This window comes from Motacilla alba, chromosome 9, assembly GCF_015832195.1.
Source record: "Motacilla alba alba isolate MOTALB_02 chromosome 9, Motacilla_alba_V1.0_pri, whole genome shotgun sequence".
NCBI classification, from domain to species: Eukaryota; Metazoa; Chordata; class Aves; order Passeriformes; family Motacillidae; genus Motacilla; species Motacilla alba.
The window spans coordinates 18,826,993-19,058,396 of NC_052024.1; the positions used below are offsets into that span (position 1 = coordinate 18,826,993).

The window sequence follows — 231,404 nt, forward strand, 5'->3', positions numbered from 1 at the left end:
AGAACTCAAATCCTTCCCAGTTTGTTAGCAACTGGAGTCCAAAGTAGGCCAACGTGGCCACAGAAGGAGTTCCTTTGCAGCCTCATGCTGTTATACTTCCAGTGAGTTATTTCTCCAAATATGTTTGTCACTCTTTCAAAATTAGTATTGGATACAAAAATATAACCTTATTTGTTTTTTTAAATTAAAATTTTGGTAATGAAAGCATGAAGCATATTTTTCAAAACCAGATTGATTTAGCAGGGACTGTAAACCATCAAGCTGAAACACTTCAATAACATCATCTTTCTTGTCACAGCTTTTTACAGCCCACATCTAAAACTAAAATAAAATTACTTATTTTGAGGATCAGCGTTTACAAGAACAAATGCCACACACATATTGGACTTTTCACCCCTAAATAATGCAAATTCTATTTCTGTTCCCCCCAGATTAACTGAGGTATGCAATTTCCATTTCCCTTCTTCTAGCCTTTTTCAAAGGCAGAGCTGCAACACCAAATCACACACCAAGACTGAATATTCCTTAAATTCTCGCCTCAGAATTCACAGGTGTACCAACCATATCATTTTAATTTAGTTGTTAGTATATACATTAACACTCAAAAGTGTGATAAAAACCAAACAAAAGTAGGTTTTTTTAATAAACAGCATGATACAGACCGCGAAGATAAATAAAAAGCAGACTTTTTACAGTTTCCCATGAACATGAACTACAATAAGTATCATAGGCCAAACTTTTGTTATTTGAGTAGCACAGCAGAAGGGTTAAAAAAGGGGTTGTGGGTTTTTTTTATTTAAAGTACTGCAAGACTATTCTCAGTATGACAACACATGCATCTTGCTGCATCTTAAATACTTTTTGGCCCATTAATACTAAAAATGTCTTGCTTTCTACCTACTTTACCACAGACCTTTATCACAGAATGACACACACATGGCAACATCCCCCCCTGCCCCAGTAGTGGTTATTTCAAATGTAATTGTCTCATTTTTAAAAGATAATTGAAGCACTGGTGGGGGTTTTTTACTTTCCCTTTGATGCAGACAGGCAACTGCTCCCAGCTTCAATGAAGTTACACAGAAGCATGGAGAGCTGACGCCCTCCTGGGCTCTGTTTTTACCCAAAATGCCAACAGGATGCTGGGCTGGCTCAGGAGGAGCAGGTCAAGGGAGGTGAGCCTTCCCCCGGCCCTCACTCAGCACTGGTGAGGCCACACCTGGAGCACTGGGGCTCCCAGCACAAACCTGACCTGGATGTGCTGGAATGGATCCATGAAGGGCTACAAAAGGAGAGGAGGCTGAGAGGGCTGGGATTGGTGTCCTGGTCAAAGAGAAAGCCCAGGGGGCATCTGGTCAGTGTGCATAAATACTTGATAGGGAGGAATAAAGACAGGCAAGGCTTTTCTCAGTGCCCACTGAAAGGACAACAGGCAATGAAATAGAAGATATTTCATATAAACATTATGAAAAAAAAAAATTGACTGTGGGTCCCTCTTTCTCAGACAGACTCTAAACCCAGCTAGGCAATGTCCTGGGCATCCTGTTCTGTTGCTGACCCTGCTTTGAACAGGGTGTCTGGGCTAAATGACAACCTGAGTGGTTCTGTGAAAATTCTGCAGATGTGTTGCCATTTACAATGACAACAATACTTACAAAATTTCAAACCCAAGAATCCAGCACTTCAGACTGCAGCCATATATATTTAAAGCCCTTTTCTCCACCAGGCAAGTAGATTTTCATAGTGTAGTGGATATTCACAGTTAAAACTTTAGGAGGTGCAAAGAGAAAGGATGATACTCCCAGATAATGAATTACACGTTTATCTTCACATGAGAAATGGAGAATTTGGACCACAGCTGCTATAAGACAAGAAGATTAATCTATTCCTTTTCTTTCCCCAGCCCCAAATGAAACAGTAAGACAATTTTGGACAGCCTGGGGCAGTTGATAATTTAGGATATAGAAAATTATTAATAAAGCCTGAAAATAGATTAAAAATAGTTAAAGAAACAAGGCAGAATGAGATTCCAACTATGAATATCCATATTTTGGCTCACAAGAATTAACTAAACTACAACAGACATAAAGATTCTTTCAAAAAACAGCTTCTGCCTGAATTAGACTTTCAGTAACTTCAGCAATACAATTAAGTCAGGTTTAGTTGTGATTAATTTTATAACTGGAACAGGAGCCTAACAAAATGTATGCAGTTACACTGAACTGAAAGGCCCCTGAAGCAGTATAAGAACTACTGGGAATCAGGCCTCAGAATTTCAAAAAGATCAAGACAGAGTAGTGTATTTTTTGCCTTCCTTCTGCTGCAGGAATATTGCATCACATACAGAAGTGACAGTAAGGACACTTAAAACACACATACACAAAGCAGTGGGGACACTAACTTCAAAGTACAGGCAGAACATTGCTTCAATTGATCTTCTCTTACAAATATTTTATGATGTTCTTATGCTCTGGGCATGTCCCAGAGGGGTGTTGGAGAGAGAAGAGAAGGGACAGAGGGATTCACCTTTGGCTTTGAGTCAGGAGCCCTAACACAGCAAGACCTCAGACTTTGCAGAGTCTATCCCATAAAGCTCACATGTCCAGAACACTGTATGGCAAATGAAGAACAGTGATTTTTCCTGAGTGTGGGTTCAACAAGTCTGTATGCTACAAAAGAGTAGGAAGAGGAAACGTTTAAGCTAGCAAGGAACAAAAATATTGAAATGTCAAGAATGAAACAAACTGTAGACAAGATTACTGTACTTTTGGAGAGCTGAAAAGACTACTTTGTTAATAATGACTATTTCAAAGTAAAATTATTAAGTGTTTAACTGGGCTGCTACTAAACATTCCTCTCCTTATGAGAACCTTTCATACTGAATCATAGGAATAAATAATCTGATATACATACAGCCTAACTCTGATTCCATATGCTGTTGTGAATCCAGAGCAATTCTGATGCAGTGAGTGTTGTATCAGCATAAAGTGAAATCAGAATTTCTCAAAGAGAAGAGCACCTATGGGTTTGGTTAGTGTATGCAAATAGAGAACTTCTATAGCCAGTTTCCAGTTGGCTTCCCTTCATTAACACAGATGTGAAAAAAAGGTAAAACTGAACAAAGAACCCTGCACCAACACCAGCTGCAGGGGTGGTGAGCTACACATCATTTTGGACAGACAGAGCCTTACCTAAACTGAGACAACTTCCAGCACAAAATAAAAAGATGCAAATTCATTATTTGTATGAAACATGTATTGCAAAATTAAATTGGGATTCAACAATCTGCAACAACATCCACAGCTATATAGTGTTTTTAAAAAACAAGTGTGGTTCTTCCATTCAAGTAAAACTAAAACAAGTGAAAGAAGTTAAAAAAAATCCTAGAAGCAGCAAGTCACAATTCTTTCTGTAATACCACACCATTTTCATTAACTTGAAGTATTTTCGAGATGTCAAAGACATCAACAAAAATAGTAATTTCAAGTGGCTTTTCTGATATTTGTTTTTTGAATGGGTCCAGCCCAGGTCTGCAACCTGTACAGACATGCAAAACAGGAGGAATTCATAATTACTATTAAGAACAGACATTTGAACATGCCAGTTATATAATGACAAAGCAAAGACAATACCTTCAAATTGTCAACAAACATGGGCTACTGACCACTAAAGGGCATTTAATACTTTACAGAAAAAGGAAAGTTGGCATAAAAACCCACAAACAACTCGCCAAACCACCAACAGCAGGGTCATCACATACAAAATTCTTATAAACCTGGTAATTTCTCTATTGTCCTCAATATGCAGGCTTATATCTTTTCCACAAGATGCCAAATCACCTACCATTTTGCTTTTGTTTAAAAGCCTTTTTTAAAAAAAATTCAAATTATACTGGAAGTCTGTTTCAACTATGAAAAAACTACTAATGCACCCTTTCAGACAAAGAAGTATGTATATATAAAATCAGTACAGGTACTTCTGCTATGTTTAGGAAAGCAATGAATGTAATTCTAAGTAAAACTAATATGCAGCAGCCTGTTCTGTCATTACATCTAACACAGTTTCACAGCTGAAAAAGTGACTGATTTTAAATTTTATTTCACTAAAGCACCATTTCCTAATGCTTTGTGATAAAACACATGGCCCAGTCCTGGGCTCCTTGCTCTGGCAGTCTTACAAGGAAGTTCTGCAGGAGCAAGGTGCCCAGATTCACTTCAAGCCCAAAATAAACTACTTTAGTATTTTGTGCATCTGATTCCTAGAGCAAAGGGAGCATTTTCAAATCTCCATGAAGTGGGAATAGTTAAAAATAAGCCGAATTCCAGGCTACTTCTGTAAAAATCTAGGACTCAGTTACAAGTCTGTAAGCAGATCTTCTCTCTGATACGGGGAGCAGATGACATCCTCTCATTTGCACCAGGGTAAGCAAACAGTGCCTCCTCTATCCTCAGTGAAGTTACATCAGCACGGAACTGCTGTGGCAGGATACAGTAATTAGGGTTCAACCCTTTGAAGCTGAGAAAAGGATTGTTGTTTTCTGTGAAACACTGGAAGAATGTTTTTCAAATGCCCATCCTGGTTATGCAAAGAACTGGGTAAAGCCCAGGAGCTTCTCCTACTTGTTAAAAAGTTTTGTTGAAAGGCTACAATTACCCCAAACTGTATTATGTCTGCACCACTCTGAGGTTTCCTTTCTTTTACTATTTGATTCTTATAGTAACTTCCACAGCTTATGCACAACATTTAATTGCAGTAACTTCTAGAAACAGAGCCTGACTCCTCACACCTCTGTCTGGGCAAAAAGGGAGCAGAATACTGTGCTTGAACTGAAAGACATTTATACTCATATTTACAGAAGGGCTAGGAAGGGGCAAAGTACAAATAAATGTGGCCTCATAACATCCAATAAATTTGAGTTGATCTTTTCACCCAGGCTGGAAAAGGCTGACCATTTCTTGCATAAACGAGGTAAAGCATTGTTTCAACACCAGATAAATATGGATAATATAGCACCTAATGTGATGTCTGTGCAACACTTTTACTCAGTTAAATTAAGAATCATAGCCAACAGGGTTTCAGATTTTGTGAACTAAACTTAAACTGAAACTAACCCATTTTGAGAGCTAAACCATTATTGTATGTTGACTGAAAAGTAATAGATACAAGGGTAACTTTGCCCTAGAAAGTACAACCAAGCTTAGCAGGAGTTAAAATATTCATATGAACAAAAAGGAATATGTAACAGTCAATAAAAAGAGCAATGGGAAGTCTATTGGACTACTCCAAAATATTTCGTAGAATTAAGGAAATAAAACTTCACATTTCCCATACTATTCTCAGAGCTCCTGTAGTTTTCACAAAACCGGGTTTCCCCCCACAACATCGAGTATCCATGCATGCAGTAATCAGCTGCAGGATGCTGACTTTGAAAGTGTCTTGAAACACCAAGGCCTTGGCTTTACAATCCCCAAAGTCTTTCATAACGTAATTGATTGCACATTTTTAATATATTACAATTTGCTAAATGAAGCCAACCACTCATTACCTCATCAGTACAGCCTGCACGAAGTACAGTTTATTTATATGCTTATATTCTAGTCTAACACCAACTGTCAGCATATTTTATATTACACGTGGTATTGCACTTTCTGAGTGGCACCTCGGTGCGTGTTTGCGAGTGAACAAGCTGAACCCCCAAAAGCCCCAAACCTTTGGAATTCAAGTGCTGCCAATCTAGCAAGTTTAAAATGAGGGTGAACATCATCCGCAGAACTATTATGGGCTTTGCTAACTTTAAAAAAAAACCTGTTTATGAATTAGAAAACCAGTCCTACCTGAAGTTGTGCATAAGGGCAATCTGAAATCCTCGGTACTCTGAACAGTTTCAAAACGTGGTGCCAATTTCATTGATTGCACACATTGTAATTGTGTTAAAGGACAACAACTAGATTTACAAATATATATTACACACACGCACAAAACAGACAAAGCTATAAAATGTTTGGTAACTCCACATGCTTTGAGCTAGCCAAAATATCTGTCTGCTGAACTGCTAATTATTGATCATATTGAAGATCTAAATTACTATTTCTGATGTATCTTACTGGATTCAACAACCACTTCCACAGGAGGAAGAAAGAGGAGAAATGGTAGACCCAAATTTTGAGGGTTTAAATGAGCATTCTTGAAATAGCCAGCATACCATTTCAGTAATGTGAAGACTGATTCCCAAAAATTTTTCAGAGACTTAGGCCAAGTTCACTTTTGGCTTTAATGGGTATATTCCCACTAGTTCACTGGTACTTGTGTCCTCTTTCACTAGGGCTGAATTTGGTCCTAGGAGTATGTCTGGTCACCTTCAGTGACATTAATGAAAACGGGAGTCTTGGACAGATAGAACTGGGTTGCAAAATTAAGAGAGTTAATATTGGACAAATCATGTAAATAAAGAATATATATTAATAATAGTTCCTATTATATAAATAGCCTTTATAAAAAAATAATCTTTCAATAATTTTAATAACTCACCTTTCTTTAGGTTCTGGAAAACATGTATGAAAAAAATCTATTCAGTTCAAGTTAGATTAAAACAAACCTAAGATGAACACTACAGCTCTCTGTTGCACTAAACCCAATTCTGACCATTCAATTTCCAGGTTAGTCAGTTTTTGGGGATGATAGGGAGTTTCTTTGTGAAAGTATGAATTGCACCCCTAGAAATACTGAGCAGAAGAAACACCATACTGAGTGGGCCTATTTCCTACTGCTTTCAGAAACTGTGCAGATGACGGACCCAGAAATCAAAGGGCTACCCAAACCCCACAAATGTTAATGCCTCTGAGCACATTTAAAAGGCACTGTCCTCTCACTAATGTTTTTAGATCTTTGAGCTTCAAACTCCTTCTCTTTAAACTATGCTGCATTTAAGTATTTGCTATCACTTGAATTCTCTTTCCATTCTTCACAATCTAGCATAGTCTCCACCTGCTGTACCAGATCTAAGGTAAGATGTGATGGACTCTTACGCTCACACTAGCACTATTTTATTTTCCTTCTAATTTATCCTATCAAATGAGAAAAGGAAACATTCTTCCAAGTTTACCTTTTTGAGCTTAAGGCATAACATGAATCATCGAATCATAGAATACGCTGAGTTGGAAGGGACCCACAAGGATCACTGAGTCCAACTCCTGGCCCTGCACAGACACCCCAGGAATCACACCCTGTGCCTGAGAGCCTTGTCCAAACACTCCTTGAACTCTGTCAGGCTCAGGGCTGTGACCACTTCCCTGGGAGCCTGTTCAGTGCCCAACCACCCTCTGGGTGAAAAACCTTTTTGTAATATCCAACCTAAACCTCCCCTGACTCCACTCCATGCCATTTCCTCAAGTCCTGTCACTGGTCACCGGAGAGAGGAGATTGGTACCTGCCCCTCCACTTCCCCTCGTGAGGAAGGTGCAGACCTCGATGAAGTCTGAGCTGTCTCCTCTTCTCCAGGCTGACCAGACCAAGTGACCTCAGCTGCTCCCCATACAGCTTCCCCTCCAGACCCCTCACCATCCTTGTGGCCCTCCTGTGGACACTCTCCAATAGCTTAATATCTTTTTAGACTGTGGCACCCAAAACTGCCCACAATATTCAAGGTGAGGGCACCCCAGTGCGAAGCAGAGCGGGCCAATGCCCTCCCTTGCCCAGGTGGCCGTGCTGTGCCTGATGCCCCCAGGACACAGGTGGCCCTCCTGGCTGCAGGGCACTGATGGCTCATGTTCAACTTGCCATCGACCAGGACCCCCAGGTCCCTTTCCACAGCTGCTGCCCAGCCTCTCATTCCCCAGTCCATACACACAACCAGGACTGCCCCATGGCAGGTGCAGAATCTGGCACTTGCCCTTTTTAAACTTCATACCCTTGGTGATTGCCCATCTCTCTCATTTGTCGAGGTCCCTGCACACATCGTACTAAAGCTTAATTTTTGAAGTGTATTAATTTTAGTGCTATCTGAAACCCTGTTTTACATTATTTTCCAACAGTTGTCTGAACAATTCATCTCTTTTCTTGCCATAAATTCTAATGTTGTTCATGGTTTGTGCAATTCCTATGCAACCAGTCTTTGCTGCTAACGGGTATTAACAGTGCAGTACCCACAAAGCTGGGTATCAGTTCTTGTTTTCTTTGCTGTCAGTTCAGTTCAAAGCGTGTTGCTTTATTGTGTGGAAGATCCAGTCCATTTTTGTTGTCCAGCCACCATGGTGAGCATCATTCATTTGCTTCATGAAGTATTCAAGAGCCTCCTGCTCAGTTTTGTCCAATGCAAGGGTCTTTCGAATGTATGCAATATCATCAAAGGACTGCAGTTCTGGCATTCCTGAGCCAAGCATCATGGAGAAAAGATTGATGAAGAGATTGGCATGCTGCCGAATTGCTAGGTAAGCCTTATAGCACATCTCCTGAAACCTGGAAGAGACCAGGGAAAAAAGCTCAGTGCGTTTCTCTACTGGATGTGTATCACTGCTTCAGCTCTAAAACAGTTTTACAGGTAACCAGACACTAAAAAAGCAGTCTTAGTCTAGTAAGAACACCATAATGCAGCTGAGATTACTGCTCATTCTCCTACTTAGTTAATTTGTGTAAGGATTAATAGTGGTCAGACTACCACAACATCCAAAGACAGGCTTTCTAGTCTTCAACCCCATCTGCAATTCACACAACTGTTCAACATGAATTTATGTGAGCTCACAGAGCCACTTTTGTCACGGCTACTGACATTTCAGATTTCCAAAGGTATTTCCTGACACGCTGCTAAAATCATTGCTTTCCTGGCTATCTTCAGAGCTGCATTTCTCCTGTAGTTTTATGAGGGTAGCAGCTGTTGCTCCTTAGGTACTCTGAAGAATGCACTGAAAACAGGAGCATTTACTGTATCAGACTGGATAAGAAAAACCCAGGTTAAGGGAAAAAATGCAGAAGAGCTTCACTGCAGCGTTCAGACAGACACTATAATTCAAAATCTGTCTTCCGTTCCATCAGCAGAATGAAATTAAGATTAAAATTGAAACCTCTTAAAGACTGGATTGCTGGAAAGAGATATTAAGAATGACTACAGCAACAGATTTATTTACTGTTATTATTTTAAAGCTCTTGCTCAGCAGGTTCTGGCCATTGTCACAATCTACACAGGCCAGCTGAAGAGCTGATACCACAGCAGCTATAGGAGAGAGAAGTATGGCTGGATGACCAGCAAGGCTCTGATGCACACAACACCCAACATTTAAGAATTCTGAGTAGCTGCAGTTCTGCCATCTCAAGAGGATTTTAAGTGTAAAGTCAAAGAAATAGCAGATGTTTGAAAAATTACCATCTTTGTTCACATGTATGCTGACCCTGCAAATCTCAAGTGAGACTTCATGGACCAAAGGTTGTGTAAGTGCTAAGATTTCCCACTGACTTACAAGTGGATGACTGATCTTCAACCGAAGAACTAGAGCATTGCCACTCCAACTAAAATACTACTGTTCAGTTAAAAGGTCTAATTATTAAAGGTCACCAGTAGTAAAGTGTGTTTTAGGTACAAAACACTGAGGTTAAATTCTTAAAAGAAAGCTCACCTTTCAAACTCCCTCGTTTTGGTACATTCTTGGGCTCCTTTACTAATCACTATTAAGAAGTCTTGTGTTAAGACAAATGGCACACGCTCTCTTTTGTAACCAAATTTTTTCTTCTTGTGATCGAGGAAGTGCCCAAAGTCAATGTGAAACAGCTTGGAAAGACAAAGATATTTTAAGATTAATAATTCCTTGTTTAAATGAAGTCACAATAAAATTGATCATTTACTTATAGTTCCAATAGATTTTTTTTTTCCAAAACAAACTCATACCGAAGTGAGGATGACCTTAGGGTATGATTTTAGAAGACATCTCTCACCTGTCCATCATCTTTGACCATGATGTTACTGTTGTGGCGATCACCAATGCCCAGGATAAAGGTGGCAACACAGTAGCCAGCACAAGAACGTGTAAACAGGTCAATAGCTGCATCATACCTATTCCAATAAAAAAGGACACACTTTCCTCAGATATTCCAGTAACACAGAAGTGCACATTTTTCTTTTGCAAAAGAGCAAACAAGGACAGGTAAAAAAGAAAACAAAACCATAACTAGATGGACATAATTATGGACATAATCTCCCACTTGAGGAACTTTCGTTATCTTGAAGTTTCCATCAAAAAGAAGCACATGGCCAAGAAAAACAGGTGACAGGGAATCTCACATGTCTCCTTTGTTCTTGTCCTTGAGCCACTGGTGCAATGTATGGCTGTTGAACTGCAGTGCTCCTTTTAAGCCTCCTTTACACTGAATCTGCATGATGGTGTGAGAGCTCCTGACCACCTCGATGAGTCCCACGCAGTCCCCGATCGACAAACAACCATAGGGCAACATCCTGCAAGACAAAGGTTCATTGTTTTCTTGGGCTTTTTCCTTCCTTTATAGAGAATGGTGGCAAGAGCTGGGAGAGGATGTGTTTTTGCAGATTCCTCTATCTGGCTACTCTTTAATGGGGAACTGTAACCATTCTGCAAACCATTGTTAGATAAAGGTTTAATTCTGCCACTCATTACAGTACTGGAGACAAAACTGTGACCCATGAGAGCCGTAAACCAACAGGTCCTTCTGTCTAGATAAGGAAATGAAAACTGGGGGTTTCTAGACAGTGCACAGGCATTCATTCCCACCCCTTCATTCCCACCTCAAAATGTACCACACAGCAAACACAAATTTGAAGGTGTAACCTGTGTGGGAACAGTTTTCCAGAAGCAGAACAGTTTATCCTGAATGTCCTGCAGAAGCTGCTGCACCCACAGATTGCCTGGAGGTGGAGAAGCTCACACAGACTGGGCAATATCTACTGTGTGGACTGAAATGAAGATACCAACTACAAAGAGTCATTGCTCAGCAGGGCTGAGGGTTTGGCACCTTGTTCAAAGCCAAACCTACAGAAACAATCACTCGGCCACAGTGTGGCTACTGTGCCTTGGCTCTTGTATCCATTCCCTGTATGTAGCTCACTCAGATCCACTTGAATGAGAATTAAGTATTTCTCAAATATGATCTTATATTTATAAAATCCAGTAGTTTAGTTGACCAAAAAAAATTAATGTTGCTCTAATGTGCACAAAAATGTCTATTTATAGCATTTCATTTATTACCCTTGGGAAAACAGAAGCTATCTCTGGGAACAAACCAATGCCAAAACCATTAAGATCAGCATTACTTGGGAATGGCCTCTGATGCTTACCGAAGATCAAGACCCTGATTTTGCCAGATGTTTTCCATAATTCGAATTATCTGAAGTGTCAGCATGTCCTGACGCAAGTCTGAAATAGTCAAATACATTAAATTTGCAAATTTTGTAACACCAGAATCTTTGGTTAGATCCTACTTTCCTTTCCCCCCCAAAACTATGTCTAAATACATCTAAAGGTAATAAAGTTTGCATAGTTTAGTGTAGGTTTTGTTCTCTCAGTAGAGAAAACCAGGTTTTAAATAGTAAAAAATTAATATAAACTTGTGGTAGTGATTTTAAAAACATACACTAAAAGCAGGACAATGGAATCACAGTTTACATATCTGTAATATCTTGAAGACATTTACAATTAAAAAGAACAAATATTAAATAGTATCATGTTCCACCTTGACAGATTGAGCATCTTAGAACATATAAAATTTGTACTTGACTGAGATAAATACTCATCTGTCTATGCTTAATTTTTCTGGAAAAGAAAATAGCTTTGCTTAGCTGATTTTTTTAATATAGGTACTTTATAAGCTTATGAAAACACTCAGTAAAAGGTTAGGAAAATAAACAGGTATGTAGCTTTTGAATTACACTTATCTTTCCTTACCATCTCCATTTTTAAATATTATCTCATTGTTCTGAAATAACAATTCAGACATAATATCTGGGTTTTCCCAGTTCAACCACAGCGGCCTTTTTGCAGATGACATTATCCTGCACTCCTCAAGCCTAAAAGAGACAAGATTTCTATGAAATTGGCATAATTTGATTCTTATACCATATTTCTCTAATACTGCTAAGTTTTCCCTGCTTTGATCAAACTCTGAACCAACACCAAATAAGAAATGCAAAGACAACTGACAATCCACCATTTTCACTTTCAGACTCAAAGTTAAATTAGTAAGTGCTACATTAACCATTTGGTAAGACCAACAGAAGAGTTGTGTTGTAAGGGAATATTGTAAAAATACTCCTTTGGCAATATGAGCTCCTGACAACTGGAAAAAGGACTGAAGTTCCTGGCACCTTAAAGGAACAACTGAAGGTCAGGTTGTTCCCTGGTTTGTCAAACCACTAGATTGAAATGACTCTACTCTTTATGGATTACTCTGCTACAAATTCTATTCAGTGCACTTTGAAAATACTGACATTCACTAAGTCAACAGGCAACCTCAACACTGTTATTGTTACCATTACTAAACATTTACTGAAGCATCAAGACAAACTTCAAAACTGGATACAATACCGAAGGTTTCCCAGTTGATGGGCAGGATTAAGAGGAGAGATAAAACCTTGCAAGGCGTCCATGAAATCTGGCCGTCTCATTTGTTCAACAAGAAACTTCATCTGTACCTGAGCAATAAGCACATTCAGGTCTTGAGAACACTATTTACATGTAAATCAAGGTATCAGATTTTAGCTTTGGTTTTCAAGCATGATTTTGCACAGGTCTAGTGTAAGTAGAGCTCAGCTACATATTACACAAATTGAAACCTTTAACTTTAGTTCTGTTGCCTTGAGAGCTAGACACTGGCATTGCATTGCACAGAAAATACTGCAGCTCCCCAGGAAACCCAGCACCTACTGAAATTAGCATTAACACTTTCCTCATTGATCAAATAGAACAGTTCTAAGTAATTCCTGTGACCCAACAGCAGCAGTTTTGAGCTAAGATCAACTTTTGATACCTTCTGGGTCTCATCCTTCTTTTCCTGCTTGAGAATATCTGTGAGGTTAATCAACTTCTCCATGGCCTCCACCTGCCTGCTCAGGTGCTTCAGGTACATTCCACAAGCTCGACAGTAGGACTCCAGAAGTAAACCAAACCTCTGACTGACAGTTTTGTTGTGCATTTCAGACCTACACAGGGAGGAAGAACAGTTACAGCTTAGAGACAAGACCACTCAGAGGTGCCAAAAATGAAGCTGTACTTGTGACATCTTCATAGTCCTAAAATACATCCCCTCAAACAATCCCCTCCCTTTTCCCTGATGACACTGAGGCAAGTAGAAAACTGAGAGTACAGCAAAGATGCCTTGCTTCTATTTCTGGTCTGATTACACCAGCTTAGAACAGAAACTTTTAGGTTACCTCTAGCTACAACCCAATATGTTGCAGATTGAGCTACCAAGCTCTATAAGAAGCCTTTAATAAGGAAGTAAAAATAAAGTTTTTATTCCTTGTTGAATTGGGTGGCTTTCTTTAGGTCTCATATATTTGTAAAGTTTTCTGGAAAAATTGATGGGGCATCAGGTAGCTAACAATATGGGAGGCTTTCAACAGTCTCAGACTACCTTGTTTTCAGAATAAACATCATTAGATAAAAAGAAGTACAAATCCAAGTACTATAAAGTAGCTTTTGAAACTGCAAGGCCTGATTTCTGTCACCGAACTACATATTCAAACTCTTAACCAATATACTTCAATGTTTATTTAAAGTGATAATATTTTCCTAAGAAAGGACATTTAGTATGTCAAACCTTTAGAAAAACTAATTGTTAATAGCTAATGGGAAGCCCACCACCCCTTAACATGACAATAAGCTTACTTTAAATGCCAAAAGAAGAAGTGTCCTATCCTTTGATTGGTCAGTGCCTTCTTGAGTAAAAATCTCACAAGCTGGTTATCTAAATACTGCTCATATTTCAGAACCTAGTTAAGGATAAAGAGAAAATTTTTAAAAATCAGATGCAGTTATTATTTCTATAAACAATATACAGATCAAAGGCAGTTAAATAAAAAGCCATCTATGTTTTGCATTTTTTTTCTGGAATGACTGATCTTGGTATTAATATTTGCATGTGTTAGGCTTTGAACAATATATGCCAACTGTTCACTGGCTGCCTCTATTTCAGGAACTTACCATCTGATGCTTGCTTTACTGTTACCAAATATTTTAGCCTCAACTTGCTCAAAATTTTGAGAAGATGCTTCTGCTCATCCTTTCCCATATGTTAGGACAGCTGAAATAGCTGCCTGTTCCAGTTGGTGGAACAGTTTTGCATCTCTGCAGAATGCTGGCATTTAGTACCAACAAGCAAAACCACAGCACTACAGAAAAAATAACCTTTCATCTCCTCCTAAATAATCTGCAAAGCAAACATGATGACCTCTTTTTCACAACAACTTAACTTTTGCTGTGTTTTCAGCCTCTGTGATCACTGAACATACATAAGACAGCAAACATGCCAAAATATGCTCAGTACCTGTACCAGCTGGATTAGGTACTGAGACAGTTTGTCATCTGTCAGGGACTTCTCCAGACACCGAACTGCGAAAGCTCGCACCATGGGGTCTGGGTAATTGCAGTCCAGCAGCTCCATGGCCTGCTCTGGCTTGATTGAGGGCCAATCCTTTACCAAGCAGTACATCTGTGGGCAAGAAGAACAAGCACAATACACCTTTGCACTGGCCAGGAAGAAGCTGTAACACACAGCCATTAGAAGGCATTGTCAGACACAAACTACATCTGAGTAGAAGCTGTTTAATTGCTGGTCCTCTCAATCAACAGTCTGGTATTAGCTGCCAATTGACTTTGTTTTCCTATCCACTCTAAAAAGAAGGAAAACAAAACCTCACATTCAACTGTAATTGACAAGTTGGCAACATCAGAGGGAGTCGAGTAATGCCAGCAGGAGGAAATCTTAAGACCAGACTGAGCTAAAGCACAAGAGCTATGGACCAGAGACACCTGTCAATCATAGTGGCAACTCCAACTATTCATTCAATGTGTCATGTCCACATAATATGCTTTTAACTTCCAGGAGTTTTCTTTAAAATAGCATTTTATAGCTTCTTCAAAATCTAACACTTCTTGAGTGCTTTATATTACCTGGGCCACTTCATCTCTAGAATTCCACTTGACAGACAAAAGTAATTTGGGTAGAATTTCTGGAGTATTCACACAATAGTGTCTGCAAAAGAGGAAAAAGAAAAGTTGCATGTACTAAACAACACTTTTGCTTTCATAACCATCAACTATGTCCCCACAGCCTTGCACCTTTTTCTTCCTTTGTCAGCAAGGCGCTCTCAGGATCCATCCATGCAGGTAAAACTGCAGTAATAAGGAAAATGGAAACTCATTCAACAACTTACTTTTCTCCACAGGATTACAACCAAACCACACAATGCAGAACGCTTTACAAGCCTTGTCTAAAGCACCAACTCCTCAGCAGAGGAGAAAAGGGAGCAAACCCCATGACAAATTTGGAATGAATGAATTTGGGGTGAAGTTTGATTATGCCAAGGTTTTTTTTGGTTTGGTTTTTGATTTGCAATACCTGTGTCTCCAGAGGAAGTCCTTCTCTTGCTCAGTGATTTCAGACAAGGGGTCTCGGGTACAAATGGCTCGCAGTTGCTCCTTGTCACTCTCTGTTAATTCACTATCCCGAGCTATTCTGTTACTCTGCAGAGACAGTGGCACTTTAGCCCTCCACACAACTCCTTCTATTGCCAAACCACACATGAAATACAGTATTTGAACAGCACAGCAACCACTACAGCCTGTCATGCAATACTATCTTGCTGTAGCCACTTGTTATAACTGAGAGCTTAAAATTTAGAAAGAAGATGAAAGACTAGGCCTTTGATGTCCACAACTGCTTTTAGTCACTGCTGGCACAAGGAAAGGCACACTCCAACTAAATCAGCTGTGTGGAGAAATAGCAGCAGTTGACATCTGATGAATGACACAATGCAGCACAAAGTGAGACTGGTCATTTCTGACCCTAGCCTGAGATTGCTGAGGGTTGATGAAAGGAGTGAAAAGGATTTGGAACTAAAAAAGCACATGGGGGATGAAAACAGGCAAATAAGGGGTAGAATGCTGTAGAAATGCCTAAGGAATAGGAAGATGGAAAATAGTAAATCACAATTAGTGTAAGACATTCCCCACAGAGCACAGAAAACAGAACTGCTACAAGCAGAAATTAAATATGTTGTCAGTGAAGTGAGTTTATCCTCCTCACCATTTTTCCTTTGTGCCAGATGGAACAAAACAATGAGCTGGAGTACAGAAGCCTAGGTAAGAGGCTGGGGAATGTTATTTCCAAGAAAACAAGGGTTCTTAAGCATTTATTAAGACCCTACTCAGTCACAGCAAAAACAGCAGAGATGCTGCTCTATGATGGACATCCTGCTGAGTATCAAGAGAAATCCAACGCCCACAGCCTGTTGTTCAGGATACATGGGACAGGACTGCTGCAAACACTCCCAGAATTCCCACTCTGGAAGCTGCTGCCACCTCTGTGCTCTCCAGCACAGCCAAACTCCCACCGCAGGGTTCTTCACACAGAGCACAGAGCTCCTTGGGCAAACCCAGGGCTTTGAACCAGCCTCCAGAAGAAAATGTAAAACACACCAACCAATTTCACAGCCTTGGCTTTAAATAAAGAGCATTTTTAGCTTTACTGTTTTTCTCTTTTCACTTCTTTTCACCATCCAAAAAAGTCCTTTGAAGAAAGCTCCAAACCTCACCAAAAAGCCAATTGTAATGCACAAGCTCTGTTTGTGGAAAAAGTGAGATAAAGGACTACACCCATGTGTATGTCCATCAATGGCCTTAAAATTCCCTTTGCTTGTGGCTATAATACCTCATAAAACAGACAGGAAAGAGTTCTAAGCACCTTTGGGTTATACAGGAAAGCCCAACTATAAACATGAAACTGCAACAAAGAAAAACAGTATAATCGAATGAGAATTGCAACTTTAAAAAGTTAAACTGAGTAGTTTAACACCCGAATTAGTGATACAAAAATGTCAAAAACAGAGTAAAGCAGTTTCTCTTTGGAGTGTTTTGGTTGGTCAGTGAAGCATTAGGTCACTTTACTAGTAATATAAAGGAGAATATATTGCCCATTTTACCAAACACACAACAAAAATTTGATTTTTTGATTTTACAATAAATGAGGATGTAAAAAAAGATGTTTTGTCATGGATACACTGAGTAAAATAAAGTAGTAAATAATCCTTTCATATTTGAACAGCTAATCCTGGAGGGGCAGTTTGCCTTACCTGCCCTGCATAGCTGTAGTTGAATCCCAGTTCCCGTGAAATTGTCCAATTTGCATGTTCTTCAATCACTGTCATATCTGGAAACTTCACAGGGTTGCTAAACCAATCAAATTCCAGCTCTAAGCATGGAGTTTCCTAGGTCAAGGGAATTCAAATTACTTTTTCTGCTAAATGATATCAACCAGAATAAAGCATATTTTGAAAATGCACTCTTAAGGGGGAAGCTGGCATGCAAATACCTTATTTGGATTTGATCCAGTAACACCAATAGGATTCAACAAATCCTCCAGCCCATGAGGTACTGCCCAAAGATTCAAAGCCATTTTCCCAGATACCAGAGTGTCTGTGTAATCGAACATGTTTATATTTCCCCAAGCCAATGGACAGTGCTCCTTAAAGAGATTAAAATATGATTTTTTTTCAGTGTCATCTATGAATTACTGCAGAGCGAGTCAGAAGAAATAACATTTTCACCCCAGATCAAGTTGTTACATTTCCAGATTAGCAGAAAGCAAGTTGTGGAAGGTTTACCATGTTTTTCTAGGAATGGCTGTCATAGCAGTCCTTTAACAAACTGATACTAAAAGAATTATAAACACATGCACGTATCTTCCTCACACCAGAATAAGTCAGGATGATGAAAAATGTTTTTATGACAAAGAGATTTTTTAACAAGTCCTGTAGTGACAGAACAAGGGGCAGCAGTTTTGAAAACTTGAGGCCAATATTTTCAGATTGGACAAAAGAAATATGGTTTTCTATGATAAAGGTAGCCAGACACTGGCACAGGTTGCCCAGAGAAGCTGTGGCTTCCCCATTCCTGGAAGTGTTCAAGGCCAGGTTGGATGGGGCTTGGAGCAACCTGGGCTAGTGGAAGGGGGGTGGAACTGGATGATCTTTAAGGATCCCTACTAACCCAAACTATCCTGTAAGGTTCACAGTCCTGCTCATAGACAAGCACCCTATCCATTACCTGTGACACACACTCAAACCTACAATGTAATGATGCTGCTGGCTAAAAATTAAATGTTGCATGTAGATCATTAAAAATCACAATCTGAGATCTAGCATTAAATGCTAAAGGAGTACAAAATTTCTTTACTTGAAAATTCATCTCTAAAGGTACAAATATTGTCCTTTAAAAATAAATAGGTTAGTAACACAGGTTTTGAAAATTAATTTTAAAAGCACTTCCACCTCAAAACACTAACACTGGTCTTCGTGCCTGGCAATGCAGCATAGGCATGATTTACAGGGCTGAACTGATAAGCTTTCTTCTGTGTTGTTGAATTCCCAAACACAAAAAAACAAACAAAAACCAAACAAAAAAAACCCACCCCACAAGAAAAGAAACACCTCTATTTTAATCAGATTCAAATCAAACATTGCACTAAGACTCATTGCCAGGACAGCATTTACCAAGTCTCTTCCCAAAGCTGACTGAAGTGGCTTTGGCTCACTAGTGCAATGAAGGCACGAGGTGTTTTACCTCCTTAGCCCCCTTCCGGCCTTTGACGGAGCAGATGGACAGGCAGAGCCGGGCAGCGCGGGGCAGGTCAGGAATGTACATGTCATACAGCAGCCACTCATTCCACCTGCACGGTTCAACAGGCAGAATTCCACCAGGTTAAAGGAGACACCAGCACTCCACCAAAAGGCATTTGTTATATTCCTAAATTGTGTGTTTGCATACAGAGCACGCTTTCTTACTGAAAAACGATCCCCACATATGCATTTGACCACATTCACTGCTTTTGGGAATGGAAGCTTCCCCAATAGCCTTCTAGCCCCAACACTGTTCAAAAAGCCATGTTAGGTTCAATTCCTGCAACCAGAAGATAATGGATTTGCATATATGCTACACTGATGTAAGGTTTAGCTTGTCAAACAGTGTTCCCTTCAGGGGAAAAAGGCAACTGGGAAAAAGAGCTTTCAAAACCAAACTAAATTTCAACTGTTGGAACATAAAAAGATATCTGCAAGATGGGGATAGAACATGGAAATCCAAAGCAATATTCCCAAGTCAAATATTTTTCTATTTATTATAGTAATAATAGCACAGATTGATTCTACAGGAATAGTTTGATTTTTTTTTCATGAACTTCTCTAAGCAGAATTTATCTCTCAGTTGGTAGAACTGTGCTTTTGAAGAGAACTTCTGATCCAGTTTCTTCCCCTAAGCAGATTGCCACACAGAATTTTCTCAGTTGAAAGAGAAAGCAGCTTCCAAGGACAGCAATAATTTTTCAATGCATCTGTAGCTACTGAAAGCAATTTTACAAAGAAATAACTGTGAAAGCCCTTCTCTAAGAATAAAGAAATTGGCAGATAAACTTTAATTCACTTTTCTTATGTGTTGATTTCATATAATACAGATCTATGTGACCATATCCATAACTTCAAGGCATAACCTTCACCACCTTTCCAAGATTTTATCTCTAAAATAGTTGAAATTATCAGCTCAAGTACAGCAGTATTAAGGGCAACTCAGGAGGAGAGCCTATTTTTCACCAACTATGTATATTATTAGTCCTTCAATTATAAAACCTAATCATATTCATAGAAAATGTACAGATAAGAGTTTCAAAAATTATTGTTAAAGACATGAAGTCAGAAAATGCAAGCAAAGAATTACTTTTGCACATTTACTTCACATCTACTCTTAGCAGGTGCTGAAATTTCACACCTCTTCATTAGTTACAGTTATGAGAACAGGTGGCTAAAAGATGTCCCTGATATTTATATATGCTCATACAAAACTTCTTTTTGCACTTTTAAGTTCAGGTGATTAATTTTTTCCAGGTAATACTGATGGTTTGTCAAACATCCTGAAAATACATTCTATACTACACTATTATGCGCAAGACAAAATGCTTGTGTTTGAATTAAATTAATTATATATATATATGGTTATGTAATATATTTTTACAAAACTTAAAGTAAAAGATCCCCAGTAAGGAGCTCTGAGTAATGGCTAAGTGGAGCCTTTAGTCCTTCAGTGCTATCATTTATGATGCCCTGAAAGTCAGGTTCTCTACAGTCACTCAGATATTCATCTTACCTGGGATTAGAACAAGGTACCCTCTGAGTATTCACATTGTCACACAAAGGTTCTCCTCCATGGTAGATACCTGTCCTAACATAGATCTGAAAACAACATCCACATTAGTCTTTGAAATGTTACTGGAAACAAATGTTTTCATTGCAATCAACACATACCATGATTACAACACATTATCCTTTCATTGTAAACAAAACCAAAACTGAAAACCAAACAGCTCCACCACTCCCCAGATTAATTCATGCTCTGTTGGGTGTACAGCACAGTTTACATGCACATCCTTCTAGAAAAAGTGTTTTGGTCTTTCTCCTCATTAATTGCAAAACTAGTTCTTAAAAAATACAGTAACAAACTTGAAATGAACACTAAAAAAACCACTCCTGGAATTTACTCTCCATTCTTCCTGTGTCAAGGTGTTGTGAAAGGAGTTCCAAGGAAAGAGAGCCTGGGTTGTAGATGTCTTCAATGGAATTGAACACTACACCTGCTTTTTGCCCCCTATTACCCCAGACCTTTATTTCCATAAACAAAGACAGCATGCCCTCATCAAAAGCACTCTCAGTTACTGTCATACATTCTTAAACATAATTACTTAGAAGACAGATTTCTTTTTCTATCCATTACAATCTCTGCTGAAGTGCTACGCAAACTGAGTCCTGCTCCTACCAGGCAGAATATTTAGCTAATTACCACAACTCACACTTTTTTAAGCAGTATAGAAAAGATTCCAGATGCTAAAACATGGGTGTGTTCTTTAGAATTAAATACTCCAATTTAAGTAAAAGAGTGGTATCATTTTCTAACGTATTAAATAACAATTCTTTTCCAATGTCAAAACAAAACACTCAGGAGGGAAACCACGAGCTGCTGCAAAGCCACAAGCGATGATGCCATACCTTGTCTATGTCTCTAATGTTCACATTCACATAGGTAGCACAGAGGATCCTTATTCTGAGGGCACTGTTGATAGTCCAGAGGGATTTGGTGGTGGCCTCTCCGTTCATGTAGGGCGTGGCGGTGGAGATGCGCCTGGAGTAGGAGGGCATGGTGAAGGTGTCCAGGGGCAGCTGTGTGTACAGGCTCTCCTTGGCCATCAGCATCAGGTTGGGCATGCGGCCAAGCATGATGCAGCTCCTGATGTACTGCAAGGAAACAACCAAAGTGCTCTGTCTTTTCAAAGCCCACACTCTTGGTAATGGAAACTGAAAGATACTCGAGGAGATAGGAAAGTGAAAGAGCTTGTCGTGTCCTGCATGCACACCCTGCACAGAGAGAGCAGGTACAGCATCCAGCAGTTTGGACATGTTGTTAGGTAGGGTCACACAGCCACACCTCATGGTTCTGAGATGTGAACATCTACAACAATGGAAGGCTGAACTGGAGAGAGAGATGGGAGCTGAAAAAAACACCAGCCAGGTTTCTCGTAGAGCTCCTCAGGCCCAGCACAGAGCAGATGGATTTGAGCTGCTCCTGGAAGCAACTGAGCTGTTCTGGAACAGCAGGGGCTGTACCAGCCTGCAGTGGAGCACAGGTGCCCAACAGTGCCAGTCCCAGGCAGGGAGCACGAGGTAAACAGCAGACACGCTCATTTTTGGCTCAGGTGTGCTCATTACCTTATGCTCAGCACTGATCCTGACACACTTCACCTGTCCATTCAGGTCTGAGTGCTGAGAGCATTTAGCCTGGCAACACTACCACAAAACACAGTGTGTTAGGACAGGTCCAGCCTGGAGTTAATGAGCAGGCTCTGCTGGGGCACAGCAAAGGCAGACCAGATGCTTCTGAAGAAACCACGCTAGATCAAATAGGTCTGGTGTTTGATCTTCAGATGACTCTGCAAAATTATTCATGTATGCCTGCACTTGTTCCCCAGCTCCCAGAGTACAGAGATGCTTTTCCCATTATTCAGGATACCCCACCCCTCCTTCTCTCCTCCACTGCTCTGAAGATCAGATTGTCAACCATTTTAGCTGAAGAAATGGGAGCAGTTTATTACAATACATTCCTCCAAGAGGAAGCAGCAGCAGCTTGTCAAGAAAGCTACAGGGCAACGTGTGCTCCAGAGAGAGCTGCTCAGATGCTCCTCTGCCCCATGTTCTCTCTCACTCCCAGCACTAACAAACCCAGGCAGTGAAGGACAGACAGACAGACACCAGCAAGACTCAGCAATGATTTCTGTAGTGCTAGATGTCTACATTTTTTATCTTATTAAAGTAACGATAAAGCTGTTACAGGAAAACAGTTTTCTCTTTTACCAGCCCTTTAGGACAGGATTTAAAGTAGTATGAGTTGTTTCATAATTCACAATCTGATCAAATTTCCTGTTTTATTACATCAGCACCATTCAAATAAAGCTCATCTCTTGCCATGAAAAATCTAGGATATTTCTGAAAGTACCTACCTTTGATTTAGCACTAACATTAGAGGGAAACATTCAAAGAAGAAAAATTATGAGTGATACAAATTCTAGTTAAAACTACCTTTTCTCCCCCCTCTCCCTTCTGAAGCACACGGATTAGCCAATTTGTGCACACACTGTCCCTTAATATGTTTTGGATTAATTTAATGAAAAACCCAGACCTAATACTCATAATTTTTCTCCCCACAAATTTGGATTATTTTGGTGTAGTTCAAAAGAAATCCTTTATGTTACTCACCTTATACTGGCTCAGTGGACATTTTTCTAGCAAGTATTCATCACAGCCACAGACTTTTAAAATATATTTGCCCTGGTACTCCAAGACACAAAGTTTCAGTTGTTCAGATGACAGCAACATACTTCGAGTTTTCTTCCTAATTGCTTCAGCAATAACTTGCTCAGGCACACAGTCATGATTGATTTTTAAGGTGTATTTCTGCTTATCATTGTTTGGTGAGACTATTACCCAAATCACCACTATAATTTGCCCTGGAATAAATGTAAAATAATGTCAGGCCTATAATTTTCAATGCAGTTTCCAAAGAAAAAGCACAAACCCAAAACAACCCCCAAACCAAACAACTCCCATGCCTCCCCAACACAAAGATTTGCTTTCAGTATTAAAAGAAGTCATAAACAAGATCCATTGCCCAAACTGAGAGAGGGTTTATAATTTCTGCAAGGAACTAGATGCATTAAGTTTATTTTTTACTCTAGTGGAAATTCAAACTTTTAGCCCTGAGAATAAGAATATTTTTATTAACTGAAAACTACTGACTATTTGGCCTTCAAGTAAGCAGCAGTAACTCTTTCCTATTTGAGGACTGCAAAGTAACTCAGTGATTCAGCATCATTTAACTCCAGATACCTGAATGCCATAGGAAACTGCAAAGCCAACAAGCTGTTCCCACCCACTAAAAAAAGTCACCTCTATTTACTGATATTTATATTGCAAGATTCAGTTTGAATAACATCATTTTAAATATCCTTTTGAGTGTAGAGTCCATAAAGAAGATTATTCTGAACAACTAAAGGTGTAAGGTATTGCTGGAGTGTACTAAATACAGCACATGGAACAGTGATCTGCCTGAGTCAACAGCTGTACTCTTTGATTTCAAACACTGAAAATATATTATGTTTCTGCTGTAAATATTGCCCTTACCTTTGTCTAGTTTGTTGTATATGTGTTTGGGGAGTTCAGCTGAGGACTCTACATTTGGAGGATAGACATAGAGTGCTCTGCTGTGTGGGGCATTGGCATCTCGCAGATCCACGGCTTCTTTACACACGTTCAGAATGTTTCTTCTGAAGTCTTGTACTTCTGGATCCTTGACCATGTCAAACTCACAGACAGGCATGCCAATAGCAAAACCTACAGCATTGGAGCAGCATGAGGGTATCATTGTTACCAACAAGTAGAGCTAAAAATTTCTTCAATCAGTCACAAAAAAAGCCAAAATAAAGCAAAACACAGCCTAAAATATGTGCCAGCTTCGACATGCATACACAATTGTTTTATATTATTCAAGAACTACACAGTTCTAAAGTTAAGTGCACTCAGCAGACACAGAAAAGGTTACAAAACAGGTGTACATTCCCTGAAGATCCTGGAAGCCTTAAATCACCACTCTCATAGCCAACATTCCTCCTGGAGGAAAAGGACCAGGACTCAACTTCCTTTTAAGCCAGCACAAAGTTTCCTAAGGGGACCAGAGGAGCTGTGAAATTTAATTTTTTCTCAAACCCTGGCAGGATTATTGGTAGCTATTAGGACCATAATCAACTTTGCTTACAATGGAATGGCAGCTATTAATTTTTTTTTTATGACCTACAATATTTAAGAACTGCAATGAGCACTCCAAGAGACACTGAACTTAAGCTCTTTGACATAGATCCATATAATAACAGTGCATTCTTTCAAGTCCTTCAGATGTAATTCCATTTACTTTAATGGGATTACTTGGATAAATCATCATTTATACATGAGTGTTCAAATGGAAACTTTCAATTGTCGTGTTGCATAGTTACCTAAGCACTGCTCTCCCCAAGTCCTGAACACGTTGAGCTTTACAAAACAGAAGCAATTTACTTATTATGCGTTCGTCACAATTAAATCATTTAACAATTAGCAGTACCTCAGAACAAGTATTTCCAGTTGACAAGTCTCTGCCACTGCAGCACACATTTGTTAGCAATGAAACAGGAGTGGGTATGTTTGTACTGCCTCAATTTAATTCTTAACCAAGATGTTGGAACAAATGCCAGATTCCCTGTGCTTCCACAATGGACCATGGAAAATCATAAGCTACTCCAGAGATGATTCAAAACATCAATTTGTCTTGCCTTTGCATCTCCATTCTCAAGTGGTTTTTTCCCTCCTCTCCCTACGCTCTTTTGTCAAAAGGGGGAAGAAGAAAGGTGAAAAAACCTAATTTCTGAAATCCAACTTTCTAAGCAAGCTAGAGCAAAATTAAAATCTGGGTCCACAAATGTGGTTTAAGATTTGTAGTTAGACCTAGAATAAACAATTCTGTAAACTCCAAAATAAATTATAACTGACTTCTAACTGACTTCCCAAATAATACGACAGGCGTTGCTCTGTAATAATATGAAATCCTGCAAATAAAAGATGAGCAAAAAGATACCCTCTAACCCACAGGCATCTACAAATATGCTTTACAAAGCCAAGGTGAATGAAACAGATCAGAAAACAGGAGTTTAACTTACTGATTATAAATATTGGCTTTACTATGATCAGTATCTTTGGACATTTGATGCTACAACTGGCAATTACAAAACATGACAGATACAGGTGACAAACACAACCCATTTCAGTTATATTTTGAAGAGGATAATCAGTTAAACGATGTTTTTTAAAAAACATAATCTCACCTATTTCTCTATTAAGAATCTTTTCTTCTCTGTTACCTACTGGTTCAATAACTTTCAGGAAAGGCTGGAACAGTCGCAGGTCACAAAGTCTCCGTGTTTCATCGAAAAACTCTTCTCTCTCTGCTTCCTGTGTAACACTTACAAAAATGTAAGAAGATTCATCTTGAAGGAGCTGATAGAGAGGGTACTTCCTTGCTTCTTTAAAGAGTTCATGTTTAATAGTCAGTAAGGTGGCCTCACGGAGGCATTCTAGAGTCACTATCATTCCATTGGGGAGGAGACACTCCACCAGGATCCTGGGGGGCATCAAGTGGATGCCCCATAGTTCACCAGATGATGGCCGTGGAGGCATTTTTAAGTCTTGGGGTAACTTTGTACTTCAAGCTCTTCAAGCAGTGATTTGTATGTGTAAACCTGAGTGAAAATCAGAAATTCAAATGTCAACATTTGAAATACAAACATCACCGAGAATTTCAGACAAAATGGTTCAAATGCCACTTACAACTGCAGATGAATATTCAGGGCTGTATTTTACATTCATAAAAAGACCTGATAAAAACAAGCCTAAGAACTTGTATCTGAATCTAAATATCTACTCAAACAAAACAGTTAATAGAATCACACTAGTTTGGAAAAATGCCAATATACATATAGTCTTAAGAATAGAGGATTTTTTTAAATCTGAACTTTTAATTCATTAATAGAACATTTCAGTAGTGAAGGGATGAAAATACCTAATACTCAAATTATTATAGAAATTTTTAACCAAATCTAAAGCCAAGTTCTCCACAGTTTTAATTTGGAAAGTGAAGCATTTATTGTAATTGCTCTTTTAAGTTTAGCTAAACCAAGGCTTCCACATTTAAAAATACTTTTTTCTCAACTCAAACCTCTAAATATTCAAAGAACACTTACATTATAGTTATAAATATTTACTAAAAGCTCTAAACTCGATTTTAAGAATCCATGTACACACAAGACTTGGCCATAGCTGTTTCAGATCAGTATAAGCTACTTACACCAACAACAAACCTTTTTTTTCCATTAATGAGACAGAAGAATTGAGCCCCACTAACACTTTGTAGTTGGGCTTGTTTTATTTAGTGCCAATGCCCCGTTCCAGTTCCCTCTGGCAGCTGCACGAATGTCCCTGCCAAGCCAAAGGAAAGGAGGGGAATACATGTGTGACCCTCTATCTGTGCTGCTCAGGCCATCTTAGAGCAGAGGAAATGAGTATGAGAAAGAGAGAAAATGAGAGTGGGACACAGTATGAGAAAACCAGAGTCTGGACAGAGCAGAGATGTTTTATAGCCCAGTGGGTGAGGGGAGACGCCAAAAAGAGAGCAGAACTACCCAGCAGGCACACAGTGACACTTCACCAGTAAACACTCCTAATCCCTACCTATTTTAAATTTCCTTAACCAGAGGCAATATTTGTGTATTTGCAAAAGAAATCCAGTTTGTTCAGAATGTTTTCACATACAAATTGTTGGCATCCTGTGACAAGACTGAAGAACACTTCATGTTACAAAATATTTGGTCTTCTTTACTGGAATCCTGATACTTTCACACAGTATCCTTGATTTTTCTGTATGAAATAAAGTTGCTTATCTGTGCATTCATTGCTCTTAATTTTGGATAGATCCATCACAGAATCATAGAATGTTAAGGGTTGGAAGGGACCTCAAAGAGCATCTCATTCCACCTCCCCTGCCACGGGCAGGGACACTTTCCACCATCCCAGGCTGCTCCAAGCCTTGTCCAACCTGGCCTTGGACACTTCAGGGATGGGGCAGCCACAGCTTCTCTGGGCACCCAGTGCCAGGGTCTCACCCTCCTCACAGTCAAGACTAACATTTACCTAGCCTAAATTTACCCTCATTCAGTTTGCACCCATTATTCCTTGTCTTATCACTACAGTCACAAACCCTCTCAGGACTGCCCCTGTATCTCAGTTTTCTAAACAACAGAAAGGAAGGGAAATCCACAAGCCAACAGCTTCACATGTCTTCTGTTGGATCAACTCCCTGAAAGCTCTCACTGTGGAAAAGCAATGGTGGCAATGCTTGCCCTTTGCTCAGCAAATTTTACAAACATATATTTATAAAAATATATATTCCTGCATATATTAATTAAATTATGTACATATAAAATTCATGTCTAACATTTTACATGTAAGTAAAGAAAAAGTGATCCTCCCTGCTGCATTAGCATTCCTTTTCTAAAAGGTTTTCTTCCAAGTACATCCAGTACCTGCTCTTGCCACACTTCAGTTCTTACAAAGAAACATCAGAATGAAAATGATGTTTTCCCAAATCCACTGCTTCCTAAGCAACTCTGAGTAGCAAGAGGGTTGTCTTTTTTAATTCCTCCTTTGTAGTTGTAGTTTGGGCTTTTAAAAATATCCACAGAAGTATTGAAGTGCCACTGCAGATTTAGAAAAATGCTCTTCCACTACATCCTCATGCATATTTAGAAACGCTTTGCAACTGACTCCTTTTTAAGAAAGAGCTTAAAGAAGCTGTTTTATTTCCCCCATCATTGTGACAGCCTCAGCGAGCGGATGCTGAAATGGAAAGCTCCCAGCACACACAGTGTATTTACAGAGACAAAATTGGGAAGCTTACCAATTACAAAACATTACCAGTGAACCCAAATAACACCATTCAGAGTAACTCAGAGGGTTCCAAACCACTGATAACTATCCTCAGCTCACAGATAAATGAAATACACAAGTTAAATGGCATCTTTTTGATCAGGCAAAGCATGAACGAGGTTCCCTCTCCATATCACTGAATCACATGCCTATTTACATTTCTTAACTGCAAACACAGGCAGAAGCACATCACTGTTATGGCACAAGCCAGCACAAAGCCCCCAAACAAACAAGAATATGCGGTCATATGAGCTTTCCTGTCCACAGACACACAATGATAGTTCAGATGGATGCAACCAAATTAAATATTCACAACACAGACTCAGTTTATACCAGCAGCCTTTTAATTTCAGTTCCACCGTTCTGCTGAGGCTATTCTGAACCATGAGAGCCCATTTTCAGCCTGCTCAAGGCGTGTGTTCTCACTCCTTGCCCTGCTGGCACTGGGTCTCCCTGAGCCAACTGGTTACAGGTCAGATGGATGCAGAGGCAGAGAACAACTCACTTTCCCTTTCTTGTATTGCCTTCTGTTGCTTTAGCTCCTTCCTGAGATCCCCATGGAGTCAGCCTAATCCAGGTCTGCACTGGGGGGCTGCCTGACTGCAGCAGAGCTGGGCAAAAGCAGCTGCAAGGATGGTGCCTGGTGCCACTGCAAGTTTTCCTCCCTCCCTACCGGCAACAAAGAAACAGAGGCAGGAGTGGGGGACACACACACATCAAAAATGTAAATCCTTTTAGTCAAGCATCTCTTCAAAATAAACATCAGCCTTGGCTTCCTTAAAGAATTCAAACCTTAAATGACAACTCAATACCTTTTCTTTAAAAACTCGCAAATGGTCCAAATGTGACATCCCAAAACCCACAATTTTTAGAGCAACTGCACCAAGACAGCAGCTTTTGTTTCAAGCTGGGATATAGGCATGTGCTGGAATGGTGCATGCAGTCACTGTGTGCACATTCATTCCACTTGCACATGTAAGCACGCCTCCAGGGTTTGGATTTGGAAAGCAAGAATGTAAACAGAAACAGTTCTGAAGTATAGCTGGCAGCTTGTGTTTCTGTGTACACTTTAAAATCTGGAAGGCTGCCTGGAATAAATAGAATCAATTATGTTCTTCGACAGTAAAAGGACTGTAATTTTAAGGGGATTCTAGAGAGATGTTATTTAAATCAAACTTCAAATGAACACTGCATCACACCTGCAATCTCTGACCTTCCTAAAGAACCTTAAACATTTTTCTCCTGCCAAAAGCTTTGGGACATCTGGACTAGCACAAAACAATCTCTAGTTTTGAGATTCCATTCAAAAAGAATAAACATACACGAGGAAAGACAGCAGGAAAATAAACATGCCTTCCATAATACTTGCTTCCAGATACACTTAGCATATGAATGCTAATTTATATAACCTACTTTCTTATAGGATAGAAAGTAGCTATCATCTGATATAGATGGTATAGTTCCTTATTAAAAATATGATATTCCAAGTTTAGAAAATTTGCTTTCAGTAAACTATGACAGTTTTATCACCTCACAGATGAAGACACGCTCTGCATGTCAGGGAGGAAATCTAGGGGAAAATATTATTGTTCACTTTAGCAGACAAAGCCTGTCTGCCACCAGCATAAGCATTTTGAGGCTCTGCAAGAAATTCTTCCCTCTCTAAAGTACCAACTAGCAAGAAATGTAACAAGCATACAAGGAAGCAAGAAGTGCACTGTGCAGTAATATTGTATTGAAGTATAAAGTATGGGATGCTCATGCAAAGAGGTACACACATCCCAGGGACCAAGCACTGAACAATCTGCACTGCTGTACACATCAGCCAGCGTTTCAAAACCCATTCAAAGGACAGACTGAACACTCGATACAATTCTATCAGCCCACGGTTGAAACTGAATGAGTCATTCAGCAAACTATTAATTGAAGTCCATTAGTTTCTCCAGTCACAAGACAAATCCCATTACACTGTTTGTACAGACAGGATGTAGCAATGTTTTATAATATTTTGTGGCATCTTTGGTATCAGAAAGCTGCTCATTAGGATCTATGTCTGGGTTTGATTTCTTTTCCAGGCAGACATTTCCTTTAGACTCCTAGCATTGCCTTCTATTCATTTAACAGTCCAACAATTTATGATCCTGATTTACTGTGCCCTCATCTGTAGGTTAAATGATTTTCCTGATTCTCTGTCACACTGACAGAAGTATCAATTACAGGTATGACCCCAAATAAGCTTTTATAATGTACTGTTGAATCCCCAAAACAGAAGCTGTGAGTCTGTGCAAATAAAAGAGTTCCTGGAACAAGAACACCACTTTTCAGAATGCAAGGGACATTTCAACCTTTCTAAATGCCAAAATGTTTTATTCTCACCATCAGACAGATCAGGCACTCTAAAACATGAAGATAACTGGACAGAGTTGTCTGTCTAATTTTGCTGCTGTCCAAACCTGCTGTGTGGTGACAGTAAGACTGCCCCAGACTAGGTATTTTCAGTACTGTCCTTTTGTTCTTCCTGTCTGCCAAGCTGGCACTCTTCCAGAATCCAGGAAGACTCGGACAAAGATGTCCGAAACTGTCCTCCATGAAAACATTATTATACACAGATTTAACTGGTAAAAATACTGCTTTGTTCAGAACAGAAAACAGCAGACTGTTGCACTGCAGGCGTGTCTGATTCATACGTATTGCCATCATCCTTATTTCCCAGAAAACCTGCAGATACCCGGAACTCCTTATCTGATCACAAACAGCAGCCCAGGGGAAGCAAACAGGAGGATTTAACACTGTCAAAAACATCTCAGCATTTCGTTTCCTTCTGAAATAGACAAGTATTTCCAAACACTACCAATGTTATTTGTAGTTACCCATTTCTTCCACCCTTCAAAACCAGTGCTGAGTACATTTGCCTTATTCTAGACAGAGCTAAAGACCCCTAAAATGATTGGCAACATCTGTAGAATAATAGTACTGCTGAAATATTGGATCTTTTTCCCTGTGAATGCAAAAACCCACTAGAAATTAGTGAAAAGCAGATTCGGTTTAGTTAGATGTGAGAATATGGGGTGGCTACATTTCAGAGCTGTTCTCTTTAAAGTTATCTTACATCCAGATTTTTTTCCAGAATACAATATTCTCCTAGTGGCTCTCAGATACTACGAATAAAATTAATGGTGAGGTCATCCTGAAAAAAGAAGAACTCACTACCATGTATTTCCCAAGAGGAACTATGTGTGCTGTTGCTGCAGGATCAAACAGCTGAAACAAATCCAAGATGATCAATTTTAAAAGATTTACTATTCTGGAGTATTTTTTTCCTCTCCAAGTGAACCAAAAGACATTTGTGAATTCTTATTCTGAAATCCCCCTGCTCGCCCTCCCCCATCCATGCGGGCACAGTGTTTATAGCTTCCCTCGCTGTCTGGGAGCCATGAAAACAGGATCACGAGAAAGAAGCATTTTCAAGTTGCTGGTGACCTCCAGAACTCCCACTAGGACTGTGCCTTCTCCCTAGGGATCCCATGACATACCAAAGACAGAATATCTGTCCTAGAACATTTTCTTCCAGCTAAAGGCAGAAATTTTTCTCTTTGTTAAACAAGGAAAAGCCTGGAATTAAATTTTCTTTTTTAGTCCAAAATCATTCAGTAATTCCATCCCTAGCTCCACCTCAAAGGACAGGATTTTGTTATTTATAGAGGACTAACAGTCATAAAGCACAAAAAAGAATTAGAAAAGCAACATATCATCTATTTACTCTTCACATATCTATTTACTCATTATTTCAGCAATTAGCTTGGCTTGCTGTGTAGCAGGATGAGAATTACCTTTCCACCTGGCTCTGTGCTGCTCCTCCTCAGTAGGCTGTGATCTCTGAAGGTCAGTGAGCAGCACCCAAATTCTTTCAAGCTGTTTAAATCAAAAGCTTTAAAGTTTGCCAACAAAATCAGAGCAACATGCCATTTTGTACCCACAGAAATAAAGTTTTCCTTTCGTCACATATTTTTGTTTAATACTCTATTTCATATGGCTGAAAAACATTGTTTTATGGGAACATCAGGAACTCACAGCACACCACAAAGCCTTACTCTGCTCCTCGCTGCAAATATTAATGGTTTCAATGTCAGCTTTCACATGCAGTTCTGTTTTTGGAAATTAGTGAAATTAGTGCCAGATGATATAAACAAAAGCTTACTCTAGAATGTAACTAATGAAACCAGGTTTGAAAAGTAACAAATGCTGGTTATATAACTAAAAAAAAATTATAAAATTCCACCTTAAATAATGCTGTTTACTTTTCTTTCCATGTTTCTTCCCATCCTCCCACCTTCCTGGGATATTTGGAATGCAGACAGTAAACAGGATCCTTAAAAACAGGAAGTGCTGGCACACAGACAAGGAACCAGAGCAGAGTTAATCCAGGTGTTCTGCGCTCCAGTCGACTCTGAACCCCCACCCAACACAAGCAGCTGTGGAGCAGCTAGGGCCAGGGCCTTTCCCAGTGTTAATCTCCCCAGATTTGTCACCTTGGCTTTTAGAAGTACTGCTGCAGCACGATGAACCTCCAGTTGCACTGAGGAAGAGGAAAGATTTCCTCTCCCAACTGTGCCTACCCAGAAAGACAGGGAAAGAACTGCAATAAAACTCCGGAGGCAGTGCAGACCTCACACAGTTACACTTACCTCTCTAACACAAGCAACGGTGTCAGGAGTGTTCAATCATTAATTTACATTCATCTTTATACAGAAGTCACCCTGTGAGCCCTTTCTTTACTAAGAAGCAGCTGGAAAAGACATCAGACTCAGACTGACTTACAGTATCTTGTTTACTTCCCATGTAACATTTCCTAGGATGCAGTCTGGCAGCAACTTTAAATTGAGATAAAGTGTTTCTGCTGTACTAAGTTACTCCAGACCCTGAAAGCAACCAATGTGTAAAACCAGAAACACTTTTGGAGTGGCAGTGGATAGCACCATTCTTGCATCTTCACAGATTTTTAATAGTAAGCCTAGAACACTGAACTGGAAACAGAAGTTTCAGTTCTGTAATCCAAATATAAATTAGCTTTCCAATTATGCTATCTTTACAGACTTCTGCAGCCAAATAGTACTTAACAGGAGCATGGGTTTAGTCTGCATGGACTTACTGAATTCAGTTAGCAGAAATCGTTATCTTTTATTTACTGGCTAACAGAAGACAGCATGCAGCTTCATTTTTGTTAGAGGATTTGTAAGGAACCACATGCCTCAGCAAAAGCCATGGAAGTAGGCTGTTTTGTTTTTCTCTTTGTTTAAACTCCTCAACTGAAAAACAAAAACAATGCTTTCTCCACTGAGCTACTCCTTAGCTCCCTTTTCAAAACCATTTGTTGAGCGAAGGAAGTTTGTAGCAGAGTTAACACAAAGGCACAGCCACTGTAATGAAAAAAACTCAATTCCACAGCTAAATACACTTGTCCTATAAACAGCTGAAACTCACACAGTTCTTAGCAGGTTATCCTATAAAAGACACATGGAATAAGACAGCAGCAAACAAATCCTGTTCTGTGCAAACCCTGCCCTGTGGAAGCTGTTTTCTACTTCCACACGAGCTACAATCACAACAGGAAAATACCACAGCTTTTCAAGGGTCAGTCACAAATGAAGTCCTACTCCCTATCACTTGTTTGTGATACAGAAAATGGTGATTACCTAAATATTCAGTCGGCAGTAGATGATAAGCCTGCTAAGAGGTAAACAGCAACAGTTTTCCATAAAATATTTTCAACAGAATAAGATTGCCCTGCCTACCCCCCACACCAAGAGGGGATAATATTCATCTGCAAAGAATCTGGCAACACTAATTGCTCCCATCAGGCTTCATCTCCCTAAAGGTTACAGATCCCTTTGGTGTACTGCACCTAAGCACATAGGAAAACTGGGCCTTCTATGTGAAACAACACTGCAAGACTAAATTCCTGATTCTGTAAACTTATCTGACTGCTTCATGTAAGTTACAAAGAAAACAAAGTTCGTCTGAAACCTCGATGAGTGTTTATTCTCATTGTCACTGTTGATCCTGCTAGAACAGCACTTTTCTCTGCATTTACAGGTTGGATACCACAGTTGTGATGCTCAAGACATCAAAGCATTTGCATTTGTGTTCAACAAGTGCAAACAAACATGATCCACTGTGACCATGTGTCAGTAGGCCCTGTGTGCTCCAGCCTGAAGCACAAAACCAGCTCTGGCATCTGGGACACGGTTCTTCAGCATCCCTAACCAAATGGCTATCGCTGCTGTACATGACTGTTAGAAGCATCTGTCATGATTTGATGTTAAAGTTCCCTGTGCAAGTTAATCTGCAAATGAGATCAAATGCCTGTTCAACAATATCAACATTATTCTGCCATATTAAGTGTAAGGGAAAGAGGAGAGAGAGAGCGCAAGCAGGAGAGAGAGTCACCACCATAGATCCTGCGGTGTCCCCTTGGTCCTCCAGTGCCCTGGGCTTCTTCACAGTGGTGGCAGAATCCCACGTGGCTCACTCCCAGCCAGTTTTAAACCATCCCTCACTGGCATGAGAAGCTTGAGTGGTTTTTGGTGCCTCATTAGCATGGCAGGTGAGAGTGGGCGTGGCTTTCTGGATCCTCATTAGCATGAGGCACAGTGGGAGTGGTTTTTGGGTCCTCATTAGCATGAGAGGTGAGAGTGGGTGTGGTCTTTTTTTGGTGGTCATTTAGGGTCTGCTCTGCGGGTCATACAAGGCACACATCTGCCAAAACCAAGTGTCCTTTTTGTGACCCCTCTCCTTGGCTTGTGTAGCTACACACTTGTTCTATAACACACCCCAACGGAGCACTGCTGTGAAAAGCATTGCCCTTGATCAGAACTGAAACTCTTCATTTTTGTGGCTCATGCAGGGGCAGCTCTGGTGTTTCTGCAACAAGTTTCACCACTGAGCAAGTGTTTAAGGCAGATGCTGGAAATGTTATTACCCCTTTCCTTACAGCATCTGCTTCGCAAACGTGTTGTACAACACAAGCATAGTAAGCATGGGACTACTGAGACATGAAGCTGTGTGCTGTGCATCCCTTTTTCCTCTACTTCAAGCTGTAAGCCAAATTGTTTCTCTAACAAGGTCAGCGTACCAGCAATTTGTGGTTGATGCATCAGAAAGAAATGACTAGTGTTTGTCTAAATAGATAATGTTTGTAGTGAACATGAACTTCCAAAGAAGTGACATAAGCTCATAGGTATTTAAGCAGTGACTATCAGCCACTCTCTGCAGTAGTTTAAGGATTTCCCAGCTTCCCAGTTTAGAAAGTCACTTCCATATCCAGATTAAATGGTCTGAGACTAGGGCACATGCAGCCTACTACTACAACCAGAACTTTGTAAGAAGGACATATTAAACTGAAAGGCCTTCATTTTAAAAAAGCCAATAAGATACTGGTAGTAATCAGTCACAGCTATTGAGAGAGTTTTACACATTTACACACAAAAGGAAGTATTTTTTAAATATATGGATGGTTCTTTGGAAACATTTCATTAATGTTTCGTAGGTGTGTATATTCAAAAAGACTGAAATCAGTTTTCAGCCTGGTGAAGTTTAACAGCAGAACAGAAGAGAAGACCACAAAAGCTCAAGTGTTTTGGATTTAATTTCCACCCATTAAAAAAACAGCAATTAGGGAAGCGTATCTATCTTGCAAAGCATCTTTTCTGTTGTTTAAATAAATGCCTGCTCACATACCAGGACAACAAGAGACTGGAATCTATAATCATGGTTACACTTCCCATATCACCCTGAAGCTGTTTGTGATACTGCACTATCTGCTGAGGTACAATGAAAAGCCTGGAAAAGAGGTGATGAAAGAAGACCTGAAGAGCTGGATTACAAAGCACTTTGACAACATATTTAAGAGTTTCCATAGTCAGGAATAGGTTTTGCTATCCTTTTCTTCATGTATAAACTTTGCCATTTTATTGCCTGTTGGCTTCTGTTTTCATCTTTATCTCTTGGTGGCAGTTTTTTGCCATCGCTCCCAAACTGTCAAAACATTCCAAGCTGGAGCTATCTGAGATCAAGGGAGTGCTGCTGAGCAGTGATAACAGCATCAGTGCTTTATCCTCCATTTCAGAGCAAGCTGAAGAGGAAGGCAAATTATTAGAATTTTAGATGTTCAACCTTGGTTGAACATGAGCAAAAGAGTTAATCTTTACCTTCTCAAATAAAATGTTAAAATCAATTTAAGCCCTTTCTTTTAACTAGCAATCTCTTATCCAAAACTTCAAGGAACTGTGTAAGTTTATCCTCTCCAATTACAGCATTACAATTTCACTTATTACCATCTTACACTAAAATACAAATGCAATTTATCACAAATCAATCTTTGTAAAAAACTTGCTAGACTGGCAGTGGAACTCACAGGCACATCCTCAACTGTACATCACAATCAAGACTATTCCAGATGCCTGGCTGTTGCTCAAAAAATAGCCCTTAAACACCAGAGGGTTTCTTGGGACAAGTGCTCTTTTACAGTACTTAACACCTTAAAATTGAAGATTTCAGAGGTGACAGCATGAAACTGCATGAAGATAAAACACAATATATTTATCACTTCCCTCCCACCAGTGGAGACTGCCTTGATAAACTGGCAAGTAGAACTGGTTGTTCAACATCCACAAGATGAGATCCACAGAAGAGCAATTTTCAGTGTTATTAGTATCACTTCCACTTTTATTATTAGTCACAGCATTTCCTGATTATTCTGTAAAGAGCTGGGAATATAAATAAAAAAATGAAGACTAAGTGTTATGTTTTAGAGTCTAAGCAGTTTAATGACACCACAGGCATGTTTTGGAGTATTTGGAATGCTAGTTTTGACTTCCCTTTTCCCAGAGGAAGTTAGCTCTATCTGGAAACTTCTTATGTTAGCACTATTAACTTCCATCTTGCAAACCGTGCCTGTAGTCAAGAGCCAAGTTAAGTGTTTTCCAGATTTAATGAAAAATATCTTAATGGCACAAGCACTGAAGCTGGATCATAACATTCCTCCCCGCAGAAAGCATATTTATTGAGTTTTGTCAGAACTGGAATGGAATAGTTTGAGAAAGAAACAATTCCTCTCCACTCTGCCTGGTAAACAAGCCTTTACCCCTCTGCTCATTCTCCCCCGTTTGCACTTGCATTTTCAAGCATTCTGTATTTAGTTTGCCAATGTCTTTGAAGAGATTAATCTCCTCACTTTTCCAGCAACTCAGATGTCAAAGCCCCAAGGTAATGTAAATTTTGTTCTATTAGATTCAGATCACAGAACAGGCATGTATTTCTACTTATGGCTGATTAGTCTCAGATGAAATGCTGAATCTTGAATATTTTCCTTTCAGTAATGTTCAAAGTTTCTTGCATTTTGAGGATGCTCAAGGATTATTTTTTTCTTTGTTGACTGGTGATAGCTAAGAGAAGGACCAAGGTTGCAACAAGGAGTAATTTCCTTATTCAACAATTTAGTGTCCTCTGCAAGGATCCACAGCTAAAGAACTGACAGATAAGGACACTTTTCCAAGACAACAATTGTAATTTCACCAGAAAAGTCATGTTTTTGAAAGGAGTGGGAGCTAATTTAACAGCAAGAGTTAAAAATCAGGAACAGTCTTGGAACATATTGGGCAAGAGTCATTCATCACAATTAACTGCTAGATTAAGTATTGGCAAAAGACTAACGAGTATGAAAAAAAAGAAAAGCAGTGAAGTCTTAATGACAGATAAGTTTTTTGACATGTTGTACAATCTAGGAGGCAACCATCCAGCTTTCTCTCTTTTCTGTTGGAGAGAAAATAATCCAAGGGATGATTCTCTAGATTTCTTTCCCTTAGAAAAGGGTCAGAATATACAGATTCACCACAATAAATGTGACTCAGCTGACTCAAAATTTCAGGGAACTCACAGTCAGGCTTAGTCAATTCAGTAAGTCTCCTGTGTTCAACAAATACGCTCTGTGGTTCACAACCCTCAAAAGCTGTATTTGCAAATGTTTAACCAGAAGGTATGGGCAAAACTGCCAAAGTTTTTCTGCATAAAAATCCACGAAGGTAAGTTAGTTAAAGCAAATGTGGTAATGAGTAGACGAAAACCCCAAACAACAAACCCCAGTGTCTTTGGGATTTATCTAACCCTCCACTGAAAAGCAACAGGACATGAAACCAGAGATCACTGAACCTAAAGCTGTATGTTTGACCCAACTGTTTGTTCTTAAACTCGACTGAAGCTGCCACTTCTACTGCTGCAAGTCAAGCAAAAGCTTCACCAGTGCTGCATCATTTTTCCCATTCAACTTGACAGAGGTAAGCTGGCCTCTTAGAACTTTGTTTTTACATTTCTGGAGCTCAGGTATGTGAGCACAGTTTTCCAAAGACAGACTATAACCATTCCCAGGAAGCTTCCTTAGCAGACACAATTGACCAAGTGCGTTTATCCCCTGCTTTGCTGGCTTTAAGAACACTGGAAATAGAGAACAGGTGATGATGTCTACTGTCCCTCACATTCCTTCTCTAAAATACACAGGCCTCTTAGACTGCCTCGCACAAAATCTGAGCCCAGAATTAACTACAAAAATACTTTTCTAGAACTCAAGTATAGATACATCCCATATAAAACAACATATGTGCTAAGTATTGCTTAGACTGAGAAGTCAGATGCAGAATTACATAAACTGTACTCAGTCTGCTGCATTTCCATATGACTACAAGTAAACATACAGGATTTATAAAAATGCCTCTTTTCCTTTTTTAAACCAGTTTAATTCCCCCTGCCCCCTAGCTGGGCTTGGTTTTGTGCTGGGTTTTTTGTTTGTTTGTTTGATTGATTGTGTGGGTTTGTTTGTTTGGATTTTGTTAAAGTTAATACTATACCACTGCTGCAAGAGCAAAAAAACAACCCAGCAGTTAATACTCAGAGTATTATTTCTGGTTCATTTAGCACTTCATTAGCCATTCAAAAATAGATCTGTAGAACAAATTCAGTTGGGAGGAACCTCTGGAGGTTATCTTGACCAACTCTGTAATCAAAACAAATCACATACATTTGTTGTCCAATTAAATATAGAGAGAAACAAATCTATTCTCTCCACTGCTCCCATTTGGATTAGGATACTACAAAGAGACAATTGTAACAGAATTCTTTGCCATGACACATTCAACTTCAAGAGAAAAGAAAATTCCCATCCAGTTTTAGCATAAATATTTTTGTGGCCTCTTCTAGTCATAGCTACAGACAGGCATCATCCCCTTGGAGCAGCTGGATGTCTGGCTTTTTAAAAGGATGAGACAAAACTCCCACAAGCCTGGAATGCAATGCATAAAAAGCTGCAAAACCCCCAAACCTTAGCTCACACTAGGAGCCACATCTGTTGTCGAGTTAGCCAAAGTGCAAATTCTTATTCTTTCTCTTCAAGTGCCCCCCCTCCAACTCCATCACACACACAAAAAATGCAGATATGGCCCACTTTTTTCTCAGTGGGGAGTATTTACTAGACCTCACATATTTTTCAGTAATTACAAACCAGTATGAAGTAAGACAAAACTTAGTTTTATCATATTGTTTGAAGACTAAACTAGAAGGACAAGTTTTGCAGGATTATTTTTGTCCAGTTATAAGTAACAAAATCAGTTTCTGCATCAGTATTGAAGTTAAAGCATCTTAGCTTCCCCTCACCCAAACACAACATTGCTCAAGTGTCCTATCAACTACAATTTTTATTAACCTTTATTAACGTACTCAACTAGGCAAAGCAAAGCTACATGATACCAGTCTAGAGCTGCTATTATTTCTGGTGTGATTTGGAATTAATGCATCATCATCCCAATTTCCTGTCCCCCCGAACAAGCAAACAAAACCAACAGCAACAATCTTCCATTTGGAAATGAGTGATGTTTGCAAGGCGTTCAGGGTATTCTTGACACCAAGAGAGTCTGCACCAGAAGTCTCAAAGATTGCATAATGAGCTGATGTTCTAAGTACAAAACATAAAAAAGCAGTTTTTGCAGACTGCATGTCAGCCTTAGGCTTGTTGTCTAGTCATCTATAGATAGTTTTAACTCAGAAAGAGATTAAAGTTATGATGATCATCAAGGCTGTCCCAAGCTGTATCACACATGAGCAAGCCACCAAAAAAGCAGACTACACACACTAAAATTGAGGATCTGTGGATCAGGAAGCCCATTCCTACACCACAACCCCTTTTAAAGGTGTGCTTTTTTTCCCAATAACTGGAAACCTCTTGTGAGGTTACTTGGTTTGTTTTGTGAGATATCACGAGGGTAAAGCACGAACTCTTCGCTGGCTGCAGAAATTCATATTCTAAACCTTTGAACAACTTTTGAAAAAAGAGTTATCCAGGAAAAAGTATTCCCCGTTTGCTCACAGAAAGCAGGAATAGCCTGATTATCAGAGAAACAGTTAACTAAGTATTGAACCACTTTATGACTTCCAATAAAGCACAATTGCTTCGTAAACAAATCAGCTACGCTCCCTTTTCCAAAGAATACTCCAGAAAGAAAAAAAAAAAAAAAAAAAAAGAAACAACCCCCCCAAAAAACCTGTCAGAGCCATCATTCTTGCAGTAAATGCAACAACAAACAGAATAAACTTGTCATTGATACACAATGACAAATTGGGGCAGCCAATTAAAACACTTTGGCATGGATTTGTAGGCTGGGATTCTCCTGTCCTGAAGAAACATCAAGCACTGTCTCCAGGTTGCTAAGAATGGCACCAAGTTAACACCTAGGAAATGCAGGGCATCTCACCAGTCAAATTCCAACTGCAGCTCTGCACCCGCTGCATTTACTGTCCTAATGAAAAAGTGGAATATTCCATGGATCCTACAGGAATTGTGTGATTTCATAAATTCCTCAGCCAACATTGTGAACTTGGTTGATGTGTGCTTTCTCTACATTGGCTAAAATATGCTTCTAAATATGTTCTAAATAAGTAACAACTCTGGAAGTTTTCCAATGCTATTCTTTGAGAATAAAGTTATTTATTGTGAAGCTTTAAGTTCACATGGGGCTGTATTTTAGAACAGCTTATCCAGCCAGTTCTTCATAGCAGACACATTATTAAATCCCATCACCCTGGAATATTCCCAGGAACTAACAAAGTTTACACACAAGAAGTGGACTTTGATAATTACATTGCATTATAGAATTGCAGCATGGAAGCAACAAGTATGAGTACACCTCTATAAACTCACTGTGAGATGGAAGAAACTAAAGAATGAGTCAGATCATGATGGGAAAGTTTCTAACTTTATCCTATGCGATAAATTTGAACATAGCTCAAAGCAGGGATGTGAAGGTACAAATAACTAACAAAAAAAATAGATTTTTTTCGATTAAGTTCTACAAAATCTAGACTCAGGACCCAATTTACCACTCCTTTATAAGACTGCTGCAGAATTAAATCAAGAAAAGCATCATACCGTCTACTTTTAAAATATATATATATACTTGCCTCCTGTTTGTTCTGAATAGGTACTTAGTTCAATCAGGTCTTTAGTCAAAAAAGAAAAGAAATGTACACAAAAATTATAAGAATTAGAAATATATCCATAACAACTACATAATTAGCCTAATATCTTAATAACTTAAGGAATACTGAAAACAGCTACAAAACCCCCAAAGGAAAACAAACAGGCAGTTTGTGCTAGTTTGGCCAAAGTTTTGCTAATAGAGAGTCTACGAGAACACACACAAATGGCAAGAAACAGCAGTTTCACATTTAACATCAGTACAAACCGATCTCTGGGCAGCACAAAACAGGAAAGAAGGTTTTACAGGTAGCAGGGACGAAACACTGCTGCTGTCAGCCGAGTGCACCTGGAAGCAGGAGCTCGTGTGCCAGGCTCCCCACACACACCCACACCCATCGGGAGAGGCTCTGCTCCCAGCGGCATCACCCAGCCCCATCCCCGGCGCTGCCGGAGCACATTCACGGCGCACAGCTCCACTCCAGGGGTGGAGACACCCACACTGCAAAACAACAAGCCGCTATTCTTCCTCTCCCGGGTCGCGTCCCTGCCAGCACCCCGAGCGCGGGATGCGGCGGAGGAGCTCTCCCTGCCGAGCGCAGCCCCACGGCCCCTCAGCCCCGCGCTGCCGCCCGAGCCCCCTCAGCGAGCGGCGCTGCGGGAGCGGCCCCTCACGACCCCCGCCGCGCCCGCCTCACTCACCCGCCCGCCGCGGCCTCCCCGGGCCGGCCGCGCCCGCCGCGCCCCGGGCCGCGCCCGCCGCCTCCCGCCGCTGCGGCCGCCCCGCTCGCCTCGGCCGGTGCCTGTGCCCCGGGCGCGGGCGGCAGCGGCGCCGGCAGCCGCTCCCCGACAGCCGCCGCCTCCCGCACGGGAATAACAGGAAGGGAGCGGGGCTGACCCCGGATGGGGAAGGCACCGCCCGCCGGAACGGGAACCGCGGCGGGGGGAGGCGGGCGTGGGGCCGGCGGTGGCGGGAGCGGGCCTGGGGATCGAGGTGTGCGGGGCAATCACGGGCTCGTCGTGCCCCGGTTGTTGCCCTGATGTCGCTGACACCACCGTGCCCCGCACATCGCAGCGCGTCTGGCCCAGTCTTGACCCTTTTCCCACTTGGACCACCAGGTTTCTTTACAGTCAGCTGCCACTGGCATCAAGTCGCTGTACGTGAGTCCGGTGTTTTGTTGAGAGTGCCTCGCCAAGCGAATGCCCGTGCAAATTGGAAGTCGAAGGGAAATAACATTGTAAATACGCATTCCCAAGTGGGTGTGGGTTTTCAGGGTGTGAACTGAGAGCGCTGGGCTGGGGTACCTCGGTGAAAGCCAACAAGATGCAACAAGTGAGGGTAGCACTGAGGTGATGACAGGGAGGAGGGACACGGTTAACCTGCGTTATTAATTGTTAAGACGTTTTGGCAAATCACTCTATTGTCAAGGGGTATTTATCCTTTCAACAACGGAGATGGCATAAGCAAGTTTTGGAGCCAGGTGAGAACATGGTGAGGGCGTTGGTACATTCTCTTACTTGGAATAGTTCTCCAAGCCCTAGGATCTAGCATGGGACCATATTCACAGCCGTGGGCAGGCTGAGATGCTGCAGGCAGCACTGCAGTAGGTGGGAGCACCAGCCGTGCAGGGCATGGCAGAACACACCCTGCAAACCCAGGGCAGAGCAGGCTCCAGGAGCATTCCTGCTGGCAAACTGCCCCTTTGCTGCTCCGGCTCCCCATCACCACAGCTCCTGATTCCAACCTGCAGCATCCTTCCCAAAGAGATCCTGCAAGGGAGCCAGAGAGGGAATTTCGACAAGGGCATGTAGTGATAGGACAAGGGGGGATGGCTTTAAACTGACAGAGGGCAGATTTAGATCAGATATTAGGAAGAAATTCTTGACTATGAGGACGGTGAGACCCAGGCACGGGCTGCCCAGAGAAGCTTTGGCTGCCCCATCGCTGGAATTGGACAGGGTTTGGAGCAACCTAGGCTAGTGGAAGGTGTCCCTGCCCATGTCAAGGGGGTTGGAATGAGATCGTCTTTAAGGTGCCTTCCAAGCCAAACTGTTCTATGAATCTGACAAATGGATTTTTTTTTAAAAGATCTAACAAAAATTAGTAACAATCAGTGTGTCAAACCAATAGATTGCCAAGTGGGTTGGCTGAAGGCTACTGTAAAATCTGGGTGATGGTTTCAGCCTGTAGTGACTTCTCAGCACTTTCCTATTCCAACAAAAGGAGAGAAAAATCAACAGAAACTCCACATGCTTTGAAACAGGGTGGCCCAACCACACGGGTGAGGCCTTGGTGGCTCTAGGGGAAATCATTACTCATTTTGACTACGCGCAGCATGAATAAGATGTTTATATATGCAAATCAGGTTCATTGTATCCTCTGCTGTGAAAAAAAAGAAGATAATTATATTAAAAAAAAAATAAAATAAAAAAGACTAAATGCCCTTGTGCAGAAGCACGGGTCCGGACTGAGGAGCATCTGGAGCAGCTCCTGGGGGTGTTTTCCCCGCGGTGCCCCGGGGCGCGTTGGCGCGGGGCGGTTCGCGGCGGCGGCTCCGCCCCAGCGCGGCGAGCGCAGCCCCGTCCCGCCCCCGCCGCCGTCACTTCCCGCAGCTGAGTGCGAGCCCGAGCCCGGGCCCGGCCCTGCGAGCCCCGGCTCCGCGGTAGGTGCGGGGTGTGCGCGGGGGGCTGGCAGGGCCGCGGTCGGGGTGGTGCCGGGGTGTCGCCCCGGTGCCGCCGCCGCGTTCCGAGCCGCTCGGGGGATGCGGATGGCTGTCCCTGCCTCTCTCGGCTGTGCTCGGTGCCTTCCCGGAATGGTGCGGCGGTGCCGTGGGCTTGCGGTGGTTCCCAGGCAGTAAGGTAGCAAGGCTTGTGTTTTTTAATTGCTCCCCCAGACTGCGAGGCAAGCAGCTTTGCGGGAATGCCTGCGAGGAGTCGGGGTTTGCACCCTGGTTTCTGATACCCCCGTTGACGCAAGGGATGGTTCTGAGTTGCCAAATGTATATCCCCATCAGCGGAGGGTCAGTGCACCTTAAGGTAGAGCTGTGCATGCTGTGTGTTTGTTTGCTGCTGCCTTCAGTCCCTGCAGCGTTATAAAACAAGCTGCCTTTCAGGGGGAAGGGTGTAGGCCCAGTCCGTGGCCAAAGGAAACTTTCTGGCACAATTACATTAAAAGATGTCCATGTATTGATAGATGAGTGAACTTGAGAAGAAATGCTTCCTGTCTCGAAGACAGGGCAGTGAAACTCACTGTTCACCATTTCTGCAGCTTTCATCTCTGTTGTTAGTTGCCTCAGCTGCATTTAAAAAGCAATTCTGGTGGGAACACGTCGATTTCTCACTGTGGTTTATTCTTTTCTCCAGGGAAAGTCACGCCATGCATTCCTCATCCTTAGATGTGAGGCCAGAGCAGCTCCTTTCCAAGCTCTATGCTGTTGTCAGCCTGGGAGCTTGCTCCCCTTTGGGTGGGCATCGCCAGGCTGTGGCACTCGTGGAGGCTGGCTCTCCTCCTTCAGCGCTGCCCTTGGCATGCCCCAGTGAGAGGAGGGACAAGGGCTCTGCACCTGTGCCCCTCTCATCCGCTCAAGGACAACTGGCATGGGGTAGAAGTGTATCCTGGCATGGCTGAGCTCTGAGAGGTGCTGTCCTGAGGCAGAATGGCTCCTCGGCTCGCCCTGGAGAGCTGCAGGTCCTTACCCTGCCTTGGGCTGTGCTGGCTGGGGTCCCTGCTGATGGAGGTGCCGTGTTCCTTTGCTGTGTCCTAGGGTAGAGCTTTTACAGCTTCTCATGTGAAGGGAAAGGAGGGGTTAAAAATGTTCTTCTTCCTTTTCCTGGGCAGGGTAGCTGTAACAACCAGCAGTGGAGGATTAAAGGAACCTGGAAATAAGCTGATTTTTTTTTCTTATAAATAATACCAGTAAGAGAGAAATGAACGTAACTTGAGCAATTTCAGTGGTTAAAGATCACTGTCAGAGGAAAACCAGAATTACAGACATTGCATAAGCCAAATCAAGAAGTCTTACTATGGAAATTGCTCATGCAATTCAATTTTATCTTCAGACAACTGCTTACTTTAGGAAACAGTAAATGACGTTACAGTTAAAGATTTTCTAAGAATATTGCATTATACCTTTTCCCCTGTAGATATAGATCCTGTAAGCACTGTTTCCTCTTGTATATGACAAATCCCATTTGTGACAGTTGCAGGAAAATGCAATGCAACAAATGCTCATGCAAAATTAAGCAGATGAATCTCAATTGCCATTTACTGTACATCTCTTTATGTTGCTCTAAGAAGTATTTGGCTATAATTCACTCTCATTTTAAGGTAAGAGGCCCATTATACTCATGTAATAAAACTCTGAAATTAGCTGGCATGCTTACCTGCTTGCATACTTGATTTAAACTGCCTTGGTAGGCCTGTGTTGTGATGTATTTAACCAACATGAATATGAACTTGTTCCATCTGTAGTCCTGCAGAAATTAGACTGTCTACAGAGTACTAGTTGAGGAAAATAAAGATAAAAAAGTTGTCTTCTGTTCTGTTTAACCAGGGTCATGTGGGCTGAAAATAGGAAAGGGGTTAGGTAACACTACAGAATTTACACTGCTGATGGATGATTTGCCTCACCATTCCTGTGTGTCCTCTTCCTTCCTTGTGGTGGATTCCAGCTCTGAAATTTTGCAGAGCCTTGGTGGTGGAGGAATAATATAAACATGAAAACTCATGATGGCTTTGTTATTGCCTTAAAACACTGTCCCCAAGCCAGTGCATACTGCCTTTTTTTTTTTTTTTAATAATTTAAATTTTTTTCTTTACCATTAATATTAGTAATAAGTGAACTTCCTCCAATCTTGTATTAGAGTAAGTTTGGGTTTGAGATAAACATTTCAGAAATTATTTTGTCACTTGAATACTTTAGTCTCACTCATTCATTTAAATTATGTTTTATTTTTCCTAACAGAATACAGATCTCTCTGGGAAGAGAGATCCAAAGATAACACACTACCTAAAATTGTAGGCTTCAACTGGGATTTTCTGTAGCTTGAGTGTGGAAGGTATTTATCTTCAGCTAATTTTAGCAGATTGAAAATCCCGGAAGTTACCCCAGATAAATGCTATCTGCTTCTTCAGGTTCCTAAATGCCTTTGATGTCCCTATTTTCAAAAGCGACTCGGGAACAAAATTCCTTGGTGGCATTTCATTTACTTCTCCCTAATTTTCTACAAGTGTTGCTTTAAAATGCAGATGTGTCTCTTTATTTGCTTAAACAAATGAACAAAGCCCAGAGCATAAACATGGCTGGTGCCAATGCAGCCCTAGCTGGGAATGATCTGCAAAGGCCAAGATAATGCTTCTCTTGATCCCAGTGTGGCACTGAACAGGATTTGTTATGATAAGAAGCTAATAAGACATGAACAAAAGTAGCTGTGCCTTAATTCATAATGTCACTGCTCTGTATTATTCTAGGGATGTTCATCTGGGCTGTAGATGTGATTTATAAACTTTAATTGAATAAATCTCTCAGAACTTCTTGTTGGAAATGTGGAGCTAGTTCTAATAACTTGAATTAACTGAGAAATAATTGAATAAAGGTTAATATGAGATAAATTCTCCATTTTGCAGAAGAAGATGTAGCTTTAAATGTTTCTCTGCTTGTAGTTAGTAATGGAAATGTGAAAAATAGCTCAAGGTCGTTCAAGAAGACCATGGGAGAGAGCCCTTGGGAGCTGAGTGCACAACAAGGTGTGCTCCAGCTCATTCCCATTCTTTCTCTTTTGTTGTCTTACTGGAGAAAAGCTTTTCCTCAGGAAAGTCTTTGTGAGTATTTGAGGCATAGATGTGTTTATGTATTTTGCTTCTACCTATGTACAATAAATCTGCTTTGAAGTATTTGGATTCTTCGTAAATGTTCATTGCAGTAGTCTGCTGTAATATTTGTGTAGGTCTTGGAGAGTGAGCTTGTCCTTGGGCTGCCAAAGGAGGATGTGGGCAGTGGTTGTATCCCCCCAGTGACACAGCTCTGTGTGCTGTGCAGGAGGTATGTCCCCACTTCTCGTGGGCATGGAGCAGTGGGGAGAGTGTGCTGTGGTCAGGTGCTGTGGGTGTCAGGAATCTTCACCTGCCTGGAGGGTGCCAGGGGACCCATGTCTTATATAAGTGTCTTGTAATCTGGCCCTGGTTGTCTGGGATGCTGCTGTTCCCGTGGGCGGTAAAGTGTTGCAAACTGACTTTATCCTGCTTGGCATTTTGAAAAGGCATGAAGTAGAGGCAGTGGAGTTACAGGGATTGCCCCTGGATCCTTGATGTTCCTGTTCTTGTTGCTTATTTCAGCATTTGTGTCTTTCTGGTCTAGATCTGAAGAAGACTCCTCCTCCTTCAGCAGTAGCATGCCCATAGTCTTCCTGGCCAATGATTCTTCTACAGCAAGCAGGACTTCTTCCTCATCCTGAGAAGCTTTCATCCCTTCCTATGTCAGTGGCTACAAGGCCAAGAGCCAGCTCACCACCAAAGTCTCTTGGACTGGGGCCTTCCCTTCATCACACACAAGAAGAGGAATTAGCCAAGGTGGTGGAGCAGGACCCTATGCTGGAGGAACTATGTAAGCCCCTGTGCTGTAAGCTTTGCAATGTCACTCTGAATTCGGCCCAGCAAGCCCAGGCTCATTACCAGGTAAGGAGAGCAGCAGGAGGCTCAGCTTTTGGGGCTGCTGCATCTGCAGCTTGTGGAGACATTCCTGTGCCAGCACGAGCACTGCCAGCAGCGTTGCTGTGGTAGCACAGAGGGAAGTGTGGGCTAATGCAGGAGGACTAACTCAGCTTCTTGAGGGGGTTTTGAGTGCTGCACACGAACAGCAGCATTCAAGTTCCTCATCTGGAGCTTCTTCTGCACCACTTCATGGACTGAAACTGCTCTGTAGACATATCTTCACCCTGCTTGGATCTGCTGGTTGTCCAGACCTGCTGCAGTGTTTTCATTTAAGGTGTTGTTACTGGAGTTTTTTGCAAAAATGCTGTCCATGGGGACAGAGAAGTGGTGCCAAGATGGCATGGGTGAAAAAGCAGACACTTGTGATTTTTCCTTTTTTTTATGTAACCTGTATTTAACATCTACACTAGTTTAGTAAAATTGACCTTCTGATTCCAGACATGATTTTGTGAGGCCTGGACAGGTGTTTTCTGCTGGATCCAGCTGTGCCATTAGGAAAGGGGCTGCTGCCATGTGTTTATCAGGGTCTCCTTTCTGAGGCTATGCAAGCACTGATCTGGTGGGGCCTTTTATGCAAACACTCATCAGCAGGGTTGGCTCAGATCAAATTTATTTTGTTTAAGCTGATCTTGTTGACTTGTCTGAAATAGGGTAAGGACTCTGCATATGTTTCCTGCTGAAAGGTGGAAGATGTCAGCCTTGCATTACCCTATTTTCCTACACCCTCTCTGCCTAGTGCTGTGTTTGCATGAGTATTGGAGATAGTGACTTTCTCCACCAGTGAATGCAAAGGGTGGTTGTCCATAACCTCAGGACACCAGACTCAGATTTCAGATTTCCTGTTGGCCCTGAAAAAGTGGTATCGTCCTACTGAAGGGGTAGTTTGGATTGGCATTACACTTTTAACATCTTATTTTTACAGAATTTCTGCCATGAGGGGACAGAAGTGAATTTTTACATAACTTGCATTTGCCTTACTGTGCAACCACAATATACATATACATAGTCTCACGTTATTCTGTCAGGCTTTCACAACACCAAAAACACTTATGGTGTATGTTTTTCAAGAGAAAATAAAATCTGAAGTAGGTTTTAAGTTCAGTCTCATGTTTTAATTCAAGCTTACAGTCTCATGAAATCTGTGTTGTATGTTCAGGCTTATCAAAAAACTGTACAAACCAGTTGATAGTCTTAAAACACAAAATACTGGTTTTAAGTGTAATGATAACAGACTGAAAAAGTAATTGTAAGCTTATTGAGAAAATCAGCTGAAGATGGGGTCCAGTCATTCCAGGTGTTGAGCATTTTGGAGAAAGGGAGGAATGCCTGGGTCTCTTAAATTCAGAGCTGGGTGACAGCTCCTTTACCTGAGCTGCCACCTTCATGGGCACTTTCTCATTTCAATCTTTGGATCTTTTGTCTCTCAGAGTAAGATACTATTATTAGGACAGTGATTAATCTGGGTTATCTTTGCAGGGTAAAAACCACAGTAAGAAACTCCGGAATTACTATGCTGCCAACAGCTGTCCGGCACCTGCCAGGATGAGTAATTCTGTTGAGCCTGCCCCACCTCAGGTTGTCTCCCTTCCAACTCAGGTAAGGCATGGCAAGAGGACTGAGATCATGCTTGTTTGTCACCTAACCCCCGTAAGGATAACCAGATCTCAGGCTTGAGGATTACCGAAGGAGTTGGGAAAGAATTTTCCTTGTGAAGGCACAGAATGGTGGAAATGGCCCATTGTGAGCTGTTTGCTTTCCTTTGAAGATGCAGATATTGATCTGCCCTTGCAGCACAATGTTGGACTTCAAATGTTCTATTTCTGCCTGGCAAATACTTTGATTCCTAGGTAAGTCCGATGTGCTGCTGATTATAGCTGTGTAAGGGCAGGTACAGAACAGCATTGCTGGAATTGGATTTGGATGTGAGGGTGTGGCATCCGCTCTGCACACTCATCCCTCTGTTGTGTGGGGGAAGCCTACATGGAAAAAGTGCTTTGGTGCTCCTACACCCATTGCCCAGGGCTGTTAGCTAATTCCTCTTTTGTTGCTCCTTTTGAAGTGCTCATTCCTGTGTGCCGAGTGAATGGATTGTTCCCTCAGTGATCCAGATTAATTCTGTTTTGGGCACATTAGAGGAAAAAAAAGATGGTTTTTGCTGTCTCCTTCTGGAATTCATCCCTTGGGTTTATCATGAGATGTGACAGCTAACCTGGCTTTTGCCTGTGACTGCAGGGAAGCACAGCTGGGCCATAGGGATTGAAGCTGTGCCTGTCAGTCCCCACAATGTAAGCCTGTGTTGCCTGTAGGGAAGCAGAGAGCATTTGCAGAGTGGCAGACTGTTCCTGGCCAGAGGGAGATTTGGCCCCGTGTAAATTGGCATTGCAGCTCATGGATGTGAACTGGGCACGGGGATGTGGCTGCTGTACCTGCCAGGGTATCTGGTGGTGTGGTTTTTAATGGAGGAAACAGCCCATGGCAATAAAAATACCTCTGGGGCCATGTGAGGGTTCACATTGTAAGCTAGAAATCAGAACTGTGTGTGTCTCTAAGTTTGAGCAGTATCAAAGGAGATGTGAAAGAATGTTGACTTGTCAAGTGCTGCAGTGACATGGCTGCATGAATCACTGCTGCTGCACTGTTTACAAAACACTTTTCCCTGGATGTTACGTGCTGAGGAGGCATGGTTCCTGCCTGGATCACTGTATGTGGTCTGACTCCACAGACACATGAAGGTGTCCTTCACATAGCAGGAGCTACTCATGTGAGACTGGGTCCTTCCTTTGAAGTCTAGTTCCAGATGTTCTCCCACCTGAAGGTTAAGGATCAGAGGTTTGGTAGCTTTGCTACTGTTTTTTTTTTTTTTCCCTCTTGCTGTGGTCAGGGAGCTGTGTAAAGACAGGGTGCTGTGGAGAGATTAGGTGGACTGTAAATAGGAGAGAGAAGCACCTCTACCTTTCAGTGGGTGTTCCTCAGAGTGAAAGTCACTGCTCATCAGCTCCCAGCAGTTAGGAGTTAAATCACGGCTGTGATGTAAACAAGCCTCTGTGGCTGTTGCAGAGCTATTTGTTCAGATTGCTTTTCTCTCCACCTCAGGCCAGGAATTTGCAGGCTCTCCTGGAGGCCAGGCAGCAACAATGAATTTCTTGTAAGAACACTTTGGGGAAAACTCAGAGTGTCCTAATCCATGGGCTTTAATTCCAGCTCTCCTGCTGTCTGATGAGGACGGCAGTGGTCTCAGTCCCTGTGATTGAAATATTTCAGCGATTTAACCTTCTTGTGTTTCACATGCTGTCTCTCCCTTTGCTGCTAGATGGGATCCAGTAAGCCAGGTGGCCGAGTGATCTTGGCTACAGAGAATGATTACTGCAAGCTTTGTGATGCCTCATTTAGCTCTCCGGCTGTGGCACAGGCTCACTACCAAGGGAAAAATCACGCCAAGCGGCTGCGTCTTGCAGAGGCACAGAATAACTCATTCTCGTAGGTATTGTTCAACCTTGTGTCAGGCTGAAAGCGTGTGGCAGTGTCTCTGGCAGTCCTTTTGTCAGAAAACTCTGAATTGCAGCTGTTCATATTTGTTTAATCTGCAGGGATGCCTCAGAACTAGGCAAGCGAAGGGCAAGGAAAGAAGGGAACGAATATAAGATGATGCAGAACAGAAGAAACATGTATGCGGTTCAGAACAACACAGGTAACTTGGAGCTTGCATCTATTCTGTAGTTGGAATAGTAATTAGTAATAAATAGACTTGTCTTTCTTCTGTTTCTGAGGTCTGTTTTAGCAGAATGAGGTTGTGAAAGGAGCTGGTCCAAGCTCTGCTGATCCTTCATATCTGCATGGTTTTTTTTTCCCAGCTGCTAAAGTTGCTTTGTTTTGTCAGCCTGCTTGTTAGTTCTTTTTCTCAGTTTGTAACTTAATTTACCATCTGCCTGTCTCTGAGGCTGCTCTAAGTGGTGACAGTTTTCCTGCTTTATTTTCTTGGCAGGTGGCCAGGTGCTTTGACTCCTACTGTGGCACATCAACCTGTACTTCACTCCCATGACCAGAATGAGAGAGCATGTTAGCCTCCCTCTAAGACCATCTGTTCCTAGCATAGAGTCCTTCCTCAGGTGTTAGATACTAACTTTGCCTCTTTACTATGATTTAAAGAGTGTATTACAGCCCCCAGTCGGGCATTTATTTCTCTATTTCATTTTAAGTTGTTTTACAAGCACACATTAGCTGAAACCCTGATTCCTGGTGAAGCTTGGTTTAATCATGTCATTCTAATCACTGTCATGTGGAACAGATAAATCTTTTCAAGTTCTAGTAAATATAATTTTGTGAGCTTTAAACTGAGGCAGCTTAATCCAATCAAAATACTCTTCCAGTTCTGGAATTAGATGGTTAAGAAAAAAAAAATTTATTAATTACTTAAATTATTAGATTCCTGATTTTCAATAAGACTGGGGCATTAAGCCCACTCTACTACTTTATAAAATTCCAAGTGCTGTCCTGTGTGCTGCACCTCTGTAAATCTGGAAACCAGCAGAGCAGTTGTGGGGAAAATTAGGCTTGACTGCAATCAGCTAAAGAATCAAATCCTTGTCTGCTTTCCAGTCATTCATTGGACTTAAGCATTGTCACTGAGCCGCCTCAAGCTTTGATTTCTCACAGGTAAACCAGGCTTTTCTGTTGTCTCCAGGTCCCTACTTCAACCCGCGCTCGCGGCAGAGGATCCCCCGTGACCTGGCCATGTGCGTGACGCCCAGCGGGCAGTTCTACTGCTCCATGTGCAACGCGGGCGCCAGCGAGGAGCTGGAGTTCAGGCAGCACCTGGAGAGCAAGCAGCACAAGAGCAAAGTGTCCGAGCAGCGCTACAGGAACGAGATGGAGAACCTGGGCTATGTCCAATGACCACCCTCGGTAGTAGTTTGCAACTAGAGCAGCTTGTCTCTCGCCTGCTGTTTGCCACATGCCCTGCTTTGTGCTCCATTGAGTAGGAGTATGCTCTCGAGCTGTACATGTAACACCTGCAAACTTACTGGTATGGTTAGGTTTTTTTTCTATCATAGTCGGCAGGATGACGCTGTGCAGGACATGAAGTGTTTTTGGTGTTTGTTTGCTAATTATCTAAGGCTCTTCATTGTGTTGAGTGGCGGGGAGGAACTGTGTCTTCTCCCCAGCCTTCTGCATGAATATGCAAAGCCCAAGAAGTGCTGGAAACTTCTGTGGTCCTACCACATGGGTGGACCGTGTGCAAAGCCCACTCCCCTCTTGGCACCAGAATGCTTCCCTACAGCAGACTGAATCTCTGGGCAGCTTGTAAAAGAGGGGAAGGAGTAGGGCCTGTGAATGTGTGAATTAGGTGGTGTATTTGTCCACACTTTGCTGCTTCTGGCCCCCATTACAGTCCAGAGTAGGTTCTTTCCACATCCTTGTAGAAAGGCTGTGCATACCTCTTCTCCTTGGAGGATCTTGCCTCTTACTGCTTCCTCTGTGATGCAGATTCCATTCTGAACATCTGACACGGATTTCAGCTGATTAGCCCCGTTCAGAAATACTCGTCTACTCTTGATATTGTTGCCTGGACACCTTAATATACCATGGGTGTAGCTCATCTCCCTGAAGAGAATCTCTGGGGATCTCGGTGGCTTAATGAAGTGAACTGGAAAGCAGACCTGTTCAGGTGAGATGTGCTGTGCTCTGATTCTGCCTTAGACTAAGTCAGGTTGAGAATAGGTGGAAGGAGCTGTCAGCTGTGATTTCTTTGCATGTTGATGTACAAGAGAGCAAGAGTTGGTCTCTGGCTTGCAGTCCTTGCTCTGGAAGAGCAGGGCTGCCTGGACTCTGGGTAGCAGATATTGGTGTGTCCCACTTCCATGCCATTCCCTGGGCAAAGCCTAATGGGTGTTTATAGTGCAAAGATGAAGCTTCTAGCTTTGAACTAGGGCTACCAATATTGGTTGACTTTCCCCCTCTCTTTCTTTTTCCATCTCAGGATGGGTTTTAATTCCATTCCTTGATGTATACTTGACTGTTCTAGGGACCATCAAAAATCCAAAGTTATGTAGGATTTAAATGTCAGGGTGATGATTGTTTGAGTAACATCTTTTTGGCCTCATGGAAGTATTCAAGAAACTTGTTAAGCAACTTTTGAATTGTAGACAAACTGAAAAGGTGTGTGTGTTTGTTTTGATATTCCTTAGCAAAAGTAGGAAGGGGAAAATGAGCAGAAGTAGGACTGTCAATTATTCTTCTGCTTGTCTGGGTAGATGTGAGGAGCTGTGATTGGAGTCCATTTCACAGTGTCATTCAAACATGGTCTCCAGTGGCAAGTGCAGCATGAAGGTGGCTTTCGTTGGACCTGATCCCCCACTGTGCTGCTGTAGCTGTGCACTGGTGTAGCTTCACTGACTTCAGTGGCAGGTGCAGAGAGAGGGTCCAGGAAGCACCATGGCTCATCTCTCAGCCCTCTTCAGGCAGCTGGAATTAGATGCAGCTCCATTAGTTTCAGTAGGATTTTAGCAGGGATGAATTGTACCTAGTGATAGTGTTGAAGGTAGCTCCCCCGCCTCCTTTTATTGCCGTTCTGATCCCGCCTCTTGCATTCCAGAAGGACTTTCTGCTTGCCTTAAAAAATGAAGAATGAGTAACAAAAACAATCCAGATAGTCTTTATTCATCTTCCCAGTCCACCTTCAAAAGGTCTGTTGCACATGGCTGCTCCTCAGAAATTGACTATTGTTTTCTTCAGCTCCCTGAGTGAGCATCAGGGAGCCATACAACCTGAATGCAGCCTTCCTAAATCCAGGCAAGGTGAGTGATTGCAAAATAGTTGAAAACAAACCCCTAGATTCTATGATGATCCTTGCCCTCCAGATAGAGGCAGAGGAATAGGTATCCTCATGAATGGGATTACTTTCCCTGCTTTGTGCAAAACTCAGTTAAATGGGGTTTGTGCCCTGGAGCATGTGAGAAGATAGAGCAGTGCCCAGGTTGTAGAGCACTCACTGAACAGTTCTGACAGCTTTGTAAGTCTGTTTCTTCTGTGCTTTCCTGCCCCTGCCTCACCCTCTGTGTAGCCTTGAAGAACTTTGGCCTTTCCAGAATCTCTCATAAGCCTTTCCCCCTCATTGTTTGTATTGACAGAAGGGCTCTGGTTTTCTCTTTGTGTCCCGTCCTTAGGTTTGCCAGTCTGACACCACTGTCCAGAGGGACAGAGGGAGTTAGATGAGCCTTCCCACAATGTGCTTCAGCACAGTGATCCCTGCACTGTGGTTAAGCATCCCTCTGGCTGTAAGTTAAAGCATGGCATTTCCTACAGGCTGCAGTTAGTAGCAGAAAAACAACCCTGTGTGAAATATGAGCTGGAGGAGCTGTAGGTACTGCTGCTGTCTGGCTTACTGCTAGGTATGAGGAGGCATTTTTGCTTGCTTTCACGTGTCCCAAAAATCAGCTGTTCACCACTTAGCTTTGGTTACTGCTCCTACTCCCAGCCCAGCCATCTGCTCCTCATTTGGCATTTCCAGTGACTGCTGGAGATGCTGGTTTGGACTGCTGTCAAAACCTGGTTTGCTCCAGCTGTGCAGACGTGCCACAGCCCAGCCATGTGCTTTTGGGAGGATTGTGAGGGATATGCAGGGGGCTGTTCTTGCAGGCTCTCTGCTTGGGGCTGAGTCTGGTTTGGAGTGGTGGCTTCAGTCTGCCCTGAGCAGAGAAGCCTGAATCTGCTTTGCTCTGTTCAAGGGAGTGCAAGTGAATGTGATCATCCTGGTGATTTCAGAGTGGTGGCTTGTAGAGCAGGTGTACAGCAGGCAGTGGGACTCAAGTGACAAGGTAGGACAGATTTCCTCCATGGAAGCAAAGATGTCTTGCTGGGAGGAGCAGCTGAGACCCACTTTGCCTGGTGCTCTGTTGTGGCCCATCCTGCAAGCTACCAAAGCTCTCCTCTCCCTCTTCAGCATTGCTTAATGACTTGTGATCTTCCCACTCCCCTTTCAGCATAGGAAGTTGGTGACTGCAAAGAGAAAACACCCAACCTCCCCATTCTCCTTAGGGTTCAAGACAATCCAAACTCATACTTGTCAGCATTAGATACTGAGTAAATCCTGATTTTTTGTGAAAGGTGTTCTCCAAACCACTGTTCAAAAAATACTGAAAACATGTTCTGGGCAAACCCTTTTGACGTGGGTGGGCTGGGGAGAACACTGTACAGCTGAAGTGCCATTTTCCAGACCCAGTTAATCTTTTTCTCATGTTAAACCAAGTACCAAACCCAAGAAACAGGACTTCTGTGAAGCTGTCACATTGGCCAGTAGGTTAATGATCTTTGCTGCTAGGAACAAAATGTAAATCAATATGTTCATATTTATTTTAATGTGCTGACCACTAATTGATTTGTTAATATTTAAGGCATTATGCTGTAGGTTGTTTTTAAGTGGAAAAATTCTACATCGCACTTTGCTTTTGGATCAGAGCAATTATTTATTGTATTTGTGAAAATGTTTTTCCTCCCACGTAGCTATTGTTTTCTTCCCCTTGATACAAAAACCCAACCAAACCCAAACAGCAAAACCCACCCCAAATCCCCCCAACCAAATCTGACCCGTGGATCTTTGTTTCTTTTCATGCTAAACAAAATGGGGATTTCCTTGCAACTTGTTATTAAATGTCAATTTCCAATTTCTTTTTCCTCAAATGATTCCTTTGCTAACTCGGGATGTTATTTTTGGAGACACAGAGTTCATGCTTCATTTAAACATTCATTTCTTTTAAGGCAAGGAAGTAAACCATGTGGAATCCATGAATTTGTGAGGAGTATGAAAATGATACTGGTTTGTTTGTATTAGGCATTAGCTTTTGTTTTGCATTCTGCACTAATAAGTAAATCTGTTACAATCTTGCCTAACATTGGTCTATTTTTGACTTTTTGCTTTCTTCATGCGCATTGAAAGGAACCCTGAAAACTTCTGTGGAGTTGCTTAGGATGGTCATCAGCGTAACAAAAGGCAGATTTTTTTCTGTTAAGCTGCTTATTTCCTTTCCTGGATGCCCATTATAGGGCATTAGAAAGGAAAGCTATTGCCATAAGCATGGATTCATATTTTAGCTCACTAATGCTTGATGTCCCTTTGCTACATGACTTAAGTGATGCTCTCACTGTAACCAATGGGAATCTTGCCTGGGTCAGGAGTAAATGAAATACCCAAGGCAAAGATATTGTGTTGGCTGGGGCCAGGCAAGGTACATTGCTAAGTTTGTCTTTTACTCCTCCGTTTGGATTACAACACACTTATGGTTTTGCTTTTTGAGGACCATTTATCTGGTTCTGTAAGGATTTGGTCTTGCTCCAGCTAAAATAGTTTGAAGTACCTTGACTTTAGTTGAGTTAGGAGCAAGGCTTGAAAACCTTCAGGAATTTCTCACTGCTGATGTTTTATATGTGTTTTTTGTTTTGTGATTTTTTTTTTTTAATTTTACAACAACATATACAAGGATGCTCTGGATGAGATGGAGATCTGTTGCTGATTATGGAAAAATAAATGCCATGGTTGCCAAAGGATAACAGAAAATGGAGAAATATGGGCCTAGTTTGTTTGAAGTTAGTGGCTAAGCTTCTTTCATTTTGAGCTGGTCTTACCACCTGCATAAAGTTGGAAGGGAAAATAAAATCCACTTTGAAATAAATGTGGTCAAACAGTAGTTCTGGGAATCTCTCCTTTAAAAAAATGTATCGCAGCTAAAATTGCATTGGCTCACCTGAAATATCTGCAGGTAAAGACAGAATTGAATTTTTGCAAATAAAATCAGTTTTTCAGTTGTATTTTGGAGGGGAAAAATTACTTGATTTAATTTCCTTCCGCATCTGTCCAGCAACACCATTTGCAAGTGCTTTGGACATGTTTCATCTAGAGCCTTCTTGTCAGGTTGTTTTGTACATTTTTCCTTATTTCCTTTATATTGTACTGACCCCCATGAGGGAATACTTGATGAAAATGAATTTTTTTTTTCTTCTTCATTATATAATAAACCATATTGCTCTTACATTGCACAGCCCTGATGTTTGGTATTGCTACTGCTCATGGCTGAGCTGGGAATGACTGAGGTAGCCCAGCACTGAGTGCAACCACATGAACATGTTTTCGCACACTGATAAAGGAGTATAATTCAAGGTAGAATTTGTTACTCTGGAGGAGAGTCAGTGTACTTCCAGCTGTTACTGAAAGCCAGCTCGGAACTGTCTTGGCTTCAAGAAGGCTTAGGAGTGCTCAGCATCTGGCAGGATGGGAGCCAGGAGGGACACAAAAGGCTCTGTGTCTGTCTGTGCTTTCCCCTTGAGTGGACATCACAAGATCTGCAACAGCCCCAGGCTGAGCCATGGACTGACTTTCAACTCTGGCTGTGAAAAGGTGGGGACAAGCCGAGCCTGATCCTTACATTTGCACATTTTTTTTTACCATAGTTCTGTTTCCCCCTTTCATTACTTGAGGGCTCCAGAAGAGCATATGCTTGCGCAGCGTAAATGACTTTCCAACCTGAAAGGACATTCTGAGTGGAGCCTTGGAAGCAGAGAAAGTCTGGGTTTTTTTGAGTTCAGCTCAGGTAAGAGCAAAGCACAGCCCTTGTGTGGTGCTGCAGCTGTGCTGTTGGTGCAGTGAGCTGTTGGCCTGAAGGGCAGTGCCCCGGGGGCACACCTGAGGCATTTGGGGTATGGCTGCTGTTGGGGCACGGATCTGGGGGTAAAAGCAGCTGTGAACAGGGATGTGTCTCTGCACTCCCCTGTCCTCTCTTATTGCAGGCATTGGGCCCTTACAGAGAACACTGACACTGGTGGAATTATCCTGATTTACCTTTGGGGATGAGAGCTGCCTCCATGCTTAGGTGACTTCTTCTGTGACTTCTTCTGCTAACAGTGAAATGCTGGAGGCTTTTTGTGTTCTCATTTACAGTAAACAGAAGTAGTTAACTTAAACATTAAGTGCAGTTTAATGTTAAATCTCACCCCAGCCCTTCACTGTTTATGTTTATCCAGGCTGTGTTTGGTCATCCTGGAAACCAAACGCCTACAAAGCAGCACATCCCCATGATCAGGTTTCTCTGGTAAAGCACTGCCTTTTCTATATTTACATGTGGTAATTGTGTTTTACACCAATTCTATAGAGATTTGGTACAGCCAAAAACCATAGTGATACCTGGGCAACCTAACTGAGAGTCACAGGCATTTGCTGAATTACTCAGCATATAAAATACTATAAAAAGAAAGATGAAAATCATCGACTAAGTGTGTAATTTGGAAGCATAAATAGCCCTCCTTCTGCTTCTACAATTACCCTGTTGTCTAAGGATTTCACATAGTTGTCCTGTAACATTTCACAATTGAGGAAGTAAAATTTGGGGGAAAAAATTATTTGTCCAGAAAGTCTATGGCTAAAAAGGAAGATTGGAATCAATGCTTTTGAATACCAAGCTGCTTTGCCTGCCTCCTCTCCATCCAGCCTCCCTGCTCCCAGGATGATGAAAATGACTGGATTTTAAAACCAATTTGATTACCAATATTTGGATTTTCTTTGTTCATGTAGTGGCTTTATAAAGCATTAGGACTTTAGCATGTGGTTTAAAAATAATGAATCCTGACAGAGAGATCTTCCAATATTGCTTCTGCCAATAAACTTTAGTGAAGATGTGGAAAAACAACAGCTTTTAGGAGGATTGTAAAGGATGCAGGTTTGCAAAGTGCAGGTTTGGAGGCTCTTCTGTATTCATTTATGTCCCCTTCACATAAATTCCCTTTATTCCTACTTCTAGTTCTGAAGCATTTGGAGTGAAGGATGCTTCTCTCTTTCTGAATAGTAATAAGCTGCTGTAACAGATAATATCAAGGATTTATTGGCCTATCCTTCAGGGAATGTTGTGCTCTCAACTGGCCTTGTTCCACTGGGCTTCCTTCACCTCTCCACCTGAGTGAAACTGGAGCAGAGCTGTGTAAAGTCACTGGAATTACATGAGGGTGAAGAGAGATCATCCACAGTGTATTATCTGAGACTAGGGAATGTGGCAGGTGTTTGCAGTACATATAAAGATGTTTAAAAAGTATTAATCTAAGGCTTGTTTTGCAGTATCAGGGTGCAAAGACCCTGTGAGTGAAAGAACAAGGTGTAGGGTTCTAAGAAGAAATTAACACAGTTGCATGAGAAATCAAATAGGCTGCATTTGCTGTGTCTGTGGAATTTTGTGCAGGAATTCAGTATTCCCCTGAAGAAACAGACTATATACTTTGCTAAATGCAACATGACCAATAATGTGAAAAGCACAGAAGTTGGAACATAGGTATGAAAAAAAAGGAAAGTCAAATGGCCAAATCCCTGTGCACCAGAAGAGATGACCACATACACCTTAACACCTGATATGTTGGGGAGCCTGGAAAGAATACTTCAGAATTAAGAGTCTTGTAGAAAGAGCATCATGATGCCAAGAATCTCTTATTGCAGCTGACTGGAGAGTTTGGGGGCTGAGATGTCATTTATGACAAAACATCCTTTTGCTCTGTGTGAACCTGTGTACATGGGGAGTGTTTCAGCAAAGGGGGAGGCTCCTGTGCAAGGCAGGGCTGTGGTCTCAGTAGCCTCCAGGGGCAAATTCTGCCATGTATGTGCTGGCTTGTCCCTTTAAGGACTCCTCCTCCTCCTCCTCCTCCTCCTCGTTCTAGTCTACTAATTATTAAAGATCATTTTCCAGTTGTTGCAGCTTCCTCTAACACTTCACGGCATCTCAGCAGCAGCTTAATTGGGCAATGGCCAAACCACCCAACCCAGGAGATCTTGGACAAGTAGCTCCTGTTTGTAAAAGCTGATGATACTCAGCGTGTTTGGATGAGCAGGTCTGAGTTCTGACAGAGGAGCAAAGCCATTCATCTGCAGGATATTGCATTGATTTATGTCAGGGGGGGTTATTGGCTGCCACACATTCTGCTGGACTGTAGCTGGCATTAAGGTACCCAGGCATGAGAGCTGGGTGCTTCTCATGCCTCCTATTGTGCCTCCTCTCAGTGACTGTGTCTTTGAGGGTCTGTTTTTCACCAGTGTGTCTTTGGTTTGCCTTGTCTGAGTCACAGAAGTGCAGTTAGCAGGACACCACCTCTATTTAGCATTTGCTTGCATGAAGCACAGATTTTTATTATGCAAACCCCAATTTCTAGTGAATATGTTGAAAAGTACAAAGAAAAGGGGAACAGAAAAAGAATATAAATAAGAGAGGTTTTCAAGGTTGTGGTGACCCTAGGCACACAAAAGTGGGGAATGAGAGGCAGCTGTGGATAGTTCCAATCTGGTTTTTGCCACTCCCACAGTCCCAAGACGCTCTGAGGGTTCAGCTGCCATACTTGCAGTTATACCCTTGATATAAAGTCTGATAAAATCCAAGCTGCACTGCTGACCATTTGCATCACCCTTTCCTCGAGGCTGATCTGCAGTTGCAGACAAGAGGCAGGAGGCTCAGGATCGTTCTGCAGAGCCAAGCAGGCTGCTCCTTCCCCTGCACTGCCTTCCTGCAAAGGCAGCTGCTGGGTAAAGCCTGTGTCCTTGGGGTTGGGCTGTTAGCCTGGTGTCAGCACAGAAGGCATGACAACCAGTATTAAAATGTAAGATTTAGCCACATACATGGAGCTGTGGGTGAGCAGGACACAGAGAGAGGCACGGGGAGGTCAGGGTGGCTGCATGGAGCAGCCTCTCCCATCTTAACAGGGCTCGTGATGGGCAGTCACATCAGCCTGGACTCCTGTCCTGCATTGCCCAGTGTCTAACACAGGGGACAGGTTTCTGCAGACACCTTGTTCACATAGATTGGCATTGATCTCCGCACAGCTCCTCTCAGCTGCTGAGAAATGCCAAGGTGGGGCAGAGCACAGCTACAGGTATAGACATACTGGGGATATATGAGGGCATAATAAGCTTTCAAGGGAGTTCTTAATTTGGGTACAGACTGTATATGCTAATTATATGGCAGCAGTCTTGGCAATTAGCATACATGCTTTCAACTTGAATTTCTGATTGCTGTAACAAAGCCAGTGCTGCCTTCTCCACTCACTGACTTCAAAGCCTTTGTCTTGATTTAAGAAATGCTGTCTAAAGCTGTTAGGAGAAAATGAAGCTGTGGTACTGCCACTGTCAGGCTGCCCACTTAACAAACTGCATGGTAAATGGATGAGCAGCCAAGCTCCCTGCAATGGTTCATGAGAGCTTTGAGGCTGGAAGATGCCAGCCAGCATTTATTGTCATTGGCATGCAACATAATATTCCCACAGCGAATACTGCACAGGTCTTCCAAATCAGAGCATGGATCCCTAAAATATGAGCACCCAAAGATACACCTTGGGTCCAGATCACAGGCTGTCACACTTTAAAGAGAATATTATGTACACATCCCAGAAGGCAACGTAATAATCAGTGGAAGAAACAAGAATAGAAACAAAGAGAAAATTTCAAGTTCCCTTGGATGATCCTGCCAACCCTGGGACCCAAGACCAGCATAGGTCGTGAGGAGGAACATTTAAAAATGTTTGGCACCTTAATCTGCTTGGGCATTTTCATCAACCCCAGCAGACATTTTAAATTGCTGTAGCATTTCTGTAAATCTGGTTGCAAGTTATCTTTGAGAACACAGCTTAAACCCCTGAGTGAGTTAGTCTTTTACAGAATTTAACCCTAGAAGGAGAGTCATCAGCATGTGGTTGTGCAACTGCAGTGGGTGGAGTTGTAGCCTTTGAGCCTGGCTAGAACTCACCAGGGCAATTCCCTGCAGAGAGCAGGAGTTGTCTGAACTGCCTACACTGAAATTAAGGGTTGCAGTCCCCTGTTGCTGCCAGGGTACATTTCTGGTTCAATCTCAAGCCACATGTTCCATGTAGAGGCTCATCTCAATGCTGCAGTGCCACAGTCAAACTGCAAATATTTGAGTGTCCTTCTAGAGACAGGTTGAGGTCACTCTGTGCTCAGCAGGTGTCACTAAAGTTGATCTAGATTTTCCTCCAGAAGGAAGTGGAGCTGTGTCACATCATGCAGGAGCATCACCTAATGCTTGGCATTTGGAATAAAACTCAATATTACACAATTATAGCATCCAAAGGCTGGTGGCAATTTTGCCAGACAAATATCACATGTCTTTCCCAGAAGGATTCAATCTTTAATATTGTTTCAGTGCTGGAGGCTTTTCCAATTTCTGTTTATTAGAAACGACTTATCTATGTTGGAAGTGCTGCCTTTAACCCCATACAGCAGGTTCCACCTACAGCACTATGAAAAAATCCTGTCTGCAGCATTTTGCTCCCATGGACTTGCTGTATGACCAAAGCACATTGTCACCTTGCAGAAATTAGGCTTTTGAAGGGCTAAAAGAGTGTTAGCTCTTCATCTGCTTTGTTTGCTTTGAGGCTCTTTCCAAAGAGTTAAGCTTTTACACCCTCAAAGCATGGAAATGTATTGCTGACAGGGAAATGTGGAAAGTTGAGTGGTGTGGATGGAGAGCCATGGAAGGAAGAACAAAACAGGGGCTCTGAGATGCCAGGGCTGTGCCAGTCCAGTATCAGGCTGAGGAGGAGTGCAGCCACCTGGCTTCTCTCCCCTTCTTTCTATCTTCCTGTTATTACCTTTCTAAACCCCAATCACCAGCTGCAGTGGAGGTTCTTGCTATGTAGCTGAACTGGTGCTGAAATGCAGTATTTTGGGGAGCAGTCCTGTTCATTTGGAGCACGTGCACAGATGCCCAAAGTCCAGGTAAGCTCTATTACTTGGAAGATTTCCACTTGCACAAGAAGAGGCCAGTTTTAATCATGCCCTGATTTCCTATAGAGCACAAAACAGGGAACAGCTGTTTGCTCCACCTTCACCTATTTGAGCCTCTGCTTTTTTTCTTTTTTTTTTAATGAGACCTTAGTGAAGACATTATGTTTTTCTGTCTCAGTGGAATCTTTCCTGTCTCTCTGGGGAAAGAACAGGTGTGATATGACTGGATTCATTCCCATTTCAAGGAAAAAAATAGAATTCAAGGTGTAATACGTAAGTGGCAAATCTGACTGTCCTGAACATTCATGTAAATGCAGTTACACACTTGAACCTTTTTTACTAGGCAGTAAAGAAGGCATTTTTATGATGCATTTTATGGGGCTGAGGAGATGAGTGAGCAATGGCCGTGTGAGGGGACGAGTCACCCTCCTGAAATTCTCTAACAAGCATTTAATCTTTATTCCCTGGAGGGATGCCTTTGGTAGCTGGGAAAGTGAGAACAATGGAGAACTGAGGTCAGGTTTGGTGGAAATGGGTCACAAAACAACCTAACACAAAAATAACTCGTATTAGATGGTATCTACCCTCTCAGGCTCCAATTTTGCCACCTCCCTGCAGGTCCAGCAGCTTTGCTGTGGGCTGTGGTGTCCTGCTTGGCCAGCACTGACAAGTGTCTCACCCACTGCAGATTCAAGCTGTGTTTTCTAATTGGCTTCCAGAAAATAAAGAGAAAAAAAATAACAAAGTCTTGTAGCCCCTTAGATGACTGCCTGTTTCCATGTGTTTGAGCCTCCTGGATGCAGAATTCCCATCAGTCCTCAGCAGAGTCATGGCTCTGAAGTGCTGGCTGCAGCCAGGGAGGTGCAACAGAGGTGGCAACACCTTGTGGTCACTCTTACAGGTGCCTGGAGCTCTCAGGATGCTGTTCTCCCTGGAAAGGGGCACGTGGGATGCCTCTCCCCACGTCCATGCTCCGATGTCCGTCTGTCCTGGTGGCTGTAGTGCCTCACCCTGCTTGGCCTCAGCTCAGCCCAGCCCTCCTATGCTGTGATCACACCTCCTGATGGCACTGCAGACATACTTTTAGAAATCACAAGCAACTCCCTCCTTAGACCCATATTTCAAGCTCTTATTTAATGTCGCCCCCTTTTCAGAGGTTTTAAGAAAGCTGGCAGTGCTTTATTGAGATTGGGTTGTTGTTTTGAGGCAGGCAGAGTGATGGCATTTTATTTTGATTTCAACAGCACACCCATTAGGATTTTGAAAGGTAGTAATATTCCCTGGAAACAGAAGAGGGCAGCTGTTTTTTGGGAAATGAAGAGTGCATTGACTATTTTTGAGAATGAAATAGCAGTCGCCCAGATGTAGATGAGAGAGCTTTTTTTTTTTTTTTTCCATGAATGAATAAAAATAGCACAGTATTCCAGGGCTTGTGCAGGTGTAATTAGTGTGTGAAATAGCTGGACCCCCATCACCTTCCACTGAGTCCCTGGGTTTTCTCTGGCAAAATTAGATTCCTTGCAATTTTATTGCAATGTAATTAAAAAGTAACCAGGGGAATACAGAACTCAGTCTTCAGAGATGTTCAGCTTCAGACAGAGTAAAAAGCATCTGCAGCTCACTGGATTGAGTCAGTTTCTTTATTTACTGCCCTTTATTTATGGAGGAAAAAAAATGCTGTCAACTGTCTGTATGCATGGAAAAGTCAGGTTTAGTAAGTGTTTTTAAACCCCCACAAATGCATGGGGATTTTTTTAATGGAAAGAGTTTGTATTAAACAACAAATGCATAAATTCCAAACCAAAACATCCTCCTGGAGTGAAATCTTCATTTGTAATTTCTCAAATAAGGCATCTTGATTTTTCAAACTTCCATTTCCAGTGTTAACAATTACACATGTTCGACAGGAGATTGCAATGAGCTTAAGTTCATCCAAATCTTTATTTCCTGCCAAATATTTGGCTGAAGACCATGTAGCTGCTCTTGTGTGCAGCCCTGAGCCCTGATTTCAGGCCCAGAGCAGCCCTGCTCTGGCAGGAGCCCCAGCCTGCCTTGCCTTCAGCCTCTACACCTATTTTTCAGTGTAAGCAAACAGCACATAGGCAGTGCAGCCTTGTAGCACAGGCTGGCCAGGTTTTCCATAAGAAATCTCCCATGCCTGATTTTCCACTTGATGCCTTTCCCCATCCAAAACCCACGAGCCCCACTCCCAAGTCCCCGTGGCTGGGGCATGGCTGGATCCAGAGTTAGGAAGTTGGGTCTGTTTTTAAAGCCAAAATAATTGTCCTGAATCCCATAGAAACACATGTCCTGGATGTGTTTGCCCCCAGTCTGTTGTGTGTTTCCTGGATGTGGCTCTCGATGAGAAGGGCAGTTAATCCCCATTCCTGTGGGACTTGTACTTCCCAGTGCCTTCGTTGGTCCAGGTAGGTAATTTGGGAAACTCAAGACTGACTTCTCCCAGCACCTTCCCAGTGCCACTGTGTCCTTCCAGCTCTGAAAACAAATGGGAATTTTTGTATTTGGCTGCACCAAGAAACATGTGAAAAACAAATTGTCTTTTTTTTTTTTTTAATAGCTCAGAGGCAGAATTAATTAGAGACCCTCTGTATCGAAGCAGCACTGACTGAAAGAGTAGCCCAAAACTGCTCTTCTGATGCAGGAAATAATGAGGGCTGCCCTAAACTTTTAATCAGAGGCTCAAATTTTATTTGCAGCTCCTGACAAGGATAGCATCCCTTAATAACGCTCCTGACAGTTCCAAACTCCTGAAATTAATATGAGAGCAACGAGGATTTAATGGAAGCACTAATTACAGATGCTGAAATTTTCTGCCGCAATTCAAAACCTCTGATGTGGAGAAACTCTTAGCACGCTTGGGCTGTCATCTAATTTCTATGAAGTTTTGCTGTGAAAGGTGACCCTGGCTTTACACACCTTCCTTCTGTGAGATGTGGGCATCCTTCCCTCACACTGCCTGCCACAGCTTGCAAAGAACTGGGATGTAAGCAATTAATTCCTCCTGCTCTGGAGATGCTACTACTCAGACCCCTTTTGAGTGCTCTTCCCTCTATTTCCCCTCTCATGATTAGTCATAATGTCCTCGTGGACTCACATCCAGGCTTTTTCCAAAAAAGCTGACTGGTTATGCAGGTGGATAAAACACAGATGGCTGTGGCATTTTGTACCTGGAGTGCCCTCTGTGCAGCAGGAGCAGCTGAACCTCGTGTGGAGCAGCTCCTGCTTCTCTTTGCTTCATGGGCTTGTTTATTAGACCCACAAATTGGTGCCACTTCACGTGGTTATTCAGGGATTGTGGGGCATGGATGGAAGTGGAGGCCAGGCAGCCTCTAGGTGAGAGAGATTGATCCATGCACTCAGCCTCCAACCCTGAGAGCACCTCCCAAAAAGCACAGATCTTTGGAAACAATCTGACAATATCAGCAGACCTATTTATGACTTGCTCCAAAGCCACTTTTTACCCCAGACAGCCTCCAAATCTCCCAGAGGTGTGTGGAGACCCTGCCGGGTCCCTGGGGCTGGTGGGCTGTGGGAGGTGGTCCCTGGCTAGTGAGTCCTTGGCAAGCTGGGCAGGTGGGCTCCACCCTCAGCAACCACCTGGCTCTTTGGAGCCTTCATGGTGATGCCAGGAGATTGCTGCTGGCCTGACAAGCTGCCCTGAACACCCTGAAGGATCCTGTCATCATCTTCCCAAAGGTTTTGTTGGGGTTTTGGAGACTGGCTGTGTGGCAGAAAGCATAAACTGCCCTCCTTGCATGTCCTGAAAATGCTCTCTCTGGATGTTTAGTATTCAGGAGAACAAGAATTAAATTGGAAGGCTTTAAAGTGAAAGCTTCAGTTTCCAAGATCAGAGGAAGTCGCAGACTGAGGGACTGGAGAGGGACCTTCCCCAAAACATGAACATCTTTTGATCTATGCAACTTTTTCTAGTCTCTCTCACAGCCAGCTGTGAAACCTGAATTTTGATATTAGTTCCAACTGTTGAATGGCATTAGATGATTCATCTCAGCTATTAACACAAAAAAGTAATACCATTTTCTGCTTTGCACATAATGCCTTTTGAGAAATAGATGAAGACATAAGGGACACCGAAGAAATATTTAATCTAAGCTTTCTTCCTTCAGCCCTGTATTTTGTCACTCTATTGAATGATTACACTCCAGTTCCTGCCCTTCCCCAGTTACTCTGGAGACAGTGACAAAGGCAGGAGCCATCTCATCCTGCTTCAGTGCCCCTCTCCTAAGGGAGGGGTGTGCATCTTTTATCAAAAAGTAATAAATGTTCTTTGGTATAACAGAGTGAAAAGAAGGAGGGGAAAATCACCAAGCTGGTTTCAATATGCTCTGTTAATAAGCCAGAGCCACTGTCATAAAAATGCCAGCACCAGCATTGAAAATCGAAATATAATCTCAACAATCCAGCTGTGAAATCTAATTTGGCCAAAGAGGGGGCTTGGAGATTTTTTCACCCTCTCTGGTCAACATGGAGTCATGTGCATAAATACAAATATTCCTGGGGAGCTTTGCAATGAATCATATGCTCTGTGGCAATAAAGATGGAGAAGTTTTTATTGTTGTGGTAGTTCTTGGCATGGGACATGGATTTTGTAGCAGAAAGACAATGGCAAATTTTATGGATTTTTGAGCTCTTATTTATTTGTGAGGACCTTGACAGAGTGGAATTTGAATATGCCATTCCATCCCCCTCTGCTCTTAAAAAAGGGAGCCACAAATCAAAGATGAATTGGTAGAAGTAAAAATGACAGGAAAAATCTTAAGGTGTTGAATTTTGGGGAAGGATATTTGTAAACCAAATACCTAGTTCCAAATGTCACTGTAAAATAATGTTCTCTCTAAATTTCCCTGAAATCATGGACTATGTGTGACCTCAGCTCACACTAAACCTCCTAAAAGTAAAGAATTTTGAAATAAAAATTTTGTACTAAAAATTGAGAATTTTGAATGCTGTGAGTGGGGACAGAATGACATTTTACACAAGCATCTTAAAAGCCCCAGTTGTCCGTATAATTTAGTAGTGGGTGGCCTCATAACATCCATGTTTGCATTTACTGGGGTTTGTTAGGCTGGTGTAACTATGGTAAAATATACAGAAATAAATGATTTAACTTCCCAAGGCTGGGAACAGAAAATCCTTTCTTCTTTAGTGCCCTTCTTGCTGCTGTTAAAGGTTTATCAAGAGGAAGCTGCATTTTTCTCAGCACATTATTATTGTGGTTGTTTCCCCAGCACTGACAGCAACCCCAGTGCTTTCTCATTATGTGGTAGATGTGCAAGAGCCTGCTCTGTCTCCCATTAAAATCAATAACTATCTCCCTTAATTAGCATTCAAATTACAATCAGTCTTTTAACATTACTATCAATTAGGCACAGCACAGCCATGCCCTGTTGTTTGCCTGAATTCTTGCAAGTGAGCCAGGTTCACAGAGGCTGGGTGGGATGGTGGGCAGGAGCTGGAGCCCAGGGATTTGGGCTGCATCCACTGATGGTCACAGGCTCTCTGAAATATTGCACGAGGAGGAGTAGGCTCCTGAAACAACAGACACAGCACAGCTGGGCTGATTACCCTGTTCCAATCAAAGGAATAACTTGGATGTGTCAGAAATGTGATTACATCCACAGAAAAGTGAGCCTTTCCTCCTTCTTTCCTCCGTGCTGGATGCTGAGGGCTGGAGCGACCTTGGCATGCAGTGAACTTTCCCCAGGAGCTGGGCTGGGGCCCAGAAATTAACACAAGGCAAATTACAGCTCATGGGAGCAAAGGATAACTGGCTGGGAAGCTGCAGGTTGGAAAGCCAGGGCATAATAATGCTGGGTTTATTCTTCTCCAAGTGCTGTGCATCAAGGAACTGATGTAGATGTTGAGGAGGCACCACGGGAGCTGGAAATGATTGATGTGGCATCCTGAGCCCTCCAAAGCACCTGCCAAGGGGGACCTGGGACAGGGCAAGGCAGGGTCCAGGGACTGCAGCCTGTGTTTGCTGTACAAGATTGTTTCTGCAGATTGGGATCAGAGTATTTCCTTCAGTGCTTCAGTCAAAAAAAATGAAAGGAAAAAATGAAAGAAAAAAAAGAAAGAATGAAAGTGTTTTGATGAAGTTAAAGCAAAGAACAAACTGGTTCCCTGATGGCTCTACCAAGGTTTGCTGAAAATTAGCTGCTCAGCACATGGTGATATTTGCTAGCAAAACAGACTAAATGATCTAAACCAAAGCACATGGGGCTGTTATAAACCTCCTATGCCTTAGATCAGAAAATTGCTTAGCACTGGCAATTTACTCTAACATCCCTCCTCAATCTAATAGAGATTATCCTCTGGAAAGGTCTGTTTTCTACTCTGAAAACTCAGACTGCCATGTATTTTCCTCTGTCCCCAAAGCTTATATTACATTTGCACTATTTAAACTGCTGACTGTTTTTTATACTGTTGTGTTTTACAGCCACGTGGTACATTTGAATTAATTCTGCATGTGGGAAAGAGAGGCAGACAGAAACCCTCTCTTTGGAAGTGAGGAGTATTTCCCCTTGGAGCCCTACACTGTACCTCCTCTCTCCATTTTCCTCATCTGAGTTGATAGAAGACCCTCTTGGCAAGGATAGCAGTTGTCCATGTGGACAAGTGACCTTTTAATTTCTATTTTTCACTTTCTTGGATCCAGTGAGCATCTGGAAGAAGGAGTGCAGCTAGTGCTGCTCTGCCAGAGGGTTTCCAAGGGCTGCCAGCAGCTGGTCCATGCAGGTGAGGCAGGCTGCTCCAGACCAGGACTAACCTATTAGCATTAATTAAAAGACAGAAGTATCTAAGTGTGATGGAGCTTGCCTGTGGAGAGGAATCTCAATCTTATTTATTAATCTCTTTGCTGCACATTGAAGGACATGCTTTGGACATGCCAGCACGGTCTGGTGTGACCACATCAGTCAATATGGACAGAACCAGAGCTTTTCCTGCAGGATAGGGGATGTGAGCTGCCCCAAAATACAAGCATGGCACCCCAGTGTTCCAGGCCAGGCTGAACAGGGCCTTGAGGAGCCTGATTTAGTGGGTGCTGTGGTTGAGGGATTGAACTAAATGATCTTGAAGGTCCCTTCTAACCCACACCATTCTGTGATTCTTGTGGCCATTTAGCCTGGGCTGCCTGCCAAAGCAGGAGATGGGGATTCAGGGGCTGGAAGGGGAGAAACAATTTCCCCCCTTCCATCTCTGCTGTCTTCTTTATTCATTTACATCTCACAACCAGATTTAATTTATCTAGATGTGCCAGCTCAATGAAACTTCTGTTTCTTCTGTTAACTGCTGTGATTATCTCACTTCTGCTGCTTTCTGAAGACAGAAAAAGCCATGCAGATAAAATGGCCCATTTTGATGAGTATCCTTGATATTTTTCAGCTTTCTTTTCTTCACATCACAGAAAACTCCAAATTTCACCTCAGCACCTGAGTCTCTCATTTCAATTTACATTAATTGCAGACAGCACAAAGTGATTCCCCAATAGCTGAGAGCATTGTTAATAGCTTTCTTTTTTGAGGTAAAGAAAGAAGAAAATTGTCTAAAAGAAATCATATATTGTTCATAATAACAATTTGCAATGAAGCAAAACCTTTAATGTCCCTATGAAAGTCCTTGCAATAAAATACATACAGTTCCCTGTTTGGCTCTTAATTCTTATTTCACACTTTTTATTTGCTGGGCTTTTTGATTTTCTGAGCAAGATGGGAAAAATGAACTCTTGGTGCTCAGTCCACAGGAGCCCTCTCATCAAAGAGAAGTGAGTTTCCTCCCTAACCCTGAGTAACTGCCCTTGGTAAGGTGTGGGGTGAGGGGAAATCCAGAAATCCACACTCTGTGTAGGGTTTTCCAGTTACGTCACAAGGTCTGATGGGGAGTCTCCAGAGGAGAACTTCAAAGACTGGTCACTTAAAAACCCCAAATCGTGATACATATTTTGACAAAAAGGTCGTAACTCTTGCTTTAGCTTGGGAAAGTGAAAAATGGCTTTATTTAACAGCAGAACACTTTTCCCCCTTGAAATGAGAATGAAGATTAGTCCTTGGTCACGCTGGGAGAGACTTTGCTTTGAAATGGCTGTTATAGTGATTTTAAATTAACATACACAGCACACAGAGTGAATTCTTCTCCTCTGAGTGTGTCCACTCTGGGCACTTTTTACCACAATTTAATTGACTGCCAATTAATGTAAAGTAGTCAGACATTTTTAAGGCCAGGGTAGACATTTTCCCACATTAATCCTCAAGCTGGTTGATAATTAATCTGAGATTTCTATCCTCCCCAACCCCAGAGATAGGTAAAACTATCAGATAGCAGACACTTGTTACTAAAAACCACAATTACATCTTCATTTATAACAGCAGAGGAACAATGTTTAATTAGTTACATGATATTGTTTGTGGACAACTGACTTCCATATAGACAATGTCTAGAGTGCCTCAAGTAATATATCTGGGTTTGAAAATTATCTCAGGAAATCATTTGCTCCTTTGTGCTTCTCTTCTGACCTCCTATTTAACACCAGCAAAAGAGAATGAAAAAGGGCTTTATCAAAGGTAAAGTGTATTCTTTTCAATAATTTTTGTGAGTTTGTGGGGTTTTTATCTAGTCAAGAAAATATCAAGAAATTAAGCAAAATATTTATTTCCAAATATTTATTCAGCCTGAAGTTATTTGTGACTTTCTTTGGGAAAAGAAAGAAAAAAGGGAAGCATTTTTAGAAGAGACAGGCTTCTACAAAGCATGTGGAATGTGTAGGTCCCTGCTTCACCTGCCATCCCTTGAATTTGGATGAAGTGAAGGTGCAGGTGTCTCTGCATTTGCCTGACATTTTCCATTCCCTCTGTACACAGACACAGGATAACCTCAGGCTCACTACAGGCGCAGGATCTGTTTGGTATTTTCCCTCTTTGCTTCCCTTGTCTTGCAGAGGCACCCCAGCACCCACAGACAGAGCATTGCCTCTCTGTGCAAGGTCTTGCCCCTTGTGAGGGGCTGTGCTGTGCCTGCTGGAAGGCACAGGGGAATGAGCAGCTCGCAGAAACACAAACTCACTCACCCCGTGCCTTATTTCCCAGTGAGCACAACAACCTCCTTGCAGCTGCCAGGTGATGAAAGCCCTCCACTCTGCTGCCTAATGATGGTGTTTGAGCCAAGCTAGTCCTTGAGAGAGAGAAAAAGGAGCTGGCAGAGCCTCCTGCTTTCTGCTGGTACCCACCCCCCTCCCAAAGTGCCAGTGACTCACGCTCAGATCTCCAGCAACAGACATGCTGCCTAGTGCTGTTGTGACAGATGCTGCCAAAGCCTTTGGGGCCTCTTTCCTTTGCCAAATCAAGGCAAAATATTTAGGTAAGTGAGACCGAGTGGACTGCTCTGCTCCCAAGACCCTTGCTGAACTCAGTGCCTCAGGACTTGCACTAACGCTTCAAGGACGAGTTCTGCTGGGCCCTCAAAGCCCCCAAGCCTCAGACAATGTCTCAAATATGATTCATTGCAGGCAAGCTCAGAAGGATCTGGTGACCACAGGCTGGACTGGGCTGGTCCACCTTCCCCAGTGTGTCATATCAAATGTGCACTGGTCTTACTGGGGGCAGTGCAGCCTCGGGAGCTGGTGCTGCAATGCAGACAGCACTCAGGGACACCCCCACCCCCAGTTAAGGACCATAAAACAGCTGGCACCTCCACTTGCAGAGATGGGTTTCAGCTTTGTGATTTCTCCCCACACCCCATCAAAGCCCCTCTAATTCTGTAGACACCCCTTGGCTTAAGGACTTAAAATTTCTTCCAGGGAGGTTGGAGGGAAGCCCCTGCACAAACATTGAAAGGCTCTTAATCAAAGTCAGTAAGTGCCAGAGCAAAATGAATTGAACTTTGGGGTGAAAAATGGCTTTTCTTTTTAAGAAAGGTGGATACTTTCTATTGATTTTTTTTTTTCTTTACTTAGGATTTTGCAGCAAATCCATAAAGAAACTTTCACTGCAATGTTCTTGGAAATAAATGGTCCTCATATTATACACATTCATTTACACCCAGCAGATCTATCTAAAAAGAATAGGAACTGATTGAGTTAGCTTTCTGTAAATGAAAAGGGGCTTGGCTGTACCAGTCTTTTTGCAAAGTAATTTATCTGCTTGAAAGTTGGATCATCAGCTGTAGTTAAACCTCATTTTGCTTTCAAGATGCTTGTTTTGTGCTTCCAGTCTGGGCTTTTTCGAAACCATCACGAGCTCAATTTTTAGCTTAAGTTTGCACAAACTTCAATGAATTAGGTCACGACTAGGGATGAGCCTTGCTGCTAGCTCAGTCTAACCACTACGTGACCTGTGGCAGCAGATGGTGGGACAACCAAGGCAGCTCCTGGGAAATGGCCCATAGTAACACCAACAGGGCTCATAACCTGTGAGGAATTCTGCTTTTTTATGTGGGGATGTTTATTAGATATTCAATTATGCTTCATGAACCAACAGCCTTCAAATCCTGTTGCCCTCTTTGTTTCCTATCTGGACAGCTGCACAAACTCTGCAAAGAAGTAGAGTGGTTTTTGGGCTTTGAGAACTCTCTCCTTTCCCATTGCAATCTTTCTAGAGGAGCAGCAATCCCAAATCTTTCACTACCAGTAGTCATCTGTGTCTCCTTGCTGAGTTTATTCCTCCACCACCACAGGTCTTGGATATTAGCTATCCTACTGCCCACTAGCTTCACTTTGATATCAGCCAGCTCAGACAGAGGTTAATCCTGAGGAAAAGCCTCCCACAGGATCCTCTTTCCTTCCCGCCTACTCACATGAATCAGCGAGCTCCGGAGTGGGGTGGGGAGGGAGCAGGTCAGAGCTCAGGGCACATCCCCAGGCCCCTGGGTGTGGGGAGCTGAGAGCTGAGTTCCAGAGATGCTTTGATGTGTCCAGAGAGCAGCAGCTCTTTGTTTTCTCTGTCCCTAGCTCGGGCTGGCTCCCAGGGATGTCCACCTGCTCCCCCTGGCTTTGGGCAGATCTGCCCCAGCTCCCAGGGATGTCCACCTCTGGCTTCAGGTAGATCTGTTCCAGCTCCCAGGGTTGTCCATCTCTGCCTTTGGGCAGACCTGTCCCAGCTCCCAGGGGTGTCCATCTCTGCCTTTGGGCAGACCTGTCCCAGCTCCCAGGGGTGTCCATCTCTGGCTTTAGGCAGACCTGCCCCTTGGTGAGGGCACAGCCCAGCGAGGCCCCTGTGCTGTAACACCGCAGGAACATCGGGGCACCCCAAGGTCCTCCAAGGCTGCAGCAGTTCACTGGCACAGCTCAGGCCACAGTCACACCAGCAGACAATGCTGATGACATCAGTGTCACCCACCCCAGCACCTGAGGTGTTGCTGCTTTAGCTTTGAGGGCACACACATCATTTTGTGAGTGAGGAATCAGGAAAAAGCAGCTGAAAGAACATGCTGAGCCCCAGCGGCTGACAGCAGTCCTTTGAGTGAAGTGGATCCAATCCGTGACAGCCATGGGTCAGGATGAACAGAACCAAATGAGCAGCTGCTTTGTCAATGTCCCCTTACCTGCAGAAATGTCTGGCAGCCTGGCTGGAAGGTGCAGGAGAGCTCCCAGCTCACATCAGCTGTGCTGGGTCCAGGGGCTCTCCCGGGGCTGGTGGGTTCTGGCTGAGGTCTGAGAGAGATGCTGACCACAGGCAGGGCTGTGCTGCCAGGCCCTGACAGTATTTTACCTGATTTGCAGCCCTGGGGGAGGAAAAGCCTTCAGAAATCAATATTAGTGGATTTTAAATTAAGTGCTAAATTATTTCACCTTCAGTCACAGTGGATTTACTCCAGAATGGTTCCTACAAAAATTTACTGTTATTCCTTGCAAAAAAATAAGTATCAAGTACAGCACACCATGTATTCCCCCTGCCTCCCCACAAAAGGAAAGAGTAAAAATTCCTTCTTTCTCCCTAAATCGATGTAGAGACATCCAGGTTTACCACACAGCAAGTCACATGATGGAAAATTATTTGGGAAATAAACCCCTCTTACTGTTTGCATGAGGCATAGACACAACAATGATATACATAACTCTGGTGAGCTTATATATATATATGGATAGAAAATGACCTGCAAGTTGTTTTCCTCCTTGGCTGTGAGATCAGGTGCCAGTAGCTCTGATCAGTGTACACTTACACATTACTGCAGTGCAAGGGAATCTTTTTTTGTGCTAGGAAACACCTGTGATGGAAAAACAGCAACATAAATACTTCATCATTTCAGCCACAGCTGCTCCGTGGCTCTCGTGCTGAATTCTAAGAGATAGCAAAACCCGTAATCATTTCCCTCTTCTGCAGTTTGTAGCCAAAACATCATTACAGTAAAACACCAAGCTTTGCAAAATGCAAGAGGTGAAATCATGAATCATGACCCCCACATTTAGACGTCTGCAGCCATGTGTGCCTTGTTTCCTGTTCCCAGGGGTGCTCCTCAGGTACCCACCAGGTGTCTGACAGTGGGAAGCGGGTTTGGAGTTCTGAGTGAGCTTCCCCTGGTGCTCTTTGTGGTGCTGTGGCTGCTGGAGAGAAAGGGCTGCTGGGGGAAAAGGTCTTCTGACAACACATCAAGACAGATGAATTTCTTAATAAATTTTGTAGCTCTAGGCTCTTGGTTTGAGTCCATCAGCACTGCTGAAGGCTCTAGATAAGGATGTCCCAGCATGCCTGGGAGGGGCTCAGGCACTCCAGAGGTTCTTGGGATGCCAAGTCTGCCTGTTAACTGATGGGTCCCAACCTGTCTGTCAGTGCCCTTTTGTTTGGTGGTTTTGGCTGTATCCAGCTGCTGTGGGGAGGTTATGGGCCTGGGGGAGCTGTGTGCCAGCTCTGGGAATAGGGAGGAGCTCTGTCCCTGTGTGACACCAAAGGTTGTGGTGAAGAATGGGGAGCTGCAGGTGCATGGAAATGCTGATGGTTTGTCCTAGAGAAAGTGTCTGTGGCACTGGGGTGGTGCCCCAGTGCTGGCCTCATTCACTCCACCTGCACTCCAGCTGGGTCAGGATGGTGTGAACAGACTCACATTTGCAAATGGAGGAGAATTATAAACTCCTTTTGAATTCTGTCTGGAACTGGGCTCTCTGGTCAGTGCTGGGAGGCTCTGGCATCAGCAAATATGCTGTGGTGAGTACTGGAATCTTTGTTGGAACTCACTGGCCCCATCCCAGCTTAGGCTGGGTCAGATGCTCATCCCTTACACTCTCTTTTTTGCACTCCCTTTGCCTTTCATGTGGCAAATAGCTCCCACCAGTGAATGTCAGGATTTTTTGCTCATGAGCAGTCACAGACATGTTAATTCTTTCTTAAAGAGACTTAAAAAGAGTCAAACTCCATACCCTGGTGCACACATTGTATGTTGTAATTAAAAGCTCTTATCACACCAAGGTTTGGTTTAAATATAGATCATAATTCCCTCTGGACTACAGAAGGAAGAAGTGATTCTAAAGCAATGTATGATAGAGCCTGTGAAATTCATACCCCTTTTGAAAGCTGGGTGGGGAGACCTTTCCCAAGGAGAGTTGGAGGGGGGAAACTGGAGAGACAAAGAGAGAGAAAAGAGAGTGAGAAGACTCAGAGCAGCGAAATATTCACCCTTTTCTAAATAAATACCTAAACTCACTTAACATCCCAACTGGATGGGTGTGGAAAGATTTCCCGAGGGAGGAGAAGGGTTGAAGGGCAAAAGGAACAATGAAGTTCCACTCTGACTTGAACCAGCCCACTGTGAAGGATGAAGAAGGGCTGGCAATGCCACCAGGGTGGCACAAAACCCTCTGGGCTTTGTGGTGTTTCTGGAACTCTTGGCTATAGGGACCACTAACATCCCTGGCTTTTATCTTCAGCTCAAAAAAAAGAAAATTTGGTGTGCTGAATGTGAAAATGAGGGTGTGTTTTACTGCAACAGGAACCTGCCTCACACCTTGCTCTCCACAGCCCAGGGCATCCTCTGAGGATTGTCTGAGGGCTCTCTTGCCCAATGACTGAAAAATATCAGCATATTTTTGGAGTGTCCATAATGCTCTGTGGAGAAGCCCAACGCAAGAAGATAATCCAAGAATGGAAATGGGTGTTTATTTCTCCACTTTTCTGTTCATTCAGCTTGACCATGCACTAAGGGGAAGGTCACAGCCTGTGCTGGTGGTGTCAGGGGATGCATGGCTGGGGGGCATCACGCGAGGAAAGAGCACAGGTCCATGGAGCCCTGTGGTTGTGATATTTTATGAAAATCCCTTTGCTAGGATTTTCTTCTCCTGAGAAGCTGAAGGGCCTCAGCTTCAAGTGTAAACAATTTGTTATCTGCTGCTGTGGAATGCAGCAGGTGCTTCCTCGATTGGTCAGTGTGGGATTGGTGGCCAATCCAGGAGGCAGCAGCTCTTGGACTCTCTAGGAGTCACAGAACTTTGTTTTTCATTCCTTTCTATTCCTGTCTCGCCTTCTGATGATTCTTTTCTCTCTGTTCTTCTTCTCTCTGTAGTATCGTTATAGTGTGGTCTTTTTTAATGTAATATATATCATAATATAATAAACCAGCCTTCTGAAATGGAGTCAAGATCTCTCCTTCAATTCACCAAGTCCTGACTGCCCAGAAGACCCATGGTAATAGAGCCCCCTCCTCCTGCTGGAGCCCCTGACAGGCTGCAGCATCCCCAAATTACACACACATCTGTTCCAGCACCAATTAGCCATGTGATGTTTGAAACATCAAATATTCTTTCCCTGCTTATCAACACTGCAATTATGGCCTGTCAGGGTTTTATGCTCTACTCAAAATAAACACCCAAATGTTCGGGTTAACCCTTCAGCTCTCTGGGACTGTGGGGTGAGCAGGGACCACAGGGCTCCTGCTGTGGGGTGAAAATGGGGGAGAAGGGCAGTGACTTGTGCAGGGTGTGTGGTGCCAAGGCCAGGCTTTCAGCTGAAGCTCTAGACTATCTGCTCAAAGGATTTCATAATATTTCACCTTTTTTGCCATGTGATGTTATGAATACAGTGCGGCTACCTTGGCTGTGGCAAAGTTTTGAAGCATCCTTGGAAGAAGAGATGATGATTTTTTTAGAACCCCTTTTTCTCCTGAATCATGGGGTATTTTTCAGTGTAACTGAAATTTTACAGGAAAAAAAAAACATATCTTAAGGGAGTTTTAATTTTCTCTGTTAAAGGATGGTTTGCTTTTTATCTGCCAACCAAATAATCATTTTCATGATTTTATTTTACCAAAAGGGGATGAGAACTAAAAGGTTTTAACTATTTTTTTTTAATTTTTTGGGTATTTTTTTAGAAAAAGAGCACATCTTTCTCCCTTTTTACTCAGGAAAACCGAACTTTTCTTTTTCTCAGCTGCTTGAGCCTATGTTAATGCCAATGTGGGACATACTGCAAAATCTTTGCCTGGACAGATGTTGCAGAGGCTTTGCTTCATTTTGGTGGCCAGACAGGGTTTCTGTGCTGGTTTTCACCACTCACAGCCTCTGCTGCCCTGCTCAAGCCTTACCCAGCAGGGCTGTGAAGGCAAAGAGGGCTTGGGGCATTCTGGGGCACAGGGAGGAGAGGTCTGGCTGTGCTGAAGTACACACTCTGAGCACATCCAGTATTTACCACTGCTCTGCCTGAGTCTTTAGACACAACCTGAGTCATCTTTCCTGGGCCACTTCTGCTTTATTTTGGGATAAATTTGGAAGCCAGTGCTCAAGAAATACCCTTGCTGTGACAGGTCATGAGCGAGAGGCAGTGGCAGAGCCAGCCTTGGGAGACCTGCCCTGTTTCTGCCTCTGGAGGAGCTGGGGTCTCTGCTCTTTGGGCTCTGAATTCACCCCAAAGTAAGCAAATGGGCAGCAAGGCTGCAGGAGGGCTCACAGATGTGCACTGGCTCTGAGGGACAGACCTGGCTCTGCTCTTCCCTTCTCCATGACCTTCCCCTCTCCACTTTTCACACCTCCCTTGGCTTTGCTGTGCAGCACTTTGTTTGGAAACTTGGAACTGCACAGCAGACAGCAGTTAATAGTAATGATGTGCAAGCTTTTTTTTTTTTTTTTAAATTTTACTCTCTATTGCTGCTTAATGACCTAAACATCTTGAATGCTTTTGATAAGTTGACTGAGGTGTATATATTAAATTCCTGGTGTTTCTGCTGTGAAGGGCTCCTAGCAGGGAGCAATGTCAGAGCTAATCTGCAGCTCTCAGGGCCTGGGACAGGCTGCAGCAATGTCAGGAGCCACAGCCCAGCTCATGTAGAAGTGCTGCTTTATGGATGCTGCTCCAACACCTCCCCTGCAGGAAATGTCAATGTCAAACAGAGAAGAAAAGCAATGGGATTGACTTGGACTAAGAGAAGCTCAGCTGTGTCCCAGCCTGCTCTTTATCAGTGTCACATGGGACATTCATTACCCAATTTTATCTCTGCCTTGGAATTACTTATTTCTTTAAGGGAGAGCTTGCTGCTGATTTTCATCTTGAATGGCAGTACTGATCCAGTGCAACATTTCAGCTGTTTAGGTAAAGTTACCCAACTTCTACTTTTTCCTCCATCTTCCAAACAACAACAAAAAAAGAAGCTATGGTTATAAAAATGTTATTTATAAGAATACTTTAAGAATTGATATTTCCAAACAGCCCTTTTCCTACTATTTATTATTTTGCCTTTGGAAGATAATGTTTGGAAAATGTTCCTTTCCTCCAGGAGCTGTGTTGGATGCTGCCTTGCTACAGGCTGTTGATGAGATCTGGAAGACAAGCTCTTGCACAGGTCTCCGTGCTGTGTTAGACAGGTGAGCTGAGTGGAAACCTCCCTCAGATGTCACTCACAGCCTGCCTGCTTTGCTCAGTGGCTCTGAGGCAGCAAGGTGGCAGATGGAAGCACAGCTGGAATGCAGGGGCTGAGGGGGATGCTGCTGATGAGGGGTGTCAGCCCAGCACAGCCCAAACAGCTCGGCTGCTCCGAATGGTTCTGAGCTCTGGAAGGGCTGTCAGGCCTGAGTGGCCAAAATGGCTTCAGTGCAGCCTCTAAAAATGCTGCTGTGACACAGCCCTGCTCTTCTGGGCCCTTCAAAGGTCTGAGTTTTGCATGCATCTGCTGTTTCTAGGGCAATTTAGTGAGGCAGGGCAGACCACAGATGTCCCATTGCCTAAGTCCTCACGGCAGCATGAGCTGGGCAGGGCAGCCCATGTTCTGAAATACTCCCAGAAGGTTCATCTCCAGACAGACATGGGCAAATTGTGACTCCAAGGGTGCAAGCTCAGCATCTGGTTTGATCCTGTGCCTCTGTCAGATGAAAAGCCATTTCCCAAGCCTGAGGACAGCAAGCCTCAGTTTCCCCTCTCCCTGAGGCCAGCTCAGCTCTGGGGCAGGCCCTGGGATGTGCTGCTCTGCCCGTCACAGCCTTGCAGCACCCAGCTCTAGCCCTGGCCTGCTCAAGGGACAATGAGCAAGCTGAAATAACCCAATTCAGCTTCCAAGCCCAAGCCATCACCCAGAATCTGAGCGAGCTTTCCCTGCTGAGCTGGGACTGCTGCAGGCTCTGCTCCACACCAAAACCACCTGCCCTTGACAAAGTCCTTCAGGTCTCCAGGTCTCCCAGGCCAAATACAGCAGTCATTTCCCTGCTCTTTCTCTCTGTCTCTGCTTTGCCTTTGCCCTGTAATTCCCACATTCCCAGAGGCTGCAACTTTCCAAATTTTTCCCTTGTTCCCAACAGCAGATTTGTGTGTTCTGGGGTGTTCAGAGCACAAAATACCCGCTCTGGGTGCTGTAGCTGGAGCCTGGAATCTGTCTCTCTACACCACAGTCTGGTTTGTGGTTTCTCTCAATGTGATGATTCAGTTTAGTGCAAATGCCACCATTGGGTGATATCTCATTTCGATACCAAAATGACATTTGATTTGTTTACAATAGAGAGTAAATGGAATCTTACTTTGAATTTCAAAGAGAAAATCCTCATCTGAAGAGATCAAATGCCTTCTTTGTATCTTTTAAGATAAAATGCCTTTGATACTATCACAATCCACCTTTGGAAATATTGGGATAAGAAATACTATTATCCAATAGAAAAATATTTTGCTGAAAAATCGGTTGCTCTGCTTCTGAGAGAAATATCTGACACTTGCAGAAAGATGTGTTACTGGAGAAGACTTTCAGTGGTTGTACATGAAGCCACAGCTGCTCCTGGCTTGCCTGAGTCAAATTCCCAGTCCAGCCTGGCAGAGCTGGAGCTTGCAGCTGCTGGTGTGTGCTCAGGCACCCAAGGACAGCAAGGATGCTGCTGTCAGCTCCTGTCCCTTGCAGCCCACGCTGGCTGCTGCTGGCAGGTACACAATTAACCTTGCTAATCAGCAGCTCTCTGAGGAAGGAAGTGTACTGCTCCTGCAGGGAATTCATTTTTTTGCTTCAGGTTGATTGATATTCATGTACTTCAATATTTCAGCGTTCCTCTGCTGAGAGTGTCAGGGCTGGCTGGAGCAGGAGGGATTTTTCCTCTGCTAGAGCAAGGCAGAATTGCTCTGCAGGAGCTGGTGCTTCCCTGCAAATCCAATCTGGGCTGAGAGTTGCTGGAATGCTTAACAACACTTGAGGAAAAACAGGGGAAGGAAGACAAGGGATCCAATTCTACAGCGGAAAATATCAAGTGAACTGAAGTACTAGAGGGAAAAAAGGGATCTGAGGTGGGATTTGGTGGATCCCAGGAGGCTGGCTGCATTGTGCCTGTGAGCCTGGGTCTAATGTGGGTCTTGCACTCGTGGTTATTTAAAACTCAGACTGAGTTGGAGAGTGTTGGTGTCTCTCCCAAGTGAACAGAGCAGGTCTGGCTGCCAGAAGAGGCTGGAAGAGCCTGGATTTCAGCTGCCAAAGGCAGTGTCTGAAGGAGTGGATAGTGCCTGTGAACCCCTCAGCAGGACCTGGCCCTGGGGTACACTCACTGGTAGCAGGCAGATGCTGTAGTAGGTTTTAAAAGCAAAATTTGTTCCCAACCATGATATTCTAAGCTTGGATTTTCTCATTGCTAATTTTTCCAGGTGACGCCCTGTGGAATGAACCTTTATTAGCTGTAAACCCCTTCTGCAAGGCAGACCAGCATTTTTCTGCTTGAGTCATCCTCCAGCAATGAAAGTGAGTCCCCAGATTTGGGGAGAGGTATTTCACCTACTAGCACACTCATATACATTTACAGGCTGTATTTATGCAAGGAATGTACTAAAATTTTTAAAGGCTGCTCTTTTGGCAGGCCATCTTATAAAAGACCATCTGAACATGCAGATGTGGTGCTCCAGCTCTCCATGGTGCTGATTCAAGGCATTGCTGGTGCCCCCATTACCTTTCCTCACCATCTTTAGCCATGCAGAAGTGAAGCTGGAGAGGAGAGTGGTCCAGTGTCCCAGCATTTGCTTCTCTGGATTGGCTGTGGCTTGAGAGATACTCATTCTCTCTCTTTATTTAATAAAATCATCACTCCTTCTCAGATAGTTTTCCCCAGCTGAATTTATCAGTTTAAACAACTCAATTAAAAGGCCAGAAAAAGTCCTTAAGGGCGCTGCCTTTCATCACTGGTGAGAAGATGAATGCTGTACAAAGAGATTGCAGAGATGTGACAAATAGCATTGCAAGTAAACCCTGAAAATAAAAAGAAAAGGAAAAAAACTTCCCAAGCAAATATCTACATCTCCTCTCTGTGTTACCCCAGCCAGGCCTGGCAAGACAACCCAGCCCTTGCACCTGGGTGTGCCCTTGGCTGATGGGTTGAACTTTCTCCCTCGTGCCAACAATACAGGGGTGTTGTGGTTGAACCCTCTGCAGTTCCCATCCTGCAGGGATTCAGTCCAGGGGAAAATTGTTCAGACACCCCACCAGTCTCATGCTTCAGGCTGAAGAGAGGCTTAAAAAAAAAAAAAAAATATATATATATATATATGTATATATATATATAGTTTTTATGGAAAATCAGTCGTTAAGTTGCCTCTGAGGCTGGTGCTTACTTTGGTAACTAAGGCAGTTTCAGCTGTGTGTGCCAAGGCTCAGCTGTGCTCAGCTCTGTAAAACCAGAGCAGAAGATGTCTTTGTGTCCAAAGAGCTCCTGGTTTATGATGGGACATCCAGGTGGACACCACTGGGCATGGAGAGCAAGCAGCTGGTACTGGCTAGACGGGAGACACAAAAATGTTGCTGTAGGACAGTTTTCTGTGTCACTGTTCCATGAATGCAAGGTCCTGGAATCCAAAAAATTTTGCTGGATTTATTATTTTTGGGCTTCTGCCTCCTTCTTTTATAGCAGTGGTCTAAAGCACAAAGCCAGCAGCAGGACTTGTAATTCTGGGACGTCCCAAGGCCAAAGGAGTCAGGAATGGAAGGTGAGGCTCAGGCCCAGATTGAATCCCACAGTCATGGAGAGACACAGGAAAGTCTTGAGCTGCTACATCGCCCACATCTAGACTGTCTCATCCTCCACAGAACTGTGAATTATTGAGAAGGTAGATGTAATTAATTTTCCTTTTTTTTTTTCAGTTCAAATAGCTTAAGTATTTGCAAGTTGCATACACTTATTTGTTTCCTAAGAAACTGGAGATGCTACACAGTGCAAATGTGTTATGCATTGAGTTTACATTAATTCTTTATGTTTCTGTGCTGGAGGTATTCTGGAATCGCTGAGCAGGAATTTTACTAAATTCAAAACAAATGTTGAAAAAACCCAAACATGAAGTCACAGAGAAGAAGCACTGAGAAAGTCTCTTCCACAGTGATGCTGTAGTCACCATGGCAAAAAAAAATTTGAAACAACCCAGGTAAGACAATTAGTTTTGCTTCATTTCTTCCTGATTGTTGCTTTGCCTTACTGTGCTTCTCCACATTTTCATAGAACATGGTGATGTGCACCAGGGCTGCTGCTGGCTGGAAACTGATGGTAAATCCAGGTGGACCTTCATGGCTTATTGTGAGTATTGTCTGGGAAGAATCCATTGTGAGAGGAACAGGATTTGGTCAATTTGTGGGGCTGATGGCTGGCTTTGTCCAGTTTCAACTTTATTGAGTGCACAGATGCTCTGATCTTTGGCCTGGCATACGGGGAGGCCAGCATGAACTGGAGGAACATGGGCTTTGGTGGCTACAGAGTCTCTGTGTTAATAGATTTTCTGGAGTTTTGACACAAAGGAGTTCAAAAACCAATAGTAAACTGGCCCTGCTTCCCATGGGTCTGAAGATGATCAGTTTGGGGCTGTCAAAAGGTCTCCTTCAAGTTGTTTTCAGCAGGAAGATGATCTGCTTGGGCTGAGCCCTGCTCAGGGCAGAGCCCAGTGTTTGCTCTGCTCCAGCCTGGTGGTTCCACCAAACCTTGGCAGAGTTGAGCAGGAAAAGGATCCACAGTATTTTGGGGAAAAGAAGGCTGTCCATCAGCCTCCCTTAACCTAATCCTCTCCACTCTCACTGACATCCCAGCAGTGCTCTCCTCTGAAGGACATCAGGCATATCTCCCTGTTCCACTCTGGCTCTGCCCAAGTGGTACCACTGCTGTGACCCTGCCTGAAGGTCATTCACCAGGGCAGGGTCAGGGGTCCTGTGGAAAATGGTACAACCCTGCAGAGTTAGAGCCTGTGCCATCATGCAAATATACAAGTGGTGCAGCATGGAAGCTGTTCAGGCAGCTCTATTTCTGGCTTTTTGTAACTTTGGAGTGCCTGCTTTTGCAACCTGAATAATGTTCTTTTAAGTATAGAGTTTGGGAGAGGTTTTTTTTTTTTTTTTTTTTTTAGGATGTAATTATAATCTTGTTCTACATAATTTAACAGCATCAGGGCAGGAGATTTTTATCCAAGGCTGGAAGTAATTGTCAGGCTAGTATTGAGCAGCCAAGCGGCTCGAGGGAAGGACAGAGCTGCTCATTTCCCAGTCACAAAGTGGAGAAGAGGACAAGTCCACCCCTGGGTCTGCACACAGAGCCTCTGCAGTGGGCAGGATGCCTTGTGAACCTTGAAGGGGCGCGTTGAAGGGTAAAGATCATCACCAAAACATCTGCACCACAGATGCAGAAGAAATGAGTGACATTTGGGACTTTGTTCCATGGGCACGGTGGCATGCCCAGAGTAGACTGCCACCTCCTGTCCTGCTCTTGGTTTGAGGTGTGGAAGGTTTGAGGGTTATCTCAGGCATGGGGCAGCAGGGTGTAGGGTGTGTGGGTCAGCTCAGCAGAAGTGTCATTGTCTAGCAAGTGCATGAGAGGGCCCTGGATGCTCCTTCCTCATTGTCCCCTTTGGGACCTTGAGTCATGTGTGGTGATGGGTCCATAACAAGCTGCTGGTGTGATGGCCAGCACCAAACTCAAAGGGCTGCTACCACCAAAGTCTCCTTGCCCAAGCATCTGAACGTGGGTTAGTGCTGTTTACAGGGCTCTGATGATGGGAAGTAGATGGAATTCATCTTTGCTTCTGCTTTCCTGCATGTGTTGATCTGCATGGCCAAGATGTCACCTGGAGAGAGGCCAGGAGGGGTGGGAGAGGACTCTGAAAGGGTACAAGGGAACAACTGATTTCCTAGATCATTAATTTGCTATTTGCAGCCAGAGTGTTTTTGGCTCAGGATGAAGGACTGCCAGGGACAGCGGTGGAAATCTGGGACTGCAGATGATTTCTCTTCTTAAGGTCACTGCTGAGTGGCACAGCACTGGAGAAACAGGAGCGGTGAGTGCTTCCCAAATTCCTGTCTACAGACCATGTCCTCAGAGCCCTGGGTGCTCAGGACAAGACACGGTGTGCTGGTGGGACAGGAACACTTGAAGCTGCCTGGTCTCCCCTTTGCCCTTCTCTGATTTGGGTTGCAGTCCCTCTCTCCTGGCTACTGTCTCGGGATTAAATTTCTGGTTGAAGTTATCAGGTAAAGCCTCCTGGTTTTGACAGCAGAGGGTCTGGATTCCCTCCAATGCCAGTTCTAATTTTGGTGCTCTTTAACAGGGGAAAGCCTCCTGGATAGCTCTGCCAGCTCTGCTTCCATGTCTTTCACTGGATGCTTCGAGTTAAAAGAGTGAAAAATGGAGTGTGATGGAGTATTAGCAGAAAATCAGGTTTTTAAATGAGGTTAACCAATTTCTCCACTCACAGCCAAGTCCATCACAGCTTCTGACTCGACTCCTGCTCCTGTGACAAGATCTGTACTTGGGGCACTTGCCTACCAGGTGCTGGGATATCCAACCCCATGCTGCAGCAGGCTCCCATCCAGCACATCACTCAGGAATGTGTCCAGATGGTGTTTGAATAATTCTGTTTTGATACTGAATTCTCAAAACTTTTAGCATCTGGTTCAGTGGGCCTAGTAAGCTGCTACTCCTTGGGAAGCAGAGATTTGTGAAGGGCCATGTGTTGCGCCCATGAAATGAAAACCTGGATGTTATATCCAAACATGATGTGTCTGCCAGCAGAGAATGATGCCCCTGAACATCCCCTGCCCTGGGAAACCCTTGTGTGTGAGCAGATAATCCTCATTCCCCCTGAGCAAAGCAGAACATCTCATTTACTCACGTTTGCTGTTTGTCTTTCCCTCTCCTTCCTGGTGTCTGTTTAATAGAAACCTTGGATTAGTGGCACTTTACATGCTGTGGAATAAACCTGCTCTGGGACAGATTGCTTGGCCTCTGTTTTGCTCTTGGGTGGGAGATCTTGTCTCGTGCTTGGAGGAGGCTGAGGCACAGAAACCCCTGCGTGGGGTTGGGAGCCAGTGCTGGGGAGGAAACGGAGCTGCCAGCAATGGAAAACGTGCTGCTGCTGGTACAAACCTGCCTTCCCACTGTCTTTGAGCACATGGGGAAGTGGTGCCGAGCAAGTGGCAAGTAATGACAGCCAGACTCCCTCTGTGTGGGGCTTTGCAGCCTCTGCAGTGTTTGCAGCCTCTCGCTGCATCGTTCAGCTGTCTTGCTGTATTAATGGCTCTGAACTCTTGCTTCCGAGGGGAGTGATTAAGGTGGTGCTGCTTAGTCATCAGAGTGTGCTTCCTATTTAATTCCTGATGAACATAACGGAGAGCTGAAGTGCACTGTGATTGAAATCACAAGTGCCCTCCCTGTGGAAGGGTTTCAAGGTGCTCTTCCTTTTTGCCCCCTGGATTTTGGGGATTGAGCTGCTCAGCAGCCCTGGCACAGCAGAGCCTTTGCTCGTGATCAGGAGGTAACAGTGCAGGTGGCTGGGAGTTAAAAAGTGCTTGGTAACAGAATACACAACAGCACCTGCAGTTATGCAAAAGAATTGCCAAGGTGGAGACTTTAGGAAGAGCAGATGAACCCTCCCACCTTCCTCATACACATTTTCATGGTGGAATCTTAGAGTAGTTTGGCTCGGAAGGGACCTTACAGATCATCTAATTCCACCCCCCGTCACAGGAAGGACACCTTCCATATGATAAATTAGAATACCTATCCAAGGAGGTTTAGAGATTTTACCTCGAGCTGAGTGGGAAGCACCTTTTCAATTCCACAACATTTTTTGAGGTGTGAATGGAAGGAGAAATCTTCAAAATATTTTGCAGACTGTAAAACCTGAAAAAAAAGTCAAGTTGGGTCAATATAAAGAGTTAGGTGAGACAGTGGGAGATCACTCCAGGTTCAGATTTTGCTTTTGCATTTTTTCCAAGTTTCAAAAAAGTAAAAAGAAAAAAAGGCATAGTAGAAACTGTATCTTTATAAAGGAAGCTAGCTTTTGTGGTCAGTGAATGTCACAGTGTTTCAGCAGTTTTCTAACATTTTTTCCTGAAATGTATTGAAAATTGAGCATACTCCTGGACAAAAAAGCTGTGCTTTTTTTTTTTTTTTTTTTTTGCAACCTTTAACAGTGTCTGATCCTTCTGTGCTATACTGAAGAGTATGAACACAAATTCATACAGTTCCCTAAATCTCACCTGCCTGACTGCCTCTGGAGATGCTCCTAACTCTCACCTGCTTTTTTTGAACTTCCAAATTAAACAAACCTTTTCTATGTGTTCAGTGAACTGGTCCTCCATCTCTGTCCATGTTTCATGAGTCATTTGCTGAGCTTCTGCCTGGAAATTGCCATGTTTCAATAGAGCTTGAAAAGCATTTTAGAATGAGCATCTCTATTACAATAACATCACTAAGCAATGAAATACACTGAATTCTTACCTAAATAAATGTAGTTCTGTTAAAAATAAATACTCACCTACCAGCTCCTTCTATGAAAATGGAGAACTAAAAAAAGTAGACAGGCTGTATGGAGGGCCCTGCTAATACTGACACTTTTTTTCAGTGTATAGAAATGTGATGTATTCAAAAAATCTTGGTGTGAATTCACCAGGCAGTATTGCTGATCTTTTTTTTCTTCTTAGATCATATCTGAAGGATGAAGAAGCCCTTTGCGTTAAATGAAGTTTGTTTTACATTTAGATGCTGCAGGTCAGGGACAAAATGTGGCTTGTTGGGGGCCCAGCAGATGGCCAAAGGCAGCATCAACCCCTCCTGGTTCACTGGGATTTAACTTTAAACACAGAGCATGTCCACACAAACGCCTCCATTCAGTAGCTCTTACACTCTTTGAAGTGCTGTGCTTTGCTTTACCATCCCGGTGCTCCCTGAGATGAGCATCACCCACACCAGCCTGGCTGGACCCTGGCTAGGGTTGCTGCTTAATCCTTGTGATGGATCCTGCACTTCACTGGTGAGAGATAAAAATGAAAGAACCTTGCTGGTCAACCTCACCAAAAAAAAAATAAAATTCCACCTCAAAATATTCAGTGATCTGATCAATTGCTGATATTTTTTTTTCTCTTTCGCATCAGAGGAGATTTTTTGTTTCTAACCATGATTTTTCAAGTTTTCCTATATAAAAAAGTTTCCTTCATCCCTAGATTTTAAAATCTTCAGTTCAAACTGAAAAAATGGAAACATTTTGTTTTCAAAACACTGAAACAAAATATTTGAAGTCTACTCCTGCTTTTTACTCTATCCTGCACAACAAAAACAATTTGGCAAAGTTGTATTCAGTTGTGAGATGTTTGGGAACTCCAAAAACTGTGTGTGGTTTTCCTGTGAGGGCTGGGAAGTGCTGAGTGCTCAGCGGAGCAGAGAAGTGAGGGATTTTCCCAAATCTTTGATGGATGATGAGCAGTACAGTGGCTAATGGAGAGAAGATGCCCAGAGCCTGTGGAAGAATTGTGTTGCTGCAGAGATATTGAATAAGACCCCTGAATGCCTGGAGCTAATTTAATACCAGCATGACTCTATGAGAAGGGAAATTAGCTGAAAAATGATAAAGATGGTATTAAAAGGACAACACCACTCATGACAGAGTTTGTACTGCTGTAAGGTCAAAGGTTTGACAGTCAAATGAGTGCAGGAATCCTCATGGAACAGATTAACACCAGCCAGTTCTTTCTCACAACTTCTTCCATAGAACTGACATTAACCCTAACCCAAGCCCTAAACCTAACCCAAGCCCTAAACCTTACCCCAACCCTATTTTTCAAATAGAATTTAAAAATTAATTACCCAAGTTCACTCCTATCCTCTGTACAGAAGCAAAAAGAAGAAAGCCACAAAGTGGGACTTAATTCCTATTTGTCCTTCAGGTGGAAATCACTGCCTTTGTGTCTCCTTGAGATGTGTCTCCTCTTCTTGTGTTTCCTCAACCCTCTCTCCTTGCTGCACTCACCCAAGCTCACCCTGGAGATAGGTATTCTTCCACTGGGTACATTCTGTGAGATAAATTGACATCTCCTCAATGAAGAAAACTAAATCAAAATAAACTCTCTGTTGTCCTAGCTGGTGACATTTATAAATCTGCTGCAAGGTGCCAAATTTCAAAGTATTACAGCAAGGATGTTCACACTTCAGCTTCAGATTTAGATCTTCCAGAACAGGAATAAGGCTTGACATATACAATCTAATTAAGAAAATGACAACTACTAAAAGGCCATGGGAATTTGGTATCTGAAATACTTATGAATGCTTTAAATCATTTTATATCACACAAGGGTGCTTGCCATAGGCTTCTGATGCCTGGAAATACTGTGCAACCTGTTTCATATTGCACCTCTCCCTTCCAGGGTTTTGCAGGACAGGTTTGTCCCTGCTGTCCCAAATGCCCAGCTGGGACATCAAGAGTGCAAATGTTTGTGCTGGGAAGAGTCAGAACTAGTCTTAGAAGCAAGAGTTGGTTTGCCTGGCTGCTGGATTGCATGACATGTTTCTGTCATTCATTTGAGCTGCACATTGATGTGCAAAAGGAACATCAATGCCTTTTGCAGGGGAAAACATGATATTAAAATAGAGTAGAGAAAGAAATAGGACAGACTCATATCCCTGCTGAAACACCACCTCTCTGTGGGGCAGCAGGAGTTGTTAAAAATCCCACTGGCAGTGCTAACACTTCAGTAGGGGGTTAACAGTGCCAGGGATCAGATGGATAATTCCCTTCAAAATTATTGTTTTACCTCACTCCATCCAATTACTCAAGTTGTTTTGCTATCCCACAGATCTCTCCCTTAATGTCAACAAAATGATTATAGCCTACAACAGCAGCAAGATGTTTCACCCACAGGAGCTCTGGTGAAATGTTTTATGGCACGAGAAGCTGAAAGCAGCGTTTGATGTGTAAATGTCAGGAACAATCAGCTTCCCTGCCACCGAGGGAAAATACACAAACACAGGCACCAAAAATGTCCCAGGGCGCCTAAATCATTGTGCAAATGGCCAGCACAAGTGCTGGGGATGGTGTGGAAAAGCTGGGTGCTGCCAGGGCCGTGCAGCATTCCTGCTCTGGGAATTGCGGTTGGCAGCACAGTCCAGCCCCGCTGGTGTTGAGGTTCCCAGATCTCCCAGTGCCAGCTCCTGCCATTCCAACGTATTGATCAAAACAGAGTTTTTGCAAATGAACGTTTGTGAACTCCCTGGTGCACCAGCACTCCTCTTCTCTTGGTACTGGAAGCTACAGAAAGCAGTTTGATGGTACGAGCCAGATCTGAAGGCAGCAGATACTGAAATCTGGAAGATTTAATTGAATATTTTTATTACATATTTTTGGAACCTTCATTATCCCCCCCCACCCTCCAGGAATTTAATTACCTAAGGAAAATTGTACTGCTGATTACAAGATTGCAGGTTTATTTTCACTGCTGAGAATTTTTTTTTTCTTACAGCTCACATTACACTTGCATGACTTGTTTTGTAACATCTTGAAATTTTTAATGCTATGATGAGGAAAGGTACTTTATATATATATATATAGATGAACTAGGCAGAATACTTGATTTGCAGGTTTTTTGAAGGGAAAATGTTATTTTCTTGGTTTGAGTAGGCCTGTGTATGATTTCTTTGAGCTGTTGGATAATGGGTTCACAGGATTGCTCCCAGGATGTGCCTTGTGTTTGTCCTTCAGGCTGGGTGCACCATGAGGAACCAAGAGAGGTGTCTTTAAAACATAGGAAGGAATATTTTATATAGGGGAATAAAAATAAATTATGCAGAAATTGTGATACAGTGTGCATGAAATTAAACTGGCAAGTATACTGTGGTAAATATTTGACAGATAGGACAACAATTCAGCCAGATTCTCAGTTTTTCCAATAAATCATTGCACTTGGGTCTTGTAAATCATAATTCATGTCAGCCAGCACTGCATGGTGAGTTAAGGTCAGGAGAGATTTCCAAATGTGTTATGATGATTATCTAACAATTCAGTTAATAGAGCCATAGAATTGGATGAGATTTTTGTCATTTCCCATGTCACAGCAACAGAGACCTTTGACTGAAACAACATCATGAATATTGGATAAGATCCTGCAGTGCTGCTTCTCCGTGTTATGATATTATCCAAGGATGAAGGTTACAAATACATGAATTGTACTGTTCATTTTCCAGTGGGTAAAAACAAACGGGAAAAAAAAAACCCTAAACAAGTTTCAATACACAACTAGATATAATATAGCTTTTTCTTTATATATATATATATATATCTGTATATATATCAAGTAAAAAAATCTAAAATAGTTGGAAGTAAAAAATGAAAAAATAGCTGATAGTGTATTTTTTTTCTTTACAGTGATATGGTAGCAAATACAAGACAAATGAATAATAAACCTTTACTTAAGGAGTTCTGGTCCCACCTCCATCACTAGGGCTCAGACTAGAATACAAAATGGAACAAGGTGTTTTTTTGCTTTTTGGCTACAGCTTCTGCAAGTGACAAAAATTATGTTGATAGGACAGAAGAAAATTATAGCACAACACAAAATAAAATTCCAAAGTGTTTTCCAAAAGACCTTACAAACACCATAGGGTACAATTGACTTCTGAACTGAGGGAGCAAACACAAAGCATCACCAAGTCCTGCTGAGGCTGAAAATACTGTATGCTTATCCTGACCTCAAAATCCATCCTTTTTTTGTGCCATCTTACCATTAAAAAAAGCTCTTATCAATTCCTTTTCACCCCCCACTCTGCAGCCAGTATTAAAAAAGCCAAAGCCACAAATCCATCCAAGGGACTGAGCCAGGTGAGAGACCTCAATGATGCACAAGTGGTCGGCTGCCCTTTGTCCAGCAGTGAATTTCCCCAGAATCTTTGACACCAAAACACCAATTGACTAAAGCTTGGCCAATGGTCACACAGAGCCCTGTCTTGGCTGTAGAAAAGAAAGTACTAATCCCAGCATAAAACGAGATCATAGAGACGGTCAACACAAAACAGGAACTTTTTCAGTCGTCTGCATAATAATAACATCATGTTTGCATATAGAACAGCTTTTGCATTATTGCTCTACTTAGAAGAATATAGTAAGGAACTTATACCAGACTTGCACATTACAAACTTAAGGTTCTTTGGTGAAGAATGAGAAAAACAGTATTTTCGCTGCGATTAAATTTCGGAGCAGTCTCCTTTCCTATCTGCTGATCCTCTGGATTCTCTCGCAGAGCAGGGAAAGGTACTGAGTCAGCTTTACCATGGCGACGATGGCCACCCCACCGATCATCATGCAGGTGGGCCAGAACAGGGAGTGGAACAGCACGTTGGAGCTGTACAGTTTGGTGAGGATCACGTTCTTCTGCACGCCCTCGGGGTCGTAGAAGCAGGAGAAGCGTTGGTACTTCCTGAAGTTTTCCATCACCACGTTCACCAGCGACATGGACTCTTCGTAGTTCTTCCCACACTTGGGGATGTATGAACACTGGGGAGAAACCAGAGGGAGAAAAACGTCTCCAAACCTGTTACAGTGTCTGTTTGCAGGTGGCAAGTGGGGAAATCTTGAGATGATTATGCTTTTCACAACAAGAGTGGAATACTATTACACTAATAATGAATTTATGACAGCAAAACTCAATATTTTGCACATCTACAGAATTTCCCATTGGAGAACCTCCAAGTGCTGTTCAAACATTAATGCTTTAATCTGAACAGTGCCTTGTGAGATAGGTGAATATATTATTATTGCTAATTTACACATGCAAAAATAGAACTGATGAAGTACCTCTTCATCTTAAGTGGCACACATATGCTCACAGTTAGATGGGTAATTGACTTTCTGTAAATACAAATCTGGTAGTTTAGCTCTCACTTGGCTCGGATCAAAGTGATCACAGTGGGCACAGGAGTTCACTCAGAGGGGGGAGGGATGAGAAGAGACCTTTACACAAATATTCCCATGGGGGTAATGCCTCAGCTAGAGACAAATAAGTGGTTTAGGTTTTCCTACTGACAGCCCAGAGGACTTTCATTCAGCCTCTAGCTGAAGATCAACCTGGTTGCCAGGCTGGCTCTGAGTGAGGCTTTTGCTTTTGACCCCAGCATAAGTCCAACAGTTCCTCTCCTCTGAAGATGATCCTGGATTTTCAGTTTTAATCCCAAAGGAAATAAGATTTGGGGGTGGCTCTATCTAGCACAATTGCAACCTAGATTTCCAGAGAATACTAAAAGCAAGTTATTTAAAAAACTGCCTTATGGAGTCCATGCACTGAAGATATTCCATGGGAAAGGTAGGACAGTAGCCCTGGGCTCTGCTGCCAAGAGCTGGTGTGGGCTGGTGAGGCGGTAGCCAGACACAAGGACTGAGGCCACATCTGGACAAGTTTTGACTGAGAGCAGAAACCCCTCAACTTTCTGTTGCTCCTGCTGGTCTGGAAGATGATTGATGGGAGCAGCCCAGGGCCTCTCACTTCCTTCTTTCTTCTCTGCACTTACACCCCACTAAATCTGAAATTTTTCTACACCTGCACAGGATTTTGATTAACTGCTTCAGGAGGAGTGGAAATCTGCTGCTTGACTTCTCGTTGGACATGCGGGGGGGACCCAGCAGGCTGCTTGTCCTGGTGAGAACCTAAAGTGGCCCCAGATAATTTAAGAGAAAGTGAGTTTTGCAAAGGAAAGAAGATGGTTTTGATTAAAATAACGTGACCCATGGGTTTTGATCATTACTGTTTTAATGTGCATTCTTTATAAACGTCCCTCCGTTCTTTTTCGTGACGTGCTGTGAATTCTTTTTTTAACATACTGCAACAAATCTCTAGTCCTAATTATGATCAAAGGATTAACCTCATAATAGGATTTGATTGATTCATTGGCAAGTTATTAACACAGAATATGATTTGAAGCATGGCAGAGAGATTGTCTGGCGTTAGCAGACTGGAGCATTAATGGTGGAGCGTGGCCACACTGCCACTATGAATATTTCATAGAGCTCTAGAAATTAGAGATGAAAAATATCAGAGCATTAATATCTCATCCATCTTGCTGCTGGTGCGTGTCTGCTCCCCATAGGATATTCTCTTGTACTCTGACCAAATTTGTCTTAAATGTCCAAAGTCACGAGCCCTCTTCCAGCACCCATGAGTCTTTAATAGATCATAATCTACTAAGTAGGGGAAATTTCTCAGTGAAGCATTCCTCATTTTCCCCTAGTAAATGATCTGTTATCACTGTCATAACAGCAGTATTTCCAGTTCAAATGGATTTTTTTGTGGTTTTTGGGGGGGAAATTGGGGGGTTTTTTTTGTTGTCTTTTTTTTTGCTATTCATTTCTGTTTCTGGAATTCCCATGAAGTATCCTGAATGAGGTGATTAAATGAGAACTTGGCCACTTTTGCAAAACACAACTTCCCATTGACAGAGAACAGAAGATATGTAGAAGCCAAAAAGATGAAAGATTCCTGGGCTCTAAGTTTGCAGAAATATCCCAAGAGTGCAGTGAGTCCAAGTACTGTCCAAGTGTTCTCATAGGGGACCTGAAGCAGAAATTGAGCTGTTCCCTACACCACCAGCTGCGTTGGGCTGCCCATGATGGAGGGTCTGGGGGCATGAAACTGTGGAGTGCAGCTGTGCAAGGGAAGTTGATTTGTTGTGCCTCTCATCCAGATTCCTTGTGCTGAAGCCGTGTCTCTCTCCAGGCTTTGGTCTCCCAGGTGCTCTCCAAGGTGTGTGTGCCCTTACTCTGTGTGCTCTCTGCCTCAGTCTGGCTCCCCTGAGATCCTACAAACATCTTGATCTTAGCTTTGACCAGGTCCTCAGCACAGCACAAGGACATTAATTTTGGTTGTGGGGTGCTCCTGGCCTCCTCCAACATCTCAACTTTCCCAGTGAGATCCCAGGGATAGCACAGGGCTGTGTTTCATAGGTGTTTGACAAACAAATAGGAAGACTCAATAACGAGATGTATTGATGTTTTCTTTGTTTTCCATAGTTTAAATTTTCAATAGTTTTCTGCAATGCCTGGCAAGGAATTTTATATCCATGGCTGTTATGCTATACCTGCACATGTAGACAATTATATCTACGCTGGTTTTTGGCACTTCTGCATTGTCAAACAGTTGGAAATCTGCAAGTTAACAATGTCTGGTGCTCCACCTGAGGTGAAGATTCTGTGATACAGCATGAGAAAGGTGGTTCTTGTGTTCCTTGCAATCCGAGCATAAGAAGGATCTATCAGACAGTTACAAATAGAAGTTGTGATGAATATTTTCATCTCTACTTTCCTAATATAAAGCATTGGGTAGGTATCCTACCTGAACTACCTCTGGACACATCCAGTCCAGTTCCCTGCTCAGTGCAGAGTTGCTCAGGGACTTGTTCAGTCAGGTTATGAATATCTCCAAGGATGGAGATCACACAACTTCTCCAGGTGAGCTGGAGGCAGTTCTCCTTAAATCAATGAAGATACACTAAAAAGGCTATTGCCAGAAAAGCCCCCAGTTCAGGGGGGCAGTGAAATGCACAACTCTCATCATTTGTCTGTGGCTTGGATTGATGTCCAAGCTGAGCCTGGAAACTTAGACAGGATGTGCTGTGGCAATCTATGTGAGAAAGTGGTCAGGATGTCAATTTACACCTCTTTTGGAAAGTGCAACAAGTTTGGAGCAGGGGATTGAAGGAGGAGTTCTGTATCTGAGTTGGCCTGAATTGATTCCTCCAGATGTAATTTTCCAGTTCCCTACTGGAATTCACAGCTGAACACCTCTGCTTCCCATCCCTGCACTAGGCAAAGTCCTTCCTGGCTTATAAACACCTGAGTCCTCAGTGAGAAACCCTGAGAATCCACATAATTTCTGAGTCCCAGGCAGTTACAGCTGATTTTGGTGATTAAATCCTTCTTGTTATTTCACTAACGGGAACCGATACAAATCAGCAGCAGCTCCAATGACATGAAAAGAGTCAGAATTACCTCATACGAGATCAAAATGCGGCTTCTCTAATTGCTTTAACTACCACAGCCCTTCCTCATGGTGACAGCCTGGCTCTGTGGCTGGTTTACCTCTTGCAGAGGCTGTTAGAGCCTTTGGCAGCTGAGGAAGGAAAGTGAGGCCACAGAAGCATTTCAACTGTTTTGCCTGTAGTATTGACAAGGGGCTGGGCTTGTCCTAAAGGCTAGAGATAAAGTAGGCACAGCAAGAGCAATGAAAAGCCAGAAAAAAATCTTATGTGCTTTTCTTGGAAAGACTTGAGCAGCTTGACAGATATCCACTGACTTCCCACTGATTCCCACCAGAGACTGGCAGCAGCATGCTGTAGATCTCAGTATAAATTGTACCTACTCCTCACTCCACCTTCTGAGCTGACAGCCAGGTTAGACAGCAATTCTCCTGCATGAAGCATTATTTAAAATCAAGGTGGATTTGGCTCTGTCTGTGCTGGCTGGTGGGGAAAAGAGAGAGGCAGGCTCCAGATGTTGCTCTGTCCCTGTGTGTGGGTGCTCAGCAAAGCAGAGAGGTTGGTGGAGGGGTGTCACCTTTTGAAAGTCACTGGTGTTGGTCTTCGAGTGTCAGGACTGTGTTCTGTGCTGTCCCCAGTAATGTCACAGCTCAATGAGCCAGGCGCGGGGTTATTTTTTCTTTATTTGGCAAAGGTAAAGACAGGGAACACAAATGTGAGTAAATGGATGGAGAGAGACAGCTTAACACCCAGCTGGAGCATCACCACCCAGCCCTGCTCAGGACTGCTTTCCTGCTGCATGGGGATGCTCTCTGGCCAGGGAAGAGGGAAAGCACATCTGGAATGCTGAGATTGGTTGTGCTGATTTGAGCTTGGAAACTCTGCTGATCTGAGCCATGAGCAAGAAGACAGGTATTTTATAGACATTGCAAACTTCCACTCAAAACTGCTTTTGTATTCAGGTCACATTCAGCAGCATGTCAGGAAAACCTAGGAATCCTCCTGAGAGCAGAGCTTAACCTGTAAAACAACCTTGGGCTAGAGAAGTATTAACTGTGCCTGCACTAAATTAAGATGAGGTGGCATCTGGGAGAATTTCAAAGTCCATTTCAGCAAGCAAAAATGATCAATAAAAGAATGTGGAGATTTATGCTGAATCTCTCTATTTATTTGAATCAGTGGAGCACAGAGATTTATCTGATCTCTTTTAATCAGATTGAGGCGTGAACATCACGGTTTTGCTTTTGCCCCAGCAGGAAGTGAGGTCTGTCCTGCCTCAGGCTTCACACACAGTGAGTGCCTCTTCCTGCACTGATGCCAGAGTGGAGGGGAAAAAGGGGGAACTCTTCTCCATTTCACACTTCAGAGCCAGAGGACTCCATCTCTCAGCCATGAGAGTTAATTATCCAACAGTATAAGCAGCCTAGTGCAACCATGCCATGCTTTGACTAATTTTAATATCACTTCATCTTAATATGCAGGATTAATTTGTTCTACTGAACAGCTGCCATAAATAGAAGCACAATAGGTTACTTTGTCAGCAGCCTGATCTGGGGCTCCGCTGTCCCAGGGTCTGCTTTGCCAAGTTTGGGGTTCAGTGACCTTGGATAACCAAGCAGTAAAAGGAAATCTGGCAGCTGTAAGTCTAATGATTCCACTGCATCCCAGCTCCCTCCAATTTGTACTCTCAGGACACAGGAGTTGTTAATATGAACAAAGGGAGGTGAGGAGAGGGACATTTCCCTGTTCCCATCTTTCCTTTCCCTGTGGAAGGTGGGGAGTGATGCATGGCCTGGGTCAGGCACATAGCTGTGCTGCTGCTGCCTTCTCTGCATCTGCTGCCTCCCTTCAGCCTCCAGACAGGAGCTTTCTCCATCCCACCTGCATGGGGTTACACTGGAGCTTGTACTTGCAGAAGCAGAGACAGGAACTCTTCAGGCTTGCCCAAAATAATTCCATTAGTTCAAGTTCTGGAATCAGAGCAGTTGTGCTGTAAAGATGGGGTGACTCCTTATCTTATTCGCACCCCAAAGCCAGGTCTTTTCTGTTTGTGCTGCTGCTTTTATCTTTGTCTCCCCCCACTCAGCAAACTCTCAGGGTCTTTGCAGGGTGAGTGCAGTGACTGGAGCCCAGCGGCACAGGTGAGCTCAGGGGAGCTGCTCAGGCTCAGAGTTTGTCACCAGAGATGGAGATGGGCTCTCCTCTCTCCTCACCACCTTGCCTGCCCTGCAGAAGAGGTGCCATTTCCATTCTCACTGCCACATGGATGCTCCCTGCACATTTCTAGGAGTGTTCACTGCCATGGGGAGCCATTCCTTGGTGGGAAGTCACTTGTCCACAGCTCCACGAGAATATCAATGTGACTCATGTTCGGCCATCCCCTGCTCCTGTAAAGCTCTTGAAAAGGATGAGGGAGGCTCCAGCCCTTGGGGCACAGCACCCCGCGTGGAATGGACGGAGGCAGAAAGTTGCCCCTCTCCAGACACGTGAGCTGGGTTTGTGCACTGATTTCTGCTTTCTCTGCTCTGTATTTATCAGTGAAGCAGGAGCTGGAAGCTTTATATTGCTCCAAAGTGAGGAATGGATGTAACAAGATGAGAAGCCCTCCAGAAACCCATTTAGGAACAAATTTTATTCTGTGCTCCTACCTCAGAATTAATTTTCATTGTTTCCTCAGTGTGGTAGAGTAGAAGCTTCTGGCCAGAAGAGGTGAGATTAACATACACCTGCAGGCAGGGGTACTGAGAGATTTTCCAGCACTCTGGGCCGCAGTTAAATGAGCAGTTAAAGGTTTCTGTGATGGATGCATTGAGAAGTGAGCACTGAGTCTCTTCTGTCCAGACACTAAGCAGGAAAAAAAGAGACATTAGAGCATGGCAAGAATAGGCAAATAAGCACTAAAGCCATCTCAGGATTCCCATCAGAGATATACTGGGGGGCATCTTGCACGAGAGGGTACGTGTTGCAGCAAAGCCTGGGCTGCCTCATGTCACGCATCACAGACACTTTAGCCTTTGGGCGCAAAATTACCCAATATCAATTACAAAATTACCCTATTCCCTTATGTCTGTGTATAAATGGAAAGTGAACTGGAACTTTGATGCTGGAGAAGGTGTATTTGAAAGGGTGTCAGCAGAGAGAGAAGAAAGCTGAGCAGCCTGTGCTGGGGAGAGCAGAACACACACGGTGCTGCGTGACAAGACACCCTGAGCTAGGACCTGAGGGTCAACTCAAAGTCCAGGTCAGTTTGAGTGAAGGTTGAGAGGACAATTTTGAATTAGCAGGGTATGGATTCTCATACACATGAAGATACAGGAACTCTTGAGTGGTACCTCCTGCAGCTCTACCTATGGGAAAGCTTTTCCTAGGGGCAGCTTGCTCAGTTTTCTCTGGGTTAAGTCAGTGGCTGTAACTTTTCTGGAGGATTTAATCTCATCTCCAATTCACCAGAGGCTAAAACTGGATCCATGGAGCCTGGCTGTGCACTAGCAATGTTCACTGGCATGTATTTAAAAATCTACAGCTGTGTTTTCCTTGGGGAAAGGGCACATGGAGGGCTATGCAAAAAGCCCTTTGTGGGCTGGGGGAAGGTTTCACCCAGGGCTCCCCTTTAATCATGCTCAGTCCCTCAGCTCACCCCCAAGGTGGCTGTCTTGCCCTATGACAAAGGGGATGAAGATCTGCTTGCCCCTCAAAACACCTATGAGAGGCTTTACACAGTAAGTGATATCAAAGATTTCTGACTAATTCTACTGCTGTTTTACTTAAGCAGTAATTCTGCTTGTATATTCAGTTTTACATTTATATTAAATTATGCTATGTTTTCTGGGGGGAAATTGAATGAAAAGATTTTTTTCACCCTCCCAGGCAGTACTTGTTGGAGGGCTGTTGCTGTAAAGGAGAATAACCCCTGAGGAAATCTGTCTGTGTGGAAAAAAGTGACAGCAAAGGCTCCTGGGTTGTCTTCTCCTCACTTTCACCTTTCTGGCTGCTGTTTTATTCATGCAAGGGGGTAATAAATTAACACCTATCTACCACAGACTTGTGAAGATGGAATAGTTGATACTTTGGAGGTGTTTTGATATCATCTGGCAATTTTTTTTCACATATCATATAATATAAATCAACTCCTTCCACGTGAGCAATTTTGACCTTAGCACCCTCTGCAATTGACCCTGATATTGCTGAAATATCTGGGAGAGCAATTTGGAATAGCAAATGCTCTTGGATACTTAACAGGCCTTGATCTCAGTTTTCAAAATCAGAATTTCGCCCTGATTTAAAAAGGGACAAATAACTTTATCACATAAATAAGGTGCTTGCAAATCAGTACAGCTCATCCTCATCTGTATTCCTTGTCACTGCAGGGTCAAGAGGGAATGTTCTCATGCAGGTGCACCAGTATAACTGAGGATGCTCACACCAGTTAACTGTAGGCCCTTCTTGCACGTGCCTAAGGAAGCCTGTGGTGTTTAACCCAAGATGTTCCAGGTATGTGCCCCTGCCTTAGCGTGGTTTGGGGCATGGCAGACTAATATATTGGTCCCCAGTTTCACATTTTTCATTCTCTTAACTCCACCAATAAGGGCAGGAAAAACACATCACTGACAGTCTTACTGCAGTCTGTGCTGGATTTTAAATAGGGCTGATGCTTGAAAACAGACTACAAATGTTGTTAATGAATCACAGGCCAAACTCTCTGCTCGGTGGCAGAGGAGGAAGCCAGAGACAGCCTCAGAAAAATTAAGTGCAGTGCAGGAATGATGGAAGATGGTCTTTTGCTTTCAGCAAATTACTATCTTTCATGAGGATTTCACTTGTTAAAGTGAAAGTAATAACCGACATGGATAACTACAAAGAGCTTGATTTTTTTCCCAAATTAATTCTCCATCTTTCATTTGGAAGTGTACTGTTTTCTCAGGGCTGCAAAACATTTTTTGCTCTTTTGTCCTGAGTCTGGGCTTTGCAGCAACAGCCCCTGAGAAGCTTATATGGCCCAGCAGACTGCAGGCCAGCCGATATGGATATTATACTGGTGTTAAACTGTGCCGAGCCTAACGCCTGTGGATGGAGATTTTGTCAAACAGGGATCTAATTCTTCCCTCACTTTATGCCAGTGTTACTCAAATTGCTTTCACTGTGGCTGTGCCTAATTTATACTGGGGCAAGCAAGTGCAGAGTTAGGCCCATGCTGACCAAATGAACAATTATAAACCTGTAATGAAAAGAGCCAAAAGAATAAGCCACGTGAAGTCAGCTGGAGCAGGGGATGTGAGAGCAGGGGCAGCCATGAATTACCTTTGCATGTAGGAGCGCAGCAGGGTGATTCCCAGCAGGAAGTACATCATGATGGAGCACACCATCATGGCCAGCCCCAGCAGGATGGCCCGGTCTTCTCCAGCTTTCAGGGCTGTCACTGTTTTCCTTTTGTCCAGGAGGTCGTGATCCCTGATTTTTTGGTAAATATTTCTGAGATTGAAAATAATACATTCTTATGTGAAGTTCATGTTTAATCATCAATGCAGCCTCTAAAGGGTGGGCAGTTCCACCTCCATACCCATCTCAGGGGAGAGAAAGGTTTAAAGGTCCTCTGGTGTCCTTTTCCAACAGATTCACTCTGACCTGGTGCAAACTTATTCATCTCCAAAATAAATTACAGCCATTTCTGAAAAGGTGAAAACCCCTTAGAGCAAATACAAATATTAGACACTTGTGCCAGCTCAGTAAACACTTCTTAGGTACAGCCTCTTTGGCTCAGCAGCATTATCCCAGAGGTGCGTTTGACCCGCCAGTGCCATCTCAGGCCACCAGAAGATGTTCAGGTGTATGAAGTGTCTTTTCTCCAGCTGAATAGGGTAGCAGGTCTTATGTTACCACATGTAGGAAATGGCCTGAAGAAAGTCATTGTTAATATTATCTGAAAGGACCATACTCTCTTTTGATTCACTACAGGCTATTGGTTTGGGCGATTTTCTGCCCTGAGTGTGACTCAAAGCTCATGAAACACTATGGGGATTTTGCAATTGATTTCTGTGGGGTTTTTTGATTGGGAGCTTATTTACTTTATTCGTAAAACAGCTTTTTGGAAGCCAAGTTACTCATTACAGTGAAAGCCCTCACAGAGAATTATCCACTAGAGCTATTTGTTCTGGGATTAAAAAAAAAAAAAGAAGAAAAAAAAAAAAGAAAAAGAAGATACAACAAACCATTCCCCCTTCAGCAGAGAGTCCTTTGCATTTTCTAACCATAAGTCCTTCTTTCATCTCCGAGCCTTTGATGATTCAATGGGTCATGAGGACACAATGGTGGAGAAGAAAATATTTGAGTACATTTCAAACACACTCAAACTTTGTGGGTTTAAAATGTACTTACAGACCTGAGGCTGGTCAAAATCTCCTGTGCTTTCTGTTATGGTTCTTTTGAATCATCCAGGCAGCCCCCGAAGCATGTGAACCGCACGCTCTGAGCCCTGGCACCACCATAACATGGACACAGTAGTACACGTGGGAGAAGTTCCTCTTCCACTGTCTGCAAAATGGCAGGTGAGCAACATCAACGTCACTTTGGCCTCTAGCAAACCCACCACTCCTTTCAGCTGAAGCCACCAAGTTTCACTCACCCATGGGAAAAATAAAAATCACTGAGCCAGGTCAACCAGAGAACTTACGTTGGCTATTAAGGATAAAGAAATAGAGATAAGACAGATGTGAAATCATACATAAACACAGTAGAAGCAACAGCAAAAAATATGTTTAATCATAGACTCCTTGAGACTGGAATTGAGTTCCTATTTAGATGATGAGTCATAGCCAGGAAAAGCACATATGGTGTGGGGTTTTATAGCAAAAATCTTGCTCAGACAGTACTGCAGTCAATAGTCTCCTGTACCTAAGAACCCTTGAGGTTTTTTTATCCAACTGCAGTTTACATCTTTAGGTGTCCATGGTTTCTCTTCAAAACCATCCTTTAGAGCTTGTCAGTGTTTTCCTATTTGCAAATGAAATGGTAATTCAGCCTGTCAAGGTTTCCTCTGCTGTTTGGGAAAAAAAAATATATTGTAAACTGGCAGATGCAATTGCCTTCAAAGAAGTAATGTAGAGTAATAATCTAATGCTACTTTTCTATTATTATTTATCAAACTGTATTTAACTGCTGCCATTTGGATTTGCATTGCTCCCAAATGGAAGCAGGCAGGAAGGCAGAGATTGTCATGCAGTTCCAGCACATTAAACGATCACGCAGCATAACTTATGTCAACGTGTAGGCATAAAACAGGCCCAGTGCAATCCCTCACTAATGCCATTGGACATAAAAGGGATACAAATGGACAATTTGCAAACAAATAACTAATTGAGATTGGTTACAAGTGCTTCCCGTGTGGCCTTTAGCCAAGGAACACACCATCAGAGGTAAAAAAAGGAGGGACTGAAGGATGTGTAGTGAAAATTAGCTACCTGGCAGAGGTGACTGGTGACCACCTGCCAGGTGCATCCTCCAAGCTCACCTGCTAGAGGAAACAAAACTAAAGAAAGCTGTGCCTCAGAGGTCAGGCTTGGAGCACTGCTTCCATTGCTCCTTTGTAAATATTTGTTATTCAAAGCCCCGAACAACAGCAAAGTGAGAGCCTGCTGCACCTCACTGAGGGCTTTTATTCCTGCCAGGAGTCAGCCTGGTGACCCTGCTGGGGTGGGTGGTGGTGTGGCACATGCCAGCCCGTGACAGCAGTCCTGCCACAGCCCAGGAGACAGCGCTGAGCAGCTCTCCTCCTCCTCCTCCTCCTCCTCCTCCTCCTCCTCCTCCTCCTCCTCCTCCTCCTCCTCCTCCTCCTCCTCCTCCTCCTCCTCCTCCTCCTCCTCCTCCTCCTCCTCCTCCTCCTCCTCCTCGTGCTTGTGCCTGCACTGGGAAGGTGCCAATTCTCTTTGCGTGATACTGGGAACGTCTGTTGCTACAAAACTTCACATTTTTGTCCCTCAGAGCCCTGGTTTGGGGAACCCAATAGGTTTTGCCCAGTATTTGGCCAGAAACAGAGCAGTCTCAGCACCTCCCTCCCTGGGGCAGCAGCAGTGCCCTGTGTGTGAGTGTGCAGCTGCGTTGGGGTGGGTGGGTTCGTGTACCTGTGAACTTTTGGCACAGCTCAGGGGCCTCCCTCTGCTCGGTCAGCTGGAATAATGCCCTGCTTAGCTGGCTGATTTTGGATCCCAGAGCTGCACAGCCACAGCCAGCTGCCTGCTGGGCTGTGTTTAAGTACAGGTCGCTGCATCCCAGGCACTGCTCACCAAGTGACTCCATCTAATCCCAGTGATTCCCTGGGATAACTCCCCACCAGGGGGGCTGTTGGTTTTTAAAGAGGCCCCAGCTGTCAGAACACGGGGTCTCCCTGACCTCTGCAAAGGCATTTAATAGGAAGCAAACCCCCAAGGACAAAATGTCTTTGTGCCCCTTGATCATTTCCAAACTGAAGCTCTCCCCTGCTAAATTGCCCTGTCCTTTCTGCCAAGTTGCTCAGAGGATAAAGACTGGCTGCTCTCCCCAGGCTCAGCTGCCAGAGGGGAGATCTCAGCCATGACTATACCTGCTGGGGACAGGCAGAGATTTCCCTCTCCATGTCCCTGCGCAGCAGCAGTGTGGGGATCCCTCTGCAGTGTGGTCAGCAGATCCTCCTGTACCTCCTGCTCCAGAATAAGAGCTCTGTAAAGAGTGCTAAGTGTCCTCACGGGAGAGCTAGAATAACCAGGCACCTGCAATTGCTTTATTTATTTCAAATGAACTCAGATTACCTACCTTCAAAGCCCTCCCCTTGCAGAGGGACCATGGTGTGACACTGAGGGAGACATTGCCTCCTCTGGCACCACGCAGTCGTGGGGCTTGTCAGACAGGGAGGCCTGCCTGAATAATTCAGAATGACTTTGAATTCACATTCCCTTCTCTGATATCACAGTTGTTATGCAGATGTCACTCAAATTACCTCATGGTGAGGAGTTTACTGATATCAGAAATCCTTGAATACAATGGTCAGAAACTACTCCTGTGTCTTACCTGCAGAATTCCCTGTGTTGAGGGATTTTTCTGCTCAGAAGCCACCTTCTTTACATTTTTATTTACAGGCATATTTGGCTGCACCAGTTTTTGCTAGTAGACCTATGGCAACAGGAAATCTCTCTGGAGCCCTCAGAATAGATGTTAACAGATTTGTTCACTCAATTCCTTCTCTCTTCCTCACCAGGCTGGACAAAACTGAACCAAACCAAACCAAACCAAACCAAACCCAACCAAGCCAGTGCTTTGTTTTTCCAGGGGTTGCAATGGTGTGGAGAAGCTCTTTGACAGCTGAGAAAGAATGAGGGTTTGACTAGTTTTCCAAAGCATAAAATGGGGAATCGTTGATGGTTAAAACAGCAATGAAATACAGATATTCTGGGGCTGATTCTGCAAAAAGAGATGCCTGAGAGATACCTTCCACCCAGGAGGAGGTGATTACTTTAGAGCAAGTGGCTCATTGCAGCAGAGTTAATATTATGGTGCAACCCCTCAAAAGTCTGTGGTTGTACCATATGTTGGGTGACAAGCTTGCTGATCCATAAGAAAATCTTCCTGTCTGAAGATTAAAGAACAAAATTCTTGGGGAAGGGTCATTTAAGGTGAGTAATTTCTCTGAAAGGCAGCACTTGTTTGATATAGTGATGGCCCTGGTGACCTTACATGTGTTAAAATCACTGCCAGACACTGGAGGATGAGTTTCTCCCACCAACAGCACTTGCTCTATATTCACACCTCTCCTCTGCAGTCCTCAGGCACTCTCTTATTTCCATCTTCTTTTCCTCCTTTTCCCTCCTGCATTTTATTAATCACTCCCAAGATGTGAAGAAGTCCTTCTGTACAGCTCTACAGAACCTCTTGGGAAATAAACCCACCCGAAGGCTTGTCAAGATATCTGAATTTGCCATGGCTGGTGTGTAGGCACAGAGACCCTGCTCCCTGTTCCCCGTTTCTGCAGGCAGGCAGGGATCAGCTCTGCCTGGATTTGTACTGACCAGACTCTGGTGAGCCCTCAGCCCAAGTTAATAAGCCTAGCTTCAAGGCATGGTGAGAGTCAAAGGCTGGGCTAATCAGGAGCTTCCAGCCAGCCCAAAGTGTGGGCAGATATCTCCTTCAAGTGTCTGCCCTGGACCATGACAGTGTTCTAATGCAGAAGGACATTAGCCTGGGGAAAATTCAATTAAAGAAGAGACTGGCAGAAGAACAGGAGGCATTTAGACAACCAGCTCCAATGAAAGTTCACGCTGCAAAGCTGGCCTTTTTGTCTTCAAAATATCTGTTTGGGATCAGATAACCCAAAGAGCTGAACACCTATGCAACCTTTGCAGAAACATTCAGAGAATGGGCCAATTCTCCAAAGAACCTCAGGGTCCTGAGGGCAGCTCTGCTGCCTGAATTCAGGAGTGCAGATTCCCAAGCAGATGCCAACAGTAATGTCTCATTAGAATTACTGAAGAGTGTGTTTTGCTAATTGGCACTGTAGGTACATTGATGTCTGGTTTTGTTTCACTGGAGTGTGATTTTTTGTGATTACATTTAATAGTTACTGCAAGAGGAACTGAAGGAGAGGTGGAAAAGGGCAAAGGAAAGAAAAGAAAGGCAAATGTGTCCTTGTGACAAGACAAGCTGTCCAGCAAATCTTACTACAAAGGAGAGGGATTTTGGAAGGATGAGTCTGAGCATTACTGACAATTATTATTTCATCATTGATATTTAACTTTTTTATTCCCAGCTGAGCACTTCCTTTGTCTGTGGACTTCAAACCTCTCCTTCCCTTTCCTTTTCTTTGGCACATTTCCCTGCTCCCCTGGGAGATCCAGTAACTCATTTATTCCTGTCTCCTTCAGCCTGTTCCCTCCAGCAACACCACTCAAGTGGGCTGGTGAGCCACCAGCTCTCTTTCAAGCAGCTAAACACCCCCCAGCTACTGTGCAATGTATTGCACACAGGCTCATCCTCACACGGGCACTTGTATAACCAGGACTCATCTCTGGCAGCTGGATGTGCAACAGCTGTGTGGGGCAGTGATCTGCCCAGGGGACAGTGATCTGCCTGGGGGACAGTGTGGCTGGTGGCTGGAGGCAGGACAGCTGCAAAAAGCATGAAAGCTTCACAGGGGTTGAGGCTACAAACCTGTGGCTGGGGGTTGGTGTGCTTTTAAACCTGAATCAGAGATGGCCACGGTGTGCTGCTGATGCCTGAGAACAAGGAGGACTTTGGCCGTGGCTCTGGCATTGCCCCTCGGCTCTGCTTTGGCTTGGCACAGTCACCCTGGCACTCCTGGGCTGCTCCTGTGCCTGGTGGAGCAGCAGCTGTGGGGCACAGGGAGGGCACCCTCTGCATCCCTCCTGCTTCTCCGGTGCCACCACAGGGGAGAAGCCACGGGCCACACTCACAGATATTCAAACCCATAGGAGACAATCAGCACAGGTGCCTTTACCTTTTCTCATCATGTCTGTAAGATGTAGATCCCCGGCCACTGGTCCAAATAAACATTTTAGAGGGTTGCCCAGGGTTGGCTCTGCTCGCTGCAGTGGGACGATGGAAGGACCTGGGGGAAGAGGGATAATTTTCATCACTGCCCATCCAACATGGCAGAGCACATCATATCCAGTGTGCCAGATCCCCTGTGGCCATGCCCCCTGTGCTCTGAGGAGGGACATTTGTTAACTTGAGGTGAGATGTAAAATAATGGGGATGAGAGACCAGTGTGTTGGAATGGAGAATAAACCCCATTAGCCCCACTGGGAAAAGGTAAGGCTGGCTGATCAGGCTTAGCTCTGCTCCATGCTGCAAAGCATTCATACCATGGGCAAGAAATCATCAGTAGTTCAAGAAAAGGTAATAGCTGTGTCCAGTGTTCTTATGGCAGTATTTTTCAGGGACAAAATGGCTATTGTTGTTAAAGCACATCCACACTCATTACAGGTTTTTGGTTGTTCTGCAGCTCCCAGCAAGGTGAGGCTCTCAGGGAAGGTGTCTGAATGGGGCACAAGTATGAGACAAAAATGTAGCATTTTGTGGAAATGTTAGCTGACATGACAAAGATATCTTTTCCCACGGAGAAATTCCTATCCCGAGGCCATTTAGATCCCTGCCCAAGGACTTCCTTGTTTCACTTCAGGGTATGAGATCTGCTGCCTCCTCTCAGGGTCTCAGGCTGTATTGGACCTGCTAGTGGAGCTATGGCTCCCCTTGTAGCCCCTCTTAATTTCTTCTGGTTTTAGTGAGGCTCAGTTAAAAATCTTGGTCTCTGAGAATTGGGCCATTCCAATGAAGGCTGCATTTTGCATTCTTTCACAGCACATAATTTTGTGTTTTTAATGCATTCAGATACAAGCTTAAAGGGGAAAAAAATCCAGATACTAAATAGTTTATTGTGAAGTTTTCATACACTGGGGGCCATTCTTTACCTCACTGAAAAACAAACCTGATGGCTGATGCTGTCAGCAGAGAAGCCACATGATCTGAGAAAGTCTCTAATGCCACTGTCTCCATAATCATGCAAAGGGCTAATTTCAATATTTGCATAGTGGTGAACCAGGAGAATACCTAAATACTGTCGAGGTGGCTGCAGGGGAAGACTGACATGGACAGGAGCCAAAATCCATCTGTGTGCAGACAGGCTGATGGGTGCTGAGGGACTGGGCGTTCCAGCTGGAGTCAGCCCAGAGCCCCCACCACAGGGACCATGACACAGCCCCAGGCCCAGCTCACACCCTGGTTGGACAAACTGGCCAGACTGGTTGTTCCTGTCACCTCTCCCTGCTGGGATCCTGCTGCCCTGCTCAGATGCTGGCTCAGGACTGGGACTTGCAGACAAGGATCTTGCTTAAAATAAGAGGTGTCAATATTTGGTGAAGCTTTTGGCTGCATTTGTGAACAGCAAACTGGACAAGAAGGTGGTCCAGAAGAAGGGAGGAGGAAGGAGGGGAATCTCCCCCAGCCCTTTCCCTAATTCTGTGGTGATCAGGGCAGTGTGAATGCCAAGAACAATTCTGTTCTTTCCATACAACCACTGAAGTTAAATACTGGGGAATGAACAACAAGATGAGGCACTACCTCCCTGAAATAACTATAGTTTAGAAGGTGAAGTAGCATCTGCTGGGATCTAATTGATATAGCCAACAACTAAGTGCTTTGAGAGTGATATGGGTCAGAAATTTCACTTGTAAGACCCTGAGCCAAATCCTCTCACTGCTGGATGAGATTTTACCCACATTACCTCAGACAGCACCACACTGACCACCCAGCTGGGGCTCCTGCTCCAAGCCATGCAGGAGGGGTCAGACCAGCTACCCAAGGGCCACACTGCATGTTGGGCTGAGCCCGTCCCAGGCTGAGTCCCTTAATGATGGAAAATAAAATTATGTTTTATTAAAATTATGCCATTGCACTCTTTAGGATGTCACGCACTACAGGAAAGCCTGGTTGTGCTGCCACAGCCTGAGTGGTCCCAGAGCCATCAGGAGATGGTGGTGAATGATATTAGAGAGCCTTTTCTTAATTAAGCAAAACTTGGGCACACATTAGAGGTCATCAGCAGCTTCTGCCAGCTGTCTGAGCCTACAGGGACACCTGGGCAGGACTTCCTGGGAGGGAAACAAAATTTATAAGCTCAGAGCAAATTGCTGAGCTGGGAGCTGGGTGAGTGGGTCTGTCCCACTGAGGGGATGCCAGAGAATGAAAAGGGATGCTTCTCTTCCCAGTGAAGTCGGAGTGATTTCAGACTCCCTTGCAGTGCCAGTGCCCTGGAGCAGTCCATATGTGACAGCTTTAATGCTGCCTGCTTCGTTAGTTGAGCAATCCAAGCTAACTACCACTATTTAACACACAATTGCACACCTAATTTTGTGTAAAATTGTAACACTGATGACATCATAACACTACTCCGGAGGTCGAATGAGTGACCGAAGCCCATGGTTCCCTTAGGCAGGGGTTAGACATGAGATAAAAAACCTTTTGTGCACCAGCAACAATACAAACTCCCCAGGACCCTTTTGTGAAGGCCTGTGGAGGATTCATAACCTCAAAAGTTGCAACCTCCATGACCCACCAGGTCAGTTAAACTTCCATGCCTTTCTCCCCTGCTGGGCAAGTCTCTGTGAACTGTGTTTCTTCACTGCCCCCTCTCTTTTCTGGGAAAACAAATAACACTACTTTTTCTAGGTTTTTATCCCCCATGGCTTCTCAGAGTCAGCTGCTGGCAAATTATTTTTATCATGCAACAAGTAATCAGCCAGTGCAACTCATTACTGCAGGATGCCAGCCTTGCTTCAGAGTGGATTGTGTTATTGCTTGAACAGACGGAGCTCCTAAAGTCACAAAAATACCTTAAAAACTGGAGAAGAGATGCTTCAAGCTGCTTTTTAGACTGCCAGGACTCTGTGGGGGATACTCCTATAGGGCAGGTTTTCCACAAACTGCTGTGGTTGATGTGGCTTTTGCTAGTCGGGGTGCTGGGTGGGACTCTGGCCTTTCTGCCTGAACACTCTGTCTCCTTCACTATCTACACAATGTGGCATCAATGCAGCTGTCTCTTGACACGGCTGCCACAGTGACAGGCAAGGAGGCCAAGCTTTGGTTTTCACAAAACACCTCATTCTTCATGTCTGGGTCTATTCTGAGTAAGTGCTCAAGGCTAAGGGCAGAAATGCAGAGTAAAGAGTGCAAGTCTGGTACAAACACATGAGTCTGCGATGCTGTCCCACTCATCCCACCTTCTCTTGTTCTCATCCTCTTCTTGACCACTACCTGCTGGTGGATTTCATGGATCTCACTAGGAAACCTGACAAGATGTCCACTTTTTCAGCCATTGCAAGGTGAAGACTTGAGATAGCTCTTAAAAAATTAGAACTATTCTGCCCTGTCCTAAGGACTACGAGCATGTCTACATGCAACCACCTGACTGAGCATTTCAGTGTGAAGAAAACACAACAGGGTAGCATTTGCTTCAAGTTGCTCCAAAAAAGGATGTAATTCTGAGGGTAAATCACAAAATCCCTTAGCTGGTACCTTGGGGACTATATTACATACCCTGTACTACTCTGTTGTCCTCACCTTCACCCTGGGCTGGCTGCTCTCCTTCCTCTGTCTTTAGTTTGTGTCATGATTGGTATGAAAAGCCCCTTACCTCTAGGTCACCACAGCTGTGAACAGCCAAAGAGAGATGTTGCAGACCATGTTTTTAGATGGAAAGCTGGGTTTTATATGTGTGTTTGCTTGTAATTGCCTCTGCCTATGTTTATGTTAATCACAGGGTTTCTGAGACCTTAGAGAACCATTTACAGCACCAAACTAATGAGCTTTTCTCCCCCTATGACATTTCATTTCCTGGGCAGTGTGGCCACTATAAAAAGAGAAGCACTTGCATTAATTTTGCCTTATAAAAGACACCGTGATTCATCAAAAGGCAACAAAAGCTAAACATTCACCTAAAGATTCCATCACTGACCACCTCAGCTCTGCGAATACACCCAGATCCCCCACTGTCCACGCTGACAACTGCTGGATGCTTTATCCCAGCATTTCTCAGCCAGAAGATTCATTCAAACCCCAAGGGAGTTCTCTGGAAACCCCAAAGTTTTCCTGCTAGCCCACACGTTACCCTCTCACCTTGCCACCCAGAGCAGCCAGAGCCAGCTCTTGGACAGATGGGTCAGTGGCTGTTGAGTGATGGGAAATATTTGGTCTCTCTGTGTCCAGGATGTCTCCCTCATTCAACTCAAAATCTAGATGGAGAGCTCAGCTCTGAGCTCTGAGCTCTGGGGAGATTTTGGAGCAGGGTCAGAAACAGAGGTGAATCATTAATGAAGCATCATTAACCATCAGCCTTCCCATACTCTTGTCAGTACATTAGCACCAGATGCCCACTGTCCATTTTCCCCTTACCCAGACTGAAGGTCTTTGGTGACTTTTTGGTTGCCTTGGAGCAGTCTGGCATTATGGCCTCAGTTTCCTCATCTGTACAAGAGAAGTGCTGGTGCCACGACTGTACCTAGCACCTTCAGACCATCCCCAGGTGGCAGAGCAGGAAGTGGAGAGCCAGCCAGCCCCATCCTCATGTTTTGGTGCTGGTGAGTTTGCAATCCAAGCACGAGGCAATGCCTCCCTTGGCACGTTGCAGTCATGAGGATCAACGTTTGTGAGGAACAGCTGAACATAATTGTCCACTTTGCCTGTCAGGATTCTGCAAACATTTTTAGCTTTCTGTGCTGAATTTGAATTTACGTAGCAAGTGACACATTGGACAAGCACTATATTCATCATCTCAGCTGCTGCCTGGCTCCAGAGAAGGGCACAATCTGCCTGTCAAATGGGGTTGGCTCTGGGAGGGGTGTAGCAGTGGCAAGTGCGGGGTCACCTCCCTGCAGTTTGCTTCTATCCAGCTGAGCCAAGAGAGTTTTATGGTGAGATCTGCTCTGCCACAGACCAGGCAGTGTTACACTGATGGAGAAGGATCCTGGGGGGAAGGAGGAAGGCAGTGAAAGTGCTGCACTACCTCACTTGAGGCTCTCCTTTAAATCTTTACACAGTCCTCTGCAATTGCAGAGGGATAGATCACCTTGGGTGCTGCACTGCTGGATAAGAGCATGTGGGTGGCAGTGAAGAGGCTCTGTGGCTCATGGCTATGCCCTGATAAACCCAGTGGGAAATGGAGATGAGGTGAGAGAAGGGAGATGGAGTGGAGGCACGCTGCTCCATACTGGGGTCAGTCTCTTTGATGGTTATCAGAAGGGAATGACCTTCTCCCCAGGTGAGTTTTTGTGGGTATCTACTTCACCAGATCTTAAAGGATGGTGTTTTGGATACTAATAAATATATTTTTAAGAGTAATTTGTTGCCCAGTGGGAGATGAATGCCTCTGACTATGCTGAAGTGACCTGGCTTCAGACTGACTCCTCTACTGTCCTTCTACTGCTGCCATTTGAGGGACCTGAGATTTATACCCCAAAGTGTGAAATGAGAGAGTGTTGGCAGTGCTGTTTTAGAGGTGATGAACAGAGGCACAGAGGCTGCTGAGACCTGGCCAAAGGCTCCCAGGAAGACTCTGGTGGTTGTAGTTGAAAAAACAGCCTAAAAAATGGTGGACAACCACCTTCCAGCCAGCGAGGAGGGAGGAGAGCCAAGACACGTCCAGATGCCTGTGTCAGAGAGCAAAGGCACAGCCTTGCTTTGTGGTTGTGCCAAGTGCCATCCATGGGGACACCCCTTCCAGCTTTGTGCAACTGTGCCTCAGCTTTACACCCCTCCAGAGAAGCTGATCTGAGAAGGACATGGCTTTCAAATGTCCCTGAAGAGAGATTCACTTCAGCACTAAAATACCGACAGAGTGTCTGAGGGTTGGAGCACAGGGAGAGGAAGGGTGATGTGCTGCTGGGGACACAGAGGACACCAGCAGCTTTTAGGGAAACCACGAAGGAGAAGCATAATGCATGAGCGATGTGGCTGGGGAGGGAGGTGAGGGCAGAGAAAGATAAACAGATGCAAAGCAGCACCCAGAGGAAAGGCACGAACAGGCAGGGCAGATAGGGCAGGAGTGGCTTTTCTGTCACCTAATTCCTTGAGCAGGTCAATCATCCTTTATCTCCTTTGAGTCAGTCCCTGTGCCATGGAGAGCAGCAGCCGGAACAAAGCAAAGGCAGAGGAAAGCTCAAACTGCTGCCCAGCGGGAAGTGAATACTCTGGCACTATTTATTTTTGAGTCTGCGTTTGGATTAGCTGTAAAGAGCTATGTGGATAAGCAAGCAGGCAATTACAGCTGGGACGTGCTGCTCATGAATGGAAACAGCTCCAATCTGCTCAGGACATATTGAAATTCTAATTCAGTTAGATTCCTTTAGTTACAGCGCTCATCACAGACACTAAAAGAGATAGGATTAGAAAATAAATACAACTCTTCTGCTGCCTTTGGTCTGTCGTCTGCTCTCCCCTTTCACTCCTCCCCTCCCCAGTTTTAGCTGTTGTTTGACTTTATTTTCCGTGGTAAAATACAGCAGTCTGCTCTTTGTCTTGTTAATTTTTATGAGCATCTAGCAGAGCAGAGCTGGCCGGACCCGTGTGCTGCTGAGGGATGGGCAGTGAGCACCAGCACAAAGCCACTGCTGCAGCTCCTCATGTCACACCTTACTAAAGACCACTGCCCAGGGACATCTGCAAAGGTACAGGGGTGACACAGAGACTCAGAGCAGAGCAAGGACAGGATTTGCAAAATCCTTCCCTGGCGTCATCCCTGGTCCAGCCTGCACTGCTCACCCAGTAAGCAGCTTGGCCCTCTGCTTTGGGTACTGGTGTGAAGCTCCTTCCCCATGGCAGGAAACCACTTTTGCACTGTGTTTGTGCAGGCAAGCTCCTAAAAGATCTGACTCAAAAAATTGACCAGGGAAGAGGACTGAGGTCAGGGCTGGATAAGCCCTGCCAGTGTTACCTGGAAATTCAAGGAAGTTACTTAGCTGTGTGCTTCTAGTTTAATTTCTCCATCTGTCAGTGAAAAAATGTTGTATTAAATCTGCTGACATATGCAAGGAACAGATAATTGAGCTCTAAATGTCAGAGACTGCTGGGTTGGAGGAACAGGAGGAGCTGGAGTGTGTATCTCCATCTGACTGGCAGCTGTGTTCCATCACTTGTGGTCTCTTGGACCTGCTGGGGGACCTCTGAAAGCAGGGGAATGTCTATAGGTGGGTTGTGAATAGTACTGACACATCAGCTTAGAAACCTGGTTATGGCAGACCCTGGGTAGAAAGTTCTTGTCTCCCTTGAAACTAAGGAAAGGGCTTGATGGAGAAAGACAGTTGGAATATCCGATAGGACTGAAACTGAGTCATGGAGCTGTGAAATAAGCAACTCTCTGGTAAAAACAAACACCCAGCTTGGCTCTCATGAGCATCTTTCCTCTTTGTCTTATTACAAAAGGGTAAAATTGACATCATAAGCACTCTGCAGTGGCTTGTCATCCTTTCAGAACACAAACTTCACCATCTGTAGCCCTCGTAGCTGAATATGATAAATTGCTCAGATTCACAAAACAAAATTTTGTGCCCAAGTGCTGTAGAAAAGCTCCAGACACGTTGTTTTTTTTTTCCTGCACACATTTCACATAGTTTTCACAGAATTTAAAATTTTATGTCCTTATTTTTTAACATTTAATTCTGTAGGTGCAGCTGCCTATTGGCTGTTGAGTCTAAGTCATGCAACATGGCTACAACTCTGTGGACCTTTGAACTCACACCCTTGTCCTCTGGAGATCCCTGTTTGCTTTGCCTGATTGCTTTTTGCTGATTAGTGGTGAGGAGCTGTTATTTTAACAATGAGCTCAATATTAAGATAATAATTGAACTGAAGGGAGTTCTCTCCATTGAGTAGTTCTGCTACTCATAGCAAAATAGAACAGCTCTTGGAAACAATGTGGAATCATATTTCTAATGACCTCTAAGCACAGCTAATGCTGTCTCAGCTGGGGACCTCTGCTCATATATGACCAGATATCTTCTGTGACAGTCTGTGGAGTGATGGTAAGGATGTTCAAGCCACATATTAGACACAGAAGCCAAGTGGCTGATTGGAAGAACAATGAAAATCCCTAATTCCTCCTGGGCAGCTATGTGCCCCAGAGAGCCCTTTCCAGTGCAAGAAGAAGGAAGCCTTTCCAGTGGAGACATTCCTGGTTAGGACACGATCAAATCCAGCTGATGAGCAAGGCAAGAGAGAAAGTCAGAAACTAAGTGGGTCACATGAAGGCAGAGTGTTAGAAAGACAAGGATCACAACCTGAAAGAGAGTCGTGATGCACAGGAGAGAGCAGGAGCAGCAGCATACTGCAGCAGGGCAGTAATGAAATGCACAAGGCAGCTGGTATGGGGTGGATGGGAAATCTGGGGAGGTGAGGAGTTGATTGACTGCTGAGATGAGGCTGATGATGGGCTTAGCCCAGTGCTGCACCAGCCACGAGGTCAAAAATCAGAGTAAACTCTGTACCACCTGCTCTGCAGATGAGTTCAGTGCCTGATATGCTGGATGATACAGATGCAGATTCAGCCTCTTTGGTAAACAATAGCTCAGGAGTTATGAATCTCTGTAGATGTGTCCTTGTAGTATAATTTTTTAGCATAAAACCAATTTTTTCTTTAGAGTCAGGAAAAAAGATAGTGAGAAAGAACAAAAGCAAAGTCTCTCTAAGACAGAAGAGTGTGCACATGCCTTCAATGCAGTTTTGAACCAAAAATGAGAACAAAATCTCTGCTGCTCTCTGAGGGCAGTGGAGTGTGCTGAACAGTGAAAGGTTTCACGTCCATGAAACCAAAACCCCGTGTATTTTTGGTCTTATAACTGGTCAGGAAATGAAAGCAATGGAAGGAGCAGTCACAGATGCTTCCATTCCTCATATGACAATAATCTATATTAATTACTGCAAGCATCCAGCTTCAAACAGTGTCACTGCAGTGCTATTACTGTTTAAAAGTATTGAGTTTCCAAGGAGGTGAATGTCTTTTTCTCTCCCTAATCATGATTACTCGGCTTAGTACTTGGGCCAAGCTTCTATTTAACCAAGATAAATGGATATTTCCAAAACAAGCAAGTTAACACTGTGCATCACATTATTACTCCCCTCACAGATTTCTTGCCTCGTGTGCTCTTTTACTCAGCTGCTAAACACAAACAACAATGAGAACAGGGAGGAGGAACTATGCAGGATCCTATATGCATTAAAGGTAAAATAATACATAAATCTGGTTTTGACCATTACTTTTGTCCTATTCTGTGACAGCATTTTCCCTTGATCAGTGTAATAGAACAACATTATTTTGTGCTATAATTTCTCTTCTGTGAAACATGGGCATCCACACCACATTTTTGCAGATACCACCAGCCTATCTGACTAATATTTTGTTGCTTCCTGCTTGGAATTCTTATTTATAATTTAAGTTGATGTGCCAACACTGTAGGTTAGCATTCAGAAGAGCAGATGGGGAATTAGAGACAAAACTTCTGTCAGTGATAACGGGACTTCCATGCTTCATTTCCCTCAGGGCACAGTGAGTGTTTTCCTTTTCAACAGTGCTGGGCAAAACTGCCTCAAGGAATTGGTGGCAGCAAAGCTGTGAGCTGGCAACACACTGAAACTGTCAGAATGCAGGGATGGATTTTGGGTTGCTGGGCCATTTGTGGGAAGTTATTTTGTAATAGCTCCTGGGAAGATATCCATCTCAGTGTTGGAGTTCCAGTGCAAGATACCCAGAGAGAATTGACTTTCTGGGAGAGCCAGTGGGAGGTCTGGCACTGAACAACTTCTCCTCCACAAGTGGGCTCACCTGACAGCATTTCTGTCTGTGCTGACCAGAGCAGGCTGCAGATCCATGAAAGGTCCTAATTCAGGTCTCCAACTCTGCAAATCCCACTATTTCAGCATCATGCTGATCCCCACTGCTGCTGGGGAGCACCTCAAGGCTGTGCATGGGCAGCTCCGTGTTGGTGGGGGGGTTCTTCCTACCCACCTCCTACACCTTTACTCAGGGGCAGTGTCCAGGACAGGCCACATGTCCTTGTGTGTGGATGTGTGAAGTCCACACATGCTGTACCTTCCTTCAGAGAAAAAGCACCCCTGTTTCTCCAGCAGCTCTGTGCCCCAGCCCCTTTCCCTGGCTCAGGGAAGTTTGTTTTTCTGTAGGGTTCAGCACCCAGAGTGCAAAGGACCTCCCAAAATGGGACGTGGTTCATGTGCTGCAGCCTCAACATTCCTTGTGACCAGCAAGCAGTCACAGCCAGAGGAACATCCCACCTCTGTCCTGGGGACACTCCCAAGCTGGAGAGCCCTGTGGCACCTGCCTGGGATCAAAGACCCCACACACATGGCTTTGCCCTGGGCTGTGCTGCTGATGCTGGCCACCGGCCATCGGCAGTCACTGAATGACAGGAACCATCAGGGCCAAGGCAGAAATCACTGTCCTAACACACCAGATGTCAGAGGGGAGATTAAAACGAGATTCTGCCTGCTAAAATGTGCACTGAAGACACACAGGAGACCTGCCCAGAGAGCAGGAGCTTGTCCCTATTCTCCAGTGCCACACAGATGGGATTTGTTCAAATAATTGCCACAGGCACAGCCTGCACCATCTCACCCTCCCTGGTTTTTGTCTCTAAGGGGTCCATCATTTGGCCAGCCTCCACCCACCTCCTTCCAAACAGCAAAAGGCTTTTACTAATCATTTGATACTGCCACTAATGAAACAAAGAAATAGATGCTGAAAATCACAACATACGTGCTGTGTCTGTATTCTCTGCTCTTTAGGAAAGTTTAAGAATTACATGTTAATTTTCACCCAAATTGATGTTTCTATGGACATTCTTCCTGCCTCCATCTCTTTTAAGAATCTCTGAGCCTCAGTAATCATGTGAATTACATTTGAATCAAAATGCAGAAAAGCTTTGTGGTCACATTGCCCTTGAAATCCTGAAGACCATTTCCATTATAAAGCTGCTTTACAGCAGAGCTTGTGACTGAGGAGGCTGCTAAGGGAAGTATAGCCAAAACTGTTTTTCACATGGATCCTAAAAGCTGGTAATTGAATTCCTCAAATTGTTTGGATCATTTAAGCAGACATACCTGTAGGATAACTTGTGAGGGTGTCAGCTAATGCCCTGCTCATGCCTTGAGCTGTCCCTGTTGTAAAGTGTGTGCCTTTCTCTCTAATACAGGGTAGTAAGTAAATAAAAGCTGGTAGTCTTCCTCCAAATGTGTTCAGAGGGCTTTTATCCCTTATTGATTTCATAGTGGTAATTCAATAAGAGTAAATATTATCAGGAACTGCATTTTTATTGCATTTTAACTTTCACCCACACTTACTCCTCTTCCTTACACTGGAGCTGCTTTTAAAAAATTTTTCTTTTTAAGCTTCTGCACAAGCTTAATGAAGTCCATCATTTCAGTGCTCTTTGATATGTACTCAGAAGAGACTGGGGACTTGATTTGCTTCTTATTTACACCTGTGAGGTCAGCAGCTGAATGCAGAAGCAAGCAAAGGGCCAGAGCAATGCCACAGAGCCTGTCAGCACCACAACAAAGGCTTTTCTTCAGTTTGCAGGGGTCCTTTGGGAAATCCTAACAGCTGCACTAATGTTGGATGTAATTGAAGAAATACACTCCTTAAACAGGCAGGCAGTTCAGTATTTAAACATAATGCCTGTTGAAGGAATGCTTGAAAGCTGATTTTTGACCTTCATGTGAGGCAAAAAAGAGATTTTTTTTTTCAGTATCTGTACAGGCTTAAAAAAATGATGTGGAACATTTTGTCCAGTAGTAGCTTTTTTATTTCTTCATAGTGTTTGTATTTACTTTTACATTTTGTCACAATGGAAATTCAATCAAAGTCAAGGGTTTTATCACCTTTCCACTCAACTGCCTGAGTCAGATGCTTAAAATGTAACACCAGCAGCCCTGTGAGTAGTCAATTAAAAAAAAATCAACCTTTTGCACTATAGCTCAGAGAAGTGCCTTTTTGTTGCTTTTTTCTGCAGCCTGGTGGAGTCATTTGCTATCAAAACACGTTTCCACCCAAAGTGGTCTGCTATTGGCACATTAAAAACGCTGGAAAATGTTGCTGCTGGAGTGTTTCAGCTGCCAGAGTGCTCCCCAGTCAGACCAGTTTGCTGGTGCAAAGTTCTGGGCTTGCAGCAGGAGTTCTGCTGTCAAACACATTTTCTGACTGGGAAGCAGCAATTTGCTTCCTCTCACTCAGGGCAGAGAAAAGTGAAGTTTATTTAATCTGGAAAGTAGAAAGCAGGAGTGGGATAAAAATTACTATTCCTCTGCACCTTCCCAGCTTTCCTTTGTGCTCCCAGGAACTTTTTTTTTTTTTTTTTTTTTTTTGTCTACCACCACTTCCAAAGCTCTCACTTGCTCTCACTTGCTTCACCTCAGCTGGAGCAGCAGTGGTTTCAGCAGCCAGGTCCTCCTGATGCTCTGTTGTCCCAGGTTTGATGTGGCAGAGGATGCTCATTCAGCCCATTGCTGCTGCCAGTCCCCCCAGAGGACCCCAACAGTGGCAGTGGGAGAGGAAGGGCTGACTAGGAGACAGCACATCCCGTTCTGTTCTGCAGATTTTGATGCACAGAATAAATTCCTGTGGGGTATGGCTCACTGAGCAAAGATATCCATGTGTGGGTTCCTATTCCATGTACCCTGCTGTAAATACAAACCAGCTGGCTGAGCTGGAAGGTCAGGCTGACTCCAGCAGTGCCCTGACCCCCCTTTCTGCTCATCTTTGAAAGGGCATCCCCCAAGTGTTGGCTTGGCAGTACTTGGAAGAGTATCAGCAGTTGCAATAAGTAACTGATACTATTCCCTAAGTGTCTGTGTTTTCATTTCTATGGAAAACATTAAGCTGATCTAGGAGCACTTAATTTGGGAGAGGCAACTCAATCCCAGCAAAAAGCAGCACTTGGAAGACCACCCGTGGATTTCAGCAGCTCAGATTCCCTGCAGTTAAACTAAATGTCATCACACTGTACACAGCTGCTGGCTCCAGGTTTGCTAATTTGTAAAACAACGTGAAGAAGATGCTGCAGTTGTGAGCAGGGCAGCTGAATTATAGGTACTTAAGCAGCACTGTAGGGATATGAATTCTGCTTATTGCACAAACCTGCCTCTATAATTAATAGAAATTATACCATTCCCTTGCTCTGTTTTCATTAATTCAGACTGATAGCTTCAGAAGACCAGATCAGATTAGGAAACACATTTTGGAAGAACAAGAGAGAACTAGAGGACTTTCTCAGCTTTTCAGCATCACTCCAGATCTCCTCCAATGAGTAAGGAGCAAAATTACTAGCAATGCTCTGGATGTGACAAGCCATCTGGCACCATAATGGTAGCCTTGTTTTACTTCTCCCTGCTCCTGGGACAAAAGATCCAAACTTCCCTGGCCACCTGTCTAAATTGAACATTATGAAATGTACTTTAAATCCTCAAGAAACAGCCCCACTCAATCCAAAACCTTCTTAAACCCCAACAGCTCTCGAAGACCAGAGCCAGCACGTCCCAATAAAAACAGGCTGCAGGGTTTACCTAGCGAGCTGCAAATGAACTGAACAGCCCTGGCTCCTTTAGTGGGAGTTTTATAGGCCTCTTTCCCCTCTCTTAGGAGGTGTAAACATATCAAGGTTTAGCATTATGCTTTATTTATCTCAGTGGTGTCGTGTGTTACTGTTCCCACAGAAGCACTGGTGATTCTTTATCGCCGTAGAGAGGTGGGCACTGCATGAACCAGAGCTGCTGCAGGAGCTGGCTTAGCCATGGCCAGTGACATCGGAAACAGAGCTGAGTTTGGGTGCTGTTCCATTATTTTGGGTGCTCTGGGGATTGGAAACAAAGTGTGTCCAGAAATGAGCATGAAAATCAGACAGCTGCATAAGGGACAGTGGCCTCCCCCTCTCGTGGTGGAAAGCTTTGCCCCCAAAGCAAAGACACACAGGAATAGGTACATCCAAGAGGACTTGTTTCCCTCATGATTCATTGAAAATAGAATGAGTCCCAACAAACCTTTCTAACATAAAGTATGTAGTGACCACTGAACTGCTCTGACTAAGGAGGGCCCTTTATTGATGTGACTCCGTGGCCAAATGTAATGCAATTAAATGATTGGATTTGGTTACCTATATTGACATGGTGTCAGTGACAATTTCCATTCTCTCTATTATTTCTATAAATAAAGTCATCTGCCATAATTAGAAAATATGAATGTGCTAAGACCTCCATTAATTCTTCTCCATATTAATCTAAGATCTGGGCAGATGTTTATTAATACCTTGTTTCACTGTGTTCATCAGCTGTTACCAAGAATAGAAAGATTGAGACCTGATCTCATGTTGAAGGTTAAACAAGAGCAGATCTTGCCAAATCTTGGCTTCTGATTGATATTTTGACAATGCCTTGGTTTTTTTTAATCACAATATTTTTTGAATTTTGACCATCTCACTCTCTTTCTTTCCCTAAGTGTCCTTTGAACCATGTATGAAACTCAGTGGTGTTTCCAATGCTCTGGGACTTTCTGGTGTGATTTTAGTGGAGCTGAAATACATCAGCCTGTGGCCTGTCCTCTGCTCCTTCCACCTGGAGCTGGGTGAAAGCCCAGGCCCAGCACATTCAGTGCTGAGCACCTGCTGATGGCTGCTTGGGGATGGGTGTGAGGAACAGCAGGTATGGATGGACCTGAGCCAAGCTGTGAGGAGGGCTGTGAGCAGCCTGTGGGACTTCTCAAACTCTCCTGGAACCCTGTGCTTGGCAGGTTTCAGAGCCGGTCTTTGTCCCAAGTCATCTCCTGGTGTTGCTTTCACTGGGTCTTTTGCCAAGAAGCTCCAAAATTTAATTATGTTCTCTGTCAAAGAGAGTGTAATTTTCCCTGTTTCTTTCACATAGTGTGTGTGGTAACTTGAGGTCACCCCAGATCTTCCTCTTCTTTCCCATTTGCCTGGTGTTTGCTGCCTCTCCCCACTCTGTTCTGTCTCACCATCACAGGGATTTGTTCTCTTGGCTGTTGCTGCCCAGGGTCAGTGTCCATCAGGGCACCTCTGCCAACCTCACAGTTTGTACCAGCAGAGTGACTGCCCTGCCACCTCTGCAGAGATGGCTTGGCTTTCTCTGTGTCCATGTGGCTGTACCAAGGAGCTCTGGAGGTCAGCCTGGTGCCAAACTCCTGCTTGCCCACGTTCCTGGTGTGCTCAGGCTGCCCACAGGGAGAGCAGGCACCTGGTGGCTGGGGTGAGCCAACCCAGGATGAGCCAGTGCTGGTTCACATCCGATGTTCTCAGCAGCAGTGCACAAGATGGATGTCTGTTCTACTGCACTGGGACAGCAACGGAGCCTGTTTCTTGATTTAAGGAATAGTTTAACTCTTTCTGGAAAAACCTGATGAACTTCTGAAGGGCTCAGCTTTCCCAGCCGAAACTGGTTTTTTATTAGCGGGTAGTTACTGTAGATTTTGCAAACTCTTAACACCAAAGTGGATGAGATGAAAAGATAGGTCTTGTGACCTATCTGTTGTGATCACACTGTTGTCATTCATCACTCAAAACCAAGCAAAGCAGGGCTGTTCACAGCTGAGATTTACTTTCTAAGGTAAGATATAATGCCCTGAACTGGGTGAGACAACACTTGGTCTGAACGTGCCTGTATATTTTTTTCTGGGCCACACCTGAAATGAAGCTAGAGCATCTTGTGAGTTATTTAGGGCTGAGAGTGGCCTTTCTTTACTGCTGCACCCAGCACAGTCCAGTTGGAGCTCCTGGAATTCATAAGGCCTTGAAGAATTTAAATAATCTCAAGATTTCAGGATAAGCATGAACCAAACCCTACCATACAGTCATCAGCAGGAATCCTGAACTGATGAACTGGATGATATGTACTTCAAAGATTGGTGGCCCATCCCATCCCATCCCATCCCATCCCATCCCATCCCATCCCATCCCATCCCATCCCATCCCATCCTATCCCATCTCATTCCCTGGCAGATTCAGAGACAACCAAAGCAGATTAAAATTTCTCAGCAAAACAGAAACAGGTTTCATGTCAAAACTTCCCTTGAACTCAAAAAAGAACATGGGTACAAAATTCGACCTTTTTTGTACAAAGTCATTTTAAGTTCATACATATTAAAAATAATTGAAAAAAAAATCCAGTTGCTTTCACCACTTCCTAGCCCTAGTCCATCTCCCTTGCTCTGGCTGCTGCTTATCTCTTCTCTTGGCTAGCACCTTGAAATTACCACTTTTTACACTCTTTTTCCCTTTCTTGGAATTGTGTTTGAAGAAATGCACATAAAGAGCTATTCTTTGGGTCATCATTTCAATTAGTTTTAAGTCTTACATTTCTATTTCCTAAGTCTATATCTTATTTATTATTTGCATTGGATGTTTGCCTGAGTGTTTGCATTGATTCTGATAACTCTGTGGGGTGCTTATCTCTACAAATAGATCAGCAGCTTTTGGGCTGAGCTTTCTGAAGCAATAAACTGAGAGACTTGCCTTGAACTTGAAAGCTTCTGTATTCACCAATACAGCAAGCTATTGCAGATGTATGATCCAAAAAATTACTTCAATCCCATGCTAAAGTAAGTAGATTTTCTACCTGTTCTTCCTGGTCATTCTTATTTAAACAATTGCCAATTTTACACCCCTTTTTTTCATTACAGTCGCCCTGAGTTCATCAGGGGAAAGAACATCACTGATGGCATGGTGACATTCTTTCCAGAGCTGACAGGTTTGGGTTGATTGCTGGTCCCAGCAGGCCCAGGTGTGCGGATCACCCAAAGGACTAATCTATAGAGAGGACCTAACAGGAATCAATCTCCTACCTCAAAAAAAAAAATGCTCCCCTTTCTTAAAATGCAGTAAAACAAACCCCAGTCTAATCTGATCTGAATTAACATCAGGAACAAACCAAGACTTTAATTTCTATATCTAGTTTGTTCAGGTAAGTCTTTGCACTGTCTCCCTCCAAGCCAATTTTGGGCTAAGTTGAAAAACACAGCTCCACAAAGTCTCCGTGGGAAGGCACCAGGAATGCAGCAAGATAATAGTGCAGCAAGATAAGGGGGATTAAGATTACTTCTGGTCTTTTTTAAGACATAAGAGGTGAAAAAGTTAATGGAACACTCAACCAAGAGACATTGCTGAGACCTGCAAAACGTGATAAACCAAGATAGCTGAGGGAAATATCAGTGAGTGGCTGGAGTTTTCCATGTACATTGCAGCCTGCTGAATTCCACATGGATTATGGCATGGAAAGATGCCTGGCAGAAAAGGACCTGGGCACACAGCTCAACCGCTGGCCAAACAAGAGTCAGAGGTGGCCAAGAAAGCCAAAGGCATGTCACTTTGTGTGCAGTGTGGCCAGCAGGACCAGGGCAGAGATTGTCCCCCTGCACTCAGCACTGGTGAGGCCACACGTCGAGAGCTGTGTCCAGTTTTGGGTCCTTCACTACAAGAAAAACATTGAGGGGCTAGAGCATGTTCAGAGAAGGGCAAGGGAGCTTGGAAAGGACCAGGAGCACGAGTCCTGTGAGGAGCAGCTGAGGGAGCTGGGGGTGTTTAGCCAGAAGAAAAGGAGGCTGAAGGATGTGTGTGTGTGTGGGGGGGGGCATTTATTGCTTTTTATAATCCACTCAAAGGAGGTTTTAGCAAGGTGAGGGTCGGTCTCTTCTCCCAAGTAACAAGTGAGAAGACAAGAGGAAATGGCCACAAATTGTGCCAGGGGAGGTTTAGAATGGCTATTATTAAAAGTTCTTTCACCAAAAGGATGGTCAAGCCCTGGAAGAAGCTGCCCATGGAAGTGGTTGAATAGTGATCCTTGGAAGGGTTTCAAAGAGATGTAGAGGAGTCATGTAGGGACATGGTTTAGTGGTTGACTCAGCAGTGCTGGGTTAGTGGCTGGACTTGATGATGTTAAAGGTCTTTTCTAATCTAAAGGAGGTTATTATTCCACACTGAGAATTTGCTTGTATTGTTGTGGAAATAAGATGTAACTTTAATCACCATGACGAGTTTGAGTGGATTACTCTGTGGAGACAATATCAGCCACTGACAATCCAAATCCAGTGGACACCTGATCTGGCTGGTGTTGAAGCTGATGAAGTATTTCTATTGTACTTAACAGGCATTGGCCTCAGCCTCAGAAAGTGCTCTTCAGATTGAACTTCTCTGCCTTTGCTGCAGTTTTATTAAATTTGCAGAGCTGGTATTAGATTTGCTCAGTGGTATGAGAACATTACTATTCTGTTAAATTACTTTTTCAGTTAATAACATATTCTTTTCTACAAAGATTTTACTTTTTTGAGTCCTTTTCCCCCTCTTTGCCTTCATCTGGTTGAGGAATTCATTCTCCCTTTCTGCCTGGAGCTACTACAGGCTGTTATCTGGCAGGGTTAAACAGATCTTGTCCACTTCTCAAAGGAGTGCTCTGTATGTTAAACTGCATTTTTGTTCCTCGGGCAGGCTGTCCCTTTCTAACTGGAGCAACCAAAGCAAGAAGAGTCTCATGAACTATGAGGGAACGTAAAACAAAGCAGGCTCTTGACCCCAAGTTCTTCCAGGTCAAGGCTCAGCACTTCTGGGAAAGGCGTCCTCATTCCTGAGCCTTTTCTGTCCAACAAAGAGATACACTTTGTGAGCCCATTCCCAAAGAAACAGATCTCTGGGATCCAAACTGTATTATATTATTTGTGGTATTTACACCTGTAATACCAGCAGCATGCTAAGGGCTTTGAAGAGATCTCAGAAGACAAAGTCCCTGCCTAAAGAGCTTAATATTCATATTTTGTTCACAATATAAAACTATACATACTCTGAGTCTGTAAGATACCGGATTAAAAAGGCTTTTCTCCTTAAATTAGCTCACAGAAATCTAACCCCCTGAAGAGAGTGAATGAGGCAGCTGTGGAGGGAAGGGAGCCAGCACCACTGAGTACAAAGTGTCTCTCAGCTGCCTCATCTGGGGATGCACTTTCAGCCTCAGCTTGGGGTCCTTACAGACACTTTTGATCCCTGTGAGCCCAGCTGGGTTCAGAGGGCCAGGTTCACCATGGTGCCCTGCATGGTTCTTTGCCAGAAGTGAGTCCCAGCCCAGTTCCACCCCGAGTGGGGGAACTGGGGTTGTGTGATGGGATCAGAGCCTTTGGATCTGCCTGCTCAAACTCAGCCCTTCTCAGTGGAACAAAACCAGATCACTCATCCTTTTACTTGGGAATCAGGGGTGTACAACACACAACTTCTCAGTTCTGACTGCTGTGCACAAATCCCACTATTCCCACTATTTTGGCACAGTACAGTTATTTGCTATTTCTATGCCTGACACACCACACCATCAACATTGAAATGCATTAAATTATTTAAGACCAAAGGAAACCCAAATAATAGCATATGAAGAGATGTTTTGGAAAAAAGTTGTGTTCCTGCATTAGGTGTGCTTGAAATTTGGTGGGACTTTTGCCATAATGGACAACAGTGCCAGAGAAATGGAGCAGAGTGCTCAGGAAGGGATTGGTGACAAATGTGTTTGTGAGGAGAGGGAGTCAGACCCACCATTACAGGTTGACAGTTGAGTAGCAAAGTGACAAGAGTTCAGAGGCTGTAAGTTCCAGCCTGTTGCAGAATTTTAATGTGTTTCCACATGAATGATACTCAGTTAGATATTGTAAGCACAGCGCCGGAAAATTAGGATTAGCAAATGACTAAATTAAACTGAAAATTGGGTAAAGAGATTTGGAAGTAAATGTAAATGCTTCAGTCGTAATGGACTTTGCCCTCTAAGGAATTTTTATTTTTTTTAAATAGCCTGTTAATTCTTACTGGATTTAAATTTTTTCCCATTACATACACTAGAGATTTTGCACAGAAATCTGAGGGGGTTATGGAAGAACTGTAGAGGAACAACAACAGAAGAGATGTCGGCTGAAAGTGGTGCAATGACCCCTCTTTTGTGAAATGCTCATCACAGATTCCTGAGAAAATTTCTGGGATTCATTCCTGGCCACAACACAATGACAAAAATACTTAACACAAACTTCACCAACTCACTCCTGGTCCTTAAGAAAATATCTACTACAAGGCCAAAATCCACATCAGTATTTTCAGGACTAACTATTTCTGAAACCCAAGTGAGACACCAAGGAAACTGCACACAGACACAGGACCAAAATAACTCTGGGCATTATCTGCTGACAGGGGAAGTCACTCAGAGGTGGCAGGCAAAGGAGATGGTCCATGCTGGACCCCAGGGTACACCAACGTGCCTGACCACCCTGCCAAATGCACAAAACTGAATCCACATCTGATCCATGGCACTTTGAACAGTACGGGAGTTGGGATACTCCACAAACCAGCCTCGTGCTGACACCAAAACAAACCAGACAACTCAAATACCCAAAATGGGAAAAGCAAATAGTGTTAGTGAGAGAAAAGAGTGGGTGGCGCATAGCCCCAGTGACTGTCTCAGTATATTGTTTTTCCCACGAGGATCTGGAAGATCTGACACTTCTCGTACCAATTCCCAAGGAATATTGCAAGAGAATTAGAGATAGGGGGAGGGAGATGCAGAGCAGTCTGATAACTTACCATGATAATAGCTACCGAGTCAGAATTACATCCAAGGCTTCCCTCTTCAATCTGTGAGGTTTGATGATGCTGATTTTATCAGCAAGGTCATTTTAGCACCCAAGCTTAATCCAGAATCTATTCTGATATTTGTTTAGGAGATTTGAGTAATCTCTTTAGGAGTATTAACAAGTGCTGGAGTCCTAAAGAGCAATCTTCTCTCAGCCCTTACTGGAACAGAAGGATTTGAGGTCAAAGTTAGGTGAAGGTTTTTTTTAAGGCAATCTGGAAGCAAGTCATATTTTGGAGAATAGAGGCATGAAGTTTGCAAAGGAGTTTAGGTTGGTTTTGGGTTCAATTTTTCTGGCAGCCCTGGATGCAACCCATGACCTCCTGCATGATTCAGGTATTGATAGGAGGGCAGAGGAGCTTGCTCTTGGATTTCCTCTCTGAGCCATGTACAACTGCAGTCAGTGGCCAAAACACATGTGAAAATTTATTGCCTTTTTCCAATGTCACCATATGCTGCCTGTTGGCTCTTCGTGACACAGGGCTGGCCCTGCAGCTCTGTGTTGGAAGGTAACATCTAGCTGAGGGAGTGGATGGGAAAATTCAGTGAAACAAAGTCAATGATGCTCAAATGCCAAGCTGTTAAATCCTCAGAAAGTCTTGGTTCAGAAATCAGTCATTGTTTTTTTATTAATAATTAGAAATGTAATCAGTGGATAGGAAGTCAAATATTCACTTGAGGGCTTTGGGTTACATTTTGGAAGGGCCTTTGAGGAATTGTCATTGAATCTTCACACCCAAAGTGCTCTGGTTGTTTCATGGGTGTAGCACAAACCATTTCCACAGTCTCATCTGAGACTGTGTGCCTGATATCACATAAGATTAGACCTTTTCTTTCAGATAGGCTGTAGAAAATAAAAAAAAAATCAAAATGACAAAACCAGAAGCAGGGCTCCCACAAGAGTCCCATCATGGCAGGCAGAACAGCTTGTGGCACTGTTGAGCTATCAACCCTTGCACCCTCTTCCTCCCCAGAAGGCTGATGGATTTTTAGCTCCAGAAACAAAGAACAACACCCTGGCCTGTGGGGCTGAATGCTGAGGAAACTCATCTCCAGCTCCCTGCTGTTTCACAGGTGGCAGCAACAGATAAATTTACCATTTGTCTGAGCCAAGATGGAATCAGGTCTCACTTGGAGGTGCTGCCTCGATAGTAGAGGTACGTTTGGGTATTAACTCATCTCACCTTCCAAGCTTTGGAATGTCTGAAAATTTGGAACATAATTTGGAATCCTAAGGCCAAACCCTCCAAGCTTAAGAGGGGGTACTCCAGCTCACCTCGGAAAGGTTTACAGTGAGCTTCGCTATCCAAGCCGTAACAATGTTTTGTTTGTGGGGCTGATTAATTGCCACAACAATTATTTTACTGTAAAAACAAACAAGCCTCCCATTAAACTAATGAGAAGCACTATTAAAACTCATTCTTCTACTTTTGAGAGGCTTTTACATAGAGGTCTAGTAATGTCTTGATGATTGGGGAAATGGCAGCCTACATGAGCAAATGGAGGCACCTAACAGCATACAGGAAATGACCCCGGCAAGGCCCATAAAATCAAGGGTAAATGAAGTATGGTAAGTGTTTGCCAAGGTACATTTTCACAGAAGACAGTAGAAAACAGGGTAAATATTTTAGGGACATTTAGAGGGACTTTGCAGTACTGGATTTATGGTTGAACTTGATGATCTTAGAAATCTTTTTCAACCTAAATGATTCTGTGAAATATTAAAAGATTTTGTTGATAGATTCAACACACATCTGGTAGAGGGGATGTTGTAGGGATGTGGAGGACCCCTGCCCTTAAGATCCAACACTGCATTTGTTGAGATCCACAAATAAATAACAATCCAGCATCCTCCCTGGTCTGGTGGCTGCTGCAAAGCAGTGAGGTGAGCAGAGGTAGGAGAGGAGCACTGCAAGACTGTCCAGCCTGGGGGCTCACAGGGCTCTAAAATCCCAACTGTAATGCAGGTCCTTACATGTCTCCTTTAAAATTAATCATGAGGACTTGCTGCAAGGCAGCCTGCCTGGGGGAGACAAACAGATCTATACCAAAGGGCCTCAGCCGGTGCCAAATCAGTCAAATGCTGATTTGAGGGTCTTGAGTTAAATTTTAGTCCCCAAACTCACTGCCTAAAGTCCCTCAAAGTGAGCTGCCCCAGCTGTCCTGCTGGGGTGGGTGCTCTGGCATGAGCAGCAGTGCTCCTGCACATGGCCTGACCATGCTGAACACAAGCCCTGCAGGAGATTAAATGCTTATCTTGGCACTTGTAAACTTCTGTAAGAAGGCTTTGAGAGAAAGCAGCCGTATCCCTGAGGAAAGGCATCGTGCAGAGATCAGCCTGCATTGTTTACCAAAGCAGAGAGGCCAGGGGCCAAGCAGGACAGGACCAGGCAGCCTAAACCCTTAAACTCTGACTGCCTTCAGGCTCCACAGCAGGAGCTCAGCCCTCACCAGTTTTTCACAGTGATTTATATTCACAAAATAAAATCTGCCTGGCTTCTTCTGAGGGTCCTCCAAATGCTCCAACAAGATGAAATCTGCATTACAGGAAGGTGTGTGGAGTTAAACAACTCACTGAATGCTCATTTCTTCAGTTCAGTACAGCTTGATGAGCTATTTGATTATTTAGACATTCTGCCAGGTCCTTGGGATTCATTCCTGATCTATTCCAAGGCAATACTGAACAGGTATTGCCCAAACTAGGGGGCCCATGAGGTTGCTGAAGAAAAACACTGAGATGAGAAATACCAACTGTGGCTGTCTGGCTCAAAGGTTTGACCAGAACTTCAAGAAGGAGCAGAGTGGAGCCTGATTCAGACTTCTGAGCACATCAGAACAGCTTCAGGTCATGCTGAAGATCTATGAGGCTCTGAAAGCTCAACCAAGCCTTTGTACGATTATTCAGATGGAGCCTTAAAGTAGAAAGATACAATATCTTTTATCATTAACAAAAGCCTTGTAATGGACATCTGTAATACCCACACTCCATGATAGCCTAAAAACACCTGGTCCTATGTCAAACTCATCACCATTTGCAGAAACAAAATCAAGATGGGAAAAACCTGAAACAAACATACAAAACCAGGAGTTATTGCTTTGGTGGCTTCTCAGAGACAGGGTGCACAAGGGTGTAAAGGGACCACAAAATTTACAGGTGAGAGTGTATGAAATGATCATGTGTGTGACACATTTTTTCACCAGCATCTTCCTGTATGTCAGCACACTCAATTGGTTTGGTAAAAGTTAATAACCACTCCTTTCTTCTTTTGGAATCAGTATTGAAGTTGAAACCTATGGTTGGACACTAGTCCCTCACATGCAAAATTCTATTACTGGTTGTTTCAGAAATGAGTATTGGTGTTGAGTAATTAATATTTTGGCTGTACCCTGTGAGGGGAACAAGAAAGCAGTGTTGTGACATCAAGAGATTTTTGGCATGATGTACCCTAATGCTGACAGGACCCATAAAAGTGTGTGGAAAAAATAGTTTTATTTTTCTTGTGTGTTTGAAGGGTTAGATACAATTGGTAATATGTGACTACTAATTAAAGTATTAATATAGACTGGCTAGAGCTTTTTATTATGAACCATTGCTAACAATCTTTGTTTTCATTGTGAGTGGAAGCACACGACAAAGGCATCCCTTAGGAAGTTTGTGCATTTACTCTCCAGCCATGACTCACCCTTTACTCGGAGAAGCAAAGCCCAAGTGACCCAGCTGGTGTGAGCACAGAGCCACCACAGAGGAAGTTTCCTTAGCAACAGGAAAACATCCAAAACCTCTTCCACCTCCCGCTTGCTGTTCCTTGAAGTTGTTCTAAGTAAATGGATGCTAAAGCTCTGAATTTCAGAGGTAGAATCAATGTACCACAAAGCAAATCTTTTTGCTTGCAAGCAAGTTAAATGTAGCTACCATCCTCTTGAATTCAGGCTTAAAAAGAAAAATAACATTTTATTTTATCTACTCTCTCCAAACATTGCCTGGGCTCATAAACAAATAGCAGAAACAGCTCCTGCATCCTCAGCTGACACTGATTATCATCAGGGATCTGCTGAAGTTAATGAAACCGTGGCAATTCAGAGCAATCAGCCCAGCATGAGCTCGGTGCTTGTGGGTTCCAGGTGCCCATCATCAAGGCTGATGGCGAGCAGGGGAATAGTTCACCCAGGAGAGAGGGAGCCTTGGGGGTTTGTTCTGTGGTGTTTCTTTGTGAGATGTTGTGAAGAAATTTCGAGGATTTGGGGTTTTTTTGTTTGTTTGTTTGTTTGTTTGTTTTTAAGAGGTGTTGGACCAAAGAATGGGGAGCTGCAAGCAAGTGGAAAATTGTTCTTTGTGTTCCAAGGTACTGTGTATAGTAGTCTGATGTGTTTCCTGTTTATATGTACATTGTTTCTTAAAATATCTTTACTCCCTGAATTGCACCCCTCTGGGGTGAAATGTGTATATTATATTGCAACCAGATGCCACTTTTTGTGTTCACTGTAATCTATGTTAAAGTTCAATAAGGCTCAGTGCATGTGCTTCCCTCCCTGTTGTAGGCACGCAGTGATGGAAAAAGAATGCAGAGATGAGTGTATTGATTTATGCCTGTCCCTGCCTGACAGGAGCAGATGGGGGTCTGGGAGTTTCAGTTTAGCTGATGGACTGCACTAAACCTGACCTGGTTCTGGTGCTGTTACATGTGAGATATCTTTGATGCAGCTAAGTCACTTTTGAAGTACTGTAGAAGGTGAAGCAGAGCCAGCTTTGTAGGCAATAACAACAGAATGAGATTATTTAGGCTAAAATGAGTCAATATTTGGAAAATTCCACTGTTAATAATCAGACCTTGCCTGAGGGAAGCTGATTGATGCTGCCTGTACCAGATGGTTTGCAGCATGAGTCTGAGCCTGAGTGCTCCTGTGGCCACCCCTGATGGGGAAGCAGCTTGGGGGAAAACATAAGGGTGCAGCCGGAAGGTTCATGTGGGCACCAAGTCACCTCGCTGGGAAAAGCACAGTCAGGGCTTCAGTTAGAGGTGGAGGAAGAAAAAGCACTTTTGGGAAAGATATAAAATGACACAAATTTGAGCTCTGGCAGGGCATTTGAGCTCTTGTCTGTGGTCACCCTCAATGGTGGCCCTGTCCCCAGCTGGTGCCAGGCATGGGGGTGCCTGGCCTGCTTTTCCAGGGCTGTGAGCTCCTGCTGGCATCAGAAACACGAGGCCTTGGCTGTTTTATGCTGACATTTGTCCTATAAAATTGGCAGCAATAATGAATGATAGCCCATATTTCTGTGATATCTTCTTCCTCAGGACACCTAACAACATGCCATTGATAATGCTCTTTTAAGGGCTGGATTTTGGCCAGGTCCTTTGAGAAGCAATAGCTTGGCCCTGGTCCCACAAAAGGGAGCTCCAGTCTGTAATGCTTCTGATCAGGGACAAAGGACTTGCTTTCCCTTCTCCCAGCTGACTACCTTTCCTCACAGCATAGGCATGCCTGGCTGGGGGGTATGTAATGGTTTAATTGCCTGACCTGAGTAGCTGGTTGTTCTTGGCCTGGTGCTGCAGCTCTGAAGGCGCTGCCTCGAGCTGAACAAGTGCACGCGCTCTAATGGGCGATTTCGGGTGGCAGCAGCTGTCTGTAGTGTCAGACTGCACATCTAATGACATGCCACTGAGCTGTTCTGGGTTAGGCTACAGCAATAACTCATTAAATAGAATTCTGAAGGAGCCAATTTTGGGAGTGTTGGAGTGATCACAAACAACTGAGGCATAAACGAGTCTTCTTCCCATCCTTGGTCTGTAGCACAGCTCAGGACTTCTCCGGTTATTTGTGGACAGAATTTATTGATGATTTTTGTATTCCTTGGCATGAACTGAAATTTCAGCCTCCAAGTTCATGGCCATTAACCATGGTGAGGACAAGTGAACCATTTGTCTCACATGATGGGTTTGCCTGTGGAAGCTGCAGATGCTTTGACTGACTTACGAGCATGGCTGGGTGCTCGTGTCAGGTGCAAACAAAAAAAACCAAAAATGCCCAGTCTGGAATGGGGGGTTGTGTGCATGACACAATGGTCCCTCTTGCAGGTACTGGGCTGGGAGTAGTGCTGTGGCTTCCTGGTGCCCTGATGAAGTGCACTGCTTCTCCATTGAGCGTGGTTGTAAAGATAAAGAGGAGATGGATTAAACTCATCCGATGCTTTACAGCGAATCCTGGTAGAGCCCTTCTGCTCAAACTTTTGTCTTGCTTTCCCTGACCACTCTGACACCAGCAATTTGCTGATCTTTTTGACTCACCAGCATAAAAGGAAATGCTGTGATTTGTACCCCAGGAGCAAGGATGGGAGCCTTCAAGCACCTTATGTGCATGCAAAGGAGACTGATGCATCCGGCGCTGTGACTGCTCTAAAGACCACTTCAGATCCTCGAGTGTGAGCCTGAGTGGAGTTTGAACAAGCTGTGTGCTTATGCAATTAAAACCAAGCTGTGCTGCTTCTTGAGCACTTACAGCACTCCATAGGGCTACACAGAGCTCAGGCACTGCTGTGTGGGCATCTCTTTAAACCCCAAATGGAGGGAAATTGGCCCCTGTGCTGCAGGAAGGAGGCTGTGGGTTTTTGTCTCTGTAACCACAAGCACAGATTCTGAGCAGTGACTGCACTTTTCATCAGCACCTGTGCTCTTGTTTTGCTCGTGGTGTTGTTTATTTTTATGGATCAGGAGTCTGCAATCAATTTCAAAAATACCAACAGAACAGTTTGAGCCCATGAGATCAGGAGTGGATGTGTACTTTCAAGAAAGCACTGAAGAAAAAAACACCTTAAAAGCAGTATTAATTCTATAATTGCTGTAGAGGATAGACACAGCAAGGCACTGCTTTTTCACTGAGTGAAACAGAATAATGAGGAATCAAAACTTCTACATCCTCTTGCATATTTTTCATTAACTTGTATTTGGAGGCAAGCAAGTGCCTTCCCTCCCTTCTGCCTCCTGTAGGAAAGGCAAAGCTGCAACAGGGAACAGAGCTGTCTTGTGGCTTTAAGACTTAGTGAGAATGGAAAGCCTTGATGAATGCTCCTATGGAGATATAAAATGATTAATCTACAGGCATCTGAAAACGCTTATGATTTAGGTTTTGGTCTTGTATCTGTTATTTCACTTATGGGGCTGTTAATAATCTCGTAATGCACATCAGGCCGTATCTTAATGATTAAAAAGTGATTTAAAAGAGTCTGTTTTATCTGTAACTGGTGAGAAATGCAATTGTTTTAAGTAGTTCAATGCCTCTGCCAGTCAGATGTAGTATTAAATGGCTTCCATAATTTGGCTGGAGGGATTTTTTGAGGTGCTGGAAGCACCCCATCAGAAGCACAGATAAGAATGTCATGCCAGCTCTGGAGCTGGTGTGGGGACAATGCAAGAGGGCAGAAGGCCATGGGATAGAGAGCAGTGGGATGGGAAGAGAGTGAGAATAAGGCACTTTGTAGTGCCAGATGTAGAGCCTTAGCTTGAGGACAGCTGGGGAGGTAGAAAAAGGCCTGGGTGGGAAATCTAATGAGGATGGCCCAGCTGGGGGACAGAGAAGCATGGACATGTACTTAGTGGGAAGGGAGAGGGCTGGAGATGAGGTGAGGCGGGGGAAGCTCTTTTCCTTCCTCACTAAGACCTTATGCTTTCAGGAGATCCCAAGAATGACCTCTGCCTCCTAAAGCTGACCTGCTGGTCCCTGGAGGGAAGCCTGCAGTGCTGAGACCCCTCAGGTGATCTGGCAGTGCTGGAGTGCTTCCCAGCAGGCTCCCCTGCCTCTGAAAGGTCCAGTGCTCCTCAAAACCTCACAGCTCCTTCACTCAGAGATAATTACTGTGTTGTTAGCAGGGATCAGACTTCAGTTTTAAGCAGAATAAACCCAACTGTAAGCGTGTGGGTGGGACATGGATGGGCTTAAAGCATTTCTGAGGTTTTTCACTTGTGCCTCCCTCATATGGGATGCATTTCGTCTCCCCGCCAGCCTTTGCACATCAACAACAGAGCTAAGAATTAAAGCAGAATAAAAAATAGACAGTCTTTCCAGTTTGTCATATTTCTAGTGTAGAAGGCTACTCTTCATCTCAAACCCTGTACAGAAGCTAATTGCTGAGAAATGGGGATCTTTGAAAGCTCAAATTAAAGACAATTTAAGATCTCCATTGATATTAGGAAGAAAATAGCTGCTGCTGGACACATACCAGTTAGCAAGGCCAGGTTACCAACTGAGGGGTACAACTGACCTGCTGTAGAAATGGGCAAGGCTCTGCTGAGCAAGCTGTAATTAAACTGACAGGTATTATACAGAAATTTGGCCTCTTATCCCTCCTACACACCCCAACAGTGCAGCTGGGAGATGATGGTTGGGCACTAAGGGGCAGGTATGTGCCTGTGTTGTGCTAAATGAAGCCAACTTGATCTGGATGGAACCCAGCAAGGAATATCGATGTGCCTGAAGCACAAGGGTTACTAGCATCTGTGGCGCTGCCTCAGAAGTGCACATCTTCAGTTCTGCACTGGGCAAGTTTTACATAAATGATGTAAAATTATTTAAAATTAATTTTAAGTAATTTTCTGCCTAATTTCTGGCGAAACACTCAATGAAGTTATACTGCCTCATACTTTTTGTTAACAACCAAATATTGCACCTGACATTGTTTGCCTGGACACACAGAAGTGAGTCCCTGGTCACACAGGTGCCAGAGGCAGCTTTGCCACCGAGTTCAAGCGGCACTAAAGCTGTTCCTTTAAGTGCTGCACTGCAATACCTCTGCTCTAAACCTCTAGTTAAATGCATGTTAAAGTCTAGGATCAATCTGCCAGGCAGTAAGTTAATGGTCCATGGTGTAGCTACTGCTGTGATGCCTCTTTTCCATTAAGAGAGAGGCAGTGTTGCTCTGAGTGGCTCGTGTGTCCAGAATAATGCTGCTTGTGGCTCACACCTGCATGGGGGGGATGCTTGTTGCATTTAAACTAGATTACATGAGCCAAAAGGATTGTTCAGCCCAACAGGCACTGCCCAGCTGCAGTGCTCCAAAGGGACGCTCTTGTGCCCAAGAGTGGGAACTCCTGGCACATGCCCCCAAGCATTATTTCAGGAAGCTTATGCAGATCCCTTCACTGACTCAGTTTTGCTGCCCTTGACCTGCAGGGTGCTGCAAGCATCAGTACTTCTGTGTCTGCAGCCTCTGAACAAGCATGCAAAAAGCCAGGAGACTTGTTTGCTATCCCTGCCCTCTGTTGGCACAGCATCCTGCATCTGGCTCAGGGCACACTGACATACCAGGTGATCCTGAAGAGTAAAGGGGAGGGATGTTGGTCCATTTTGGATGCATGCAATGTTCCAGTCTGCTGGGCTGCCTCTGGCATTCTGGATAGTAGCCTGAAAGGCACTGGACCTGGGAGGTTTAGTGCTTGGTGTTGGGATCTCCCAGCAGTCTGTACCTGGCATGCAAAGCAGCACAGAGAAGTGACTTCTCCAGCTCCTTTAAAAGCAAAAGTAGAAAGGGAAATAAGAAACAATTAGCAGCTTTGAAGGTGGGAAGGGTGCTGAGGCCTTTTGCTTTCTTTTCCCATGGCTGTGCTACTTGTGTCTCTTGGGGCCCATGTTGTAAATCCTACGCTCCCATCTGAGGAGCACTGGCTGCAGGCTCCCTCCAGAGCTCATTGATGCAATCTGGGTCATTCAGAGAAGGTTGTTAGGAATGATCCTGCACCTCCCTGCTGTGCCAGGACACAGCTTTGCCTTCCAGGGCATGGGAGGTGCTGGGCTGGTCCTGAGTCCTGCTCCTAAACCTTGCTGACTCAACCCACTGCAGCCTTGGGGCTCCTGGGGTGATGGCTGAGGTCAGGCAATGCTGGGACACCATGCTGGGGACACAGGGACAATACCTTGTGGCATCTATCTACCCACTTTTTTTGGGTGGTGAGGACCCAGTGACTGAGGCTTGTGCAGGGCATCCCTGTGAGGAAAAACCCATCTGCCCTGCCAAGGGGCTGCTGAAGAATGACAAGATTTCTAGTGGGGCAGTGAAGGCCTCCTAGGGAAAGACAGGATTTCCTCCAGTGGGACTGAGTAGATTATGACAGAGAGCTAATCTGTATGGCTGTTTCATAAGTTTCCCCAGTGCCTGGACTCCGTGCTCAGCCACAGACACTCTGTGTGCTGAGAATAACTGATTGCCCAGAAACACCAGGTAAGAATGTGCAGAGGTCTGGAGCAAGCTCTGCCTCTCAGTCTCTTTGTATTTTAGTGCTATCTAACAAAATCTCTCCTCATTCCCACAGCGGGTTAGTAGGAGGGACCAAATGTGCTGTCAAGCCCCACTGCTTGGTGGAAACCACCCTTCACCTGGCAGTGTACATTCCTCATGAATCCTCACCTCTTTCCTGGACCTCATTCACCGCAAACAGGCAAATGTTTGTGGTGACAAACCTAACTCCAAAGCCACTCTTCAGACCACTGTCCATCTCATACTCATTTACTGCAGTCAGAATTCACAAGCAAAGGCAGAATGCAGGTACTGCTCCAGCCCAGGGATCGCATCACAAGGGGCTTTGCTATGCTGGTCCCTGTGCTCAGATCAACTGCACTGTGCAGCAAAAATCACAAGCAAACAACATCCAAGGCTTTTCAGATTATGTTACTACAGAGTGCAAGTGAATATTTAAGTTCCCATCTGGACACTTGTTCTATCCAGCTTCAAGTTTTTATCCAAATTATTTAAATGCTCACTGCCTTTGTTTTTCTGTTTGTAAATCTCTAACCTGCCTGTTTGCTATTCTTGGATTGAAATCACTGTGTTCCTGTACAGTTCCTATTCCAGCAGCTCCTGCTGCTTGTACACATTTGGACAGAAGAACTCTGAATGCATTCTGAGGAATATGGATATTCCCAATCAGCCCAGGGCTGGAGTACTGGCACTGCTGGGGTGTAGCACAATGCTTGGAAGCTTGGGAGGGTGTGGAAGTTTGTGCTCTGTCAGTGGGAAGTTTGTGTGCAGTTACAGCTTCCTCAGTATTTTTCTGTTTTAAATGCAAACATATGCATGACTTCAAGTCCACCCTAAAATGAAGAAAGATCATAAATATGAAGTCAAATAAGACCCAAACTCCCAATAAGTGCATTAAAGCTGGCAGCCTGTTTTAATTTATTACTCCTACACCTTTAGCTTGCCTGACACAGCTGGGGAGCACTGCCAGTGAATGCTGTATGAACTCCTGTGTGTGAAGTTGCAGGGGAACGGACAGTGAGTTCCCCCCTGGCTGTGAGCCACAGCCTGGAATCTCCTGACAGTGTTTCTTTGTGGTTCTGAGAGCAGCTTGCTGTCAGAGAGTGTTTCTTGTGTCCCTTCCCTACCCCATATGCTGTTTTCAGTCTCTACCGCAGCATTCTGGAGTATTTTGCTTTCCAAATGAGGTCCACAGGGTACACTAATAAGTTGAAACATCACAATATGCATCAGTTAGACATTTCTGTAAGCCTCTAGCTCCAGCCCACAAATGCTACCAACAGCGAATTCATTCCTCAGATGAGCAAGTGTAATTTATAACTCAGAGCAGCACTTGAAACTGTTTGACTAATAAAATGCCCTTCACTCGACTCCTGGGTTAAAGCCTGGCTGGTGCCAGCCCCTTGTCAAGTGCAATCACTCCAGGAAATCCTGTTCCAGTGTGCACCTAGCAGTCAAACCTGAATGTGCTCTGATCCATGCTTTACTCCCCACTCCCCAGCACTTCCCTAAGTTCTTCCACTGACCCCATCCCGATTGCCTTGGCCCCTCCAGCAGCTTCCCCCCATAAGGATCAGGTTTACCTGAGCAGCAGTGGAGCAGCGGTGCCTAAAATGGAGATTTCAATGGGATGCGATAGGGAGATTTTCCCTCTCATCTACGAACTTCTGTAGCTGCCACCTTTGGGAAAACAGCCTATCTACCAGCAGAAGGCTTCCAAATATCTCGTCTCTCAATGTGTCCAAGTATTTCTTGCTGCTTTCACAGTTCCCAGGAAGTTTTAATTACTTTTGGTTTTTAAATAGAGGCAAAGCACCAGAATTCAACAACTACACAGAAACAAGCTGTCAGAAGGAAGTGGGTGTGAAGACCCTCTGAATAAAGCCAACCCAAAAAAAGCTGAGCTTTCTCTCTCCAAACTTTATTTCACGAAGCTCCTTGTTCTCCCCACATTTATAAAGACTCTTCTTGGAATCCAACCTGCCTGCACATCCTTGGCTGCCGTGACTCCAGTGGGGCATGATGGCCATTTCCATGAGGGCAGGACGCTCCTTGTGGAGTAGGTGCCTTCTCTGTCATTTGGCAAAGCTCATTCCTCTCACCTGCTCCTTGGAAGGAAGCTGCAGGAGTCAGGCAGCAAAAGGAGATCAGGGCTGGGGCAGTGCCAGTACTGTGCTGAGCCCGTGGCCAGGCAGCACCTGGCTGCCCGTGCACCCTCTGCTCCCGGAGCGTCAGGGCTGTGCAGGAGCGGGCGTGCGGCTCCTTCTCCAGTGCTCGCTCATCCCTGCGTGCCCTTGCCTGTGCTGCTGTGAAATCAGGGGCTTCCCAGCCTTTCCCTCAGTCACCTCCATCGGACCACTTTGTCCTTGGGTGGTGTTTGCTCTTCTGAGTCAAGAGCGTGCTGGAGAGGCGCTCCCGCTCGTCTCCGGCTGCTCACTGATTTCCCATGCTCTGCTCTTGTTGTTTGCTGCTGAGCAAAAAGAAAAGCGGCTTTTGCTGCTGAGGTCCACAGTTAGTTGTGTGAGGATCTTTTTCTCCCCCGTTCAAAACGTAAGGTCTCGCAAATTAAGAAGCTACAGCCTGTCTAGGTCTTATACCAGTCAGTCTCTGATTCATCAGAGAATCTCCTTGGTAACTAGCAGTTCCTCTCTGATGATTTGCTACTAAAAAGCTCTCCCAATTTAAAGATAAAACACAGTGAAAGCAGAAAGAGGAGCTCCACTATATAGATACCTTATACAGAAACATATGCCTTGTGTGCACGCAGCTATACTGGATATTTTCTGATGTGTGTGGGAAGCAGCCTCTCTGTGAGACAGCATGGTATTACCCTATGGATGGCAAACGTGCCTCAGTTGCCTCATCTCTGCTAGAAATCCTTTTTGCTGCTCCAGGGTCGGTAACCCCATCTGCAGGGTAAATAATCCCCCAGGAGAAGATGAGGCTGGCATTTAACGAGGGGCTCAGCAGTTCATGCTTTAATAAGCCATGTTTCTGCCTTGTGTGGGACTGATTGCCAAGTACAAAGATTCAGAGACGGGGTGACTTTCTGCAGGAGGTGTGCCTGGAGTGTTTGATGCTGCCTGCTTGCCCTCTGGCTCTGGTAACGAGCCCCTGCTGCCTGACCCCCTCCTCACACATAGCAAAGTGCTGCCTGTGCTCTGCTGCTTGCTCAAGCTGCAGGGAAGGTGCTCACTGAAGAATTTTTTTTTTTCCTAGGAATCAGAATTGCTGGAAAAGTTGGTCCAAGGTGAGGCTAAGCACACTCTGTGTTTGAAACAGTGAGTAACTGTGCTCAGAAAGTCAGAGTAAGGGAAGGATGCTGGAGGCCAGGAAGCTCTGTGGTGAGATGTGCCTGGGGTTCCTCAGGGATGAGGGGATGGTTTTGGACTGGAGGTGGCTGTTCATGTTGTGCATGTCTGCTGCACCTACAGCCAGAAAGCTCCAGCTCCCTGTGCATGCTGACTCTGTCCCAGCAGGACTGTCCTCTCTGGGTGGGGCTTTCTGTGGTACTGAGCCCGCCTGCATAGTGAAAGGGACATCAAATTCTAAATGAGTGGAACCAAGCTGCTTCCAGTTTTTTTTTTTCCAGATAGATCAGGAATTAATACCACTTCCAGACTTCTCTTGCAACGCCCTCCCAGCAGCCCTTGGCAGAAGTGAGCAGAGGATGAAGAGCAAGGCAGGTTCACAAGGCTGACACTGGCAACCCACATCCTTCTCTGTATTTCCTCACTTGCCTTATGTTCCACGGCTCTAATTCCTCTGAATCATCACAACAAACAGCAACAAAGCACCCAAATCCGTGAGATGTTTTTCCATTCCTGCAAGAGGGTTTTGAGCTCACTGGGAAAGATTGCCCAGCCCTGGGAAGCAGCAGCAGCTGGAGTGTGGCTCTTCCAGGCAGCTCTGGCAGTAAGGAGACCATACTCCATGGATGTCAGCAATTTGGGACCAAATCTGTGTTCCCATTAGGTGGGAACCTCTAATATCTGAGCAGGAGAGTTCCAGCATCTGGAGTGCTCTGCCTGGGGATGCCTGATCCAGCCCTGCTTAGATGCAGACCTGTGCTTTCAGGGTCTTTAATTTTAGCAGGAAAAAGCTTGAGTGTAAATGTGCTGCCCATACCAGCAAAGCCAAAAGTGCTCAGACCTACATTTATCAAGGAATATGAGTGACAATAAATTGGTTCTGATAAATGAGGGCTGATATATTCAAGCCTGTTTTTGATGCAATTGAACATGTCAGGAACACGACCTCATTCTGGTTAAGGGCTGAGTTTTTAGATAATCAAAGTTCTGATAAGCAAGGCCTGACTTCCACCTCAGTGAGGAAGAAAAGGGGAGATTGATGCTCATCCTTCCCCTTCCTGCTGCCACTGTGGGTGCTGAGCCTTGGCATGGGCAGGTGAGACCCTGCTGTGCAGGGTCAGGTGCTGCTGTTTCTGGCTTGAAGGGAAATTACAAGAGGAAGCCTCTCCTCCACCTCTCTCCTGCCTTTCCGTTTTCTTCCTGAAGCTTGGAAGCCTTTGCTGCTACCAGACCTGTGAGCCTGTGCCTCTTGGAGGGAGGGAAGCAGATGGAGCCCCCGATGGGAGGGATGTCTGCAGGCATGTCCTGGCTGGCTTCATCTCCAGGATCCCCTCATGGAGAGAAGGATGGAGAGAGGTCAGGTCCAGCAGCACTGCCACTCAGTGCCATTCTGTCACCAGAAGACACCAGACTGGGAAAAGCAGGACCACTTTTGTTTTACCCAAGGGTAGCAGGAGCTCGTCTCCCCTGGGGGAGCATCAGAGCAGAGCCTGGGTGCCCCCACCCCCCAACTCTTCTGGAGCAGGAGATGCTCCCTCCAGGCCTGTCCTGACCTGTGGAGGCAGCAAGCAGACCTGAAGATGGACTGTTTAGCTTTGCTGAACCTCTGGAGCAGCCAGATCTCAATTTTTATGTTTTAATCACAGTGTTGTGACTTGGACCATGTCATGGGGAGAAGTGGAAAAGCATCAAAACCTGCTTGTTCCTCACCCCCCACCTGGTGCCTGCATCATTCCCTGGGCTTCCCTCAGACAGCATCTCCTCAGCTGGGCTATCGCCCACCCTGCATGGGTTTGGTTACAAATTGATATTTATAGATACAAAAACAGAGCTCGTGTACAGTGTTCAGCTCTTCCTATCTCCTTTGCAATGCGTCTCTATTTTGGGAAGTGGAACAAAGGTGTCTGCAGCTATTTATAGCAGGGAAGATGCACAATGCCTGCAGCCTGGGTGGGCACTGACCCTGGCTGAGGGTGATGTGGGGTCCCTGCCATCAGAGATGATGGTGGGTTTTTTCCTGCTTTTCTGTGTCTCTTCTCTTTTATTTCAATTGTTGGCCTAATGCTGAATAAGAAATGAACTTAAAGGACTGTTAGTGGCAGTTAAGAAAAAAAAGAAGAAAACGTGCAAAGCCTTGGCAAGTATTTTTTATGAATTGAATCTCTTGAGATGAAAGCTTCATTACTGTGAAACAATGAACCTGCTACACTTTTAGTAGTACAAATGGGTTTCATTTGTATTAAGAAGATACAAGCTTATTATTTTTAGTTTGTTCCTGTAGTACCAGGAATGTTTAATGTGATAATCAATGTAATTGAGGAACTGAAAGTACAGAAAATTGCAGCACTCTCAGAAGTGCTAACAACTGCAACTGCAGCATGGCCAAAAGGTCTGGGACATGGGTACAGGAGTGCTCAAAACAGACTCCTGTCCCAGGTGTGGATGATCCATGATCCCTGGTTGTGCTGGGATCTGTGGGAGGACAGTGCAGCCCCTGTAACCTCCCCACTTCTGGTGGGATGTTCCCAGTCCTGAGCACCTAGCAGGAGCTCAGGGCTGTGGGATGCACTTGGGATGGCTCTCCTGGAAGGACAAAGGGAAAGGGAGTTTTTGCTTTTGTCCCCAAACCTGAGGACTTGAGAGAGGAAGTTTCCCCTCCTGGGATCTGGTGGGTAAGGATATTTGGGAGCAAGCCTGACTGCAGAATTTGGCACCTATGTTTGAGCAGGTCTTTACTGAGGATTTGCAAAGCTGGATAGGTCGCAATTTGGCCAGTTTGGCTTTGTTTTCTTTCTTTTTTTTTCCTCCCCAGAAATAGCAAAAGGCACACATTTGACACCCAAAATCTACTGTCAAATTCCCAGCTCCTCTTCCTAAGTACAAGGTTGCTAAAGATTTTCAATTAAATGCTTCAGAGCCCTTAACACAGAGAAAACACAGCATTTCCTCTCCAGGCCACTGCTCACAAACTGTGATGCTATTTTGTGAAACTTTCACTCCAGAAACCCAGCAGCAGGCACACAACACACAACTTCAGCCTGAATTCTATGAAAAACTTAAGCAGCTAACTCATGGGAGGACTCACCAGCAACGGCCTGGACACCTAGAGCCCCAGCACCATGGAGATCCTACTGCAGCTTAGGGGAGCTGCTGATTCCATGTAACAAATCCAACCTTTCCTGCTCCTTCAGGCAATTTCCCTCCTCGTTGCATTCCCTCCCCGATGCAGCTCGTGGTTTTTTGTGATTTACTGTGTATTTTAGTCCATTGAAGAGATGGAGGGGAGGAAGAGATGATCCTTGTGTCTGCCCTGGCAGCTGCCCCTGGGGCAAGGAGGCTGTGTGGGGCTGCTGGGCATCAGCCTGGGTGGTGATGGCTGAGGAGAAATGCATAGAACCCAGGGCAGACTAAATATATTTTAGATGCAGCCTGTGAAGCTGCTAAATGCAGAGCAAGTCTGAAAGAAACAACAGCTTGCAGAGGTGCAGCCAGGTTTGTTTTCAGCCTTCTCCATTTTAATTTGTTTTACTTTGAGGAGGGAAATCTTCTATGTTAGAAAAGTTGCCTTGTTCTGGTGGTCTCCAATAAATCATGGCTGTAGACACCTAAAAGTGTTTGGTACCCTCTGGAAATGCTGCTGGAGCTCTTTTGGCATGCCAGGACAGGCTCCCAGCTGGCAGCATTGCAGCTGGTGCCCAGCCTTGCCCCACAGTGCAGGGTGTCTGCCCTCTGCCAGTCTTGAACAGCTAACCACAAGGTTTATCCATTAAATGGATAAAACAAGGTTTGTCCATTGAATGAACTCACCTTAGTGCTTGCCATGAGTCAGATTTAAGCCTGTTGCAATCAGAGTGTGTTTTGAAGGAAATGACTGAAGGCAGAGCTGAAAGTGGTGGTGCACGGGCTGTGGTGTTCATGCTCATAATGCAATTGCTTACATTACAAAGCAATTATCAGAGTTTTAAATTCCAATAGCATTTGGAAAGGCATATATGCTCGGGGGTTTTTCCATTTGCAGAGATGTTTCTTTTATTGTACCTACTTGCCTAGTAACTTCACTGTTTTAAACACATCAAAGTGTTTTAGAAATCTATTTGTGGTCTTTGTTGAAAAACAAAGGCAATCCTGCCAGGTCCACACAGAGCACTTGCTCTATCACAAGTGGCTCCTAAAGCCCAGTTTAGGTTTTGTGAGGTTTAATGAGGTAAAACCCCTGTAGAGTGTTTCCTGCTCCCTTTGGTAAATTTTGGCAGCACATCCTTCAGCTGGGGCAGCATGCTTCAGTGCTCTCTCTATCACTGCAGTGCCATCAGCTTTTCCCTATCTGTCCAGCTCCTCCAGGAGCAGCAGTCACTCTTGCAGTAAATTTTCACCCAGAATAGCACATTATTCTTGTGGCCTGCTCCTGGTGCTCTGCAGACAGGCTGAGGGGGTGGGAAGGGCAAACTTTCTCCAGCAGCTGCTGAAGATGAAGTTTCTGGCTGATAATTTGAGGTTGTGCCATGCTGGCTAGCAGGGCTCTGGACTGCCACAGTCCAGCCCAGGAGGGCCAGAACTGAACTGGGACCTACTGGAGGAGGTAATTCAGACAACCTTTATCACTGAGCAAGGGACTCTCTGCAGAGAGGAGGATGTTTGAACCTGACAATTCTACACCTCCGAGCAGTGCTGCAATTCCCTCAAACAGCATCAGCAGACTAATTGTTTATCACCATTTATCAGGTGCAAAATGCATGTGAAATTGCAATTTCCATAGTAACCATAATCATCACCTTCCCGTGTAGGGATTGGAATGTCAGGATACTCGAGAGTACCACATGTACCTGTGTCCTTGTGTGAAGCACATCCTCTTCTGGCAGCCAGCCTTTTGTTTTTGGGCTTCCACTGCTTGGCACGTGAGCATTTGTAAAGCCTTGATTACTCATCAATACCCCTGCACTGAACACATGCTTCTGTAATGTCTTTAAGGTTATGTGGAATTCTATTTGCAATCCTTTTCATAAAAAAAATTACACAAAACACTTGCTGCTAAATCTGGCTGTCAGCAAGCAAATGCCAGAAACCAAAATGACTATTATTATTACTGCTATTTGCACCATTCCAAAATCCATTAATTTGCTTGTTGCAGTGTTAGGTAATGAACACTTCTGCAGCAAGGTCACACCTCCATTTTACATCAAATAACTATCTTCACTCATGTTTGATATATGAACCCTATTTCTTGCTTAGGGCATAATGTTTTATTAACATTATTTTCCTTTGTTCTTTCTTACAGATTGTCTATTATGACTCTAAAGATTGCCTGCATGACATCTCTTTTTAAATTCACTGCATAATTACATAAAACAGAAATTCATTTGATGCTACATTAATAAATCTCTCATAATTTTCTTTGAACAGGGGGACACACTGCTATTATTTACCAGAAAACATGGATTTAGTTAAGCTTCATGGAATTTTGCTGTCACTGACACACATATTGGATATGGGCAGAGCAATGAAGGAAATAATGTGAAGGCAAACTGTCCAGTTCAAGCCAAAAAGACTGATGGAAACAGTAAAAATAGTAGAAATATGAAAGCAAGAGGTACTGAAATAAGTATGTGACGTGGGAACTTGCAGCGAAGGTTCACTGCAGCTGCAGCTGTGCCTGGCTGAATGTCAGCCTGGGTTAATGTGCAAGGTGACAGATGTTTGGGAATGGGCAAATGCTGAGGAACAGAGCTGGTGTCCCTGGGCCAGGTCTGCTCTCAGGTGTCCTTGGAGCATCAGTGACTTTCTGCAGCTGTGGCTTTGGCACTCCTCTTTAAGGGTGATGGTGCAATCCTACACCTTCACAAGAAGAATGTCACTTCTCCTGGCAGCACAGTTTTGATCTGCTGACCCTATCCTGCTTGATCTGCTTCACCCACTTCAATTGGTCTTGGCTCACCTCTGACTCTTTGAGCCCAATTTTCCCCTGATTGTCTGTATCCACCCATGGCTGGGCTTCTCAGGCTGTCAGCCACCATGTCCAGGTGTTCCTGGTTACCCCAGCTCCTCCTCCAGCAGGGCTGCTCCTAAATACCTCCCAGGTGACCTTGAGTTGTAATTTCACTGTTCCTTGGCCGTGCCTGAAGGAGTCTTAAGGGTGTTCACAACCATTATAGAATCCACTGGGCAAGGACAGAGAAGAAAAGAGGACCTCGCACCCTCAGCTTTGAATTTGCAGGAGGCAAGAGCTGCTGTTACTGTTTTGTAGCTAGAAAACCTGCTGGTTGGCGGATATTAAGTGTTTGGCTCAAGGTCACAGTGAGTATCTTTGAAGTCACTTGATAAACACTTTGTTCTCAGCAAAGGATGTGCCTTGGGCTGTGATCTTATCCTGTAACAAAAGCTGAGACACGTTCCTCCTCGTTTATTCTGGTCTGGTGGTAGAAGTTGCTCACAGTTAATAATAAGGTGAAGACCATTAATTGCGCCTTCTGATATATGTTTTTAATTTCTTTATTCATAATGAGCTCATTGCTGCAGCAGCAGGAGTGAAATATGTGATACTACTGGAATTTCTTTGCAATTCAGCATTAATTAATGTCCACTTCTCGCACAACGTTAATAATAACGTGCCTCATGTTTCAGAGGCTGCTGTGGAAAATTCTTCTTTAGCTGGCAAGAGCTGAGATTTGCATTTTAGCCTTTTGTTTAAAAATGCTTCTGAAGGACTTTGAAGTATTAGAGTGAAGTTGGATGTAGCACCCCTGTCCAACCCAGCACCGTGTAATCAGAATTCTGGTCTGTCTGCTCCCCTTGTCTCTTCACATTTACCAGTTGGTGCAGGGAAGGACACCTCATTGCCACAGAGGCCACGATGAACCTCTGTTAGGAGAGCACGTCTGTCAGCCCTTATTCCTGCTGTTCCAGCAGAGTTTTGGTTAAAGGCACTGTGGCACTTGCTACCTCTGACATCATTTGTGTCCCCTGGCGTGGGATGGGCTCCTGGGTCTGTGTGGTGATTTTCCTAACCTGCCTGTTGCAATAACAACACACTGCAGGTTTTGCTGGTCTTTGTCCCTCTGGAGGATTAGGCATGTCATTTAGCAAGACTGGCCATCCAGGGATAAAAATATGCCTCTAAAATTAAGTTGCTGTTTGCCTATACTGTGAGATTCGTGTTAATACCATCACAAGGTTAAACCCCTTTCTTCACCTGTTAAAGAGGATGGATTTACTGGCCTGAAATGTTGATTTTTCCAGCATACCTTGCAGCTGTTTCATGCATGTTCATCTCCTCAGCCCTGTCCAGGGAAAAGGAGGGGCTGGCTTTTGGTAGAGACTGGGGAACAGTCAGACTGATGGTTCATGGCTTACAAACATAGTGTATCCCTCTATTTAATGATATCCCTAGTTTAGCAGCAGGACTAGGTAGGTTTTAGGCCCTCAGCACCACAGTGAGTGTCTCTGCTGTGAGGATGAAAAGAAGCCAAAGGCTGTTGCATTTCCTATTCCCGACCCTTTAAAGTATAATGTGAACTTTTGCATATACAGAGAGCTGAGAAATTCATAAATGCACACAGATTTAACCAAGAGATGCTGTTTCCTTTTCTGAGAGCCCTGTCAGGCTGTTGTGGGAATGGGATGATGCTGCATGGCAAACTTGGGAGTTTCTGTGTGACCTTGCTGCTAAAATCTTCATCTTGTGGCACAAGGGGATAACACTGAAACTGTGCATGGACTCCAAATTTTTGCTGGTTTTAGGCTCCCGAATGAGCAGATGTGGAAACGGCTGCTTCACTCTGCATGCTTGCAATGGCATTCCCACATGGCCCAGGTTGGAAACACCCTTGTCCAAGGGCAGCCTGGGGATGGAGCAGCCTGTGGCGTGGAGGGGTACATTAGAGATGTCACCTTGTCCCCGTGGTCGTCTCTGACATCTTGCTTTGGGCACCATGTGTGTCTGAGCTTGGGAAGCAGCTTTGCTTACTGGGATAGATGCAGCTGGGAAGTCCTGCACCCCAGCAAGAGTCACTTTGCTGCTTCTTTTCCAGCCCTGCTTTGGTACAGGTTCGAGCTCACCCAGCGCTTGTGCAAAGCAGGAATCACAAAGCCAAGTCCTGGATAGGCTGTGGAATGGGAATGGGGAGGCACTCTGGGGTCTCCATGCACAGGGGATGTACCAGGGACTGTTTGGCTGCTTTGTCTCATGACAAAGGGTAGCTTTGTCTCACGAGGGTAGCTAGGGAAAACAGCTCCTTTTGTGCCTCTGCACTGTCACATTGGAAAGAAAATGGGAGGTGACAATTATTGCAGTTCCCCACCTTTGCTCACCAAGTCTTGGCAGGGAAATGGCACTCGTTGTCACAGCCAAGCCTGCCATCTCCTGACCCTACAGCTTTGGTGGGAAAGCTCAGAGGGAAGGATGCTGGATCCTGCAGCATCCTGCTTCACTGAGCTGCCATTAGGAAAGTTTCTTGCTTCTGGTTTTGTGTCTAATTTGGAATATGTGCAGATCTTGGTCAAGAAAAGTGAAGAGCACTAGTTACTGCACCCTGAGGGTAATGGCCTCAGTGTCCCCATGTTGCCTCTGACTTTAGGATTAAGTGAGGGGCTAAATACAAATTCAGGTGGTAGCACAGGCTCTTCAGTAATTTACCATTTCACTCACAAATGTGCTTTGCAGGAAAATAACCACTTTAAACCTTTCTCTTTGCTACACCCACTGACAAATATAGCTCTGAATCAGTATAATGCTGCCTTTCCAAAGCTCCCATTCACATCTGTCTGTGCTGAATTCATACGCAGAAGTTTTTACAAAGGAATGAATTGCTAAAATTCCTAATGAATGTGGTTATCAGAGAGGCTGTTCTAATAAAGATAATATACATCAGCAGAGCTGGCAGGTTTTTAGTGGGGCAGTTCTTCATGGAGTCCAGAGTAGATGCTGTGTGATGAATCTTGTTAGTGCTGTCACTCTGGGTCCTAATGGTGTGAATAGCCATTTAGCTCACAAAACAGCAGAACCATTCAGTGGCTGGTGGCTTTTTTGGCATCATGCTCAAGTGTTCTCCAGCCTTTCCCGTCTTTTGCCAGTCTCTGACTAATTCACCAACTATTTTGTAATGCATGTGTCCCTCCTGCAATGTCCCTTTTAAGCTCTGATGTTCAGTCTTTCATGACGTGTGCTGCCTGCTCTCAGTGCAGGATGTGAGCCCCACTTCAGACACCTGGCTCCATCACCAAAGATCCAGGTAACACTTGGTTCTTAGAACACCTGTGTGGTTTGTTTTACAGCTTTCTCTTTCAAAAATTTTGAGCTGGATTCCTCTCTGGCTTTCACAGACAGTTATAGCTCTAGGCTGAACTGGAGACCAAGAGATAAACCAAATTCTGTGGGGCTTTTGTGCAGAGTACAACTGGTTCATTCATTATAGAGAGTGCTGCTGCTTGTCGAGCCACCTCTAACCAGTTGGGAATTTCTTGAGCACCATGGTTTGTCTCATAGAGACACGCACAGCCTGAGGCTGGGAGTCCACAGCTTCAATGTTTGCTATCACGATGGCAATGACCTTGTTTCCCTGGCTGGGTTGAGGCTGTGTCTGTGTCATGCAGGGCGCACACCCTGCAAACAGGGATGAGCAGGAATTTGGAAACAGCCTGTACCTGGGACTAGTGCTTGTGCTCCTTCCTTGCCACGTGCTGTGCAGGACCACTGGATCTCAGTCCCACTCTGCCAGCTTTAGCCTGGAAGTGGGGGAAGGGTTTTTTATTTTTCTTTTTTTTCAAAGTATCTATTGCTTATCTTATGTGTCAACAAACTCAAGTGTTTGTAGCAGAGACAGATCTTACTGAGTTGTTTTGCATCAGTGGAGATCTCAGCAAAACCAAAAAAAAGAATAAGTGTTAGAGAATTTAGAGAGACCTGCACCAGCTTTGTCTAATACCAACCTTGCAAAGAGTCCTTGGGTGATGCGAACTAGCTGTTATTGCTAGCAGAGAAAATAAAGTTTATATCAGCTGAGTACCTGGTCATTACATCTCACGTGGTGGAAGCACAGGTTAAAATGGCTATTCATCTTTGATCCTCAGCAATGTGAGAGTCTGTAGTAATCTCTAAGATTAAGGTAATAGAGAGCTCAAATTTTATATACAGCCTGCTAAACTGTTTGCAAAATGCTTCAGTTCAAAGAGGGAAGTGCTGCACGTGCAGTGTGGAGTGGATCTCCCCCCCCTCCTGCCTCTGCTGGGCCTTTAAACCTGGGAGTGTGGTGCCATGAAAGTCTGACTTGGCAGTGCTGTGTGTGCCCTGAGCTGGAGGCTGGCACTGCTGGCCCCAGCACCTGGTATTTCCAGATAAAAAGTGTAGCTGAGGAGGGGGTACCACGTATTTCTGGAATTACCCATTCTTTGGGAACAGACGTGGAGCCAGGCTGCATTTGAGAGATGATGTAAAACCAAGCCAGAGGAATATACTGCCATGCAGGACTGGAGCCAGTGGCTTTGCTGCTGCTCATGTTTCCAGGTGACTTTAATTACACCCCTATGCAGGGGAGGGTGTAAAACATGATGGCACAAATAAACAAAACCATCCAGCTAACAGGAGGCACAGTTGCAGGTTCTTATTTTTCAATCCAACATGCTCCAGCCATGTTTCTAGGTTCCCTGTCTATTAATACAAGTCTTTTAAAAAGCAATTAATGAGAAGGATTTCAAATGCCAAAGCAGACAGCTACTGAGACCAGGAGCCAGCTAAGTTTTGGCTGTCTTGGGCCAAGCCTGGGATTGCTCACAAGGCTTCAGTGGAATGATAGTGGGTTTGCCCTGGGAGAAAAGCAGTTTGTCTGACCATCAAGGGAAAACATAATTCAGACTGCAAAGCAGAACAGAATGAATTTTTGTAGCCTGCTTGCTGAAATTTTCGTCTTTGAAAGTCTGCTCTGGTGTTGTGAAGGAGATAGCAAAAGAATGGATTTGGTAAAGGTTGGGGTGCCTCAGTGATGAATGGAAAATTTTCTTCCCTCTCAGCTTGCAGTAGTAATTCTATGTATCTGTTCACAGGTTTCTCAGAAAACTCTTTTCATCCTTCCAGCAATATTTGATGCCCTGTGTATCCTGCAGACTGCAGAAAATGTTTACTCTGTCTTGTTTGCCCTTCTCCCAACAATGCACACACACAAAGGACAGTTTTGAAGTGTTTGTGCCTTTTGATTGACAATAAAAATCTTTTCCCATGAATTCTGGCAAAAAGTTCATGGTCCTCAGAATGCTTTACAGTTAATTCTTGTTTCATTTGCATGACTAAACAGTGGTTCTGCATCATTTCATTACAAAAAATTTGCAGAGCTTCAGAAGTGTTTCATTGCTGGAGAAAAATCCAGCAGTAAATCCAAGTCCATGTGTGGTTAAATTGCTTTAAGCTAAAAAACCACAATAGAAACAATTATTTTCCATAGAATCATAGTATGTTTTGGGTCAAAAGGAACCTTAAAGATCATCTTGTTCCAACCCCTGCCATGGGCAGGGACACCTTCCACTAGCCCAGGCTGCTCAGAGCTACATCCAACCTGCCTTGGACACTTCCAGGGATGGGGCATCCACAGCTTCTCTGGGCAACCTCTGCCAGGGCCTCACCTCCCTCGGGGTCAAGAATTTCTTCCCAATGTCCATTCTAAACCTGTTCTCTTTCATTTTAACACCATTCCTCCCTGTTCCATGTCTCCATTCCCTTGCCAAAGTCCCTGTGCAGCTCCTTTGTAGGCTCCCTTTAGGCACTGAAGGAGCTCTGAGGTGTCCCCAGAGCCTCCTCTTCTCCAGGCTGAGCAGCCCCAACTCTCTCAGCTGTCTCCACGGCAGAGGTGCTCTGAGCATCTCTCTGGGCTCACTCCAACAGGTCCTTGTCCCTGTCATGTTGAGGACCCCAGAGCTGGGTGCAGCACTGCAGGTGGGGTCTCATGAGAGCAGAGTAGAGGGGGACTATCATTGCCAAGTCATGTGGAACTCCTTGTCAATCAACACTCCCAAGCCCTTCTCCTCAGGGCTGCGGATGCCTTTTATCCCTTCAAATGCAGCCTTAGGTAAGAGGAGACAGTGAGGCTTCCAGGCCCAGAAGAATCTGGGTGTGGATGCTGGAAACAATGGAAGATGTCTTTGTGTGAGAAACAATCCAAGTTACTGTCAGCACAGATGCGAAACACTGGTGATTCACTGCTGGAACTTCCTGCCACATCAAATGTATTGCCATGAATTATTTAGCAAGCCTAATTGAATGTAATTTTGCTGTTGGAGATAAGTAGCCACTAAGCTTAAAAATCAATTTGCATACGTCACAGGACTGGTATCCCTTAGAACTGGCTTGGTGCCAGCGCTGCTTCCTTCATGCTGCAGTTTTGTGCCCTTGTTTTGGTGTTAGTTTGGCTTAGGATGCCCAACAGCCCACGGCCCTCTGGGATTTTACGTGCAGCAGGATATAAATCTCCCTGAATTTTCACAGTGACACACATCTCAGACGTTTCCTTGTCCTTTCTAGAGGATTTCTAATGTCCTGGGGCAGTATGGCACACACACCCAGCTCACTGAGGGCTGCAGAAGGGCTGGGGTTTGCCCAGAGCAGCTGGCAGGACTCACAGTGGATGTGCCATGGAACTTGTGAGCAAGGGAAAGCAAGCCAGGAGGTAACACAGCTGAAAGTATCTCTGCAGTGGGAGCTAGGAAGCACTGTAAAGGGGTTGTGTAGGCCAAGAAACCTAGATTTGGTCTATTGAGGTCAACATCATCTACTGGGGATTAGGCAGGATCAAGTAATTAATGAAAAGGATAATTCATACCAGTTTTCTAATCCCTGCAGATAGTGCAGATGACACACTTCTGCTTCTGACCCTTCTAGATTTGTTTTCATTGTAAAGATGTGCAGAGAGGGAAAGAATGGTCAACAGGCTGCAGAAGCTGTCACTAACTCTCTCCAAGTGGAATTTTTTCAGTGGAATTTTTGCTGCAATGTTGCTCAGACTTTTCACAACAAGGTCCCAAGTCAGAGTGATGTTTTTGGCTGCGGAATTTTTTTGGTTCAGAACTTCCAAAACTGTTTCTCTCTCTGATTTAAACCTCACAAGATACTGTTTCAATAATTTCAATTAAACTCTTGGACTCTGTTTTGAAATAGTTTTCTAAGTTTAAAATGTCCCTTAGTTTAAAAAAAAAACAACAAAACAACAAAACCTGTGTTTTAAAATATTTAAAGCAGACTTGAAATGAAATGTGGATTTTATTAATTACACGGAAAACCTCCTTTTTGGATCAACTGCAACTAAATTTTTCCTCTCTGACCTACGTTGTTCATCAGGCTGGAAACTCCATCATCTGTCCATTTCTACAAGGGCTGTTGGTTGCTCAGCAAGTGGAAATGCTGATCTCCAGAAATGGCTGCTGCTTCTGCCAGTGCCCACCCTGGACCCAGAGCTGGGGGAGAGCCCAGCTGGGCTGGCCACAGGAGGGGTTTGCTCCGGGGAATCCCTGCAGGGAGCTGCAGCAGAGGTGGGATGTTCCAGGGCACAGCTGCATTGCCTTTCCTGCCAAAGCAGCTCTGGTGCCAAGGAAGCAGAGCCTGGGTGCTCTGCTGCTTGCAGCCTCAGTATGGCAGTCTGAGGTTGTTTCCCACCTTGTTCTCACTTCTACTGCTGAAACATGATCCTTCAAATGACTCCGCTGAAGGGTCTGGAGCCCTTTAGCTGTGTGGGAGAGAGATTTCTGGGGCCACATTGCAGGGCTTGTCCCTACCACTGTCCTGGTGTCCTCCAGTGGAGCACAGGATGGAGGGGGAGCAGGGAGGGCTGTTCTGGGTTTTTCTGGAGCAGGTGCCCAAGCAGCCAGTCTGGCAGGAAGTAAAAAGAAGAAGAATTGGAGAATGTGGGAAAGGAAACCGTAATAGCCCCAGTCCTGTTTTCATAGATCCATGGCTGATTAGGATTGTCCTGAAGAGCTAATGTGGGGTTGAAGCTCCACGAAATCAATCCACAGGCATTTGTGCATTGATCTGTTTGGAAACATTAACCTGAGAAATTTCTCCATCTACACTTGTTTCTGTTTGGGTGCATGTTCACAGGGATTGATTTTCTTAAGATCTGAGCATTGAATCAGATGTTTTTTTGGATGCACTGCTTCAACCTCAGCTTTTGTAAGGAGGCAACAACTGGGATTTCACTTAACTTGGCTTTGTTTTTGAGATTCACCAACAGTAAGCAGTAGGTTTGTGACTGCTTTTTCCTCAGCAGCCCTTGGAAGGGCACAGGGCTGTTTTATCTGTAAGGCTGAACTGTGCTTTTACACAAATGCTGTGGGAAGTGGGGGCCAAACCCAGCTGTGAGACAGGGTCATGTGGCATGACATAAGGGTGGGTTCCTACCCCAACAAAACACAGGGACCTCTTGACAGGTAAAGGAGACACCAATGTGTCATCTTTTCTCAGGAAAAGTGGTGTGTCTACATACATAAGCTGTGCGTGTGAAGGTATGTGTGTGCTCATGTGTTTTCTTATGAAACTGCCTTGTTGTCCTCTGGCTGTAGAGGAATGAGAGTGAAGCCTTAGATAAGGTGAAAGCCAGGTGCCCCAATGCTCTGTGATTCTGATGAAAAACATTTCTGGGGAGAGAAGGAGGTCCCAAAATGCACCAGAGGACTCCAGCAGAGGCTCCCTCTTACATCTGCAGGGTGGTGGTGCTGCCTGTCTTCCAGCTCATCTCACAGGGGTGCAAGCACACCTGCCCTTTGCTGTGACTGTCTGCCACTGCCAAGCCCCTTTAATGAAAGCAGTGGATATCTGTACCCAAATTGCTCAAACAGGCAATGCTATGGGTTTGTTTCCTCTGTCTTCACCCTCCCCATGGGATCTGTGCACTGCTTGCCACTTAGCCCAGCGAGGACTGCCCTGAATCACAGGGACACTGCTCCGAAGCCAGCTGTAAGTGGAGCCACTGCAAAGTCACAGAAAGAAAAGTGGCTCTGTCCCCTGCAGGCTTGGAACCTCTTTACCTTGAACCTGTGCAGAACTTGACTTGCAGGGGTCAAGTCAGAGTGAGATAAAGCACAATTCATTACGATGTTATTTTGTATGCAGGGACTGAGCTCAGGTGCTCTGTGTAACCAAAAGCTGATAACAAATAGATATGAAACACCTTTGAAATGTTAACTTATCCTAAAAAGCCTATTTCTTCAACACTTCTAAGAAGCATAAAGCTTCATCCTAGACAATCTGCTGCCTTCTCTCTATTTTAATAAGCAAGAAGCATAGCATCTGTCTGGAAAGAATGCAACAAATACTTTTCCATTCACACAGCTAGGAAAGAAGAGATGTGGCAAAACTTGAAGAAATCCCAGTTTCAAAGTACAGAGATGAACGGACAGAAGAAAAAGCTGGGAACAGAGAGGTTTCAGGTGGGATTGTGCTTCCTCCTGGCTGTGCTGTCCCATCTTTTCTCTGTGGGCTGGAAGGGACTGCTTAGGCTGTGTCCTTCCAGGGGCTGTTTTACTTTTGACCTGCATGCAGAAGCAGCCAGAAGCTCAGGTTTCTGCCACAGCAGGCTCTGTTTAGCACAATATGCACTTTCTCTCCCCAGCTGCATTTTCCCTGGGCTCCTTCTGAAGTCAGGTTCGCTGCTGAACTCCTTGTGTGGGTACACTGTGACCCATTTCAGTTCAAATGAACTAGGTTAGCTAAAGCAGTGGAAAATGTAGGTTTTTGCTATTTTGCCTCGCTTTGAGTGAGATCCATTGGCTCTGGAAGAGCAGTCCCTTGGCTGATGTAAGTCAATGCACCTCCTTTGACTTTGATGGAGCCTCATCTCTTTGTTCCAGCTGCTGATCTCCCCTGGCATCTGGTACAATCTATCCTGTGCGGTGTTTATTTTAATAGCCTGATAAAACTATTATTCTCAAGGGGAGATAGAGGCTGCTGGCTGTGTGTTTAGACAAATCTGCACCCATACAGATTCCATAAGTGTTTGCTTCAAAGATGTAAACACCACGTTACCCAATTAAAGGAGTGTCCTTAATAATTTATCAGGCAATTAAAACGTTCATTGCCCTTTATCCCAGAGTGCTCCACCAGTGATATATAATCTGAACCTAAGTTAAAATGCCATAATAAATGAACAGTGATGCAATGTATCAAACATAATGGGAACATTAAGGCAATGGAGGGTGGTTTGTCAAGAGTGGAAGGTATAACACAGTTAGTGGAGCTAACTTAATTTCTGGAAATACCACTGCTCCTGAGGAGTGGGGCATGGCAGGGGGATGTCTGGCAAAAAAAATTTCAGTAATATGTTCCAGGGAAAACTTACCCATTACAAAATTAGAGACAGAAAAGATCTCTGTACCCAGTTATTGTTAATAATCCTCTTGAGAATGTCATGAGAAAAGGAAATGAGCAACTGAAAGAGAGGGATTAAAGCAGGAGAGGTGTTTCAGCTTAGCTCTGGCTGCTTGGTATAGTACAGTATTGCTTCCTACTTGTGTAATGGAAAATGCTGAAGTAAAGGGGGGATAAAAAAGGCAAATGCTTTTGTTGCTAATTCTGATCTGGATGTTTTAAAAAAATGACCCCAGAGGTTGGGAGTCCAATTCACTCTGAGCTAGAATCAGATTTGGACAGTTCATTTCCCCTTTGAAAATCTCAGTCATTACTGTAAAAATGCCAGAGCCTTGATGGTGCCCAATCCTCTGCTCCTGGGGGTATTTTGTGGTGTGAAGGTGTACCCAAAGACATGTGGGTCCTGCAAACATCCAGCTGGTATGTGTTTCCCTTTGGATGAAGGAAGGATGACAATTTCATTTTTCCTGTTTTTAATAGTCTCTTAAGGTGGGAGGATGATTAAGGGCCACTATTACTGTTTTTGGAGAACACCTCTTGAGCCCTTAAATTGTGGATATGAAAAAGAATGGGATGGAAGTGAATGGCAACATAAAAATTATGGTCCTGCAGTTCCCCTTTCCATGCTCTGAGGCTCAGACATATCAAGTGATTTTCTTCAATGGGGAAAACCCAAATGTGAGTTATTCTGTGGGCAGAGTTTTGAGGCTTCACAAATACCCACAGCTGCTTTGAGTGGGGCTGTGGAAGTGGCACCCTTTGAAAACTGGCCCCCATAACAGGGCTGCCTCTCTGATCTTTCCTGGGGCACACACCTCCTCTGCCATCTCAGGGAAGAAATGTCCTGCTCAAGATGCTATTCCATGCTTGCTGGTTGATTTGCCAGCCTGCACAGACCTGCATGATGCCTGTCTGAACTGTGGTTATTAGTAGTGGAGTCCTAGCACAGCATCTTGTATCAAGTGGAACCATGCAACCAAAGGGCAGGTGTGGAGCCCACTGCACACAGCAAGGGCAGGAAGGACCTGGGATGGGCTTTATTCCTGCTTCAATTACTGACTTGCTGCCTAATCCTGAGCACTTTGTGCTGCTGTTATTTCCCTTTGCCTATCTGGTCCCTTGTGGATGCTTTGGAGGGAGCAGCTGCTTGCTGCAGGACTGAGGGTGCTTAGTGCTGTCCCTCTAGAGCAACTCGTAACAATAGCAGGGAGGGCTGTTGGATGCTGAGCTTTATATTGAGCCATTTGGAGTGGATTATATGGACTAGAACGGTGTAATGGAATGCAGGGCTCATCCTTTCCCCACCGCTGGCAGCATGCATTGAATCCATTTATTTATACTGCCACTCTGTCTTCTTCCTATGACGCAGAGGAGAGTCAGCCCTCTGTTACAAACTCCCCAAAGATTTCTGGGGCTCTTTACTATGCCTAGGAAACTTTTACATAGTTTTGGAAAACAGTGCTTCCAGCAGCACGTGCAGCTCTGCCATCCTGCACAGCAGCAGCTGTGCTGGTGCACTGCACTACCTGCCTCCCTGGAGGAAGAGCCTGGGAGCTGGACACTTCTTGGCAATCCCCCGTCCTAGTTTAAAGAACAACCACATCTGTCAGGATAAAATATTTTGCTTTGTCACATCTCTTCAGACTTATTTTTTTTTTTGCTGAATAAAATTTAAGGACAAAAGAATACAATTAAACAGAAGCACAAGCCACAAAAAACAACAGCAAAATGAGCTTTTATAGTGATACTTTACTCAAATAGCTTTTTAGTAGTTTAACTCTGCCAGCTTTTAGGTCTTTGTGATAAGTTAAAGCAGGCATCTCCCTCTCTTAGCCCTAGAAAGGCACACAGCAAAATTGATATGCCCATTTCTGTCATTGGGTGCCTGCATGTCCTTGTATTTTCACTCTTGCCTTTTGTGCTTGGTTCCCTTCTTCCCTTCTTTTTGCAAAGGAGCATTTGGATGCTGTTCAGCCCAGTGGGGGACTACAGCTGTTCTCTCTCTCCTCATCATTCTGGTCACTTCCAGCACCTGAACTTTCCCATTCCAGGGTTCACTGTGCTTTCCTTGCACACTTCTGAAGGCAGAACACCAAGACCTTTGTATTGTTACGAGATTTTAAAAAACCAACCCAGTCTTTTTAGGACACTCATAACTATTTCCTCTTGACTTTAGATGCTTAAATGAAAAGTGGCTGGTGTGGTTTACTGATGCTTCACCTCACTGTAGAGTTATAGGGACTGCTGAAGGTCCCTCTGCAGTTAGATGCTGCCAATACTTCCTTTGTATAAGTGCTAGTCCTTGGCATGAAACTTAGAACACCTGAAACAAAGCCAGAGATCTAATATCCCATCCTCAGAAAATCAGGAAAATGTCAGCTCTAAATTTGCTGTGAAAACATTTGATTTGTGATGAATTTCTAGAGGAAAATAAAAATAAAAACTGCTGCCTTGCAGAAACCACAAGAATTTCAGTAGCTTACAAGAGAACTGTTCTTTTTGATGACTGCCTGAATCCTCCTAATGTCATATAATTTATGTTAATTAAATGCTGATGGAATCTGAATAAGCATATTGATGGAAGATGTATTTGAGATACTGTTATTAATTCATCATTCAGTAGCTAGTGTGTGAAATAATGCATTCCTAAGCTCTGATTTAGGACATTTCATTTTCAGTATTACCAAGATGTCTGTTTCCAACAGAAATAACCCTTTAATCTACTGAAAAAAACCAACCAAAGCACAGCACAACAACAATTAAACAACAATTAAACTCACCAAAAACCTTATTGGAGGCAGCTGGATTAAACTACTCTGAAGCAGTAATTATTTATGCTTTTCAGAACTATAGCATGTACTGACCCCAATTCTCCAGGCAATGGACATAAAACAGTTATTTAAAAATAGTTATAGCATTCAAGTATGGACAAGGAGCACCTCTAAAGCCAACAGCATGTGCTTTATTGCACCCCAAGCTTATGTTCTGGCAAGTGTAAGGACATGGCAGCCTTTCTGGAACTGTGCTTTGCACCTAAATCCTCACTTTGGTGGTAGTGAGATGTGGCCAGGACTCAGCATCCCCCATCCAGCTGGGTGAGCTGAGGCTGGCTGGAAACTCCACCTGATGGCAAAATGTTCCCCACCATGCCATGACTTTACTTGTGCTGGAGGTGGTTTCATAGGTCATCTCTAAATGTTCAGTAAGCCTCTTATAAATTAATTTTGGGAGTTAGCAGTGCCTAGGGACACAACTGCTCCCATTACTCTGAGCTTTACTGGAGGAAGGGAGGCAGAGTCACTTCCAGAAGTAACTTTCCTTTGCTGAGGGGTGGATCTGTAACTGGTCCCACCAGCTGTGCTTAGTGACCCCGGGAGGAAGGAGTGACACCTGCACGCTGAGGTTCCTTCAGCTCAGGGACAGGGGAGCTCTAACCCCAAATCCAGGGACATAAAATTCTCACCAATCCTATGTCTCTGAATGAACTTGGCTGGTTTTGTGGGACCAGGCGGAATCTGGGTCCTGATTTTTCTGCAGGTGTTTTCAGGTGCTCACCCAAGGCTCCCAGCTCTGTCCCCTGTATAAAAGTGTCATTGCCTCGGGAGGTGGGGGAGCACTGATGTTGGCAAGAGCTGTGTTAATTCGTGAGGCTGTTCACACTTTCCCCATCGCTGCATTGAGCCCTGGGGAGGAGTTCAGAAACAATGGAGAAATGTAATGATGAGCTTCGCTGAGAGAATTACAAATGTAATAGGGAATGGGATGAGGTAAACAATGAAAACCAAGGTGAAATTTCCCGACTAACTGAAGCTGAACTAACTGTGGGCACTGCTGAAGGAAGCTGTCTCATCTGCTAGCCCTGCAGGCTTTGCCACTTTCTTCACCAATGCCATCACACGGGGCAGGCTGAGCTCCCTTCAGACCTTTGGGGTTGTTTTTCAGGTGGATCACTGAGTGTAAGTCAGTGGGGGGTTTCTGCTCACATCTAAGATGAAGTGCAGTGGCAGCCTTGCCAAGCTGCTGTACAACTGGGGGTAATGTGGAAAGGGGTAATGCTGCAGCTTGGATATATGGGCACACATGACAAATATGCTCTTTCTCTGCAGTGGGGAAATACTGGTTTCACAATGCTCACAAATTACTGGAAGTATATAATATCAGGTTTTAAATTCCAGCAACCTTTCTACTGCACCATCAAGAGGGAAATAAAAATCTGGGAAGAGATTTCTTTGAGCATCTGCACAGACAGGACAGAGGTGTTCCAGATTGCAAACAGCCACTTTCCCCTTCTGCTCCCCAGGACTTAGCATTGCCAGACTCATTTGACGTTTTCCCCATAACCATTCAGATCAGTGAATTATTTAAATATTATGCTTGTGACTCCTCAAATGGTAGCTGGAAACCTTTCTTTGGGTCATTTGGAAAAAGGTGCTTTTAGACTGCTGTGTTTTCTAAGGAGATCCTGCTATTCAGTGGGTGTGAAGGGGGTTTGAAAACAGTCTGTGTGTTTGTGTACAGCAGGGAGCAGTGGCTGCTTACTTGAATTCCCAGTTCAGGCTGTGGTTGGGGGTGCCTCTGACTACCCCAAAGATCAGAGGTACCTGTGTGTATAACCTGCTGCTGGGCTTTCTGCTAATGATGGTGTCTGGCCCAGCCATCAGCAGTTATAATTCATGCACTGGTCTATGTAGGAGGCACAAGGCTGGAAATACTCAGGAACTGCTCTTTGTTCCCACCAAACCATTTGAATTCCTGCAGGATTGGCTGAAAGGGGCTCTCATGGGAGACATGGCAGGAGCTACCTGCGTCTCACACTGGTTGCACTCATGGATTCAGGCACCTCTGAAACCCGGAAACCTGTGCTTTCCTTCCTAGCTATCATTCTTTATTTTTTAGATTTTTTTTTGGTTTCTCCCCATGCCAGGGCAGGGCAGAGTGCACCATCAGGAGCTGTGAGCTCTGTAGAACAAAGCACAAGAACTTGCAAGCTGCTGTCTTCACATCCTCTCTGTTTTTACATTACTGTGGGTTTATGTACATCCACTTGCCTGGGGACTTGTCATCTTATTTGTAATCTATTGTTTTAATTATTTTCTGTGAAGGTGCCCAAAGACCTTGGGGTATTGAGACACAAATACATTATTTATTCATTAATTATTCATTACTGCTAACTACTCCCTACAATGTCTGCAGTAACGAGCCTGGGTGAACCCTCTGGCCTGGATAAGAGGGTTTATAGCTGCTTTATTTGCCAACCATTCCTTGTTCAGGAGTAACACTCTTAAAAAATTGGAGGGAGAAATAGTTACACTTGGCCAATAAAACATTTCCTTATGTCAATCTCTAAGAGTTGAACTGAAAATCATCAGATGGGATTTAGGCTTCCTAATACACTTCTGGGGTTTATAACCTATTGCTAATTTGTCCCAGAACTGCCTGGTGGGTAAAAGTGATTTGATTTCCTTGGTTATCACTGTTTTTCCCACTTAAGAAAAGTCTCCTTCTGCAGCTTCACCTGCAACTGAAACCACCCCAGCTACCTCTGCAATTCAGTGCACAGGTAGTTGTCTGCAGTGCATTTTGTTTGAAAGGCAGAAATAAGCACAGAAATGTTAAAAATAGAAATAACCCTGAGCTGAAATGATTTCCCCTTCCTGGCTGGCTGCCTCGCACGCCAGACCTCACTCATAGATCATCTGGATTGCTGAGGCTGGAGCTGCCCAGTGCTAATCTCTGCATTGGTTTTCCCAGAGAGATACCTGGTCCCAGTTCTCCACTCATTCCTTGTCCCTCAGTGATCTCTTTTCCATGATTTCCCTGCACTGATTGCAGCCAAAGAGGGGACTGCAGCAAACCTCCAGGTGCAGGAGATGTTCTTGGACAGAAGTCAGTGACTTCAGCCTGCCTTCCTCCCCTCAGTGCTGCAGTTCACTGCAGGCCCTGGCACCCTGGCACTGTGTGGTTTGAGCTCAGATCTTGGTGTGAGATCCATCCCTGCTGGGGGCTGGGGTCCTCTCCCAGCCCAAGCATGGCACATGTGGCTGTGGCTCAGCTGGGTGACACCTGGTGAGCTGCTGCTGGAGGACATGCTGCTTTGAAGATGCCTAAATGAACTCTGATGAGTGACAGCTTTGAAGAGGGACTTGTGAAACTCCAGGGAAACTTTAACAGGATTTTGGTGTTTTGTTTAAAACAACTTATAGTTGATCAACTTGTGATTTTTAGCTCGACAGAAAACCACTCATCTAAGAGCTGGGTGATCCTTGGGGGTCCTTTCCAACTCAGGATACTCTGTGATTTTGTGAATTGTAAACCTCTTGATTAGTGAATTGACTGGTACCAGGTGACAGAAGTTGAAATACCTCAGATGGATTGATAAGACCAGACTTTCTGGGGATGGGAATGCAGACTGGAGAGGTCTGAGGTGGAGGAGAGCTGTGTGTAGTATGGAGTGACAATGTTTTGCCCTCCTGAAAGACCATCTCCTCAGAGACTATTGCAGCAACCTGACTTTGTGTGAGCACTTCTGGAAATAAAGTTCACCCACTCAGGAGAATCAATGCAGGCTGCCAGGCACTGCTGTGACTAGCGGGTCTGTAGAATTTTTTTTAATATCTTAAGATCATTTCTGGGAGCTCTAAAACTGTGTAAAAAAAACCTCTTTGGCTTCATAGTCCTTTCAGAAATCCCCCTGGGACACTGGTCACTCTGACTGACTGCTCAAGATATTTTTGCATCTGCTTGATGATTGTGTTGCTATACACGAATGTTGTTGAGGATTTCTACAGTAATCAAGGAAAAAAAGTGGTATGGAAAGATATTCTAACAGTCCTGGAGAGGACAGAGAGGAGGTTTGGTAAAAAATCCTGATATTGGAAGGGTAAATCAAACACCCAGCATTGCTGTCAGCCTTTTAATGGAAAGCAGCTCAATCACTGGTGGGATCAATCCCCATAGACTGAGCCCATGGCTATTATCAACTTTTCCTATGTCCTTGCTGCTTGTAAATTTAACTCCACCTCTCAAAAATTTTAAATGACAGGCACAGCAGCACTGCAGAGAAAAGGAAAAAAAAATGCTTCCCTAGCACATTTCTCTTTGAATACACCTCTTATCTGTATGAAACTTAGTTTTTGCCTGCTGCTTACACTTGAATTTGTACCCCTCTTAGCTTTCTGCTGTGGTTGAGAACAGTCCCAGTGTGATACTCTGGGAGGGCCTGTCTGCCCTCCCATAGTCACAAAATCCATTTTAAAGTGTTCTTGGTAGAGCAAAGCCCATTGCACACAGTTCTGAGTGTCTCTAGCAGAGCAGCATCTTTTAAATGGTAATCATCTTTGCTGTGTAGCAGGGTAATTCTCCCTCTGCTGCTCTCTCCAGTGCTCCTACCCTCTTGGAGTTGTGTGGAAGTGGGATGTGAGTGCTTCCAGTCTGCTGCTGATCTGCCTGGGGAGATCTGGAAAGCAAGGTGGGAAAGCGCCTGTCAGCCCTCTTGCTTGCACTTCCCAAGAGGTTTGGAGCTGTGCTGCTCATCTGCCAGCTCCCTTTGAAGAACCACAAAAAGGAGTATCAGTGACCATTCCTAGGCTGTCAGGGCAGGGGCTGGCTCAGATGCTGGGAGGAGATAGCTGGGGTAAGAAATGACACAAAATCTGCCAAACGCAAGCTCCAAGTTTGGCAGTGAGTATTTTTAGGTCTCGTGCTCTCCCCAGCACTTAGGTGTTAATTTTACAGCCCTGCAGCGTTTGCCTACAGCTGCCTGCCTCACACAGCCCCGTGCCTGCTCTGAGCACAGGCACCACGCCAGTGACTGGAGCCACTGCACATGGCAGCAACAGGAGCATCCTATGCCAGAGGCACCTCCTAGGCCTGGCTTAATGGAGCTCCGATCAAATGCTTGCTCAGTTTAACAGAAAAAACCCAGAAATGCCAACACGTGCTGGCAGCTGAGAGCCTTTGTGTGTGACTGTGTAGTGACCACAGTTGTGCAGACAAACTCTGAGGGTGTCTCAGCATTTATGGGAACAAATGGACACACGTTATTTCTGGACATTATCATATAAATTATCACCTTCTCCATACTCTCCAGTTGTGCTATAATCTTTCACAGTGATGCTCCTTACTGTGCAAGGAGCAACAATGAGCTGGTGCCTCACAGTGCTGTTCACAGAATAAAAGTGCAGCATTGTTGTGACAGCATTTGTTGAGTGCCCCTGTGCCTGGAGCACATCCAGAGCCACCCACCCCGCACCTGGGAGATGAGCAGAGCTAATCTGACACTGCATCTGCCTCCTCTGTCCAATGCTCCTCATAAACACAGAAACAATTCACAACAGCAGCTGTGGGAACTGGATCTTACAAGCCTTGCTGCCACGTATATTTCTATCTTTGCTTAAAGGAGAGAGAAGCAGAAGTTTGGAGTCTTCTCTCTCTAGAGACAGAGAAAAGATCCTACCTTTGATACATGGTTGCCATAGTAAAACCAAACTTGTTTTGTGCAAAGGGTGTGAAAAGGTAAAAGTTTGAACTTAGACCAAGTAGGTTCATTACCGGAAAGAAATAATAGAGATAGAAACTGCAGGGAAGGAAAATAATCCTTCAGATAGTCTCACTTGATCTGTGATGAAATAAGGAGCCATTGAAAAAGGTTTTAATGCGTTTCAATTATCTTTCAACAGAACTTGCCAAAGTCTGAAACCACAAGGTTTCAGTAGGAATGTGATAATGATGGAGATGGGGCTCAAAAACATAAACAAGGGAAACTGAATCTGATATGGGCAGTTTGCTTGAGGTTGTTTTTAAAAAGCAGAATTTCTCTCCAAATTCTGCCTGTCTTAGTCTGTCAAGAAGATATATCTGTGTGTACAGGATGTGCTCAACAGCAGCATGATATATCACTGATGAATAAAGGACTCTGTAGATGGATACCTGCAGATTTAACACATAAACAAACCCTCTTCCCATAGACCCTGCTACCTGTTGCAACCTAATGAGCAGAAATATGTCAGGGAATGTCAACAACTTTTTTTCCAGCGGGTTGTCTTCAAATGCATAATTGGTACCAAGTTTTGGCACTACAGAAGCTTGCAAAAATTGTACCTGGTGACCAGAAAGCAGTGTTTTTCAAACAGAAAGAGATTTCTCCCTGGCTTTGTAGCCCCTGTTAATTTAGCTGACCATGTGGGGTGGGTGACTGCTGCAGCACCCTATGGCTCCCCAGGTGCCTACAGAAGCTCTCTGGGTTACTCTCTTGACCATTTCTCATGGCCAGTTTGGTCCCAGCAATATTTTGCAAGCCCTTGAGGAAGTTTGCAGAGTGGCACTGCCCCATATCCAGGCAGGAGAGATGCTTGCCTCCCCCACTTGCCATGGGCGCACAGGGTGCAGGAATGGAGCTGTGAGGACACTCCATGGAGAGGTCTGGGGAGCTTTCCATTAGAAAAGCAAAATAGGACCCATCCTTGGGTCTTTTTCCTGTATGAAAGCAATTTTTATCCAGTTTTTCTATCTGTCACAAGACACAAATGAGCCCATCCTCCCTTGGCACCACCTGTGCCAACCACTCTCTGAAGGTCCTGCGCCACTCACAGTGCTTACAAGGCCGCTTCATCCAGCATGGGGCAGATCCTCATGCTTTTACTCAGCTCTTTCTCTTTTTCTTATTTCATGGCAAATATCTCCCTTAGAGAAGCCATCTGTAATTACAGCTGAGCTGGTGTTGACACCATTGTTGCGGTGTGTTGTTTGGTTTTACGCGTTGTTCAGGTTCACAATGGTACGTTCCGTATCCCCCCTGCTGTTTTGGTTCTGCCCTGGTTCTCCCTTCCCGCCCAGAGACGTGTCCATCCCCTGTCTCCTCCCCTGCTATTGTCCATTTCTGGTAAGTCACTCCCTTGATCCCGCCCTGCCTCCCTGTCCATCACTCAGCAGCCTCTCCCTTTCTTCTGGAACCTTCTGTGCTTGCCATCGCATGATTGGTTCAGGAGTCGGGGTCCCTCCTCCTGGTTGACCTCATTGGTCCATCCCCACGTCAGTCTCTCCCCTTTCCACACCCCCTGCTTCCCGATTGGTTCTTGTGTCAGCTCCACCCATTTCTCCTCCCCTTTATAAACCCCTGCACTCGTGCCTGCTGGCTTCGTCCTGCTGGATCCCCTGGAGTTTGTGCGACCGGATCTCTGCCCCTGGATGGAGTGGCTCTATTTCCTTGCTGCGGATTGCCGATCCAGCTAGGCGCCCACTGGATACCGCCGCGTTTCTGGAGAGTGCCCCGGTGCTGGCTGTGTCGGAGCTAGCCGCCGCTGATCCTGCTCCTCCGGCTAGGAGCAGAAGGACCCAGCGCAGTGCACCATTCCCCAGAAACTCCTGTTTGCACAGTCCGTGGTTTTGCCTTCCAGAGCGTGCCTGGCTCAAAACCCCCTTCTGCCTCGGAGGAGCTCGAAGGGGGCCAAGGTAAGATGCTGTGATCTGACCTTACACTGGCTGTAGCCAATGCAACTTTCCTTCCTGTCATCCTATTAATTTATCATGCATCAGGGTAGGGTTTTCCATGTGGGATGATGTTTGCAACAGTGCTGTGGTGTGGTGAGGTGAATAAACCTAAGCCCACTATGACTATGGAAAATAAATGTATCACAGTGAACTCGCTATGCAGGCCTGAGGTAGCTGTGGTGTAAAAAGGCACCAAATACAAGGACCTGGAGGTAAGAATAATAACCAAGAAAGTCTGCTCTGCTTGTATATTGGAGGTTTCTGATCAAAAGCAACACATCTTTTAGATTATGGAAATTATTTATGAACAGTATCTGGGGAATTCTAACTGGTACAAATTAAAAGAGGTTGTCCTCCCCTCCCCACAATTTGTCAGTCTGTGACTTCTCACCTCCTGACTGCACAGCTGAAAACTGGGCTTTTTTATGCGGAAATGAATTTAGTAAAAAATACTTTTAAGAAGTGATCTTATTCCTGAGACTGGGGAAAAAACATTACAGCTGCAGTATTTAATATAATTTAGAAGCTGATTACTCTGCATGTGGAATCAGTACTTTTCATAGGGCCTTCTACTACATCTGGTATGCACCCTAATTTGTATTAATGGCTCCTAAGGAGCCATCATAGTTTATCAAGAAAGTAATATGCATTTTAAAAGTATTCAAATAAAGATTTACATGATAAACCTTAATAACTCTGGAATGCATTATTAGCTAACATATACTCCCAGAAGCAGTCACTCACTTCAGGCAAATTAGATAATTTAAGAAGCCATGAAAACCTTCAGGTCAGAGCTAAGCTGTTCCTTGGTCACCCTCTAGGATTTATTCAGTGCATTAAGGAGCACTTTCCATCTCAGCCTTTGTATGGTAAGTGGCTATTTTGTGCTTAGAACTGCTATGATTTCCTCTGAAGAAAACAACCTGTTAAGCTTTAAAGCTCATTATTTATCACAAAATGGCCTTATATCTCTGGCAATATTTCCCTGCAATTGTCCTGTCAGCCAGATGCTAAGTAAGATATCAGTAAAAACCACTTTCCCAATATCTGTGAAATATGACTGGTAGATAACAATGTTACTGAGATGATGCTTTTAAATCATGAGAAAAGCCAGGCAGTAAATTGATGGCTTCCATAAAGCCAATGGAAAAATTAATGCTGTGGGGGAGAGGGGCTGAAAACTGCATTCACTCCAGCAAGATGAGAACAAAGCAGCAGTGCAAATGAAAATCCAATAACTTTTAATTGTGTTGAAGACTGGGACTCCTCTGATACAAAAACTTGCATGGAATAAGAAAAAAAAATACATCCTAGGGAATAGCTATGTGCTCCAAGTAAAAGGATTAACTGACCTTTCTCTGCTGTAGTTGAGATAATTTAACTTTAAATGTAGTTTTTAGTGAGACTAGTCATGTCCTTAAAAATGAGCGATTTACACTTTTTTTCCCCCACTGAGTTCTGAACTGACATTTTCATGCCTCCAACTCCATTTTCTGGCTGTTTTGTATTTGCAGTCATTCTTGTATGGACTGCCTCAGCACTAGGGACTCGTTTTGTGCTCCTTGCTGGTCAGCTGCATGGTGCTGGCTGGGCAGGAAAGGCTGCTGCCCAAAAAAGAGGAAATATTTGACTGCCCAGCCCCACCCTCTTCATCTGGGTTGTATGCATTGACATGGTATTGCCTGAAAGTGGGCTTTGGGGTTTTTTGATCCTTAGACTTTGGTTACCCTGTGGGCTTGTGCTCTGTGCTTTATCACCTTCTCTGAAACTTTGGAGGGACTGCAAATGTTTGTATATTCTATTGCTAGCTGGGATTAACGAGAGAAAAGGATCAGGTCTGAAGTGCTCTGCATTTTTTAGACATTTAGATGCTGGAGAATCTTAGCTGGAGCAAACTGATAGTGAATAGCTGGCGAGGCAAATTGTTCTGAAAGAGTAAAGGCCTTAACTTACCTTGAGTGGCACTGTAAAGGTCCACCCACTTTCGTGGGGCAAGTGCTGCTAAAGGTGGTCAGGGGAAGGACACACGAGGGAGAATGGGGTGGAAGGAGAGAGGGGTAATTCTACCCAAGGGATCTGCTTTTACCCTTTTCTCTGAAAGCGTGTGCCAGGCTGAGTGACAGCTGAGCAGGAGCTGGCAGAGTCCTGGCTGGCTGTGGGAGTGACCAGGGCTGGCCTGCCAGGAGGGGCATGGATTGCACTACCCAAGGTCATTATCTGCTGGAGTGCAGAGCAATTGCTGGGGAAAAACCACACGGAGCTGGGCTGTGACAAGTGGCCAGTGCAGGGCACCCCTGGCTCCTCAGCTGGGCTCCATCCCAACCAGAGTCAGAGCAGTGCTGGTGGCAGGGCAGAGCCCAGCCAACCCTTGCTGGCAGCAGGGTCGTGCTGCTCACACGTCTAACAGTGAAAGAGAAGCTGGAAAAGGCCTTTCTGGGGATTTGCTTGGATGGTTTGTTGTTTCTAAAAGGCAGGGTCAGAATACTGCCTGTGGGGGAGGGAATTGTGCCATCTTTGTTCTCTTGAACAAAAAAAAAGCACAACTTCTGGGGAGTTCTGTGTATGTTGTAGGGCAGAGATAACTGAGTTACTGCCTCTGGAGCCCCTCTACCAAGGCTGCTTTCAGGCCAAGAGTAAATTCACTCCAAGGAGAGTTTTACTGGGGGAAGGAAGCTGCCCTGGCCTGACCTGAGCTTGTTACCTGTTTACAGAGCAGCTAAATGTCCATGACTGAAACTGCAAATCTGAAAAACTGAGCTGTCCCCAAATAAGCTGCAGCTGCCATTGGGGTAAATGACACACAGCTTTGTTTCAGGCTGGGGAGTGGAAGGGAAAAGGTTTGGGAAGTGCTGCACTCTGAGATCTGTGGAGTGTGGCTGGGAGCCATCCCTGCCTCCCCCTGGGCAGGGTATCCCTGAACCACCACAGTTCTGCCTCAGTCCTTGCCTCATTTTTTCTTTTATTTTACATCTGCATGTCTCTGATGAGGCACCTAAGAGAAAGCATGTTTGTGGTCTTGGCCATACCCTTCTTCTTGTCCAGTGAATGCCCCTCACAGCCCGAGCTTGGGGTGCAGGAAACCTCCTGGTGAGACCATGGGATGCACCAAAGGGGGGGCAAAGGATCACCTGGGATTTTTGGAGGCAGCTGGAGAGGGAGTGGTAATGACAGGTGAGGGCAATAGCGTGGGTGACTCCCACCCTGGGGGGTTTTGCTTAGCACGGGAAGGGGAAATGATGCTCCCACTGATATTTCTGTCAAGTCACTCAAGACAGGGAAACAGAGAGTCTGGACTCATGGTCTCCTTCCATCCCCTTCCTGTCTCATTAGTAGCAGCCTGGAATGGACTTGCAGCTGGGTTAATTACCTCTAATTGCCTGCAGCTTTCTGGCCAGCCTCACCTCTGCCCAGGAGGTGATGGCCCCAGTGGGAGCAGCTGTGGTGGGATGCCCAGGAACTGCTCCTGTGGCCACCTGCACACCTCTTCTCCCCTGCTCAGCACTGAATTGCTTTGGGCATCCTTGTAAATTCAGTTACTTGGGGGAAAACAAATGCTTTGATTCCCACCAGTTTGATAAAAACTTTGGAAGTGTGCATGTAAAAATAGTGGGTTTTCCACATGGGTTTGTTGTCACAGATCTCCTTCAGCTGCCTGATGCAGTTCATTTCCACTGCAGCATTATGTAGTTTCTAGGACCTGTAACAGGGAAAAATGATCCTTGAAAAGAGAGTTCAAATATTCCTAAATATTCCTGTAAGGACACAACAAAGTTTTCCTTTTCTTCCTACCCTAAAGCTAGGCTTTGTTTTGTGTGCTTGAATAAAAAACGCAGCTGATTAGGAGGTTTAGGTGCATTTGGTATCTGTTCACCTAAAATCCAGGACTTAGTTGTGATGAGATAAAAGCAAAGCTGGCTTTATTGTTTCTCTTCCACATTTAAGTGATCACAGAAAGAGCAGCCATAGCCCAACTGCTCAAACATGCTATTTTCACGTTTGGTTGTTGCTTGTATTAGTGTTAAGTCAGACTTTGAAAGGAATTTTCTGCAAATTTGTTTGTATGAAGTTGGGCACAAAGCAATTCAAAGCTTGGCACGGAAACAGCAAAGGGGAAGCAATTCAGAAATCCTGGGAAACAAGGCTGGCAGCATTTCAGTGTTATTTACCTTCCTCTATAATCTCACTTATGAATCCTGGGACCAGTCAAAAAATCTGTGTGCTCTTCTCCATTCTCCTCCTTCATTAACTTGTGGTACTAATTAATCAACAAACCTCTGGGTTTCACGTGATCCTCTAATGTCCATCACAGGCAATTGTGCTAATTAAATAGGTGACAGACTGGTTCAGCATGGGAGTGCAGTTCCTGAGATGGAATGGGCACGTCTGTGAGAGCTTTGGGTAATAATATTTAGCACTAACAAATTAAATTTTGGAACACAATAAAAATTCATGCTTCAAGGCTTGAAGTTAATCTCTGTCGGGGTAGGACCACTGTTGGCATAGATTATCCTGTGTTTACCAATTAAAGAATTTATTGTAGCTTCCTCGGAAGGCTGGCTGGCTTTGAAGGCAGGATTGCATCTAGCAGGGCATTTGTTTTACTTGGGTGGCAGCTCTTACACCAGGTGCACTGACCCAGGAGAACAAAGCAAAAATGGGCACAATTCCATGCATATGGGAGTCATCAGCTGGAGTTTAGCCATTGTGCTGGGGTTTGGGAGACTGACTCCTAACTTTGTTTTAGGCTTCCTATGTGTTTTGGTACAGTATAGACAATTTTTTGTGCCTTTGCTCATCTGCTTTAAAATACGAAAATACAATCCCTCTTCTGACACTTTTTCAGCTGAAACACACACCCTTCACTGAGGAGGGGTCAGTTCCTCCTGTGGGCTGGTGCAGTCAGCATCTGGCATCAGGGAACATTGAATTTGAGGATTTTCATTTTTAGCTGTGATGCTGCTGCCATTCTTGATGATAAGGATGACAGCTGTAGCCTTGCTTTTTCTGAAGTTTATTGGTTTCTGCATTTATTTTTATGTTTCATTTTCTTACAGTAAAAACTACTTTTCACATATAACAGCCTGTTAGTTTGATTTTTCAATTGCGAGGATAGATAGTAAAGAGAACCACGAGTTAGCAGAAGGTGAAGTAATTTGACAGTAGCTCCAGAATCTGAATGAAGAAATGAGGGTTAATTTGTGATAAAACACTTCTTTTACAACACATATTCTGTCTTATCAACATAGATTTAGTGAAAGAGGTAGCACAGCACAAGACACATCTGAAATCTCAGGAGCTGGGGAGATGCTGTCATATAACTTGTAGCTGTTTTTTCATGTCTGGCAATAAAATGAGTTATAGATGGAAAAGATGAGTTAGAGAGGAGAAGGAACTCCATTTGGATAAGCAATATTTCCTCGTCAATTTGCACGTGAAAGTCAGAAATATAACATATGAAAAAAACACAGAAATAGGGAAAAAGTGCTGTCCTGGGAAATGAGAGCTTGAGAATCTGAAAAGCAGTCACAGCTTCAGAGAGGGGAGGTTTGTTTCTGCAGTTACTATGAAATCTCATGAATGAAAATGTCATTCTGCTGTATTTGTGCTATTATGCAGTGCAATTTACTGGCAGGTAACCAGCTCTTTGAAAGAAAAGCTGATGGTCCTGTTACTGTGCTGCTGTAAACACACAACCCAGAAAAAAATTGCCAGCGAGAAAGAGCTAGAAAATGGTGTAGTCTCTAATTAATTATCCCCCTGCCTTTCACTTTCCTAGCCCGACTTTGCTCTCCCTCTCTCCACCCCAGGGCATTACTTATCACCCATCCAGCCTCTGAGAGCTGCAAAATCATCATTCAGTACCTGTGATAGGGCAATTCACTTGCACTGCTACTGTCCCAATCTTTCATTCCTCTCTGCTGCTCACATCAGAGAGTTCAGAAATCTGCCTCCAGGAGGCTGAGGCAGGCAAGAGAGGAGGTGTGTGTGTGTGATGTTGAGGTGCTGGGGTCTGTGCAGCCCCCCCCCCGTTCACACACCACACTGGCTCATGGCCCAGCACCTCCTTGGGCTGCACGTTGCACTCACGTGCAACCTTCTAAATGCATTTAATTGATCTTTATGGCTCCATGTTTGTCTTCCACCTGGCTCAACACGAGGCTTTAATTGGCTATGGTGTCACACACATTAATAATAAATATGTCAATTAGCTAAAATTGTACTGGCTATTGGGGTAACTCCTCTGTGTTATGTATCATGCATGGAGCCATGCCAGGGCTGCTGCACAGCCTCACGAGCTGAGCACATCCAGCCTCCTGTGCCTGCAGCAGTTAGTGATGCCAGTGCTTCATCCCAAAAAACAGAGACTTTGGATATTAGGTGACACCTACAGAACAGGTTTGTGTGACACCATTTGCAACTGTGAAATCCCTTAACATAAAATCCCTTGGCCACATCTCCAGCCTGCAGGGAAGGTGTGAAGGCTGTTAGTTGCTTTGTAGGCTGGGAATGAAAGACCAGTGCCCCTGCTCTCATTTGTTTCCCAGGGAGGTCTGAAGGTGCTCTTGATGATGAGCTGCTTTGAAAAATGTAGCCCTTAATTTTGGCAACTCTTTGAAGATAAAATGTTTTTTATTGTTGGTGTTTCCAGCTTCCAACATATCCCAAATTTGTGATTCTGTATTTCTGTCTCCCACCAGTCAGAATAAGGCAGGGCCACAACCACCTTGTAATAAATAGAAGAAAGGCAAGTGGCTTTGTCAGGCCTCTGATGAAATACTTGTGTTGGATTTTGTATCAACTTTGAGATGAGAATTGGGCTGGTTTTTGTTCATCTTCAGCTGACAAACAAGATCGAAATCCTATTTGTGATCGGTCTCTGGATATTGTTGACACTGTCCTGTATAATCCCTTCTCTGGGTTATCAAACTCCATCGCAAACACAGTCAGGGTTTACTCCCCCATCACTGAGAAGTGCTTTTCATATTCTAATCCTTTTAGGATAAGGTGATTTGACACCTAATATTTCAAGACAGAATCTATTATGAAAGCAAAATTAAGCAAAGACATTTATTCTCTGATTCCCTTAATAAACTCCAGCATATCTTGGCACACTTCACTTTTGTGTCTCTGACTTGCGCATAAGAGATGAAAATTATTGCTGTAAAAAATGTTAAAATCATTGAAGCTGCTGTCACAGGTGACTATGACATTTATTCATGCTCATCTGGGGGACTTCTAAGGCTGATGGTGTGGTTCGATAGAAATTACAGAGTGGGAGTTTTTTTTAGCATTAACAGTTGTTAAGGGTGTCAAAGCTGGTGAAGTCAGAGGAGCTTTACAAAGACAAATGCACAAGAAGCATGACAGCTGGTGAAATTCATTGATGAATTCTAGTAAGATTGATTGGAGAGAATCACCTCAACTTCTTATGTGTTGGCAGATTTAAAATTAATTATATTTTAACTGCTTTGGAAACAGACCTGAGAACAAATTTGTGGAGCCCAACGAAAGTGGTGGTTCAATAAATGAAAGATGTATAGAAAAGTAATCATCATTTTAGCTGTGTACAGAATGAAAAAGAAATCAAACACTGAAAATATTATTACAGTGCCATTAACATAAATCAATTGCATGCTCTATCCTCAGAATCTTTTTTCATTTCTGGTCATCCTATCTCATAAAGTCTTAAATGGTTATAAAAAGAGTGCAGAGATTGACAGTAAAAATGATTAGAGACGTGTAAAGATTTTTTTAAGAGGGGAGGCAGCAGCCTGGAACTGCTTAGGAAAAAAGCTTTAGCTGCACTAGGAGATTTGAGCAGCTCAGAGGACCAAGGCAGGTTGTAGGTGGTGAACGAGGTCCCCCTGTCCCCTTGCTCAGCTCCACCCTAACCCTCAGGGCCCCTGCACTCTATAAACCATGGGGATTCTAATTCAAGGCCCCAGAGCTCAGGGTTGTGGAGCTGAGTGGCAGCTGCTGCTCCAGCTGTGGGTCACACTCTGCACTGGGGACAGGCCAAAAACTACAGCCCAGCCTGGGCTCTTCCTGAGGCTGGGGGTATGGAAACAGCCAAAATGTCCATTTTAAAGGCACAGTTCTCTAAAACACAGACTGAAGATGTCACCCTCAAAAGTTGGTCCTGTCCCGCATACCTCTGGGTGGAAATGGGATTTTAAGCCTTTCCAGTCAGGTCCTTGCCCAGCTCCCTTGGTTTGGGAATGTCCAGCACAGTGTACCAGCTGGCTCTGGGGATTTTCACTCCCTGTCCCCTCCAGCACAAACTGCTAAAATGAATCTGCTGGAACTTCTGTATTATGCTAAAATATTTGCCACAGTATGCACACCAATTGCTTCATAGGATTTTAGACAGCCTCTAGAAATTTCTGCTGGTAAAGAGAGCATCTCTCCATTTGATTGGGCAAGTTGAATATTTTCAAGGATGTGCTAGCTCATGCTTTAAGGTGTAAGTCAAACATGCAGCTACAGCAGGTTCAGACAATGGTTCCCCTCTTGGCAGGTTGCTCTGCAGTTTTGTGCTTTTCCTAAGGGAAATGTTGGGATTCCCAGACATGCAACTGGGAGCTCCCCAGGGCACACTTCTCATGGCATTTCAGCAAAGGGGAAGGAGACCTGTCTCCTCTGTCACTGCATTTGGGGTGCGGTCAGCCCCCACTCCCACAGGTGCCTCTGGCACCTTTCTGCCTTTCTCCTGATAAAATGGAAGAGAGAACCAGTGTTTCTGAGGTGTAAATAATGTTTAACAAGTGGGCCTTGGAGTTGTAAAGGAACTCCTGCACTTATGCTATAATCATTTTGGTGGTTGATTTAGAGCCAAGTCCTGCTGGCCTGACTGAAGCAATTAGCCTGATTACTGCCAGAGGGATGCTCATGCAATTAAGGTGAGCAGTGTTTGCTCTTTATTCTGGAAACCAGTTGTCTGTATAAAAGCAGTTGACACAGTGCAGCGGTGCTGAGGCAGGAGGGTGATGGGCTCTGAGACAAACCTTCGAGCCCTGACAGAACCTGGTGTCTCTCACAGAAGAAGGATGGACAGATGGACATTGTCTGACACTGCTCTGAGGGGAAAGCTAAAACCTGACAGTGAGAGACGTGTCCTGGTGTGTTTGCTCTGTGGGACTGCAACTGTTGTTGTTTCCCCAGCTTCTCAAAAGGATGGAACTGGCTAATTAGATCTACAATTGCCATTTATCAAAAAGAGCATCTGAAGTCTTCAGTGATATTTTTCCCCCCTCTCTCCCTGCTATTTCTAAGGCACCTATCAATGTGGTGCAGAAATACCATCTGGATACCTGGCTAGTGACCAGCAGGCTGTGGTATGTGAGAGTTTTAAATAGAGACAAGAGAATGGAGGGTGGAAAGGGTAGACAAACAGCGTGTTTCATGGAGGCTGGAAAGGGTATAAATGAAGAGAAAAGCAAAGAAGGGCAGGAAATACCTTTTCTTCAAATTGTCACAATGAAAGAAGCAGGGTATGTTATACCTAGGAACCTCCCTAGGAATATTTAAACTGCTTGGGAAGTGATCCTGCAGATGAGCAGGGCTGCTGCATTGACTCTGGATGAACACTCACCAGAGAGCAGGAGCATCTCTGCAGAGGAAACTTCTTCCTGCCCTGCCAGGAGAACCTCTGCACCTGGCTCTGGATGCCAGCACTTCTCTGCATTCACAGCTCAGATGTTTTACTAAGGGCAGGCACAGCTTTGGGGTCAACAGCTCTGACTTATCCCTCCCCCTGAATTCAAGGAAATTCAGAGGTTTTACTTGATTCCACGGAAATCAAATACACTTTGCAACATGGGAATTTGCCTTTTTGATGGATCTGAAGGGTTATGAATAGCCTAGTCCAAGGTTTTAGTGTGAAGCCACTTGTGTCATCTTAGTGATGATGAATTCACTCATGTCAATGGAGTTTACTCCTTGTGTTAGCACTGCCCCCCAGGTGGGTGCCTGTGTGTGCAGAAATAATGGCTCAGGCTGGCAGAATATGTTTGCTAAGAAAACCTGACTTGTCAATTACTGGGGATTTTCCCTGAACTCTGATGGTTCTGGAGTAGAGTTTGGGCTTCTGGTGTTATGACAGAATTTTGCAGGTTCAGTGATGACTTTTGACAGCTCCGGTCCCAGCAGGGGAAGACTCCTCACTTGAAATCAATCAACTTTATCACACAGGAAAAAAGAAAATTAAAACCCACCTGAAACTCAAACCTGCTTTAACAGGGGCTCCTCTCTGACTGAGCTGTTACTGCAGATATCTCTACACAATGAGCATATTTATGTGGGGAAATATCAAAAGGTAGGTGCACCTAACAAAGACATCCTGATCATGCTTAATGCACCAGATAAATTGTTTTTAAATGCAGAGGTGCTTTTTTTTTTTTTTTTGCATTTTTAGTGAAAAAGCACATTCACATATGCATCTCTGGAGTTTTTTTTAATTAATTGCTTTTAGTCATTTCCTTTCATAAAATTAGAACAATGATGGAATAGACTGGCTGTGGAGTTTGGCCGAGGAAAGATTATACTAATCCACTTGAAATATGACTAAAACAGAAAGCAAGGAGAGATAAAAGCTTTTTTTTTTTCCCCAAAGCTTGTTTACCTGTGACAAAATCCTTCCAAATCAGCTGCACACAAAATACGGGATCATATTAATTAAACTCAACCAAAAGAGGTCTTGCTTTGGACTTCTTGGGATATTTCATACCCAGAGAGCTTGTCCCGTGATGCCTTTTAGCAAGATGGGGGAATATGTGTTTCATGCAATTAATAATTAGGAGAGCAGCAAAGCTTTTAAAGAGCAGAGTGACACCCAGATCAACTTGCTATATGGAAGCAAACAAAAAGGGGGAATTTATCTGAAATTTTTTATATACCCTGACACATCACTGAGAGTGATGAGAAAACCACTGAGAGTGGTTTTTAAGAATCAAGGGACCTTTCATTTGCATATTCTCCAGTTAATAAAAGGCTATGGTTACAGATGAACTTCCTTTGTTCTCTCCATGGGTTATTGCTCCCTAAGCCTATTCTTTGTTGAGGGAATAAAAAGATGTCCTAGTTAATGTGATGCTTTCCACTCAAATTTTTTTCCCAAAACTCTTATTTTCCAGAGCAGTTAATTTGCCAAACCACACCAGCCCTCCATACACCATCTCCACAGATTGGTTTTCACAGCTGAATCAATTCTTCCCCTATCACCTCAACAGCAGCTCTGGAATTCCACATATAAGCTTAAAAATGGCTCGTCAATAACCAGATGGGCCCTGACGATCAAAGAGCAGTGAGTGCAGGCACACTGCTGTCCTTCTTTGCCCTTCAGCCAGCCAGCCCTGGGCTCTGCAACACATTGCTGTGGTCAGCCTGTGCCTCTCTGAAGCCTGTTTCTGCAGGTCATTAAGGCAGAGCAATTTAGGGGTGTTCAGCTGTGCCAGGACTGTGGCTGCTCCTTGCTCCCTGTGCCTGCACCTGACTCTGCTCTTCTCCTGCACCAGCTCCAGAGTTTGTTGACTCCCAAGTGGACACATGAGTCAAGACCAAAGCGCAGTTTTCAGGATGTTCCATGAGATTGGAGGGCCAGGAGAGCCTGGAAGGTGCAGGAGTGGATGGCTAGTTGGGAATGGGAAGGCAACAAGAGAACAAGGGGCAATGCCAGCCTTGGGGCTGGTGGGCTCCCTGAGCTGTCACCCCAAAAAAAGTCAATACACTCCTGACTGAGGTCAGGGAGGCAGTGTATTTGGCAGCTGTACTGAGGATCACCTGGACACTGGTCTCCAGGAGGATTTAATATTCCTTTATTCCCTCTGACTTTGATTTAACCATGGGCTGTTATGCTTTAAGTACCAGATATTAATTAGAAGTGGATTGGGTCCCAAAGGGACCATACTCCAGATCTTCTCACCCTTCCTAGTTTGACTTATTTGAGGTTACTACTCTGAAATATTATTTATGCACCCAGGAGCCTGACATTTATAATGCCTAACTAAATTTGCAAATAACTAATGGCTGTCAGTGAGGAGTACCACTCTGCTGAGGTGGAAAATAGCTTGCCCACAAATAAAACCTAGCCAAGTATATGGGATGTTTTCTGCAGCACTTCTTTAAGGCAGGCACTTCTTATTCTCATCCCTCCTTTGGTATCACACCTAAACAAAGAGACAGGGCTACATGGAGGGGTCCCACCAGGATGGCAGCCTTGGAGAGATGAATCACTTTGGGCTGAAGCAGAAACTTTGTTCTGAGCCTCTGGAAGGGAAGTGGGGAAGTGAGACAAATGCTCTTTGGCTACTCTGGTCTTCACAACCCTTCTGGCAGTGGCACAGAGTGGGAGAAACACTGAATTCAGGCAAAATTGCCTGTGAGTGGCTGGGGCATCCCATTTGGTACAAGCAGAGATGAAAGTTATTTATGGGTAGCAGGATAGCTTTGTATTAAGAAAGAAAAAGCATCTGAAGACATAATAGGAGTTTTAACAGTATCTAGGGGGAATTTCAAGTTAGGATTTAATTCCAAATTATATTGAGTCAGTTTTTGTCCTAGCAAATATTCTCCGTATTTGCTCAGATTTTAGTTCCTCTAATTCTTCTCATTCTCTTGCTCTCCCCAGGCTGTATCAGTCTGGTGTTATGTGTGTCCTGACAGAATATGAATACACATGTGTTGCCTGTAGTGACTCTACTATGTGACTCACAGCACTTGCAATTTAGGCCCACTTCTATTTTTAGAATAAAAAGGGATATCTAGGATCATTGGACTTTAAAATCGCTCAAAAGGCAAAAAGGGGCCATCTGATGGGGGTGGAACTGCTGGTTGCCTCTATGAAGTCTTAGCAACCCTGTTGATTTAGCTCAAACCAGGCTTTCTATATAAAGTACGTGGACAATAGAGCTCACTCAGTGGGAGACGTGAGGTTTCCTCCTATATGACATAAGTACAGTGCAAAAATATCTCAAAAGGCAAATATATTCATGTTCTATAACCTTCTCCCCTCAGTTTGTTTCTGAGTAAAAGCTTGGTGTTTTGACAGCTGAATTTTTTTTGTGTCTGTGAGGAAATACGTTTGACAGAAATTCCTCGCCCAGCTGGTTTTGACTGCTTTTAAACCATACCTCAGGTGTTAGTTTTCTTCTCATCTGCTATTTTCACAACTCTTCCATATCTCCCTGGCATGTTAACAGTCCCCTGCGTGACAAAAAATAAACTCTGTCCCCCTCGCTTGGTGGCAATTCTGGTGAGCAGAGGGAAGGATTGGGATTAACGTCTCTAGAGCTAGCCATGAGCTGAGTCTGGTAAGACCACAGACCTTGAGGTTAATGACCCAAATTAGCTAGATTCACTGTTAAAAATCGTACATTAGGTGTTCCTGCTGTTCCCTTTCCTTCCTCCTCTGTACCTGCTCCATGTGCTCCATGTGCCACTGATCCCTCCTCCTGCCAGTCACTCTTATTTTTCCCCTCTTTCAGTGTTTTCTCCTGCCCTCACTGTTGATGCTGCCTTGCTTTCCTCCCTGTTGGCTGTCCTTGTGTCACAGAATGTGCAAGACAGGCACAACAGGAGAGGTTATAATGTGGAAAATTTATAAATTTCCGTTATGGTTTTTTTCTTTCTAAATTGGCTGAACAGTTTCCACTGGCACTGTGGACTTACTCTGGAGTTGGGGAGAGCATGGGGACAAGGCAAGTGCTGTGAGAGAACGGCCCATGCAGTGCACGATGGATGATGCCCACTATTCATTTTAACAGATCTGCAGGAATCCAAGCGCTTTTCATGAATATTCACATGAAATTGAAAGCTGTTTAACCTGGCTCTCACATCTGTCTGGTGGGAGCACTTCAGTGCTTATGTGTTGCTGGTATGAATACTTGCAAGACATGAATTTTAAACCTGACTGAGTGTGATGCAAATCCAGTATGAAACAGAACCCTTGGTTGTGAAATTTGCAATTCGTTTTCTGCCAGTTAGCTGCACAAGTCAGCTAATCAGGGAACACCACAGGACTGAACCAAGCAACACAGGATGAATTTGCAAACATTTGCCACTCCCAAAAGATCTGTAAGCCAAGAAGTTTTTTGCTGGAGAAAGCCCTAAATAATATCAAACTAATAAATTAGAAAATTGCATGACCTCCACAGGCAATTCATAACAGAAAGGACAAGTGAGATTCATGGCAAAAAGTACTCATTGAGCTTCTGAAGAAAGCAGGGAAATCCTTCCTCAGCACACTGAATCAATCTGATACAGTTTGCCTCACTATCTGCTGCCCATTGATGGAATGATGGGAGATTTGGAGTCACTTCTGACAGGCTCTCAGATGAGTGGGTATTTGGTCCTGGCAGAAGTTTTTCTAAGTGGCCAATTTGTCTGGGATAGTTTTGAGAGCAGATTTAATTTTGGATCATGGGATTTGCCTTGTGTCATATTTTACAGCTGAAAATGCCTGAAACGTTGACCTTCTTCTGCTACACAGTTTGGCTTTGCATTTTGCCCTGTCTGGAGCTCTGTGTTCAGCCTCAGTCCCTGAGCACCACTGTGTGTATTTCCATTGCATCACTACCACATTAGCCTTGTTGCACTGCCCATTTCCCAGAGATGCTGAGGGATTTGCACAAGTCTCCCAGAGAAGTCCGGGCACAGGTTGAACACAGTCTCCACCTCCTCATGGTTTTTACCCCTTTCAGACCCTTCTCTCAGAGAGGCACTGCAGTAAAAAAAAAAAAAAAAGTTAAATTGTCTAAGGTTCTGGACAAAAGTGAGATGGAGAAGAAAAACCATATACTTGATTTCTGCATGCATTGCTCATTTCTGGCACAGATTTCATATCTCTGTGTAATAACTCTTTGATCCATACTGCAAACTGCTACAACAATTTCTTTGGAAGAAAGTTTTCACTGTTATCTTTAAGTACTCAGTAGAGTACATAACACAGGTTGAAATGATTTCCCCCCAAATTTGCAATGCAAAGTAATGCAGTTAACTGAAAAGTTGTTGGCTTGGATCAAATGGGGAATATTTATGTTTCTTAAAAGGAATTCTTACCAATTGCTGATCCAATATTGCTTCTTTTTGGCACAACCATTATTCACTTAGACTGAAAGCACTTTTGCTGTTAAATTGTCATTGGTGTTTTGTTTTAAAAGGAATTATATCTCAACCTATTTACAATGCAATATAACGCACTGAAGTTTGCCTTAAAGAGAACATTAGTTAGGATGAGTAAATTCAAATTACTTGGTAAGTCCCTGCTATTTAGGAATTCTTTTTCTGATGAAGATTTAATGAAAACAACCAGTCTAACAGAATTATTGAAGCTGTGAGGTTTTGGCAACAGTATTGTAAAGTATTCTTAGTGACATCCACATTAAAGTAGATTTAAAAGGGTATCATAACCTTAATTTGAAAATTTAGCACAGCAAGTGACTCCATACCTCTTGCTGCAAGATATGACTCTCAGCTTCTTTACATGCAATTTTTAATGGGTCCTGTGAGAAGCATCTCCACAAGCAGAACATTTTATTGTTACTAAATACCACTCACTCTGAAGTCCCTCTGTTGTTTGGGAATGAAACTTTAATGAACGAGTTGAAACAATTCATCAACCCAGGGAACATCGCACTCAGATCAAGCACGCCGAATGATAAGGGCTCTGCATATGCATGGAAATATGATTTTCATTCATTATGTTCCTGCTGCTCATCCTGGTGAGGGTCACGCACACAAAAACAGGAGCTCACAGCCAGCCCTGCCCAGGACCCCCTGCAGACCCCACTGCCCTGGCTGGCCAGGCAGACCTGACTCTGATTTTTGGACATTCTCTTGCCTAGTGATGCTAAACTGGCACATCATAAAAAAGTACATGAGGCTTCTAACTTTGCCTGTCACCTCTTGGACTTCTGGCTGGGAAGAAACAAGCTTTTTCCAGGGGAAGCCTTCCTGTTATCCTAGTGAGTGTTCATTCTCCACCTCAGCCCTTGCTCACAGCCCTTTCAGCATCCAGCTAAACGCTGTGTACATCCTTCCTACACTGGTTTCTCAGGGGGAGGAGGGTGTCAGGGGGCTGGCAGTGACACGGGAGGAAATCGTGCCTTTTTCTGTCTGAAACTACATTTCTCGTCCAGCAAAACAATGCCAACAGCGTAGAGAAAGCTTTGATTATGCAAAATGGATGGACTCATCACGCCTTCTTTTGCAATAGGTTATAACCTAAGGAGTTCCTCACCCGGCAAATTCCTCCCACCACCTTCCCCCGCCAATGTTTTCCCCCTTTCAAGTGACATCGGTGGCACTCCACACACATTTTACACATTAATAGCACATCGCCCTCATCTTTCAGGCTCCATAGCTTTCCTCTTCCCCTTTCATTTTAGGGCAGCTTCCCCCTCTCCCTTCTCCCATGTCAGAAACAGCCGGGCTGGCTGGCTAGGAAAGGAGTGAAGTGTTTTCTTGCATGACCTCTATGTATTTTACTCCGCGGGAAGAACAACGTGGAATGCACACTCAGCAGGCAGCGAGGCTTGAGCCAGTTTGTCCTCGGGGCGTTTGTGCCATAAAACACAGGACTGTCCACAGTATTTCTGCCATAAAACACAGGACTATCCGCGGCATTTCCACCCCCGGCTCTCCCCCCATGGCAGCGAGCCCTCCCCGGCGCTGCCGCCGCACCTGGCCGCGCTCGGCAAGCCGGGGAGCGGCACCGACAGCGGGCACCCAACAGCAACAGCTCCCTTTGTTTCCCGTGCAAATCCTACCTCCGATAGTTGTCACATCTTCCTCCGAAGCGAAGCCTAATTGCTAGCAAACAGAGATCCAGCGGAATCCTCCGAACTGCCACCGGTTGTGAAGTGCTGTCATCGTTCCCTCCCGGTGCTTGAACCTTTTTGGAGCATTAATGTCACAACCCCTGCTAACTCATCGCTTAGTACTCGCTGCTCAAAATGTCTGAAATAGTTTGGAAGGATGATAGGAATGACAGGCACACTAGACAGCCATGCTTGAAATTAGTTTTCTCCAGCTGACTTAAGGCTGTTTCGTAGTGCTTTTAGGCATGCACTCCGTAGGGTTTATTAACCTAGGCTAGACATGCCGTTCCTGCTTTTGTTCAGGGCTGTAATAGGATGGCTGCTAGGAACGCAGCGATAGGTCTAACCCCATTCATCCCTCCGTAGTTCTTAAACCTCCCTGGGAGAGGAAACGGCTTCAGTCATCCTTAAACTTACTGAGGCTACTGTTTCTGCAGAGCAGGCTTTCACACATTGTTTTGAAACTAAAGAGCAAATCCCTCCGGGAATGGAAGGTGCCGTAGCTCTCGCGGCTGATGCGAGCAGCCAGAGGAAGCGGCAGCATCCGCCCCCGCCGCAAGCTGAGGCTGGCGCAGGACTTGGGGGAAGTAGCGATTGGAAGCTGAAAGTTCTTAAAACTCTGCGAGGCAGCTGTGGCATAAAGAGAACGAGGGGGATGCAGGGACCGTGCTGTGCTTTGTGTGCACAGAGTCACAGATGTACACTGCGCTTCTCAAGAGGCAAAATGCTGTTTGTGGATGGTGGGGACTCACAATCACTCTAAACTTCCAAGTAAGCAGCACCTGGGATGATGGTGGACAGAAGAAATGCAAGACCAAAGCACAACGTTCAAAAAGAGGTGGTGAGAGATGCTACAGGACACTGCTGTTCTCAGTAAAGCTGTGCTAATCACCAAATCCCGGCTCAGAGATATTTGTGCCCTGCAGAGATCTTGGAGCCTCTTTCTTCTTGGTGGTCAGTTAATGACCAGCCCAGGTCAAGCTGCAGAAAGGCTTGTTACCATCTGCTATCACTGGTGTTGCTGATCCCAGTATGGTCCCCAGTGGGCAAAAGTAGGAGCCACCAGTGCAGAGGTGCCTCTGCCAGCAGCAGTGGCACACATGGGCTGAAGGACAGGAGAGGCACAGGCACCCTGGAGCTAAGGCGGGCTGGGACAGAGCAAGTGAGAAGTTGGTTCTTTTGCTGCTTGTTCCACACCTGCCTGTTTTTTTAGTATCATCTGGTTCACAGCCCTTGGCTCTAAATGAAAACAACACCATTCAGGAGACACCTCAGAAACGAATGGTGTTGGGAGAGATTAAGGAGGAAAGCAGATCACAGTGAAACCCCAGCTATGACTGCCTCAGACTCTGGGAAGGAAAGGGTTAGGACAGGGCTAATGGCACATTTGCTTTACCAAACAGCAAGTCAGTGTTTGTGCATAGCATGGGCCACTGGTCTCTCCTCCTTCTTCATCGGCCTTCACTGAAACTATGAGTGACAGCAAGCTTGTTGCTGGTGCAAGGCAGCCATGGATGGGGACATCTGGAGGGACCACGAGCATGATGTTTGCTTCTGAATCAATTCTGCTCCTAACAGAGCTGCCTTTTCTCTCTGTGCTTCCCATGCCTGCACTTGCTGTTGCTCTTGGACATCCTCCCTTTCCCTCTTCACCCACTGCTCCTTACACAGTCAGTGGGTTGGAGGGGAAGGCTCAAGGCTCCAGATTTGTTTCTCAGTTTACAGTGAGAAGCTTTTCCCAGAACTGGTGGCAGCAAAGGGAACTTTGAATTTTGTAGGCAGGAATCTCAAGGTGGGTAACTACATGCTGACTGATAGCAAGGCTGACTGAACAATACCTGCTTTCTGAATAATTTAAAGAAATTTTTTTGTGTGCCACCTATCTTGCATCTTTCATGTGCCCTTCATTCACCTTAAGGCAGATAAAGAAATGGAAAAAAATCTCATTGTCACAAGAAATATATTTCTGTTTCAGTAAGGGTCTCACTGTGCCATTGATTTGTAAGTGGGATGACACAGCAGTTCAAGAGACATAAGAGTCTGGTTGGAGATGCCCAGGTCTAGGAGTCCTGACTTTGGTGATGATCTTGTGAGAGATTTCAGTGCTGAACTGGACACAAGAATGTTCAATACCAGGTTAAAGCAGGTGGTAGTTGTCACCCAGGTTCACAGTTTCCCAGCTGTGTATGCTGAATATGAGAAGATTCATAAAAAGCTCTCCCAGTTCCCCCTCCTTCATGGATCTCTCTGCCAGGGTGATCCCAGATGCCTCAGTCCTTCCCAGTAAGTTAAAGCCACTCAGACTTGGGGGTCAGGGGGTGACACTGCCTGTGAGAATTGTGTGACTGAATGGAGAGGAGAGGTTCTTACCTTGGGCAGTGTTTGAAGGGGGAATAAACTGTTCAAGGTGTGCAGTGTAGGCAGGGAATGACCAGAAAGATCTTCCTGGGGCTGATCTGTTAACATGAACAGTCTTAGGGAGAGATTCCATGATATTCCCCCTTTCCTCAGGCTTTTTCTAATCACTGGGCAGCGACAGCAGCTGCCATCAGTGATGGGACTGCTGTACTCCCTGTCCTTACCATGGCTCTACTGCTGTTGTGTTTTTCTGGCACACCAATCTGCTCCTTGCTGGAGAGAAGATCCAGGGAGCAGAGGAGTGGTGATCTGATCAGGTACGCCAATTTTCTGCCTTCCTGCCCTGTATGAATGTTGTAAAGTTGGATTGTCCAGGGAAGCAGAGGGCTCACATGTGCTTCCACTCTGCCTTCCATCAGGAAAATCCTATTCTGTAGCAGAGGAAATTGCTGCTCAGCTGTACAGCAGTGGACCCTATTTGAGAAAACCCTTTGCTTGCAAAGGAGTGCAACAATTTACAATGCCTTCATCAGTTTCTGACCAGTACTTGGGAAATGGCCAAGGAGGATGAAGGACAGGCGGAATTTAGGAGGTTTGCAGTTTGCATGTTGAAGTATGCCAAATAATATAATGAGCAGAGCAACTAATGCATCCTTTCATTATGAGTCATCCTCATTATAACAGGAATTTTATAGATACGTAACTAGAAAGTGTAACTATCAGTTACAAATGCACATTTCTACTTGCAAAAGAAAGGACATGATACAATTAAAGCTTCAGGTTGCACATACAATAACCTTTTCTCCTCCTGTGGCCACAAATTCTCTAGGAACAGTATGAGTATATTTTGAAGTTGCACACCTATCAGACAGCATTCCTTCTACCCACTTGCTGAGTCTTTTTGAAACAGCAGCAGGCAGCCTCACTAATCCATAGATACTTGGTGTGAGCTGTGTATTAAAGGAATTGCAGGAATGCTCTGCTGATGACTCTTCCATGCTGGGTGTCTCTGTAGAGTGTCAGTGTTCAGGGCAGCATTAGCCTGGCAGGGCTGCAGGTGTGGTGTGCACGACAGGTAACAGGCTGTGTTCAGGATGTATAACCACAGTGCCAGTGAAATTAGTCTAGCAGGAAAAAGGATCCTCCAGAAACAGCCAAATTCTGTCATGCACATTTAGATACTCTTGGGTGTTGAGGAGCCTGAACTCAGACCTGAGTTTTGCAGAGGGCAGCTATTCCCTAAAAAGGATGAGTCCAGTGTGGGGGAAGATAAATTCCTAACAATTATCTCGGCAGCAAGCATTAATCTCACCTTTGTCATTTAAATGAAAAAAAGTATCAAGAAACCTTGTTGATGTCACTTCCCAGATTTACAGCTCTGCCTGGTTTCCCTTCTTTTTCCTGTGGCAGAACAGGCAGCACCTGTATGAATGCAGCCCTGTGTTTGACCAGAGTCTTGCAGTCTGGTGCTGAGAGCCACAGGACACCCAAGTGTTCATTTAACTGTTACCTCACAGTGACTGGCTAATCACTTCCACATGCTGCTTGATTGTCCCCCTTTATATCCAGCTCTGCCTTTTTCCTGCACAACTCTTTTTGATCTGCTTGCCTAAGAGAGAATAACTACATCTGGAGTGTGGTTAAATGACCCAGAAGCTGTTGCTTTGCAGACTGACAGTGTTTGATGCAAATAGATGGCTTCTTGCTGTGAAAATCTCCTTGGCTGACAATCCATCGGGTACTTTCAACGATAGTTGTCTGAATTAAAACACAGGCTCCTCTTTGTGTAGTCACACTATCATTCTTACAGAGCTGCTGGTATTAAATTCTTCCTGTGCAGTTTCAGTGCAGGCCTCTCTAGTTCCCATTTGTGCACCAGCTGCTGGTGCACATCTCTCCCTCTCTTTGCCTTCAGCTTTTGCCATCTGCCACCATTAAGTTGCCCAGGTGTCAGAAATCTTCTTGCTCTTCTCTGGCACATTACTCTGCCTCCTTCACTAATTCAGCCTTCATTTATATGGAGGCTGATAGATCAGGATCAAACATCTGCTGCATTTCATACTTCACAGGGGCACATGGGGAGCAGAGCCTGTATAGTTACTGGCAAGAATAAAGGCTGGTTAACCCTTCCTTCCCTAACTTCCCACTCCATCTTTGAGAGCTTACAGTTTTCCTGCACTTGTAGATGTGCCAATTATTTAATACTTGCCAGTTGGGATGTTACCTAGAGCAAATAGATCCTAAAGCAGAGCTAATTTTCAGAAACATCAAAGCTTTCACATGCTGCAACAGTGTCTAGTCCTGAGGTATTGAGGAGCAGCAGAGTTGAAACATATTTAAGACAGTTATCAGCAAAGACACCAGAATAAACCTTTTTTCCTCTTTAGGCTGCTTCTGCTGGTGCAAACAGGGGCCACACCACTGACTTTGTTATGCTTTCCACAGAGATACAGGTCAGGCATCCTTTGTGATTGTCTGCAGGGGAAATTCAGGCCCATTGATCATCTTTCACAACAATGGGTGGTGTAAACTATTGAATTCTTTTGGTAGAGATGATGAAATTAAATGATTTCCAGTGTGCCCAATCCTCTTCAGCAAATCACTGAAGATTGACTGTAAGTGTGAACAGCAACAAACCAGAATCCAACAAAACAGGCTGCTTACACAATGCTGCTTGCTGGGCCCAGGGAATGTTTCCTGCTTAAAGGCTGGTAAAATATGTATCTGAGGATGCACACCCAGCTGCTGGGGCCAGTCTCCAGTGTGATTGTTGAGTAATTCCAACAGGATTTCACACTTCAGCAATTTTACTCTCCTCAGCCTGGTTCTCAGTAGCAGTGCTTTCTCAGCCTGATATTGTGTGAGACTCTTGGGCAGAGATGGTTCCCTGCTCTGAGCAGTTCTGCTGAGCAGCAATTGCTGCCTGCTGCTTTCCCATTTGTTAAGCAATGGATTAGTGCTCAGACATTTGCAGGCCACGTTGGCCTAAGCCCTGTGTTCAATTCTGTGGATTTACTCCTCTCCTGGAATGCCATGATCAGAGCTTGTTTCTCTCTTGTTCAATAATTTCCTGAAGCACTGCTCCAATCAGCCCTGCTGTGATTTCCCTGCTTTGTGGCAGATAAAGCATTGTGCCATTCACCTTTCACAGAAACACCAAATTGGCCACTTAGATGCTCTCTGATTTTACACACAGTGCCTGGCTGTTTCTCCAACTCTTGATTGCTTTTTCTGCCCACACTTTCCTATTCCTGTGTTAATATTACTTCTCCAGCAATTTTAGCAAAATATTGCTAGGTAATTCCTTTGCCTTTTTTGCCACCCCCTGCAATTCATCTGCTATGCAGAACTCTCCTTTCTGCAGGATTCAAGTATCTCCTTTAATCTGTTCTTCCTTTTATTCTTCACTCAGCTGCTGCTGCCTTGCTTTGGTGGAATAGTCACTTGTCTGATGAAGCTCGTGCTTCTATTTCTGTGCTCTCCCTTTTGAAAGGTCCTTTGCATCAGTGAGAGGCCTCTTTGGGTCCCTTTGATGATTTGGGGCTGTACACTGAGCTCTGCACTCCAGGACTGGAAGATCAAGTGGGAAAGATCCAGTTGTGGAGTGTGCACAGGGGGAGGGAAGGGGGTTTTGCCATGCCCCAGTGAGGGAGTTTTCAGTGAAGCAATAACAGAAGCAGACAGGCAAAAGGCCCGGCCAGGAGCAGGCATGTGGAGAGGCTGTTTTGTAGCACCGTGCCTCAGTTTCCCCACTTGTAAACTAAGAATAATCCTCTGCTTTTATAAATTCCTTTGTGAGCCTGTGAACTGAGACAGGATGACTGAAATTCAGTGTTGCTAAGATTACATTGTTGTTCTCTTGCTGATGAACTTCAAATTCAGAAGAGTAAGGGCCTAAAACTGCCTGAGAAGCCTCCCCATTGTACAGGGCGTTTGGTGCCGTGATCACACACAGCCACTCATGAAGGCACAATGTCTGGTGTGCTTTGGCTCTTCTGTCTCAGAACACCACAGACTCTCATGGGAGATGGCTGTGGGAGTGCAGGAGGGAGAGGGATGGGTTTGGTGGCAGCTTCACAGCAGCCAGGGAGCAGGAGGGACATTGCCTGGGCTGGATTCAAAGCCCAGCCTGTTTGGAGAAAATGCCTGCTGGTAGGCACAGCAGAAACCTCACACAAGATGCCACTTTTTAATTTTCCTATCTATATTCTGCAGCAGGTGCTTAGAGTGGCACATAAATCCACCAGCACAGGATTTATGGTTGTGAACACCAAATATTCACCAAAGCTCAAAATTTCTTCTCAGTTTTTCTGCTGAGTGACCAGAGGGGTTTGATTATACTTACTGAAGCAGAGTTGTTTGGGATTTATACCACTGAGGACAACATTTGGTCCTAAACATACATCTCCACATATATAGGTTTTGTACAAAGTTATTTCTTCCCCATAAAGAAAATCTTACAGTGCCTGTACAAACCTGCCACCTCTTCCCCATCACCACAGCAGCTGAGGACACAGAGTGTGCTTACGAATAAATTAGTTGGGGAAAAATGGTATTTGGAAACTAAGCAGAGGCTTTCCAAGAGGAAATAGGCAAAATGATAAATCTTTGCTTTCAAGACAAGCTACAGGGATGCTCCTCTGGCATAAACACACATTTTTTCATTGATAAAACTGATCTCTTTTTTCCACCTTCTCTGATGAATTTTTCAATTCTGCATATGCAAAAATATGAATGTATCATCAAAAGCTGAAGTGGACTCCAGAGGAATTTAGCCTTCTGGTTTCAATTACCTAATGATATTTGTTTACATCTGCCTTTTTATACTCACTATGGATATTGAAGTAATGTTTCATTATTTCTCCACTTCTGTGAGTTTTTAAAACAACAACAGCAACAAAAAGGAACAAATAGTCCACAGATACACCTGTAATCTGACCTTTTCTCTCCTCTGAGAAGTTTTAAGAAGATTATTTAAGTTTTTGTGTCTGTACTTGCTCTATTTTTGGAGTCTTAGAAGTAACCTTGACTCGAAATTTGGCCTCTGAGAGAGGCACAGAAGATGCATTACAAGCTGTAGAGTTCATCCCTACTGGGATGAGGGGCCATATCCTCACTGCATGAGAATTTCTCCAACAATGCCCAAACCCCTATTGCAGCAGCTCCCAGCTGGAGCCTCGCACCCCAGAAACCAGAGATGTTTTAATGGTGGGAACAGAAGAGACCTGGAAAAGCAGTGCCAGGAAGTTTGTACTTCTAATTAATGTCCCAGCTGCATTGTTCCCAGGATGTTGCAGGATCAGGCTCTGGGATGCATTTGCTGCCTGTGTTTGAGGATAAAGGCACTCTGATGTGCCTCACACACACACACAGAGGCACACTCAGTGTCTCTAACCCTTGGCTCACTCCTCTAATCCCCTCTCCTCCCACCCACAGCCACTGCAGGAGGGATGCTTTTCTTCACTTGATTTCCCTGCTCAGATTTCAAATGCCTCTTGGTGCAGTAAAGGAGTAAAAAACCCCAGTCCTGGCAATGCAGTACCCTTTGGGGGAGGCATGATGGATCTGGTCGTGCAGGAACAAACATCCTCAGGGTCTCGTTTATCTCACACACCATGTCTATTTACCTGGATTTTTCCCCCTCAGAGTCGCTATTATTTTTGCACAGGTGACTAAAACAGCTCCCCCCCTTCTTGCCACGAGGCTCACTGGCTCTTGCTTGGTCTCCTGGTACTCCCAGCTGGATCTTTAACCCCTGCCAGACTGGTGGGTTCATCCCCAGCAGCCAGCTCCAAGGTAATCCCTCAGGAGAGCAAAGGCCACTCCTTGGAGAGCCTGCCTGGCTCTCCAGCCAGACTGTGCTATTTGCAGAGTAGAGGTGAATGACAGATCCTCAGACGTCTCCCCAAATCTAACTTGGGTGAATCCACCAAACAAACCAAGAGCCTCTGTCCTTCCTGGTCTGAGACAGAACCTCTGCTCTGGTCAGGTTTAGTGGGATGTGAAGGGTCAGGAAGCCCATGTGAGCAGGGACGTCTCTGGAGCTGGGGAGACTGTGGCAGGCACCTGTCAGGTGTGAAAGATGCTCCCTGGTGTGGAGGCCTGGCTCCCTCTGTCCTTGCAGGTGTGTGTGGGGCACCGTGGGGTGCAGCTGTCACAAAGGAGCACTGGCAGGATGTTGGGGATGGCGGGGAAGGCCCTGGAGCGTGAAGCATCCTGTGACGGCAATTTGTTTTCCCAGGCTTCCCTCCTGAGCCTTTCCCAGCAAAGAGAGCACTGGAACTTCCCCAGACTGGGGTGTGAGAAGCTCAATGCCCCACACCAGTGACAGGCTCCTGCCTTCATAGAGCCTGCAGGGTTTGAAATATCTCAGAGACAGTTCCAAACAGGAGCCACTGGCCTGCTTGGGAGGCAGAGCAGGACCCTTGTGGGCAGTAGTTGGGGTGTGTGGGCAACATTTGTGCAACATTTGTGCCATTGTCACTGCTGCCCTCTTGTTAGAAAACTCAGGGCAGAACCAAAATGGGGGCTGCATTCATATTTGAGGCCAGAGACACTCCAGTGTTTGTCAAGATAGGATTTCAAGACAGAAGGAATCCAAATTATACCTATCAAAGGGGTAAAGAAATGGTGACATGATTAATCTCTCAGCTCCACCTGTGTAAACACAGAGCAGCTCCTGGGCAGTGGGTGGAGAGGCTCCCACCTGTGCCAGTGTCAGGTGGAATTTGGCATGGCTGAATGCAGGATAGCATGAAGCAGCATTGATGTGGAGCCAAGCAGGAGCCCAGTGGTAGTGGATTGATTGCCAGTGATGTCTGTCCCGCACACCACAGTGAGGAATACATGTCTGGGTGCAGAAGCAGATGTGCTTTTTCTGTCCTCTCTCTTGCAGAGAAAACAACTGTGTGTGTTAATTACTTTGGCCAGCTCAGTCCTTTCAGGGTTCTTTTCCAGGGACTGCTCTATTGTGTCAAGAGCAGTGCAGCCGCTGAACAAAAAGACATTGTGTGCCTGATGTTATTTATGTGCTTTATTTCAGTAACTCTCAATATTTTAGGTATTAGAATATTCCTTGGAATATCTGATGTGAAGGAATTTCCTGCCATTAATTTTTTAGTATAGCTATTTCTAATGACATAGAGGATCAAGATTCTACATTTATGTACTTGGTGTGATATATATGTTATATTCTCTACTGTATAAGTAGTACTGTCTGCTCTAATTTCTGTCTCTAGATATACAAATGCATTTTGTTTTGAAAAACTTCAATCCTGATATTGGATTTTTCTCCAGAGATCTTTTGTCCATTAAATAATAACAGTCAATAATATTTGAGTATGATGGAAGAAACATCTAAATGTGTGAGCCCAGTTACTGTCAAGCAATATAGCTTTACAAAGGAAGTCTTAAATTTTCCTGAAGCTCTTCTGATTTCAGTGGTTTGAAAAGAATATAAATGAGAAGGGAATTTCCTCCTTTGTTGGCATCCGATTTCTGAGTTTGATTATTTTTAACAAGAGCTTTTTCCTTGCACAATCAGATCTGCTAAAATTTCCTTATTAGGTTCATAAAACTGTTTTGTGAAACAGAAAATTAAGTGGGGATTTTTTTGCCACTAAGTTCAAATTTGTCTGAACTTTCAACTGGGCTCTGGTATCCTATTAGAGCCTGTCTGATAATAATCATGTTTGAATTTCATTACTTTCTTTTCTAATTCCAGTCACTGGCCATTTCACTTTTTTCTAATAGCAGTACAAGGTAAATTACCCATGCAAGACTGTTTAAGACGGTCCTGGAACAGCTCAAGTGAAATGCCCTCATTTTTCTTAATTTTCATTAACTCACCATCTTTATTGTGTGTGTGTAGTACAAACAGCAAAAATATCTTCCTGCAGACCTGCACAGGCTGGCTTGGAGAGCTCTCAGTAGCTTCTGGAGCAGTCCCAGTGGGTATTGAAACTGAGGAGGAGGAAACGCAGAGCCCTGGCCGAGGGCTGTGCTGAGCAAAGGAGCAGTAGAGGAGCAGGCAATGAATGACTCTTTCTCAGGCATGAGGACATGAAAAAGGATCATAAAGATGTGATATGACCTGCAAAACCTACGGCATTTCTGGCTCTGAAACCCCTCCAGCTCATGGCTTCGACCCTCCTCTGCCCCTATCTTCCCAGAAACTGCAGGTCTGTGGGTGGATGGTCACTTTAGGGCTCCCTCACAGACCAGAGCTATGAAAAGCTGGCACTGCAATCACATCTGGTCATCCTGAGGGGGAGGAACATCACAAAAATCAGGTTTCAGGGAGAGAAGTGAAACAGCTGCCCTGGTAGAGGCAAGAACAAGGAAGTCCTCTGTGGGTAGGATGAAGGGAGGAGGGGAAACGGGAAAAGAAAATATGGATAACTTGGTAACATACATTTAGCACATGGGAGCCCACCAGGTCCCCAAACCCAGGTCCTCTTTCATGAGTGACCAAAGGACATAGAAATGCTTAAAAATTAGATCTCCAGCCAGAAGGCTGTGAACATCTAATAGCCCGTTACCTGCACCATCCAGAAGCCTTTGGATCAAACCCAAATAAAACACATGTAATAGTCGCCATTTTATTTTCATTTCTAATCATCTGCTTCTATGCACTTTCAAATTCTCTGGCCTCTTTTAGGGATGAGATTTCCTCACTGCCATAGGAAAAGATTCAGCATTTTGTTTCCACGGGTCTGGTGAAAATCCAGGTCTTACATTATTTTTCTGGAACTTGGTCTGCCTGACTCCTAAACCCATGAGTCTGTACTTTAACACTGTAAAAGCAAGATTTCAAACCTCTTTTGAATTAAAGAATGTTAAAAAGCCCAAACATTTTTTAAAGGGAGGTAGAAATGCCAGTAATAGAGGTTAGGTGCTGTTCTGCTGTGGCTTTGCTAGAGCCAATTTGTATGGAATCTGGCTCCAGATGAGGCACTGTTCCTGTCACCCTTTTGTCACTGTTCCTGTCACCCCTTTGTGTAGTCCTCGCTTAGTATACTTTTTAAAGGAAAAATATGATCTCTGTGACTAAAGGCTGGTTTGTCTGACCTCAAAGTTATACAAAGCTTCAGGAGGTAAAAGGACTTCTTTTTGAGGGAAAGAATGCAGCAAAGCTTTACCAAAGCAATGTTGTGTCAGATGCATTTGGTGATTTTATTTGATAGGATAATTGATTTTCCTAACAAAGCAGTGCAGTAGATCTAATCTCTCTGGAGTTCTACACTGTATTTGACGTGGTGACAAGATTAGTCAAACTGCAGAAAACATGGATTAGTGGAATTGTGCAGGAAATGTCTGGAGAACTATGGAGAGCATGTTTTGGGAAAGTTTGGGGTGTAGTGGTGACCCTGGTGTCCCTTTAGGGTTGCTGGGGGAGATTGATTGATTTTATAATTCTAATTTTTGTAGCACAAAAGGAGACGTTTCAAAATTTGTGGCTGAAATGAAATTAGGGTGGAGAAGCACAATAGTGGAGGTTCAGAAAGCTGTTCAAAAAATGGGATAGACTTGAAGGCTGCAGCAGGAGAGATGGAAGTGTGAAGAAGGATGTGATTATCTGAAGGGCAAGGCTTGGCACTGAGAGAATCCTGACATGCACTATTTCTGTGAAATGGGGTTTATCCTTTCAAAATGATAGAGAAAAAACTGAAGTCAGATGTGCTGGCATGCCCCAAGAGACTTTGTGAGTCTATGATGATGCATCAGACATCCAGTGTGAACATCCCTGCTCCAGGGCTTGATGAGATCTTACCTGGAGCACCAGGTAGTCAGTCCTGGCACAGAAACTCAGAAAATGTCTATTAAAACAAGAAACAGCTGCAGAGAAGTGCAGCAAATGCAGCCTTTCCTTTCTATGGCTTTGAGAGATGTCATTGCTGTCTACAAATGCAGCTGGGAGGAGGGCTAACACTGGAGGGTGGGAAGAGCTATTTCTACTCAAGAACAGCATTGGCACAAGAACAAATAGGTAGAAGGCTGGAAATTTTGGGAAGATTTCCAGCCATCAGAAAAATTAGGTATTAAATTAGCCCTCTTGACAAAGAGGTGGAGGTAAAGAAAGAAATCTGTAAACTAGGTAAAACCACTTTTATGATAACAGCTTCACTGCTGGATGAAGGGGATTTTATGGAATGATGGCCTGTGACTGCAGGCAATTGGGATCAGTGATGCAGAACCTCCTCCCAGCCCTCTGTTTTTCTGCTCCTGTCAGGAGATCTCCAGTTTTGCAGTCATTCTTTGAAATCCTTTGCCTAGCAAGGCAGTGTCTGAGGAGGGCACAGGGAAGAGACTTTGCACCAGCCAGGAGCATAGACGATATGTACTGAAGACCAGCTCTGGGAGACCATGCATGAATACCCCTGGTGTGCACCTTTGTGGGTGTCATCATCCTTACGGCCTCTGGATGAAGGAAGCAGCTTTCCCTGAGCTGGGCACTCCAGCCAGGCAGGACAGAGCTTGGCAGGCACAGCAGAGCAGCTGCTCTCTTGTTCCCACCCCGCAGGAAAAATGGTTAGAATCCCTTGTAACTGAGGGAGTCATGACCTGTGACTGAAACTTTTATCTAAATCCTGAAAATAGAACTGGTCTGATCCTCAACTCCCAGGAAACAGCAGCAGCAGGAGGAGGAGCAGGCAGGCATCAGCTCAGTATGGGCAGTTCTTCTCCCTGTTCCCTCCTCAGTCCCTCAGTAGGTGACCCCAGCTCTTGCTGCTTTGCTGGGGGAGCAGCACTGAACCCAGCCATGTCCCTGCGAGGGCTGTGGCATCCCCAGGTGCAGAGAGGATTGCTGCAGGCAGGGCTGCTGCTCTGCTGCAGTGCTGCTCACAGCCCTGTGCTCACAGGGCTCAGGCACAGGCTCCTGCAGAGAGTCAGCAGCTCCTTCCACCCCCAGCCCTGCAGGGCTGTGCTAGCCCAGGTCTGGCCTCCTGCTGATCCCACCCAGGCACAGGGAGGGATGTGAGGGCCAGGTCAGGGCTGTGCTGATGCATCACAGGTCCTGAGGCTGCCCTGGCTGAGCTTGCTCATTTCTGTTGGAAAATGCCATAACTCCATGCCGCGGTGATGCTTCTCAGCAGAATGACACCATTCTCATGGGGAAATGTTCTCCTTCTATTGGCACAAAGTAGATGTCTCTTTAGCTCATGTAAAGCATGGTTAAGACATCATGTTGCCCATGAAAGTACCTCTTGGCACATTTTCAAATGAGTGATGGAAGCAGCAACGTTGCCAGTCAAGGAATTGTTCTTGTCTGAGCAAACATCTCAGTTTCTCCTTTCTGAGGGAAGAGGAGGGGCAGGCACTGATCCCTTCTCTGTGGTGAGCAGCAGTATGACCCAAGGGAATGGCTGGAGCTGTGTCAGGGCAGGTTCAGGTTGAGTATCAGGAAAACATTCTTCATCCAGAGGGTGGTCAGGCACTGAACAGGCTTCAAAGTGATCACAGCCCCAAGGCTTCCAGATCTCCAAGAGCATTTGGACAAGGCTCTCAAGCCCAGGATGTGGTTCTTGGGGTGTCCTGTGCAGGGCCAGGAGTTGGACTCAATGATCCTTGTGGGTCCCCTCCAACTTAAGACATTCTGTGATTTGGTATTAAAACTCCTCTTGCAACAGACCCTGTCTTCTGAGCATGAAGGTACTTGCAAAGTCCATACATTTACTATGACATTCAAGTCAGGAAGCAAAAAGGATTCTGTTCCTGCAAATGTCTGGGCATTTTCTTTTATAAAGGCTATAAAGAGTAAGTGCAGTGTGACCAGGTGGTCATTGTCTGAAATGGAAACAAGTGTGAGTGTCCAGATCCTCGATGCATTTGAGAAGTCCTGGCACTTCAGGAGAGATGAGTGAACATTTACTTCTGGAAAGGTTCTTAACGTCAGGGTTAAACAGGGTTAAAAATGGGAAAATAAACCTGCCCAAAGGTAAAGAGTTTGGACCAAACCTCCCTTCCTTTGGTGCTATGTGATACCTAACAGAGTTTCTCCAGCAGAGAAATCTTCCCTGTAGTCCTTTGTAGGCTGGCACTGATATATCCACAGCTTCTCCTTTATTTTTTTTTTAACTTTTTTTCCTTTTTTTTCCCCCAGAGGAACTGAAAAGACTCTGTCAAATAAAAAGCACAAATCTTGTCTTTGACAAAAATAGCAGAGAGAAGAATTAAAAAGACCCAGAGGACAGAAAATTAGTGTTTAAAAGAAGGAAAAAAAAAATAGATACAGGCCCATTTTTCAGCTTGACTGGGTTGAGTTTTGGCTTCCATTTTCTTGTATTCTCTGCATAAAAGCCAGCATTTCTTAATCAGAGGTTCAGTGCTGAGTCTGCTACCACCATAAAGGATGCAGACACCTTGGGACAGCTCCTGTACCCCCAGGGTTATGGAAGGAAGAGACTTGCCTACCTGAGATTTTCTTCCAATGGGGAACTTCTCTAGAGGAACACTCTTCAGAAAGTGCCCATTAAGGAAATTACTGTAAGGCTTGTGAATACCATTTGGAGTTACTCTGATGAAGGATTCATTGCTGTCTTTTGTCAGTGACATACTGATACTTTCCCCCAGCTTACTCCCAAGGAGAATGCAGCTGCGGAGACACACTGGCAACCAACCACAGTCTGTCACTGCTGGATGTGCTGTTGGATTCTTGGGCATTTCCTTGTATTTTGGTTTGCTCCTTTGTAAAGCAAGTATTTGTCCTGATTCTGAAGACATTTGTAAAACCAGGTGGTGTCCATGGAATGCTCTGCATTCCCTGACTCCACTGGAGAGGATGGAGTGCTGCTACTCAAACCCAAGGTCATGCTGACCTTGAGTGCTGCACATGACTAAGCCACTTTTTTTTTTTTCTTGCTGCTAAAATAAATGCACTGAGAACAGTTCACTCACTCCTGCCATTTCTGCAGATCCCCTTTTACTCTGAGAGCTTTCTTCAAGTCAAATGGTCAAATTGTAAAAGGTTTCTGTGCATCCAGTGGGTGCCTCAGAGTGAGAGGAAGCCAGCAAAGGTATCACCACAGCAGACAGAACTGCCTGAACTCAGCTATTACAGAAGACTTTTCCCCATCACCTCATCTGAGCACTAAACAGCTGAGAAGTAATTATGCCTAATGTTCCCTGATCTCTTCCCTCTCTGCACATGGCAGGATACTCTGTTTCTGAAACACTTGTCTCATGTCCATGGCATTTGGCCTGTAGCAGGGAGGTTGAGTCCAGCCCCAGAAGGTCTAAAACATTTTCTTCTAATAGATGGCTCACCATAAGCTGGAAATGCGTCACACACCAGCCAGTTATTTCCACATCATAAACTCCTAATGCTTCTTTAGACTGATGGGGTTTTGTATTTGCTAAGAGCTGGAAACATGCCAAATATTCCTCCATGCATGACGCTTCTTTTATTTCAGTCACTGCTGAGTTAATCGTTGGGTATTTCTGGTGCTTGAAAGCCCCTCCATTTGCTCCTGGCTATGAGCTTAAAGCTGCTCCACAGCTCGCAGCACTCTGCCTAGCAGGGACAGAAAACATTTGTGCTGAGATGTGACCTCCCCTGGCCATGGGGTTTGCATTGCAGGCATTCCCAAGGACTTCAGGGAATTCCTGGGGCTGGGACCTGAGCCGTCCTCACATCCTGGTTTCCGCTCAATGAACTCCTTAGATATTTTCTTCAAGCTCTGCATGCCACCAATCTTACTCCCCCCCTTCTCTGCTTTTTTTCCTCTTCCAAGAACCTTGCCCACTAAAATCCCAGTAGATCTGGGAAGTTCAGCTTATCAGTGTTTGCTGGAAGGAGAGCTATTTGGGAGGGCAGTGAGAATAAATGCAGATTTTCAGTGATGGCTTGACTTCTGTGCTCAGATCTCTGGTGATCCCGTTGGGATGCAATTGTCTGTTCATCCCAAGAACCAAAAGGCAATTCCATTCCATTAATCACTCTGCTAGCTGGCTTTTAATGGTCTTATCAACACGCTTTCTTGTCTGCAGACTTCCCATCCTTGAAGTGCTCTGCCTGCTCACCTCTCCCTTTAATTTGTTCCATTTATGGAAAGACTGGTAACTGCAGAATTTCCTCTTTTCCCCACAGACTCTAAGTCTGATGTGCTTTCCAGATTCTCCAGCTGCTCAACACTAGTTAAGACTGTGCCAACTCGTCAGATAACTCGTTTATTTCCACCCCCCACCCCCAGAGGTTTGTATGTACAAAGCTTCAGGCATAAAAATTGCTTCGGTCCTGAAGCCTGGCAGACACACCTCAGGACAGCAGCAAATACCTTTGCCAGGTTAAAAACAGTGCTAATACTTCTGACCTTTTTTTTCAGTACTGAGAGTGAAAAACTAATAGTTTGTGTGATGGAGGAGTGGATGAGCTTATTTAACTGAAGCGGGTTTGATTTAGCACGAGGATTTTGCAAGGGATTCAGCCTCAATACAGCCTTTTGCAGTGCTTTAAATCCCTCCTCTTTCCTCTTTTGAGGTTAATGTAGTTATGCTTACACAAGGAGGAGGGTGTATTCTGCAGCTGGACACTTTGTTTTCCAAATGCACCTCGGAACCAGGAGTTAACTACACCCACGGACCTACTTGCATATGCACATGCATGCAAATGCACACAGGCAGTGCATGCATGGTTTGTTTTCTCTTTGCCCTTTTTAAAGGCTCTGACCTTGTACCAGCTCTTCTCCTGTAGCCACAGAGCTGCTCCTTCCAGCGCTCTGCTCCCCACAAACAAAAGCTTTAGCTCCTCACAGAGCACCTGTGAGCCTGTTCATGGATCCTGGCTTGCCTGGCTGACACCAGACCTCACCACATGCAGGGAATCCTTCAAATGCCAGCTCCCACAGGGGCTGCTTTGAAAGGACTGCAAAAATAGTGATGCTTTTCACTTCTGCCGCACTTCTCATCACAAGGGAGCAAAGCATTTCCTCAGCACTGGGTCCTGACTACAGAGGGACATGCTGGCATCCTCTAAAAGCACAAAAAAATTCTTGGCTTGAGTACAAGCTTCAACAGAAATGCCCACTGTGGTTGTGGCCACTTTGCACTGAGCTGTAGAGTACAGATCTGGACGTGGCTGCAGGCAGCAGGATGTCATCCATGGGGGGAGGAAGGAAGAAAGGGTAAGGCAGTTAGAGCATTGAAATCCTGCCTTTACTACATCCAGGCTATGTGAATTAACCAGATTCAGCCCCAAAGTATTTTCAAATCACAACCAACTGCCATAAATATTAGTAAACATGAACATCTACAAGATCACCTCTGAATTATCAGGATACCCCCCGATCTAGAATCTTACACACCTGTGTAGAGGTGGACAGAATGTCACACTTCAGCATAGACAAAATGTCTAAACATTTTGTGAGGCCTAGAAAATAGTTTAAACAATGCAGTAAGTTTGTTCTGAGTCATAATGGACAACAATTAATGACAAGGGCACGGTTCCTGCCCAAATCCCTAAAAGCACAAAACAAAAGCCTTCCTGGTATAAACACAGAATCATACCATATTTCTTAATTCCACCCTAAAAACCCTTCAGATCCCCAGTCCCACTGGAGAGCTTTAAATTTATCAAAAATCCAATAGATGAAACAATAAGGCATGGCAGAACCCAGCCTGTCCCAATTAAAGCCTCTGCAAGTCTGTGTAAATCCATCACAGAGCATAAAGACCATTAATTTATCTCCTGGTTTCACATCCTCCTGACAACTTAGTATCCAAATGCATTGTTAGTGGCCATCTCATAGCAGTTGGTAGCTAAAAGGGAATTGGGAGGGAAAAGGCTTGTGCTTCCCAGCACAGACCAGGGCACCCCCAGGAGCTGCACGCGGCCACAGGTTGCTGTATCCTCTTGGTCAAGTTCCTTAACCTTTTTATGCCCCATCTCCCTCTCTGTCCTGGATAACAGCTGCTGATTTACTTCACAAGACTTTTGTGAAGCTCCATTTTTCAGTGCCTGTGATGTATTATTTATTGTCAAAGACATAAACAACCACATCCTGAGGTTGCTGAGCACATCACCTGCATTTTGATTTCTGCCAAAGCCTGTCTTCCACTCAGACAAACTCTTTCTCCTACAGTAGCACAGCAATATTTTATTACATTATAATGTAATGTAAACAAGTCAATATGCGTGTTTGGAGCCATGAAGTCAGTTCCCAGTTACTGACTTTCTGGATCATGGGAGGCTCAAGGGAAAGCCACTGGATTTGTGATGCACTGGTGACAAAAATTTACTGTTTGTTTTGAGGACTCTTTGCAAGATGCTTAAAATTGGTGGTCCTGTCAGTATCTTCAGCAAGGTGTTACTCATGTCTGAAGGACAGATTTTAGGGTGAGGAAATGCCCTGCACAGAAGCTTAAAGGGCAGCAGAATAAACATATGTGGAGAAAAGCTGAACAGAGCCCAGACAAAGCACTTCTATCTCTGTTAAAGCTACATGGGGTAAATGTATCTGAGAAAAGGCACATAAAAAGAAGCATATTTTCTATAAATCTTGGTTAAAATATTGACTTGGTTTTCATATTTTTTCTTCTGGGGATTCTGGTCTATCAGGCTTCCTTGTTCCTGTTACAAAATGTGATGACAAACTAGGCAGTGGCTAGATTTAACATCCTGACTGACCTTATCTAACTGACCTTGCACCAAAACAGCACAGTGTGCTGCCAAATTTTCCAATTCTCTTCAGTATCTGGAGTCTCAGGAGGTCCATTTCCTAAATAATTCTGCATCTGCTGACCTTATCTCGCTGCCCAAAAGCAAGAGTCCCAGTCAGGCAGTGGGGGCCTGCTTAGAAATGCTCAGAAATTTCAGCCTGCTCAGAAATGGGTGAGCTCTGGGTGCAAAGCTCTTCTCTGGAAATACTCAGCTTGTGGATTGGTGGGGCTGTTGTAAATCACAGCAAACAACAAAGTCTGTGTCACTGAAGTACCTTTAGCTTCCAAATTCAACCAAGAGCAAGTGTTTCACTAAAATCCTGCCAAACTCTGGAAGACTAAACATCGTTTGGATGATACAAAGCATTGCAATTTTAAAGATGCATGGCTTCAGTTTGGGGAGAACTCTTCTGAACACTTAAAAATAAAACAGAGAAAGTTAGAAATGTATCTTATGACTCTCCAGAACTTTTAAATTGTTTCACTTGTTATGCAAGCCAAAAATGGATTTAACACAAAATAGCATTGACTTTTCAATCATTAATGGCACAATCAACTAAAATACATAATCTGTTGCAGTGTTTGTAAACACGTGCAATTAAAGTGGAATAAGATTCAATTATAATGGATTATGTGTGCATAATAATGCAGATCATGCAATTCTCATTAGTTGGGCTGTACTCTGAGCTCAGTTCAGGAGGAAATTATATTGAAATGCTCTCTAATGAAGAGGAAATTTTAATGGGAAGACAAGGTTGAAAAAATATTACTCAAAGCGAGAGGAATGAAAGCATCCGGAGGCAGAATACAAATGACAGCAACACAAAGTCATTTGACTCCATCTCCGGCTTTTTGCAAAGATTGGGAATTCACACTTGGCAGCTGCTGGGAACCAGGCAGGCACAGTTCACCCCACTGGTTGCCACTGTTCCCAGAGCGGGTCTGTGCTTCCTCTCCAGATAAGCTCCCTACAAGCTTTGCTCATTTTAGGAGTTTCACCTGGTGCAAGAAACAGAAGAATTCAGCTCTCTGTTTTAAAAGTTTCAGACTGCTGCTTTTTGGGTGGGGGCAAACAATACTCTCAAAGATGCCTTAATTTAATTAATTTCCACTTTTTTCCTCTGATCTGTCAGCTTATATCCAAGGTTGATATGCAGCCATCCAACCTTCCTCTTTGCTCAGTCATTCATGGAAGGTGGTTTACTTCACATGAGTTGGTTTAATTAACTATCATTAGGAGTGGGGGAGGGCCAAACTACATTTTGTAATGTGCATAAAATTACTCCTGAAGAGAGTGTAGGTGATACAGAGCACATAAGAGCTGATCTCAGCTAAAACATGCAGCCCTTGTCTCACTCTGGAAACAGATAGCTCACGTGCTGCTTTACACAGCCTGTTACAGAGGGCTCACGTGTATAACAATGCAAACTGTGCTGCACTGATTAGTACAAGGCTTTGGCTTGACTTAATCAATATTTGAGAGGTGAAAGCAATACCACGTATGAAGGAAAACAAAACAGATGAGAAAGCCAAGCTGCTGTGCTGCATCAGCCACACAGTCCTGAGGAGGCTGAAATCCTGCAGAAGAGTCTGTACTGGCATGGAGAAGGCATAAAGGATATCTGCTATTGGCACAGGGATAAAGGTGCAACCACTGTAGAGTGAGGACAAGTGACTGTAAGTATGGGAGATTAAACTGGAAATTTTACACAGAGAAGAAAACCTCTAGGTGTGTCTGATCCCACCGTACCACCAAGCATTAAATCTCTCAGATAATCAAGAGGAAAATTGCCCAGAGACCAGAATCCAAATTCTCCATTCTGAACAAACGCTCACTGGAGGAAATTAGAAATATATGAAGGAAATTATACTGTCACCTTAGCTCACAGTGAACAATAGCCTCATACATATTCATACATTCATTGCTCTCCCGTCACCCCCAGAGGGGGATTTGTGCCCATCCCAGGGAGAGCAGGGGGCAGCACAGTGATCTCCTGGCTCTCTGGGTACTGGGTGATCACCCTCCATTGCACATCTGGCTTTTTCTTCACTTTAACTTCTAGTGTTCCAGCACATAAGAGTTCCCTTGTCAGGAATTCTTTCTGGATATTTAATCGGTTTCCCTTTCTCATTTCTAATTATCACACTTCCTTTTACCCCCCCACCACTTAATTTTCCCTGTCTGTGGCATTTGTACCTTTCAGCACTGGATTGTAACACCTCTCTGTAGCCATTTTTCTTTGAGTGTATTACAGATTCAGTTCTTCCAGTACTGATTTAGTTCCTTTAATCTTCCTTTATAAATGAATCTCTCTATCCCCTTGATAATTTTTGTTACTCTTCTCTGAACTCACACAATTTTTCAATATCTCCTTGCTAATGAGCTTCCCAGAACCGAACGCAATGTTCCAGGTGTAGAAAGAGCTAGAAGAGCACAAAGGTGATCTGAACCTGTCCTGCCCCAAACTGCACTATCCTTTGCTGCCGTAGCTCATTTCTAGCTTGGTTCTAACTTGTGCCCACAAGTTTGAAGAGAGTAGATAGAATTTACCTACTGTTCTGTTTCAGATGTTTAGCAGGCAAATTCTAATTTTTTTTTTTTTTTTGGCAAGTATTATTGAGTATGCACATCTGTCCTGAAGACTGCAGTCTGAAAATGTCACCCATGTGGAAGTCAAATCCTGCCTTATGACACTAACTTAGAAAATATACCAATTGTACAATATGCTGGGGTAGAAGTGGGTTTTCAGAAGCTTTCAGGCTCACAGGACTCACATCCACAGAAGCAGACATGCAAAATTATGAACCCAAACCTCCTTTCCTCCTACCAATGAAAACTAATGATCTGTTTGTTCCAGTAAACGGGAAAACTGGTCACAGTCTCCTGTTCTGTAACTAATCCTGAATGCATTTTATACTGTCCTGACCCAGCTGCTTCTCTCTCTGGGTCTGTTTGCATCTTTTGTGGAGGACTTAATTCTTCCTAGTTTCATCTCGTCTGCATATCTTATTGAAATGTTTCCTTCACCATTTCTAGATGAACAGTGAAGATATTAAATATGAATTAAGAGTAAGCTTTGTGGTTCTTCCACAGTCTCCTCTTCTTCAGCTCCATGCTTTGCCCCTCCCTGTCAGCCTCTCTTTATGGCTTTCCAGCCTGTTTTCAATTAAGACAGTGTTGATCTTCAAGCTGATTTAAATTAATTTTTCTAGAAAGATTTCATGAGGCACAGTATCAAATGCACTGCTCAGATGCAAATATATTACAGCTCCAGCATTCCCTTCATCCGTTAATTTTCTGTTTCTATCAGAAAAGCAATCAAGTTTGTCTGGTGAGATTTATTCTTGCTAGACTGGCCCTGCTGGAGGCTCTGTGCTGCTGGGCCCAGCTCTCAGGTGCCAAACACCCGTGACCAGAGTTGTGTCTGAGGCAGCTGGATGTGTCAACCCCTCTAAAAACAGGTGTTTGGGGGGCACTGTTATGCTCATTCTACACTGTGGGCACAGCTAACTTGCAGCTCTGTCATTATTGTACCAATACAAGCCCAGGAGAAAATACTGACTTGTGATTTCTGTCCCAAAATGTTGGGATGCTGTACAGCAACCTGGGGTGCAACTTCTCTCCTGGAGGGCTGCAGCCAGGGGTTGTGGTCCCTCCAGCTGCTGGAAGCAAAAACCCTTTTGTTGTGGTGAGGCCGCCCAAGAGACCCCAGAGAGAGCTGTGTGCTGGCATTTCTGCCTCAGCACCACCTGCAGAGCATCCTGCTCTCTGTCCTGCTCCCTGTATTGCTCCCTATCCTGTTCCTTGTCCTATTCCCTATCCTGTTCCCTATCCTGCTTCCTGTCCTGCTGAGCTGCTGGCAGCAGTGGCCATTGCCACGAGGGACTGCAGCCACCCAGGGACCCCTGCAAGGAGCATTTGGCCCTAATTGTGCCACCTGCCACATTCCTCACCCTCACCACCTTCCAGAGCATTGATGATTAGTTTAGAAAGGATATTAGGTAGATATTCAGAAAATAGTGTTTGGGATAATTTATTTCTCATTTTAAGTGTCTATATAGCCTTTTCATTAGTCTAATTCTTAGTCTTCTGGTGGCTAATTAGGAGGAATAATCACATGCAGCATGGCATTTTCACCACTTCCCCCAGTAACATAGGCTGACCTGTTTCAGCTGATTTAGGTATCAGCTCATTTTCCTTGAAGTACTTTCTCATATGCTACTAAGAAAAGGTGTTTTATTGGCTTTTCCTCATGTCTGAATTGTTCACATTTCTTTTAATTGTCTCATTAAAGATAGGTTCTAGTCATCATTATTTTCAGTTTACTAATTAATGGACATATCATCTGTCTAGGATTTGTGCTTGTCTTCCTCCAATACTCATATAATAATCTTTCATATTCCTTTTAAACCATTTGACAGCATTAATTCACTCTGATTTTTTTTCCTGTCCTTATCATTCCCTGATGAGCTTTAAAGGAATCTGTATTCTTGTTTGATTCCCCTCCCACTGTTTCCTTTCCAGCACAGGGTTTTAACCTCACATCTTTGAGCAGTCCCTCGTGAAGTGACTGTAAGTGTGGCAGATGAAGAACTTTTCTTGCACATTTATTAATCATGCAGATTGTGCATCCTGCCTGCCAGAGGCATTGGAGGGGTCGTTTCTGGAAATGGTCCCTGGTGAATTATGGGTGCAGGGCCTGGGTCAGGACAGGGACCACTGCCACTGGGTCCTCCTAAGCTGAGCATCCTCCCATGGGCCAGACCACCTAAAGCTGTGCTCCCTCCCCAAAGCATCATCTATTAACCCCCTCTAGAGCAAGCTGCAGTCCCAGAAAATTCATCAGGGTCATTCAAAGTATCCCTGGCATACACCTGATGCTCAGAAAAAGCAGTAAACCTCTTGCTGTCAGTAATTAGTTCCTTAAATATTTATTTCCTTAAATAACTAGTTAATATTTGTATAGTATTTTGAAGGAGTTAAGTGCTCTATAAATGCACACATTATTTTTTGGCATTTAAGGGCCCTTTCAGTGTCTGTTGGCAGTGCCTGGTTCTCAGCATTAATGAATTATCTGACACTGCTTACGGGTAGATGTGTTCAGCAGAAAGGATTAATTGCTATCTCTCCCCACACTCTATGAAAATAAAACAAAACAGAAAGACCCCAAACCCAAACAAACTTACTGTTCACCAGGAAAGGAAATATCCACCTTTACCACTCCCTTAGGGCAGCAGAGAGCCTCATCCTGGGCCCCTGGTCCAAACTGGACATTGTTGTCCTGGGGGTGGGGAGCAGAGCTAAGAGTCTGCCCCACTCTGTGTTCCTGCTGCAAGCCCTTCCCTCACTCCATCATGGCTTGGTGGGGTAAGGGAAAAGGCAAATTCTCTTCTTCAGGCCATGAAAGTAATTGCTTTTTTTGCTGTCATCTCCAGAGTGGGAATTCTGAATATGAATGATTTTGTTTTTTAAGAGTCACTACATTTCCAGCAGGGACAATGCTGAAGTTATTCTCAAAGTCAGGTTATCAACATATTAAGCAGCCTCTTGATGTGATCTGTCTAAATCAAGTGGAAGTGGTGTTTGTGTTGGTTCTGTTTATGTTGTTCCTACAAACTTACTTAAAGTTCCTGGCTAATTCATTATTTTGGGAGCCTGATGCAAGGCAGCAGGTACTACAGTTCCCCTGCAGAGTCTATTTTCAATATTAATTATCTTGCTGTGCGTTAAGTAGTTTTTGTTTTTGCGTTAAAAGGTTTATGAAAATTAGATTATTAAAATGGTAAAAACTAATTTTCTCAAGTGTAGCCACTCTGCAGCAGTCAACTAAAAAGAGAAAAATATGTGCACTTAGTTGTCTTGGAAAAATGGCACCACAACTAAATTATCATATGTGGAGGCAGGGAACAGTGGGAAAGGCTGCTTAATCACAAATGTTGTTGCTGTCCTGCTGGCCACACACTTGCGCTTGTGTTGATGGGTCTGCTGCTCATTTTCATTCCCAATAAAGCAGATTTTTGTCTGAGAAATTAATTTCAGGATATGACAAGAATGGCTATCATTTGCAAACGCACCACATCTGCTGTTAAGCTAAGCCCAACATGGCAGCAGGGTGTGCTCTGAAACCTGCCTGGGGCTGGGGCTGGTTTCAGGGCATTAAGCTGGATTGCCCTCTTGCAGGGGCAGCTGTTCCTGGAGGATGATCTTATGGTCAGAGGAATCTCTTTTACCAACAGCACTGCTGTGCCTCGGTTCCCTTGCTGCAAAATGATGAGGAAGCTCTGAAGGAGAGGGATAAGCCCCAGCCCTGCCTTCTGTGTGCCATTGTTATTAGTCTGCTAATGCTGACTGATATCTGGTTTCACTCCTTTGCTCTTTATCCCCGGTGACATCCAGAGGGACTCTGCAGAGCTGGCACAGCTTACTACAATATATTGCTAAATTTGGGGCTGTTGGACCTCAGCAGATTTGTTGGTTTAATTTTGGCCAAACAGCAAACACTGAGGTGAGGATTGGATGGTTAAGGAAGATATATCCATCCCCTTCCTCTCTGAGCCAGGGGGCTGGAAGTGTGATCAGAGGTGGCTGCAGCTCCCAGAGCCCTGCAAGGCTGCCAGCCCAGGGCCCCCATGCTGCAGTTTGCTGTCCTGTCACCTCTGCTGCTTCCATCACTTGTGGGGTGAGACAGGACCAAGTGGGCAAAGCAGCAGCAATGCCATCCCCATTCCCTGTGCTCCACATCCTCCCCTGTGATGCTCCCACAGAAGATCTTTTTCTTTCCCCCCATCATTTTATAAAAACATGGACTTTTAAGTGGCATAGCACATTTTGTTATACCAAAGTTTCTTGCCTGTCAGGCAGAGGGATCTGCAGAGAATTTGCTAATGCCAAAGCCGTGGGAATTAATGTCACTCTTATCTTTAGCAGTTGTCACCCCCATTGCACGTGTGAGGATGAAACCAAAAGAGCAGAAGGTGCTTTGTGAGATACTAGGGTAAGCCAAGAAGCTGAGGAATAGCAAGAGAATTGCTCCGATTATTTTTCATGATGCAAATATCCAATTTTATGTGGTCCTGTAGAGGTTTCTGCATTTTGGAACACTTTCCTTCAATGACTAGCATTCTAGATATAATTTTTTTCTATGAGGTTGTTACTGTTAGTGTTATGAATTGTTTATTTGTTGATATCATGCAGTTTTCCAATGTCCTAGAATTTATTATGGGTATTAGAGATGCCAATGTTTATCCATTTTACACCTTCATTATCTGATCTAGCCCCACCATTACTCCAGACACATACAATGGCATCATCACTGTTGTCTTGTTTCATTATAATTCCCCTTTGTTTAGTGATTTATTTCTAAGAAATAATTCGTTAGAAAACATGCTGAAGCATAACCAGACCCCATATTACATATGTTTGGATCTCAGGCATTTGACAGAAAATATCTGTGACTGAGAGGTGGCACAGCATCTGTTTTACATCAGTGTTCACAGACTGGGCCAACAAGCACAGTTAATGCCAGGCCCTAACAGCCTCTGAGAGCCTGAAATATCTTTGGTGGATACCCCAGCTTTTTACATGTCCACAGGGAAGGTTCCCCCCATGTTGAATATAGTCTCTGTTCTCAGAAAATGAGGGATTTGTCATATGCATATATGTCTCACCTACAGTAAAAATGACTGATGTATTTGATATTTTTCCCTTAATTCTTCTGAACTGAACCTCTGTGTTGTGTGAGCCTACACTCAGTGGTAGACAGGGGAAAAGAGGAGAAAGTGGAGTAGGAAGAAATTAAAGCAGGTTTCAGCTGCCTCTGACTGAGATGGACACAGATGTCACCCTGTCATGGTGGCAACTGTTAGATTTTTATGCTGAGAAGGATTTTATGGATCAACTCAATAAAGTAAAGCCAATACGAGAATGCAGAACATAGAGGTGCCAGAAAGACAGCTGTGACATGTGTGACGTGAGGGGACTCCTGCTAAAGGAAACTGCCTGTCCACCCTGGGCAGAGAAAATGTGCTCCCAGCCTAGGACAAATCACTGAATGTCCTGCCTGAGAGAAAGCAGTGAAAAAGCTGACCTGAATCCATTTTTAGCAGTGATTGTTCTTCTCACTGAAAATGTTTTCCAGCTATGGGGAAGCTGCACTTGGCTATGAGCAGGTTCTGCCTTGCTGGATTCCCACCAGGTCATCAGTGTGAGGTGGTGGGATGCCACCAGCACTCGAGGAGCACAGCCTGGGTTTGCTCAACAGCCTGGGCTTGTTCAACAGCCCTTCCTCTGATTGCACCGTGTAGCTCATGGCAGTCATTGGCCACAAGTAACACAGAGTCACAGGAGGTCTTGTGAGAGCATCTGCTGCAATAAAAGCAGATAATTGTATCTGTATTTTAGGGAAGCTTGCAGAGAGTCTCAGTTAGTAACCCCAAACACAGCCCTTCAATCCTCTTAAAGGCTGGAAGGGAAAAGCCCCAGTTTCTCAGCTTGCAAGGTGTCATTAATAAACAACACTTGGAGAAAATACCAGAAACAGTGTTTTGGAACAAATGACATGATTAAAAAAGTATATTTCATCCAGCAAGTAATTATCACACCCGCTGACATTTGCTAAGATATAATTCAGTGAAAAATAGGACCTGTGTTTCTGCTATAAATTCTGGCTCAATTCCCACAGATACCAGTCCTCAATCTTTAGCCAAAATTTGCTGAGGCATTGTCTGACACAGAAAATGGACTCTTGAGTTCTAATGTAAAAGCTAATTACAGGAGGTACTGCAAGACAGGGCAAGAGATGATGCCTGTAGTGCTTAAGACAGGGTTTGGCACCCATTCTTTTCCAGAAAAAAGACCTCCCAGATATCAGTAACACTGCCGTAGATGCAGAACATGCCCACAGACACATCCTACACCAGTATTGAAAAGCATAAACTGCCTTCTCTCCTCTTCACTCAACCCCCAAACACCTGCAGCAGTACCAACAAATACTGTAAAAATTAGAAATAGCATTCCAGTTCCGAATGCAAAGAAGCTGGGGTATGTCTGTTCACACAGGGGGAGGTGTGAGGATTTGGCTGATAGGTGAGAAGTCAAGATTGATTCTATACAACATAATATTTGGAAAGCCTGTCTATCTATTCATCAGGAGTGGCTTCATGCCTGGGCAGAGATGGCAGCTGGGTCAGTCAGGGCAGCAATGCCCATCTTGGGACGGCAGAAAATTGTGGGGGGCATTAATGTCTCTGTGGGCATTAAGACCTTTGGCATCAGGTCTGGATTCCCCAGGTGCCTTTTCCCTGCTTAGCACCAGGAAGCTGCACTTTGCTTTGACAGTTTTGCCTGCAGGCTGTGTGAAACTGCACAGGAATGAGGGGGCTGGCACAGGCAGGGTAACAGCATGGATTGGGCTGCAGGGAAAGTGCTGCAAAATGCACTTCTGTGGGGGAGCTGCTCTGCACTGAAGGCTCAGTCGGCCGTGGCAGTCACGGGAGCCAGCAGTGGCTGGGAGCAGCAGTGCCAGCTGCCAGACATCAAGAGAGGCACCAAGAGAGAGCTCAGGGACCCCTACCCAGTGCTCAGCTTCCATCACAAACCCGTGAGTGACTCAGAGCAAACCTTATCGTTCCTTACAGGGAAAGGATAAATAGAGACCTCAGCTCTCCAGCAGGTGCAGGGAAGCTGTCCAGAGCTTTGTCAGGGAGGTGGCACAGCCTGTGGTATAGGCTGTAAGGTACCTCTTGCTCCCTGCTGTTTCTCAAGCACCATTTCTCATTTAGGCCATGGTTTGACATGGCAGAGCAATGGGTAGGGGCCATTCTTTAGTAGGTTCATCTCCATGTTGTGTGTATCTGGCCAGTTCCTGCTGGATTGCCTGGACACTGCTGCAGCTGGATCTGTAGCTGCTGCCAGGCACTATTTTCTATATGCTGAAGTGCCAAGAGCTAAACATCCTAAGGTTAACAAGGCTTCTCCTCCCCTGAGGTTTTGCCTGCTGTGTCTCAGGATCACCTGTGTTGGACTATGCTCCAGAAGAGCACCTTCTGGTTGCTCCCATCACAGCTCTCTGCCACCCAACTAATTCTCATGGCGTGCCTGAGACCTTCCCATCCTATGAGCAGCATCACACAACTCTCACATTTCAGCATGCAAAGACCACCAGAGATCACATATAGGCATTAAAAGCACTCGTTGAAAGGAGAGTTCCCAGAAGGAAAAATGAAAGAGCTCTTCTCCAAGGTTTGTGCCTGATCACACACCATCCCTGCCCTAAGCTGAGATTAATGTTTCAGAGGAAATACAGTGTCCTGTGGGTGCTTTCAGAAAGGTCCTGCAGACCAGCTGAACCAGGGTAAACTTACAAGAGGCGCAGTCTTCTTGCTTCTTTCTCTGCAGTACAAATAGGAATAAACCACTTATGTAAGTCTACATGTGCTGTCAGGGATGCAGTGTGAATGTTGATAGTTCTCATTACCCAGGGACAGGGAGGTCTGTCACCCACTGTTACAATGCTGACACCATGTTTGTGTGATGGTGTTGAGGGCTCATCTGGCCACAAAGAACTCATGCTAAATCCTGCACAGCATGGGACTCACACAGAAAAACAGTTATTACAGAAGATATGGGTGGTGAGGAGACAAAATCCTTCTCCTCAATTGTCACAGCTGGCATGGGATCAGCTGGGTATGGAACACCTTAAATTTGTGTACCTTGGGGCATCAGGAAAGGAGCAGCAGCACCTTACCTTAATGCAAGGTGAAAATCATTGTATGGCATTAAAGAGGAAAACTGAAGCTGCCCTTGGGAAACAAGGGAATGTTTGTCACTCATTTAGGAAACAGCAGGGTAGGACTTGCAGGTTGGCTAAATGTCTGAGTAAAGTTCCTGGAGGAGAAGGGATTAATGTGTTTTCTGGTACATGTTCTAATTTTACATCACACTGTGGTAAGCTTACGGTGGTCATGACATGCTTTGTGATAGTGATCAATATCTAATTAGGCAAAATGCTAATTTACTAATGCCTGAAGCCTTAAACCTGACTCTCCAGAATCAGCCCAAGGTGCAATTACTGCTGTCTGTGACAAATCACTTTTGCTCTCACCCTTGACCAAGCAGGGTTAACTCCTATCCTGACAATGCCACTAGTTCAGTTTAACCTCTTCTTTTTCCTTTGTGTGAAAAGCTAAACTACAGCTGTCCTTCAGTCAAAACATGAAGCAGAAGGTGATGTTCAGGCTTGTCCCTGCAGGAGATGTGGAGGGAGAGCTGTGCCCGGTGTGCTGGTTTATGTGCGAATTAACACCACGCTTTAAAAAAGGCACATTTTGGTGCTCCAGAACTGCTGCAGTTTCCTCCTGCATCATGAAGAAGTTGCTGCCATCCCTTTCACTTTTTTCCTGCCGGGAAAATCCATAGCTGGTAGTACAGCAGCACCTAGAGGTGGATTCCAGGGACAGCCCTGCCCAGGGGGCTCTGCACGGAGGGCACAGGGGGCTGAAGAGAGGCGCTGCCGGGCCCCAGGGAGCACCCACAAAGCTGCAGGGCTGTGGCAAAGAGTGTCCCAGAGGATCTGGGGTCAAAGCAGAATGGACCCAACCTTCCTTGATCTCAGGACCATTCCTACCTTCTATGTCAGACCTGCCAGATCTGTGAGACCAAAGAGACCACCAGAAATTAATTATGGGGGATCCTTCTGATCACTCATTTCCCCAGCAGGAAGGGAAGTGGAAAGGGGAGCCAAATTTTACTCAGTGACTCCTTCTCTCCTTGAACCAGAAGCTCCCTGCTGGCAATCCCTGCGCCCCTGGCCTGCCTGTAACCCTTTCTCTGCTGATCTCCCCCAGAGCCTTTGCTACAGCCCCAGCTCCTCTGCCTGCTCTGTTTTCCCATACACTGCCGCTGCTCCAAGGCAGCTCTGAGACCTTCAGGACCGAGTTATCCTGGAAAAGTCCTGTGAGCGTGTGTCAGTGCAGCTCCACAATGTTTGGCTTGCCCCTGTTGGCCAGGCACTGGCCACAAGGCCAGAGCACACGTGTGCCACGGGGGGTGAGCTGCTGCAGATGAGGGGCCCTGCAGAGCCACTGCTCACCAGGGGCTTCATGGAGTCCATTAATTGCTTAAAGAGCAGCAGATGAAGTGAGGGTTTCCTCAGGAAACACAGAAAGAAGCTGAGCAAGAGCATTTGCAGTGGAGTTTCCCTGGCAGCTGGAGCAGCTGGTGGGCAGCAGGTGGGCTGGGCGGTGGCAGGCAGCAGGATGGGCTCTGTGTGCTCACACTTCTTGGCATTAATCAGATCTGCTGGGCTTCTCCTTCAAAACTTCTGTGGGAGATCAGTGTGGCATGTCTTTAACTCTTGGAAGGTGGCAGAGAGGTTTGTCTGGAAACCACACTAACAGGGAAACCCTCAAAGCCTGTGCCTTGGTGTTGCAGACTGTAAGCAGCCTTACTGTCTGGTTTCTCAGTAGGTATTGGGTCTGATTGTGCGCTCCTTATTTTCAGTCAAAGGGACACAAGTAATAGCTGTCTTGTTAAATGTCATGAATGACTACTGAAGTCAACATTGGCTGTGAGAGACATTTTCCTCATTGAATTAATTCTGGTGTGCAAGGTTTCATTAAGTACATGGAACAGATATTGACCAAGTGCTACAAATCCTCTCCTAACTGCAATTATTCCTTCTTGTCCTTCATTTATAAACTGAATCCATACTGGAACTGTACAAGTGACAACTCACTTAAAAACTGAAAGTAACTGTTCTGTTTCCAAACTCACAAATAGGAATTACTCAGCCTCCACAGAGGAAAAGGTTGTATTTTCTATCCTAAAGGTTCAAGCCCAAGCCTTGCCTAGGTTCTGTCCTGTTTCCTAAGAGCCAGGAGGCAGCTCCCCTGTACTCCAGTCCAGCTCTGTAACTACAGGGCTATTCTGTAATCTCTTATTCCTGGAAGCCATTACTCTATAAACATGATAAATTGACTGCTAGAAGTGTTTAGCACTGAATATTCCTGAAGCATAATTATTCCAGCCTCCCTTGGCAGCAGAAACATTACTCCTATGTCAAAGATGAGGAAACGGGGGCGCAGTGCTTTGTCCGAGCTTGTAGGACTGTTCAGCCCTGGGCTGTGGCCCCAGGTCAACCCTGTGAACCGTGTTCCAGTCAGTGCCAGCTACTGCCAGTGAATTAAATAACAGCTCAGTGGAAGAGGAAAATGAGGCAGTACTGCTGAGGAAGACAAGGTATGGTTTTCAATGAGATTTGAAAATTGAGACAGGAGTTGATTAGGTTGATATCAGTGTGCAATCTAGAGATGAGAAGCAACCAGCTCTCCACAGCTGGGCTGGTGGGAATATTGACCAGGTGGAATTACTGCTCCTGAAATGCAGTTACCTGCTAATACTGCAGTGCTGCTTGGAGGGGGTTATTCTGTCATGGGAAGGAACAAACAAACCTTTCCTTCTCTGACTCTCAAATTCTTAGGGAAACCTGGTGCAGTAACACTAAATTTTTCCTTGACTGCTTTGCAAAGAAGATAATGCCAGAGGAGCAATGGACACACAGTGGAGGAAAGTTTATAGTGAATAACTATTAACAGTATAAGGAACACATCTATAGTGTCAGGCCACATCTACTCTGTGATGGGAAAAATTGCAGGAAAGACAGTATTTGAGTTTGCTGAGCTCCTGAGTGTGATCCCTCCTGTGCTTGGCACAAGCTGTGCCTTGGCTGTGGTTCAGGTGGGCTGGATGGAGGAGAGACCAGGGGGCAAAGCTCCTGGCCTGTTCTTGCTCTGCAGGCCCTGTGGCTGCGTGACAATGGGGCAGATCACTGAACTCCCTTTCCAGACTGTAGGGAATGTCAGGTGACAACAGGGGAGAGTGACACTGACAGTAGGCTGAGAACTGCAATGAGCTGACAAGTGGTAGGGAGAGACAAGGGTGTGCAAACACCCACACCCTAAATGTGCAAGACCTAAGACAGAGAGGGAGGATTATTGATGCTGAAACTTTTGAAATGCTAGTTGTCCCAAGAATGTCTCTCTTTGCTCTGATGCTCCCTCTCCCAAGTACATTGTTAGTGGTTTGTTACATGAAATCCAGTTCCAGCTGACTGACACCTATCAAACAAGGCACACCATGAATGTGTGTCAGCCTGGTGAACTGAGGAGGAAAAAAATAAATCCCCATTTCTGAAAACTGTCTCTAAAAAAAATTTAACCTTACACAAACAAAAATACCAAACAAGCTGCCTGTGCACCTCATGCTTTACAACTGTACGACCAAATACAGCTGCTCTCTACTCACTCATGTCTGCTAGTTCTGCCTGAGTTAATGGGGTGTCTGGAGCCCAGGAGGGTCCCCTCTGGTGAATCCTCTGCAGTTCATATTATGAAGTATTGTCTGCAGCAATACTTTATATTTTTATAATACAAAAATTACCCACCCTTTACACACCACACATAATGGCCCAGTGGGATGAGTGAGCTTGCACCACTAGTGGAGGTTTATCTGCTCCTTTCCAAACTGGAAAACCATGTTTTGTTTGAATGGAATTGCTTAGGGACTATTTACAAACATTCCAGCTCCCAAGGGTTTGGGAAACTTTGCTACAAGTTTATTTGGTTGCAGTATGGTCTCTGTCAAAGTACCCAGCATCTCTTGTGCCTTGCTCTGTCTGTAGTGCTGCTGGAATCCTGTTTCCTCTGTGATGAGGAACCTGCAGAGAGCAGATGGGTTCCTTGCTCTGGCTGCTCCCAGGGATGCTCCTGCTGTCCAGGAGAAGCCTGGCCCCCAGGAGCCCTGCCAATGGCTCTGCTTAGGGGGCTTGGTGGCCGAGGGGTACATGGCATGTGGAGTTGGAGACAGTCAGGGTACCAAAGGTTTCATGGAACACCATCAGGATTTCTGGATGGCTGTGCACAGTGGTGAATTTATATGGATTTTCTGCTGCCTCAAAAAGGAGAACAGGCAGAGGAGCAGGGATGAGGGGGAAAGGATCAGCATTGATTAAGCTGACAGTTCTGCTAATGTCACTGTGGACACAGCCACTTTCCTTTCCTTTGCCAGCAGCAACTTCAATAATAAGATGCAGAGGGAGAAGGAGGGAACGTTACTGCTCACAGTGCTGCTGGCAGTATTTAGATGAGAATCTGGTGGTGTGATGGATGGCCATGATGCAAAGATACATAGTGATCAGTGCTCTGGAAATGCAGGCAGATTAAGTAGAGCTGTGCCTGACTGCTCTGAAGGTGACTCTACTGAGAGCCAGTGGTTAGATGCTAATCTCTTTTTGCTCCCCACAAATAATATTTATGCAGAACTCAAAACTATCCTTGTAAATATGTTGGCAGGTGCTGCTTTCTCACTTTGGCCTAGATCTGCTTGCTGGGCTCTGGGGTTCACAGGCAGAGGAGAACTTGTTTGGTCCTGACAAGCCAAGGTGCACATCAAGCCTGGGCAGAGCAGAGTGATGTAGCTGTCCTGTCTCCTGGCCCTGGTCCTGCACCCAGTCCCCACTGAGCAGGCTGGCTGAATGGCACTCTTTTCTCACCATGGTCTGCAGACAAACTCAATTCTTGAGCTCTGTATTGCTCTGTATTGCTGTAGGAGCCTTTTTCCTAATTTTACCTTCCTTCTGGCAGCTAAGGAGGATTGATACAGCTCTGCCCAAGCACCTCTAGCTTGAGGGTAAGGCAGTGTCTTCCTGGTGGGTCTGGAATGTGCTTGCAAACTGTGTGAGATGGGACAGTCTTTGTCAGATGCACAGACACCAGTTAGGGCTGGATTGAAGAGGGATAAATCACAAGTAAGGAGTGTGAATCATGGTGACTGTGCCCTGTACCTGTATCAAGCCTGAGGAATGAAACTAAATCTTTTTACACCCACAGTTTTAGCCCTAAACCACAGCTTTAGGAAAGGAGGAGGGTGATGTAGAAATACTGCCCAGGCTGGTTGGTGTTATCATTATCATCAGCACAGGGGTTTGCACACTGAGTTTAGTTGTAGTTACAAACAGTGTCCACCAAATCTTGTACTTCACATGGTGGCTCTTAAGTCTTACATTAGACAGCTGGACAAGGATTTAGGGCTCATTCCATCCACTTTCATGGACAGATTCAGATTAAGTAAGAGATGTTTCTGGTTTTATAAACTTCATGTGTATTTGGCAAAATTAGCTGTGATGGGCAGCTCTAAGAAGAAGCATTCATATAAATATCCAGACATCATTATTTGGATCCACATCTCCAGGGTCAATATGAAGACGTAATCTTTGACACCTTTCAAAGTACAAAGTCAGGCTATTTCCAAGCAGGTTTCTTCTTGGAAATGAGTATAAAGCTTTTGTTTTAATTCTGTAGGAGTGAAACTGAAAATTATTAACATCTCCAACACTAGACTTGACATACAGAGCATTGTGGATATCTATCTCATGTCTCCACTTAGCCAGGGGCACTGTCTTTGCTGTCTCTTTCATCCAAGGACAAAAGGAATTCGTTAGGATCGCAAATGTTCTCCCATTCTTGCAAATTAGCATTAGAGCATCACTACAGAAATATTCCATGCTATCTGGATTATGGCAATTAAATTTCTATCAATGAAAGCTGGTTTCTAAACTAGTATTTAAAGAAGATGAGAGAGAGATGTCTACATGAGGGGTATTACTAAACAGATTTCAGTATTTATTTTTCTGACAGAGATTCTGTTTCTCCTGAAAGGGTAATGTACATCTATCTTGCAAGGAGTTTCCTTAGAGGGTTTAAATGAAGAGGGAAGCTTTGAGAACAAAGTGAAAATGGAAGAAATATACTGCCACAGGAAGATCAAAAATGAGGCACTTGGGGCTTCAGAGAGTTATCATTAATCCCCTCCTGCCCAGAGGGCATTCCTGTGTGACCATCAAAGTGACACACATGCAGCAGCCTGGCAGTTTGCCACATCTCCGGGTTTGATGGACTTTGCTCTGGGGATGGCTAAACCTCCAGCTGTTCAGAATGGCAGCTTGTTTTCCTCAACAAATTCACTCCCATGTTTATCTGACCTATCTGGAACCACAAAACTCGATTATAAATCATTTCAAGTGTGTTTTCAACACCTTTTCCTTACCAAAACCTGGAAACATGAGCAGCCATCTAAACCTGACAGCTTGTCCTGCCTGAGCAGAGCTTTAGATTAGGATCAATGTCAAGCCTGGGTTGCACTGCCCAAGATTGCTGTTGTACTTATGGCTTAGCAAAATGTGTAATTATGTTCACCTTATTAATATGGGGGGGAAATGCAGGTGTGTCTGTCTGGTGTGCTGATAAGGCTGTGAGAGTGACATTTACCCCCAGGACAGCACAAAGAAGTCCCTGGCTGGTTCTGTGAGGCAGTACTGCCTGAGCAGTTGCATGGCAAGAACATATATTTCAAATAGGTAAAAGGAGGCAAAGGTCAGAAATACACTCCAAGAGGCAAAGTGAGCTCTTCTTCAAAGTGAGGAGGAGCTCAGGGATAGAGCTGAGGGTCTCACTGAACCAGCAGTGCCTGAAATGGTTTGGTTCTGTTCACCTCACTAGCTTGGGCATTCTCCAAATCAAGGGATTTAGAACACTGAAAAACTGTTTAATAATAACTGACAAAATGTTAAGCATTGATTTTGAAAATGCTGCACAGGTGTGATAAAAGAGTAGGTACGTGATGGATGAAGAGAGATGTGGGAAGCACTTGTTTGGCTTTGTTTGGGTTGAGTAAAAGATGAGAGAGAGGGAAAAAAAAGGATCTCCTAACAGTAGCATGAATATGAACAGTGTAAGAGGCACTCAGACCATATAACAAATTTCAGAGCCTCCTTTCCCACCCTGTGCAGCTGCACACAGGTATAGGGATGGTTACTAAGACAATATCTGATGTCTGCAGATAAAATGTTTATTTGCTTTTATATAAAAAGTGAGCTGGAAGTACAGCTCACGATTGCAAACTGGGAAAGAGGACAGATATTTCCAAAGCTACTGCCAATCCCCTTACACGGACAAGATTTGACTCCTGCACGTACTGAAGAGGAACCCATGACTCAACACGTGGATCTGGACTGAACTGCATTCACAGGTTTTTATTCATTATGAGTCCTAAGCTCTAAAAATAAGAGCCTTTAAAAAACAAAATTAAAAAGACACCAGGGGGGTGATGTTAAAAAACTACCAACAAACCAACCCTTCTGAAATAATGGGAACAACTGTACATATTTCTCAGCAGTGAAAGAACTAAAACTCAGGAGTATTCTGACTCAGATAAATCTTATGTTTCCCCTGTGTACATTTGAGACTGAAAATTGGAGAAGGACTGATGTGGGAAGATGAAAGTTTCCTCGCCAGATGAGGACTTGGCTCTTCTTGCTCAAATATACTTATTTTCAAGACTATTTGCTTTGTGATAGCTCTAAATCCAGGGCTTTCAATCTCTTAACAAAACTCCTGAGCACAGTAAATGCATTGCAATAGGATTTAGGAGAACTATCAGCAGGACCTGCTGCAGCAACAGATTCCATCCAGTGTGGGTCAGAGTGGAATGGATGATGTTTCCTCTCCCTTTGCTCCTTTTCCCAGTGCTACCAGTAACAGACCAGTGCTGCATCATTTCCAAGAAGCCTCAAGACCTGAAACTGGTGAGCTCATTATCCTGCAGGCAGGCAAGGCCAGGACATCACCAGGAATTCAGGCTTAACTGCATTAACCTGGCTCATGTTTGAGCACGCTGATGGCAGCCTCTCAAAAGAGACCAAAGTTCTCAGGGCTCAACTGGAGGATAAGGTCAGTAATTGACATTTTTTATAGTAGTTTTTAGAACTTCTGCCTCCAAACATACAGATGAAGTCTACTCCTTCACTTAAAAGTCAATATTGTGATAAGAATTCTAATGTAATGAGGAATACGTGCCACACAAGCAGTATCACAGACTAGGGTAGGCAACTGGGTGTTTTCTACAGAAGCTGTGAAAAGGATAAGGTTTGCATGCTCAACTTTTCTGTTGTGGGGAGAGATTTCAGCTCTTCAGTTGTCTGAAAACACAGACAGCAACTGGCCATGCATGGAGCTTGTTAGCTCTCCTCCAGAGCTCATGGTTGCTCATGAATGCAAGCAAAACAGTCCAAACTGCCCTCATCTAAGCCAGCCTCCATCATTTGTCTTGTTTGTTGACTAACACAGGGCCAGCTGTCTAGTTAGTGAGACAGAAGCATTAAGGTAGAGAAATCATAGAAAAGACAGACTGGGAGGCCCCTCAGGGGTCACTTGGTCCATCTACTGCCCCATGGCAGGTTCAGCTTTACCTGCACCACTTCTCTCTGTTTTGCCTAACCTGTATTCCAAAATAATTTCCAAAATTCCCGAATCACACACCTCTCCATTAGGTATAAATTAAAAGATGTGCTTCATGAAAAATACAGCTGTTCAGCCAGCAGCTTCTCTGTAGGGTGTTGATCTGGTGTACAACATCCACTGTGTGGTTTCCTAATGCTTTCAGGAATCATGCTGATCCTTTGGGGACACGCACTGGAAAATGGAAGACACAGGCTAATGTTTGCTTGTGAGGTTGCTATTGGTAATGTGCATAGGTGAATTTTGGCTCGATGGGGTTTTTGGTGTGAAGCACTTATGCAGTTGCCTTTAAAACCTTAACTGGAACAAAAGGGATTAGGCACATACTGAGCAGCTCTCAGGTGGTGCTCTATTAGTGATCTCATTGAGGTTACTCTCCTCTTTCTTTGCCTTCCCAGGGCTTAAGGTAAAATTGGACTAAGTCTCTGGTTCATCCTCCTCTTTTCCTTTTGCTTTTCATCCTTGAGCATGTTTTTATAGAATGCATCAATGTGCCCTACAAAAGGGACCCCCCCAGGCTCAGTGCCACTGTCACTGGGAGAAGGTTGCTGCATGTTCCATGTGGAGCCTCTTTCACACTTCAAATCCAGGGACTTCTCCCCAGGACCTACTGGGAATGGCACCAAACCTGCTTCCTGCAAGCCAGCATCCCACCAGGGCCGTTAGACTGGCACCATCACAGAGCTCATACCAGGCAGTGCCAGAGCAACAGAAGCATTTAAGGATACCACCGGCACATTATGGATTTTAAAAATTGCTTTCAATATCTAATGTCCACATCTTAATCCCAGTAAACTAGCTGAGCTCCTAAACACTCTTGTAGGGACTGTGAGTGGGTGGAAAGGAAGAATGTTTGTGAATGGATGTGAGGAAACAGCAGGGAGATTTTGCAGAAGAGGGAATCGAGAGCTAATCCCAGGCTCTGCTGCGTGACAGTGTCTCTGAATGCTCTTATTTACTGAGGAAAAGCAGTTGACTGAGTTGTACTATTTGTATGTTTTAAGCATTTTTCCAACACTGCATACCTCACAGGAGTGTGTGGGACAAACTGGCAATGGAAAGGAGCAATTCTAAAGCAGTCACCAGCTCTGACTGTCATTTTTATTCCACCTGTATATGTAAAGCTTTCTAAAAGTAGTTTTAAGGAAAATGAGAATCAACACTCTTGAACTTATATTGTCTCTTACAATTTGAGGAGCTAGCACAAATCTTGCATTCCCTTCTTCACATCATGTAATATAAATCAGAGAATATTATACTTGAAAGAATAATTCTGGTCTGGCTAACAGCAGGAAAATCCATGATTCCAGTGATGGAGAGTAACAGTACAAAACTCATTTATTCATATCAGGCACTGCAGGTTTTACCATCAATTCCTGACTTGCCAGCAGCTTTCTACATTACTGGGACTTTCTTCACAGCCTCGTATTCCTGTATTTTCCTAGACAGAAGATTCCTAATTTGAGAGACATGGCTTGATGTTGACCAGAAAAACAATCTCTTCTCTGGCAGATCAAAGCAGAGCAGACACATACACACCACTTGCTTCCTAGACTGGACTCGTGGAGTTTCCCTTTTTGGCATCACTTCAGAAGCTTTAAGATTAGAGAAGCATGTAAGTCAAAAGATTTGAGGCTCGGGGGGTTGCACTGCAATCTGGGTATTTGTTGTTTGGGTTTTGCTGGTTTTTTGTTTGTTTGTTTTTGTATTTGTTATTCTTTTTTTGAACCTTATGTAAAGTACTTAAATGAGGTGGAATTAGAGACAATGCCAAATTGCTGGCCCAACCCTTGTAATCCTTTTCCCCCTACAAATTATCATCCTGTTTGGTAATTGCTTTTATCTGAGAAGATTTGTCTGGGTGTAGCTTTTGTTGGGGTATTTTACACTGCTCTGAGAATAAGAGAAAGTTGAGGAAGAAGAAATTCCTGGGGGTAGAAGAATGGAGCTAAAATACTATTCTCACATTCAGAACATTCACAAATGCCTTTAATACCATGTATCCAAAAAAGAAACCTTTCTACCAGGGGCTTACCTTTGCCACTATTTCTCAACACATCTCCAGAAGCTTTTGGTTATGCAAGAAACACAGAATATTTCCCCCACTTTTTTAAACATGCCAGTATAATCGGAAATAAATAGATTACTGTTAGATCCAGCATTATTTCATGCTGTCCAGAAATAAGATGGGAGAAAAACTTTTTATGTAAAAGCAGAAATTTCATTAAGAAGCAACATGTGAAACACTTTCTTTGTTAAGCATAATTAGCAGTTCAAAGACACTTGCCTTTCAAAGTGTCTGCTTTGATTCCTGTCAGATGCAGAGGCAGTGATATATGACACGACATTCATCAACTAACTCTCAACATAAAACGATGTGATGATTTTTCTCTAATTGAGGGGATGGGAAAGCAAGCTTTTTTTTTTTTTTTCTTTCTTAAATGAGCTTGAGAAATAATTTAAATGGCTGTCAGATCTCCAGCAGCAGGTAGTAAAACACTGGATGGAAGATTTTCAAATTCAGTTTTTGCCCATTCCCAGTGTTTCTGTTTTAGAAGTATTTTACTTTCTGACATGTCAGGTATTACTTATAGGAATAGTTTTTCCTGTTTTTAAGACATCTCCTGTTAAAATTTGCCTGCTGACTTCAATTTGCCATTCTGACAGCTTTCTTTGAGACTAGGTGGCTCTTCTGAAATCTATTCCAGCTGAGAGGTTTCAAAGTAGTTTCATTTTAGTTTTGATCTTCCTTGTGACGATCAAGTCTTATGCTGGCCTTTTTTTTTTTTCTAGTTGGCTGGTCTGGTGTTTCTTTCTCTTCACTCTCCACTGATTCTCCAACACATACTCATTTTACTGGTGGATATTTTGTGTACTCTTCCTCAGATGCTATTTTTCTTAGCCTCTGGATTCTACAATTCGCATGATTCTACCTTTTTTTTTCAGAGTAGAATAATTACTAAAATACTCTAAAAAAACTAATATAATAGCCAGCTAGAACGACTCAGTAGCAGAAGGACTTGTGAGCATGAACTGCTCACAGCAGAAATCCAAGGTGTGTGCTCCAGCTGAGAGCTCAGGAGAGAAGGGGTGACTGGTCCTACATCACCCTGGGTATCTTGATGTGGCACTGCAATAGGTTATTTCCATGTACCCAAAACCTGCCCCTTCAGATTTTACACAGGCTGTGGGCAGCATTTCAAGCTGCACAAAAAGAGAAACTGAAAAGCCAGTAGAAATACCCCCTTATGTAAAATCAGGTTGTGAAAATAACTACTCAGGTTCTTTTAAATTCTTTTCTCTGTTGTTGAAGGTTTTAAACATGATCCAGGCCTCCCTTCTGGGTTTGTTCCTCTCACAGGATTTTCTCTCTCTTCCCTTGTTACTAAGTGTGGGACTGCCTGTGTTTTTGTCCCAGTGTAGCATATGAAAAGCAAAGTTCTGCCGCAAGAAGTGTCCTGGAAGCCTTGGTGAAAAAGGAAGGTTGTATTTTGGAAAAGCAAATGTTCAAAGCTGCTGCTTTGTGTGGAGTGACTCAGCTGCCTGAGCTTGGGTTTGCCAACAAAAAGGCAGCTAAACTCAGTGTTTCCATGAAACCAGTGAACAGTCATACTGTCAGCTCTGGTATAGACATGTGAAATCTCCCATCAGCTGCAGTGAGCTCTTTGCTCTGGAAAGGGATGAATAAAGCCAGAGCACTGCATGAACACTCAGTCAGGGTGAAGGAACCTTGGCTCTACATGGGAGAGGAGGGAGAGGCCAGAGGTAATGACCAAGACAAAGATAATTTTTATATCCCCAGTTCAAGGTTGTCCCTCTCTAACACCCTTGGTGAGTTAGTGTCCCCCCAGAAGTTACATTTCCTTCATGCACCAAAACACAGCTCTGCTTTCTGGTACTTAACAACATGAGGGAGAAGTGTCTGCTCTCTGTGAACTGGAGAGGAAACGAAAAATTTGTTGATTCTACATTATTAGAATTGCTTGTTGGTTCTACACTACACCAAATATTGTAGGAATATGTTCATTCTGTTTCATATACGGACTAGCCCTGTGGTCTCTGACCTACAGTTGTTTGCTATCAATATTTTCCTAGAAAACTTTTAAATAGACATAAAATTGAATTATCAGTAAACAGGAAATAACAATGTTTTCTTTTTTGGAAGTAGAGTCAGGAAACCTGGCTCCAAACCCCATGAAAAACCAGCAAGAGACCAACATACCATAGGTGTGCAGGCAAAACTAATGTAACCTGAAAGTTTGATATTAGAAATACTCATTGAACAGTACAGAAAAAAACCCTCCATCTCAGTCAATTTCAAGATTCTTAAAAGATAACTTAGAAAACAGAAAGAAGGAGTGTCAAGAATATTAAGTCTTTAATTGCCTATTTTTGACTCATGTGGAGTCTTGTTTGTACAACACAGAATCATTTTCATCCACTCAACTGCCAGGTATGACATCCTATGAGTAAAAAGATCTGCATGTGGCCAAATCCCATACAGAGTAATTTTCCTTTAAAGACACCATTTTAAATTTATCTCAAAGTCCAGCTTAGCTCTCAGTACCATGTTTATGCCAGTACCACCAAATTGTACCAACATTATAGGATTATGAACTGGGATCACTTACCCTGTCAAGTCTGGTTTCACACTGACACTTCCAGCAGGGCAGGTGCTATATTTTATTAGTTACAGAGATTCACTGTGCATCCAGAAGCTGCCCTCTGCACCCTGCTTTTATAGCAGGATTCAATACAGCTGAGCAAATACAACCTCTGCATTATATATGAGGTACAGGGAGGTGATGGGAGCAGGGTAAATGCTCTCATCAGGTGTAGTGTGCACAGGGAACCAGAAACACAGAGCCACTCTGCAGGACCAGGGAAAACGAGGAGGGAAAATGTGTTTGGGTCTGCCATGAAGGCCCAGGAAACCCTGCTCAAAGGACTTCTGTCCCAACCAACTCTGTAATCCCTACCCAAGGCCTGGAGACAGTTACAACTCCACTATATTTCCATTCCTGACTTTAGTTAAATTCTCAACACTGCAGCCAAACAGGGGGAAAACCCCCAACCAAATCCAAAGTACTAGTTGGTAATAACTTCTGAACAGCAAACCAAGAACAATTCCCCAGCCCAGAGCTGTCTCTACTCACCTCCATTTGTCTCGGGGATATTTAAGGCAAAGGCTCATTTTTGTCCTCCTGCAGATTCCGTGCTGCTGCTCAGGGTTATTTTGCCAGGTCGTAAAAAGGCTCCTGAGCAAAAGGAAGAGGAAAGCAACACGTAAAGCAAACACAGAAGCCCAAGAGGAAAGCTACACCCTACAGAGCAGCACTAATAGCAACGGCGAGACTCGGAAGGAGAGAACACTCCCAGTTAGTAACTTTTTCCATCGATACATCTGTTACAAAACAATTTAGCTGCAAACTTCTCTTCCCCCTTGGAAGCAAGGCTTTGCTGTAGAGGAGACCTCAGATAAACTATGTGATGAATGTGGGATTTGTCAGGGGTTTTTTTTGGGTTTTGTTTTTTTTTACCAAGTAAGCAAATTATTGAAATATAAACTAGAAGCTCAGCTGACTGCTTTAAAAATACACTGCTAGGCAGTAATTATGACAAGGTGCATTTGTCCATACTTCAGGGTTTGTTTTTTTTTTTTTAATTCAAAAGTCTTCAACAGAAGCAGAG

General features: G+C 44.2%; 3 protein-coding genes across 25 annotated transcripts; 1 reads left to right on the top strand and 2 right to left on the bottom strand.

Moving 5' to 3' along the window:
* Window positions 1–554: 554 nt before the first annotated feature.
* On the bottom strand, window positions 555–42,642 carry PIK3CA (phosphatidylinositol-4,5-bisphosphate 3-kinase catalytic subunit alpha). 11 transcript variants are annotated; one of them, XM_038145281.1, is made up of 22 exons: window positions 34,784–42,041; window positions 26,710–26,827; window positions 25,678–26,091; window positions 23,948–24,157; window positions 23,024–23,274; window positions 21,263–21,508; window positions 20,367–20,452; window positions 18,795–18,900; window positions 17,545–17,697; window positions 17,306–17,440; window positions 15,574–15,698; window positions 15,126–15,207; window positions 14,500–14,664; window positions 13,842–13,945; window positions 12,982–13,153; window positions 12,540–12,646; window positions 11,901–12,022; window positions 11,294–11,372; window positions 10,268–10,438; window positions 9,922–10,039; window positions 9,606–9,757; window positions 8,086–8,454 (listed from the first exon to the last, which is right to left on the bottom strand). In XM_038145281.1, exons 3-22 carry the CDS (start codon window positions 26,027–26,029, stop codon window positions 8,184–8,186), a joined length of 3,207 nt encoding a protein of 1,068 aa, XP_038001209.1. In that variant the 5' UTR covers window positions 26,030–26,091; window positions 26,710–26,827; window positions 34,784–42,041; the 3' UTR covers window positions 8,086–8,183. The 11 variants fall into 11 exon arrangements, with proteins under 11 accessions (XP_038001203.1, XP_038001209.1, XP_038001206.1 ...); XM_038145278.1 differs by lacking the exon at window positions 26,710–26,827 and adding an exon at window positions 32,164–32,245; XM_038145280.1 differs by lacking the exons at window positions 26,710–26,827; window positions 34,784–42,041 and adding exons at window positions 32,164–32,245; window positions 33,019–33,119.
* Window positions 42,643–42,798: 156 nt separating this feature from the next.
* ZMAT3 (zinc finger matrin-type 3) lies at window positions 42,799–56,074 on the top strand. Of its 6 annotated transcripts, none has more exons than XM_038145293.1 (7): window positions 42,799–43,006; window positions 48,206–48,522; window positions 50,035–50,154; window positions 51,869–52,035; window positions 52,146–52,246; window positions 53,240–53,460; window positions 54,043–56,074. In XM_038145293.1, the coding sequence occupies exons 2-6, from the start codon at window positions 48,262–48,264 to the stop codon at window positions 53,449–53,451; spliced, it is 861 nt and encodes a 286-aa protein (XP_038001221.1). In that variant the 5' UTR covers window positions 42,799–43,006; window positions 48,206–48,261; the 3' UTR covers window positions 53,452–53,460; window positions 54,043–56,074. The 6 variants fall into 6 exon arrangements, with proteins under 6 accessions (XP_038001221.1, XP_038001215.1, XP_038001217.1 ...); XM_038145292.1 differs by lacking the exon at window positions 42,799–43,006 and adding exons at window positions 44,481–44,512; window positions 44,744–44,885 and having other exon boundaries at window positions 53,240–56,074; XM_038145291.1 differs by lacking the exon at window positions 42,799–43,006 and adding exons at window positions 44,521–44,708; window positions 47,796–47,890 and having other exon boundaries at window positions 53,240–56,074.
* A 36,252-nt stretch (window positions 56,075–92,326) lies between these two features.
* On the bottom strand, window positions 92,327–231,150 carry KCNMB2 (potassium calcium-activated channel subfamily M regulatory beta subunit 2). 8 transcript variants are annotated; one of them, XM_038145698.1, is made up of 5 exons: window positions 230,870–231,145; window positions 109,447–109,557; window positions 103,269–103,439; window positions 100,619–100,814; window positions 92,327–94,500 (listed from the first exon to the last, which is right to left on the bottom strand). In XM_038145698.1, the coding sequence occupies exons 1-5, from the start codon at window positions 230,905–230,907 to the stop codon at window positions 94,216–94,218; spliced, it is 801 nt and encodes a 266-aa protein (XP_038001626.1). In that variant the 5' UTR covers window positions 230,908–231,145; the 3' UTR covers window positions 92,327–94,215. The 8 variants fall into 8 exon arrangements, with proteins under 8 accessions (XP_038001626.1, XP_038001630.1, XP_038001627.1 ...); XM_038145702.1 differs by lacking the exon at window positions 230,870–231,145 and adding an exon at window positions 187,299–188,231 and having other exon boundaries at window positions 103,269–103,418; XM_038145699.1 differs by lacking the exon at window positions 230,870–231,145 and adding an exon at window positions 187,299–188,227.
* Between the last annotated feature and the right edge of the window lie 254 nt (window positions 231,151–231,404).

Bases quoted from the DNA above. Each gene is read 5' to 3' on its own strand.
- ZMAT3 (XM_038145287.1), top strand. From the start codon at position 48,262: ATGATTCTTCTACAGCAAGCAGGACTTCTTCCTCATCCTGAGAAGCTT. The intron at 50,155-51,868 runs GTAAGGCATGGC...CTTTGCTGCTAG, and splicing joins TTGTCTCCCTTCCAACTCAG to ATGGGATCCAGTAAGCCAGG. The intron at 52,036-52,145 runs GTAGGTATTGTT...TTTAATCTGCAG, and splicing joins GCACAGAATAACTCATTCTC to GGATGCCTCAGAACTAGGCA.
- KCNMB2 (XM_038145696.1), bottom strand. From the start codon at position 142,057: ATGAGAGGGAAAATCTCCCTATCGCATCCCATTGAAATCTCCATTTTA. The intron at 109,558-141,983 runs GTAAACCTGATC...CTCTTCCCCCAG, and splicing joins GCTGCTCCACTGCTGCTCAG to GTCCTTCCATCGTCCCACTG. The intron at 100,815-103,268 runs GTAATTCATGGC...TTTCCTGCTTAG, and splicing joins CTGCGCTCCTACATGCAAAG to TGTCTGGACAGAAGAGACTC.
- PIK3CA (XM_038145275.1), bottom strand. From the start codon at position 26,029: ATGCCTCCACGGCCATCATCTGGTGAACTATGGGGCATCCACTTGATG. The intron at 18,901-20,366 runs GTAAGATGAATA...TGAACCGTGCAG, and splicing joins GTACCTTGTTCTAATCCCAG to GTGGAATGAGTGGCTGCTGT. The intron at 13,946-14,499 runs GTACTGAGCATA...ATCCTTAACTAG, and splicing joins ACCTAATCCAGCTGGTACAG to GTTCTGAAATATGAGCAGTA.